This window comes from Anguilla rostrata, chromosome 3 (genome assembly GCF_018555375.3).
Source record: "Anguilla rostrata isolate EN2019 chromosome 3, ASM1855537v3, whole genome shotgun sequence".
Lineage (NCBI taxonomy): Eukaryota > Metazoa > Chordata > Actinopteri > Anguilliformes > Anguillidae > Anguilla > Anguilla rostrata.
Window position 1 is genome coordinate 10,875,687 of NC_057935.1, and position 280,932 is coordinate 11,156,618.

A 280,932-nucleotide genomic window follows, 5' to 3' on the forward strand; every position below is an offset into this window, starting at 1 on the left:
GGAATAGCTTGTCAAGTGTTGACAAAATAAACTTGAGATTTGTTTTTAAAAAAGGTGAAAAATCAAAATGATCGAAGCCCCCTTGAATTGTACAATGCCTGTACAACCTCAACAAAACTCACCTGGTGTCAGTTTTATAATAGGCCTACTGTATTTGCTTTATTTGTGGTTTAGGGTCTCTTCTGGAAACATAAGCCACGATAAAGATTAAAAATGGTTGTTCTTGAACAAGAATCATAAGTTAAATTTAAGTTATTTCAGAATAAATACCAATGTTGTGAAAGCTATGGTATATCTGTATGCAACATTTATAAATTGGGTCAAAACATGTCAACCCACATAATGCAACAAAACTTGGTACACATTTAAACAGCGATTATCGTAAGCCACTTTTTTTCTCCTCTGTTTCACCAGGTGAGTCCCATTGAGATCTCTTTTACAAAGGTCAATATGATTTTGGTAATCATAATTACTTTCTTCTGGGTAGGGTATATGTTATGGATGTTTATCCAGTTTTCTCTTGGTGGGGGGGGGGGGTTCATTTGCATAAGCACTGTCCTTGAATATTCCCGTCAATGGTTTAGAAAAAAGCCTGAAGTCTCTGCTGACATCATGATGCCCTTTCATTTGATCTTGAACGGCAGGCAAGCAGTGGGGCTTAAAAAATGTAGCCCAACCAGTTCTCTGTTTCATTTACCTAATCTAACACAGTTCAAAACACCAGGTACATTTTTTATCGGCATATACAGCTTTTGCCTTTACATTCTCTGTAATAAGCACTAATGTTGGATTGTCCTGAGTGCGTTACAGGTCATAAAATCAGATTGGTAAAAAATATGTCACAAGTTTCGCCCTCTACGATTATTAAACTGCTAACCTAAGGAATTCAAAAAGTGAGCCTAATCATCACAATGTTGCTTGAACTGTTTCATGTGCTTTGCGTCTTTGCTTAATCAAAATGTTAACAGTAACAAATAGCCAAGCGTAAGTGTGTCCCTGAAGCAACAGGATGGTGATTAAATTGAACTCTCCAGAGTAAAACAAAATTTTTAATAAGGCTTCATCCATCCATTATCTATACCCGCTTATCCTGGGCAGGGTCACGGAGGGTGCTGGAGCCTACCCCAGCATGCACAGGCTACCAATCTACCGCATGGCACACACACCATTCACTCACCATTTATTCACACACTCATACCTATGGGCAATTAAGAGTCTACAATTAGCCTACCTGCATGGCATTGGACTGTGGGAGGAAGCTGGAGTACCCAGATTAAAATCAAGGACCTTCTTTCTGTGAGGCAACACCGTACCACCCACTAATAAAGTTTCTATTAGTGAAACACATAGGAGGTAAGAGCGGTTGTCTGGCAGTTGGAGGGTTGCCGGTTTGATCCCCTGCCCTGGGTGTGTCGAAGTGTCCCTGAGCAAGACACCTAACCCCTAATTGCTCCCAACAAGCTGATTGGTACCTTGCATGGCAGCCTTTTACCGTTGGTGTGTGTATGAAATGAGAGGCATCAATTGTAAAGCGCTTTGGATTAAAGCTCTATATAAATGCAGTCCATTTACCACATCAAGTTTATCCAGATCAATAAAGGTGATTACTTTGTTGCACAGTTAATTGTGAATGAACTGTATTTCTATGTGTTAAATAATTGCTAAACAAGAAATATGTATATCACATTTACAATAATGTTTTAGTGGAGTGGGAATTCATTTACAGGTTCCTGGCATACAATAATATGCAATGAAAGTACATATGCTCCAATAATTTTGAGTACTGCCTTGTTAAACTAGTTGCAGTAGTTTGTTCTGACATGCAATAACGTTTCCAAGCACTATTCCATTAAAATGGTCCACAAACATATTATGAGTGCTTTGAACGGAATACATTTATCTGACCCTGTAATCGGCTTAAGTTCTTTTTAAAGAAAGTTAAATACTGTTTTAAAACTAATTTCCACATAAATTTGGGTCATGTTGCCACTGACTGACTGGAATATGGGACACAGTATGGTCACACCTGGGCTCAACAGACTGTAGTGTGAAATGAAAGAAAGAAAAAGCGGCAAGTAGTAAAGAAAATAAAAGCCCACATACAGCTACGTAGGCTTGAGTGCACTGTGGCAGCCAGTTTGCAGTAGGCCATAACTTCAAGTATGTTAATATGTTCTTGAGAACGTTTTGTGTACAGTGCCATCATGGGGCCAATCTTTGCAATACATAGTGTGCCACGGTTCAACATGGCCCATACCATCATGTCAATTTATTTGTGAGCCTCTGTGTTTTCCTGATATAATAATAATAATAATAATAATAATAATAATAATAATAATAATAATAATGCATCGCTAGAATGTATTTAATAGTATTTATTCAGTTAATTTAAATTTTAATTTGCCAGCTGCATTTAAAATAAGAAAATAAACCATCGGATGTGACAAGGAAGACTTTAGCATTATAATGCTCAATCTGATGTAAGGAATAAATTAACATGCCGAACGTGGGAACAATTTCTCTGATCAATCAGTCCTCAAAATATATATATGTTCTAAACGGAAAAATAATTGCCTGTCCTTTGTTGTTACACGCTGTCTGTTGTCATTTTTGAACATAAAATAGCGTAGTACGCTGGAGGTAGGCTACTCAACGTCATGAAATCGGGCTTATCCGGCACTCATTTCCACGTTATGTCCGCTGGAAGCTGACATAGGCTGCTGCTGTTTATTCTTTTTTCTTTTTTTTTCTCTCGCTGGTACACGTATGTGTTCGTCATGTCATACGTGAAGACGTCATGCTGGCTACTGCAAAATGGCGAGTAAATGCACAAATCATTTAATTAAAAAATTAAATCGATTACTTATGTCTGTCTTTATAACTAAATATATAATTGAATTTCTAACTCATTTTTCCTGCACAAATTCAAATTTACGTTGACGTTTCACCTATGCCCTCGAGTTAACTTCTGAAAAACTCTCTTACCCATAATCCAACAACACCTGAAACGTATCAGCGGGAAGAACAGTTAAAATGGAAGAGGCATGAAATTTTAAGAAGCATGTAAACAAATATCAGATTTTACAGTGCGATTTTCTTGCGACAGCACGTGTTTTACTTTCAGGTTTGGACATACACACAGTTGCGTTTTAATTTAGCCTACTGTATTCAATTGTGACATGCTAGCTAAACCATCTGTTCTTGTATGAGCAATTAATAATTTAAGATAGCTAGCTAGCTAGGCTAGTTAATCTCCGCACACTTTGGTTGGCTATATGATATCGTTGGGATCTGATGTAAATTACCTTATTTAGCTAGCTAACGTTAGCCGAATAGCTTTCAACTGGCCAACTTTATTCAGCTTGTTAAATCGGTTATGGACACATAACCTATATTTAATTTAGTGTTTTAAATACTGTTGTGGTTAGAGTTAGTTAGCTGGTAGATGGCTACAGCTACCGTTAGTTATCTGGTAAATAGCGAAAACCACAAATCTTGATGTGTGTGTATAAAGTACTTTTGCTCTGCTGCAATGCTGTCTTCTCACAGGTGACCAGTCCGTTTGGTGAGTGGGACCACAACACGATGGAAGAAGGTGGTGCGGATATAAACTCCCACAAATCTTCAATATTGCTTGAGCTTTGCAGCATCTTGTCCAGCACAGAGAACCTGTGAGTCATCCCCTACACAGTAAGATATATGTCCGTACAGTGTATGCTCCGCAATAAACATCCCAAGCCATATAGGATAATACCCCGTCCATAGGCTGGCTCTGGATAGTAATGTGGCCTCTCTGTGTACTGGTATTCATTCAGTCATTTTGATCAGTTCAGGAAAGTATGTTTGCAGAAGGTATTTTGAATTTACCATACTTTAGCGAAATAAAATATAGTATGTTTATGCTAGACTGAAACGGCTCAATTTCTTAAATTGCTAAGCAAAACATTAAAAAAAATTGAATATGAACAAATTGTTGCAAAGTAGCGGAAAAAGCTACTTTAAGTTGAAGTTGAAAATGGAAGATCTCTGCAGGGTCGTCTGCTTACCTAACATTCATGTCTTTGTGAAAGAGTCGATTAAAAGCGTCCTCTGAAAATACCTGGTTAGATGTCATTCAGCCTAGTTCAACTGCTGAGTGTAACTAACTACCTACCTTGTTATTGTAACAAAAGGTTAGCATAGCACTCTCATTCAGTTTTATTTGAAGCATGGGGCAATGTTAGTTTCACTCCTTCAACTGCTAAGTTCGTCGCATGTCTGCAAGCATCTGTTAGGCTGCTGTTTGACAACTAGCTTGAAGCTGGAATTCATTTGACTGGTAGCTACAGTGCTGAATATAGTCTTATTTACACAGCCAAGGATTTGCATGCATTTAATGGTGCAAATGGAACAGATTTGTATTGCTTACTAAAGCAACAAGCTTGAGAGAACTGCTATAACTATAACTTGTATTAGCCATAGTTATTTGTTGCTACAATTTTGGGATTGCAGAATTAGTCAGTAGGCTTATGTGTTCGTGCCATTCACTTAAACTAACTGGCTACATAAAAGTCATGATTTCATGCTAGGGGCTTGACATTAGACGCTATAGTACACATTTATACATATTGGCTGCTGTGCTACGTATTACAGTAACTTCTTCTATTCCTTTTTCTCTTTTTTTTGTTTAGCCAAAATTGTTGTAGGATTGTTGCCTGACACTCAACTTTACCAGCTTTATTTGTGCCAGTGGTCTTTTATTCATTTGTGCTTTGTGGGATTTCAGAGTGCAGGAATTGGGGATATTGGTGGCCCTCACTGATCCAGAAAGTGGGAAGCTGCTCCAGTCTCAGTCTAACGTGAGTCTCATCGCTAGACTTAAGTCTTCAGTTCAACTGTTAGTTTGGCTTGCAAGATCTATTTTTAAATAATTTTTTTAATGTACTAAAGTACGCATCTACAGGACTTAATTTCTTTTTCTTTATGTAGAGCAACCAGATTTTATAGGTAAAAAAGCTAGCAGTGTGCCTGCATATATGTTGAATTTTGTACATCTGTTGACAGTTGGGAAAAAGAAGGTGCGTCTTCACTCGGTGTCACTATGGCAGTTACATTTATGATACCTGACATTCACACATTGCTCCCTCCTTTATCTTACCTCCTTTGCAGGCACTTGACTCCTTAGGTGTGTGGAAGTCCCTTTTTTCTGCTGTTGAGCCAGACACTGACCTTTGAACCATGTGCGACCAAGAAAAGCAGAGCAGCGCCGCCCTCGTGCTGGCTAACACTGACAGCGCAGATCTGTCCGACACCAGCTCCCTGAGTGAGTCCGACCCCGAGGACTCCGCCACGCCCTTCGACGCCGAAGTGGAGAACTTGTCGTCCTCCTCCTCCTCCTCCGGAGAGGCGTCTCCGGACCGGGATCCTCTGGGAGACCGCGTGGGTGTGGGCTCCGGCCCCGGCTCCCGCAAGCCCTCCTTCCAGCTGAAGGGGGGCAGCGCCGGCTTCTCGTCCCGCAGCCAGAGCATCTTCGACTGCCTGGAGAGCGCCGCCAAGCTGGCCTCCCCGGGCCTGGGCGAGGACAACGTCATCGACGGGACCTTCCTGCGCCCCATGCCCCCGCCCTCCCACAGGAAGAGGGAGGAGAAGAGGGAGGCGGCGGCCGGCAAGCCCTCGTCCGCCGCGGGCGCTCCGGAAAGCCCCACCCGCTCGCCGCGCTGGACCAAGTACAGCCTGGAGGACGTGCCGGAGATCAGCGACCAGAAGAACAGCCAGGTGGCCCTGGAGTACATTCAGGGCCTGCAGCGGGAGAAGGGCTCGCTGGCCGTGGAGACCCAGGAGCCCTTCGTGCCCGCCTTCAACCAGGACCACACCAGCAGCGGCGACTCCAAAATCCTCTTCTCCAGGCCCGGCCGCCGGGACGAGGGCCAGGCCGCCAAGGATAAAGCGCCCGAGGGCTGCAGGCCCGATGGAGGCAGGAAGCAGGAAGTGGGCCTCCTCCACCTGGAGGACCCCGAAGAGGAGCCGAAGCCCGCCGAGCCTTCCTCGGGACAGCGGAAGAGGAACAGTGTGTCGGTAGAGGAAGAGGAAGATGACGGACAGCAGCCGTCTGCTGTCGGGTTCAACTGCAGCCGGAAGGTCAACCGCAAGAAGTTCCGCCGAGGAGGCGAAGAGGAGGAGGAGGAGGAAGACTGAAAGCACGATGGCGTACTAAAGCAACGGTACATGCATGAACCCTGAATTATTCAGCAACTTCCGACAGTTTTCACACCCTGTGTTCTATGATCCCATTATCGCTTCCTGTTCCTATCAGTTCCCATGTGAAGAAGTAGGATGCTGAAGTATATTATTTTATACTTGAGTACTGGAAGTATAATTAAAATTTGTATCAGGTATGCTTAGTATACTATTTTTTCACATGGGTTCGAAGTGCATAAGGTTAGGCATTGTCATGGTTAGCCTCCTTGAATTAATTGTATAGGGTTCATTTTTTCCCCCTATTGTGTTACATATGTAAAGCCTCACAGCAATACCTATATACCTGTGAAGAAACAAAATTAAATGTATACCGTTGTGTGCAGTGTAGAGTTGTCTGTTAGAATCCGCCATATTATTTTGATGATGTCGCAATAGAAATTTGATAGATGAATTGGAAAAATATCGTGCCACAGTAAACAATTAAAGTAATTTTTTGTGTGTTCTTAAAGTTAAGCCCAAGGTACATCATGCGCAAATTATGTACAACAGACAGTAAAGACATAATAATAATGGTGGCTCCAAAGTAGTATAATCTTTGAAAGCACTTTGGTCAATGACAGTGTGCTTAGCTTAAGTTTAAACCGCAGGTTTAAATCTGTAAACCACAGAATTGCATTACAACTTGAATGGCTCATCCTTATTTCACAGATTTGGATAGATGTTCCAGTTGTAATGCAGTTCTGTGGTTTAAACCCCAGCTAAGCACACTGTAATTGATCCCTTGTGTTAGTGAGGGGTGTGTAATGTGGCCTGGATGGAATTCAGACAGCACCAGTGTGTCTCCCTGAAGCCGTTGGACGGTGCAGAAATGGAACAGTAATGTATATTTTGCCTGGGCTCTGCTGAATCTCTCATGTTTGACTGTTGATTGGATCACTCTTGTATACTTAGAAAAAAGAATTAGTACAACATGGTTATGGTTAATATTATTTCTATGACACTTGCAAGTAGTGATTATTTTTCATGTTGAATTTGAAGTAAATAAAAAAACATTTTCAGTGCATTGTTAACACGTTCAGCCAAAATAGATGGGTTAACACAAAAGGATCTATTTTTACATTATTTCTCTGCTTCTACCACCTTTCTTGATAAATATCATGTGACGTGCATTCATGGCACCATTGGCAGAAAGGAAGTGGAATGGATTTGGATATGGTGTGAGCAGAGCCAAATCCTGTTTAATTCAGGAAGCTGATCAGCTTACACTCGCACACCTTTTTTCCCCTCAAGCTGGGGTCTGTATCACAAAGCAGGATCACTCAGTCAGCTGGATAACGGCACTGAGTAAAACCAGGAACCCTCCCAAATCTGGAACATGAGCTGAAGTTAAAAAGATCTGTGTTTTACTTGGTGCAGTTATCCAGCTAACTCGGTAATCCTGCTTCGTGATGCAGGCCCTTGCACACCAAAAATGCACAGGACTTTTAATAGGAAAGCTAAGGATGAGTATCTGTTTATTGACCATGAGCTCTCAGTCCAGCAGAGGGGGCTATTGTACATAAATCTGACTGCTCTGACCGCTCTCTCTACGGAGAACAATGTGACGAATCGATGTTCCACACTGATTTAGGGCTTGGTTCAAAAATAACAAAAAAATGACTCATCCCCTATTAAAAGCTGTTTCTATCACAGAATTGTCAAATGAGCGTACTGCTAAGTGTAAATTCACCATCGTTAATGGAAAACATGCAGACATCTGTATCCAGACCAAAGCACTTTTTAAACTACCGTGGCTATTTAATTTCAAGTAAAGTCACTGAGGAGCAAAACTGAAAATACAACATAAAACCCAATGTCTGAGACAGCAAAAGATCACTAACACACCTAACATGCTGTCTATATCTTTTTCTTCACCTTGTTTTTATGACTCTTAAAAATGCTCACTAACCAGGCTGTTCATCAGGTTTGTGTTTACTGTTACAGATTTAACCCGAATATTAACCCCAACACAGAATTGGTTTTGCTCCTTTTTGAAATTGATATTTGGGTGTTGCCTTGTGTAGCCATGTCAATGTGTATAGAAATGTATAGTAATGAAACATTTATGAACAGCTAGATTTCATCATCTGGCTAAAAAAATAGTGCATAGTATTTGGAAGTACATTGTGTGGTAGTGCACAAAATACAAAATCTAGACTCAACAGCACATGGATTGCAATGGATGGACTAATTTAAATGCATAAACAATGCAAGTAACACTCGTGCATAGTATACCGTTTTCATATACATTTTACATAACTTACATTTTTTTTACTTTAGTACTGTAAACTGTGTTCTACCTATAACATTTTTAAATTATATGTATAGTTCAGTGTGTACTGACTGTGGCAAGCATATTGGCTTTGTTTAGACTCAGTACTTTCTCTGACTTTGGCCATATGGCCGAAAACAATACAATTAAAAACAATGTGAAAAACAATACCTGCAGGACATTAAGTTGTGCTAACGGTGGGATATGGAAAAGATATTGGGCGTGCTAATTTGGGTTTATACTAGGGAAAAGTACATCTTGAGCAAAGGGGAAATACATACAAAAATGTAATAGCCCCCAGAGTATGCTGGCTTTCAGTCCACCCTGGTGCAATCACAGAATTTTAACAGGCTGTTTTTTTTTCTCGGGTGCTTTTTATATTTAGAGGGATTATTTACCATCTTAAGCAACATGTCAGAAATAGCTCTGCATGCCAACAAGAAAAAAATTCCCATGTTCATAGTGTGCTTATTGTGTTATATTGCAAATAACGGCATTAAGAGGTAAAACTTCAAGTTAATGATTGAGATGAATCAATAGGCTCCCAATTCATTAAAGTGTGGACACACTAAAACTAACCATCTGGAAGATAATGAAGAATCCAAAGACAGAAAATGATAATGAGTCAAACCTGCATTATGTTATTAAGTTTAAGGAAAAAAATATGAGAAATTAAACACATGTCCAACAACCTAATTAGGAGCCTACTGTTTGATTTGATCAAAAAGCATCTTTTTAATTGTTTACAATGCAGCACAATATGGTTTAAGAGGTTACATAATCCCTCTAAACAAGAAGAGTACCTAATTAAGAAAAAATTGCAGTTTGTTAAAATGATTGTGATTGGGGTTGGAACGAAAACCAGCATATATAGGAGGGCCCCAGGACCGAGTTTAGGAACCACTGTTCTAGACTGAGAACAGGGCAGAATAAACTAACCACAGGAATTACACGATTGTCTCATCATAAAAGCTAGCATGGATGTGTGCATAAGATACTGCGTATTTAAAGGTAACTGCGTAGACTTGAGTCGTGATGATTCAATGTATGTTTTCATCCATGTAACATGTCCCTTTAGTCTTCAGCCTGAGGGGGGAAGAAATAATAACTTACTGGATATCCGACTGAAACTCGTACTGTGAAGAGGAAAGGAAAAACTAAGAGGTAAAGCCTATGGACGGCCCATACTCAGATAATGTTTTGGCCATTAACAAAAATGGTTCCTTTTGAAAGTGACAATGGGCACACTTGTGACAGATACACACATTATACACAAACATATTTTTTTTAAAGCTTTACCTAATTGTTAATAATTTTAATTTTGAGGTCAACGCACCTTTTTGTGGCGTAGAACATGAGGTAAATCAGCAGTTTCCTTGAAGGAAAGAAAAAAAAACAAGATTAAAATAAGGCCTCCAATTTACACTTTTCAGCAGCACACACAGACCAACTGCTTCTGTCCAGGTGCAGAAAAAAGAAAAACCAAGACCAGGTGAAAACCTAGTATAAGGCTGGACCAGCCGACCAATGGTGTAACTTCATCACTCACTCAGTCACTCAGTCAGTCACAGACATAGGCATTTGTAGGGCTGGCCCCGCTGTTGCGGTCCAGCCAAAAACAGGATTTCTGTATCGAGGCAGGAAGCGAGGTGAAGGACTTAACGCCTGCCATCAACACTCGGGTTCTCTTACAGAAACGCAAGAGTGCCCGCTGGTTTATCTGTTGTGCCACAGGTGATGGCTCTCACCACCGTGGATTAGCGCAGTCTGCCGGGCTTAGCCGCACCGTACCTGATAAGCAGCGCGGGTGGCTCCAGTCGCTCCAGAAACTTGCGTCGCTGCAGAACTCGTGCACCCTGGACTTGACCCGGAAGCAGAGGCTCTTACACGGGCCCGGGGGTGAAGCGGTGAAGTAAGTCTTTCTCGTGACATTCTTCACCTGGAGAGCAGGAACAGAACGAAGGATCCTAATTCCCCGGCTGAGGCAAGGTTGTTTATTCTTTATTGCATAACTCTTGCTTTGGTTTTCACAGTGCTATTTCAACCAAGCCTGAAGCACACGGGCAGGTTCAAGTCTAAGCCAGAATATAAACATGTTTTCATTAACTGTCATCGGCTGTGATTGAGAGCGCCACTTTTGGCGAGACACAACTGGCTTTGCTCCAGTGTGGGTTTAAGTGTGTGCTAACCACTCTGAATGATGCATCAGGCAGTCCCAATGACCATGCCTCCCCATCAAACAGCACTGACTCTCTTGTAGTACTGCCTGGCCTGTGTTGTGGAGGATATGAGACGCTGGCTTGTGGATGAGGGTGTCAGAGGACTGCGATCCCCTCAGCTGCTTGCACACCCAGCTATAATACAAATAAGAAGTGCTGTACCTTCAGTCCCCCTGTGCCCTCTGGGCTGGACTCCACTTCAAACTCCAAGCAGGCCTCAGGTATTCTTCCTTTGGATGGTGCCCATTCCAAACGGACAGCCCCTTCGGGGAGGGTCTTCAGGTGCAGTGTATCAATGACACCAGGCTTCACTGCAGGAACAAAAGTGTGTAAGCATGCGTGCATGGGCACGGGTCAAAGTGTGTTCAACAGCCGCATGCGACTAAGGACATCCATAATGACAACAGCATGTCGGGTGAGGTTTCCTACCGTGGTTCTGCAGCTGCAGGGTGAAGTATGCTGGTTGTAGCAGATCTCCTTCTGAAGAGCCATTCACACAGACGTTGAACTCTGTGAATTCTAGGAGGGATGACCCGGGAAAACTGCAGCCACTCCGGTGCCCGTGGGATTGGATATATTTGGGGCATTCCATAGCGTGGCCCATTTTCCTGTGCCTGAAGAAACCCGGAGAGTTCACAGTTCACCTCCATATACGAATATATACACTACATGAACAAAAGTATGTGGACACCTGACATTCAACAGCCCATGCAAAATTGTGGTTATTAGTTTGAAGTTGGTCCACACTTTGTTGCTATAACAACCTCCACTGTTCTGTGGGGGCTTTATACTAGATGTTGGAGCATTGCTGCAGGGATCTGCTTTCCTTGCAGTCAGAAGAGCATTAGTGAGGCCGGGCACTGATTGGATGATTAGGCCTGGCTCGCAGTTGGCTTTTTCCAACTGAACCCAAAGGTGTTGGATAGGGTCAGGGCTCTGTGCTGGCCAATCAAGTTCTTCTCTTATTTTTGACAAAATCATTTCTAGATGGACCTCACTGTGTGCCTGGGGGCATTGTCATGCTGAAACAGGGCCCTTCCCAAACTGTCGGGGAAGCGCAGAATCATCTAGAATGTGATGAAATGCTGTAGCATTAAGATTTGCCTTCACTGGAACCAAGGGGCCTAGCCCAAGCCATTGAAACCAGCCCCAAACCAAAGGCTGTCCAGATACTTTTGGTCATATAGTACACCATAATATATATTTATACTTATATAATAATATATATTTATACTTTTGGTCATATAGTACACCATAATATATATTTATATATATATATATATATATATATATATATATATATATATATATATATACAAATGTTGTCCATATATAAATGTTGTCTGCTACAGTTTTCTATTAGACAAACTTAATTAACTTTGTGAAAATAGTTAACCAAACGTGTTTTCATTTAGTCAAATATGACTATGACATGATAAAAAATTTTTTTGTGGAAAATGAGATTAAACAAAAATGGGTTTAAAAAAAACAGCACATTTCCTTGCTTATTTAGCTCTGCTGCCTCACAGTCACTTTTACAATATCCATGTTAAATTGTTCACTCTCACAATATAGGTCGACCTACAGCACCAGTACAATCAGAATTCAATACTGGACCACAGAGCTCGTCACAATACTGAAAGAGAGTTTAAACAGAGAGGAGAATTATAGTAAGAAGAAACCAGCCCCACCAGAAGTATAGGCAATATGTGGCTTGAGGAGGCGTCCTATGTCCCTTGTGCCAGGTGCAATTCATATATTCCTTCTGATGGAATATACAGCGTAGACCTTTAATTTTAGTGTCAGGCAAATCTGTAAGGTTTAAAAAAAGAACAAAGCAAAATTAAGCATGTTATAAGAAGGAAATCTACATGCTGACAACTGAAATGAAAAACATGCATTCTAAAACACTCTGTTCAAGTGTTTTGTTGATGCCAGTTTTTTGTATTTTTTTTATTTTGAGAACACAGAAAGCAAATGTGTTTTCTTTTTGACAACCATGTCGAACCCTGGGGTCGCACACAGTGGGACATTATCGTTCTTTGTTTCCCCTGTTTACATGAGGAAATGAGAAACACATGCCCGTTGGTCACATGACTCCCCAGATGGAGCAGCTCCGCGCAGCCAGCGACCTGTTTCTAAAATCTGGGCCTCGCATTTGAGCAACAAGCGGCAGTGACCAACCTACGCCCGGCGGCTTCTGGAGAACCTCGGCAGGTGGGCTCTTGGTTTCCTTGGATCCGCTGCAAGGGCCTCTCAGAATTGTTTGTATGCGCACGTGCACGTTCTTCTCCAGGTCAAACTGTGCGCTGTAGCTCTGCAGCCTCGTTCTGATCGTCTGCAATTTAGACGTGATGGGGGGGGGAGTCACCGCAACGCCCAAGTGAATGTATGCAGCATACTTTTAGGCAGGAATCGGTCCTGCCATTTTGAATGAGAAACAAAAAATGCTATTGTGGCGAACTCTCGTTTGCTTTGTGAACGGCTGAGATGCCATTTTGGCTGGTACAGTAGCACTGCAGAGATTGCCGTCTGTTGTTAAGTTTTAGTTTAGTTAGTTAGTTTACTGAACCGGGACCTTGCACAACATCGTAGTTGCACAGTCAGCACTGTGCAACCAGCACCACAGACAACAGAGGCCTCAGTTGCTCCCTTGATATCTTCATTAGTTTTTAATTAAACCATAACCCATGAACCAACACCATGATTTTTTAAATTCTTCATTAAACAAACCCAGCATTCAAAAGCAGCTAAGTGAACTAGGTCAGAAATTAAGAACTTATGCGCTACACAGAGCTGACTCCCCTTACCGTCCACTCGCCCTCATAAGTGTTGAAGTACTGGAGTTCAAAACGAATTTCACAGTCAGTCCGATTCTGCAGACTTGCAGGGAGTGTCCAGTTTATATACAGCTGTCCCAGGTGTCCAGGGTCAACTATCTGTATGTTCCCAGGAGGATCAACTAAAAAAACCATGAAAACACATCGAGAGAATATTTAAAAGTCAGTTTGTTGACAGGCTGCCAATAGGCAGTACATTCCAACTGCCAATTGCTTGTTTGCCATGACATCTTTCATTTTGGGACTGCGAAACACTTTCTCGACTAAATAAACAAATACAATCGTACAGACATTTACTACTTACTTCCGGTAGTGAAATGATCTACCCCCAGGCCTAGCATTCTCCAGACTGTGATAATGCATTGATCCTGATCCTGAAATTATTGCTGGGTAAGTTCTCATCTACTTATCCAGTATTAGCATTCCGATTTAAACTTTTACTTGCAGCAAATACAGATAGAAGAGACAGCCCAGCGGTACAGTAAAAACAGTAAAATGTCCAATCTCAATTCAGCTCTAACAGTGTTCATTTTCAAGTCCATCCTCTATAACAGGTTATTTAACACGAACCATTTCCCTGTTGGTATAGTCAAATGTGGGTCAAAACAGAAACAATTTGAGTACACCTGTAAAAACATAATTAAGCACACTGTAGCTCGCCAAAAAAAAAATGAAGACGAATAAGATCTTTTAATGTGCAACTCTCTGCACTTCGTATACAGTATTTTATTCTTGTTGACTAACAGTAGTAAATTTGACCATCCATTAGTACAAAATCTCAGTGCTTGTGTCCCTGGAGCACAGATTTTTAAATGAGCGTGTGCTACAACCTAATCTACAACCTAAGTGGTTGACTGCCCTCATCACTGGGTCTCATACAATTGGTGATAGAGTTAGTGATAATGCAGTTGAAACTGGGGTATGAAAGATGACAATGTGATGTTAGGAGTGAGAGCTTATACATTCAGTCTGAATGACTGCAGCTTAAATGAATGAATGAATAACAAAAAGGAAATAATGAAACGTCTTAATGTGAAATTTGTCTGATTGGAGACTGACCTGTGATTTCATGGTCAGCTAGACATATGTTCATCAGCAGCAACAACACAGCTGTCAGCATCCACACAGGTGCATACCACAGGGTTCCATCCACTGCCATACTGCAGATGTACAGCAGGAGAACACATATACATATCAAATTCTACATCTGTGTTTATGTACCATATTCTGGGTCTTTGCCTTTTTAGTATGGCTTCTGGTCATTGTTAGATTTAATATTCTGGTTGTGTCTGCTACAAAATTAGAACTCTTCTGGGATTGTATATTTGGAGCCATGCAATCTCAGACAATTCAACATCATTTCATCTTTACTTTCCTAAATATATAGGTTGCTGTATGAAGACTTCAGTCGCATGTATGTTCAAATGAGCCTTTGTATTCATTGTGATCTGAAACCTGAGCACGCTACTAGCATGTCTATAAGTGACTATTGCGTATTAACTCTACAAGTTGTTCATGAAGTGTATTTTTTGCTTTAGACCACAAACCCCTTAATGCCTCTATTCCAGCCATTGTAAAGCTGACAGGTCATCAGAAACATCTCCAGATATGTTAAATATCCTTCATCGCAGACAAAAACTGTTTGAGGTAGAGGTGGAAATTATTGAGTGTGCATAGCCAGATATGTGCTAAGAGTCTGCTGTCATACACCTGAAACATAACCTTTTACACCCTAGTAAGAAGAAAGGTTTACACCCTAGTAAGAAGAAGAGTTTTCTTTCTTTTTCTGTTCTTAAAATATAATACAATATAATAGACTACTTGTATGTATATTCAAATTTCTTAGTTATAGAGCACTTATATTTTCCACCAGTTTTCTCACAAAGAATATTGTTTTCAAAGACAAGGCCATTTTAGCACTATATTCCCTCCAGTTTTGTCACACTAATTTATTTTACATCCAGTTTACTTTGAATTTAATATAGTTGTAAGAACATACATTAACTTGCAATGAAATAAAGAATAAATTTACTCACATGAAAAATCTAGCTGGTCTGTCTTATTCAGTCCTTTCGCGTAATCTGTAACTTGTTCGAACTCCTGGCTCCCAGATCGCATTAATATCCTGACAACTGGCATGCAGCTTTTATGCTCACAGGGATCCAAACTGTGGTACAGCAGCTCCACCTTGTGGTACAGCCAGGTAACACTGTTGAACAGGCTATGAGAAATCAGATCATTTTCAGCAAACACACACTCCCATATATACACATAGCCATGGTGGGAGGAGTGGTGGACTATTTCTGCCAGTACAATATAAAATACAGCTTCCATGAATCAAAGATGAATCACATGCAGTAGAAGCCAAATCTCATGACTTATTTTATTAGCAACAGTGTGACTCAGGTCTGGGATATGAGATAGCAAAATTCCAAAATTTCAAACAACTAAACACAAAATTTCAAAGGTTATATATCAAGTATAATGATCCATTGTGAGACTGACAACTTGACATTGGTTCTTCTACTTTATATATTCATGTTTCAGGCACTCTGATATGAGCCTCTGCTAGTTCTTAAATATAAAGCAATAGAATCTTATTACATTATTCAAATGAGCATCGAGGTAGCACATCCATAACACAGATGCCAGCAAACCATGAGGAGAAATGCTGACAACATACTTACCATCGCATGGCACAAAACATTTCCCCTAAAAATGAACAACATTAAAAGCCGAGAAAAAGTCCTCAAACCAAAGGATTAGTGGCAGTTCACATCTACTTCCTCTTACTTTTCTAGCCTTGCTTGCTATGCACAAAATAGCATGAACGCGCTGAAAACAGTGTGTCCTGTGTGAGTTTTTCCTTGTTCACGTAAATACTATTTTGTTCAGTGATATCTTTGCTGCATTTCCTTACTTTCTTTAACCAGGGAGAGTAACTGTTTATATTTATTGCTATTGACCACATAGCCTGTTTGCTATGCCATTCAGAAAACTATGCTATCAAGCTAATTCTTTATGAAATTGTATTTTTAGTCGATATCTAATGTACTGATGTGAAAAACAAAATCAACCAGAAGTCACATAAAAAACAATAATAAAAATGAAACGTATGACATGAACCACAAGTTGGAAAAAGGATCACTTTATTTCATTTTGTGTTTTTTTTTTCTTTATTCTTGAAATATTTTAGAAGTTCCCTACAATTTGTAGAAGATATATACATTTGTCTAATGTTTTCAATTTGGCATGCACGCAAGTTTTTAAATAGAAAACATGTATTTACAGAGCATATTTTGTGGGATTTTTCCTGACATGAAGGAAATGTTGCATTTTTAAATAAGTAAAACAGAAACACTGATATCCTTGCACAAAACATCCTGACATTAATGTCCACCTCAAAGCAAAGAAAACAAGATGAAAGAGTGGTGTAGAGAGGAGAGGTTAATCGTACACTGAGGAATGTTGATGTTTGAAAGGAAAAGCCAGCCAATGTTCATTCTCCCACATACTGGATTTACACAACTTAAAGTACATTCCATACAATACATATAGAGAGGCAGACTGCAGGGGTCCATTGCAGTGTGCTTAGATGGAGTTTAAACCTCAGGTTCAAACCCAAAAACCACAGAACGGCATCACAACTGGAACACCGATCCAAATCTGTGACATAAGGATGAGCCGTTTCAGCGGTGATGCAGTTCTCTGGCCTAGGGGTTTAAACTCCAGGTAAGCACACTGCGGTTAACACCAGATGTTCATGCTGATGCGTTGTAATGTGTTGATTCAGGTTTATCCGAATAGAGGATTATTAATGCAGCCTTTCACACTGTGCTTCAACGCAGAATAACCAACTATCATGATCAATTCCAGTCTATATGTCCCAGTATGTTGTTCCCACTTCACTCCTCCCAGGAAGCTGTCATTTTTATTCAGGAGAAGCAGGAAAAACAGCTTCTATAAATTGCCGACCATGCTGATGATAACATTCCTACAACAGTGAGCTTTAAATAAGCTGAAGCCTGCAAGTCACAATGGGGTTCTCTAGTCACTTCTACACATTCAGGGAATGACAGTGACATCACAATTAAGAGGGAAACACCTCTGTGAAACTATTATCACAAAGTGATTTTGCTACAATTCTCATTTGTAAGCATGGCTCAATGGATTGTAAAACCATTTGTGATATTATTACTGAAAATACACAGCTCTCACAGTGTTTTCACATCTTTTGCAGTTCACTGGCCATTAAATGTACGTGCATTTCAAGCACTATGATAAGCTTTGGTGCTTAATTCTGCAGTCAGTGTTAATCTTCAAACCTTTGTCCCACGTACAGTGCTAGATTTCCGACAAATAGGCCTAATATCTGTCAGTAGAGGATATTATAAAAGAAAATTTAAAAATATTTTTTTCTTGACAACAAAGCCAATTGGCTTCTCCTTTAGTTATACTCAATTAGACATTTGATTTCCAGTTCAAGCCACAGGCTCTTTGGGCTCACCCATGAATCAGATGGACAATACAATTCGGACAATACGGCACTTGTCAATTAAAGGAACGGGATCTTTTACAGCACTCATAAGCCTTAAGCCCACACTTACAAAATACACAGGAATTGCCTCAGCTGCAGAAGGAGACACGTGAATGTCGATCACAGCATTATATGCAGTTAAATCGAACCCATGAGAAGAATGGTAAGACTTCAGACTTTGGTGTATTGTCAACGAGGCGTAAGGCACAGTGATCACTTAAAATTGTACTGGAACACTTTCCCAAGAAGGCTTGTGATGGGAGTGTCCAAACTGATGTGGTTGTGACTTACAGACTCATTAAGTGACACGGAGCGCCAAGCTCATTTCCCCTGGGAAAGTGTTTGGTTGGACATGCCAATGCTTGTTGCATTGGTATGGCCGACCAATCCAATCCCGCCGAATTTGCTTCAAATTAGTATGTAATGGTTCCACAGAATTTTATTCCTTTCACACTCCCAAGTAAATACATATCAAATGACAACAGTATTGTGTAATTTCTCCTTCTTTTGAAGACATGTCCCGAGGCTGAAGAACACAAGCTGTAGCGAGATCTGAACCACCACTTGTTACATCACTGCAAAATCACTGTAAACCTGGAGACGACAATCTGCAGTAGTGTAGCAGGGCAAACCTATTTAGCTAGGCTAATCTGCCATAGCAACGAGGCAGTGACATGGATTGAGTCATCTGGCAATGGAAGCAAGACAGAGAGAAATATACTGTCTGCAACACTGAGCAGTGGAGAAGAGGCCTTAACTCCAGCAGTACAGGAACACCTCAGAATGCAAACACATCGAACTGAACACTGAGCAATTAAAATGCATCAAAGGATGTAAAAATCATTTCCAGTGTAGAGTGTTATCTTGAGCTGAAACATCTACATCTCCCTGGTGAATACCCACAGTCCTTAAAACAACACAACAGTGCAAGTGCAAATTTAAAATACGACATTAATGAAAACGTAACAGTTATGGCAAGTTTGCAATTTTGCTACAAAAAAGGTACAACCGAGACGTTATGGCACTACAGGCTTTCAAAAAGGGTAGAAAACCGAAATTCCTGCTAAAAAGGAAAGGAGGGGAAGAATGTTCCTGGCAGGGGTGTAAGAGAGATCGTTTTAACGCAGATGGACAGCACCTGAAGGCGTGGCTCTGCTGAGTAAGAAAGATGGAAAACGGTGAGGAGACAGAGGGGATCTCATTTCAGGACACAAGTGATGACATGTCTCTTTACACCGACACTGAAAAACAGCACTACAGGGAAACACCATCTCCTTCTCTCCCATGCCCTCTCAAACAGTAAGTCTCTGATTACCTTAAATGGGCATAAAGTGTTCAAGGCCCTTGCAATCACGACAGCAATATAAACAGTGCCAAAAAAAAAACTGAATGTGGCTTTTCCTTAGAATTCAAAAATATCTTTTGAAAATGTGTTCCCGCTGAAAAGCAATTAAATATAATAATAAATACATAAATAGAAATTCCCTGAAATAAATAATCATATGCATGACTGTACTTGCATACATGATTACATGAGAAAAGGAGCTCTAGTCTGACCATTAAACAGTTCCTCAACATTGACAGGAAAGCATGAAACATCAGTTAATGGATAATTATAAAACATTACAAAAATAAGTTACATTAATTTAAAAATGTACATTTAAAAAAATCATCAGACCATGCAAACATAATATTGCTGGTATCTATAAGGAATGGTAAATGTAGCACAATCAAAGCCAAATTCTTCTGAGCTTAAAACAAAAATGCATTAATCAATTAATGGCTTTACACCAGTGGCTCTCTTTGTTAATGTTCTCCCATAGCCTAATAAATCTGTAGTTCCTCTAGCTGAATTTTCATTGACACAAAACAATTGAGGTTAGACACTGGTGAGTTTTTTTTTTTTTTGGTGGGGGGAGGGGGGTTCTGCACATGACATCACCATCCTACTGGATGGATTATATCTGATTGTGAGTTAAGTTTTTAAAAAGCCGCTAATTCTGAAACCCGAAAGTGAAAAGAAATACATCTGAATGCATGTAAAAAAACAGATGTCATCACATCTGACCTCTTTGCTCAGTTTTCAAATTGTTAGCCGGTTGTCAACACAATATTGCAAACAAATTATTGAAAGCAAAGATTTTTAAAGCAGACATTTTTGCAAACTCCTTCTAAGTCCACTTCTGTCACACAGTAAGAACAAGTTAGATGTGTTTCGGAATAATTTAGTTTCTTGCAAACTGTGTATAAAATGAAAACCATGGAAAGGAATCTGTCCAAACTGAATGGCATGTTTGTCTGTGTGATGTCAGTGCAGAACCTAGAAAATGTTGTGTTATTTTAGGATAAGAAGTATAAAATAGCAGCATCATACTGTGTAAATTATAATATTGTGAGCAGGAAATCTCTTGTTTTTGATAAATTCACCATAAAGAAGTCAGCATTCAAACCATTCCAAGTCCAACATCAGAAGTATGGCACTCCATTCCAAGCACCTGAGCCCAGACTTTCAGAAACAAATAACAAATCCTAGGGCTCCAAATTCGGCAAAAACAGACAGGTATAGAGTCGATGGAGTACTGGTACAAATGCCTTAAAATTCTGTATAAAATCAGAACTGTTCCTAAAGAGCAAGGGTTTCTTAAATGACTGTGTAGCAAGCAAGCTGACACATTTGTACAGTGAGCAATGTAAAACACCATTGCATCGCAGGTGTTTTTTCTTTATTTTAATGCTAAACTTAAAATAAATAATGGGATGAACTCAGTTTCAGTGTCACAGTGTCAGTGGGTGCCCTAAAACAGGGGCTCCCAACCTTGTTCCTGGTGAACTACCGTCCTGTAGGTTTTCACTTCAACCCAGATTTGGCACACCTGATTCTACTCATTACCAGCTCGATGAGACCTCTAGCTGTTGAATGAGGTGTGCTTTGTTAGGGCTGAAGTGAAAACCTACAGGGTGTCAGATCTCTGGGAACAGGGTTGGGAGCCACTGCCCTAAAACATGCCAAAATCATCAGCACCATGATGACCCTCACCATAAAGGTAGCCTGATCAAAGGGCCAGGATGCTTTTCTGAACGTCTACGTTTGTCACTATCCATTAATAACTAGCTGCTTTGTTTCCTCATGGTCACAAAGCGAAATCAGGTTTGACTGGAGCGACATTGCCCCATTTTCCCACGGGGCTGTCTCAGCGGAGGCGACACATTCACAGGAAAGGAGGTCCCGGCCAATTTCATACGTGAGAGGGGTTAGGGGTCCCTCTCCCACCTCAATCAGCAGGCTCCTGGGAGGCCCCCCTGCACCCCCCCCCACCCCCCTCCCCTCAGACAGACGTGCGGAGCGGCAGGACGGGGCACACATGCTACGCGGTGGTGTGCTACACAGCGGAGAGCTGGGTCGGTCTTGATGCCGGCAAGTCCAGCAGGGCCTGGACCGTTATTCCCACCTTCACCAGCCCCCGCTCCTCCAGGATATGATGGGGTAAACACAGCTTGTCCTGGGAAAAAAACAGAAAGGCGGGGCAAAGCTACGTAAACGTATATCAGTCCTCGTTGCCTTCAAGCTTCCAGAGACACCAAGGAAACTGTACAGACAAACAGCAATTTTGTTCAGAGATGCTGTTTTGTTAAACCGCAATCATTGCTTTCTATGAGCTTTTCATCTACGGCTAATAACCTCCACAGCCACAGTGTAGTCCAGACTTATTCCAAAAAGGCTGGTGTGGGCGCAGTTTTTTGTTCTAGCCCAGCACTAAGACACCTGATCCTACTTATCAAGGTCTTGACTGCACACCATGATTAGTTAAATAGTTAAATCAGGCGTCGTAGCGCTGGGCTAAAACAAAATCCTGCACCCACGCCGGCTTTGGTTTACCTGCGGAACTCCCAGCTTCTTGCAGGCATCCAGAAAGTTCTCCACATTTCTGCGGCATTTCGCCATGCTGAGCTTTGGCTGCAGAACACAGGGAGGGACAGTGTTAGTGCACACAGAGGTTTACCATTTCGAAGTGGATCCTTGTGTAGTCAAGTGCTGAAAACAGTACACAAGTCAATAAAGCTTTCTAAATCACCATCTGCATCTAGTCAGAAAAATATTCATCCTTCAACCAGCCATGAATCCGGGAATCATTCCCGAAGGACTCACTTGATTTCATCTTTCAAGGCACACCCTTTCAAGTGAGTCATAGCAGAATGTCAGGGCATTTCCCACCTGACTGTCTCTTGCATATCTTTCACACATCTGAGAGATGGCGATCTCATTCTGGGTGTTTGTTGTGAATGCAAGGTGCACAATCACAAGGAAACGATACCCTGCATTATACTGGTGTTTGTGAAGCTGCAAATGTGAGAGGACGGTTGAGTGAGTCCGTGACAGTGGATGGGGAAGTTAGTGACTTAGGATGAGTGAGCATGGGTTTGGGTGAACCGCAAGTGGAAAAATACCACGGGTGTCCAATTTTACAAGCACGCACACTGGTGCGGCTCATAGCCATCTAGATTATATATAGAGACTTTCAGAGTGTGTGTGTATGTCTGTGTCTGTGTGTGATGTACTGTTGTTTTCATACAGGAACATTTGGACAATAAGTTCTCACAGAATCCAAATACCTCAAGCATCAAAAGAAAATAACAAGTCTGTCTTGTACAGCTGTACCCTGATGGCAAGAGCTTCAAAGGAAAAGGCCTCACCACTGCTGGGGAGGGAACATGAATGCTGGCTACGGAGCGAGGTCGAATGTGATTGGCCAGGTGGCACAGGACCACTCCATCCATCAGAGCTCCGCCCACATCATCTGGGAGCAGCACCTTCAACCTAGACTCAAGGTTCTGCAGAAGGGAAATGCAATGGAGGACAGTTGCACTAGAACAGGGTTTAGTATCGGTAAGAAATCGCCATTGTTTGCCAACAACCATCGATGGTCGGTATTTTGTTTACAAAATACAAACTCTCTTCATGAAACCCACTGAATTCCGGCCATTTGTGTTCATGCAATACTAAACGGTCACTTAAGTCAGGATCATCACTTGACACTTTGTTGAGCAGTGGACAAAAGAAGGAAAAAGCCACACCAAACTCTAGGGACCTCATTAACTGAAACCTTCAGCGTATGCAAAACCTTTCAGTACGTCCCAAAACCAGTAACATGACCAATGACTGGTCATGGTATTTCTTTTTTTTCCACCAATCGCTGGCTGTGTCGTTAGTTTCACATGTGCTAAAAGGTTTTGCAGGAGGTAAAGGTCTCAGTAAATCAGGCCCTAAACACGCGTTACATACGTATGTCAGCAATTCTAAACTGCATCCTTCCCCCAATCAGCGCCCCCTCTGCTCTATCCCATGATGCTAGCTGGCAGCTCTGTGATAATCACCATTTCATGGGAAAGACAAGTACAGGGGAAAACAATGGCCACAGTTCTTTAACCTTCACTGACCTGGCGCAGGAGCTGGATCTGCTCCATCTCCTCCCTCATGTGCTCCATTCTCCTGCGTATTGTAAACCCCGGGTCAGTGGAGCTGTACTCCTGGTGACTCCCCCTGCAGAAAGCTGCAAAGACAGGACTGAGGTGGGACAGGCCGAAAACATGTGCTTCTGAGCAGCTCCAAACCCACGGTCAGCATCAGCGGGATTCGTATTCAACATTAGTGCTGCGCGCAGCTGATCGCTCTGCTCTACAGAAGCAATGCAAATGCAAGTATCTTGCTTTCACTCACAATTAAGGTTAGCAACACACAAAAAATATTGGCGCAGCCCAATAAAAAAAGGCTCATTCATGTACTAGTTCATTTATAATAATGTTACCCCTGCATTTGGTCAATTGAATTGCATGGTTTTCTAAGTGAAAGACTGCTTCAGATGCTCCAGCGATGCATGTTGAAAAGACAAATAACTGTGAGACCCCCTAGCATCCATGTGTGTGCACATGATTGACTGAGAAGGCCATCCTGCCACCCATGAAAGATATTAATGTAACCCTCGCACGCAGTCTCTTCGAATACACCTATTTTGAGAAGCAATTACCCAATGTTACTTAGCTAACAGTATTCTATTGTAATTATCATTATAATTTATCATTGTAATTATTATGGTTAGGATTACTGCCAATAGACTGGGGCATTCTGAGGATCAGGGACAGGCAGAACCACATGGTGATAAATTAATAACAAACAGGTTCTGAGGAACTGGACGAGGTCCCAGAACACCAACTTGTGCAATAAACAGTCCCCGGAATAAATGGAATTTCACGGAAGAGATTCCTGGAAGAGAATGGTCTCTAAACTGCTCAGGGTTCACACTCATAGTGGTTAAAATGCAATGAACCCAGTCCTATGAAGTATGTGGGAGTGGTATAAAGTGTACACAATGCTCAATCTAAAGCTTCATTAAAGATAATATTTATTATTTTATATTATGGCTTCCTTCGAGTTCTTCATTTCCACAGAATACCACTTGGAAGAAAAGATTTTCTTCCTGTTCATTCCTCTCCAGGGTTGTATCCTCATTAAGGACAATGTGCGTGGTGGTATATGACCCTAATGACGAAAATATATGCTCATGCTAATTAGCCACGCTAGTTGTGGGGCTGAGCAGAGGGGTCCATGATGAATGCAAGTCAAGCTCGCAACACCCCTGAGCTTCAACACGCACCTTTCATTGCGCAAAACAGACAACATTTCGATCTTTCATGATCCTCAACAGGGGTCCATCCCCGAGGGAAAGAAACTGACTGGCATGTTGGTCACCAGCCGACCAGAGGAGGACGGGTTTCCCCCTTGAGCCTGCTTCCTTCCAAGGTCTCTTTCCATCTGCCACAGGGAGTTTTTCCTGGCCACTGTTGCCTTAAGGCTTGCTCCTGTGGGGGTTTAGGCCAGGGTTGTCTGTAAAGCGTATTGTGACAACTGCTGTAAAATACGCTATACAAATAAAATTTGATTTGATTTGATTTGACGTCTGTTTTGCCAAAAAAAGGTGTGTGTCGGAGCTTTGTTGAATTTTTTTGTGGTATACGACCCCCTCTGGTCAAGGACACTTTGGCGATGGGATGGGCCTGCAGTTACAATTCCACACGAGAGAAAGAAAGAAAAAGAAACATAGTTTTACCTGATCTCGGTTTCAAACCAAACACCGTTAATCCAGTGCTGACATCTGCCGAGTGCATTCCTTCCTGCAATTAAAATATTATTTTGAAGTATTATCATACATAATAGTAAAGATTATGTGTATCTGTGTGCAACAGATACAAGCAAAACGTGTCTGGATTCAATCAATATTTATACTTAATTTTGATAGACATTTAAATGTGAGATCATGTTTGTTTGTTTGTTTTTTTCTCCACAACCACAATTTAAGTAGTTCAGTAATGAAAAATATTTGCATTGAAAAAAGCAAGACTCTAAATTGGGCATTTAATAGGGTAAAGTTATTATTATTACTATTACTATTATTACTATTAAAGACAAATAGTTATTGATATTTACAGTTAATGAGGCTATTAAGCTGTTATCAAAAGCTAGAGAATTACACACATAAATGCACTAGTACGGCAGTACAAACAGACACAGGAGAAAAAGCTCAGTTTGTGCCTCACAGAACAAATATTCGCCAACAAGCCCAAGCCTGCACACACACACACACACACACACACGTGCGGTGAACCCACCCCACACTCATTGCTGTTTAAGCTGAGACTTCTCCGGGCAGCCTGGCACTTGTACTGTAAACGAAGAGGGAAAGCATTTTGAAACTAGTCTAATAAACCCCACCCTGAGTGTCAGATTCACTATGTTATGTTCCTTTTCCTGTGGCAATACACAATGTCAAAAATTATAACTTCAAAGTACTTAAATGGAAATGGACAGCAACATTTACATGTGATGTGTGCATTGACAGAGAGGATCTGTGGTCGAACACTGAGGCCATTGTATCCAGAAGAGAGAAACACAAACAGATGTGTTTCTCTCTTCTGGGGTTAATTATTTCTTTTCACTCCGACTATTTTATATTCCCCTGACAAACCAATGAAAGTCTGACATATAAACACTAGAAACAATTTATCTAGTGTCAGTATTGTGTATTGCCAGTTGTGCTGTTATTCCAATTTTATAATTTCTACGTTTCGCAATAGCACCCAAATCTTCTTCCAAATATTTACATATGCATGTAGCTCCCCATCAAATTTAGAAGCAAACTTCTTTTGTGGCTAAACCCAAATCATCTCCACCAGGAAGCGCACTACAGCCATTTTCTCCTAAGATTTAACCATGTAAGGCCACAGGGGAAGGACACCAACAGCCAACTCTACAATTATTGGAACCCTTCCTGAAAATGAGCAAAAACGGCTGTAAAAAAGCACACACAACATGGTAAATGGTAAATGGACTGCATTTATATAGCGCTTTTATCCAAAGCGCTTTACAATTGATGCCTCTCATTTGCCAGAGCAGTTAGGGGTTAGGTGTCTTGCTCAAGGACACTTCGACATGCCCAGGGCGGGGTTTGAACCAGCAACCCTCCGACTGCCAGACAATCGGTCTTACCTCCTGAGCTATGTCACCCCAGAAAGGTCATTGAAAGGTCCATCTACAGCCAGGTTTCAACCTCCTGGCAGAGGCAACAATATCATATTTTGGGTTTAAACATTATGGGGAGCCATATACTTTTATTTTAACACCATAATTATTCAAACACAAAAAGTTGTGTTCAGTAGTACATTTTTTTCTGCAAAATATGGGTTTCAAAATTATTGCCACCCCTACAAGTAATATTTCGTGAAGTCTCCACTGGACAGGATAACAACACTGAGCCTTTCCCTGTAATTGGAGAACACTTTTGGAATGATCTTGAACCACTCCTTGTAGAAGATTTCAAGCTCTTTCATATTATAAGGTTTGCACTTCTGGACTGCCCTCTTCAATTCAAGCCTCTTCAATAGAGTTCAAGTCCAGGGACTGAGAGGGCCATTGCAAAACATTTATTTTGTGTTCCCGCAACCTTTCTGTGTTGATTTTACCATATGTTTGGGTTCATTGTCTCATTGAAAGGTCCATCTACAGCCAGGTTTCAACCTCCTGGCAGAGGCAACCAGGTTTTGGGCTAAGTATCCTGTTACTTAGTGCAATTCATTATGCCATTGTTCTTAACAAGATACCCAGGACCACTAGCAGCAAAACCACCAAAACACATCAATGATCCACCACCATATTTTCCTGTGGGTAACGGGTACTTTTCCAAGCACGCAGTCGTATTTTGTCCGCAAACATACCGATGGTGTGCATTTCCCAAAATTTTCATTTTGGTTTCGTGTGATCACAACACACAATTCCAACTGAAGTTCCATTGATGTTTGGCAAGTTTTTTATAAGAATATTTTTTAATAGAGTGAAAAGAGTTTCCTCAATATCTGAGCAGAAAATTTTAATCATGATGTGTATTGTTTATTTTATATTTAATTTATCATTTTGCTCATTCCCATGAAGGGTGCCAATAATTCTGGAGTTGACTGTATGTGCCTGACTGCCATGCTCCCGAATTGGAGGAGAATCTACAGATGAATGACCACCATTCAGTTGGTACCCATACATTTACACCTGAAGGTGTTTTTATTTTGAGCAATTTGGCATTCCCAATCATCTGTCCCATTGTTGCAACACTGTCTGGAAATTCAGGAGCGCACGGGCAAGCACGTTTCCACTGAAGCCTTTTGAAACAGAACAGAGAGAATTTGGCCGACCTCTCTTTGAACCTTGATGATTGTTCTGTTTTGCTGAAGGCAGCTGTGGCATTACTGCTGACGCTGGTGTCCCGTTAGATACTCACATTAATACTCACATCTCAAGAGCGGCTTTCTTTCACTTGCAGAAGATTGCTAAACAGGCCTTTCTTGTCAGTAGATGATGCTGAGAAACTGACGCATGTTTCTGTCATGTCTTGGCTAGACTACTGCACTGCCCTGTTATCTGGCTGCGCAAATACATCATTTAAAATACATCCTGTTGGTTCAAAATGCAGTGGCCCATTTTTGGACTAGGACAAAGAAGCATGAAGTTATTACCCTAGTGTCAACATCACTGCACTGGCTACCAATTGAGTAAAGGCCAGACTAAGGGTTTGATTCTAACATTCAAAGTGTTACGTGGACTAGCACCAGAATATTGACCTGATATGCTACCCCACCCCTGGACTGCCATCCTCGGATGCGTCATGCAGCCTGTCTGTAATCGAGTGATTATGTATTTGTCACCTCACACCCTGGGCCGGCTAGAGGAGGATGGGCCCCCCTACTGAATGTGCTTCCTTCTAAGGTTTCATCCTACATGTCTATCAAACAAGCCTCCAGATTTATGCAGATGATACTGTCATATAAATGTCTGGTAAGACCACCACTTCAGTCTCCGCAAAGCTCACTCAAAATTCTTGTTTAACACTTAATATTGGGAAAAAATGTGTCAATATGCTTCTCATTCAGGAGATGTCATTCAACAGATAATGTAAATGAACAAAATCTAAAGATCAGTGGATAATCCAATAAACAGGTTTCAGAGGTTAAATACCTGGAATTTAGGCAGGGAAAAACTGTGAACTGTACTGTGACAAATTCTTTGTAAAATGCACTATATTTGTAAAATGTCATCAAAATCTCCAGCCACTGCCACTCAACACAACACACTGAGCGCTGGCTACAGTCATGTCGACCGCTGGCTACAGTCACGCTGAGCGCTGGCTACAGTCATGCTGAGCGCTGGCTACAGTCACGCTGAGCGCTGGCTACAGTCACGCTGAGCGCTGGCTACAGTCATGCTGAGCGCTGGCTACAGTCACGCTGAGCGCTGGCTACAGTCATGCTGAGCGCTGGCTACAGTCACGCTGAGCGCTGGCTACAGGCAGGAAGTGATACCAGCCCACGGAATGCGTCACTGCACTAACAATGAACGGTGTCACTGGGCAAGCGGCCCAACAACCTTTTATGATCCCCTTTATTACGGTACAATGCACAGTACAGACAGTGCTTTGTCTCTAAGGACACTTGCAGCCCAGATGCTATCTGAACTGGCTGTTTTGATCCTTCCGCGAATTCCGTGTTCTTGGGAAAGAGTCACACGTTCTGTCTTCCTCATGCTGGGACAAGTTCCTTTAAAATTCCCCAGAACTTGTACCAGAGTTTCCAGCATTAACCTCAAGCATCCTCCTTTTTAACAGTCACCTACTCTAACACAGATAAGATCCTGGTTTGCAACTAACAAAACGTTCCAGATGCGAACACCGTGAACACACCGTGAGTCCAACACGGCGTGGCGTTCCTCCGGCAGAGCCAAAGAAAATGACCCAGTTCAGCGTCACGTGCGCACGCCCACAGCTGGCCTTAACTGCGCTACCTTCAGGTAATCTTTCCGCAGATACTTATTCCGCCGCCGCTCTTCGCCCAGGTGGAGTATGGCGTGTCCTTCCGGCCACTTCGGCTCAGCGTCGCCTGGGTCAGGCTTTTGGGAACCGTCCACTGAACTAGAGGAGGACTGCGAAACAAACCACAAAGAGCCATGCCGTCGTACGGGGAGAGAAAACTGGTTAAGATTCTAGAAGCTATTCTAGAAGAATTCTAGAACTCTATGCCCACTAAGGCAATTTAACAAAAGCAGAGAACCTGCACTTTAACCACATGTCCACAAATCTAAAATCGTGGAGTACAGGGTCAAATCAAGAAAAACATTGTCCCAAACATTATGGAGCTCACTGCAGAAGCAATTTTTGTTAGTTGCTGAGTCACTGAGGCGAGTGGGTCGGTAACTCACCTGACTAGAAACAGCCAACTCCCCTGTGCTTCCCTCCTCCAATGTGGAACTGAAAGAAACAAGGTGTGCCTTTACCCACACATCTCAGTATCAAGTGTAAAACAAACATCTTGTGTGGATATAAAGCCAAGGTATGTACTAATTTATTTTCTTTTTCTTTTTTAAAGATTAGTTCCACCCCTCTAGACGTCTAAATTTCCTTTGGATTTTGACTTGCGGGCTCACTGGGATGTTAACCTTTGTGACGCAGAAACAAAACACTTCAACAAAAGAAAAACATGGACGGGTGACAGATTGTACACAGTATTGTACCTCCTGGGTGATCGCTGTTTATTGTTTGTCCCGCTCCCTGATTGGCTCAGGAATCTGGAAGTGAAAAACGAACACAGTAACTGAACTGAGAATGTCGTTTAAGCCTATTGAAAATTTGATTGCATTATCCTTTTGGCTGTATTGCATGGTTGCATTCAAATGAAAGGTGTGACAAGCCAGACAAAAAGCCCAGTTTTAGCCTCACCAAGCAAACACTCGCCAACGAGCCCAGCATATACGCACTACAGACACGCTACGCAAATGCTCATCAACACACCCAGTCCTGCATACACACATACACACACTAGACACACTACGCAAACGCCCATCAACAAACCCAGGCCACTCACACCACACAACCACATAACCAAACACAGACACACACACACACAACGCAACTACAAACACGCACACAAACACCCACACACACACACACACAACCACAAACGCACACACACACACACACAACCACACAACAAACACAACTACAAACACGCACACAACCACCCACGCAGACACAACACAACTACAAACACAACTAAAAACACGCACACAAACACCCACGCACACACACACACACACAACCACAAACGTACACACACACAGTCTCCCCCTCCCTCTGACTCATTCTACCTTTGTGCCCGGGCAGTGGCCCTCCGTCGGTGGAAAAGGCTCTGACTGAATGACGCTCGACATATGAGCGAACGTCGCCTTGGTGATTCGTGTACCAATCCAAGATAAAAGTGATGAAAGAGGAAGGGAAAAGGCAGAGCCAAGAAGACAGGGAGGGTTGTTAGTACAGCAAGAGAAAGGCAAGAAATATCAGGAATGATGGAATAGTGTCAGTCTGTCATGAAATTACAGGCAGTGCTAAATGATGTAAAAGAGAACGTTGTAGAATCACAGAATCCTCTAATACAAAATTATAAAAAGCTTGAATTCTTCTTAAACAGTTTCAGTGACCTCATCAGGGACCGGTGTTTGGGTGAATTCCATTCCAGTTCAGCCAGCTTTAGAAATTAATTGAAATTTAATTTGAGAATTGAATGTGTTCTGTAAGGATTTTTCATTTCATTAATTGAATAAATGGGCCTGACCCCAACCTGGTCAGGCAAACAAAACATTGAGTCTATACTCACAATATGGTGAAGGAGAGAATGGTGACAGGATGTGAGGGCCAGGGGCTCATATGATTGTGGAATCTGAGAAAACTGTGATGTCACAGGAGGGGCCAGCTGACCCGCAGGGAGAGACATGGCTTACCTGTTCTGCTGCTCTTGCTGCAGCAGCTGGGCTGCTATCTTCCTCAAGTCCAGAACTTCCTTTACCTCATCCTCCTCTTCTTCCTCTGCCAGAGGCTCCTTCTCGGAACTGAAACAGACAAACAGTGATAAACTCCAGAACATTCCATGACGCTCAGTCACAGAACACAAGAGTCCAGGCTGGAGATAACGACGTCTTACCCGGATTCCTCCTTCCCATTTTCCTTGTCTTCGTTTTGGTGTGACTTGTTCAGCACTTTCTCAAGCTCCTGAAATACAGAAAATCCGCAACACATTTTAGATTTAAAAAAACAAAAACAAAAGCATTAATCTGGTCAAGGAATAGGTTTGATGAAGGCCGGACAAACAGCCAATCAGAATCGGGTGCATTAAGCGCTCTTTGCAAGGCTAAATAGCCAAAGTGGAGTGGGGCCTTTTTTGTTCCACACCTTCATACAGGACACATAGCGGGTGCTCTGCTGCACATCTTCCTCAGACAGAGCGGCCTCTTCCTCCGTGCTGGGGTCGATGAAGTCATACGTCTCCTGCTCTGCTAAAGCACAACCCACGGGTTATAAAAACAATTCGTGGTAATAACAGGCACGAGCATTCAGTTTATTTACATTACATTACATCACATTTATTTGGCAGACGCTTTTATCCAAAGCGACGTACAAAAAGTGCATTTCGTGGTCATAGACAACTACTAAACACAGGTTCAATAAGATATTTTGTACAGCTATTTCTAGCCAAGAACACAGTTTAGTTCACACAGTGAACACTATTCTGACCTAACCTCTGCAAAGCCAACTAGGTAGAATCATAAGCTACACTATTTCATAGTGGTACACTGGCTACAATCGTCTGTCTATCATCATCTAACGATCCTTCCAGAATGCGTGCAGCCTATCTTCATATTTAAGTGTGAATAATAGTGAGAAGAGTGAGAGCCAACGTTTGCTTTATTGTAGTTAAATAAGTGAGTCATTTTCCATTGCTGCTCAAGGCTTGGCTCAGAGCTCATTCAACACAGCTGGAGGAGGTCAACTGTAAGGAAGTGCGTGACAGGTCACACTCATTCTGCACTCAACAACCATTTTTCTCTGGAAAATCCGAAGTCACAAGAAACAAATCTACAGCAAACCGTTTAATATCTGGCCAAATTTGAAGCATGGACCTACATGAATTACATTTCCAGGACACAATTATTTTTGTACAGTAATTGCTTTTTCATTTGGCACTTGAAAGAAATATTTGCATACAGTTGTATACAATATGTATACAGTTACACATTCAGCGTTAATGGTGGTGATCATTCTTGATGGGAGCAAAATGTTCCACTTGTAATACAACCGCTCTATTCCACTTCTATCAAAAATAGATGAGCAATGTTGGGCCGAATGGCCTGTTCTCGTCTTACGTGATGTTATGTTATGTTATGTTATGTTAAATGAGGTAAAACAAGGCTGAACTTGATGCCTGCAGGCAGGCATGCATGTGTGTAATTTGAGGCATAATATGCCATACACAATCCACAGAATTACACAGAGTGTGTACACTAGTAGCTGACTATCTCAAGCATTAAAGGATGCTTGAGACAGTCAAGCATCTTTAGGGATCATGATCAGATGTCAATCAATATGCCTTACAAGCAATAAGCACAGTTTTCTGGTACTGGCTGGTTGTAGACAGAGGGTGATGGTGTGAAGGGGTGTCTTCAGGTACCTTTACTTTCCAGTTTGGTTAGTAGGAGGTGGGCATCGGCCCTCGCCGTCTCAGACACCTGTGAGTGCAGACTGATGGTGTCGTCATCAGAGGGCTGGGGGGGAGGGGAGGGGGGTTGGAACAGACAGAGAAGGAAGAAATCAGGTTACGCCATGATTATCATTACAGACCTGCTGCACTACAATAAGGTTGTAATCCCCCAAACCAACAACCATTAGATGGTCGTACAACATCCAATACGCGTCAAGAGTTCAGTGCACCCAGAAACAGCCCACGAGAATGCGTTCGGCAATCACAGTAAACTTTCTAAAACCTTCAGCCGCCCCCCGGAGCAGCACCAGACGCGGACCGTGTGAAAACGCTGAGCGAAGCAGCAGAGAAGCTGAACAGGCCCTCAGAAAACACTCAGCAAAAAGAACTAGCTCAAGGGGCGCGTGAGCTGCATGCTAAACACAGTCCGCGCATTACTCTGGATTTTACAGCCGCCAGTCGTACAGAGTGCTCAATGCTGTCAGGCACTATGGTAATGAGGACGACGTTCGGCTCTGTTAGCCCCCTCTCACAGTAGATGATAACACGTGGAACAGTAGCCTAGATACACAGAGTTCTGTTCACCACACATGATAACATGTGGAGCATAGATACACAGAGCTCTGTTCACTGCACGTGATAACACGTGAAACAGTAGCCTAGATACACAGACCTCTGTTCACTGCACATGATAACACGTAGAACAGTAGCCTAGATACATAGAGCTCTGTTCACTGCACATGATAACATGTGGAACAGTAGCCTAGATACACAGAGCTCTGTTCACTGCACATGATAAAACGTGGAACAGTCGCCTAGATACAGAGAGCTCTGTTCACTGCACATGATAACATGTGGAACAGTAGCCTAGATACATAGAGCTCTGTTCACTGCACATGATAACATGTAGACCACAGATACACAGAGCTCTGTTCACTAGACGTGATAACATGTGGAACAGTAGCCTAGATACACAGACCTCTGTTCACTGCACATGGTAACATGTGGAACAGTAGTCTAGATACACAGAGCTCAGTTCACTGCACATGGTAACATGTGGAACAGTAGCCTAGATACATAGAGCTCAGTTCACTGCACAGGATAACATGTGGAACAGTAGCCTAGATACATAGAGCTCAGTTCACTGCACAGGATAACATGTGGAACAGTAGCCTAGATACACAGAGCTCTGTTCACTGCACATGATAACGTGGAGCATAGACACACAGAGCTCTGTTCACTACACGTGATAACATGTGGAGCATAGATACAGAGACCTCTGTTGACTACACATAACATGTGGACCATAGATACACAGACCTGTGTTCACTGCACATGATAACGTGGAGCTGTAGATACACAGAGCTCTGTTCACTGCACATTATAACACGTAGAGCTGTAGATATACAGACCTCTGTTGTCGACAATCTCTTATCCCCATTGTCGCTCCCGATTCCTGAGTCTGGTCCATGGTTCTTACTGGGGTAAAAATCTTCCATACTGGATAAGACAGGGCAGACACAGGAAAAAGTGACCATTGTGATACATTACTGATACTACGTGATACACATCACCACTAAAAAGATTTGGTTGCACTACGTTAAGATCCACAACAATGGGAAAAAATTGCATAATGTTTGCAGTAATTTAAGAGACTGAGCAATACACTATCACAATCTATCATTATGTACCTTGCATAACTGTTATAATAATATAACTGTTTTATAAGGAAGCCTTCACACAAATAAGCAATAACATGGGGAGGTAGCTGTCAAAATCATAAGATCATCAGATCAGACTGTAAATGTTTGGGACTTCCGCATGAACCCAGCTGCCAAAGGCATGACTGGAGCTCCACCTGGGTCACCTGACTGAATGCTCACACTGTCAATTGCTTGCCTATATGGCAGATTTCCAAGAGACATCCCTAGACCTTTGAGGGCCCTACGAAAAAATCATTTGGGGGCCCCTCCAAAACATTAGCACCTTCTGATTCTCCTGCCTGGAAACCAGTGTCACAGGAAAGCGAGAAGGTGGGCCCCTGGGCACAGTGCTTGATTTGTCTAGTGGGAGGGACAGCTCTGGATTTTCCCATCCAGTTCAATGGAAAACAGCTACTTTATGTCTGAATGTCTGCCTATATCCCTTTTCTGTTTGATTACATCATTGTTTAGAAATGGCGTTTCCAGTTTACATGGGGCACCTGTCTGAATCCTCACACAATCAACGGCTTGCCTATATGCCAGATTTGCCCATTCGGTTCAATGGAAAACAGCTACTTCCTGTCTGAATGTCTGCCTATATCCCTTTTCTGTTTGATTACATCATTGTTTAGAAATGGCGTTTCCAGTTTACATAAGGGCACCTGTCTGAATCCTCACACAATCAACTGCTTGCCCACATGCCAGATTTCCCCATCCAGTTCAATGGAAAACAGGTACTATCAGCCTGAATATCTGACTGTTTTACTTTCCTGTTAGAGTACAGAGAATTATTGCTTTGAAATGATGCTTCCAAGATTGTAGGTGACCCTTAATAATTCTGTTTGATTACATCATTGTTTAGAAAGGGCGTTTCCAGTTTACATGGGGCACCTGTCTGAATCCTCACACAATCAACGGCTTGCCTATATGCCAGATTTGCCCATTCGGTTCAATGGAAAACAGCTACTTCCTGTCTGAATGTCTGCCTATATCCCTTTTCTGTTTGATTACATCATTGTTTAGAAAGGGCGTTTCCAGTTTACATGGGGCACCTGTCTGAATCCTCACACAATCAACGGCTTGCCTATATGCCAGATTTGCCCATTCGGTTCAATGGAAAACAGCTACTTCCTGTCTGAATGTCTGCTTATATCCCTTTTCTGTTGGATTACATCATTGTTTAGAAATGGCGTTTCCAGTTTACATAAGGGCACCTGTCTGAATCCTCACACAATCAACTGCTTGCCCACATGCCAGATTTCCCCATCCAGTTCAATGGAAAACAGGTACTATCAGCCTGAATATCTGACTGTTTTACTTTCCTGTTAGAGTACAGAGAATTATTGCTTTGAAATGATGCTTCCAAGATTGTAGGTGACCCTTAATAATTCTGTTTGATTACATCATTGTTTAGAAAGGGCGTTTCCAGTTTACATGGGGCACCTGTCTGAATCCTCACACAATCAACGGCTTGCCTATATGCCAGATTTGCCCATTCGGTTCAATGGAAAACAGCTACTTCCTGTCTGAATGTCTGCCTATATCCCTTTTCTGTTGGATTACATCATTGTTTAGAAATGGCGTTTCCAGTTTACATAAGGGCACCTGTCTGAATCCTCACACAATCAACTGCTTGCCCACATGCCAGATTTCCCCATCCAGTTCAATGGAAAACAGGTACTATCAGCCTGAATATCTGACTGTTTTACTTTCCTGTTAGAGTACAGAGAATTATTGCTTTGAAATGATGCTTCCAAGATTGTAGGTGACCCTTAATAATTTGCCTTTTCAAAACTGGAATTACTCCAGTTTTCATGCCAGGAATGATTTGTTTAATGGCATCTGTGGTTATCCAAATACAAAGATGACAGTATACTGTGACCTCACTTTGCCTTCTGAGTTTCCAAGAAAAGCTATTTCCTGAAAAAGCAGTACCAATCTCTCCTGACTTGACCTCACAGATGTTCATAATCCTTTTGTTTAGCGTGCGCATTTTTTTCTTTGATGAAGCACAATTGTAAATGATAAGAACACCACTCTCTGGGGCAATTTTCTTATAAAATCTTCTAAAAAAACATTTCACACCAGGTAGTTAGTTTTCTGCATTTGTACAACTTTTAATCTTTTATTTATATGACTGTGTATGATCATCACTTTAATAATAATAATAATAATAATATGTATAAGGATTACAGGCCAAAGTGCTTCACATAGAAAGGACATAGAGAGCTCAATAACCCAGTGCTCTCTGGCAAAGCTGGGTACATGTGTGGATGTTCTGGTAAGTCATCGTTACATCTTTTTGAATAGTTGCAATGGAAGTGCTTCTGTAGTTCCTGTGCATGGATATGCCTGCAGGCCATATACAGTGCCCTCCATTTGCAACCAAACAATTTTAATGTGGTTACAGTGCAGACTCTCAGCTTTTATTAATGGGTATTTAATAAAATAGCTTGTACATACACACATACATACATGCATACATACATAAATATATAATAAAAGGTTACCTATCTGTCAAAGGCTGCGGGAGGCTTCGTTTGCTGAGCGATGGGAGGTCAAGGGAGTCTGGTTTCTTGTCAGTTCTGCAAGCTTTGATATTCAAATACTTGAATATATGCACCTTTCCTTTAAGGCAAACCTAAAAATAAATAAATAAATAAACAAATTACAACAGCCCAACCATCACACGTAAGTGATACTGTGACACACCACTAACAATGTAAACACTGCACACATCGGTAGTGGGGCTTCCAAGCGGTACTCATTAACTCTAGCAGTGAATTTCGCAGCCTACAATTTTTCACAGCACCTGTAACAGTTAACATTCTCTAGATGGCAGTATTACATCAGTTTTGAGCACAGCCACACCGGTAGAATCAACTGCCATTGAAATTTGTTTGCCATTCTCTTTCTGGCTGTTCTCTTCCAATTTCTGTTGATTCTGAGGGAACACACACAAACCTGCGCTGGGGGCGACTTCATGGGGTTGTTGTCCAAAATGATGACCTGCAGCTGCCTCATTTTTCGGTAGATGGGCGGGATCTCGGAGATCTTGTTGCAGGAGAAGTCGAGTCTGATCAGGGGTAGGCCAGCCAGCTCTGGAGAAGTTCCAGAGGGAAAGAGTCTTAACTTTCAGTAGCCTTTTAACCCAACACAAGAACATTACATTACATTTATTTGGCATATGCTTTTAAACAAAGCGACGCACAATAAGTGCATACCAAAGGTCATTGAAACAACTACAAAACATAGGTCCAATGAGGTACAATACTTATTTTGTATTGGGTTATTCATACCCATGAACACATTAAGTCCAGTTCACAGAGTGAACATTACTCTGACCTAACCTATGCTAAGTCACACAGACAGCTCACTTGTTCCAAGTTCTCCCAGAACCTCTTCCGTAACAAACAAAGAACGTGTTGAGGCAGCTATCGAGCCATTATCTTGTTAAACAACTTCAGCTATAGAAATGTACACGGAAAGAAGGGATGGGGGAGGACTGCGAGTGACCGCCCCCACGGGGCACGGCAAGAGCAGGAGGCGAGGAACAGGAGGCCTGGGAGAATCAGGGAGAGGCGCTCACCTTCGGGCAGAACCTGCAAGCAGTTTCTCCTGGTGTTCAGCTCCCGTAACGCATGGAGCCTCCCTATCTGCGAGGGCAACACCTGGATCTCATTGCAGCTGATATCCTGAGGAGGGGATACCGGTTAGCATGCGGCACTGAACACACAAACACACCGGCGCACACGTACGCACACGTGTGCACAAACACGCGGCCATACACACGCACGCAAAAAGAACTCAAGTACGCACAAGGGCCAAACACACGCCGAGATACTCGGCCATGTAGACCAAACAAATTGTTTACTCACTAATTCCATGAGGTCTCTGCATTTTCCGATTTCTTCGGGAACAGAGATTAGCTTGTTGTTGCTCACAACCAGCACTTTAAGTGGAAGATCAAACAGGTATTTTGGCAGCGTTGAGAGGAGGTTCCGACTGAAAACCAAAAAGGAAAGAGAATGTCAAAAGCCATTCACACAGAACACACTAGGCCGAGGAGGCCATTTTCAACACAGTATCAATTCAAATGGTTCAAATAAACCTCTTTTAAAATTGAAATATTCGTAATACAGTTCAGCTAAACCGTTTCAGATTATTGTTCATTGAAGTTAATCAATTTCATAAAACTTAACAAACAAAACCTTTCATATAATTACGTTTAAAAAAGGCTTTGATTTTGGCTTTGAAAAACGACAGCATTTAAAGAGTCTGGTAAAATATTGTTTTAAAAACATGCTTGCTGGAACAAGGTTGAGTCCTGTACTTCCCATGCTATATCTGAAGAATCAAGATGAGATTGTCAGGGCCACAGCCGGTGTTCAATCAACAGTCCTCCATAACAAGTTCTGTTGTCTAGCGTTTTTTTGACAAACCCAGATTGGAGTGTTCGAAAGAAGGCTTGCGTTCACATTTAAAATGTACGTGTGAGTGAGAGTTAAGAGTTCACAGACGGTAGGCATAACTCTCTCAATTTCCACAGTGCAACACAGTCAATTTCACACTTTCTGACAGTGTGGAGATGTATGTTACAACGTTGCATGCCAAACAATATTTTGACAGATTGCTTTCATATCCAGAGGTGGAGTTAAATAATAACAGAAGCTGTTCTGTTCTGTGCAACGATGTGATTCCTGTTCATAATGCATATGCCAGAAGTGAGATGGAAAATGTAATATGACTCGAGTTGAAACCAAAATGTAAAAAATACCCTTTAATAAAAGCTAAGAATCTGCATTTTAAGCCCATTTGATTATAAATCTAAAATTGAATACAGAGCCAAATAAAGAATCTGAATAGGTATTCCAGGTATTGAAATATAAGGCTTTATATGCTAAATATATGATTGAGTCAGCAAGGTACAGTATTTAGATCATCATTAGAATAGATTAGTTTTATAAATAATATTCAATTCAATTTTACTTGTATAGTTCTCTTTACATAGACACTGTTTCAAAGATACTTTACAGAGAAAACAATAATCAGGGGAGTAGTATAATAATTGTACTAATGAGCGTACTATGTCACAAAAATTGGTACAGTGGTGCAATTGATCCAATACATTTTCAGTTCCATAAAATAAGGAGACCGCCAATACAATCCTGGTTGATAAAGGCTTGACACTGTATAACCAACATCCATCTTTGTTGCAGTTAATTTGTTTCACCTAGAGGCCCCTGAGTTCTTCTAAGGGAAAAGAGAGTTAGCAGACCTGATGTTCAGGTACGTGAGCATTTGCAGGTTAATGATGGCTTCTGGGACAGCTCTGATGCAGTTGTGATACAGGTTGAGGGACTCCAGAGGCGCAAAGAGGCAGACTTCCGGAGGAATCTCCGTCAGCCGGTTCTTTGAGAGATCTAGGAGAAGAAAGAGAAACAGAATGCCAGTTTTCATTTAAGGCAGAAAGCAGAATTTATCAGCCTTATTTCGCGGATATTCACCCTCCACAGACTCTGTAGAACTCGGAATGCATGCAAACATGCATTCTCCAACAGACATGAATAACCATTTTCAGCTGCTAGCCTACTGAAAAATCAATATATCAAACCAATGAGCAGACAAGTAAGACAGATGATGACAAGAACTGCAAGATATTAAAGTGATAAAATACCTTCTAATACAGAACTGTAAGATATTTCACCAGAACTTCATCTTCATTCAAAAACCAAAACAGCTTTTATGGCTCTTTGTTTTAAAACACCAGGTATAGGTTAGACCTCCATTGCAACTGTAATAGTGAAATTGTGCTTTGTCTCGTGTTACATGCGTTAAAATTTGCACTTTGCACAAACATTTGATCAGATGACATAAAGTAAGTCTCAATCTCAACAACATAAGGCAGAGTGGTTTCCATTTTAATAACAGTACTTTGCATTACTAAAAATAAAAGTGGAGTGGGAACATTGTCTATGAAAGAAGGGGTACAGGCGAATCAATCCCTCATATGTGAATACAGTGGAGCTGAACAAAGTGAGCATGCTATCCTACACGGGTACCACACAATTCAAAGTCTTTGACCTTACATGATTTAAGACAGCTGAGCAATGATTCTGACAGATCGATAGTGGGAGTTCATTAGGCACTGAGCCAGTATTTATAGAGCAGTGCTTACAGCTGTTGTTGGCTGAGTAAAACACACAGGCTTACTGTCACTATGAGAGAATGCAGCTGTGGCAGACAGGCTCAGAAGATCCAAGTTTTACGGGATTAATTATTGATTATTTATATATGCCTTAGACAAAACATGCAAGGATAAACAGGAAGCATACCAATAGGCATACCATCTGTTACACATATAGGAAGCTCAGATAGATATAACATGATACAAACATAGTATAAATAACTACATTAATAATTACTACATAAATATAGGCTATGCTACAGTGGAACCGGCTAGCAGGTATCTCAGATATCAAATTAACCTGGATGTAATGATGATGATAAATTGTGGGATGGAATCATTCAATCATTCAAATGCTGTTTAAATAGTCCACGTGTGATAACAGAGTGCTCTGTTAAGAAGAGTAGTCTTGCCTCAGTCAAAACAAAATAGTTCTCACTGCCTAGTCCCATCCCCAGTACTCTAGACCTCAGAGTACCAGACAGGATACACAATGAATTGTAGCTTTAAAAAAGTTAAGTATTTTGGATACCACTGGCAAAGTCTTACAGAAAGAACACGGTTCACTGACAGGACACGTTCTCTGCAGTCAGACGTCTTCCCAAAGTTCTGTGTGTAATTTATAAAAAGTGGGAAAGACATCAAACTCTTGTCGAAATGCGAGAGACGGGTGATGTAATGCCGTTGCCATGGACGCAGGCATGCAGGGACTCTGAATAACCTTCAGGCCATGAATGGCGCTCTTTCACTTCCTGTTCCTCTTCTTGGGCCAAATCCCTGCCTGGCATCTGAGCACGACCTTCCTGAAATCTGTTATTAGAATGCTTCCGTGGTACGCACTGCCAAGCATCTCAATGAAAGGAGGTCTGGCAGTCTTCACCTTTGACCTTTGCTACATGGGCTTGATGAAAACGTTGTGTACAAGTTAGCGAGGAACAGCATAGGACATTTCAAGGGCCCCAGACCTGCTGCTCATCAAAATTAATTAAACTGGGGCTGTTGGGTGGCTCAACCTACAAACGCTGGTGTTCAGTGTAGAGATGCACCCAGATTCTGCCATCAAATCCTGGCCACGTTAGTGCGGAGTGCTAGCAGCACCACAGGTCATTGTCCTCATCTGTGGGGGGTGGGGCAGATTCTAGTAGGCTAGGCAGCCCAAGTCAAAGCACACAGGACAAGCTCCTCTAGACTGGCACCTGCGGTCTACCTGTGCTAGGTGTGTATGAAGCTCACTCGTTCAATTCAGCCACTGCAAATGGGGCAAGCCTTGAGGATACATGCCTGGGAATACAACTGCCCTTTTCAAATCAGGAAAAACAGATATACAGAGGAGAAAATCGTATTTAAAATAGTCATGAATAGAACCCAGCGAATGAGAGCATCAGTATTACAGCTCTACATAGGAAATGCTACAACGGATAAGGAATACAATAAATACTGCAACTTCAACTAAATTTACGGTTCATCTTTGTTCACTGGTTTATTTGAGGTAAAACATATTCTGAATGTTATCCGATACCATGCAACGCGATTCATGTGGTTTCCTGCTGATCCATGACTGAGGACCAGTGTGGATGGAGGGGGTAGGGGGTGGGGAAGCTGTTTGGATGAAAGCTGACTCTGTGTTAACCCGAGATCATCCCCCATCATGCGAGCAGGCTAAAAAGGGGGCGGACCCAGCCCAGTGAGGAGTGCCTTCTCTGGTTGGACAGGCCAGAAGTCTTGCAGCCTATTGGTGAAAGAGGTTTAACACAGTGGCCTTAATTCGATATGGCAGGTTGGGATTTCTGCAGCACGCACCAAACCCAGCCGCACTGCCTGGCAACTGCCTCTGTCTCAGAGGCAATTGGAAGAACACAACCCCACCCGCTGCAGAGAGAACTCTGCGCCATTTCATCTGGCCATATAAAACAGTGGAAGAACACATACCCTCCTGGTGCATCTAGCCATATAAAACAGTGGAAGAACACATCTCCTCCTGGGTACATCTAGCCATATAAAACAGTGGAAGAACACATCTCCTCCTGGGTACATCTAGCCATACAAAACAGTGGAAGAACACATCTCCTCCTGGGTACATCTAGCCATATAAAACAGCGGCAGAACACATCCCCTCCTGGGTACATCTAGCCATATAAAACAGCGGCAGAACACATCCCCTCCTGGTGCACCTAGCCATATAAAACAGTGTTAGAACACATCCTCTCCTGCTGCAGCTAGCCATATAAAACAGTGTTGTCCTGTACACAGGGGCTTGGCAGCACAAAGCAACAGCTGCAAGGCCATTCGCATGGTTTATGGTTTACGGCCCCTTCCAAGACCTTAATGGTTCTTTGTCTTGTCTCCACAGGGGAACCCTGTTAGGTTCTTTACTCAACCCTCTATGGAAGGTGTGCAAAGTGTGAAAGCTCCCAGATTGAGACATTTTGCCTGACAGAAAACCCTTAAAACAGATAAGGTTTCATGCCTTAATCCCGCAGTTACATAAGGGCGCCAAGTTATTAGCGCAGGGGAGGAACTGTTTGAACAGCCGAGTCTTGAAGAAACTTTATTGAGCTCTCCAAACACAGGGAGGTTTACAGTACGTCAGAGATTTAATTAGCAGCCCACTGTCTGCCTGAGAGTGTGTGTGTATACATCTGTGTTTGAGTACATGGTTGTGTACATGTTACTGCCTCACCAATCTCAACCAGAGATGGCAGACAGCATTTTGCCAACTAGCTAGTGATGGCAACCATCATTCCGATCAACAGCTCCATTAATCTTTTGGGAGTTATTTAACACAGTTCAAATACTGGAGAGCCACAGCTGTTAGATCATTTGACCCGCTGTGTGATGTTAAGCTATATGTAAAACTAACTCTTATTAGATTTACTTTGCAGTATAAGCCCAATGAATTTCCACAAATCAAATTTGAAGAGCCTGAAGAAAAAAATCCATCATATTTAAATCCAATATTTTCTGAGCACACAAAAGCTGGGTCTATGCTAGTGAAGCCACCGCTCTGTGTAACCCATTTAATTCTGCCAACTTCAGACAGCATCTGTAAATGCCTATAAGCCTCTGTTTACACAGCAACAGAGAGCTTATTTGGGAAAAGATAAGAAGGTCTCTTTGAGTAAGCTGATTACACGACAAACAAACCACAAATCACAGTAAAGTGAGAGTTCCCAGACTAGGAGAGAGCTGCTGTGACAGCAGGTGAATATCCCAGCATGCAAAACTGTTTATTCTACATGGGATACTGCCATTTTATTACTGAAAGCATATCTTATCCATGTACATGACTGGTTATGTTAAGTCTAATTTTCAAGCTATGTAAGTCATCCTCCAGAAGGCTGTCTGATTATTAATTTTGTGATACCAAAGTACTTTAATGTAAACTATTCACACACACAAAAAAAAAATCCATCACAAAACTCAAACACCAAAGTTGACAACCATTTGTGTACTTCCTTATCCACAGTGCTTTAAATAGCCTGTACTGTATATGAACCACTTGCTGAAGCAATTCAAGTTAAGTGCCTTGCTCAAGGGTGCACCCACAACCCTCCAGTTACCCGCTCATTTCCCTTAACAGCAAATCACACTGATTGCAGCTCAGATTAAATATGTGTGTAATGACAAGACATACATACTATGTGTAAAATATGCATTTCTGTTCAAATTGAATCTATTAAGTTGCCATCTGGACATCTCACTACAGGGATGCATTGTACAGGAGGACAGAAAGATACATATATACATGAATGTTAACACCACCGGCAACCACAAATGACACACTTCCACTTTCACTGGAGGAAAGGCCCTGCTAAGCCTGTAGACAGCAGGCAAAACTTCACATAGTGTCTGACAACCAGCTCCCCTCCTACAGAGAGAACAGTCACATAAACTGAGATGCGAGAGGAATACATACCAGCATGCTTACTGAGGACCTCCTTCACACTAAACACACTCAGAATTAAACTGTGTACTAAAGCTTGTACATGTACAGCTCTGGCCGAAGGGCAATGGCTCAAATGCAGCATGCTTAGCTGGAGTTTAATCCTCATTCCTCAGGTTTAAACCACCAGGCCACAGACCTGTATTACAAGTGGAACAGCTATCCAAATCTGTGAAATAAGGATTAGCTGTTCCAGTTGCAATGATGTTCTGTGGTCAAGGGGATTTGAACCTCAGGTTTAAACTCCAGCTAAGCACACTGCAATTCACCCCACAAGTCTTAGCTTCAAATCCAGATAGTCCTGTGGCTGCCTCTTTTCTTTAGTCTCGAGTGAGGTTTTTTCTACTGATTTACTGACTGTGCACTAGTGTAGAAGAGCAGAATTCAAATTTTGTCAGGTCCAGACAGTAGTGCTTTAGCCATCAAGGCGCTATGCTATCCAATCTAACCAATAGCTTATCACACTGTATTGAGTACAGTGCACTCTGTAAAGAAAATTGCTATGAAATTAGTGGCACAAGTCTGGTTTTTAAGCAGATTTCTCCATCCTGGACCTGGAGTATGATGGTGACTACAGCTTGCCTTCAAGATGAGCCATTAATCAGCTGCTTAAGAAAGCCAATTCAACAGGCTTACTCTCTAATTACAAGTGATATTCTAATAAACCGATCTTCATTAGCCCCACAACTACAGCAGCCCCAGTAGAGTGATGATTCCTGAGAGACCGTAAGCACATGACCATTATAGAGCCATTTGTAGTTCAGATGGTCTTAAATGAATGAAGCCACACCTCAGCTTTCACTACACCAGACAATATTATCCCTTTACAGAACCAATGTTCCCATGAGAGATTCAGTTGGCAACCAATGAAATGACATAATGGTGCATAGGGGTGGGGACTGTCGAGTGGCAGGTGCTACTGCTCTGGTTCATCAGATGCCTGTCAGCTGGGCGCAACTGTGTAATTATTATAAACCTCTATCCCATTGAGTGTCCAACCCAGCTGGTGGCCTGCAGTATACAAATTTGAGGGGCATTTACAACCTCTGACCAAGTCTCACAGTCAATGCAAAGAAACCTAACCCCTTACACTCCTCAGGAAACCCACTTCTTCAAGTTAACCCTGAATTCCTGGGGCACATTTACTCCCCTAAAGGAGGAAGCCTCGCCCCCCTCCTCAGATGTTTACACCGACAGACGTTCTCCAGTTTCAAGGGTTGTTGAGGACACGGCCCAACCAGGGATATTCCATCAAATGACATTTCCACTCCTAGTGGGTCCGAAGGTGAATCCACATGAAAAAGCTTGTCCTAAAGCACCCTTTGAGAGCTGGACTCCCTGTTTAGCAGGTGGTTGCTCTAATAAGGTTATCCTCAATGATGGAGACAATGTGACAATGGATGCTGGGAAGGCACACACACAAATTCAGATGAAACTATGAATATATACCTTGAATGCAAACAATACAGTTGAAAGTAAAACCTACTTCATATTATTTCATATGCTTCTAACCAAGCAATGATCAAGAACCGCATGAGAAAAATCATGTACAATACTGACAGGACTGCTACAACCACATGGCTCTTATCTTCTGTTTCATGCGGCGTAAAATGGAGGAACAACAGAGGAGCAGATCAGGGGGTTCACGGAGGTTCAGCTGCGTGCCAGAAGGGCCGGGCTCTTCGCCCCTTGGGGCCCATCATGCTTTGTAGCAGAGTTGGTTTTCGGGGATCAGTTTTCTGAGGCAGGAGCCCCAGAGGGCACCCCCAACGACAGGATCCTCACTTAGAGCCCCCCCGCCTCTTAAAAGACGCCCAGCAGCCCCGACACTGACACGTCCCCCGAGACAGAGCTGCAAATGGACTGAGAGTTTCCATTAGGCACAGGGTAGGGGGAGGCACAGAGGGAGACCCAAATCATTCTTAGGGTCAGTGAAACACACAGTACAACAATATACCCCTCCAGCCCACACCTTGTGAGCTCCGCATGGGCTTAATACCGCTGGAACAGTAGTTTAAGCTAAACTGCTAATTTCAGACACGGCTGACACTTTAAGTACAACATGTTATTCATCTCCGCAAAGAACAAAGAACTAAGAACAATAACAGGATATTACAGCTTGAACGAGCACAGCATGAATCTCAATATAATTTACAGAGGTAAAACTGGTTTGTCGGTGCACATTCCTGGAAGATATTATCTCTGTGTGTGATATCTCACATTTAACATCGTATTTAGGAGACCATACCCACACCTTGTATGGAGAAGGAATGAGTTAATGAGCTCATTTCTGACAAAAAACAGTGAATGCCTCACAGCAATGTAATGTTAAGTGTTAACAATCGCGTGACATTGTCAGGACTGCAAGTCCGCGCTTGTAAAATAGCTTGCGTGTGTCTTTCAGGCATGCGAAGAATGACCTTACATGTCATAAATCATATCAAATGATGGATTTCGATTGTTGTGACATTAAGAACAAAACAACAGCAATATGTATATGAAAGAGGTAAGTAAGGCCAGTGGAAAAATAGGTCCAGCAGTATGGCATGCAAAAAAGTATTTGAGATGCAGTTGTGAAGAAGGGAGATTATGGTACATACATTTTTGCGATACACTCCCTGCCACACATATTTTTATGGATCTTTTTTAAATGGTGCCATTACACCTGCATGCGCAAGGCTGCAGGTCTAATTAAGTTTGTCCACTGTCACACATTCTGAACATAGCATATTATTGTTATTATTATTATTATTATTTCATATTATTGTTAAATTCACACAAGCAGTGCATGTTGCTTCATAATAATAAATGGATGAACCACCCTTAGCAAATGAGATTACTTGGAGCCAGCAGTGAACATGACACATCCTAGCACTTTGCGGTGGCAGGGCGGACAGACTGAAACAGCAGGTTTGTAAAATACCAACCCGCTGCTACGGGTGGCCCAATAAACAGTGGCTCCAAGGCCAAAATCGAATCTGCTTCTGCGCACGCACTGCCAAAATACCTCGGTAAACACTAACGGCCTCATCTGTTCCTGCTGACAGGTTGGAGCGGGAGGATTCTCAATAGCGGATCTGTCTGGCCAGAGTGTGGAGAATGCGCCACGCCGAAAAACATCCTTACCACGGGCGTCAAGAGAACAGGCTGTTCCCGAAACTGACAGAATCGGTCCTTGTGCTGACGCTTCCACTGAAATAAATCAGCAGTCACGCTAAACGGGCATATACACTTAGACTATAGACCGCAGCATTCCACTCAGCCGTCATGCATACAGTTTATCGCACGGCAATGTTCCTGCATAACACGAACGGGTTGAATAAGAGGCAATATCAGTGTTGAACAGCAATCACTCCATCAACGTTTCAAGCCTCACAATGAGCAATTCCTCCCCATAACTGCAAAACGTCCTTCTTTTCCAACTCCTGATATCCTCTGTGGTAGACTACTCATGGGGCTTTCCATTGAACCACTAGCCACGGAGACAGAGACCAGGACACATACAAATTATACACAAACACAGGAGAAAAGGGTTAGCCAGTTGGGCTGTTTGGATCATCAAAAACAGATGTCACCCCGTCGACTCATTAATGCCCCCCACCCACATTCACCTCCCTAAGACTTTCTATCTGAACCAGCTCTAATTGGCCCACAGGGACTGAAGTCTGTCAGAGGCTGACTGCCACATCACAGACTGACAGAGAAACTGGAGACTGTAGAATTGACTGCACAATCAGGGATCTCACATTAAAAACCAATGGCTTCCAATATGTGTGACAATTAAACATTGTAAGAAATATAATGTCAGCACTGCCCATCAGTAATCATGGGATCTCGATTGCAGCAATTATCCCAAAGCATTATATACAAATTCATCTCTTTCTAAAGTATAGAATCATACGGTTTAAATTTCAATTACATAAGCCTGAAAGCAAACCCTCTGGAAACAAAATCAAATCCAAAAGCTGTTGTTTACTGAGAAATCAGTATTGAAATATCATTTCATTAACAGCCTGCCTGGTGGGTAAATATTACTAGACATGGTTCCTTGTTCCTCAAATGGCTTGGAAGCAACATAAGTTATCGGACTTATATTGGTGATGACTGATGGCAAAAGCAGCCAACAGCAATTTAGCATTACTCCTTCCCACATGCACACACAGCAGGGACAGTCACGCATGCACACACAAGCGCACAAGCGCACCTGCACACACAGGTATAACTGGGACAGCTGGAAATCAGGAGTCTGTGCCACGTTTTGCAGTTCTTGTAATGACAGCGTTCGGTGCGAAGCAGCAGACCAGACTAGAACTGACGGAATACGGAATGCTTCGTTTCCTTTTTTCCGCGCCACAAAGACACATGAGAAACACGGACACAAATCCCTGTCTGCCCGAGAGAGACGTCAAGCCTTCTGAAAGGAGCTTCTAACCCAGCCCTTGCACACCACCCCCCCCCCCTCCCCCCTCCTCAGTCTAATGCTCTCAGTCTGTGATCAGGCCCCCTGTGGTAGCATGTGTCTGGATGGAGGATGAGACTGAATATTCAGCTATTCAAATATTTAGCCATTCTATCACACATCTGTTTCATTTTGTCAGTATTCAAACGCTTGCTACATTAAACAAGAATCCCAAAAAGTCTTTCATCCTTTCTCCTCAATAGTCATTAAATGGTTTGTGAAATTTTCTGAAAAATTCCCTCCAAAAATGACTACAGGAGGAGGCTTAACAAATCCCCACCTCCAGCTCTGCACACTCACGTATCTCACCACAACAAGGGACTTATTTTTTACCTGCCAGTTTCCTAAGCAACAGCACCACACTGCATTCCCCACTTCTGTTAAATCTCATATTTGTAGTGTGTTAAGTAGAGTATAAGTACTGTATTTTTTTTTATAGTACACATGGACTGTGAAAATGAGGGCAAAAAGGATGAACAACTTTGCCTTTCACAGTGTGTATTTTGCATAAGCTCTGGGCAAATTTGGGAAAGGGCTATGGGTCAAGCATTCCTTGACTCACCTTGTAATTTTAGGAATGCTAATAACCATCCATTATTGCAAGTGTGGGGCAACCAGCTTCACACAGACCCTCGACAAAGACAGAGGAGGAGAGTAGGTCATTTCAGCTAATTCAAACGTACAGGTAGCATATGAAATTGTTTCCACTGGACCTTGAGATTGTGAAGCAGGTGCACATTTTTACGTTGAAGGGAAAAAAATATTATGCTGGGCTATTATAAAAGGGCTACTGGAAATCCTTCTAAGTTAAATGGTCAGTCGAAGTGGGTTGGACTTCTTTTGTGTCTCCTCCATCCATGAACAGACCATCTGCTTCAAAACAGGTTGGCGGGGGTATTTTTTGCCTGTTAAAGCCCCCGGTGCCCCAGAGGGAGAGGGGCCCCATTTCGGGAGCAGCTCTCCACCCAAAGCCACACTTTAATGAACGCCTCCACCTCCTCATATCCCCAGCTGATCACTGACCCAAATTTAAGGCCTCCCCAACATCTGCCAGTTCTCATTCAGTGAAGAAGCCCAGATTCAGTAAAAACTTAAGTCTTTTGTGGGCATTTCTAAGGCCAGGCTTTTTGGCTAGAATTAGTAACAGGAACAGCTATAACAGTTAGTAACATCGGGTTACAATAACAGCTTTCCCTGTCATACTGGTACGGTGAAACTGTGCTGTAGAAGAAATCAGTAATTCAGTATTACGCCATATTTGCCTTGACCTGCCAAAGCTGAAGGTCAGTTATGCTTATGACAAATCTCCACACTGAGCTGCATTTACAACATTATACTAACAGCAAATGAAGGTCAATGGAAAACAGCCTTTTTACACATTATTAAAAATCTAAACAAAGAGAATATTTATGTAAGAATTACTTTAGGTGACTATTTCTAATCAGTTAATTTGCTTTTGACCTCAAATGACCAATAAAAGGTTTGAACATATACACCTTGCATTATATACCTCTGGATAGGGCATTCTAAACGCTGATGTGAACCTCAGGTTAGTACAAAACTTACATAACCAGCATCAACTGCCTTCAACCCTGTCTCAGCCCACCAAGCTAGTATCATTCTGCCTCTTATCATTTGCTCCAGATCATCGACTCCCAAACACTGATGGCAGCTGAGAGAACAACCTCTAAAGAAAAGCTAGTGATTCGCTGTTCACTTCAGCACATTGCTGTTATGCAGGGCCTGTTGGTTGTTGGGTTATCCTAAAGAACATGAAAGAGAATTAATCAGGTGGCTCTATGGCCAAGTGGAAGCTAATAAGTGCCTTCAAAGACCACAACAAGATAGCGCTGCTATGGAAGTATCAGGTCATCAGTACAGAAATATCTAAATGTCTGATACTTCGATTAGGCTTGCATAAAATTATTCCAACCGAAATAGTACGCTGAGTTGATACAGATAGGGGTCACCTACCTAAATTTTTCTTATTCGTCTCTTCGCTTGTTTGGTCTAAGCAGAAGCAACACACTTCATAGCTCTCTCACCTATGAATTCTCCGGAGCTAAGAGGCAGCTGAAATTGTTTAATCTGATCATCTCCCCACAGGCTTGAGCTGTAACACTGGGCAGTGTTGCCCTGAAGAAGGCTCTCAAATTGCATTCCACTCAGTAGAAACCCAACAGGGTCCTTCAAATTAAACAAATGATTTAATGTGCTAACGATGACTGAATCCAGCTCAGATGACTGGTGGTAAAAACTTGATCGGCCTAAAGCAATCAAAGTAGTAGGTATTCACTACCCAACAGCAACAAATTAATTGTTGTATACAATAGAATACCCCTGCCCAAGCTTGTGCCACACAGACTGCTTGTGAGGATGAGGGCAAGCTCACAAAGCTTCAGGGACCTGTAACTGCAATTCTGCACATACTTATGCAGATTTTACAGTCTCTTCACAACCTCGTTGCTTTGACAGATAAAATTTGAAGAGGTGGACAGTTTTTTTGCATTGAAACAAAATGTTCTTCGGTAGCTAAAACGCAGCATGATTTTTCTGCTTCTTCACTCTAAGGCGATTCAGGTTACATTCGGCAGCCACGATCAATTCTGGGAGTGTTTGCTTTTCAATTGGCATTCTAGCCCAGTATTGCGAAGTCTCTGCACAGCGCCCAGACAAAGACGAGCAGCCCATGACAAATGCAAGGAACACGCATTTTATGAAGAAATCCCATTATAAGGCAGCGACTAAAAATGCGACACCCACTCACCCAGGCACCCACTTAAGACACAGACAGAGTTATTTGCATTATCTGCAGAATTTAAGATTCAGTATTTAATTCCTCTTCCCCAACGGCAAGAGCTAAGACTGGGGCGAGGGACTGAGGATGACGCAGATACAGCATCTTATGTTGCCGTCTTTTAAAATCAATGTCATTCATTCTGCCTTCGATCCACCTTCAAAATTCCCAGGATGATTCAACAGCAAAATTCCCAGGTTGACTCAACAGCAAAAGCCCAGGGCATGGCACAGTTGCTTAGACTAATTGTTTTGGCGGCTTTATACCTTCGGATGCAAATCACTCAAAAAACCACATCTGCTACTCTAATTCAGAGCCAAATATAAACATATACAACCTGGCAGACATGGAGCTTAATTTAGTAATCCTACCTCCACACTTCCAGATTCATTGAATGCACTGAGACATTTGTACATAAGAACAGGTGAAATGCTGCCATCATTTGAGTTTCAAGTCCCACTAAAGTGTGTATTATTGATTTTCATCACCTGCCAGGTTTTTCTGGAATCTTTCATTGTTATCGATGAGCTAGACTTCCTGGTTATATGCTTCCTGGTTCCCAAAGGATGGCGTTCTGCGGAATGACCTTAATATCCAACTATGCAATCTTCTGTTAGACTCCTAACACTGCTTCACTCATTTGAGCTGACTATGGTCAGCTTTTTGTTATCAATTTTCTTTGCCTTCACAAGGAATTGTACGGCTGGAAACGTTGCAGGCTTCAACTCTCCAACCACTGCTCTCTCTTTCTCCACAGTCTCCAGCCGCAGTTATCTTTGGGTGCAACTTACATAGCATCCATCACATGAGAATAAGGTTTTTTCAGAAAGTTGATTGCATCTCTGGATAAGTAAGAAATGCAGGGATTAGCACGGTGAGGAGTGATCATGTCCTCAGAAGAAGAACTGATTCTGTAACCTGCGACTGTGAACCTAAATTGCTGTATAAGGATTCGATCCGCTTAAAATCTTTTTTATAAGATATATTTTCAGCAAGGTGTATGACTGTATTGCACAGGGCAGTGTGTATGTGCCTAGTTAGCCTCGTTAAGTAAGGGTGTTTAGCTGGCAAGGCCAATAAAGCCATGTGAAATCTTCCACGTCAACAGTCTTTCTGAGAAGAACATAAACAACATTTCTCAAGCAACTGGAATGTCGGTGGAAACGTGAGAACAAGGGACACCATAAAACACACAGGCTAAAAGGAACAGATAATCTCACGATAAAATCATAGTTAAGATGGATTCACACACAGTTCAGTCAGGGTAAAATAAATGAAATTTTTTAATACAACCTTAATTCCCATGATAGAAATGTGCGCGTAAAATGGAGCCGTGACACAAATATCTAGTTTTTAGGCCCTTCTTAAATAATAAGCTAAGCTAAATTTAACTAACATAGAACGATAGTATACTTAGCATTCATTTACACAAACACCTAGGTTTTCTGGTATGCAGACCTTGATGCACATTCTCAGGCCAATCGTTAAAAAAAAAAGCGCTCACTGAAAAACATGCCTGAGGGCCCAAGGGGGTGATGGTGGGAATGTGCGCTTTGGTATTTCGTCTTCCTTCTGCCCTCTAGGCTGGGAAGTGTAAACTGCGGACTGCCGCCACCATTATCAAAAGCAACCAAGGCAACAAACAAAATCTGCAGTGTGTTTGTCCTGGCAGTAGAGAGGGGCCATTCAAACTGATGAGAGCAGCATGGTGCTATGTAGGGGAAGTGCTACTTGACAGAGGTGTGCCCATGAAAGATTCCCTCCTTTTACGGTCGAGGCTCTGAAACCCAAATCTTATCCGTTCCTGCTGCGGGAAGAGGTGCAGGTGGTAAAGTCAAGTGAAGGTGTTGTCAAGACAACAGTTTAGTAGTCAATCACAGCAATAAGTCAAATATTTGTTCCCGGAAAAATTAAAAGCAGCAGTCATGCAGACAGAGAGTATGTCCAGGGCAGGCAGAGACTAAAATGGATTCCAATTGGAAGTAAAGTGGCAGTGGCATTAATTTTCAAATAATGGTACTATCACTAATTTATTTACAGATTTCTTCAAAAAAACAGTTAAAAGAAACAAAAAAACAAGGCATCTTAGGTAACCAGGTAACCTAGCAACATAAATACCAAGATATCTGTTCCATCAGAAAGCATAATGGGCAGAAGATAATTCAACAGGGAAGAAAACTCAAACGTACAGTACGATGACACGCTTATCTTCACACTCAAAGGCCATTCAATGAGATAATGTTGAAGAGATCCTGCTGAAGAGGGCATTTGCTGCACTGTTATTTCACCCTCTCAGATGCCCTAATCCATGGCACCCATCCATTCTAATTTTGGAAATTTTAGTCTGTAATAGATAATAGATGCAGACCTCACTCCAGAGAACACCTGCAGTTTCCTTTGATTTTCGAACCTATGGTCATTAATATCCCTCCTCCTGTCTCTCTCTCCTTCCTCCAGTCTTATTTACAGTGTCCTGCCCCTATTGCCCACCACCTCGTTTACTCCAGCGTCTGGTTAGTGGAGGTGGAGCCTCTGATCCTATCTCTGCTCTCCTGCCCTTCTGAAGGTCAGACTATTGCTTACCTCAGACAAACTGGCCCGTGGGAACCAGCTTCACAGGGACACAGCAACACATCCATCCCAAGCAAAAACAGTAAATGGACAGTGCTCAATTCCGTACAAAACACCATTCACCGGGTGGGTATTTCGGTCATTTTCAAATTCAGAACCCTATATTTACGTACCCTGTAAGAGACAGCACTATCTAAAATTGAATCTTAAAGTGCAATAGAAAGACAGTGTATGGCAACTAGGATTTATCTTCATCGTTTCTGTGCTCTTGAAAGGTCACAACTACCCTCACCCAGTGTCACTTTTAAATGTGAAGCACATCAGGAACACATAAACAGACGTTGGCGACAAAAACAACTTCCATTCGTGTTATGTTTCAAGGAAACAGAAAACAATGTTCCTCGTGAAGTTGCAAATACAGGGAAAGATTGTGTAACTGCATGCATAAAGGCACACCTATAACGTTTAGGAAAATGAAAAGTACAATACAGCTGAGTAATTTATTCTGCAAGTTTGCTTCTCCTCTACTTAAATATTAGTTGAGTTGTTCATTCTAAAAATATTGATTATTACCAAAAGGTTATCCAAAATAAAGACAAGGGAGTGACCAAATATGCAAAGCCTGAAAGGAATTTTTTAAAGACTGCACTAACACCTGCATTTACACTGTTATGCTATGGATTTAATGTGTTCTCTAGCATGGGCCAGCAGCAGGCCAAAAGAACAGGCATTGGCAGTCGAGTGATCAGGCAAGAGCAACAGAGCTCATCAAGAGCAACAAAACGGCAACATTTCTCAGTTAATGATTCTGTCAAACCAGAGCAGCCTTCGTTGGCACAGATCGCTTCCTTTAAGATGCAAGCAGCCTTTATGAAGGTCTACTTCTGCTGGTTTTTGTTACAGCTAACTTCTTTATCAATTAAGGTTGTTAAAAACTGTGCTTCTTCGTTAACTAGTTCTTTATACTCAGCACAATGCAGGCTTGGCATTCTGCCATTAGCATTGTCTTTGAACCCCTCATTTTCCACACATAATTTACTTTCAGTGACAAGCTGTCAACACCTTCAGCAATTAGGACTCCGTGGATTAGACCTGTCAGTCCATATTTAATCAATTAAAAATGCAACTCCTTTCTATAGCCGTGTAGCACATTACAGAAAATATATCTGAAGTACTGGAATCCGAATATTGGACATTTATTTTTCATGGTATGCTTAACCCAGTATGTACTGAAGTGTCAAATTAAAACCAATTAACAGCTCGTTGGAACTGTGGTTTGAACAATCTACATAAAAAGGGGTCCTAGGACCGAATTTGAGCTTAGGTACACCATCTGACTTATTCAGGTTTTCTCCTTATATGCGTGCATTGCAACATTTTCAGTGGGAAGATTACACAGGGTTCCCATGGAACACAAAGCAGCTACAGTCTGATTGGTCAGTGAGGACGGCTTTAAGCACATCCTCAGAGGCTGGGGCCTAAACTTAGCCCAGACACTTCCTGTCACAACAGCCTCTCGTGACTCCTCAAGCACAGAAACAGAAGCTCTTATTGTAATGCACTGAAAAGTGTCATCAGTCACATGTTTCACAAATATCTAGATAAGAGATAAGACATTGAGATAAGAGATCAATTTGTGGTACAAAAAATAATGATGAAAATCTATTGACAGGTGACCATCATCATAACATTAATTGCATACTCATACATTACATGTCACATTAATTGCATACACCAACATGAATATAAATAATACAGCACATATTGCGAAGCTGACAAGAAATTCACACAAGCTTCACATCACTCAGTCATTTAATGTGATTGTGATGTCTGGGGTTCTTAGTCAATGGACCCTTCACTGTGGATGATTTGCACAGACACTTCAAATGAATACTGCAGAATGAATGTTGCAGTTTAAAAATACATAACCATATTTCATATACTAAAAATTAACAGCATAGTGTCAAAGCCTCAACAGTGAAAAACATTTATAATTTTGCAAAGACCCATGCAAGATCTATGAAACATGCACCAATATTGGGGAGATAAACAGTTTTTTGCCCGCAACTGTACTGTAGTCACATGGTCCATCTCAGCCTAGTTAATACAAAAGGCTCCCTCACTATTGCTCTCACTGACAAGAAGAAGAAGAAGAAATAATATATTTCAAATTTTAAAATGCAAAAAAGTATTATCCGCAAACAAATGGTATTCATTATTCAACCACAAATGCCTAAGAAAGCATTGAAGCACTCAAGAAGTTTAAGTCGGTTAAATCATCGAAATGGAGTGTTTGTATTGGGCCATCTTCCTAGTCAGTTACGTTCCTTCTAACGGTTACATAAATTGATTTAAATATTGACTTATTCTTGCAGCTTCCAGTGCGTAGCCCGAAATGGTACATGCGCTGGTAACACAGCAGACGGTGGCACCCCGTCCCCCGTCATTGTTCTTTCAATTACACTATTATACATCTTTACGCAGTCTTACCACCACCAGCAGCCTGTCAGCCTGTGCCAGCAAACGTAAACTATAAAACCGCGATTGTTTTGCGTAGCTCGCGACAGACGGAAGGATGCTGGACTGGTGACAGCGCTACTCCATCCCACGCTCTCTCTCCCTGTAGCCTCTCTCTGACTGCGAGACCTTCGCTCAGACACTTCCCCATTTGTACAATTTCAAATGGTATTTTATTTCTTTAATATAATTTAAACCTATCAAGTCCACCGTGCTCTCGCGGGTTCGGGACCAATTAAAAATTTGTAAGTGACGGTTTTGTTTAGGAACACTTTCCATGGAATCAATGGGCTACAGTCTCTGTCTGTATCAGTAACAGAGCGACTTCAAGTAAAACAGTGAGCGTTTCATACTGACAGACATTCTTGCAGACATCCCTTAAACAAGCAATTATGCTTGCTTGTGCAATGTGTGTGCTCCGACTACCCATTGGTATTCACAATAACAAGGCTTCGTTTACCAATTCAGACTGCACAGAACTGGAGACAGCTGGTGAAAACTGCAGCATCCATTTGACAGAGAACCTTATTTGCCAGTCGTTATTCCAGTCAAATATCATGCGTATGAATATAAGTGCAGACTGTCAATACTCTGGTCTACATTAACCCAGATGCGTGCTTCTCAGTAGTTATGTCCATGACCCACTATGCCGGCGTTCTGCGAGACGAAATCAATTCGGTCCGTGAAAGGAATGACTTATAGAGACCGAACGTCGCACAGCACGCATAGACAAGGCTACAACAGGCACAAGAGGTGGTTAAACTGCCACTGTAAACTGGGCAGTCTACGCGGCAGGGAATGCTACATATTTATATTTGGACCGGACAGTTTTTGGTCTTAAGTGACAGTAAAATTTCATCAAGGCACTTGGGATAGGCTAATCTAATTCTATCACCAGTGTTGTTTGAAAAAGTTTCCTTTGTGATCTTAGTCACATCAAACACATTAAGAAAGACATAGGGTTCAAGCAAAAAATATTTTCACACATTAAATAAATGACACAAGGCTTGCTCTACATACACAGTCTGCAACAATCAAAAACAAAAACCAGTGATTTTTTTGTTTTGGTTCTGTTTTTTTGGGAAATAGCAAAATATTGATTACAGCCTAGGACTGGAAGCGGAGGTAACGGTGTATCTTTTGTCTGGTTCTGCAGTCGAATACTCTACACAAAATACCATAGGCCTATACACTATACAAAATCAAGTCTTTAAGATGAGCTAGTTTTTCATGTACGTTTCTGTACATGTAGCTATATTACCTATTTTGTTTTGAAATGAAAATGTGGGCTTCGCGATAACAATAAATCCTAGTAATGTACGGAAGTGGTAGCCTACAAAATCACTGACCGAGATACTGCATGTAGCATATGAGCTCGGAGAACTAAGCTGATAACCGGCGAACGACCACCCTACAGCAACAATGTTCAGCGGCTCTGTAGCTAGTCCACGCACACATGCCTCACTGCTATAGCCTATTCAATCAAAGAACGTTTATGGTGTTCAGTTAAGTCTATTGCAGTTTTATATATATATATCTGCGGAATGACAAAGAATGCCGGGAGCCAACGGAGACGGACGTGGAGATACAAAATCAGTTATATGACAGGCTACGCTGTTGCAGGACATGCATTGCATGAACACAATGTTTCACCCTGGAACCCCGGTAACCGCAGCAGCGCCCGTCGTTTTAGAAACTCACCTGCCTGTGTTGTGTCCGTTAGGTCATAGCTCAAGCCAGGGTAATCTCTCAGCTTTCTCCCGCTGAGATTCAGTATGCCTGAACAAGCCGCATCTTCCAGAGCGCGATCCAGGCTTCGAGCTGTGTGGATGTGGTGCTGATGTTGAAGTATCCCCGGGTTCCAGTGAGGTCCACTCGGATAATGATGGCCAGGCAAAGCCGTAACTGCTCCTCCGCCTCCCTGACTCGCCGCCATTTTCATATGTGATATTATCCAGACAATAATAACAGGGACTATCTCCGCCCATGCGCACAGTCTGTGAAATATGGTGGGGTGCGGGGGAAGGACAGGGAGGGTCTTTATGTTCAAGGAACAGGTACTCTTTTGCCAGACCTAACCAGTTTTACTGTCCTAAATACTAAACTGGCTAAATTATTAAATCCAGTTGAAAGCAGCCATTATATTTAAAGTACAAACAGCTAAATGAAGAGCTTAAAACTAGCTTTGAATGCTAGGCAAAGCTTTTTTGTAAAAAAAAAATAAAAAAATTGATACCTCCTCCTTTCACCATCGTTGAATTCACTGAAAGATGTCGTTTTATGGGATTATTGAATATTACCGTTGGATATGGGCAATATACACGTATAGGAGTGGCGCTTGTAGGCTGTCCACGGTCATTCATAGGACCATCCACATGACTAAACCCTGCTTCACCATTGGCTAGCAATGGTTTACGCCTCCATTTTCAGCCAGCCTTGGTTTGAATATGATGCGCAAAGGCAGTCTGACAAAATATGAATGAAACAGTGAATATAAGATTTAAATTAAGTATCTCATCTAAGTTTTTTTTCAGTGGTAAGGGCAAATAGGTGGTTTAGCGTACAGATATCCTAAGTCAGTTAGTCTGTAACAGGAGTGATTCTTATTTTTAAAAGCACTTTTTAAAACAAAAGATTGGATAGCTGAACTGTTTCATAATGCTGTGAGCATGCTTTTTACTTATTTATTTTATCATATTATTTTACATTTATTTATTTTATATATCAAACAGCAGCTAATAACCACTAAGGGAAAATAATTGCACATTAGCTGACTGGGAGTGGTTAATTGTATACCGTATACCCAAGTCACATTTGCAAAGGTCACTTTTAACTATAACAGAGGTCCTATTCTGAGCATCCTAAAACCAGCTACAAAGGATAAGCAATGTTCTAATTACTTTTGAATTACAGCTGAATAGCATATTCACTAGCATAAAAAGCATACCAGAATGTCTGTAGCTGATTGTACCTGAATTTATTTTCATTTCAGGCATTCCACAACCCTAAAGTTTCAAGCCCAGTTCACTTGCTACATGGGCATTCCTTGGTTAACCTAGATTTCCATAGCTAAGCAACATGGCAACAGTGGCTATTACTTACAATCCTCTGGTCAGATCAAGACACCCTTATTCATAATTATTAAGGGATAGACTGTCATGGTTCTGTGTTTTGTCTGTCTTTCCTTGTTGGGCCGCCAGAGGGCGGCACTTCTGTTTTGTGTCCTGCTCCCCCTGTTTAATTGTATTATTGTTTTCAATTGTCCAATTATTGTTTGCTGGTTGTCTCATTTTCCCTTCCCTCTCTGTGGCCTGATTGTTCATTGTGCCCTCCTGTGTCTCGTCAGTGTCGTGTCTATTTAAGTTTCCCTTCTCCCTGACTCAGGTGCTGGATCCTTGTTGGTTGTGTTTGGTTGCGTGTCTCTAATCATGTTCCTGCCCTGTGTGTTCCTGCCATGTTCTGTTTTCCACGTGTTTTTGGACTTTTGGTTTTCCTGTGTTCCCTGTGTTTCTGAAGTTTTCCTTAGTTTTGAAGAGTTGCCCTGCGAGGCCTTTTGTTCCCTTTTGTTCCTTTTTTGTTAAGTGAAGTCTTTTGTTCTTACCTTTTTGGAGTTGAGTTTTTCCCCCTCTGCATTTTGGTCCTAACCCCCCACACACCCTGACATTGACTATGTATAGATATTCATACTGTTGACAGCTATCCACAAGGTGACAAAGCTGACACTACTGTTTTCTTCCTTACTGTGCTGACGAATGACGAGAGCCACATTAGTTCCTTGCATGTGGTCTGTGTGAAACTTAAGTGGCCGCAGTTGTTTACTCTTCAAAGTCATCTTGAGCCTTAGTTAATGAAAGTGCAAGTTAGCCTGAGCAGAAGCGCTTACAAACAGGGAGGTGGCAAGGTCGTACACCCACTGGAAATGCATTTTTAAATTACTTAATGCTGTACACTGGTGATTTTTATTCCACGTGAGAGTTGAACCAGGTTGTCTGTCCAATACAAAAGGGACAAAATAGCCTGTGGTTTATGGGCAAAGAAAATTACCATGTGGCCCCCTGTCCCACAATCAGACGTTTGGTGAGGGCCAAAGGTATACAATCAAAACAGATTTTTGGTTATACACCTCTTTTCCCACACAGTAGGGGACATCTGTAAAACTCTCTGAGACTACTATATTTTTGTCTAACCTGACAAGACTTAACTGACTGCAATTGGTCCAACTGACAATTATTACCAATATTTGCTTCCCATTAAAAGGAAAGAAGAAACTAAAAGTTTAAAAGTTAGATTTTTAATTATCTGAAACCATCTTTGAATATTGATAAAGAGCTCTTGTTTAGGTTTTTGGCGCACAATTTTATGTTCCTTTTAAAATCTGATTAAGTGACTTACAGTTATCCGGTTCTTGTAACAATGAACTGATCTTTTTATTCCTAAATGTCAGCTTTATCTTACCTTCTCCCAGCTTTTGGAAGTATTAAAAATGTTAACGAAAGTGTGACCTTTTAAATTGTTTCTTCATTGTATATTAGCCCGAGTGCTGTAATAATAGCTACAATATATATATATTTTTAGATATTAATATAATAGATGAGTCTTTATATTATTTCTATATATTAATTCAGTTTTTAGTTGGGCCCTGTAAGAAAAAATCTGACTCCGCGTTAGGTCTTTCGTTGTTAGTACATAAGTTATTTTAGGCTCTGCTATGTGGCTTGACGAATGCATATCGTTTTTCAATGACAGCTAGGCACAGCCGCTTAGAACTAAGCAGCTGTATTATACGTTCAGACATGCTGTAGGACAAGCAAGGCAACAAAAGTTTTTAAAGAGCTCCATTTAACATATTAGTAGCTAATTGTTAATATTATTTTGCTTGTTTTTGTAGTAAATCAGCTACAGCCTGTAAATATCTTACTATTAGCTGCTGGTTGCTAGAAGGAATTCAAGAGAAAACGCCCATTGAAGCTTTGCCTGTCACAAGAAGACGATGGGTGACACCGTAGCGGATACGGAGAAAATGGAGGTGTCCCGCAGTTCAGAGAAGATTGACATGACACTTGGTTGGTAATCAAAAATCATTGTCATTGCTTGTAAAAAAAAAAAATTGTACAGTAGGCCTGCTCAACTACCATTACCCTATGTATAACAACAGTGAGTTCGCGTTTTGGGTAACAGCCCAAATCTGTTTATAAATCTATAGCTTTGTGTACTGCGCATGACAGTTACAAATCAATTTAAATCCAGCTGATAAGTATTTCAAGAGTAAGATAAATAATTCAATTTCGTTATAGTTTAAGGTATAAGCTTACACGTAGATACAGTAAAATTAACTGTACATTATAACCGGGGGCGTGTGTGTGTGCGTATGTGCGCGCGTGTCGGGGAGGGGGGCTGGGGTGGGTGGGGGCACAAATGTTTTGCTTCAGCCATTACACAGCAGAAATACACACATTTGCAACATATGACAAAGTGGAAGCAAAGTGTTCCAACCCCCTTACACTTGTGTCCCCTTCAAACAGATGAAATTATTGAACTCAACAAAAAAGAACAGAAAGCAACCTCAGGTGCCCAAAGGACAAAAAAGAAGCGAATGACAAACAGATATTCCATCCTCAAAAAATTAGGCAGAGAAGGACAGCAACGTTTTCCTTTCAAACGGGGGGCCTACCAAATCCAGCAAGGTAAGGGATAAACTGTAAAGAGACCATCAGCCAATCAACAATCTCAGTACAGTGTGTCAGCATACACAGGAAATGCAGGGGTAAGTCATTTTTACAAGACTGTTATTCGTTTCCATACAGAATATTGGAATATATAGCCCGCTTGTTTTAGTTCCCCTTACTGTATATTTGCTCCTCTATTTTTTTCCAGCTCCCCCAGTGAACAAAACCCAAAGTTGCTATCTTTAACTTCTCTGTTTTTGTTGCTTTGCTTTCCTCTGCAATCTGTACTCTCTTAATTCTTCTTGACCTCTCCAGTTATGAGGCTGTAGATCACTCTGGCCTGCAAGACTCCATTTCGGCTCATGATTAGGTTCTCTTTCCACTTTTGCTGATCGCGCTCATTAGGCTCCCTGGAAAGGCTTGTGCTTGCTTTCTGCTCCTCACAGCTCCATCTCCTTTCCTCCAAGACCTATTTGCCTTTGTGTTTGCATATATAGCCATTCAATGATTTTAAGAGGAAGCAAGCACAGTCTCTTATTCACGTTCACTGTCTCCACTGCATGTCACACTACTCTTATAGAAGTCACAGAGCAGGTTAAACATTTATATTGCTGGCTTAATCAAGTGTATTAATGTAATCGTAATACGATATGTCAAACTAATGTGAGTGTTTTACCCTGATTCTTCTTTACAGGACCATACAGGCCTAGGTTTATTGGGCCATACAGACAAGGTTTCTACAGGAAAAGGCCCAACAATTTCAAAAGAGATCCACCAAGTACAAATGGAGTCAGCCCCCTAAACAGGAAGCCATGGGATACAAAGGTGTTTATGATAGCTTGAAAATGCATAAAGCTCAATACAAGGTTTTGACCCTTGTGTAGTCTTTGTATTATGTATCCACCCCATGTCCACAGGGTCAAAAGTGACCTGCCCTCACCGCCCCACCACAATAAAGCCTCTACATTGAATTTTATACCCAAAATTTATTTTGCATGTAGAAACAACCTGTCACTCATCAGAAAATCGGTGAATAACTGTTTTCCTACTTCACAGTCCAGAGATTTTTATTTATTCAGTCTACACCACTCATTTGTGCTACGAAACACATCATAATTGATTATTTTTATTATTTATTTATTTGCAGTAATAGGTTTGTGACACTTAACTTTGATTATGTTATTGATTTCATAACTGCAGGGTAAAAAAAATACACGCAAGACAATCTTTTTACCCTGATGGTGTACCTCTACTATAATAATATAAAAAAATAGCAATGTTTGATTTTTTTTCTAATGGTAGGGTCACTCCAGGTCAAGTCATCACATTCATGCAGAAAACATGAAACTCAGAAAAGGGTCTTTTGTGACCTGAGGACAACAGGAAGGTTTTAACTTTAAGCCATCTTGTCATTTTCTAAATGTAAACATGCTTAGGACACAGAACAATTAAGCTATCCCAGAGTGAAAACCCAGCCCTGGTTCAACAGAAAGTTCTATCAACCCTACAGGCATCCAGTATGGCCTATGAGAAGGTAAGTCAACTCTGATATCCCCGAAATGAAAGAAAACGAAGTTTTTTTTAAAAGGATTTTGTGTGTCATTAATTAAAATTTGAAGCAATGGAATAAATGAATGTATCAGTGTGGTAAATCACATTTGATTCTCTTTCATTTTCCGTCTTACAAAGATACCACCATTTCCATATTTTATTCGGCATGGTTTCCAAGTTCCTTGTCTTTCAGGAGTTCGTTTCAGGAACTGAACATTTTCCTGTTTGTGACATAACGTTCATGCCTCCATTTCTTCCAGCATTGTCTTTTGAGAAGAAATTCACGATCTCCATGCATAACTCCAAGTTTGCAGGTCAACTCTAACATCCTGTGGTTTAATTATTGCATCTGAAAGAGAAATGGCGCTAAAGCTAATGCTGTCTGGTAAAGTGCATTTGGCCATGCTATGCGAAGACACTAGTATATCTGAACCATGTTTTCACATGATGTCGTGACAGGACTCCTCAACCATATGCAGGAAGAAAGTTTCAACACACCAGGCAGAATCAGGGACAGGGGACAACAAGGCCATATACCCTGAACAGAACGGTACGTGTGGCACCGCCAAATATAAACCCATTATACTGCAGATTAAAGATCGTTTGCATTATGGTCACAGTATTAACTGCTCAGAAACAACTTAAATTAAAAAAAAAACATTTTTCCAAGTGGCTTAAAACACCCAGTACTTCATATCTTATGTCTAATAACTGAAATTGCATTTACCAGTTTTACTTCTCCAAAATGCTAACGGTCTATAAGCAATTTTAGAAACAACACCAAGCATTTGGGTTTCACGTACTCCTTGTCATAGGGTAGCCGGTTCCGTACAAATGCTGTGCAGCATAATTCTAATAGACTGGTTAACAGTTACCTCGCTACATGCCCATATTTTAGGAATACAAATCTTTGCTTGTTAAGTTCTGCCAATGTTTTCCCTTTAAATATCATTTCATACTCAATACTCAAAGTTGATTGTAATGAATTGGGTAATGACCATTTTATTAAGCACAAAAAAGAAGTATGCTGAGTCAGTTTGGCCCAGACATGCTTCAGTGATATTGGGACAGAAAAAGATCCATAGTACATTTTTAACATTTTTAACATGAATAAGCCAACAGCTGGAAACCACTCCTCCATATCAATCCTCAATCTCGATTTCCCTTTTCTTAAGTTTCTTGCTCGGAAAATGAATGACAGATTTGGCAAGTACCAGAAAGTAAGAAGGTAAGGGAATTGTGATGGAAACTAACAGATGTATGCCAACAGTACAGCTTCTCTGTTTCTATGATTATTAATCATTGTATATGTCATTCAGCTGCTTCCTTAACCTCTTTGATAACCTTTTAATGCGCTTTTAAATTTACTGTAATTTGTAAGTCATAGCGGATAAGTGCATTTGCTAATGATATCATTTCATGTAATCAAACAAAAATTTGTGATCTCGATCGAAAGAGTTCTGGTACCTAATTGCCAGTTTCTGCCTTTCTGCCAAAAAGCTGGAGAAAGACGCCCTCTTCTGGTTCCATCTTGACAGTGTCCGTTCCTAACACCAAGACGGCTCCAGATCCCCAGTGAGTAAACTACAGGCTGAACCCACTCTGTTCAAATGGCCTTTACAAAGTCATTATTTGTTTCAAGATATCCATGGAACACAGATATTTGCAAAACAACTACAGGTAATTTTCACCAGGTTCATAGTGATTATGTTGTACTTCCATTGGATTTTTTTGTTGAAACTAGTTGCTGCAGCAGCACATGCATTTTCATAAGATTATGTTGTGTTCCCTGGAAAGCCATGTGTCAACCTTTCTATTCTGTATAATTTATCTGCATTATATAAATTGTGTGATACCCATGTTACAAATCAACATTTTTTACTTGTGAAGTGTGCATCTGGAGTAATACACTAAACTGCAGGACAGTTCATTAGTCCCATAATGTTACCCTGGAGTTACACCAATTGAATGACATTGATTGTAAGAAGTCTGTGCGTCAGCTAGCAAAGCATTGTGGGAACCCTACACCCTACCCTAGATGCCCCCTTGCATTTTCTTCAGGGCAAAGGTCAAGCAGTCTGCTGTTACAGACATGTCCCCTGAGGCAGGAGCTGAAGCAGTTGCTCAACCCAAAGGCATCCCTCTTAGATTCAACTTCAAGGCTGTAGCCAATCAGGTGACACTTTCACCACTGCATGCCCTCTCATATAGAATAAATAACTGTATATTTATTTCATTGATTTGGGTAACTGGGTTAATTCTGTCTATGCCCTCATAGTCGGTGTGATGTTTGGCACCACTTTGAAACATTTAGAAATATTTAAAAAGTAAGAGGTCAGAACTGCACTCAGGCCTTCTTTGTCAATCTAGTTACATAACATAACATAATTACGGAAACAGGCCATTCAGCCCAACAAAGCTCACGGATTACCTACAGACAAAATAGTATCTAACCACTGACTTGATAGTATCTAGATAGTTGACATAAACCCATAGAAAAAGCAACCAAAGACGCACTCAGAAACTTAACAAAGAACACAAGAAATATGCTGAGTTATCTTCTGAACTGATTCTTCTGACCTGACCACCGTGAGAAGGTCATTCTACCACTGGGGGGCCAGTACAGATACAAGAGGCAACTGGGACTGGGAGATGTGCACCTTCACCAGTGCATTTATGACCAAAATGTTGTTATTTTCTTAACTCTGCAAGTTCTTCGTCAAATTTTTGAATGCAAGACTTTGGTCGTTTTTTCTGATGAATCTTGAAACGGACATTCAACTTTTCTGGACTTGATTTCATCAGCTGAATTGTACCTGGTTTCTCCATCCCTCACCTTTTTGCCACCTCTGTGTTCCAGACAGGGGTGTCTCTAAACGATCGCTTCACCGGGCTGAAGATTAGAGGGGGCACTGGATACAGACCGTGGAGAGGACGGGGGAGGGGCCGAACGGTCACCCTGCAGTGACCAGTGCCATGACCCCCCCCCCCCTTCCCGCCGGGCCACAGAAGGCACAGCAGCACTTCCACCACCGTGCCTGTTTTTCCAGACTGCTGCACAGACTCATCTCCACAGCAAAGAGATTGACGTGCAGCATCTCAAATGAAATAGGCCCTAATCAAATAAATAGGCCATCAGCAGCTTTGAGTATCACACATTAGGCTTGGTGCAGTCTGGCTTAACTTTGCCTTGATGAAGCATGTTAAATTTATAGTGTGACATCTGCCACCCATCAAGCTATGAAATATTTTCCCTGGTCCATAAGGCAAGACTTTCTGTACAGTTAAATGAAAAGTGCCTAGCCCATGCAATTAGTAGGCAGGACCAGAAGGCCTCACATAACTGAAAACTATGACTTTTGAATACGTATGAAGAAATGTTAGGTTTTTGTGTTATCTACTGTATGTGCAAGCAAACATCTGAATATTAACTGTTATTATTTGCATGTCTTGGTGTTGTTTTGTTCTGATTACATTACATTTATTTAGCAGACGCTTATCCAAAGCGACGTACAAAAGTGCATATCATGGTCATTGGACAACTACAAATGCCGATATGGACTATAGTTGAAAGAAAACCCTTGCAGTTTATTTGCAATGTTTATAGTACAGAGAATGTAACATTATGTCCTTTTATTCCCCAAAGTAAATCAGACAAATGGGAATAGTGACCAGATTGGGGGTGAAATTAGTCTAAAGGTTTATTGCAGACAGATTGTGGAATCCATTCAGAATCTGAATATATATTTGAAATCAACATTTATTCGGTTTTATAAAAAGACAGTGAGTGAAAATTAAGGACACGTTTTTTAATGTAGGCATTATTTCTTTCACTTAGCCTATATAATATAGGGCGATCTTGTTTGCAATAGATTAGCCGTTAACATGCCGTCGTATTAACCCTTTAAGGTGTGAGTTCCTAACTGAACATTCTAATGCTGTTATGTAACAATCACTACTGGAGTGAAAGTAATAGAGTTCGAGAACACTGCCTTAGAATTATGGGGGGATAATAACATTTAAAAAAAAAAAAAAAACTCTTCGAAAGGTTAATGAAAATGGTTTCCTTTTATTCAGCATCCCATAATAGTTGGCTGTCACTGTTACTAGAACACGCACGCTCGGTAGCATTACGAATTGAGATGAAGATAGTAGAGATGTGTGTGTATTTTTGCTTAAAAGTGGTATGGAAATTATGTCTGCAAAACGGCGTGGCAAAAGTAACCTCGGCGGCGTCTATCCGTTCCATTAAAGAAAAACTATTCAAGTCACTGCTGTGTGAGAAAGCTTGGAACAAGTGCATTGTGGGAACCATTTGCTAATTATTATTAAATCATAGTTATGTCAGATACCTAGGATTTGAACAATGAAGATAGAACTGTTACACAAATCACCGTCCTGGAATTAATCCTTAACTTGTACATGTATTAAATTAGGTTGCACTTAGAGTTAGTTGAATCTGTATCGGCTAAAAAATCAGACGGACTCGGAGGTGCAGCATTCGGCGCTATTTTTTTCTCACATACGTGGTGTACCAGGAACCACCTAAGACTGGTGTTCTCATTAGTTGTCTTCTACAACCGTCTGCGTTTTCATTGGTTAAATGAGGGGGGAGGGTGCTAGGATTCGGAAGCGGTTGGCTATCATGCTGTGAAACGCTTCAGCCCGGTCCATTAAAACTGCACTGAATCAGAACATATTACTACACAGGCTGGCAAAACTTCCTCCACTCACTGCAATTCAAAGATAATATCTATTAACTCTGTTGTGGATACAGCTAGGTGATCTGTAGCACGCTTTCTAATTCTGACCCTATTATCGGGTCAAAGGCTGACCCAGTTCGACCTGTTTCGGGCCTTTTGATCCGTAGCCATTCTGCTTTTAAATAAATTACATGATGGACCAGTCCCCTCTCTATCTATCTGTATACTCCAATACTTACGAAATCCACCACTGGAGGAGGAAGCAGCCACGATGGGCTCACTGGCATAGGGACTATGGGGCTAAATTCTGTGACATATGCAGTCCCCCTTTTTTGTTTAAGTGTTACATAATTCCAGCACTTGTCGATTTGATGATGAAACTGCGGGTCTCTGGTTAAATGACACATAGCACATTAGAAAACGTTTTTGTTAACTACATCAGTATAGATATGGTAAAATGCATACAATGCCTGCTTCCATCTGAGGAGTTAGCATACAATTACCCTAGAATACACCTACCTCAAACCCTGCTTCATCACGACGGTAACCCATGACAACACAGCGGTTGTCTATTGTGGGCCAATTGAAAGAAGAGTTTCAGGTGGTGCGTACCTCCCTCAACTGGGACTGGACGGGCTCATGCAATTCTGTAAACTCAACATGGCGGATCAATAACAAACGTCTTGTGTGTTATTCGACATTTGGTAACATAACTGTAAGTCGATACCATTCTGTCGTCATTAATGCACATTGCAGAACATCCATAGAATATTATGTGCGTTTTATTAAGCAATAACAGTGTAGCAAAGTGCTACCGAAATACGGTTAGCTTGACTGCTAGTTAGCATTCTTGCTATCCAGCAATGAGTGGCGAGGTTAAAAAACTAGCTACATAGCTAGCCTGCTAGTTTACCGTGTTAGCTTATTAACCCTGCACGATACTATTCGTTACGTAAAACCAAGATACTGTCTCATTTTACTGATTTATGTTATGTCTTCAAATAGTAATAGTTTGTGAAATGTTTCGTGGCGCTGCATGTATTGCTAACGCGTCAGCTAGACTACATTGTTATCTTGGCTATCACAAGATTCCATTAGCTAGACTCAGTTAAATCAACTCGATTGATGAAAAATCAATTGCTTGCTATTGTAGTTAGCTACGTACTATGCTAGTTTGACGTATCTGTATATTTTTTGGCTATATATCTGCACAGACTTGGTTATATAGGAGCACATGCTGTTGCTAATCGGTGGGAAACTATGAAAGCCAGATAGATAAACACTTTGTCATAAGATAACTGTTACTATCCGTATAGTATACTAGCAGTACAGCTGCATTTCTAATTTAATCATTATGTGATCGGCCAACTGGTAACTAGCGATATGCCACTGTTGGATTAATGATAGTTACCTTAAAGCAACTAAAACCACAATCCAACGCTACTGTGTTTTTTGTTAGGCCCGTATCTGTAGCTAGCCAGCTATTGCCATTTACAGAAATGGCTAACCTAGTTCACAAACAGTTGTTTTCATGCATGCTGAGTGCACCATGCTAGGTATCTAGAGGTCATGCATTTCGTTATGAAGTGGCTAGTTTATATGAAAGCTAAAGTTAACAAATGCCTTCCCCTGCTAACTCGTTCCACGTGTTCGCTACGCCCCCATCCATAGCTTCCTAGACGTATAATGGAACAAAAACACAGAGCGAGCAATGGCAAGTTAGTTTTTTTTAAATCAAAGCTTTTTTTTAAAACTAAGGTGTTTTAATTTGTAGTGGGAACATGGCAGACAAAAAAGGGAAACACATTGCTACGAAGAGGACACTAACCAAGAAAGAACAAGAGGAGCTGAAGAAAAAGGTAATTTTAGAGACCAGTCATACAGAAATTACCTTGGTGTAACTTGTCTGAAGTAGATCACTTTTAAGTCTTTTACTTGCAAGTGATTGAGTTAAGTGCTGTTTCATTTGAACCAAGACAGACACACTTCAAGGCACATTTGTTCACTTGTTGCTCCATGCATCCCAGAATTTATTATTGCTTTAATGCTGCAGCTTTTCAGTTGCACCTCGCTCACTTAACCTGCAGCTGAAGTTCCCTGGAGAAAGTAATGGTATGATGAAGAATATACTCGCTGTACAAACCTTGCTGTTTCCTTGTTTTTACGGTTGCTTGCTTCTTTTGACTTCTGTAGAATTGGAAAGGTCTAGACAGAGTGTTGTGTCTGTCTAAACGATGCTCTCGTTTTGGAAGCTATTTGCAGTGACAGCTTGAGAATACAAAACTGTTGAAGCAAAGACAAAAAACAAAAAAGCCTTGCTTTACCTCACATTACAAAGTTTGGTGCCCGTTCTGATAGTAGTTTTTCTGTACTTATATAGGACCTTTCCACATTTTCGAGACACTTCAGATAGTTATGACAACTGAAGGCAGAGAAATCAGTGGTGCTTATTTACACTTATACCTGCAAGGATGATTGTACCAGACCCAGGAGTGAGAACTAGACTATAGTGTACTGAAGACATAAATACAATGGGCTATATATACAGTAGACCTGCAAGTGGAGGCCTTGCACTAAGCCTTGTGGGACTTCTTGCATGAAGGGTAAGAAGGGCACTTAAAGTTTCTTGGAATCGCCAGGTGACACACAGTGTTGCCTGCTTTAGAGATATGCCCTGAAGGAGTCAAGCCCAGCAGCAGGAATGTCTAACTGCTGTGAAGCCATAAGCAGATATTGCATACTGTGCCTAACGGTGGGGAGAGTGCAGGTCGGGTCAAGTGCCATTTTGGAGGCCTTTTTTGGTATGTCCAGCCTCTTGCACATTTCTCAGTGGGCAGACCGTCAGCCTGCCATTGTAATATCCATTATTAATGAAAATCATATTTGCTTAAGAATGCATAGTTCCAGCTATTGACAATTAGCCTGCAAGCTAATGACTTGGCTAGTTTTTTGTTGGCTAGCCAGCTTGGTAGTTCTCTGAGTTCTCTAGCAAGATAAAGCTGGGTCGCTTAGGTAAACATACCTGTAAGCTAGATAAAACCAGAGAAGCTGTCTTGCTAGACAACACTATGATTCACTAGCTAATATTTAGATTATGGGGTAAACTAGATCGGAAAAACGAACCATTTCAATTTCAGCATAGTAAAGTGCTTAATCTAGACACATTGGATTTTGCTTCATGACGGACTAGATGGTGTCATTCATTTTGGGGAAGCTTCTGTGGAATCTCCACACTATTACCTCATTTGTTTTCCACCACCATCTGGATTTCACCAAGTTCTGTAGACGGAGAGTCTTCTGATTGTGTGTGCCTCTATTGAAAGACAGTCACTTCCAGTGCTCTTGCATGCCTAATGTGAATGTTGGGTAAGAGGAAGTTCATGCGATTTAGGAGAATTTTATGGTTTCACGGTGTCAAAGAGAGCTCTCCGATCCAACAGAAGAAGTATGATCAAACCACCAGTCAGTAGAGAACAGTTGTTGACAGCCCTTGTCAGCAATGTTTGGATACTGTGTCTAGAGGGTTTGGAAATTGGAAGCATTTGAGCCAGAAATAATTCTCACTCCCAGTTAAATCTCAACGTATTTAATTTCGTATTTGTGTAAGCACATTTTTGGCAGATTAAAATTGCAAATTGCAATCAGTCTTTGTTAATAATGTAGCCAACACGGTAGCTAGGTGGGATCATTTATTTTTTCTAGATTAAATCTGCTTCTTGGCCGTGTTCCTAGCATTTTCATCAGAGCCATTACTTTGACTTAAACATGGACACCCTTGTAAGTTATAAATAAAGTTTATATTTGAAGGAAATGGCTGAAGGTGTTACCACATGTACTTCCTTTATCTTCATACTCCATACACTGATATGTGCTGTATGGCTCTGATTTCAGAAAGGAGTGCGGTTTGAGGGAAGTCCTCCAGCTGTAATTGCGGCTTGCATTCTGTGCTCAGCAAATGTTTTAATGCATTTTTTTCTCTCGCAATATTGTAATTGTTTTTGTGCACATATCTAAATAGATAAGTGGCCATTCATGCACATGTAGAGTACTAAAATAAGATTGTGTACATGCAATGCACTGCATGAAATCACAAATATGTATAATAATTCACATATATTTGTTTTTACATGTAGGCTATGAGTCGTTTTTTTGACTGTATTGGGGAAAGCATTGCATGGAAATAGCATGGAAGCCCAAAACTTGAGTGAGTGAGTACTGGCCTTTTCTAGACAGGCTAGTGACTCGCAGGGCTGCTTGACTAAGTCACAATGACCCTAAGTAGCCTATATAAAGCTGTAGCTGGCTTTGAGGTATGGCTGTATAGCCTATATGGTACATTCTTTTCAAAGGAATTTCCACAAGAGGCCTGCATAATGCGCTGCCTTAGGACAGAAAACTGCACTGTTCAGCATGGGTATAAATGGGTCCGATTTTAGTCACGCAAAATAAAACCCAGCGGTAATTTGCTCATGATTTTATAACTAGGATACTATATTTGTATTGTGCATTTGGATAGGTTAATTGATGGGCCCTGCATTTTCTGCACCTTTGAGTTTTGTTGCCTGTAATTCAGTTGGAAACGGTGGCTTGTCTTGAACTCTATTTGAACGTATCGTTGTAATTGGGGAAGATTACACAGCGATTCATTTGATTAAAAAATAAAATGCAAACCCGTAAGCTGTAACATAATGGATTTTTCCTGAATTGCACTCTACTGAATTCTAGCGCACTATAAAACTAAGTACCCAGTAAATCAGTGCTGATGGTCCTGTCTGTAGTTTTGGTGGTCAGGTCCTGAATGACCTCCAAAAACTGAAAGCACAAGATTAAACGCACATGCACAAATCTATACCGGAACACAAAGCAAAGCTGTATGCAAACCTATACACACCACATATACACTCTTTATTTATCTGTGTGTATACTGGAAGACCAAGGTAAACCAACCTACATCAACTGCAAAAAAGGAAAAGGATCCAACACACTTTGCACATATGCACAGCGCATGCAAATGAAACCTGCTAAGTGAGTGTGCACTTGTGGCGGCCGGATTTGTCGTTCTCACCAGACGCATGCGGCCGGTGCTTCCTTTCATATTCAAATCCCAGCTGAGCCCTTTTTGTTTAGCACCACGCAGTTTCCCTTTAGTACTTCAAACTCAATGAAAAAAGGCTTATCCCATGTGGCTAATGGCATTCTGATTGCTAAAAAAAAAAGAATTGACTGTAAAAATAATGCAAAAGAAAGAATAAAAAGGTTTTTGGTCTGTGGTTTGCTGGAGTGACCTGGTTATATCTGTCCTTGGTTATGAAGTACTGTTTGTGGCATAACGACACATTTTTGCATTAAAGAAGTCAGGACAGAATTTAGTTCTTGTAAGAGTACTTTCAGGTTGTCATTGCTCATTGTTAAATCCCCTGGCAGACATGGTTTTTTCAGCCATGGCAGTTTGGTTGGCCTACATTGTGCCATTATGGTAAAACACAATACGTGTTCATTTCTGGCTGTGGGCCCGCTGTACCTTTTTAGAAAACTACTTAGCCTGAATTGCTTCATTGAGTATCCTGCGTTTTGTGGATAATCTGTAAAATGCCACGTTGCATTAGTAAACTGCATTGGGTAAGTGAGTATGTCATAGGAGTGAAGGTTATGTAATATTGGAACATCAGATGTCAATTTGTGTGTGTTTGACAGGAAGAAGAGAAGGCGGCGGAGGTTTTTGAGGAGTTTTTAGCGTCTTTCGACGGCAACGAGAAGAGCGGCGTGAAGACGTTTGTGCGTGGCGGTATTGTGAACGCTACTAAAGGTCAGGGCCGCCGTTGAGTCTGTGAATCGGAATTTTTTTAAAAATATCGCCGCTGCGGCTATCACGTTCAGTGGCCTTGTCGTCCGTCTCTTTAACAGAGGAAGAGGCCGCGGAGGTGAAGAAAACCAAACTCTACCGACCTGCCACCAAATTTTCATCACCGCCTCAGAATGCCTCGTCCGTGCCGGCGCAGGAAAGGAAATCTGTGCGTGGGCCTCGCCAGCTTTCACCAAACGCCTGACACACAGTGAACATGGCGGAGCCGCTCTTGCACTCTAATGGGGGGGCCATGTGTTGGTAAAATGTTTTGTTATGATATAAATCAACTTTCTGCTGTACAGGTCGCTAAAAAGAAGACCGAAGAGAAGAAGAAGAGCAACCTTGAACTGTTTAAAGAGGAGCTAAAGCAGTGAGTTTCATTTGAGAAGAGTTCAGCGCCATGCTAGGGGAAGGGGCTGGGTTTGGTGCTGGAACGGAGGCTAACGCTCCTGTGCTCACCGTGTTCAGGATACAGGAGGAACGGGAGGAGAGATACAAGCGGAAGAAGAACGACCCCGGGGGCTTCACGGACCTGGACCTCCCCCCGTCCCGCCGCTCGCGTAAGTCTCGGCCGCGGCCTGACCGCGGAAACGAATTGACCGGACAGTGAGACGGACGGCCTGGGGTCAGAACGCTGTAACTGCGTAAATGTGCACGGCGAACGATCCAGCATCGCAAACTTTTACAGCGTGCTCGTTGTGACCGTTTTCCATGTTAGTGTTGAGCCTCTTTTTTAACGCTGCAGATGAAGTACGGTGATGTTGCTCCTGCATGTTAGCAGTGCCAGTGTTCATCACTGGCTCAGTGGAGTGGGATAGCGAGTTGCCCCAGGTTCTTATCCGGCTTAGTTTATTATGCAAATATCCCTGTGAGTGCATTTCAGATAATTGCACGTCATTTTTTTGTTTGTACAGCATGCAGCCGGTGCCATTTAAATTCTACTGACTTTACTTACCCCTTTCGAGTACACTCTGTGTTTTAAGTGCGTAATCTCCCTGGAGAAAGAGTGAGTATCAGGGATTGACTGCTGACTGTTGTATCTGTGCACATCGTGGCCATGCATAATTTATTATTTATATTTTATATTGTCAATGGGCTATACAAACAGAAATGTGTGTGTCTAATGTAAAGATTCTTGCCTCTTCCAGTGTTCGATGATGACCCTGGCATGCCCACGACAACCAACCTCTATATTGGATGCATTAACCCAAAGGTAAGAGAGATGCGTCAACATCATTGTGAAGGAAAAATAGAAGGCGTTGGGTAGAAGGTGATAAAATGGCATTGCTCTGCCTTTCCTCCTAGATGAACGAGGAAATGCTGTGTAAAGAGTTTGGGAAGTACGGACCCCTGGCCAGCGTGAAGATCATGTGGCCGCGAACGGACGACGAGCGCACCAGGGTCACAAACCGCGGCTTCGTGGCCTTCATGACTCGCAAAGACGCAGAAAGAGCTTTGGCGGCGCTCGACGGTACGCGAGAGAATCCTCTGCGTGGCACGCCGTCCTCTTTGATTTAGATTCTTTCTGTTCATCTGCATTTCGATATGTCCATTTCGAAGACACTCAGACACTGTCGATGTATGGAACTGCTATAACAAATTCAGAATGCTTATATTACTAAAAGTTTAATGTAATTTTAGTGTTATTGATGCATAGTACAGGGGGGTATTTCACAAAGCAGGATGACTGAGTTGGCTGGATAACTGCGCTGCGAGTAAAACCTGGAACAGCTCGTTATTTCAGTCCATGTTCCAGATTTGGGAGGGTTCCGGGTTTTACTCAGTGCCGTTATCCAGCTAACCCGGTAACCATGCTTCATGAAACGGGGCCCAGGTTCTTTAAATTGTGGTGGGTTGCATGAGAGCCTGCTTTCGTTGCAGGCAAAACGGTTATGGGCTTCGAAATGAAGCTGGGGTGGGGCAAAGCGGTCCGCATCCCGCCCCAGCCGCTGTACACGCCCATAGGCGTGCTAAAAACGTCCACGCCCCCGCCGCCGTCGGGCTTGCCGTTCAACGCTCAGCCTCGAGAGAGGTTCCGCAACGACTTCACCAAGCCCTTGAACAGGTCCAAGGAGGAGTTCGAAAAGGTAACACACTGATTTTACAGGACAAGGCTCTCTGGTTCACTGCTCTCTCTTTGTTTGATCAGTTCTTAGTTTTTTTTCTCAAGAGGGTAGTGGAGAATGAGATATCAATGAGATATGATGTAGTATCTTACTAGTGTTATTGGAGCCATGAGTTACTTCAGTGTATTTTTAATCATTTCTCTTATGGAAATTTTACTTGTTGGGGGGCTATTATAACTACTGATTCAAAATGACAGTTTTTTCCCCAAAATAAGTGTATTTAATTAGTGAATATATTTCACTATTATATAACAACTGTTACTACAATTCTGATCATTTGCAATGCTGTATATAGCCTGCAGTTTTTTCACCTGTAAATACTCACTTTCTTCATATCTTCACTATTTGATTTGACTTCACGTACAGACTCTGTCCGAAGCCGTAGTCAAAGTGGTTATCCCGACAGAAAGGTACACTCTCTATCCATTCTTACTACTACTGCTACTACGACTGACCCGCCATTGTTACAGCTCAGTTTCAGAGGACAGAAGTGTTTGGGTTACATGTGTGAAGAGAGAGAAGTGCCCCAGTCCTACGAGCAATGTCACTAAAAACGGTGCCGAGAAAGAAGCCATTTTGTCTGCCTAGCATTTATGGGAAGTTTGGTTTATTTTTTCTCCCTTATTTCACATTGCTTTGAGTCATCTACAAATTAATATCCCCCTTTATTTTTGTATGCGCATGCCTTGATGCTACCCAAGAGCAAGGCTAGTTGTAAGCTTTTAAAAGTCTGTTTGGAAATGCACCTTTGCTCAGAGAATTGGGGACTTCGCTACAGTTGAGAGCCCAGTTTTCTTTCTGAAAGGCCTTTTTCCGCCATTGTGCTTAGAGTGAAGGGTGACTCCAGTCACACCTCTCGCCCTGTTAGGCTGTTAGACACTGAGGAAGAGCACCAGGCCAGCAGCACTCATGTCCTCAAGGGCTTATGCAGAACAGGCTTATGCTGTAGCAGACGGATAAATGCTGGTACATTAGACCTCATTGAGCTGACAATGTTTTGTTCACCAAAACGCCACCAAGGACTGGTTCATGCCTGTACAGTTTTAGCAGAGAGAAACATACTAATTTTATGTTGTGGTTGCTTTAAGTGTCAGGCCTCACTGTTGGGCCTGATGTGTTCTTTTGGGTGGTGGGGTTTGAGGCGGGAGGGGGGGCGGGGGTGTATGTCTCTAGCAGCCAGTTGTTGGAGGCCTAATGATTTCAGTTCAGACTCAAGCCTGTAGTAGCTGATAGTAGTAATAATGCCCTGCCTTTACAGAAGCAGTAGATTTCTATGGCCCATCCATAAGTGAAGTTTTGTCTGGGAAGGGAAATGAGGGCTAGGCGTCTTCACTGTGTTTAGCAAACGCTGCATGGCCTCCTGTTGCCCTGACCTCTGCTCTGAGTGAAAGGCTGTCTCTCCACTTCCAGCGCCAGACGTGTGTGTTTTCCCCTACGTGCCGCGTAGCCCTCCATAGGACTGGCAGTGAGAGTAGACGGGGGGTGTGAAGAGGAAGATGGCGCAGGGCCGGTGGGCGTGGCGCGGAGGAGGCCGGGGAATGACGTCTCCCTCTTCTTCCGCAGAAACCTCTTAGGGCTCATCCACAGGATGATAGAGTTTGTGGTGCGCGAGGGGCCCATGTTCGAAGCCATCATCATGAGCAACGAGAAGAATAACCCGGACTTCAGGTGAGGGCACGGATTTCCGGAAAGCCCCGGCAGTTAATTCGCTGTTCTTACATAAGCTTGTCCCATTTCAAATGCCTGTCGCTCAATTTTTTTTTTTTGTAATGAAATGGTTTCAGGTTCCTGTTTGATAACAAGAGTCAAGCGCACGTTTACTACCGGTGGAAACTGTACTCCATTCTACAGGTACCTGCTGTCTTCTTCTGGCTTTGTTTCCATGCTTCAGCTTTCATTTCATACATTGGACATTGTAATAGTTTACATGGTCTGAAGGTGTAGTTGGGAAAAGCTCCATGGGAGGATGGGTGAATAAACTGCAGATATCTGTATTTCTAGTTGAAGTTGAGTATACCTTAGATACATGTGACACCAGATATAAACGACAGTGTGGTTAGCAGTACTTCCCCCAAACACAAAGAAATGCTAACCTAAATATGTCATGGTCATGAAGGAAATACCCTGTGTAAATCAACCAGTGGTGTGCGTGTAAAGTCCTCCTGCATCACAGTATCGGTAATACACAAAGATAGGAAGTCCTCCAGCATCACACTAGCAGTAACACAAAAGTTATGAAGTCCTCCAATATCACACTGGCGGTAACCCCTGCACTCTCTCCCTTCCTCTTGTCTCAGGGCGAATCCCCCAATGAGTGGAGGACGTCAGACTTTAGAATGTTCCGGGGGGGCTCCATCTGGCGGCCGCCCCTGCTGAACCCCTACCTGCACGGAGCCGAGGACAGCCGCGAAGAGGAGGAGGAGGAGGAGGAAGAGCTGAAGAAAGGCCAGCTGAAGGCAGAGTAAGCGTCAGTCAGGGATTGTGTCTGTGAGCGATAGAGACGCCCAGCAGTCTGACGAAAGGTGGTGTGGGTTGTGTACAGTAGAACAGCCTGTGCCTACTGTATACAGTTCCTCTGAAGTCCAGTCATGCTGGAACGTACTCCTTAACCTGTTCATTCACACTGTGTGTCTGTGTGTTTGTCTGTCTGTGTGTGTGTGTGTGTGTGTGTGTGTGTCTGTGTGTGTGTGTGTCTGTGCTGCTGTGTTGTTGTTTTTGTGTTGCTGGTTGCACTGTGATCAGGCTGTGGGTGACTGTCTGTGGTGCTGGGCGCTGACCCGCAGGAGGACGCTGGGACCCTCACTGGTGTCTGCCTGGAGGGGCAGTGGCGGCGCCATGGTGTGTGGGGGCAGGGCAGGTGTGGGCTGCCGCGAGTCCCTGTCCCTCCTGCAGACTCCGCTGCAGAAGAAGGTCTGTGGAGACGCCCCGGAGTGCACATTCATCTGCCAGCAGAGCTTCACTTCAAATAACGAGAAAATGTTCACATCCTGGTCATGAAAAATGTATCCCACTAATATCCCAACAAACGAAATATCCCTCTAATATCCAAAGAAAATATCCCACTGTCCTTGAAAAGTCTGGGAAAACTGGCTAAAAATTATTATTATTTTTTTTTTTTAAACCTGCACAGCATGAAAGTGCACCTGTCACTATCTTGATGTCATGTAGGCTTGCAATATCAGTGTGCTGATAGTGCTAAAAAAATTGAACAGCTCACTGGGTTGTACATTTAATTTCCTGATCAAAAATTGCTCATTACTGGAGAGTAGTGTGTGAGATTTTCAAAGTAATACATTTTGAAAGTAATGCAGCGAAAAATGTATTTCCACCTTCCAAAACTAGCCATATACTCCAAAAAAATGCCTAAATCATACACTTATCATTTACTTTTCAGTGGACAATATAAGTGCAATTTGAGTGGGTGCCCTGGTTTTTGCTTGGTGCTGTTTTTATCTGACAAGTCCCATTCTTTAAAAAACTGAACATACCAAAAATTGGTGGGTGAGTGCATTTTTTAAAATTGGAAAGTGGTGACCCCATTCAGTGGGCCTCCATACCCATTTAATGACAGGGGCAACACTGTAGTGAATGCTATAACCCTACAGGATCTGTTTATTTGTGCTGTCATGGTTTCTCCTAAGCATTAAGCATTTGTGTTCTCTTGTTCTTTTTCCTGACAGATTGCAAGATTGTATTTGGTGTCTGATATCTTGTACAACTCAAGTGCCAAAGTTGCCAATGCATCCTACTACCGAAAATAGTAAGAATGTTTTTTTTTTTTTGCAGTACTCTTTAACATTCCTGCTAGTGTCAAATAGACTCATTAAAATGCAAAAATCCTTTTTCTTCCGTCAGCTTTGAAACGAAGCTGCCCCAGATATTTGGAGACATTAGCGAGGCGTATCGGAACGTTCAGGCGAGACTTCAAGCTGAGCAGTTCAAGGTGAGTAACTTTAGTTCCTGCACTACTTAGAAACCGCTGTCATTGTTAGATTCAGCGGTTAGTCTCAGAATAAGGACACTAACTTCCCTTTCCCTCTTCGTTTCATGTTACCAGCAAAAGATCATGTCGTGCTTTCGGGCCTGGGAAGATTGGGCCATCTACCCCGAGTCTTACCTGATCCAGCTGCAGAACATTTTCCTGGGCCTGGTCAGAGCTGGCGAGGAGGTGGTCGTGCGGCCTGAGGTAAGCACCTCCCCCTCACAGCCGTTAGCGCACGGTTAGCGCGGTTCTGTAGCATTCTGTGTGTTAACCAATCAGAAGCCATTGCTTGCGGTCGGAGTTGAGTGAGCAGACAGGGTGGTCTGTGCTGAGGATTCTGGGTGTTTGTAGTCTCCAGATCTGGATGGGGCTCCCCTGGAGGACGTTGATGGGGTACCCCTGGAGAACGTGGACGGCTCGCCCTTGGCCGGCCACCCCTGGGACCCCGCCTCTCTGGACGGGGTGCCCGTGGACGACATCGACGGGGTTCCCCTTGGCGATACGCTGGACGATATCGACGGAATGCCTTGTGAGTCCCTCTCTGTGCCTTGCCTTCAAGTCAAATCGATTGTTTTTGTTCTGAGTAGCAGGTACAGATCCACGTCACCAGACCAAGATTATTAACCGTTTCTGTCTCCCCCTGCAGTGGAGGAAAATTCAGATAAAGACAAAAGCCTTCCTCACGCGCGGGTGGCCCTGTCAAAGTGGGAGAGAGTGGATGATGCAGAGGTCCTGCCTCAAGGTATCTGTCAGTACTGGAATCTTCACTTGACTGATGCAAAAACCAAAAAATAAGTCCGACTTAACAAGTATTTTAGTCTTAAATTTTGACTTAATATCTTACTTCTATTGCTTTTTTACTAATAAGACAAAAAGATTGCCAATTCGGTGAACGTTTGACTCATTTCAAGATTTGCCAACTGGGTAAGACTATTTCGCTTGTCAGGCCAAAAATAACTTAAGCAACCGTTGCAGTTGAGTTTGAAACAGAATTAAACTGGCGCTTGAGGAGAGAGGAGCACTAACTTGTATTTGTCATTGAGGCCAAACTGCTTAGGAAACGTATTTAACCCGGCCTTCAGTGGGTTTGAATATGAAAAATGAGTCTGTCTTTATCTATAATGAGGCTCTCTTCAGTGTCACAGTAAACTGAAATCGCTTCAACGCAGGATGAATGTGTCTGTCAATGTGCAGTTCTGAGCGGAGTTCTCTGAAATCACGAGTGGCATTGTATCAGACTCATTAATGTTTCCTCACTAATTAACACCTCCTGGCTCATTTACAGCCTCCTCTTTTATGTGCTTTGATCCTTCAGCAAACACTGAATCGAAATGGGATGCACTTGAAGACCAGGACTCAGAAGACAACATGAATGTCGGGTAAGGGCTTTCTCCCGGGGGTAAGGAGCGTTTTTTAAGCGTCCACCGTCGCGCTCTCCTTGCTGAGGTGTGTGGCGTCCCTCCGCAGCGCCGACCCCAAGGACGGCGAGCGGGACTCGGAGGAGGACAGCAGCGACGACGACTCCTCCAGCCCCTCCAAGTTCGACGGGGCCGAGTTCAAAAGCTCCGTGAGGAACTTCGAGCTGTCGGAGAGCAAGAGGATAAAGCTCCGAGAGCTGGAGGTCAGTCTGCTCTAACAGCCTCCTTAGCGACGTGTGGGATCGCAAGAGCGCATCAGATACCCTGTCCACTTTTACAGGACTCCTGTAAGTTCAGCAGGACTGTGCTTTAGCTTACATTACATTACATTACAGTCATTTAGCAGATGCTCTTATCCAGAGCTACTTTACATAGCATTTACATTGCTTCCATTTATACAGCTGGATGTTTACTGAAGCAATGCAGGTTAAGTACCTTGCTCAAGGGTTCAACGGCGGTGTCCTACCCGGGAATCGAACCTGCGACCTTTAGGTTACAAGACCAGCTCCTTACCCATTTATGAATATAATGTATTATTATCATGAACTCTTAATGTGAAGCAGATTGGTAATGGCTGCTCATATGGGGTTATTTCAGAGTGGCAAGCATAAAGCTTCGGTTTGTCACTGTACATGCTGAGCAGTGCCGATTCCATATGGCTGCATATTGCCTACACAGACTACCCCATATAGGCTAGTGATTAACTCAGTTTCTGTTTCAACGCTCCTTTTCACAATGTCCACAATCCCTGGCTTGTTTGTACAAGCCACAGCTAAAAAACAAATACTCTAGGTGCACGTCATCCTCTTCCATCAGCTGAATTGCACCAGTTACATCAGGTGTGTTTGGTAGTAAAACAGCACGCTTACAGCCCCTCATTACTGTAACCCTCTTGTGTGCCTGTAACAGTTAAAGGTCATGAAATTCCAAGATGAGCTGGAGTCGGGGAAAAGGCCACGGAAGCCTGGAAAGAGTGTGCAGCAGCAAGTGGAACACTACAGAAACAAGCTTTTACAGAAGGTGAGCTTGTCTTATGGGTTTTAGTCTGTTTTTTATTGCAATATCTGTTTGTACAGCTAACAGTTTCTCTGGGAAGCCAGCTAATGCTAATAAGCTATGTAATGTTATATGCTCTAGCTCCTGCAGGTGACTAGTTATCTGGCTGGTTACGTTAGCGTTTAAAATATTTAAGAGCTTGTAAATTCATTACGAGTATGTAACCCCAGCTAGTTGTAATATTGAGCCCCCCTCATTCCCCTCCCCCCAATGCTTCTGTGTTTCAGCTTCATCATCTGCAGCTGCAGATAAGCAGTGGTAAAATGGTGGAATTACAGTAGCCTGATTCAGCAGTGCACTGTGCAGCCAGACGGCACATTGCTCTGACTCTGCTTTCTGTTCCGTTACCCGCGTGATTAATCCCACTTTTCCGACACCAGGAGTTTGACAAGGAGGATCAGGAGAAGCGGGAGAAGTCCGCGCCCAAGTCTAAAGACCGGGCCAAGAAGGAGGAGAAGAAGGAGAAGGTGGAGGAGCGGAGCAAAGGGAAGGACAAGGACCGGAAGAGGAGCAAGGAGCAGAGCCAGGACCGGGAGCGCAATCGGGGGCGGAGCAAGGACGGCGAGGAGGAGCGAAGCCGGGAGCGCACGGACCGATACCGGAGCAGCTCCCCCGCCACGTAAGGCCCCGCTAACGCCGCGCCGCCGGCCCAGAGAGCCGCGCAGCGTTGCCAAGTCCGCCGATAACCCTTAGGGCTCATTTTGGGCTTGCTTTGGGCACATTTTGGGCTCACTTTTAGTGGCTCTTTTGGCTCACAAGAGTTGGCAACACTGAACAGGGTCTGACTGGTTCTTGGGGACATGCTGTGCTTGCTGCTCTTTGTTTGAGGTCGTTAAAATTGTGTTTCATTATATTTGCATTACATTAAAACCCGTTTGGCTGAGGCTGCCAGTGACAAACAGTAGTGGAGAACATCAGTGTTACACTGAGGAGTATGGAAATGCGATAACGCCAAGGCACAGAGGCCCATTTATAATCACTTTGTGTCGTATTTACCTAACAAACAACAATTTGTTTTGTGACAATAGAAGGTTCAATTAGACAGATAACCTTCCAGAGCTACAGACAGATAATCTTACACAGCAGCTATGCCTACATTGTCCAAAAGGAAATCCAGAGTAATGATTCTGCTGGATATTGATTTGTACCTGGTGTTTAATGCGAGGTGGCTTCTGAAACCAGTAATTATTTGATTTTGTCCCAAGGGGGGCACAAAATCTTGGAGAGGCTGCTGATTTAGGATAGTGCATTTCACACAAGAGGCAGTGTTTCTGAAATAAGCAGTTGGTACAATGTATAGACTTTGCGTTTATATGAATTTAATATGAATTAAATTAAATGACAAAAAATTCATAAAACAGGATTCAGGATTTTGGAGTGCTAAACATAAGTTGCCTCTAGGGTTGGTCTTTTCCAGTTTATCCTAACATTTTCTGTTCAGTAACTGTCATAAGATGGACCCTCTAGTCTTATTTCCCAGCTGTTCCTTATTAGCGCCTGTCATAAGTCAGTTGTTCATCTGTCAAGTTCATGTTTTATCGTGTAGTGAGATTAATTGTTGCCCTTTCTCTTGCCGTCTTTTTGAAAAGGTCAAAATCAAAGTCCCCGAAGAAGTCCAAGCGGTCCCGGTCGCCTTCTCCGAGCAGGCGATCCTGGAGGTCGAGTTCAAGGTCACCACACCGCTCCCACAAAAAGTCGAAGAAGAGCAAACACTGACCGCCCCGCCCCCCTCCAACAGCACCCGACAGGGGTGCAGAGACTGCTCCTCCAGTGCTCTCTTCTGTCCCACAATGCCCCTGGAGGCCCCCCTCTGACAGCTCCCAGTGCTAGGACAGGTTTGAGTCATGGTTTGAACATCGTTTGTACAGTTTTCTGTGTTTGGTTTTTATTTTTTTGTTTTTTTAAACCCCCCCGTTTAAAAAAAAAAATGAATCGGTTGATGAAAATACGCTCCTGAAACTTTACAATAAACGACACTCGCTGATGTCACCCGCTTTGATCTCGACTCATGCCACATCAGCAATAAAGTCAAATATTTCACTTAATCCGACCCCTAATCCTGCATTCAGTGCTTGGTCTGAAGTTGTGTTCGTGACTGTTTTGTGCATTGTTGAACAGCTGGCCTGTGAAGAGAGGCACATAGATGTCAGTTGTGATATTATTTGAATCTCTGGAGACACAGAATCTCTGAAGGGAACTTACACTTGATTTCATTTCATTGATACCTCCAGTGTTGACCGTTCAAGGTTTTCTGGATACACACGATGCTTTAAATGAATAGGGAAAACATTGTCATTTTGTTATTTGTGCGCCTTCTTACTGGATATTATCAGTGGAGAAACTGATTCTCCAACAAAATTAGATTTTAGGGTGGAGCTCTGCTTTAAATGCAGTATCAGTCAGAATCAAAATCAAGACACATTAGATGCCAGACTCCCCAGAAATATTTATTCACCTTTCCAGTTCCAACGTACGGGCACGGGACAGCGTGTTCTGCAGCTTCTTCATGTCCTTTACAGAGGTGGGCAGTCAAAAACAAGTGCACCGCATTCCTTGCCTGAACATTAGAGCGAATAGAATGTGTATATGCCTATACAAGATGGCTAAAGCTTTTCTGCCAAACCTTGGTCATATTACGTTTGTGTGTACGCAGGTTTTTTCAAATAATCTTTTTTGCCTTGCCATACCCAGTCGTATTCATATAGTCATATTTCGTATTCATAGGCCTGTTGTTGCAACATCTCCTGTCTGTTCGGTAAAGCACAGAGCACGTGCTCTCCAACAAAGCATCTCCGTCTACCGCCCGTCGCCTCTGTTCACCCCGCGGTCCACCAGCCGAGCTCCACGTGCATCAGTCAGTCTTCAGGCTCCCGAACGACCACAGGAGCTGCTGCTGCATAATCAGCACGTTCGTGTCAAATGAGCCCCGCCCTCCTGAGGCGATGCTACGGCCAATTGTGCGCCGAGATCAACGGCCAATGACGGGGACCCAGGAAACGGACCATTGGTTTTTATGGTGACAGATCTGATCCAGCTGCTGAAGAAAGCCTACGGCCGATGCAGGCTTCCACCTCGCGAACCGTTCACGGTTTATCTGGCCAACGTGACAGTGGTTTGAGGTACTTTTGTCCGAAGCGAATGAGGTGTATTTGACTCCGGTGAGGCAAGACAATGAACCGTCTCGTCTCATCAAGAGGCCAGTGAAATCGATGAGGTTGTGAAAACAGTCCAGGGGCTCGATGTCCCGGAGTCTGACGTACTGTTACAGTTACTAGGGAAAGCGCTGACTGTGGGGAATTATAACAGAAGATCAAAGTGTAGATAAAAGGGTGAAGACCAGGGATCTCAAGCTGCAGCCCTGGTGAGCTGCAGGCCTTTGCGGTTTCCTTTTAATCAGTAGCCGATTTAGGCCCTGGAAACGAGACAGACTTTTTAGACAATCAATGAGTTAAACAGCTAACAAAAAAACAGTAGATCCTGTGGCCCTCCAAGTCTTCAATTTGAGATCCTTGGACGAAATGGCGACCTTACTTGGAAGATACAAGTGTGGATGTAGTGTGCCAGTAAGATGTGCTTAATCTTTCTGCAACATTAATTATTTCAATATAACATTGAATTATTTATCACTGTATTAATTATGCAGTCATTGGAAATGAAATAATCCATTACACCAGAGTGGTATGTTAACAGAAATGATAACCACACGGGACATCTTTTTCTCCCCAGAACCCAAAAGGTAGTTTGAATGAAGAACGATACCCTTGTTGAACTGAACTAGAAGTCTTTTTCTCAAATGTAATGTCATATCAACAGCTGCTGGCTTTTCCTCAGTTCTGAGAACGGAGAAAAAAACACTACCACCCTAAATAGTATGTATTGGCTTCTGGGCTGCCTCTTGTTAGCGGATGTGTCTTTGAGTGTACTGACGTGAGAAAATTGGGAAGCCAGGATGAGAGTCAGGATGACACCTATATCTCACTGCACAAAAAAACAATTCCCACTTTTCCAACTACTGGTTTTTGAGGGTGTGGAAAAACAAGTTGGTGGAAATGGAAAAAGCAGGACGTGAAGAACAAGGAGGGAGTTAGTGGGTGAAGAAGGACAGGGAGCATGAAGGCAGTGAACACCATTGGAGAACTGGGCTGGGCTGAGTAGCCAGAAGCCATCCATCTCTGACCAGGCCTGAACAAAGCCAGCAGCTATCCGTCTCCCGCAGGGCCTGAACAAGCTGCCACCGCCTGGGGGAAGGTGCTGGTGTCCCCATGCAAATGTCAGGCAGCCCTGGGGGCTGGCAGCTGAAGGCCACGTTATTGACCCAAAAAGTTCCGGAAAGTACACTACAAAATATCACCGCTCCACAAAGAAAGCCTGAAAATTACTGGGGACAAATTCCTTGACGCTCATAATCGAGGCTACAGATAATAAGAATGCAAGACTCCATCTGCAACAGAACACTCAAAACAACCAGATTTGTGATCACTTTTTTATTATTCTGTATTTATACATTTTCTTTCATTTGACTGATCTTTGACCATCAATAACAAGTCTCAGGCGCTCAACCCGCAACCGTTACGTCATTGGCGTTTCCCCTACCCAGTATTTACAGCATGTAACAATCTGTTTTAACAAAGCTCTAACTCACGACCGCACAGCCCTGTTCCTGGAGGTCACCCGTCCTGTAGGGCTTCATTTCTATCCAAATTTGGCACACCTGATTCTACCAATGAACAGCTCCGACGATATCTATAGCTGTTGAACGAGGTGCGCTTTGTTAGGATTGGAGTGAAAACCTACAGGACACTTAGATATCCAGGAACGGGGTTGGGCAGCCCTGCTCTAAATAAACCACCAAACTCATTGTTGAATGAATATTAAAAACAAATTATTATATTTATATAAAAAAAAAGGGTCAACATTTTTACAACAATCTCCAAAAGGAAACACTAATACCATGACGTGAAAAAGAGGATCAGGAACCGAACTAAAGGGAGGTGGTGCTAGTAAGATATGAAAACGTGGCGGTAACACCTTGTGCGGACACTTTGGAAAGCTGTGTGCTGGGGGGCTTTGAGTGTGTAGGACTGATTCCCTGCCTAACACCACCGACTTGCCCTTACCTCTACATCTTTCAAGTAGCGTTGACTGAAAGGACCTCCCATGAATAATTCTGTTCCTACACACCGTAGTTATATTTGTTCCTTTTCGGCCCTACCACCAACCAACAAAACAAAATTAACGCCAAAGAAATAATAATAGAAGGCAAAGTGACATGTCAGTCCGTAACACCCTTTTCCCCATACATATTCCTTGGACATTTTCTCATTCCGCACACCATCATCCTTGTGTGTGCAGGGACACCAGGGATGTCCCACAATTCCTCACGTGGATTTACACACACACACACACCTTGTGGGGACCAGTGAAAATGTTAGACTCTCCACGTGCAGGGCAGCACATGACTCACACACACACACACACAGCGAATGTATGCGAGTTCTCCAACACAGGACTCGGGACTCCTCCGTCATTAAGTCTTGGGGGGGGGGGCAGTGTGTGGGAGGCGGGGTCTCAGTAAGCGACAGGTGGGACACCGGGATGCGGGCGTTTGTGCTTAATACTTCTTCACATTGACGAACACTTTGATGGCGCCGGTGAAGTCCGCTGAGAGGAGGACTTCAGTGTGGTCGGTCTTCAGGGCACCTGAGGAGTGGGGGGGGGGGCATTAATCAGAGCAGATCTTCACCCAGAGGGAACAAAACACTTGCAACATGCAAACAGAAAAAACTGCCTCGAGCATTCATTTTTTCTCCAATGGAGAGGTGCTGGCTGCAGTAAGAATTGAGCTGTAAGAAAAACACACTGGGCTTGTCAAAAATAATAAACTCATTAATGGATTAGTGTGAGTAAACCACACCATCAAAAAGGATAAACCTTATAAAAACAGCCTTTAATTATAGCTTCTGTGAAAAGCACAAACAAAAGAGAGGCGATCAACCCTTTTTAACTGTGTGGTTTGCTCACACTGAGCCACTAATGACTGTTATTTTAACTTAAGAATTGGACAAGCCGAGTGCATTCATCTTACAATACTTTAATATGCATTTTCCTGTCTGCAGAAAAAGTGACAGCATTTTAAATGGAGCAAAGTGGCCGGCTCATTCCTTTACGCTCAATCACAGGCTAAACAGCTCTCTGACTGATTTACAGCAGAGGGAATTGCTGTGGGGCGTCAATACTGAAATTTTGGTGGAGATGCACAGTGCGCGCTCTGCTGCGCTCCCTCAGCGCTAGCCCTCGGTAGCCGCGGCCGGGCCCAACCTGAGGGGATGGTCTCGCCGTCGGCCGGGTCCGTGCTCATGAGCTCCGCCTCCGGCTTCTCCGCGCTGCAGGCCTCCGGCGACACGATCAGGCCGGGATTGGGAGCGAAGACGGCCGACGTCACCACCGCGTTGTGGGCTGCGGAGGGGGGAGGGAGGGGGCGTGTGGGGGTGAGCTTGTGCACGCTGGCTAGAACGCTTCTCCCATATATCATTTACGGTGTTTGACTATGCAACTGAATACACTGACAGAAACAGTATGAGACACATGAAATATCTAATCATCTGGGGCAGGAATCATTGGCTGCAGTTGGATTAGTCTCTCTCTTTACCTTTAATTCCTTCCCAGAAGTCATTGCGGTCTCGCCGTACAGAAGTGAATTTGCTCAAGTCGTGGTAGGTGCTCCAGATGTAAACGTATTTGTCCTCCGAGCCGCTTACGATGAACGAGTAGTCGTGACTGAAAAATAAGATCGACACATCTGCTTTTAGCACTCTTAAAAAGAAATACCCAGAGTATGAATAAATCTGCAAAGAAAGCAGTTTGGTTCAGAAGAGGACGTCTACCTGAAGCTAGCCTTTATCTGGCTGCTGCTGTTCACATATCCCTTGTACTTCATGGACAGAGACAGGTCCCTCAGGTCATACAAGCGAATCCGGGAATCATTGGAGGTCACCAAGATCTACAGAGACAAGGAGGCAAGCAGGGCTTATTAAACGTGCTCTCTACCTGAAGGACATTTGGGAAGAGTCAGGAGTATAGCATATGATTCATTACAGCAGTGAATTCTCCATTCAAAAGGCTGACCCAAAGCCTTACACTGTTACTATACCATACCCATACATTTAGCCTTATACACTCAATATACCTTACGCATACATTTAGCCTTATATACAAACTCCTTATATACATTAGCCATATATTTAGCCTTAAACTCCTGGTATACATTAGCCATACATTTAGCCTAAAACTCCGGGATTACATTAGCCATACATTTAGCCTAAAACTCCGGGATTACATTAGCCATACATTTAGCCTAAAACTCCGGGATTACATTAGCCATACATTTAGCCTAAAACTCCGGGATTACATTAGCCATACATTTAGCCTAAAACTCCGGGATTACATTAGCCATACATTGCATTGTTCGTTCAGTACCTTGTTCTCTCCGGGCAGCGGCTCAATCCCGGTGATTTTTCGGCCGACCCGGTTCCTGCCCCTGGTGGACCGAACGTGAATCTGGGTGTGGTACTTAAGGTGCTGCGGGGGGGTGTGACATAATGGAAAATCAGAAATCATCACCCTCAAAGTTCATTTTAAACTCCCACTCTTCCTGAACACTACATTTAATCCTGCGAGACCCAAAAACGCAGACACAGAACACAGATCTGAAGATAAAGGGAACGGATGAAATATCACTCATCCATTTAATCAGCAGATGAACACGACTGCATCACCTGAGTGGAGATTTGATTTTCACAAGCAGCTGTAAACTTAATCACCCACTGATCACGAGTGAATTACTGGACTGTATGCATTTTGCATCATAGGTTCCGCCCCTGTAACTGACATCCAAATATGGCAGGTTCTTATGAATATGCATGAGCGGGGGATCATCCCTATTCTAATTCTTTAGATACGTAAGGAACCACAGCAGCTGGCCGTGATTCAGCACCAGAACGCATTCTGGGCAGAGGGGAACCAACCTCCGTGTCGTAGAAGATGCAGCGGCCGTCGTAGGTGCCGATGACCGCGTACTTTCCGTTCTGGCAGAAGTTGGCGGCGGTGATGAGGCGAGTCTGCCCGTCGACCTCGTTCCACAGGGCCACCTTCTTATCCGGAATGTTCCACAGACGCAGCTTCCCATCCAATGAGCCGCTCAGGAAGTACCTGTCATCCTGTAGCCAGGGTTACTAAATTTAAACCTTACCGCATTTCCACTCTGTGCATTATTAAAATTTGATAAACAAATGAATAAATGATAAGCTTCTCCAAGTGAATCCTCCTTGTGTATTTCCAGTTTATCAAGGGTAAAAAATAAACTGGCAGGTCACAGTGTGTACGTGTATATTACAAAGGTTTTGGCACAATTCAGGACGTTCATTGAAATTTGATTAATTAATTGTAAATTCTTGACAGAATATGGGCATTTTCTATTCAAGAATTGAACTCCAATTCATTTCCTGAATTGACTGGATTGAAGCAGAATAGACCCGAAATCCAATACTGCGTGTAATGGAGTTGGCATTTGAAAGGAAGTGAGTACATCAATCACTCATTAATTATTCAGCTGGGGATTTTCACTGAAGCCTCCCTGTGGCTGAGTTATCCATCTTAAGGGTGTGGGACACAAACACACACACACACAAACACATGCACACGTACGCACACACACACACACTTACTCTGGGGTGGAAAGCGATGGCTGTCACAAAGTCTATATGCTGAAAGCAGCACAGACATTCTCTTCTGGAAATGTGCCACAGCCTAACAGTCTTATCCATCGACGAGGACAACAGGAAGTAGTTCTAAAAGGGGGAACACAGGCAATAGGTTTCCGATCCAACCTTCCAATTCAGGGTAAAGACATCTGCCAATGCACACAATAAAAATAGGACCGAAGTACTGAAATTAGCACAAGCGTGATGATGAATGTTTAACTTCCTGAAGACCAGGTAGTGCAGTATATTTATAGGAACACATCAAGTGCACATCAAAGTGATGAAAACTTGCCCTGAAGACAGGAGGAAAACCTTTGGCAAGTCCAAAAGGTTTCTCAGTCCAGCAGAGTTTATCAGGACTGATTAAAGATGTGGATAGATGCACCTACTCAAAATAATCGGGGCATACTGTGAAATGTACACTGAAAAATAGGAAGCTGTAGTGTGCATCAAGCACTGACCAGCTCTGCAAAGCACACTCAGGTCAGGGCACACAAAAATGGAGGCTAAAAATTCATTCTCCTGAACTTGTAACAGATTTAACTCCTGCTATTGATAATTTTTACATTAAGTTCATGCTCTTTACAGGTCCCAGGCACTGAGGATGTGACCTCTCACCTTTGACCAGGACAGATCCAGGAGGTCAGCCGTGTGCCCTTTGTACTTGCAGAAGGGGACCTGCCGGAAAGGAACATTCCGGTCCTCAGTGTCAGGATCCTCCGCGTTGCTGCTGACCTGTGACAGAGAGAAAAATCCGCTCACAAAACCCAGTCATGTCGCAGGACAGCCACTAGAGGGCAGCCACATATCTCCTCTGGCACCTCTGTAACCAGCGGAAGAAGCTAACAAGCAGTCTCAGACGCTGCTGCCCAGCTCATAAAAGAAAATAACAATTGTAAAAGGATAACGCTCTTCACTGGCACAGTAAAACTCACCCCGCCATCTGTGTCCGATTTGGAGGAGTTCAAGCTCTCTTGGGAAGGGGATGGAGAGACGCGACCTGAGAGGAGAGGAGAGGAGAGCAAAAGAGGAAAGGAGAGGAGAGTAACAGAGAAGAGAAGAGGTGAGGAGAGGAGAGGAGAGGAGGAGAGTAAAAGATGAAAGACGAGGAGAAGAGAGGAGGAGAATAAAGGAGGAGAGGAGAAGTGTAACAGAGGAGAGTAAAAGAGGAGAGAGGAGAGCTTAGCGTTTCTCTCCACACACACGCTGCTCAGCGGGGCCACCCTGCCCCGCTCTGTTGGCAGGGCTCTCCCCTGCTGAGGCGGTGCCAGCAGTGCCAGCTCACTCCGCTGTCAGAGCCATCGATTATTTAAACGCCCCTCTCGCTGCCCACAGGGGGGCGCTGTGGGCACGCTGGGCTGTACCCATACAGCGCACAGCGTTGGCGAAGCCCGAGACGCCAGACAGGCAGAGCTGACGCACGCACTGCTGTTTCCATGCCAACCCACGTCAACCCACAGGCGGAAGCCTTGGCAGGCGCTTAAAAGTTTCATGTTTAATTGTTAAAAACGCCAATGGGCTGTAAATCTCAAAAACAAATGGGAGTCAGTGGGCACATTAATCATAGAATAAAGTAAAATATAATCTACAGTCATAGTTTTAAAAATAGCTACTAACACCAACTAACACTCTGACACACTGATTGATATCTTTCCTCTTTAATTGGAATTAAGTACGCATTTGCACAAAAAGAGCTATAACATAAAAGCTAACCAAGACATTTATTTGGAGGAGATAGTGCTCCAAAGACCTGCCGATGTGACGCTGAATTCACTGGCACGGTGTTTCCGTGGTAACCAGTCGTGACCCGGGCCGCCCGTACCTTCCGTGTTGTACTTGATCCTCATGTTGTTGAAGTAGTCGAAGGCGTTCTTTAGGACCCAGATGCGCACCACGTTATCTTGACCCGCCGAGGCCAGCAGCCTTCCGCAGTGAGAGAACTTCATGGTCCAAACCGCTCCCTAGACACGACCACAGCAAGCACACAGGAAGATTAGAACCGTACCGGGGGGGTACAGAGGGGAGGGCGACAGTGAAAATAAAGAAAAAATTCATTAAAGGATCTTCTTAATTTGGTTCTCAACAATCAATAAACTTAACTGCTCGATTAAAAAAAATCTTCCGGTGTCAGCATTTCAACGCTTTATTTCACGTCCTAGATTCTTTTTCCTTTTAGCATAATGAAGGAAACGATCTGAGAGTTTAAGACTGAAATCGTCCCAAACTTCGCAGAAGTAACACCCGACCCATATCTTTCTTCCAGTTATTCACTGACATGTGCGCACGCACAGAAACGAACACACTTACGCGCACACACACATGCAGCTGGGAGTCCTTTCATTTACACTTACACCCAACACACATTGTGTGTAAGTGCATGTCCATCACCAGAGGTGGAAAATCCAGGTTCAGGAATTAAAAGTCCACCCCAGTGTTTTTCGTTCCAGTCACCAGGATTTGCTAATCAGCACAATTCTTCAGTCAGGAGGCAGAATTAATTAGTGAAAACAGCTGGCTGAGTTCGCACGGCAGGACTTCTGCTCTCTGACCCCTGGACTTCCCACCCCTGCGCATCACTGACTGGGATGCAAATGAAGGCCTGGTGCAGCAGCTTCTGTAGTCCGCCCTGCACACTGCCCTTCTGCCCTCACTTAACACCACTCAAGCAGAGAGAAGAGCACACGGAGCAGAGCGCTGAGAGCGATCCTGCCACTCCAGTTCAGCTGCTCACAGGCCCGAGGCCCGCAATTAGCATATCCTCCCAAAACAATCACTGTCGCAGCTGAAGAACCTTCTAGAAGTGGAAAAACATCGACAGGCAGGAGGAAAGGGGCAGGTGAAGCCGACGATGCAGGAAGTGACGCGTACGCGCGCACGCGCTCGGCCCCTCACCATGTGCTCCCCGCTCAGGTCCTGCACCACCCGTATCTGGTCGAAGTCGAAAGGACCCTTGAAGCCGTGGGCCGCCTTAAATTTGACCGGCCTGGTGTAGGGCATGCCCTCGTCATCGCTGGAGGAGGGGTCGTCTTGGTCCGTGTGGAAGACTGGAACACAAAAGCACGGGTGGCTGAGATGAGGGTAACCTCCATAGAAAAACACTGTCGATTTAGAAAACAGTGTAACTAACGACAGCCAGTGTGGACTAGCGCTGGGAGAATGAGGTGTGGTATGAGCCAAAATGGGTGGGACAGTCATACTTGTGACTCACTGATTTCAACCAATTTTGGCGTTTTGCCACTGAGAGCAAAACATTGCATTGGCTCAAAATCAAGAGAACTGCAGATCCACCCACCATTAAAGGGTGTATGAAAGCTCACTCTTCCATTGCCAGTGAGAACCAGTCTAAGGCCATAAACGCTAGCTGCGCCTCCCTCAGTCTAAGGCCATCAATGCTAGCTGTACCTCCCTCAGTCTAAGGCCATCAATGCTAGCTGTGCCTCCCTCAGTCTAAGGCCATCAATGCTAGCTGTGCTCCCCTCAGTCTAAGGCCATCAATGCTAGCTGTGCCTCCCTCAGTCTAAGGCCATCAATGCTAGCTGTGCTCCCCTCAGTCTAAGGCCATCAATGCTAGCTGCGCCTCCCTCAGTCTAAGGCCATCAACGCTAGCTGTGCCTCCCTCAGTCTAAGGCCATCAACGCTAGCTGTGCCTCCCTCAGTCTAAGGCCATCAACGCTAGCTGTGCTCCCCTCAGTCTAAGGCTATTCAATGCTAACTGCGCTCCCCTCAGTCTAAGGCCATCAATGCTAGCTGTGCCTCCCTCAGTCTAAGGCCATCAACGCTAGCTGTGCTCCCCTCAGTCTAAGGCTATTCAATGCTAACTGCGCTCTCCTCAGTCTAAGGCCATCAATGCTAGCTGCGCTCCCCTCAGTCTTACCTTCATCACGGACGCTCTTCACCTTGTTCACAGCCTTCTCACCGTACTCTTCCGCCAGGTGCTTGGCCCTCTTTACAGATTTCCCCAGGAACTTCTTCAGCTGTGTGCTGTTAGTAAAAAACCCAGTTACCCAAACTTGATCAGATACGTCACACCAGCACAAAGTGTAAAAGACAACAAGAAATATCAGTCCATATTGATTCTTAATCAATTCCAAATTAATAAATCTATATGACAAAAATATATTTTACTGAATACTTGTTATAAAAGTATATGAACTGAAATAATGCAAATGTAAATACAGAAATAAACAACAACAAAAAAAACATGAGAAAATGAATCTTATTCCTAAGATAAATCCTCTGATGACTCTTCTTTGCATGGACAGTCGTATTCGTACGTTTTCTGTTTGAGCTTTCCTCCGTCTGTGTCCGAGAGGTGCGACTGAGCCTTGTCCTCATCGTCCGACTGAGCCGCGTCATTCCTGTGGGGAAACAGCCTGCTCACATCCTGGAGGACTGTTTCAGATGCCTAGGGCGGGCAGCATCAAACAAACTACACTTCCCATGAGACTACAAAAGAACTCCACACTGCAAAACGTCTGTTTTTTCTTTCTCACATAGAAAATATTAACTAGTGTTTAAGTTACTTTTTGACTGATAAGTTAAATTGTCTTACCCCACTGGGAAATCCTGAAATGAGTAAAACTGTCTCACCTCATTGGCAATATTTTTGTCTTATTTAGCAAAAAAGTAATAGAAATAAGTTTAAATAGAAGACAAAAATATTTTTATAAGATTGACTTATTTTTTGGTTTTCTCACTGTATAACCGAATGGAAAAAGACAACGTATACATCCAGGACATAATATGTGAAATTGAAACATGCATTTGGACTCTCAAGATGCCCTCGTTATTTGTCAAATGAAACGGGTATAAAAATGACAGTCCTTTTCTGCTTTGTTACACTGCCGAGCAGATAGGGGGCGCTGCAGGAAGTCAGAGGTGGGCCCAGTCCTTACGTTATGTATTCTTTGGTTCTCCTCATGATGTGGAGCGTGAGGGGGTTGATTCCGGTGGGCAGCTTCTCCTCCGCCAGGCTCAGGGGGATCTCCTCCCCCGTGTCCAGGTTCTTGATCATCACACTGGCCAGGATCTCCTGTCGACGCACACGGTAAGGACACGGCGCTGAGGTCACATGACCAGCCGTACACTAATATCAAACAGCGTGCCCGTACGTTTTCACGAGCGGAAATCAAGCACTTTCAGAGTACCTTTCAAAGCCCGTTATCTACAATTTCCAGCACCTCGTGGCTGTCGAATAGCTGAATTCATTTCAAATTTATGATTTAGAACACTAATGAGAGCAACAAAATCCAAGAACCTCCAAGCACTTCATTCAAAATTCAAGCGTTTTCCAAGCCTTCAAAACACCACTTCAAAATAAAAGCGTTTTTTTTTTTTTTCCAAGGATTTCAAGCACCCAGAGGAACCCATCTAGGGCTCCAGAAAACTGGCCTTTGAGTCACTGGCATTTTATACTCCATTACAATAATTAATATACTTCACCTGGCATCACTTACGGTACAGTTTGTGCAAACTTGGCACGCTTCCACCAACTACTGCACGGAACTCAAGTTCCAAATTCTAGTCGCTGCTCCAGCAGCTGGGGCTTTGCATAACGGCGCCTGAGTGACCCCGGCCCTACAGTAGGGCAGGAGGCCCCGCCTCGCATGCGGACGTGCGGCCGTTACCTCGTCCGTCATCTCGCGGCCCGAGTTGGAGCGCGGTCGCTGGGGGCCCGCCGCCTCGCCGCCGCTGGGGGCGGAGTTCTGCCCGTCCGCCGCTTTCCCGCTCTCCTGAAACCCCGCCCACAAACAACCGCCATGAACCGGTCAGGAATGCAGGATGGTCTCATAGAGGGGACCCTGATTCTGTAATGGATACCTAATACAGCTACTGAGGCACATATATACTGTGGCAAATAACTAAAAATCTGTACACATGCAAAAAAAATAAAATAAAATAAAACAACTGTTTGGAAATAGATGTGAACAGCTTCTTTTTTCCCAAATGCAGTCATCAATGGAAATGTTCTAATAATATAAACTGAACATACAAACTTGTACTAAATACATCTGTTCCCTTTATCTGAAGCACACACTTTGTCTTTTTTCTTCACACTCCACTTCAGAAAGTTTTACTACACAATAAGTGTGTTTCTGGGGCTACAGTAATTATATTGCATTTGGAATCATTAATAAAACTGAAGGAACTAGGCCTCTGTAACACTGTGGCACACATAATAAATTAATTCATTTCTGTAGCCTGAATCGGTTGATATTCAAAGGCAACATTTTTCAAAATCTCAGCTGCTGTAAAGCAGCGTTCTTCAGAGACCACAGTGAGGGGTGATGTATGCGCAGGCTGCAGGGGAAGAACACCTGGCTGGGCCCTGACCTAAATGGCCAGAAGCATCCATCACTCCCTGAGCTGCTCCTCACTGAGCTCATTATCCCCCCATCTGGAGTTTGGGTGAGGTCCCCGCTACGCCCCAAGACGGAAGGAAAAGAAGTCAGGGAGAAAGAGTGGGGCAACTGCAGAGAGAGGGCGGGGCAGCCGTAGAGAAAGGGCGGGGCAGCTGTAGAGAGAGGGCGGGGCACTGACCTGGGCAGTCACTACTTTATCTCCGCTGGTGGCGCTGGCCAGGTCCAGAGAGTGCTGCAGCTCCGGGGGCTCCTACAGAGGTGCGGGGACAGCCTGGAGGGCTCCTGCCATAGAGGAACACATACAGCCTCAGAAGCGACCACACTGCCACAGCCACGGGGCTAGTGCTGCAGGCAGCAGTGTAGTTTGGGAAGACCAGGCTCAGGGGTCCAGGTTGCGAGACTGCACCATAACAGCTCAGAATAGCACCAACTCACAAAAGGCTAGAAGCAAATTAGTAATGGCAAGCCTGCTCAGGTTGCAGGTTACACGGTAACGCCTACCACAAAGGAAATCAAAGCAAAAATGCGTCGTAGTATGCACGAAACAAGCGTTCAAATAAAACTGTGAAAACTATACCCAGGAAATGGTGCTAAGTTTAGTTTTTAATTTGAAAGCCTGTTTTTTCCCCAGCTTAAACGCTCAAATGTGTCAATAGACCAAAGCCATTCTACAAACAATGATTTTTTTTCACTAAGCCATGAACTACTTGAATTATTTATTCATGCTTTATTGAAAAATGGACAGACACAAACACACTGACGCACTGAATAAACAATCATCTGATGCACTGTACCGTAGTGTGTGTATTTTCAACATCGCAACACAGTCTTTCATTTGACTAAATTGAAATGCAATGAACCACAGAAATAACAGAATAAATCTGGACGGGAGAGGGGCTCCAGTCCGTTTTGGCCGTCGCTGCGTGTCTGTTCTGATGCGTAAGCGAGCGTGTGGGCGGTGGTGGGAGTGTGCGTGGGCCCACAGGCGGACCGAGTGGGAGAGCGAAGTACCCTCGCCGTTTTAGGAGTCTGACTCAGCATTAGAGAGAGAGACGAGGGGACTTGGGGCAAATCTGCTTAAAACGAATATGAATCACCAGGGCAAAGAATAATGCCTCGGAAAGGCGTCACCTCAGTTTCAAGTATGTATTTTCAGACGAGTAAAACTTTCCACAGCAAGTGTTCTACGAATAACCTGCAGGAGAATACAGTGCCCTCCAAATGTATCGAAACCCCTGATAAACATGAGCACGAAAATTATCTTCCATGGCATTTTGTGACACTGATAAACATATTTGGGAAGGGGGGGGCTTTAACCATTCCTCCATACTGAGCCTTGTAGGGTCCTTCAGATAGTTCAGTCTGCTTGTGGACTGCCCTCTTAAATTCAAACCACAGACAGAGCTTTTTCCCCAGTACACAGAACCCAGCCTTGAACAAATAACTAAAAAAAGGCATTAGATTGCACATTTGTTGCCTGATACCACAAATACATCCTTTAAAATTTTTATGGTGTTTCAAGGGCCCTTGACAATTCTGCCATTCAAAAATAGAATTACTCTAAAAACCTAAATGAATGTACTCCCCTGGGCTGACCCCACAGCAGTAAGCTTTTGGACAGATGCATTAAAGACACAGGGGAATGGAACACTCTACGGTTACCATAGGGATGTCACCATGGTGACCGTAGCTTTGAGCTGCATCAGGGGAGGCCCTACTTACCCTCTAGCCCTGTCGGCCGCAGCCCCTCCTGGGTCTTCTTTCGGGGCGGGGGCGCGGGACGCGAGGGGGGAGGGGGCCGGGGCGGGGGCGCTCCGCCGGGAGGGGGCGGCCGTAGGGGCGGAGGCTTTTTTGTGCTGGCCACGATGTCCGGCTCCACCGTGCACTGCCGCGGGGGCTTCCGGGGGGCCGAGGGGTCGTGGTCCGCCAGCTTATCGGCCAGAGAGACCTGCTCCAGAATGTCGGCTCTCCTGGGGTCCTCGCCCTCCTGCGCGGGGGCCTGGGGCTGCTCCGGGACCAGGGCGCTGGTGATGTCCGGGGGTCTCACCCCCTCGGGCGGGGGGGCGGCCGAGGGGCAGGGTTCACCCACCGCCCCGGGGGCGGAGCCCGCGGCCGGTAAGTCCTGCCGCCCGTCAGCCGCCGCTCTCGGCTCCTCTGCGCTCAGGCTCTCGGTTTTGGGCTCCTCCTCGGGGGGCGGGGCTTCTGAAGGTCCGCCCCCGGGTCCCGCCCCCGCATCCTGCTCGGCGGCGGCCCCCCTCTCCTCCGTCAGCATCGACTCCTCCACAGTGCTCTCCTTCTGGCTCTCCTCGATGATGCTGTCAATGATCTGAGGAATGGATATCCTTAATGAGATAAAGCCAATCAAGTCCTGAACACCAATCAGCACCGTCTTTGCAGTAGGTATCATTTACTGCACTAAATATGTACAGAATTAAGTGCAACATTTCCCTGATGGGAAGCAGCCTGGACCCCTTTTCCCTATGGTGTGTGTAACTACTGAGTGCCAGGCAGTGTTCACCATGGGCTGCCTGGAGCCCATGTGTTCAGGAGCATAGCTTAACACGGAAGGCTGTGCAACACGACAATGCCTTGGCAACAGAATAAACAAATACAAGCAAGTACAGAACACTCACTCATGTGCACGTGCACAAACATCCACTTGACAAAAGGCTACTATGTCACGGAAGAAGCAGAAGCAGGAAAGACAGAGTGACTCACTCGTTTAAAGGAGCCACGTGAGCACTGCCCTCTGAAACCACAGACCGCTCACACATCCCAACCGCAGCTCAGTACTGGACATGGTACAGTATCAGTGGGCAGCAGCCGCAGCGCTCACACTAGCCTAGCTCAGGTTTCCCTTCAACAGCACGGCTGCGGGTTTTGTTGCGCTAACTTTACCAGCCAAGCGCTAGCGTACATCTCGGTCCTCCCCAGCCCTCCCCTGGAGAACGGCTCTGACAAAGCTGCGTTGTTTGTCTGGGTTTGTCTCTCCGCCGGCTCTCCATCGTTCCCCTGGCTGTCGCTGAAAGGCTTCGGTCTGATTATGCGGAGCCTGCTGTCAGTGTGTTCCACTTGTGGAGCCACCGGCACTTCACTTCTCCAGCGCAGCTGCTCGCATTGTCCTCGCAAGTTTGAGGCGCCGGAAAGTTGGGAGATTTCCCAGAATCCCCATGTGTAGCAGGAACAAGCGAAAGAAAAACTCACAGCCTAAAACGCAGAGTTTTAACTCAAGGGATCACAATGGCTTGCTTCTGATATGCAGCACACACAAGATTTGTCACTCTAATGACAAGCATAAAGTTAATCCTGCTTTTCCAGAGTCTTTTTATGGAAAAGGAAAATACATTTTTCCGGAAGTCCCAGGACCCCAGTTCCCGAATTCACTTGAAAACAAATGTTTGTATTTTTACTGTCTGCAGATAAAAATACAAATATCCATAGCCCAATGAGTAATCCTCTTATTTATAAAATAGTACTCTTAAATGTTAGGCAAGACTCTGGTAACTTAGAATCTTTGCAATGTCAAAATCAATCATATTTACAAGTGTAGAAACTTGTCTTTGCAAACTGAGGCAATCAAGTTGCCGTTGCAATACGATGTTTCCATCTTTTAAACTTTATCCTGGAAGCAATTGTATGCACCGATTCTGTACTTCCGCCATCTCAAGCGCCCCTACTTCATTGCAAAGCCTTTGGCACTGCTGTGTACGAGATGGTGATTAGACGTTTTATGGCAAATTGCATCACAACATGAGCGACTTCTACAACCGCACGAGATACAACGAGTAACAACGCACGGATTAAAAGAACGGCCCATGTTTCCCTCTGGCCTGCGGTACCGCCGCTCGCAGAGCGCTTAATCCCAGAAGCATGCAGCGCTCAGGAGCTCTGTGCCCATTACTGCGCTTAACGTTCTCCCAGGCTGCGCGATCAGCTCCGCCCCGCCCCCCCTCGCTGTAGTGAAAACAGCGAATGTGCTGACGGCGCAGAAAGAGGGGAGGCCAGCGGGGCGACGGAGCGACAGTGAGGAAACCCAGGAAACGCAGAGGAACAGCATGAGAAAGGAAGGAGTGCAGGGGAAAAAGGGAAACAGGAAGTGGAGAGGGGAGATACGAGTGGGGAAGGGAGAGCAGAGTGGCACAGATAATGAGCTGGGAGTGGGAGGGGCTGAGTAGGAGGGGCCAAAGCGGGAGAGGGCCAATTTAGGACCGGAGATGGAGGGTGAGTGTAGGACAGAGGGGGCGGAGCATGGGCTGCGGGGGGGGTGGAGCATAGATGGTAGAGTATGGGGTCGGATTGGGGGGGCGGGAGTGGGCGGTAGAGGCACACCTGGAGGGAATCATCAGGCCGGGGCTCCTGGGAGGGCTGTGCTGGGCTCTCCTCACCATCCTGCAACGAAACACAGGCAGGCTTTTCATGAGCGCCGCTGAACTGAACGCCGAGGGAACTCATTACCACGCGCGCGTTCAGCTAGCAGAGCCCCTCGGAGCCGCCTGAGCACAGCGTGCCTTTGTCCTCAAACAAAAGCAGAGCTGAGAGAACGTCACTGCTCGAACCGTCAGTCCATCACATCTTATTCTAACAGAACAGCGCATTCTCAAATAAACCCAGATGAACGTAATGAGGCCTGACCTTTAATACATGACACTAATTACACAGCATGCACGCAGCCAGCTATAGCTTATTAACACTAGAAATGCCAGTGCCATCAATTTTACAGCACTGAATTTACATTTAAAGTACTTTGCCTTGGCAAAAGATCCATTCTGGTTTTTATTATTTTTACATTACATTCATGTGCATTATATTTGCATGTATCACATTAATTCTACAGCAGAAAAAAAGTGACACAACAAAATATTAACATAAAAAAAAGATATATATATATAAAACAACAACTATGAAAATAAATAATGCAGGCATTTTTCCAAGGCAGCAGCTGTAGCTGATGTGACATCACGGCGAGCTGTGATGACATCCCGGGAAGTGAGGCGGAAATGGCGGATGGCGCGGCGGGTCCCTGAGCGGGATCGGCTGCTGTGCCGGCCTGGCGTCTGCGTTTGGTCAGAACTGGGTCAGCGGCCCATCCCCCTCCCCTCACATCACAGCCCAGCGCACACAGGCACAAAGGCGCCTAACTGTGCCCCCACCCCCCCCGGAGCGGCCAGCTTAGGACAAGAGGAAGTCTACGATCTGCGCGCAAATCAGAGCTTTCTACGCGAGCGTATGCACCGATATCACAGCTCAAGTTCTGCACTGCGGTGCAAAAACGTTTCCCTCCGTTATCTCGTTTCAAAAACGACAGAGGATATTTGTTTCCATTTGTTTCATCTGATAAGCAGCCAGAAAATGAGACTTCCTGCACCAGCTAAACCGCACGGCGCTCCAGCGTTCATCAACGCTGTCCCGCAGGAAGCCGCGCCCACACCAAATATGGTCAGTTCCAGCACTGCAGGGCGGCATCCCTGCACCAACTATCTTCAGAGTCATTATGAGCAAGGCCTCCAGAGTCATGGCCCCTCAATATCACTGACCAATCCCACGCAAGGGCGGCTGCGATATTTATGAGCCTGCCCACTTTCTATATGATACCATTTGGACAGCGTTCCTCTTTAATCTCTGCCCAAAGTGACCACTGGCGCAGTGCACTAAAAATAAAAAGGTACAGTGAAATAAAAGCTTTCAATTCTTATCTACTGTTCACGAAGCACGCGTGGGAGGAACAGGAAGTAGACAATTATTCACAAAAAGGGAACGGGCCATCCTGTTCACAAGGTACTGGCACACCGGTCTGGCTGGTGGAGCTCAATGTCCAATATGTACAAAGGCCATCCAAAACCCATTCAATTGTTTGAAGATGATAAAAATATGCCTTCAGTTGCCAGTATTCTTTTCTTTTTTTTTCAGGAAAAAACTACTGATTGCACAATTGCACTTCTTCAGTACAGCAACCTTTTTGTATTAACTTTACCTTTTAGATTCAAGGGCACTTTGCTAACTACAGCAGTGGGCAGGAGGCTCCTGCATTCCTCAGGCAGTTCAGTGTTTTTTTTCTGAGCTAGCACGCGGTTAGCATTCCACCTCCCCTGCTCTGTATTCACAAAACAGAGAAACCTGTTTGCAGATAATCAAAAGACAAAAACAACTGAGCTGCAAATCAAAATGGCGCTGGTATTTCTGAAGTAAATGGAAAAAGCAAACTGAAGAAGAAAAAAAAACACTTCTATTTTCTTCCGTTTTGAATGGTGTTAAATATCACAGCTGCCAGCGGGAGTACAAAGACACAAATACTACGAACACAACTGCGCAGTAGAGAATAAAACGAGAAAAGGTCTTACAGCCCTGTCTTCCTGAAAAAGCTTTAGGACCCAAACGCAGAGCCGACCCCGTTCACAGATTACCCTCTCCCTCAGTTTCCTGAACCCTGTTCTTCTGATTAAATGATAAACAGAGAAAATGATCAAATAATGGAGAAAATGGTGGTGATGTCCCCCAATTAGGCTACATTAATTTGCCTAACTACTTTCAGGAAAGGACAAGCCGCCCCCAAACATCCTTTTCAATTGCACCCAAAACGATCACTTTCAACGGTAGCTACAGGTCTTGGGAAAAAATTTTTTTCCTGTTTTCTTCAACCAAATAAGTTCCTGCACCAAAAGTAAAAGTAGCTGAATAACACCAGTGGTTAAATAGTAACTGCCCTCTCCCGGGAAATACCTTTGCCAGTTCTGTGTTTTAGGAGGTGAGGCCCTATCAGTGCTGTTTAACCTCTGCCTTTCCCTCACCAAGGACATTTCAAAGGGCATCACTGAGTGCCTGTATCTGTTCACCAGCGTGGTACTGCACTGGAAAAGCAAACACCACGAGGTACAGCTACTTAATCTGTTCTTTCTTAGTATTACAGATAAAGTTTTTGTATGTGCAATGCCACTTATTGGCAAAAAAACGATTAGACAGTGTTTCCTCTTGAACTCGTACAAAAACATCAGGAGAACATCTGAAAGATCTGACAGATAAAAATAGGCATGTCATACAGTTTCGTAACTTCGCCTCAATTCAAAAGTGCGTCTAGCACTGTGTGAGGTCTGGGTTGCAACACTCCACATGCTTTCTGCTTCCAGAAGCACCAGTAAGCCAGTCCATGAATCAATAACTCTGTCCAGAGTGAAATCTACCATTAAGTACACATATCCTCTCATTCTGCAGACTTGAGTCAAGTGAATGCATGTTTTAGTCCCTCTGACACCCAGAACACAAACTGCTGCCTGTCTTAGCACTTTTACCAGCAGTTTCCTACACTGCCGATTGGCCTCTGACACATTATGAAACCCAAAAGAACGGAACTACCACTGACATTCTATGCAAACCGGCCTTTATTTTATGCGTATTCACTGCTACTATCAGGAGTAGGCTATTCCACATGCAGATTATGGAAAAGCAGGGACTATGCAGTGCGTGCAAGCTCTATGTGCAACTTGCAGCATCACCGCCCATTGAGCTGGGGCATTAAAAACTGTGTCACAAGAGCTGAAAAACGTGCATAGTTCACCCATGGAAAAGAAAAGAGGGGGAAGGAAAAAAAAAACTCGACAACAGGGCCATTTCAAAACAACAGCAGCCTTGGGGGAGGGAGAGCAACCTTGCCACAAGACGTGACAAGTCAGCAGAGGAAAAGCGCGCGGAAGAAGCGCGAGAGTCGGGTTTAACCGGGGGCAGAGCACCCTCCTGCCAGGAAGAGACACGCAGAGTCACAGGGAACGCTCTCCGCTAACGGCTAACGGCTAACTGAGTCTGCCCAGATGACTGAGCGGGCTTAAAACACTCATTCCTCATTAGCCATTATCAAACTGCATCATTTAAACCACTGTCATTGCCTAGGCCCATATTCACAAAGCTTTCCCAGAGTAGCAGTGCTGACCTGGGGTCAGTGAACAGGAACACTTGTCTTTGTGACCTTATTCAAATTAAGAGACTGAAGCTGACTCTAGATCAGCACTCCCAGTTTGAGAGGTTTCGTGAATATGAACCTTAATTTTGAAATGATGTGAATAAATACTTAAAACTACTTTTCTCTGTGTTTTTTTCCTCCACTAATGGTTTTCTTGCATGCTCATACTGTGCGATGGTGATCTAGTGGTTTTGTGGTATCCCGACTTTGCATGTCAAATCTGACTGCTAGGTACCATTTCTGCTGTTGTACCAACATACCCACTGCTTGCTTTTGGTTACGCACGAAATAAACTGTCACTGTGTTAAATTACCGCATTAAGACTTAAATTGGGTGTGTAATCACCAAATAGATTAATAAATTGAAGAGAAAAAAGGCTCAGCACACCAAAAGATGCCTCAAATATGCATAAAGCTGACATTTTTCATTGAGGACAACTGTACAAGACAAACGTTAACTGGCAGAGCTTCTCCACCCTATCTCCCCAGTGGTAGAACGAACCCCCCATTCCTCTACAAACCGCTGAGTCACTGCTCGTGTTTGTGTGCGTGCATGTGTACATATCGGTATTGAAAGCCACAATGTATTTTAGCTACCTTAGTTAAAAATCACAATCACCAATTACATTTTAACCCCAACAGTTAATTATTTTTAACCAATCAATGCTGCTGTTCTTCATACCTTTGTCACATCAGTGAAGTATGTCGCAATGCTTTTATGTGACGTTAAAATAACACAGACAGTTTAACCACAGCACACTAAAATACAGGCCCATGAAAATGGAACACAGAAGAGGGATATTTTTACCAAGAGATTTCACAAACATTTAATGGCATGGCACCTTTCCATGTACAGGAAACAAATGCGAATACTGACCCTCCACTGATCACAGGGGGGAGAGGGGGGGGTCGTGTCAGGCCCACAAATGTATGAATTTATTTAAATTCATTATATTATGTAGAGAACTGGTTGTAGAATTTATAACTGCCCAATAAGCTATACATTTGAACTCTTTAAGTCACAAGGTCACAAATATGCTATTAGAATGTTCTAAACTGAACATTCTAATCCTGATGCAACAATCACTACTGGTAAATGAAAAAACTGGAGTCATAGAACACTGACTTAGAATTTTGGAGAGAAAAAAACATTCCAACAAAACCACTCTTCAAGGGCTTAATATAATTCTCTCAACCCTGCCCTTAGGATACAACTCATAATCCTGGAGAGCATAAGCTTTCTCCTGTGAGACTGGAATGTTCCGGTGAAAATGATCAGGCCCAGAGTCCTCGCGTCCGCCACTGCTGCACGCCAATTCTCTTCAAAGGTCCCGAGTCAAAAAACGTTGAAGCTGAGGCACTTCCATCCCCTAGTTAGCCCTCACTGCACAAGTAAAACCAGTGTGTAATGCAGTCTCACGTACCTTTGCAGAGGGAAGTACAAACTTTGCAGGCGATCTAAAGAAAAAAAGAAGTGGGGAAACAGCTTAGTTTTAGTTTTAAACTTTTGGTATTAGCGTATCTTACAAGCAATGGGAAACTGGCAGTGAAATTTCAGGCATTTTTTTATTTGATACTGAAAGACTTTTCACAATCTGACCACAAAAGAGTTTTATGACCAACTTTGCTTGACATTTAAAAGTAAGAAGAAAATGTAGACTGCATTTTCAGACAGCATAATGAAATACTACAAGCTAACAATTCAATTTCAATTCAATTCCTTTCATCGTCATTGCTCCAGTACAATGCAAAATAAAAAAGTAAACCGAATATTGACTAAACTAGGTACTCAGTAGAAATTTGGTGTCCACAATTAACTAATGATGACATTTTTTTTTTTATTATGCCAGTAGAATTAACAAAGATTCAACTGTAGATAGTCCTGTATAAGCCTAGTATTAAAATATGCACTAACCTGTGCTTTAACACTTATGTTTTTAAGAACTCAAAGAACTTTCAGAAGCAATTGAACATGAGAAACCCTGAGCACCCCCAGAAATATTTCTTAAAGAAATATGATTATGAAAGCCACCCTCTATTCAGTTTTACCCCATAAAGGAAACCCATAAATAGACTGAAGATTAAAACTCACTCAAAACGCTTACTCATAGACCATGCTGTGCCTCTCCTGGTCTATAATCACTGTCTCAGTGTGTGTCACATGTCTATAAATTACCTCAGTCAACATTTCTGACACATTTAATATTCTACAGTTGTCTTTAAATGAAAGTACAAAACTCATAAAAGTTTAGTAAAAGTTAATCAGTTTTTATATTGGCTGTACATAGCCAATTCCCACCCAGATTGGAATGTAATGTCTAATTATCTGCAATTGAAGCAGCTGTGTTTATGTGGGAACCCTACTGCCGATTCTGAAGAGTACAGGCATCTGTGGTTCTCCTCTGAAATACCTGGTGTCACCAGCTGCTCCTTTTCACATTGCAGACTACAGCTACGCTTGCAAAGAGTGGAGTCTGAGGAAGACCTTTTATATGAGGTTTTAGCATGCAGTCCACAGGCACTCGATCAACCAGCAGGGGTCGCTAGACAGCAATGAAACTCTGGCTCCTAACTGGCTGATCCCTCCCATACCCTGAGTGATGCAATCACCAATGGCACATCGCCCTGTGCAGGGCTAGATCGAGCCATCATATGGAATCCTATGGAAATTTGCTAATGACTACACAAAGACTAGTTTGACAGAAAATTCTTGTTTGTTGTAGGATCTAAGGGAGTTTCTCATGACGCAGTTCTCCATGCCAAAACAATGCGATGTTTGTCAGTCGCCAAGTGCCAAGGAACTGGTGCCTTTCTGCCCAAGCCAATGGTTATTTTTATCAGCTGTGTGAAATAAATGAGATCACTTGAAATTCAACAAATCAAAGAAATAGAATCAGTACAGCTACTGCCAAGTGCATATCTGCCGCTTCAGATATGAAGTCTGAAGAGGTAGGTCTTCTGTTTGTGTCGGAAGATGGCTAACATCTGCTGTTCTGACTGCTGCTGGCAGCTCATTCCACCTCCAAGAGGCCAGAACAGACTGCAGACATAACCAGGAAGTGCAGGCTTGGCAAAGGGGAGGAGCCAGAAGTCCCAAGTTTGCAGAACAAAGAGGGTCTGGCTGGTGTGCACAGTCTGATGGTTTTTCTAAGATATGAAGGAGCAGTCCTCTGAAGCAAGTGGTTACAGGTAGCCAGTGTAGGGCAGTCCATATTGGGGAGGGGGGTCTATATAAAGTACAACACTTACAGTCCAAGTCTCCAGGATGTGTGCAATCTCGGCTGAAAAGGGGGCCAGTCTGGGTGCAGGTTTTTGTTTCAGCCCAAAACTGAGACAGCTGATTCTACTTATCCATGTCTTGATTGAAGACCACAATTAGTTAATCAGTTGAACCAGGTGTCATAGTGCTTGACTAAAGAAAAAACCTGCACCCACACTGGCCCTTTTCAGATGAGATTGGATACCCCTGGACTATACTGTACCAACAGGGCTAACGAAATTACACTACAGGGTTCTGGTAATTCAGACAGCTAGCTGGCTCATCAAAGTGTAACATACCACATAACTGAACACAAAACAGCTAACTGAATATGACCTAACAATGGCTCCTCCATGTAAAAGTGAATTTGTTGTTTGTGATCAGTATGTTGTATAGCATTACCATCAGCTGTTTATGAGGAGAGTATGTTGTACAGAAAAATCTAGATGTTGCATTTGTTCCACCTCTACAACATTAGTTATATCAGTGTAATATGGAGTCGAATAACTAAGTAGTTGAGCATAGTGAAAGTCTTTGCTCAAATATTTGTGCAAGGTGGAAATCAACACACCCTCAAATAACCCAGCCAGTAGATTACGCTTAATAACCTATAATCATGTGACCGTCAACTCTCTTTCGTAATGGTAGTATTTTGCGCCATGAACGGCAAACTCAGAAGCAAATGCTTTTAGCAACCTTCAGCTACTCAGATGCGAGACATGAGAAAACATATAACAGGTTGAGCGAATACAGACATGGTACACGAAACCAAAGGTTCTAAAACAAATGACGTTGACCGGTGTTCACTGAACCGAATACCCCGTTGGCTGGCCTCTCTTGCGTTAACACCAGCTTCTAACAGTTAACGACAACAATCAAATCACAAAAACGAATTATAGATTCTGCACACCGTACTGTACGCCAGCTACAACTAGTTTTTAGACCAAGACCAAAAACAAAACACAATATGACAAACATTTTCTAGCTAGACAAAATAAAATGTCAGTAGCAGGTGACAAATAGGTCGCTTTCGTGGACTGTGCTGACAGTTTTGCTAGTTAGCTAGCAAGTTACAACTTTGAAGCTGCAGCTACAAGCAGCGAGCAACACTTCGCTGCACAATACAGGTAGCCGGGTAGGTAGGTAACATTAGCTAACTAACTAAACCTAATGTCCATGGCTAAATATTCAGAGGTAACGTTTAGGAACTACTTACACATTTGGAGAGGGAGTCAAATTGACATCTTCCGCAGCATCATAAAATTCTTCTGTGTCACTATCTGACGCCATTTAGCTAGCTACTGCTAGATAGTTAGCTAAATAGCAGGCTGCTATCCTACATGCAATAACCACCGAGTAAGCCGAGTAACGTTAATTTCGTAGAAACTATCGAGAAAGTCACACAGCAAACACTACGTAAAATAAAAAATATATAACGTTACTTAGCCGGCCAGCTATCTATATTGATGTTGTTGCCTCTTCCACCCTTCTTAAAAGAAGGGAGAGGCCTCTCAGAACTGGAGATTCCAGTCAATGAAACGTAGCTGGCTAGCTTTTGAAATCTACACTCACCAAAAATGACAGTTCAGATCGGCACTATTTCTCAGTTGACCGTGCGCGACAACAAAACAACGGTCCACTATAATGCGATTACTTTTTTCAACAGACTACTAAGTTTTAACACAGTACACATAAATTAGTAACAAAAATCTGACAGGAGAGAGGGAAGGGCAGCTAGCTAGCTAACCTGCCTACAGTATTTTTTTCCCAACGAATAACAAAATCACACTAGCTAATCTCGCGAGACTGGTAAACAAGGGTATCGTTCAAAGCAACTTATACTACAGAATATGGACCCACCAGATAGTTAATTCTATGGGTGAAGGTTATGTTTAAAGAAAGTAAAAGTTAGGTCTGCATAATCTTTGGTGCTACATTAACGTACAGTGTCCTCCAAAATCCACACTCTTAATAAAGACGCGCACAGAAGGCTTTATAAAATAATCAGTGTAGGTAAACATTGGAAAATATATCATTTTAATACTGATACAGTTGCTCGGTGAAAAAGTATTTTTAATGATACACACGCACACATTTATTTTTTTCAAAAATATATGCAAAAATTATTCACCTTAGTTTGTACACCCTCCCTTCACAAAGAAAACACTACTGACTCGTCTTGTGTAGTATTCAGACTGGTGAACATATACGGCTCGGATTTTTGCCCATTCTTCCAAAATGAATCTTTGAAGATCGTTCAGATCCTAGTCTGTGCTTGAGGACTTCCCGCACCAAAGAACACATTTCCAGTTAAGGTCAAGTCTGAGATGAGACTGAGATGGACATTGCAAAACAGTAATTTTGTGGTCAGTTAATTCTGAGGTATGCTCATAGTCTCACTGAAAGATCCATTTGCGTGCAAGTTAGAGGTTCCTGGGAGGGAATACCAGGTTTTTGTCCAAAATGTCAATGTACTTGCCAGAGTTCATGACATTTATTTTAAAATATATATGCTGTATATCCTATATCTATTTTCTTTGGTTTTCATCACTGCCTGCTAACAAAAATTAATGGTTTTACATTGACAAATGTATGATGTGGAAATAAAGACTAAAATAAGTTTCAAACTGCTTGTCAAAAAGAGTTTTATGTTGGTTTTCAAACTTGATTTTCAATCGCCAAAGTGAAATAAGGTGAAACAGCATTATATTTTAGGTAAAAGTGAACAATTAAACATGTTTTCAATCACTTTACATGGTGAAGATTTTTGTTGGAACAAAACCTGAGCACATGTATAATGCAGGTTTATCTGTTCACTATTCAGAGATCTAGAGTAAGAAACAACATTTTCAATTAATCAATAATTTCTTTGTAAAGATCTGTATGATGTTTGAGGTCCTTCTGTCATTCAGGAATTCTGTTCTTTGTCATCTCTCAGTGGCCTTCGTAGACCTCACAATTTGTATCTATGCTTACATAACCAGCTGAAATTCCTGTGATTCACTTGTTTGTTGGGACCATAAACCCCTGTGTTCCAGGGCAACAGGACTCAATAACAAACATTAAGTTCCAAAGGAGCAAAATGACCTCACAGGGGTCAGGAACTGGGATCACATCTGTGACAATTCCATCTGCTCTCTCTTTTTCACATTCCCTCTCACTGAGCCTAAAGTGCACATGTGACACCATTTAAAACTGCTTCAAAATGAGATCGCTTTCCATCTTCAAATTATGATCAAAATGAATGGTGCTGTGAAGTTATGGTTATGATAAATATCTGAATAGTGACATTACCTATAGACTGTATGATAAATTAGTTTATGATAAAACTAATGTATCAAATCAATTAGTTAACTTTTGTAACTCTTGTACTGAAGACAGGTAGTTTAAAGCTTGTAAAATATCCGTCTACAGCAAGTAGCTATTGGAGTATAACTAGAGGCAAGCCAACTGCAGTATATTTGATCAACTTTAGTCAGGAAGTAGAAGGATGTAGAAGTCATTAACATATAGTGGCTTTTCCCCCTTTTTCAACATTGTAATTTTTGTAGCCATCAGCCGGAAAAGGCTTTTCTCCACCGAGTCAGAGAGCTGCAGGGTGCTAAATGAGGGTGATTTGAACTTCTATAATACATAAACATTGTACCAGAAAATGTACTGTATGTGCAGAATGTGCTGTGCTTTCAGAATGTACTGTTTACAAATGAAAGGTATGATCTGTTCTACAGACCACTCAAATCCAACTTTAAGAAAATTTTCAATTACATTGTATCTACGATTTGTGGAATGTGAAAAGTTTGCCCAAACTTTCTTGCCATGGATTCTGAATGAGTATAAAAAATGTAGCTTCAGACCCTTCCTGTGTGATGATCTTGCTGTTCCTGTGCAACTAATCTGCCGATTCAGGAAGTAACCACTGGCACTCTGTGTTCTGGTAATCCCGGTAAAGAGCACTGGTGTGTACTGTAAATAGTTGTGATTAGTCCCCGAGAATATCTCTATCTTGTGAGTCAGGTGTAATCAGACTGATGTGCTGGAGAGAAGGCTCTATCTACATTCCATACACTAACTCGTCAGATATACCAAGCTAGCAGCCTTTTCAAATGGAAGACTTCTGAAGGGTTATCCATAGCTCCCTATTTTGTTACAGTTACTAAGAAAGTAGCTACTAAACTAGCTAGGTTAGGCTAGCTACAGTTAGGGTACTGCCATTTTCTGTATTCCCTGATAAAATACGTTATTTAAAAAAAAATGTTTTTTACTCAGGTTTGATTTAATTAATTCAAAACCAGCCTGGATTTGATATATCACTGAAACAAGCATCTGCTTTTAGTTATGTTATAGATAACTTCCATAGAGGTTTGTTTGCAGCTGGAAGGTGTGAGCAGTAAGAAAAATATGTATTTTTCTTAGATGTATAAAAGGATGAAGTGACGTTCTCTTTTCTATCACCTCTGAGAGAAAGTAACACTTCAGCCGGAAGCTCAGTTTTCCAGTCTCTTCAGTCTCCTGAATGCCACAGAATATTATTTCATTTGGGTTTTCTATTTTTTTCCCAGTATATGTGTGTTGGAAAAGCCTGTCTATAGGGGCAAACATTGGAAATTAGCGCATGCTATATAATATAAGCTGTGATACATGATTGATGTGATGGGATGTTTTTGCACTTACACAATGAACTCATTACATTTAGTTCAAGATTTGCATCTGTCGCCCACTAAAAATAAACATTAAATAACATTACATTCCCTCCAACATTGAATCGCGTGAATGAGCTGTCCCAACAACCTGATGGGCTTGTTGGCTCGTTAAAATTCAACCTCCGCCATCAAACTGGAGTAAGGTTCTCGAAGGATGGAGTGGGACAATAACCATCAGTGGCATGATTAACTCTGATTGCCTTTCCATCTGTGACAGGCCAACCAGATGGTGATGTAGGAGGGACATGTATCCATATGATCAAGTGAATGTTGACAAAGTCAAATGCCTTGACTTCTTCCTCCTGAAAATCTCCTGAAAGAGTTTGATTATTTGTAACCTCTGTAATCAACAGCTGGTAGTCATTTTGTTCAATGAATGCCATTCTTGGTATAAAGCCAGTAAATCTAATTAGATACTGCCTTTATATATATATTAGTTCTAGGGTTTTTTAAACATTTTCTGATCAAAACATCCTCCCACAGTCCCACTAGACAATCCTGATTGTGCCTCGTGTGAAACTGTACAGAATGCTAATTGCACAGTATGTATGTAATTCCAATTTTGGCCACTTGAGGCCACTACGGTACTAAAATAAGTTTAAATAAGTCCAGCTATTTCACTGTGTAACAATCGCTCTTTGCACTAAACCTAATATAACCCAAATGCAGTTTTCTACATGATCTTGTGAAGTGTGCCCCAACAGACTTACCACCACAAATTATTGACATTTTCAGGTAACATCAAAATCGCCTTTGGTTTTGAATGCTTTTTTGAAGATTCTGTCTATTCAAAAACACCATACTGACCAAACAGCTAATCAGTTAGTGTCACAAATCAACAGTGTTTCCACTTAAATAACACGTGAATCAAGAACTCAATTATATAACAAATATTTTCGTTGGCAGTGTGTGGGTATCTAATTTTTTATAAAACTGAACCAAGTGATATTATATACAAATGAGTAATAATGAATAATTTAATATTTAATCTACAGTAGACATGAACTCTGTGATTCATGCTTACTGTTTACAAATAATACAGCAAAAAATGTAAATAAATATAAATTAATAAAAACAATATATTTTCAGTGCCCAACATGGCTCTATGTGCAATTCTACCCCCTTGTGATTAGATTGATTGTGATTCCTTCGACTGAACTCCTTTTGAGACAGAACTACAAACCACTCATTCGACAGCAGAATTGTACTCAGATTGACAAATAAAAAATGTCCCTATATACAGAATGCAAAGTTAAATAGATGAAAATTAATGTATGGATTGACAGCAGCCTATATACCGATGAAAAAGTGGAACATGCAGTTATAAAAAAAAAGAGTCGTGTAACAGACCAGGAATTTTATGCTGCTCAAACATTGAGGCAACACAATAGTTGGATGACTATCTTGCAACTGTAGCGCTCATATTCCAAACATGCGCATTCAGTGTCGATCTGAAACGGAAATCCTGGCTGTTCCGTTGATTGTCGTGGGATATCACCATTGAACAGCGCTGTTGCCGGAGATTCCTTTTCCATACAACCAATATAAATGGGTGTCGGAGGCGGGTCTTAACTGCGGTTTCAGACAGGAATAGTGGAGACTTAAGGGAGGAAAACAACAGCAACTCCGACAGTGGCAGGTAGGAATCTGGCATTTAAAGTGATATTTGTGCCGCCCAAAATACAATGAAAGACGTATATACACAACATACACTAAGACTGAACTAAGAGAACAGCGTAAGGAATGTATACTCTATCTACCTCGCTGGCTATATGTTGTCGTTTCAACAAAACGGTTCCCCCCGGCGAAGTTGATACCATTTGACATGCTGTTCTGGCAAGCTGTCGCATGTAGTTTTATTGAAATGTGTCAGAAAGGTAAAAGGTCAGCCTAGGAAATCTCTTTTTAAGTCTAACACTTAAACGAAACGAGCAAGTAATGCGAGGTGGCTTGTACCACCGTTGGAATTTATTGGTTATATTTGTGTAAGGTTAACTTTTTTAGGAAGTTGCAGCGCGTTGCGCCAGCTGAGCTCGTTTCATTCACGGCTGAATGAGTGTTCGATGGATGGAAGCATTGAATTGATTCGAACGGTAATGAAGTGCGCGTATTCAAGGTCCTGAATTTCATTTGACACACTGAGAACAATTTAACCCTTATTTTACACTCAAATGTAGTTTTGGTATGGACATTATCGTGGCGTAGGCTAATAAAATTATTTGTGCCTGAAAACACAAGCACAACGATGGCAGGATATCATGTGGCGATTTTGTGATTTGGCTCTAATGCTAAGTAAGTAGGCTAATAAAAATTAAGCTCGAACAGGCATTGACATTAGGATGTTTTTCACGGTCTTTCTACCTTAACATTAAAAGATGCCCGTGTGATTTGGTATCAGGCTTCCCCGTGTTTTTTTCAATCTGTGGGCAGTAACATCTCTACGGTAGTCTTGAAATCCTTGCCGTACTTCCTCTGCTGCTATCTGCCTGGTATTGTGCACCCACTCCCAATGCAGATAGTGGGTGTGACAGGTGTATGGTTGAAAATACAAATAATGTTTGCAGTGCTACCACTGATTTATTTTAATCTGCATAATTGAAGCATCGTTTGTACGCAAAATCAAACAAATGACCGTGGACATCCTGGCACAGCCCATTGCTTTTTGACTACACGTTATTCGGGGTATTACACTTACTTTTGAAATTGGTCTTTAAAGGTTCTCACATTTTACTTTCCGTTCGGTTTTATTGGATCATCAGTTTATTTTCTCGTGTGGCTGTTTTTTTTTATTAGCACAAGCTAATAACGTTCTATAGATTTTTGCAATAGAACAGTTTTTCTTTCTTGTATTCGGGACTGATGCGTCCCTGCCATATCGCCAGTTGAGCATGTCATTTAGAAATGTGTGGTATAATTCATCCAAAGAGACATTTTAAGATGCATATTTTCATGACTTGTAAGTGCAGTGGGTCTGTGATTCTCTTCATAGGTCCACTCCCTTTGGTGTCTGAATGATCGTGGGTTTTTGCCTTGACCTGCTCAGTTTCACGCTGACACTGTCAGTGTTCAGCATAGTCTTGCGAACTTGCTGCTTCCCAGAGGAACAGATTAGGCGCGTCTTTTTTTGTTTCGCAATGTTCCCGAGGGCCTTCCATCAAGATAGCCTTTTGTATTATCTCTCGCGCTCTTCGGTGTTAGTTGCGTCAGTTCTGAACATTTTCGATTGAAAGACCGTAGCCAAAGACAGTGCTACCACATATCCGTGGAGGTGGGGCACGTGAGGGAGAAATACCATTGAATAGTTACCCTGTCACGCTAGCAAACCCAAAATGCTTTTAGGAGGTACCTAAAGTAGTTTCACAGACAGGCATCTGAAATAGTGTCAGTCATGCATGAGCTATCCAAGCATAGCTGCCATAGGTATGGATGTTTATGTCTTGAGCCACGCTAGAAAGCTAGGACCCCTAAAATTTCATAGTCAATAGGCTGGATGACTAAATGATGCAGTGACCGACACATTACATTTAAATGCGGTTGGAATAAATTGAAACTACTAGGGTTACTGATGGAACCCTAACCTCTAGTCTCCATCTTGGCTAGCTCAGAAACATACACATCTAACACTACAGCTATTGAATGTGCTGGCTCAGCCTAACCACTTTTCCATATGTGCTGCATTTGTAAGAATATCAGAATTGTCAAAACTATCTAGTTGTTGCTGACGAGCATCACACAAGCACAAGCATCACACAGGTAAGAGCACTAACAACCTGGCTGTGAGCCTAGCACTGTGTGCGAGCTAGCAGTCTAACTGATAAATAACTGAATTTATGTCTGCTAGTAAGGCATTAACATTTATCTGTCCTGGCTAGTTTAGTCAGTGATCTGAAATGTAATGTTCATTGCATAAACCATAATATTCATTGAGGAGCCAGTAATCTTTTGTGATGACCGGGAGCCAGTTTTTATGTTTGAATTATTGTGTGTGGTAGAGGATAGATCTAAATCCCCTGATTCATCCTTTCATGACTGTAGCGAATGATATTGCAACATTTGGGTAATCTTGATGCCAGTTGAAGCCAGTGAATGTGCATTATGAAGTATCTGAGTAAAGACGTTGTTGCTGGTGGCTAATGTTACATAGATTGATAACAGTTGGCCCCTTGTATTTGAAATACCTTGGTTAATGTACAATAATATTAAGCTCTAAAAAACAATAACAACCCAAAAAAGGAAAATAAAGTTTTGACCAAAACAGTAATGGTACAAGCTTACATTCTACCATGTAACAGCTCTGATTTGTGGTGCGACAGAACTGGCAATGTTTCCAGGATTGGTTTTTTTTGTTGACAGCCTGACCCGGGCCTCAGAATGAACAGCTGATGGTGGCAGTTCATCCGTCAGCTTCCTTCCTGACGCGTTCTGTCAACCGTGGCGCTATTGATTGACACGGAGGCTTTCTGCTGTCTGACCAAGAAACAAATCTTCAGGGGAAATTTCGGTCGGTGTCGCAGACCTGCCCCGTACTGATGTGACAAATTTGCCGTCCTCACCAGGGATTGCTTTTTTTTTTTTTTTTTTTACGCGGCCACAGGGTAATGTGTTTTTGGAGAATGGTTCATGTGGCACTGTGGAAGAAGAGATTAGTTTTTTCCATTTACAATCCCTGCTATTGTTCTTATTCTTTTACGAGAAGGTAATACGCTGACAACAGAGCTTAATCGCTTATCCATGAAATGGAGATATTGAAATAAAAGAATTACAGGAAGTCATTTGCATGTCCATTAGAAACATGCTAATTCGGCTTGGCTGAATCTTACTTAGCCTGGCGGAATCAGCCTAGCTGGTGTACTCTGTTTTGCTGACTGTCCCTTGCTGATGAACCCTTGCTATGAGCTCATTGAACAAAGAAAGAAACCAAGGTTTGTGATGATGGTGGATCTTGAACGTGTCACCAAAGTCTCCCATTTTGTGCACTGAAAGGGAGCTGTTAGGAGGGAGAATAAGGTCTTGTCTGTGATGGTAGAGCTGTGGGCAGAGTCTACTGGCCCACTGGCCGAAGGCGTGGTACCAATCTGTACCAGGCACAGCAGAGCAGCCCGTTTGTCACAGTCCATCGTCAGCTTCTTTGCTTTAAAATTCCCCGCTGTGGCTTTTCACTTTTAGATTTTCGTATGTCTACACAGGCTTCAATATGGTGTAGGACAGAGGTGTGCAATCAGTACCAATTACCCCAGAGGTATTTCAGAGGGTTATAGGGGGAGCTTTGGATCAAAGTAATTATGCGATATATGATATTATCATAAATGATACCGCTGAGAAGTGAGATTTTTGTACAGAGACATCTCATTTAAGGCCTGGGGCTGCACCGGGTACAGTTACAGAATAAGGCTGAAAGCCGGTCGTGTGGGATAATATCTCTCCCATGAGAATGACTCCATCCCATTAACGGCATATGACATGCTGTGACACACTGCAGTTAAATGGCATTCAGTACATCTTAGGAAAAAAAAAAGTAGTAGCCTACTTTTCAGTGAAATCCTATCATCCTGTAATTATGTTAAAGTAAAGTACATCTCAATGATCAAACGTCCCTTTGCTTGCAATGCGTATTAAAAAGACTGGTAAAATCCTTCCTGTAACGAAAATGTAACACTTACACTTAGCTACATGTAGTTTTAATAGCAAGTACTAGTAAGTGGTAGTTTCACGTTGATTCATTTGTATTGTAAAAATTCAATCTGCTGAATATTCACAGATTCATTATTTAACCAACATAATTCTGAAGTGTCTAAGAATCTGTATGGCTACTACATACTGCTAAGCAAAACACTACAATCAGGTCTCTTTTCCCTGTACCAGCACAAATGACTTTTCTCAAACAACTCTCTTAGCTAATTAAATCTGTTTTGCATCACTGTCTTTTGTCATGCGACTTGAACAAAATTATGATGAATTGCAACACCCCCCTCCTTCTTTTTGGGCGCCTGTTTTCCTGTCAGGTAATGCACAGAAAGCTCTAGATGGAGGACTGGATGGGTGTACCGGGAACTCCTTATCCCCACATTGTTTACTTTTTAAAGGATGGCTTGTGTAATGTAATGGTGTCACTAACAGGGCCAGGGACTTGACATTATTATTATCTATATTTATTTTAGGAATGTAGCATGTGCATGACACCCATTATCTCCCATCATTCTCCTTGCTGTAAAAAAAAAAACCGAGAGCAGAACATTTTGTGCATATTTCCTCTGCTTTTACTTTATTAAGGCTGCTAGAAATGCGCAGAGGGTAACGGGTGGAGAGGGGGGTCACGGCTGAGAAATCGCCACGAAATCGCCACGGCGGGCATCGAACCTCCTCCTGCGCTGGGAAATGGCGTATGGCTCGATAGTCTGAGAGTCAGTCGCTGTCCGGACCGCACCGTTCGTCTCGTCCGTGGTCCCCAACTCCCCTTTCAGCCGCACGTTTCCCTGCCCAGACTAAGAGATTACGGTTCAGCTCCGTCACCAGCAGACGTTCGTCCGGAAAAGCGCCCGACTCTGTCAAAGGCCTGTTGATCGTTCATCCCTCATCTCTGCCTGGTTCCCTGCTTCCCTGGGCCGTGGTGTAGATTGTGTCGTGGAGCCGGTTTACTTCCCTCTTACTGAATTTTGATTTGTTTTTGGTCCCAAAATGGTTTTCAGAGGATTTGCACTTATGCACCAATAGGATGCGAGGGCTCATTTGTTTGTGTTTGGATCAGGATGGAGCCTCGATTGCGGTGTGAAGCCTGAAGGAATTGGATGCGGTTGATTTATGGGCCCTCTCTCTCGGAGGGGGATTTGCAGACCAGATTCTGAAGCAAACGCTTTCCATTTTGATTTCTGCATTTGATTTCAATGCCTTAGTTACAAGGGTAGAAATTGAATGAAATGGCAGCATTTATGGATATGAGGTCAGACCTCTGTTTAAATATTTTCCACATTTCTGACAATGGGTCATCTTGGTATGAATCTTGGCCGAGTGCCACAGTACAGTTCTCTGAGTTTGAAATTTTATTGTCTGATGTTAAAGTGAATTGCATTCAGTTGCTGTCTGAAATGTCCAATGGTCCAAATGGTGGAAGAACATTTCGCTTTTACAATACCATAAATATGATTTCACAATGCAATGTGGGGAAACTGCAGGCCATTTTAGTTGCATACCAGTCGCATTTCTGAACCCTGCAGGGGCAATGCAATGATCTGTTGGGAGGTTAACAGAAGACTAATCAATCAGCAGAAAAAATGAATTGATGTGCAACTGCTCCCAATTTCTGAAAGTGTTCGGATAAGCCACGGTGGGTCAGGCGCTGCCCTGGGAATTTGCTGGAGTGGCCCTAGATTAATTACCCTGTGTGTTGCATTTGAGCTGTAACCTCATGCTTAATTTCGACATTAGATTTGCCGTCCATGCATATTTAAAAATAATTAATAAATTGTAACCCGTGACGACCACAATAAAGGGTCATTATCTGGCTAGATATTTGCAGAATTGATTTTCTTGTTGCTTAGCTACGGTGAACCTCTATCTCTCTCTTTTTTTTTTTTTGTTTTGTTGCAATGCTCACATCTGGCGGAGACGTGTCACTCGGGGCATCTACACCAATCAAAGGGAACTGGCAAAGAGAAAAACAGCAAACTCTTGTACCCACAAAATAAAACGCAACTCATTCCTGGTGTACGGGAATGAGGTCATGCGGCTTCTTCTCAGCTCTTCAAGAAGCCCCTTGCAAGTCATCTTCCCGAGTGAGAACAGGGGCTCAAACTTCATAGAGGGTTTGACAGCTTACTTTATAAAATGATGCAGAGCTGCCCGATAAGGGCCTAAAATTAGAACGTTCATTTTGCCATGTGCCGTCTGCGTGTCTGTCTGTTCTTTTTCCGAACATGTTTGTTTGTGCCTGCGCTGAGTAGATCCTCGCAGGGCCACCCCCCCCTCCTGCCCCCCCCCCCCCAACACCCCCTCTGTGGGCTGACAGCATGCTTTTAAATAACTTTGTGTGTCAGGATCCGGGCTGTAAACCTGTCACGGGGGTATGCTGAGCTCTGTGCCTGGGCCCCGAGACCCTCTGCGGAGCCGCGGCCAGGGAGCCCTGCGCGCTCCTGATTTGCTGCCGTCATTCAGACGTGGGAAGCGCTGCCGCTGTCGTGGCCTACGTCACGATCTGGCACATAAATCCCAACCGGCAAAATTAGTCTTTGGCTCTTTACAGCCAAGGTGATTCGGCCCCATTTCGATTTCTGTCTGAAAGGTTTTGAATTTCGAGCGATAAGTTGTGAGGCTTTCCTTCCTTGAAAATTAAATACACACAACAACAAACCAAAGAAATGGCGGGGCTGTGTTCTACTGAGCCGGTAGATTTTGACAATACTCCGAATTTTTATTTATTTTTATTTTTTTGTACTGCTGGAAGTTTACTTCATATTTTAAATGTACATTTTAAAATGCACAACCACAACGACACAGGTGTCTCTCTTACTTCAGGTTGTAGAGCGTGGCAGTGCTCTCAGTGAAACAGCAGACTTGGTGTGGACTTCGTGAGGAGTAGCACAGCTGCTCAGGCCTGCACCACTGCTGGAGCCCAGGGAGCGTTTGTATATGAGTTTTATGTTTTCTTCCTGACGTTCCTTTCCTTCAAGAGGGCGACCCCAAAAATGCCCGGTGAAATATGAATGCTCACACCGTGTGGCCTTTGGTTCTTATTTATGAAAGGGGTGGGAGCAATCACGTTCCTTCACTCCCTTGTTTTCCCCCCCCTCCCACCAAGGGTGTACAATCCCACAATGCAATGCTCCGCACGAAAAAGAGAGACTGGCGTCAGTGCGCTGCTATACTGAGCAGAGGTTGCTATGGGGTAGCTCTTCCTTGTATAGGTTGTGAGAGACATTCAGTTCCGTTTTGGTACTTTCCCTGTGTATCCTCCATTGCAGAACACCTGTTGAGTTCACTTGTTGCACATCGCAAATCTCATCGCAAAATAGCTCACTCGAACGATGGAAGCAAGGAAAGGGAATTTGTTCGAGTGTATTTGAATGCAACCCAGGTGTTTGGATCCATCGCTGAAAGGGATAGTCATAACTGGCGAACCGTGTTTGTCGAACTTAGAGCTCAGCTACTGCAGCCTAATCTCGCTTCTGTTTAAGGCACTCTAAATCATGACTGTTTTTCTCAATAACTGCCAAGTTGGCTTGGAACTGCAAACTATGAGGGGGAAAAAATAAATGAGTTGGGGGGGGGGGGGGGGAGGGAGGATCATGAAGCAGAGCATTTGCCAAGGACCTGGCACAAGAGCATATCTGGGTCTTATGTGATGGAAGTGCAAGCTTCGCTGCCATACCAGTAAGCTGTGAAAAGCTCCATTAAATTTTGGGAAGTAATTTTGGAGCATAGCACCACAGCTTGTTATAGACACATGCTCACACCACCATGATGTAATGAGCAAAAAATAAACGCTGAGCCATTTCATTCCACTGGTGCCTTTGAGTAACAATCCTGGTCAGTGTTGGAGGATTCTGGTTTGCCCTTTGGGATTTCACATTGATTGTGACTTCATTGCAGTCACATGAGGACAAAGATTTTCTGTTTAGCACGAAGCAGCCACTTTATAGGCTTTAAAGTTTGATTACACACACACACACGATTACACACACTACAATTCACATGTAGTTAAAGTACACATTCTCAGCTTTTATTAAAGGGTATTTTTATACGTTTTGGTTTCACCATGTAGAAATTACACCTTTTATACATAACCCCCAATTTCAGGGCGCCATAACGCTTGGGACAAATGGCTTCACTGGTGTTTCTGATTAGTCAGGTAGCTTCTTTAGTGCAAGTATAAGAGAGCTTTCAGTACCTAGTCTTGATTCTAGGCGTTTGATCGCCTTTTGGAGTCTGTTATTGCCATTTGTCAGCAGAAGGAACAGAGTTGTACCAGTGAAAGTCAAGAAAGCCTTTATGAGGCTGAGAAATATGAAGAAAAAAAAACAGTCAGGGACATAGGACAAACCTTAGGCTTACCAAAATCAACTGTTTGGAACATCATTAAGAATGAGTGGGTCAGCTCAGTAATCACAAAGGGCCTATACTCTATCTGTGTAGGTTAATGGCTTTCTAATTGTGATTGAGCTTCTGCAGATTCAATTTGAAAAGACTGCAGGACTATGTTGTTTCTGGGCAGTTATTCTTTCAGGCCTAACGTTGGTGGACCCATTGTCCTCAATGGGAAGTGTGTTGGTTCTGACGGCCTTCGAAAATATTTTGCTCGTTGAAAATCTTGGAAGAGTATTGGAAATTTGGCGCCATGACAATCTCAGAAACTGTTAAATCGAGAACCCTGGTTCAACTTGTAAACCTTGCACATACTGAAGGGATGAGAGCTTTGCCGTGGCATATTGGTGAAAAATTCATAATACGGACAAAGTAACATCAATTGAAACATGGCTGACTGTTGGCAGGTTTCTGCTCATCACGACCGCATCATTCTCTAGGAGTAGCTCTGGAGTAGCTGTGGAGTAGCACAGCTGCACCTCGTTTTGGGGTTGACGGTTATCATGCTTGAGATGCCCAGCTGCTTACACCCTCGGTGGTCCAGCCCCGGAGAGCTGTTGATGGCTGCGGTGCGGGCCATCGATGATGCCTCAGTTACTCCCTAAAGAAGAGATGACTGCTCCTGTGAGGCCTTCCTGAATGACACTGAATGAACGTTGGCTTTTAGACCCTCCCACCTTCTCTGCCCAGCATGGCTTTAACCGCCCGAGTCCTGAAATGTACCTTGAAGGTTCAATGGACCGCAAACCTTTCCTTAAACCTTTCAAAGGCTTGGCTGCAATTATACTCCAGCTGATTTCCAGTCGAGTCATCGCTTCAAAACACCGGGCCCAGGAATAGACAGATGGCAGAGAGGCAACCGACAAATTAAGAACGCGGAATAAAAATAGAAGTGCCATATGGCCTCTGCATTCCACAGATTGAAGGCCATCTCAAAAAAAAACAGTGTGACAAAGGATGGTTAGGTGTCCTGGATCATGTGGTCATTCACATTTGCATTTTCATTGCTTATTTTCGGCATGCTGTTGGAAACGCAGCCTACTTTCCTACTGTTGAATTGGTAAGTTTGAGTGTCAACCTGGTCAGGTTACCATACCACAAGGTTAGGAGCATGAAGAGTATGGCTCAGAGATTTGCTAATGGCTGCTTTTGCTGGACTTTTTGAGACGTACTCTCTGGTGGTGAGGTCAGCTTTTCTATTTTTCTGGAGCGGTGAGGGAAATGTGTCCTGCTTGGCCAAACTGTAAATCCAAATCTGTCGTCTGATTGGCGTAGTTGGAAAAGTACCGGGCAGCACTGGATTTGACCTCCAAACGAGTGCATTGAGATTTGATCTTCCTGGCAGGCCTTCTGTCTCTGCTCCTGTAGCCAGGTATGGAGAACAGGACTGAAGCTGTTTGAAGCTGCTAAGCTGTTTGTTTTTCCCGATCTCCTCCTGAGGAGGTGGAATTCCATGCTCCCTGCAGTCCTTCCAGCCCCCTATCATTGGTGTTTCATCATTACGGTCATTATCATCAGCATCACCAGCATCACCATGGCCATTGTCATGGCCACCACCACCACCGCAATAATCTTCATAATCATCACCATTGCCATCACACATTTCTAATCAGCTTGGGATTAGAGACGGGGCAGAGTCTGACGAGGCAGGTAAGTCCAGGTCAATTCGACACACCTTTGGACTGCAAAGTTACAATGTTACAATGTCATCACCACCTCCAGAGAATCTGGAAAAAATTTGGTTCTTATATCATTTTAATGGTCTTTTCATCTGTGATGATGCAGTCCAAAGTGTGTTGAATTGACCCGGACTTACTTAAACTTTTAATAAAGCTTTAACCATTTTTCCCTCTTTACTGGCGCTCACCAGCTAGGCTTTGCATTCCCTTTTGAGCTGTCACAGCCTCAAAGTATAAGCATTACCTATTCTGAAATACTGGTCACGTTTGAGGGTTTGTGTACGTTCTAGGAGAGAGAATGCTGCAGTTATGTTGGTTCATTTGGGCTCAGTTCCATGTCTTTGTGTTCTTGTATTCTGTTGCAGAAGAAAGCTTGTACGAGGTTTATAGCGCATGAAGTACAGATCAGGGGAAAGCAGGGTTTTTAAGGCGACTTGCCTCACTGCTGCGTGCTCTGTGAATTTAAACTGTGGCTACCGGACGTTTTCCGAAAGACAATTTTTCTGACAGCGTGATGAAAATTGGACACTAGTTCCTCTGCTGAGGGACCGCATAAATATATTGTGGTATATATTGAGATTTTGTCAAGGAAATCTGGCAGATTGCAATGAATGAGCCAAGTGGAGATTGTTTAGCGTACACCTGCCTCCGGCAGTTTGTCACGCAATTACCCCTGTGCGCCTGTCATTCCCTGAACAATGTAATTGAAAAGTTAATATAGGTTTCGAAGAACCGTGAGTAAATGATTTCCTAAAATAATTTTTATAATGTTGAGGCATGTGAGGCAAGGAGGCTGTAAGTGGTATTTTTTGAACCACAAGGTTAGCTTTTTGAAGAATGCTATAGCCAATGAGGGTGCAATTGGGGAAACACCTGCATTGTTAGAGGCAAGCAGATGTCATTGTTAAGATGAATTTCTCCCCCAGGCAGTGCTAGCCCTCCTGTAGTACAGCGAGGTTTGTACCCTGTAAATACTGAATGAGAACGCTCAGGCCCAACAGCTTCGTCCCTTTATGGTCATTTCTACAACAAGTCTGTAGCTAGCATACCTGCCATTGCACATGCTCAGTGTAATTTCGGATTGGAAAGGGCCTCATGAACGATGTCAGTTTTTTTTCACTTCTTAATGTAGAACAGCATTTCTCTAAGTCCACCTTTACCTTTTATATTCCTCGTGATAAGATACCTTATTGCCTCTCATGGGGAAATTTGCTTTGGACATAAAATTCTTAGAAAGCAACTGTTTACAGTAACAAGAAGTCACAGGGAAATACAATTCAAATACACAACACACCCTGATGAATGGTAAAAGATATTGCAGCCATTAGATAAGAAAATAAGATAGGAGATGAGAGGCTTACTCTATGCAGGACTAAATTGGCCAGGGCTGTGGTCCTGTGTCTTTCTGTATTACAATGTAAGTTTACAGTGTAGCCTGTTAACTACAGTCAGAACGTACAAATAACTATGGTTCATTTAAATATGGGCTTTTTGTCTAGTTTCTCAGTTTTTGTTCACCACTGTTATGTATTCCTGTTGAAAGATGATATTAAGTAGTTGTGTGGAGTTTATTCGTCTTTACTGTCTGCATGCAAGGAAATACCTAAAATGAATAGTATAATGCCATGGCTCTTCACTGCTGAAGTGGCGAGGTATAATTGCATCATATTCAGTCATTGTCAAGGGAGCCTAAATTAAGAAACGACCTCATGTTTGGCTGCACAACATAATCAGAAAAGCACAAACCCTTAAGGCACTTCATCAACACTCTCATTCCTATTAACAAAAACACGAAACAATGTCTGCTGAAGGATTAAAAATGTCAATAGAAATTGATCAGCATACCCAACAATATTAATATTTGAAAACAATGAGTGCAGTGTTCTATTCATCTTCTTTGATTAAAGCAAATCCATTTGGAGTTTCACATTGTTGATCCAAAATGCTTTGTCAAATTTTAATTCCGGTTAACTGAAGCATGGAACAGATTAATTTTAGAGTTTATCAGGCAAATAGATGTCTCATTGTTTTGTTAAAAGTGTTGTTTCCCATGTGCTACACTGGTTCATTGTTTGCAGTTTTACAGTGTTGGAAGCGATGCTTTGATTTAATGGCAAATCCTCATTCTTTGTTCTGGAAAAACTATATTCTGCTTTTGAATGAGACTACAGTTACGTTGGATTAGGGCAGAATTAGACACTATTTGTTAGTTCCTTTAGCCTAAAAAGGCATTTATTCTGACTTCATCTTGTACTCCGGACCAAGCTGAAACACAGAAATTGCAAAATGCATGCAGCAAATGGGTCAGACCACAATCATCTGAAAATACCCTCATCTGAGCGGACACAGCTGTAACAGTGGCACTGTTCTCAGCATCAATAGCATCACCATTACAAACACCGTTCTCAGTAATGCTTCCATAATCATAAAGTCATCATATCCACCGTCTGCCACAGCAATAGCAGATGATCGTAACTTCATATGATAACCGTAATCATAAATGCCCTCCACACCGTCCGTGCATTGTCATCTAATTAGGCTACTTTGCCAATGCATCGTCTATCCTCAGCTGTGCAAGCTAAGCAAATTCACTGCACATTTTGTGAACAAATCGTTCACTCTGATAGGCGTAGCCCCAGGAAGAAACGCAAAATCATTGTACATGGCTTGCCACTCCGAAGCTGCCATGGCTTTTATAACCACCTTGTTAACTTATTTATAATTTCTCAAAGCTTTTCCCCCTTTAATCCACAATTTGGAATGCCCTTTGTTCCCGCTAAGTGCATGATTTCAGCTGCCACTTCTTACCACACCACAGTGTGCACCTTTGGCTCAAACTGACATTAGTCCAAGTCAGACTCTTCCTTTACCACTCAACAGATTATCTGCATGCACTCGAATGACCAGCAGGGGTCGCTGGTGCACGATGAGACACTCATTCTGGCCGACTGAGGCCCTCCCATCCCTGTGTGGCTGCCAGCCACCGGTGTCCCTGGCACAGTCGATTGGGGCCTATCCATGCGCTAGAACAGAGCCTTAACAGCATGTTTATATATTTATATAGCCTATATATAAAACATATTGGTAATCCCTGTGAAGGTGGTCATTGTTTGGTGCCATAAATTAACTATAAAGTAATTTCATTGGACCATTTCTGTGTGTATGGACTGGGTAAGCTGCAAATGAATTGCCCTTCTTGGGATCAATAAAGTGGTCTGAATCTGAGTCTGAATCTGAATCTAAGCATCCAAAGAAAAACCGGACATTTATTCTCCTGAAAATGTCAGCCTTAGAAATGTTGCTCGCTAAAAGTATTTAAATTGGTTACTGTGAATAATGTGGAATTGAAATCCTTGCAGAGGACAGCCGCCATTTTGAAATGAAAGCGGGAACTGGTGTCCGGCCTAATGCGCGTTTCCCCTTTCCGTTTCAGAGGCGTGGTTTTGGGCGAGGGTATGGACCACCCTGTACACAGAGGGGAGATGATGTCCGTCGGACTCCACGACAGGTACTGTGCAATGTACGTCCCACCTCTTTTCCTTCTTACGTAGCGTTAACGCTGTGTGTTTTTGACCGTGTCGTTTCGAGCGATGTGACATTTCTACATGTGTTTCATGCCATACTCTGTCAGTGTCATGGTTTGTGGACAGCAGAGAGGTCAGACTTTCTCTGCGCTTCTCCTGTGAAAGGAATGCTCAATATCTTCTAGAAAAAAATAGTTTTTAAACCCGTAGTATTAATTATTGTGTGGTGTGAGTGTGTGTATTAGAAAAAATTAGGCTGGGGATATGCTTGAATGTACTGCTTAAGAAATGAGTTGTATCAAATAAATATTGTAAGGAGATGAGCTGGCTGACATTCCACCTGCTTTGGAGAATATTAGGGCTGGAAATTTGAAGTTGAAACGAAATAAACGCTAACCTCTGGTGGGACTGTGCAAAGCAATAAAGGCACGGAATGGCCACTGTGGTGAGCTTTGGGGTTTGAAGCAAGTGAGTATGAGCTGTAACAAAAGAATGCTGAAGGAGTGTGGGTGAAACAAGGAAGTGAAGTTCAGTTTGAGCACAGGGGAACTGGGACTGCTTGCGTTAATTTTGTTCAGATTATTACAGGACTAAAAGCAGAACTGGTGGGGATACAAGCTGTCATGTGTCACGTTTGTGGCCAAAGGAGAAGGCTTTGAGTGCTGGACGGAAAGTCGAGAGCTTTGTTGTATTTCTCTGAAATCCCGATGGCTGGCGATATTGTGGGTATTTGTTCCGTAAGCAGCTTTGCGGTCCTCCTGCTCTTCTTCCTGTAAGGAGCGTGCGCTGTGTTTGTAGGCCTGTACTGCGGCTGGCATGTCTGGCAGAGACGTGACCGACGGCGGGAGGCGGGGCTTAACCCGCTGATTGAAACCCCTCCCTCTGCGAAGGCCTATGTATTGCCACACTGAGTCACACTCAGTCACACCCCATCATTGTGTGCACTGATTAATCAATGAGAACAGTAAATAAATCGATGTCATTTTCTAAGAAATTTTTTCTTTTTCTTTTTTTTTTGGTCATGGTGATTATCGCTGTGACAACGACGCTGCCCAAGGCGATGTAGCTGGATATAAATTCTTAAGGCAGTCTTGAGATGTGAGCTCTGATCCAGAATATAGGTAAATAAATAAACTAACGTAAATGGATGAACTTTATTCTTTCAGCTTTTTGCCATGGGCAGTATCTTAAGGAGCCCATCTTCACAGGTTATGAAACCCTTCTGCTTGGCAACCTCATTCCCATTTGACAGCTAATAAAATAGAGGCTCTATTGGAACGCACAAAATGGCCGTTGCCTGATACCGCTGTGCTCTGCACAGCTTTGCTGGTTCTTTGTTCTTGGGCAGGTCACAGGGTAAAACTCGTGTTCTCTTGGCTATCGCCCTCACTGCATGCCGGGGGGAGAGCGGGGGGGTGGAGGTCTGTCGGAATCCCTTAACTCCAAGCTTTCCATTCTCAGCTGAGGCCACAAAGGCAGTTTGGATAACAGTACCTTTCAGTTTGGCTACCTTTCAGAAACTGTGACAGGGGTGTGAACTGTGAGCCTGTAAGGATTTGCTGAGGACGCTGGGGGCCACCCAGTATATATTAATCATTGTTGACTGTTCCCACACATCCTTAAACACAAAGCAAGCACTGTGTGCCAGAGCTTTTCCCAGTTTTGCTGGCTGTTGAGAAGCTGTGATCGGTGGTATAATTTGCTGTTGTTGGTATAATTGTCTTTATTTAGTGGTATAATTGGTTGTGATTGGTGCTATAATTGGCTGTATTTGGTATAATTAGCTGTGGTTTGTGGTATAATTGGCTGTGGTTTGTGGTGCAGTTGGCTGTGATTGGTGATGTAATGTGCTGCGATTGATGGTGTAATTGCCTGTGATTGGTGGTGTAATTGGCTGAATTTGGTATATTTGCTGTGATTGGTGGTGTAATTGGCTGTGATTGGTGGTATAGTGAGCTGTGTTGAGGATGGAAATTCTCAAAAGCTGATTTAGAAATGCAGAGGAGCCTGGATTAGCCACAGATGATGTATTACGTGTGCTGTTAATGTCATCTTTAATGTACTGTAATGGGTCCGGCTGTAACTAACACAACCTAAAGGTGGCTGGGCAAAAAAAAAAAAATGATGGACCATTCCGGAAGAAAAATTGTTTCTGAGTTGGTGCCACGCAAGCTTAATCGCATCTGCATTGAGCCACGCCCTCCTTTCTTGTGCAGGGTGTTTACAGGCCCACTGTCTCTCTTTCTGTGTCTCTCTGTTACTATGTCTCTCTCTCTCCCTCTTTCTGTCTATGTATCTCTCTCTCTGTGTCTGTCTCTCTCTCTCTCTAGTCACACTTATCAGTGAGAAATTCAGCCCTTCTCACAGCTCAGATGAGAGCACGCAGGCATTTCTCTGAATGGAGCGGGGAGTGCTGAGGAATGTCTGCAGGCTCCGCCCACCCGCTCTGCGTCGATGGAGCGGCGCTCTGTCAAGCTCACAGAAATGTGCTGCTGCTCACGAGCTTCATCGTGAATTATTTACTCCTTAAACTTTTTCTGTATCAAAAGAACTGGATTCTTCAGCAATTCTGGTGACATTTGGTAACGCGGAATGCCTCTTTAATCTGCCACATCAGAGGGCTAATGGCCTTTGTGTCTGACTGAGGAGGACGCTTTGCGGCTCCCCAGAATGGCTTTTCCTCGCCATCAGTCCTGGAGAAATTTGGGACGGGGAGCGCATTAGCGAAGCCAGAGCGCGTCATGAATGTTTTAGCGCGGACGGTGCAATAAAATGCGCTTTCATGGCTTAATATATCAGACGTAAAGTGGCTTCTCCTGTGAACAGTTGAGCGAGGCCATTTTGGGTTTTTTTTTTTTTTGTAATTCTCTTTATTAAACGAGTGCTCGGGGTCTGGCACGAGCTGCTGTTTCGTAGCCTGGCCATCTGAACTGGCCTTTCTCCAGCTTTTCAGGCTTGCGACTGAAGCGGCTCTTCTGAGGTCCTCCGGCGGTGTATGCAGCTACCTGCCTGTGCGTGTGTTTGCTTGGTGAATAGAAGCCATGAGAACATGACTTACGATTACAGCGCCGTCTGCTCGTGACCTCGTTTGCCGCCACAGGCTCTAAACGAGGCCTAGGTCTCAGTTTGTCAGGATCAGCTGTGCGAGAGAGAGCAGTGGGTTTGGCAGTAGTGAGAGTGAAGTTAATATGGATGGCAGACTTGGCAGTATGTGAAGGATTGATTGTTTGATTGATTGATTGATTGATATTTTTTATTTAGGTGTCGTGCATCTTAAAATCCCTTGCCAGAAAGGGTCTACAGGACACTGTATTAAAGCAGAGCATTCAGTGTGTACTTTCTACAGCACACAGGTTGTGAGCAGAAATCAAATCAGATTAAAAGAATATATAATTTTATTGGTAGCATAGATTAAGTGGTATCGTAGCTATATAGTTTAGCACAATACATGAGTTTTTAATTGAAGTTGAATGGGAAAATCAGTAAACTTTATATAGCATAGCAAAACAAATGAATGGACCAATGATTATTTAGATTAGCTTTCTCTTTGGAATCAGATGCTTGGTCCGGCAAGCTTGTTTGTCTTCTGACCACTTTTGTACAAGGTTACATGAAAGTGAGGTGAGAAATGAATGTGGCCCATAAATGTGACCTGTAGAGTGCCGGGAAAATGGAAGAAGTTGGTGTATGTATAACAACACTGCGCCCTTTGCGTTCATTTCGGGTGCTGCTCATGGCCAGTCAAGAAAATATGGGTCAGTTCATTAATTCATTTCTAAATATTGCTACATTGCAGACTGCAGTTGTAATTGTGTCACTGGCTATCATGTCCTGTCCTTGTCTGTGGCCACCTGGGTGGGCGAGTGTGTTTTATTCAGACACGCCCCCCACAGGGAGCACGGTGTCCCCAGGTTCCTGTGTTCAGAACAGGGTTCAGCTTTAGAGAGCTGTGTGTTACTGTGTCCAGCACAGGGTTCGGCTCTAAAGTCTGTGCGCTGATTCGGCCCCTCAGACTCACAGAGCTACCAATCCGGCCGTCTCTCGGTTACCAGAGCCAGGCAGCTATTGCAGCAAGGTTGCTAGGGAACCGAAACGAATCCGAGCACACGTGTTCGCCTGAATGAGAAATCTGGGGGAAGATTTATCGTGGCTGGTGGGGTGATTTGACAAAAGCAGTAGAGTTGAGTTTTTTTTTTTTTTGTACATTTCCCAAAATCCCTTAATAAATTTAAGCTCAGAGCTCTTTTTGTCCTTAGAGTAGACTTGAGCACCAAAGTCCTGGCCAATGTAATTTGTAATCGAATGATCAATTCTTGATCTACAACTGGTGCGTTTTTGCTTGCAGGCGTAATACTTTCATAACTTGAAGAAAGAACTGTTCCCTTCAACCCTTAACACTGCGAGCACTGTACACAGCCCACCACTCTGGTCCTCTCGGACGGCATAAAGCAGACCAGGTACAGCAAAAGGGAGTGCTGGTTTCTTAACATTGGGCACATGTCTGGCACTGCATGTTCAAGTGTGCCTGCGCTGCATGGTGAAAGTGCTCTGAAAGGCTGCTCTCAGCTCAGTGGAGCTTGAGGAACAGCGTGTGGATTAGCCTAGCCCTGGGGCCCCGTGTCGCTCACACACCGCGGGCCTCTGGCATGGGTGGTTTCGTCATAAAAGGGCGTACGCAATCCCCCGCCCGATGAGTGCATTACCCCCCCAGGATCAGCCCAGATGGTACGTCCCTCCTGGAGCGGCCTTTAAATGGGCAGCTGAGCTCGCAGGGGGAGTGTGGCACCAGCATGTTCGGTTGCGCATGTCCTGCTGCACCTTTCCGACTTGCTTGTTATTGCTTGCTTATTTCATTGTGATCCAACTGTCGAATCACTGTATGTTTAAAAAAAAAAAAGAGAAGTGGCCAAAGATAACTTCTGTATTTGCTTTAATTACTCCAGTTTGGCCACCGCATTGCGTAACAATCTCATCCAGAGCAGTCCCATAATCAGTGAGTGTAATCTTCATTGCAGTTCCACTTGCATTGGTTCACCTGCCCATAGGTAGTGCACCTGGATGGAAAACAGGGTCTGTGCCAGTGGCATCGTAAGGAAATGGCCGTGACGCCATCTTGTTTGGTTTTAAGCTAAACTGTCCCTGCGCTGTGCTGTATGATGGCAGGAAGCTACGTTTGAAGGCTAAACCAAGATGAGGTTTTCTGGTTCTGTATAACTGCTGAGCTGTGTATAAGAGAATAGAAAACACAGGTCAGCATTTTCACGATTCCAACATCTGCATTTTAGCAAGTCATTTCAGCTTGGAGGAGCCTACAGAGATACTCACTCCGCATTTATTCAGTTAGCGCCCGTACGAGATGGTAAATAAACACCAGGACAGCCACTCCCAGAGTCCAGAGAACACTGTGTCCACACCGAAGCCACGACTGTCTGTAATAGCACAGCACAGATTTTCACTTGATTCCTTGTATGAATATGAATTGCTGGGTGAGGATACAAACCAGTTAGCCTATGTCCTGTTGAAAAGTGTATAATGTAACATCGTTTGAACCACTCGGGTTCAATCTCAACTTGGCTCACTCAAAAGGTATAGAGGGTGGTATTTATGCACAAATACTTCTGACTATGTAGGGGCCGTATGAGTAGTGGTGTTATTACAGTTTGATTTATAGAATTTTAAAAATAATTATAAACGCTTGTAAACTGCACGGTTATGTTATTTTTGGTGAAGGGACACGGGGACCAAACAAAAAGTGGAAAGATTCCACATGAGGTTTACTCATAAAAGTCACACTTAAACGCACTAGTAGTGTTATTACAGAGTAATGCCATTCAGCAGTGTCAGGTAAATAAATGTACATATGTAGCGTCATACAGCATTAAAATGTGTTTGATGATTACATCAGAACATTTCTTAAGTTATGCGTAAGGTATTTCTGTAGTAGACAATTACCAAATCTAAAAAACACATATAAACTATTTATTGTGTTATTTTAGTTGGAAAGTGAGAAATGGTGCAGATTCAACCATTTTATTGCATAATATTTTAATAAATTTGCATTTATTTGCATTTGTATTATGAACCTCCAAACAACAATGACACTTTCTAAAGAAAAGGAAAGTCTAAAAGACCTGTAAATTGCTTCAACTTTAGAGAGTAAACATGCATTCATAAAGGATTTACTCATGCACTGCTTGGTTTACATATAGCTCTGTACAGTTATTGCTAATGCTAATCATACTGACAACGGCAGTGATACACCGACATTCACACCTGCCTGAAGGGCTGCTTTCTTCTTGAATACCTGACTTTCAAACCTTTGTTTTCTTAGTCTGAGTTTAGTCTCAAGTACAGATTCCTCCTCCTTCAAAAAATGCTTCTTTAAATATTCTTTGACTCTTCGCTTGAATTTTCAGTTTCAGAAGTAAAACATTCCCTTTTAAGCGAATATTGTGATTAGCTCTGGATGCCGCTGGTTGTTAGTATTTGGGAGAAACCGGACTGTTTGCAGATTGGACATAACTGCTGATACGTTATTTTCAGAAAATGATAAATGATGTAGATGAGTAAGGAACCATAAGAAATGTATGAATGGGAGGGTAATCTCCAACCTGGGACCCAGGGCTGTTTGAACCTGTTTCGCAGTCAGTGGCAGTTTAATGCAGCAGTAATGTACAGTCATACACTTGGAAACCCTTTGTGTCTGTGATCTGGGACACAGTTCATGATAATCATGAAGATAATGATGATAACAATGATCATAATACCAAGAACAATAATTCTCAAAACTACTGCTATTTACAACATCTTAAGTACCAATTTATAACACCCTCACACATATCAACGATTTCTTACTTGTAAAACCAGTTTGAAATTATAATAGTTTCATTTAATAAATATTTTATGGTGGATTCAACATGGTAGTGAATATTTAAAGGGTGAATTGTGTGGTTGGTAAAATTTAAGAGCCACTCCTATTGGTGTGCAGTGGATGAGACCAGAGGTACTGTTCTGAAATACAGGGAGTTATACTCATTACCCCTTAGTGGCCAACAGATGGCGCGTGTTCATCTATTTATTGCAGTACCCCTTTGTTCATTCGCTCTCTGCTCTATCTGTGTGCTCCATTAGAATCAGAATAGAGGAGAGATTTTGTTATGAGAGTGCAGTGGACAATTGAATTAAACTTTTATGAACATTTAAAGGTCTACAAATGGTCCACACAATCTACCCAGTTGTTGTTTTTTGGCATTCAGTGAAGCCATTTCTGAGAGTGTTTAACACCAATGCCCCTGACCTCTTCTGTATCTCAGCTTTTCAGCAGAATATTGTGATGGGTACGGTTGGAACAACTCCTCCAATAAGCTCATTTGTGGAGCACAGAAATGCCTCATTCTGTACTCAATGTCCTGTTCGGGTGTCACTATGATTCTGGCCATTTTCTCCTCTGCAGAAACTCCACAGGTCTCTAACAATAACATAAAATGCAATTAATATTAGGAACTTTACAAAAAAACAAAATGTATTGTAAAACGTTAGATGTCCGTCGCCAAGACAAAAATAAGTATGAAGCGCGTTTTGAGCCAGACCTGGAATGATGATTCATTGCGTGCTCAGAGGCAGCTGTGTGGAGTGACAGTTCTGCATCGGCTTCCTGGCGAGATCGGCGGTTATTTTATAGCCTCTATCAGCGGAATCTGATTTCGAGTGTCTCAGGTGGGGAATAACTTCAGTCCCGCCTTTGCCTTGATATTCCGCTTTTACTCTGGCCCTGTCTGAGCGTATCGTCAGCCTTTTGACTGGCGAAGCTGCATAAATATGAAGTGGCTGCTAACGTGAAAGCCAAGAAGTCCTCACGTTCACTCTCCAGTAGTTTCTATTCACCTGCGGTCAGGATCTTTGAATGGAATTCTCTCTCCACTAAACTCTCCCATCGGTGATGGTTTGACCTTGTAAATGACTTTGAAACGCACATTCTTAAGAGACTTAAGAGAGAATAATGCCTGTAAGAATTTATGGTTTTCGTAGGTCAATGCAAACATTTAATATTACTCATACCCACATTATGGCGATGAGGAAATTCATAAGCGATGGCCGCCCTCCAATGCGGAAGGCCACGGTGAAGTGCATTCTCCATCTTCTAGCCTATTGAGGCAAATCCTTCTCTGTGCACATCCTTTCTTACACGCTTGCACTGAGATTTTAAGCTTTAAAGCAAAGTTCATCAATACTTACCATTTCCAGAAGCCCTTGATTTGAGGCAAACTATTCAAGGTCAGGAAAGGTGATGGAGGAATCTGTGTAAAAGCGTGTGGGCTCGACAAGTGTTTTATCTTCCACTAAATCATCAGTCATTTGAAGTATTTATGGAAATTCAGGAGGAATGGAAGATCAAGAGGTATGATAATTGCACTCGGTACAATCTGTGGTTAAGGGCCATTGCATTGTGATGCTGCAGAGCTGTTCTGTAGATCTAACCAAGATCTTCCACATCTCGTATGTACGTTGATGCAGCATACTTGTACACTCTGCCGGAGCGACATAGCTCAGGAGGTAAGACCGATTGTCTGGCAGTCGGAGGGTTGCCGGTTCAAACCCCGCCCTGGGCATGTCGAAGTGTCCTTGAGCAAGACACCTAACCCCTAACCCCTAACTGCTCTGGCGAATGAGGCATCAATTGTAAAGCGCTTTGGATAAAAGCTCTATATAAATGCAGTCCATTTACCAGTCCTTGGCACATACTGCCGAGATTTCACACTGCCCCTGCTGGTCGCGCATGTGTGATGCGGCAAAAATATTTCTTTGAACTTATGAGCTCCCTGTCTCGACACAGCTCAGAAGCGTTTTTGTTCTCAGTGAAAATGGAACTTGACATTCTTATATGTGACCCTGCAGCCCCACAGGGGTAATTTTCAGAACTCAAAATGCAGCTCGGGTTAGTTGAGAGTTCTCAGAAATACACTTCAGTCTTAAAAGCCACTCACTAATCACTCTCAGACTCCTGTACACTTGAGGGGAAATTGCCATCTATTGTTGGAGTTTTCTGAATTAAGAGCTTTTATTAATAATCAAGCCTGGGAGATAAGTTGGACTGTTGTGTCACATTTACTGAGCATGAGGTGGATTTGCAGGTTTGTCTGTCTTGTCGGTTGTGTGTCTGTATGCTTCTCTGTGTCTTCTGTTTGTGTGCCTCTATGTGGGTCTCTGTGTGTGTCTGTGTGTCCCAATGGTCCAAAAACATGTGTTGTCCTTTAAGCAGGTATTTGGCAACATAGCTCTTATTAAAATAAGTAATTAAGACACAGCGGGTATAAATGAATCATTTAACAGTTGGCCATTTGACAGGGTGCCACCAGCTTCATGGAGTTCCTACAGCTACATTCCCAGCTCCTGGGAGCTTGTTGGGCAAAACATAGTGTGCATAGTCCTAAAAGTAAGGACAAAGTCAAAGAGATGAGCTTCTCTGTAACATAAGTCCTCAGTGCACATGCTTTCAAGACCTCAGCATACTTCAGTCAAATTTTTTGGTTGAATGTGACTGTGATCATCAAAAGGACGGTGTGCCAGAAATGCTTGCTTGTTGCTGTTGGGAAAGCCTATGCTTTTTGTAGTGGCTCCCACACTGTTGAGCCACTGTGCGGTTGGAGCGGATTCCTCCTTTTAAGCCATGAAAAGAAATCCATTTTTTCTTATCAGTCTATTGTAAGCGTGAAAAGACCTGCGATTGAGTGTTCCAGTAAAGACCGCTCGAGCCAGTCGGCCAGGGTTCCTGTGGTTACCGCTGGACTGTTTCCTGTCAACATTGTGCTAATCTCCCGCTGGCTAAAAGCTGTCCTCATTGAGCAGGTGCACCTCTGTGTTCAGTGCTAGTTCTCTCCTGTAGTACTGCGTGGTCTGTGGTCATTGGTCAACAGGCCAATATTGTGAACCAGAGCACACCTCCACCTCTGGTGCGGGACAGTCGGTCACAGTCTGTCATTTCGTATTCCGAAAAAAGCGCCCCTGTGAATCTGGCACAGACGTACAGGGGATGTTTCTTTTCCCTCGTTTCCCTGGCTGTCTCTTCATTTCTCACCGCCCGAACAACATTCAAACGGTTCAATTTCGGGACACGGGGGGATTCCTCCGATTACGCCGGCTGCTGGGAGCGTTTGCGCTGCCTGGCGTGTGCGTGTGTGCGTGTGTGTGTGTGTGTGTGTGTGTGTGCCAGTTGTTTGGCTTTGCGGCGAATTGCACGGTTTACTTGTGTAAACAGCGGATAATGGTTAAATCCTCGGAACGGCTAACTGCTGATTCTGCGCGCACAGAATTTGTGATCCCAGGGATGAGCGGCGAAAGAATGCTGGGATTGGACTCCCAGGCCACAGAATGCCTTACCAGAGGGAGCGCGTCGATTAGGATTGCGGGGAATTTATCGCACATGCCCCAGTACAGCTTAAACCATGACAGCCTCGGTGTAAATATTGTGTCTTGCCTTTCGCTACCATGCATCCAAGTAAGAGTTTATGGTGGATTTGCTGTTTTCAAATTATTCCTTGGTGTAACGTTGGTTCCTGATCTCAAAAAGGAGAGGCCCCTTCCTGTGAGTGCAGGCTGTTTTTGTGGACTGCGAAGGCCGGGGTCATGGACACAGGTGTGAAAGGGGGGTGTCTCGGGGGGTGGGGGTGGGGGGGGGCACCGTTTCCTCTCCGGCGCCGTGCGGGAGCTGAGGTCCTGACGCCATGGCGCTTGCCCTCGCGTCCGTAATGAGCCCCCCGAGAGGGCGCCGCTGGCCCCGCCGTCGATGACGAGCGTGGAGGAGCATGGAGGAGCGCTCTCCTGGGTCCGCAGGTACGAGAAGTGATGGATGATATCTGTGGGCCGCTGTGGAAATCTGATATGGGTCCCATCGACCCCGGGACGGCGTTCAGTCGAGGGGATCAGAGCAGAATTGCGGTCTGACTGCACCGTTGCCGATTTACATTTTGCCAGCGCTCTTAATTTTAATATATTTAGGCGAGCATAAGTTTGTATTAAGACTAACTTCTGTTTTTGTGCTCTTATGGGATATTAATTGCAGCTGTTAGAGCACGTATCTGTACCTAAACAAACACTTTTACTTTAAGAGGAGATGTTAAGTTATACAGTGAAAAAAAAAACAGGGTATGGAAATTGTTTTTTTTTTCTCGCCTTTATTTTGAAGTGTAATTTGTGCTGTGATTTACGTTTCCTCTGCATTCATATTCTTCACTCTGCTTTCACTTGTTTTATTAGATGAAGTCATATACGGTGAGCTTTACTGTCCTACATGTGAGAAAATGGATATTGTATATGGAGGGCCTTGTATTAGTGTATTTTATGTGTATGTTTATTGACTTTTATGGGATGACATGAAATAAAATGGTTTTGTCAAACAGGATTTATATTGCATATCCACCTATTTCCAGACACTCTTTGGGAGTGTTGGAATGGGAAGAGATGACATATGGCCTGTTTTAAATCACACACTGAGTTTAAAGCTTTGTGGTTCACTTCTGAGCTGCCTCTCTCATTCTTTTTTAGCACTGGTGGGCTAAAAACAAGGCCAATATCTGTGTATTATCAGTGTAAACTGAAGGTGGACACTGCTCAAACTGCCATGCTTTCACGGTTGCAAACTTGCAGTGCTTTTACAGCATGCCTCAAATGAACAAGACCGAATGGATGTGACTGTTTAGTTACATGTCCAACCAACTGACTGAAGAGCAGGTGCACGCTAGGAACTGACAAGTGCAGCTTGTCTGACGCTTGACCTGACAGCATTACAGAAACGGTCTTCAATGCTACTGCTCATGCACAAAACAACCATGTCGTACCTCACACTGCCACATGGACCAAGGCTGCCTCCCCAAGCAGTTCAAACCCACGCCGCGAAGATGGTGTCTGCTCTCTTATGGCCGAAGAGAAACGGTGTCGCTCATTAGCCATCGTTCCATTAGAAAATGGCTCGAGGACCGCTTATTCAGGCTCGGGGGGAGCACATGACATCTTAGTGGAGATCTAGTGCGGTAGACCCAATGAAACCAGAGCCCAGAAGACCCATGTGTAATGCGGCCTTAAATCTCTGTCTTCTCGTGGTCATAAATTGGGATTTAATTACCCTGCAGGTGTGCATCAGAGATGTGCTTATGAATCCGTTTAATTATTCAAAATCTGAGGATAAATGTAGACCAGCGCAGGCCTTCTGATGTCAGGAATGCTCCGTTTCTTTGATTTATCTTCATTGCGCCTTCATTTTCCCAGCTGAGAAACATGGAGGACATTTTCCGTTCGTATTATTTAAATATGTGCTCGAGGTTTAAATGTTTACCTTAATTATGTCCGTTAGGAGATGCAGAAATAAATGCATAAATGTGCGTTTAATAAATTTCAACTAAAACATAAAGTTAATTTTACAAAAGTTTAACCTTTTGGAATTATTTTGTTTGTTACTACGCAGTACCCAGTGTTTTGTGACTTAATCCAGTGCACCTCAGGGCAAAGCCATTTATGTCGCACCACTGCAGATTTCCAGTCAGATAATAACATGGCTCGGGTTCAAGTGATGTTTTGTCTATAGACATCAGCTTGTGCTCCAGTTTACTAAGTCTTCAGAAAGCATATAATTGCTTGAATTGAATACTTACTTTTTGCTACGTCCAAACCCACCAAAATATCGTTTGATGAGTTTGTTTACGGTTTCCAATTCAACTGTGGTTATTATGACCTAACGGTTGCAACATAAGTGTGTCAGCATTATGTCTGGGTTAAAACAAAAGTCTGGAATGCACAGACATAGCATTTGAGGTAGTAATAACTGTCCAATTTTTCACGCAGTAACTCTGAAATCCTTTTTAGCCGCACGGTGCTCCCTGGTTCTCTCTCTATTTTTGACTATTTGGGGCGGTTTCTAAAGGCAACGCGAGGAATAAATCATGGCCTCGGTGACATTATTGCTTTTATAAAACTGATTTACATAGCTGACTGCAATGAAATGCCTTCCCGGGGCACGCTGTGCCAAATTATCCTCCTCCCTGCGAGGTGCCTGGCAACAGTTGGCATTAAGCACAGTCAGAAGTCGATACCGTTGGCATCGGGGTGTGTCACCGCGCTGAGAACCAGTTATTGTGCTGGGATGTGGATCCCTGGGGGTAAAAAAAATAAAAGAAAAGCATTGTTCCCCATGTGAAATCATCTTACCAATCACCTTAAGCAAACTTTGTTGGATCCCTAGCTGGATAGATGCAGTAGCACTGTCTGGCTAGTGATAGCTGCTGTTCCCCTCTCACGCAATTCCTTCTATTTATAGGGAAATGGCAGTAATTATACTATACCACAATCTGTGGCTGATTAAACTGATATGGCTACACTACCTTTTACCCCTCATCTCGAGACCAATATTCTCTATTTTCAGTAGCTGTTTGGTACTTACAAAAGTACAGTGAGGTTGTGAGTAGTAGTACAGCCATTTTTGCTTCATAGAATTAAGACATTTTTCTACAATTTTACCAAGACAGAGGTGAACTGTCTAATGAGTGATAATTTATTACCATTTATATTTCAACATTCATATGCATGAGTGAAAAATGTATACATTTCATCCACTGATTTCAACATTTTAACAAGCTAAAGAGGGATGAGGATAGCAACTTCCTTAAAATGTGTATTAGCTAATTGTCCTCAGTATTGCTCTACTCCTACAAACAATGAAATTATTTCATTGCTGTATGGAGTGCCAGCTTCTATTTATATTTAAGTTGGCAAGTTGTATATTTATATAATGTTGACCTCTGTAGAACAAAGGGATTCACGCAAACGCGCGCGCACACACACACATACACACTACCCCATCCTCCTGAGTGCGTGCTGCTGAGGTGTTCAGGTTTTCTCTCTGGCCGCTCGATTGTATCTTCCCACAGACCCCTGGATTTGGATGGGGGGGGGGCTATCCAGCTGCCAGCACACTCTCCTTCCATGCAGCAGGAACAGAAGAGGAGGAGCAAAGGAGAAAAGAGAGGTGCAGAAGGCAGGGAGCGTAGGGAGGGAGGCGGGGGAGAAGATGGGAGAGATGATAGGAGAAAGAAAGGGACTAAAAAAAGGGAGGAGGAGAGAGGAGGTAGAAACGGAAGGAGAGCCGTGAGTGGGGCGGGGGTGTAGTGGGGGGTTTGCTGCAAGCCTAGAATGCATAAGGGATTTGCCTATCATGTATGTAGTGGGGGGGAGACTGTGGAACGTAAACGCACCCATTTAAAACAAAAGCAGGCAAAAGAGACCTCCTTCGGAAAGACAGCGTGCAGGAAATTGCATCATTTCAGACTTGTTGACATTTGGCTTCAGTGAACTTTGGATGGGAAGGACTGTAATTGTGGAAACGAGCTGCTCTCCACAATGGTCCTAATGTTTTGTTTGGATGGAGACAAAGCGGGAAGGGGGAAAAGTGGGCGGCCGAAATTCAATTCTTGATCTTTATTAGCCGGCGGCCCTGGGCTATGCTTAGATTGATATCGCAGCTCTATTGTTGTACATCAAAAGAAGAGTGGTCGGAGGATGGGATGTGTATTCTGAGTAGGTACGTCTGAAATCCTGCATATCACCCGGTACTTTTGTGAATCTCTCTCTCTCTCCTTTTTTCAGTCAGTGTAATTGGTTGCCTGACAAGCGTGGAGCGCGTAATATTTTATGTCTCGTTTCAGCTTCTTTAACGTAAATCAAGGTTTCCCTCCTTTTTAACCCGGCGTTGTTCCCGTGAAGTAAACAAAGCAACGTTGTCGTTCTGTGCTTTGGTGTTTTATCTACAGCGCTCGGTGCAGACCTCTGTCCCTCCCTTCTCTCTTTCACGCGTACTGCAGTCGGCGTTCCTTTAACAAGGTGGCACTATTGTTGAGCTAGTCAGATGGAATCATCGTAGCGCTTCAGGGGACGGGACAGGCTTTTTAAAAGGAGATGTCACACAGTTCTGTTTCAGCCAGTCGGCAGAGTGGAAACATTGGCTTAAGAGCATTGGCGGAATCATTAGCCTGTCCTTAGCCGCAGTTGTCCTCCCGTTCTGTTTAGTGTGGGATGGAAGCCCTCGCTGGAAGCCTGTTATGGAAACGCTCTTTGCTGTTATTGTAGTACTGTGGTGACAACATGCCATTAAAATGGAAAAGCGGTTCTCCTGCTAGCTGGAAATTCCCAGTTCCTGTGCTTAAAACATCTAGGTCGTCTCCTCTCTCCCCAGCCTACATGTAAGTAGAAAACGCAAATTCAGAGCATGTTAAAGTACAGTCGTTTTTCATTGTTTTGATTCATTTCGGTGTAATTTTATTTATCCCTCTACCCACTCTTCCTACATTCACCTCAGCCCAAATTAACTAAACGGAATGGGTTTGTGCTCGTGTGCCTGCTGTGGTTAGTAATTTTGTTTTTTTGTGCCTCGTCTGATGTGCTGCAAATACAGCCAACGCTGTCCTCTGCGAACATTGGCTGCGTATTTCAGCGTCCCCGTGTTCTCGCCTGCCCTCCCGGTATTTCCAGATCCTGCCTTCCTGGGTTCCACTTCTAATCCGGCTGCGTGAGCGAAAGCTCGCTCCACGTTAAGTGAACAGGAGCGCGTGTTTCTTAATGGGGCAGGCGCCTCTCGTGCCCTGCTTTTTCAAGCCATTGTGATCCGCTGCCGCCGCTATTGTGGGGAGTGAAGGGAGACTGGAAGCGCTCCTGTCTCCGCTGTCCTCTCGCTCTGCGCGGTCCGGGAGCTTTTCCCCATGCCTTTTTGTATTAAGACACTCGAGTGTGTGTGCGAGAGGAAAGGCAGAGGGCAGTTGATATAACCTGACTGTAGAGAGAGAATCTAATCTAAGAGGCCGCGATTGAAATATGAAAGAAAAGAATGAGGGATGTGTTCGCAAATTACGTTTTTCACTTCCTCGTTTCTGACAGTGCGTGTATTTGAGTTAAAATATCCGACTTTAAATGTAGTGGTGTGGTTTTCCTTTACATGCTGTTACTGTAATTCTGCTTGTATGGATATTTATGCGTTTGGGGAGTTTTGATAAAATACATTTGGTTAAGGGATGGGTGCATCAGTAAATTGCGAGCTTTGTTCTTGCTATAGAAGTGTATGAAGTTTTAAAGTGTGGTTTAATACATTGAGCTACAGCAGATTTTGTTGAATGTGACCCTGTTAATTTAAACTTGGGTGGCTCTAATTTTTCTAAGCTCTGTTCACGGGGAGGGTAGAATGTTCATGTAGGGTAGAATTTTCAGAGCAAAAAACAACAGTTTCTCTGTTTTGCTGTGTAATTATTGCATATTTTATAAGATGTGGGGGTTCAGTCTGCAGCAGTTCAGATGTATGCAAACGAGGGGAAATATTGTATTATTGATTCCTTAGTGTCCTGTATCCCGTGGAGCTTTCGAGTGGGTGACAAAGCAATAGTAGGATAAAGTGAAAACGGTAAAAAGAAAAATGATCATCTGGAATTTTTAAAACAGTTTAAAATTCAGTAACATCTACAAAGTGATTTCTATGGTTTTTTAAAATGGTGCTGATTAAAATCTTAGGGTCTGGTTCTTTTTCTTTTTGCAGTATAGTGTTTACATCAGCACTGTAAGTCATTTAATAACATGCTAGTATATTTTGGGGCTATTCATAGCCACAGTATCCATCTGATTCTAGGTTGTCAATAGTTTACTGTGTACCCTGAGGGACAGCAAAACTGTTTTTAAGATGGATAAAAAATAGTGTTTGATATGTCATTAATTTATCAAACCATGAAAAAACCTTTTGTGTTAATCCAGCAAGGCCGTCATTTGCATTGAAATATCGCCTCACCACTGGCAAGGGTACAGATTTCATGGCTTGTAGAAAGCATTGAGCGCTAGTGGGGAATCCTCCCAAACATCAAACGTTTTCAGTAATTAGCCGTGTAAAACACGGTTTGCGTTCGGGCATTATGCGGATTCTCTTCGTAAATGTAGTTTTACGGTTTAGATTCAACCTAGATAAGGCGACCCTTTCCAGATCCTACTAATATATTTGTGATGGATCGACCAGACTGCTTTGATTAGTTGGTGTGAAGGAGTAATGGTGTCAGTAGGGCTATCTACAGCATATTATTCTGTACTGTGTCATTGTGGAAATATTGTATGTATTGTAATCCACAAACTCTTAATTTCTGTGTTAATTGTGACACATTTTAACAGATTTTACCCTTTGCTTACCTTTGATTGAAAAGCAACATTACCAAACACAGGCCTAAAGCCTCTAGGTTAAATCTCATTTGCATGGTGCCTGTCCAAATGGAGGAGTCTATTTAAATAATATCTAAATTGTTCAGTAACTCCCAATCTGCATTTTCCAATAGTTCTATATCATTGTAAAATGGAGCAGTTTTGCAAATAATGTCTTCATTAAGGTAATTTGTGTAAATAAGGACAGCAGATGCACTCCAGTCCAATCCCCAGGGACCTCCACCTCTCATGGTTCCATGCCCATACTCAGTCTCTCTTAGATTACTCATTACATTCCTCCCTGAAGGCAATTTTGAATCCACTTCGAGATTTGTTCTTTTAATTCTAAGTCATATAGTATGTTTTAATATGCATTTTGTGAATCTAAACAAGCTGAAGTCAAAACATTTAGATTTCTCTGAAGTAGTCTGGGTAATCTGTTAGGCGTATCCTTCCCAATAACCACATTGCCTGCTCATGATATGGTTTCTTCAGGAATAATTCAAAACTGTAATAAGATTTCAAACTTATGTAGACTATAAATCTGGCCTCACCCAGTTATTCTGCACAAGTTTAAATGGGTCAAACTAGCCTGAAATAAAGCATAAGTATTGAGTTAATGTAGAGTATCTTTATTGTTAGAACACAAAGCTTTCATTACCTCTCTAACCATCACATTTATGTTTCAGTGTTGAAGAAATAAAACTATTACCTTTTCTTCAAAATTTTAAAGGCCAGTTGTATTTGTGCACCTGTCCCTTCACTGTAACATGCTCTGTCAACTCAGCAGAGTTTTGGCTAGCACATGCATCCCCTGTTAGCTGTGTAGCTAGCTGCCACCACTGCCACACAGTAGTCAGCCTCGGCCGAACAGTGAAGTCCGTGCTGGGGGACAGAACTACTTACGAGGTTGTCACAGGCAGACTTACGCCATTCCATCAGCCAGAGGAGTTACTCTTGCGTGATGAGATGGGGAATATCCTGCATACTACCTCCGACAATATACTGGGCAATTAAGTTAATAGCAAAGCCAACTGTCCTTCTCTCAGTCCCTTTATATAATTGAGTCTCTATTATTTCAGCTACTTTTTTTTATTACCCAGCCCCCAATTATCACAAGAACCTCTGAATCCAAAATGCTTTTTATATTTCTGGTGTTCAAACAAAGACATATCAAAGTATTACCTGTATTTCTTTTCTCTCCTGTCTCTATCCCACCCACACTTCCTGCTTATGCCAAGCCACCACAAAAGAAATTCTACACTCGTTTGTCTTTAACATTTGCACTCCGTTATTTTGAGGAATGTGCTTGATTCATGCTCTCTGAGTTGTGTACTTTTCATATCCTGAACCCCGTGTAAGTCTCTTCTGTAAATAGTCCTTAGCTCTACTATGTGAAATGGTTTTAAGCTAGCATTTGCATATTAGCTGTGTAGATGGGTTGTTGGAACAACCTCTCAATAATTCTCTAAATGGTGATTGCTTTTGAGAGGGAAGAAAAACAATGGAAAACCAAAAGCTAGTGGTCTTCAGATTGATTGATGTAAAATTGGCAAACTGGCTAAAAGGCTGTGGCGTAGATATTTAATGGGGGGGGGTTGGGGTTGAAAATGTCCCTCGTCTATTAAATGGAACCAGAAGTATTAGTTCAAGAGGAAGTCCGGGGTTTGTAGGTTGGAGACCCAAGCCAACTCAAACCAAAACTTAATTTGTGATGGATACAGGAAAAAAAAAAGAACAGACACACATGGTAGAGCACTGATCCAGCAATCAGTCTGTGACTCAGGCAGCACGAGTGGATTGATGTGTTTTGACTTCATCACATTAGCTTTCTCTGATTCATATTAGACTGCACAATGGAAAAAAAACTGCTATGTCATCTTGAGTTTCGCTCTGCAATAGATTATATAGGCCTACGTGCTGGGTGGAGAGAGCCCTGAGTCTGAGAGGGAAGGGCCTGCTGACTCTTGGTCATGTGGCTGCAGCTGAGGGGACTGCCTGGGCTTCTGTTGATGTCCATTTAATTGCGCTTACTTTTCCCCTGTAATTGCAGTGACTGTCGAGACGAGCTTTATGCTAACGTAAACGCGACATAAATGTCGATAGACTTCAGGCCGCAGTGTGTTCTGTGTCTGGAGAGGAAGAGAGAGGAAGGATATGAACAACACTTGATTTCCAGTTTGAAGTTTCATTTTAACTGGTGCGCAGTGTAAATACGAACATAGTTTATTTTAGATTTTTGATTAAGCCATCATTTTAACAAGAAACAACAAAATATAAAAAATGAGCGGTATATGGTAACTGCTAGTAGTGTAAGCTTCGCAAGGAAAATTATCTCATCCTCAACTGAAGTTGTTAGCAATCTGTCTTTTTATTTGTCCTTTATTTTGCCAGGAAGGCCCCATTGAGATACAGCATCTCTTGTTTGTTCCAGGAAGTCCTGGATGGCAGGTTCATTGACCGCCCCCCCCAAAAAAAAGTAGGGTTTTCTTTTTTTGAACTTAAAGCTAATTTTGTGTCTCATTTTCAACATATTTTCCAACTTTTTCAGTGGATTGTCACTTCACCGAATTCCCTGTTTTTTTATTTAGAGAAATCAACATGTTGTCATGCTCCAGCATCAACTGGGTGGACTAGCCTGTTAGCAGAGAGGTTGACAGTTGAGAAAGCCAGTTCAGTGGGCACAGATGTTCTGAGAATATGAAGGTTCTATTTTTAGCATTCTGTAGCATTTTTTAACTTCCTACCAATCCATTGGACTACATTCTCATGGGGAGGCTGTTTGAAGTAAATCTACATTCCTTTCTTTGAGCACAACAAGTATAAGTGTAATCTATGAGCATCGCAATTGCAGTTTTTTCTTGTCCCACTGTGCTGGCAGAGCAGACTGTATGGTTTTCCAGAGATTCAAACCTTATGTAACCTGGAATTCATAACAATTATATTAATAATACTTGCATTATTAGCAGCTCTTAAAGATTAACCAGTGACTCATTCCCACAACAAAACACTCATCTTCTAATGTCTCTGAAGCTAGACCTCAGCCAAGAGGAAGAAAGAGAAGGTGCTTTTCACACTCCCCCTTTGTGTTTCTGTATAATATTTCATCACACACCATGTACTGTAGCATGCAGCAGTATTCAGTTTTACTTAAGTGTAATCACAGACCCTGCTTGGCAACTGTGGGAGTAGCTACTCCGCACTTTAATTTCCTTCCAGTAACCGTCGTCCGTAAGTGCTGTGGAATTATCCGAGGATGGGAGCTGCCACTTCTTTGTTTTTGTTTTAAACGAGCTTTTGGATTTTTTTTTTCCCCTGCCCCGGAGGCTATCGATTTATTCATTAACATTCACGCTGACTGTTTATGCAATTTATGACACGGAAACACACTACTCAGCCTAATGACAGAATGCCCATATACTCCTGCAAATGTGTCATCGTGGCACTTCAGTATGATAATCTTGGTAATTGAAAACATAACGGGGAAGAAAATTGTCACCATATTTCTGGTAGAGGTTGACATGTGGCGTATAACCTTTGTTTAAACAAAAAAAAAGGGGGGGGGGGGGAGCCAGGTAAATATATTCTTTCCTGTGGCACTTTCAAGATGGCTTCAGTTTAGCAGTCAGATTTACATTGGTTAGTCTGACTTAGGAGAGTAACCCCTGACAGTAGAGTAGTATTCAGCTTTTTTTTTGGCTGGACCGCAACAGCAGGGCCAGCCCTATAAATGCGAATGTCTGTGACTGAGTCACTGAGTGATGTAGTTACACCATTGGTCGGCCGAGTTATGGTGTTACACCAATACATGGTCCAGCCATATACTAGGTTTTGACCTGGTCTTGTTTTTACAGAGTTGGATTTCATTTTCTGAAGATTGGTTTATTTATTTATTTTTATTTATTTATTTATTTTTTGCTACTATACAGTAACCATTCAGACAATCCAAAAATTTATCTGACTTCTTATTCCCTTTCTTATAATTGCTGTCATTTCATAGCTGACCTCATGAGCAAAGGCGAGTACAGCTGTGGCCAGGATTCCCAGGCGGTGACCTTCAGCAGGTCATTGCATCCTACAGACGGAGGGAGGGTGGGTCTCTGTTGGTGGTTTTTTCCAGCCTTATTCCTGAAGGGCACCGATTGGGCACCTCTGACAGTTTTTAGCATGTGGGTCATTATTATAGCATGTAGCCTATATTTTGATTGATTTTTTTTTTTAACGTATTCAGTGGCTACTCAAAAAGGTACTAGAATGCTCGTTAGCAGTGTGCGTAGTGTACTGGCCAGAATATTTCTTCATTGGTTCGAATGTTGATAATATATAGCACACATTCTTGGTTTTCTTCATATTATTCAGAATATCCACGCCATAACAGCCCCTTTATTTGGTCATGTCATATTTGTAATTCTTGATTACCCTGTGAGCATTTTTGTAGTGAAAGTTCGGTGAAAAGCCATGTAGGTGTTCAGGTGAAAAACCGGCTGCATTTGGTTGGAAAAATTAAAGTTTTTTTTTTTTTGGTGTCCAGAATGCAGCCAGGCTATAACTGGGTAAAGCCTGAGCGATATTGGGGTTAACTTAGTCAGTTAATGTCAAATCGTCTCTCAACCTAGATTTCCGCCCTTCTAGAGGTCTAGTTTCCAGCTTTTGCTCACTGGGTATTCAGTCATGGTGGAGAACTTTATAGCGCATGTGAACGTGTTTAGTTTGCCAATACTGAGACTACCTGCATATTTAGTAAATGTCATAATTTACACTGACCCTGTCCTATGACCGTAATTTTAACAGCTCGTATTACCCTCCAATGCTCAGCTCCCCAAAGAGGTCCGTAAAGGTTACTTATTCCCTATCCTTCCTGCTAATTGACTGCTGGTTTTCGGCAAAAGAAATGGTAATTATCTCTAATTGATCAACTGCATGTTCAGCCACCTTTCCTTCCTGGGCACATGCATGATAGCAGTCAATGTAGAGCACGAAGAAAACGAAAAATCTTACCTTTATTTCAGTGCACTAGATGGCAGGGAACTTTCTTTGAAGACTTTTTTGAATCCAGTATTTAACTGGTTAAATGCAGTTATTCTTAACGCTAGAACATAAAATTGTCTGAATTAACAGCAAACACTCTTTCCATTAGGGTATCCAGTATGATTATATAATATGTAATACTGGCACGGATCTGTTAAAATAATAAATCTAAACTTGACCTGATTAATCTGTGTATTTGGCATTTAATTCTGCATGTTTCTTATATGGGGGAATGTTTAGTTTCTTTAGAATTTACTGTACATTTAGAACAAGCATTTGCACTTCTTACTGAATTTAATATGAAGGTCTTTTGTGTAGGTCATGAACAATTTGAGACATTTTTTCGTTGTTCATATTGATAAGGCACTGAATTATTAGAAGCACATTTTCAGTGTGATGTTATGACTCATATTCTATGACAGGAAAGCTTATGAAATCTATTTTTACCTTATTAATAAAAATGTTTTATTCTTACCTCTGCTTAATCTCCACAGAGATTAATCAAACCCCCACCCCTCCGCATGTAACCGCCTTTTGAATAAAATGGCATTGTTGGACTTTTACAGTCCCTGTGCAAGGGTAGGGTTCCTGTTTTTTATTATGAGGCATTTTGGGTTCGTGCTTACTTTGACATATTTACACCGCTCTGAAATCCTGTTGAATTTGTGTGTGCTAAGACTTAGGACCCACAGTCCCCTTTGCTGTAATTTAAGACTGCAGTCTGCATTTAGATGAAGTGGCTTTAGTTGGTGCAGTTTCTTTGGATGGCATATGCGGGGTATGGTAATTAGTCACAGAAGCACAGCCATCTCTCCTGGAAGGTGTGCAGTACAGCTATCGGTCTTATTTATTGAGTTCAATTAAGGGAAGTAAACAAAAGGCATTTTTCCAAGGAAAACAAGGCAGTGGCAGATCCTTTCTGAAACGCTTTTCGGAATGTAAATAAAGGTAGCAAAGAAATGGTCGGTAAAGCCTAACCGGGTTTGCCAACGGTCATTTCGCCAATTTCTGGCTCTTAAGCTGTTTTTCTTAAGCTGGCTTTTTCTGTTTCTAATAAGGTCATTAAATATTCTTATGACTTTTTCTATTTTTATTTTCTGTTTTGAATGAGGAATTGTTAGTTCATCACGTGCAAGAAGTGCTCCTGAAATAGAACGCCGTAAATCTCCAAGATAAATTTACATGGCCTGCCAAAGTTTTCAGATCAGTGTTAGTGTAATAGTGCTGAACACTCTACTATTACACCTGTTTCTCTAGTGCTGAGTACTTTTAATTGAAATTCTTGAATCCGTTCCAGTTGTGGTGTCAAACTCCGGTCCTGGAGGGTCGCTGTACCGGCATGTATTTGTGGTTTCCTTTCAATCAGCAGCCAATTGAGGCCTTGAGAACAAAGCGTCTGGACTCCTCAGCCAATCAATGACTGAAATTAATCACTCGTGCTGAAGCACACCGAAAACCAGCGGACACTGTGGCTCCCCAGGACTGGAGTTTGACACCCCCATGTTATACGGTCCATACCTTCTGTTTTTCATCGTGATTAATTGCAGGTAGGTCACTACAGATAGCTCAGCTGCTTAGGCCAATGATTAGAAAAGAACTGGATAATCATTGTAAACAACCTGTCAACAGTGTGGCCATATCATCTTCTGCATTTATTTCTAGTCTTTTCTTTTTCGACTTCCTTCAAATAAAGTTAAATCTTTGTTAGTGAAGTAGACTCCTTGCGAAGAGATATGCAAATCATATGATTAGGCAGTTTACTGTTGCTATTGCCAGTTGGCTTTAGCTCAGTTCAGCACTATACACCATGTAGAATGGGGAGAAGGGGAGTGATTATTCTGAATGTACCTTCTGTGGAATATCTGGTGGTTGGTCTGTTTGAACTCATTTGCTGTGGTATTTTGGAGCTCAGCGAGGTGAGAGGAAGCTGGTGTGTGTATTTGTTTGGGTTTGTAGGCAATCCATTCAGTTCAGGCTAGCCTGGTAAATGATCACTGTTCAATTCGTCCATTAACACATTTCAATCAAACCGGTTGCAGTGAACGAGAAATAAAAAGGGACTCGATTAAGTTGAGCTGCTGAGCAGTGTTGCAGATTGGCTGTCGCCTCTCCCCACACAAACCGTGTCACCGTTTCCCCCTCCAAAATATTGGCGGAAAAATAAATGCAAATGCAACGAAAAGGGTTGTGAGAAAAATTAATGCGACGAAAGGGAACAGTTGAGTATCTGGGTTAGTTGGAAAAAATATGACCTTGTTTTAAATGGCAGGAGCATGAATGAATATTCAGCATTTGGTATCGCATAATGAAAAATGAAAGTCTGTGAAATTCAAGCCTGAGGTGAATACAGTTTCAAATCGGAAATTCTGCTAAGCTCAAAAGCACACATCTTCTCATTTGTCTGTACATTGTGCACAGCATTTGAAACTTAAATACGTAAAGGCGATATCTAAATGAGCGTGTCCGTGGAAAATTTGTGCTATTTTACAGTATTTTTGTAACGGGGGGAAAAAAAATGAGTGTCTGAGTTGCAGTTTTGCACTGTGAGCTGAAGAGGTTTTCTTATTATTACTAATTGGGCTGCTAGTCTGAATGGGTTTCTCTGCAGGATTTCTGAAATCCCACATAGGCTTTAAATTGAGCTGGGCAATGTGTTAATTCCTGTCTTCTAGCACCCAGTTCTCTCAAAAAAAGAACATTAAGTGGGAGCTTGCCAAATTTTACTGTGGTATTTCCAATGAGGACTAATACAGGCTAAGCATTTTGAAACACACATAATAATAATAAGGCCATTCTAAATACACAATGTAATAAAATGCTTTAAATAATTAACCAATAATAAAATTAATAATTAATGAACTATGAAGAGAATGGAGGGGAAGGATTTAGGACGAAAAGATTAGGTAATGATTAAGGTAATGATATCATTCTAGATATATTATAGGCTAGGATGGTCCATAGTTAAAACAACAGGCTGCACATTTCTTAAGAGGAATCAATAAAGTCAATAAAAACCTCAAGCATAAGAAATGACCAAAGTCATTTAACAAAATTAACAAAAAGGACTCCGAATGCTAATATGTTTCGGCATCCATAACTTGCATTAAAGACCCTGCCCTTCCTGCTGTACTCTGCATCACTGTTGCTACTCTTTCTGAATGCTCAATAATCAAGAAGGATAAATCATAATTAATTTGGTGCAATTGAAAATTAGTGCTTAAACGGAACACTTTGTACTCTGTAATTGTAAGGACGAAGCAACCAATCAGAGAACAAGCTTGTGTCTCACTTTCCAGCTGGTACGGTTCTTCTGAAATGGTAATAGCTGGGTAATCGAGGTGATTTCGGTAACTTGAGACGTGATATCATGTTAGGAGCTTTTAACAGGTGTCTTGATGAGGATGCAATATTGGCATCGTTTTGCAGGACTGAATTACAAGCAAAGATTGGGCTGCCTAACTTATGACCTTACTTGGCACATTTTTAATATTACGATTTATTATGGAATATTCTCAGTGTTTGAGAGTTTACAAATGCAAAACATGGACCCATTTAAAATGCCATTAAGATGCATTATCGTGGCAAAATGGCATTCAATTTAACAAATATAATTAGGTATTCCTGAGGCGGTATTTACTGGTCAGTGTTGCTGAGTGGGATTCTTCATTTAAATGTGAATTTTCTGGGGGGGGGGGGGTGAGTTGTTAGCCATGTCCTTGTGGCCGTATGACCTTACGTCCTGCAGTCCTCCCCCCGCCCCCGCCCCCCCCTTTTCGTGTAGCTGCATCAGTACATTAGAGCTGTTGTGAACTATATCACATCCAACATTGCGTTTTTTGAGCTGTCCATATTACTGATGGGGATTAATCCCGTCTCCCTGGACAGGACTGAGCCCTGCTGTGACTCCTCTCCATAGCTACCGTGGCAGCACACGCCCGTGCATCCCTGCACATGTCCCGAATGCACTCGCCAGGTTATGGCTGGACCATCAACGGCGGACTGTTTTGTTTGCCATTTGCTGGAGGTGATGAGCAGAAACACCTGCAGTCTTTCATGTCTGGAGCAAAAGCACCTGCAGTATTTTTTTCTCTGTGGTGACTGGAGACATAGTTTGGGCCTCTTGCACCCAGTTGTACCTGGCAAATGTGACCATATGACATCAGACAAGGATGCTGCTCTGATTGGTGGGCAGTGTGGCACAAGTCATTGGCATTTTCAACTTGTGACCTTGATCGCTGGTTCATGTGCTCTAAGGGGCTGTGGAAGTTTCTCAGTGATATTTAGAGGGATGTCTTTTCCCCTTTCTTCAAAGTGGTGCCATAGGAAACTGCTTACCTGCTGCAGCTGTGCCAGCAGGTTTATCTTCAGGTGATCAGGATCAGGAGATATGGTTCCCCCCCCCCATCCCCCCCCCCTCCAGTGGAGCCCTAATCTGCCCCCCCCAACCTTGCCTCTGTAATCCAGGCTTCCAGTTCGGATACAGAGCAGGGTTGCCATATCATTCCAGCATGTCACCCTTCAAGGAAACCCGTGTCGCTGTCGTTCGCCGTCACCCGCACAGCCTGACACGGTTTCCGTCAGGCCGCGAGTCGTGTGTGTGTGTGTGTGTGTGCGTGAGTTCTCTCGGTGTTTTCCTTCCCGCCTTCCCGCTCCGTTTTTGTTTCGAGTGCGCCCTCGAGGTGAACGCCCTCTCCTGAGCTTTTCATCCCCGAGACCTCAAACGCCATCCGTCTGTGCCTGTTTGTTCTTCTGTTATCGATGTGGAGGGGAGGGACTCAGACTGACGGTGGAATATTGCTGTTTTTTTTTTTGTTTTGTTTCTTTTTTTTTTTTTTTGTTCTCTTTGTTTCGTTTCCGACAGCCACCATCATTCCTTTGTGGTCTGGACAGCCCACTCTCTGCTTGCCGCTGCTCCGACATGCCACTTGACTGGGTAAATGGACCAAACTGTCTGTGCCTGTGTCCGTGCAGTCTGTCCGATCCTGTCCTCATGAACACTCCTCCGGTCCTCTGAACAAACTGATCTGATGTAGTCCCCCCCCGACCCTGGCTCCCAGGAGGGGGCGTGTACTTTTTATAAAGAAATCTGGTGTCTGACCTTTTACCTCCCACCCCCCGAACCCCCAACAACGCCGTGTTGAAAATCCAGCAATGAGATTAAATGAACACGAGAGGAACGATCAAGTTTTCTACTGAGTGACAAGAATGAAAATTGAATCCATTTTACGTTTGGTGTAAATGAGGTTTCAGTTTATTTAAGATGAAATTGGATCTCATGAAAAGGTATTTGCGCTTCAGGGGGAACATTGCTGGCCAGCAAGTACATCTCTAAACTGCCGATTTGCCCTTTTTGAAAATAAGGTTCCTCCTGCCCCCCCCCCCCCCCAAATATGTTCACATTGAGCGTATAGAGGATGTATTTTTAGAACATTATTAATTTAATTACAAAGCTTTTTCCGATTGAAGAAAGACTTGATTTGCCTTAGAAAAATGTAATTGCCATCTACAATACTGGTGAAAATATGAATATTTTGGTATATCCAACTTCTGTTGAACTGTAGAGAGCGAATTCCATGATGTGACCCGAGTGAAGCATCCTCTCAGCCTTGCACATGGTAACAACAGCGTGTGGTGCAAGCTGATACTGTTCCGGACTTCTTGGAGCATTAAGTTAAAATCGACCCCCCCCGCGTGTGGGACTGCAGAGAAACGCCATGTTGCGTCTAAAAGGATTTCCCACTCCGCTCGCAGTACGCTGCTGCTGCAGCACTGTCACAGGGCCGATCTGTCATTCATTTCAGTCGCGCTGCGCATAAATTGGACAAGCTTCGTTAAAAAAAAAAAAAAAACGAGCTCTCCGGTTTCTGTACAGTTCATCTGTTCGTGTCGCGGCCGCCGACGCCAGCGAGCCGAGTTTGCGTTGGCATCTGTGACCCGCTTCGCACTGCCACCGCCATTGGCTCGCGTCGCCGCTCTGGCATCGAGCTCCCACCCGCACTGCGCTCCATCAAATTTGTATCTAATTGGAATAATTAAGCCTAGGAGACCGGCCCAATCAGAGATGTCAAACCCAGTTCCTGGAGGGGCCGTTTGTATACCGGCTGATTGCTCACAAGCTTTCTTCTGGAATTATCTCTGCTGATAATAACATCGTATGGACGCCTCCAAGCTAATCAGTGGCGTCCACTGTCTACACATTCATACGTGTGTCTGCTCAGAATTGATGCTTGTAAACAGGCAGTGAGGCTTGCTGAACCCCCCGGCTCTTAATTGCGCAATTGGAAAAGTCATGTACCGATTTACTCACTAACTCGCACGACAGGAGCACACCCGCTTTACCACCGTTCATTTTTGGAAAACTCAGCATTGTAATGTATAGCTAATTAAGTAAATGGGCCAATGAAGCCAGAGGAACAATACTCACAGCCCCCCAGGAAGTAAGTCTGATCCTCAGTTACGCCTAAATACACAAGCTGAGTGCCGTGCTTTCATTTTCTATTTTCTGTGAAACTGAAATGTATGTTCTTCCGCCATGTTCTCATTATTATTTTACCATTCTCTGTTTTCTTCCATTATGATGTCATTAAAAATAACGTATGGTGCTGTTCATTTGTGGATTCTTTTCCGTTTTGTTTACATTCATATTTTTGCACCACCACTTCAGCCCCCTCCCCCGCAACCCTCATAAATACTTGCAGTCTGACGATTGTCTTCCTGTTTCATCTGCAGTTGCGATTTAAAGTTGTCTGTACCAGTGGTATGCCTCCTTTGAATTTCCTGCCGTTGATGTAGAGTAGTTAAAACTGGCAATGAAGGCGTCTTTGGCTGCTTTTCTTCATATTGGGCAGAAACATTCCTTGCTTTCTTTAATTGATTTTTCTGCAGTATAAAAAATCTTTATACAACACTTTTCCTCTGAAAGTATTGTTTTTTCCAACTTTTCTTCAGTTTTGTCTTTCTTTTAAAAAAGTTAACAGTTTGGAGTTAAAATGCTGATTGGGCAGTAAAGAGTTTAAATGATTACTGTGTACAGGTAGTCTCCTGTGTAAAAAGAAAAAAAAAAACGGTGGCATACCAGAACAAGTTTTCCCATATTCCATATATATCCTCATTACTTGCCGATTGAATATTCCATTATAACCTGAGATGATATTTAAAACCATACTTAATGTAAAGGTATGTGAAGAATCTTAAATGCTTTATGGGTACTTACGACAGTAGGCATTTCACTGAGGAACATGAGAAATGGCAGTTTTATAGTAAAAGAAAGTTCACATACCTTTTTATCAGTTCCTTAGTGTTGAGATATAGACCTCCTCACTCATTTTACTGCTGCACAGACTGGTGGTGATCACGCTCCTGGGTGTAGGCTACTCTTGATGAAGTGTGTCTTGGTAAGGCAGACAATGTTAAGGTACTTCTAAGGTGTTCTGGAAAATATTTTAGGATTTAATTATGATGGTCCGGTTGTTTCACTGATTTATCTTGAGCAAGATGCTGCACATCTCCAAAATAAAGAAATCCCTTTCATCTTGATTGTACCATATTTCAAATCGTGAAAATCAGTTGCTTAGCCTAAATGGAACTATGTCCCCCCTCATTCATTGTGACAGTTAAGTGGAAATTCATCTTTGCTTCCATGTCACTAAATGGAAAATTTATGTGTAATAACCAAAGTCAATATCTGTGCCATTTGAGCTTGTGAAGATGTGTTGAGTTCTGGAAATGCTTAGTCATTTACTTGACTGTTCTCTGAATGGTTGTGGCCTCACATTGGAAACTGTGAAATGCCATTGAAATACGACAGTGCTGGAGTATTCATGTTCTGTACTTTTACTGAAGTAAATTTCACTGACTAGACCTGAAGTGTTTCATGCTTATTATGGCCTTGATAGACCTGTAAGAAGTTTGTATAGATAAATTCAGTGTTAATTTTCAGGTCAGGGAAGTTACCTTTTAACCTAATTAAACTGCCGGAGTTATAGAAGATGTGTTTCTTTGTCATTCTGACAACTTTACTGAATCAAATTTCTATCGTGCTACCGTTGCATGCAGAAACAGGAAACGGAGCGGCTGTCAGACTCCTGCCCCCGTTTGCTGAGCGGTCGGTGTGACTGTTCGCCTGCTTTTGGGCCTACCTGTCTCCTCTTCGCCCCTGCAGATCCCTTGTGGATGAGGACGACCCTCATATGAAAGTGTCTCTGGGGAGCAGCGACATGGGCGTGTCCGCCCACCTCCAGGCGTCGAAGACGGGCAACACGCGGTTCTTCACCAGCAACACCCACAGTTCTGTGGTCCTACAGGTGAGCTTAGTCATTGGACTGGCGGGGAGGGGGGTGGGTTTGGAGAACGAACATGACTGGTGCCATGCTGAACTGCTGTAACAGCTGACACCGCCTCGTACAGGTCATATTCATTGCGACAGGGAGCTTTTGTGCACAATACCCCGACTCCGCCCCCTGCTGCAATGTGTACTACCTCTTTAATGTTAAGAGTTGAAAATCGGTTGCGTTGGTACCAGTGTTTCCTGAATGTTTCTGTTGTGCAATGTAGTGTAGTACAGTATATATGCAGTTGCTCAGGTTCAGTTTTGTTCCAGCCCAGGTGGTTGAGTGAAGCGCAGTGGACATGGCTAGGCTTAAGGGAGAAAGGGCTATAAGAAGCTGTGGTGGGGATGGGTGACTGATGTGGCCTCCCCTCAGCTGTTTGACATAAACCGTAAATGGCCACGAGCGACTGATCCCTTCCAAGCCCTCCGGAGAGACGGAGAAACAGCGTCTCCTTTGTCATCCCCTTCGGCTTCGTTTCCAGAGGAGCGGGGTGGAAAAAAGAAAGACAAACGGAGATTAGGCGGCCGGGGTCAGGCTCGCGCCGAGCGAGAAAAGCGTCTGTCGACAAAAGTGCCGGAGCTCTGAGTGGCGGTTTTAATTTGAGCCGAACGGCGTTTTAATCCGCGACCGCGCTCGGGGGGTTTAAGCCGGGGGGGGCGGCGATGGGTAATCGCTCGCGCGCCGGGAGGAACGCGGAGACGGCGGAGCGGAGCTCAGCCGCGGCGCAGCTAGCTGCCGGTTCCATTATATTCAGTCACGTAGAAAAGGGTTCACTGACTCCCAGGGAGCCGCGTTGTGAAACGTAAATGGGAAAACCCGAGAGATAGCGAAATGAAAAAGAATGACTCTTGGACGCGTTCGTACGCTGGCATTCCCCTTGTGTTGAAATTCTATTCTTTTTTTTTTTTTTTTTTTTGCCTTCAGTCTCACGGCGCATTCCAGCTCCCATGATGCTTTTGTGAGCCAGCGCGTCCGTTCTGTACGCGGTTAATGAAACCGAAGAAGGGAATTGTGTCAAGTGGACAAAAAAAAAAAGCAGAAATTGGCGGTTTTGAAATAGCTGCAGATGATCTGAGGACAGTACAGAATGAGACTGCGCTCTTTCAAGTTTGCCAGTTTTGACGAGAGGCAGAAATTAGCCGGGGGGGGGAAATTAAAGAGCCAATCAGCAACGCTCATGTGCATCATTCAGTGAGCACTTTGCCAGGCCCCTCCTCCTGTGATCAAAGGCTGCCCAGAGAGCCCAGCTCCTCCGCCTGTCAATCAAAGCCTGTCTTCAGGAGCCCGGCTGAAAGCCTGGTTACTGAGCGTGAACACAGGCGCTGGTGCGGCGGGGCTTCTGATGGCGGCTCGCGAAACCCCATTAATATCTCAGTTCAGCTGTTCCTGTGTTCCGGGTTCTCTCTCCCACGTCGCTTCCGAACACGCGGAGGCTTTCAAACAGCGTCCGCGTTCTCTTCCGTCGCCGACGTGCCGGGGAAACGCCGCGCTCACGTCTGGCAGCGACGGCAGCCGTACGGCACGTCGGCCTCAGCCTCGATGAATCACCGCGGCTCCGTACGGGCGCCGTTCGGTGGCCTGGCCCAAATCGTGAGGTCCTGCCCCTGGGACGTTTCAGGTGGGAGTCCGGAGGTCCTCCTTAAATCGCCCGGGCCTGGATTAATGGCTGATGACTGACCCGGCACAGCTGGTGCGCTGCGGAGTCCACAGCCGGCAGCTCACATCATACATTCCACTGGGTGATGGATGATGGCGATGTGATTGGACATTCCATTCCACCTAAATATACAGTAACAAATGAAACGACTGAATCTTGAAACGATATCTAACACTTGCATAATAATAATAATAATAATAATAATAATAATAATAATAGTAGTCGTAATAATATAATTTTATGTTATATGATTTCAGGACTCATTACAATGAAAAAATAATGCATGGAGAGCCTCTTTTGAATCTCGCCAGATTATTTGTCAAAACACTTCCCTTAAAGCAATTTTTATAATAATCACTGAAGACCAGGGTCAAATACAGATGAAATGAATCAAAATGTATTTGAATCAAACCTTTGAATCAAATACTTTGCAAAAGCAAAAATACATCAACAAAATTGATAAGAATTAGTGATATGAAGTCACTGTAAATAATGTATAGTTTAAAAATCAAAAGGAGAAGTGTAAATTGCATTGGAAGAGATCTCTGTGCAGCGCTTTGTTCCAGCATGTGACTCCGTCGATGACCTTACAGTAGCGGAGGGCTGGGATTGATCGGCGTGTAAATGTGTTTTTCCCGTGTGCGGTGACAGTTGTGTTCCCGTCTGTGTACAGGGTTTTCGGGGGCGAAGTGTCCTCGTGTTGTAATTGCCCATATTGAACCGGCCCCAGGACGTGTGAGTGGGCCGTGGTTACAGCTCTGGCTGATGGGTTGTCAGATGATCGCGTTGGCACCCAGGGGCTGGCGCACACTGCCGCTGTCACGCCAAGGTTACTCTATTGATTGACATCTGAAGACAGACAGCCGGGCAGTCAGCCAGCTAATAACGACTCGGGCTTCATGGTGTAATGTCAAGTGAGTTTGATCTCCGGCAACGGCATTGTTACTGAGAATCTTTCCATTCCATTACAGTCGATAGACCACTGTAAAGTGTTCTCATATTATGCTCCACAGATAGCAGCATTACAAATATGGCTGCAAAGCAGCGATGTCGGGGGCCAGGCACCAGGGGTGAGCTGTAGCGCTTTGGGCGGTACTTTGTCATGGACTGCAAACCCAGTCCAAATAGCATCCATAGCAGCTTTGGTGTGTATTGTAAAGGTACATTAATAATTATTTGAAAATGGCTATTTTGATGTTGCGTCACCAGGAAATTTGATACACGTGACCTACATGGGACTCTCTTCAATTAGTACACAAAAATTTGAATGGAGGCTGGATTTAAAGGAGGTGTGGTCAAATATCTTTTTCAGAATTTATGCATATTCATGTTTGATTTTCCTTAAGAATCTTGAATTGATGGGAGATATTCTTCCCTGGACTGTTGCAGGGAGGCTGTCTGAGGGTTCCTGGCAAATTTCATACAATTTGGGCTCATGGAGCCAATGCAAATTTCTTATTTCACAAGAAGCGCCCCCTATCGGCCATATTGCACCTTAATACTGCATGCCTGTGCATGCTCGTCCATGTGTGTTTTTGAGCTCAGGAAAGGGCTGAAAATTTAGCGAGGAGAAGAAATTGGGATCCCACGCATCCTTGGTGGTTGGCCCCCTAATTACAGTGTACTGGACAGAACGTGTTCTGCCCAACATAATTAGACTGCATAGACAGATTGCTGTTAGTCTGGGCATTGCTTGTCCCTTGATAGATCAGCAAGATCATGTCTGCTATTATCAGCAACAGGTGCAGAATAAAATGGGTCTGCTTGTTGGTGATCCATGTTGTGGTTAATCCAGGAGAATTGTGCCCTCTCTCGCACTGTGGTCTGGACACAGGCTCAATGGTCTTATGGTGGTCGAGAATGAAAGCAGGACCCTCTTCTGTGATCTGTGTTGGACTTGCCTTACCGAACTCAAAACGGGCTCTACAGTGCCCCCATTTTAGGAGCATTTGCTCCTGAAAATTGAGGTGTGCTAACTGGAAAAATAATTTAGGAGCACATCTGCTAATTGGGATGCACTACATTTGGGTGCTGCTTGGAAATTTATTTTTGTGTAGAACCCTGAAAAAAGGGTTATGGAATCTCAACATAATACAGCAAAGACAGACATTACGTCACTGAGGATGGAAGACATCCTGCCGACTTGCTGGCCCTTGAGTAAGGGTTCATTTTGAGTTCACAGTTAAGTGATTTACAGCTTTATGTTAGCTCAAACGTAGGTGGTTTGTAAGCTGCTACCAAGCTGCACACAGAATGGAGGCAATCAACTCATGGTGAATGTGGGATCACTGCTGGTTTAATATTCAGTGGTACTTTGCGTGACACGAGAATAAGAATCTTCAGGCACCAGCTCCTGAAATACAGTGCTTGCTACGGAGATGCGAGATTATTAGGGTGAAGAACGGCGAAGAAGCGTAATGTGGACTGGGTTTAAACAGAGACGCTGCATTCCCCAGACAAGTTATTCCGTCATTTTTAAAACCATTGTTACCAGGAGCACCGCTGTCTCCTTCAACTTCTTGGTTTTTTAGTCAATTTAGCCCACTCGGTGCTCTGTGAGTAGTTGAATGTAAGCAGTCGCTCTGCGTTAAATTGGGATTTTGGTGAGTGGAAGTTTGGGCAGATGATGCATTATCACACTTTCCCACCTCCACCCTCCTCATCGGACGGGATCTTTGTTTCTTCCTTTGGCTTTTATTTCTGTTATTTTACAGGCACTGTGCCCCCCTGATAACCGCCCCCCCCCCCATTCCTTTAACCAGCTGATATTTCATATTCATTTGTATACTATTTCTGATACAGCTGCTGCAATATCCATAATGCTAATAATAACAATGATACAAACAACAAAAATGAACACAACAGCAATACTCATAGAAATGAGCACTATGAACTGCAAGGGCAGTAATAACATCCGCAAAACACATGAGCTCTGACCCTCTCCACTTCTCCACCCCTCACACCCCTCTCCCCAAACCCCATGATTTAAGCCTATACACTATACACACACATACTGTACAGACATACTGGGTGTGAAGATAAAAAACAGAACAGAAAAAACGGATACACCAGGACTTAAGGAGAATCTAATGCAAATAACTTTTCAATCAAAGGGGTTAGTGGTGCTTCGATCACTTCCATCTTAAATACTTCTGCATAATTCATGTACTTATCTTAAAGTAGGCTATATTTGCATTAAAATGGCAGAGTATTGTTAACTCACACTCTTCCTCCTCTTTGTTTTCAGCTGCTATTGTCTGTTCGATATGCTTTTATATATAGGTAATATGTCATGAGGTTCTGCCAGTGCTGTACTTTTACAAGATTTTAACTTTTCCAATTTTTAGAACAACTTTTTTTTTTCTCCTAACAATAGATGAGAAGAGTATAACTTTTAATGTGATAGGTGTTATTAGAAGCTTTCTCTGAGCTTAGGAAGAGCCACAAAGAAAGCACCGTATTCTTCCTCTAGAGTGCTGATAACCATATCTCTAATTGTTTCCAAAGTTTGCTTATTTCTTTACAGTCCCAGAAGGCATGGAGCACAGAGTATCTGTCTGCTTTATATTTTAATCATGAGCTGAGTTTTTTTTTTTTTTTTTTTTCAAATTTGTTCATCTTGATTCTTGTCATAAGGTTAAATTGAATTCATTAATGCATCAGCATTGTGGGGCTGATTGGAGGTTTGAACAAAATCAAGTTTGGACTGCAGTAATCCAGCTGAGAGAGAACGCATTTGTGTGCATTTTTTCTGCATCTGTTCCTGCAGTGGGAACCCTTACGCTTCTTATACTTGGCAGTGTTTATAAACTCAAAAAAAGGCCACTGTGGAAATGTTTTGTCAATTTAATTCCAGAGGCGGACTCTGGCTTAATAATACACTGATATCCTACATCTGCTGCAGTTGTTCAAGGAAAGTCATCCATATTTAGGGCAATCCCTGTCGTATAATCACAGCACTGGCACGACCAACAAGCATAATTTCCTACATTTGATCACCTTCCAGGGAAGTTTTCGAGTGTTTATCGTTTTTTTTAAGGGTGAATAAACTTTATTTAATAATTTTTGGAATGTTGCCACTTTGGTGCTTCCTCCTTTAAATGTTTTGTCCTTGCTATCAAGTATCTGCTGCAGGAAATCACAAATTTGTGTGTCTGTGTGTGTGTGTGTGTGTGTGTGGAACCTCTTCTGCCATCATTACAGCATAAAACTTGGCTGTGATATATTGTGAACAAAGCTAATGATCACCCACTCCCCCACCCCAATTAGTGGCAGCGGCTTTTAATTATGTGAAAATGGATTGAATTGAGTGCACAGTTCTTTGACTTGAATGCTACCTGGTAAAACATCTCATTAATCATCGCTTGATATTCTGTTAGCAAGATTTTATTTTTTGGTTTTTTTTTGCAAGCACAGAATAATTATTTTCAATATAACCAGATGTCAGCTGTTCAAGCTGCTCTCTCTCTCGTGGTTTGTGTATGGAATAGCTTGCTCGCAGGGGGAAGGGTCTGTAGGGACTGTGGGGTTGTCTCAGTGCTTGCCTGTGCAGAACATACATGTATGCTAGTGATGGTGTAATTGAGCCTTTGTCTATGTTCAGATCAATTCTCAAGGCATTGACACTAATTAAACGTGTTGGTAAAGTACTGTATACAGAAATGGATATCATGAACGTAGCTCACTATCTAGCAACAACAAAGATGAACTGCATTAAACCGGATAATTCCAAGCACGCTGGAGCTTGAATGAATTGATGCAGACATTGTGAATTTTACCAAAGTAGTCACTGTTTGATTTGAAGATACTAATTTGATTAGCCCAGTGGAAAAACAACCAATTTGACACAACAGTCTGAATACTCTTGCATTTAACTGTGTGTGTTTGATACAGGTGCTCCTCCTCCTAGTACCGGACATATTTGTCCCGACCCACTACAGGCCTTTTTTAAAAAATAAATTTCCCTCTCATCGGTAATGTCCAGCGGCGGAGTGCGATGCTGTTAATATGAGAACGCCGAACCCTGCTGCTGTTTCCGGGTCTTCCGCTGAGCTATGGCGCGCATCAAAATCAATAGAGGAGAAAAAAATCAATCGCTCTGTAAAACGGAGCCGCCCCCCCCCCCCACCCCGCGTTCCTTTTTTTAGCCTCGGCACGACCGGAAGCGTCCGCACCGCCAGGGCGTTTCTGCCAAACGCGCGGGATGAAAGGCGGGGGGGGCACCGGTGTCACGGAAACAGGGCCTTTGTAAGTACCTGGACGCACACGAACCCAGGCAGTTAATACTGACCCTCTGAAAATGAGAAGTCTCCCTTTTTTAAAAGAAATGTATTTTAATGGATCTGGAACTCGTTCAAGCACCGTTCCCTAGTAAAAGCCTGCACTAGCTCATTTAAAGATGGGATTGCATTGCCAGGATTGAGTCAGACTCTGTAGGCCTAGATGGCTTTTCTGAAAAGATTGGAAAATGCCATTGAATCCATTCAGTCTGCCCATCCCCTCCCCACAGATGAAGGCTTATGAATCTGGTTACAAATGTAAACCTGTTTGGGCGCAGGCCAAAGGTGTTCCTCATTCGAAGTCTTGTTTTGTAGCTGGGTTAGCCTACTCGCTGTAATTTTAAACTGGTGGTTTCCTTGACCCGGGTAGGTGAGCTCCAGCCACTCCATTCTAAACCCATGGATTTCCCCTGAGTCCAGATTTACCTGATATCCGACTGTTTAATTAAACGATCAGTTTTCAGGGGAAATTAAAGCGGAGGGTGGAAATGCTGCATAAACAGGTGTCTTGAGACCGAAGATAAAGGTACGCCACGCTCCAATTTGCCTCCGGTTATTGTAGCTCATCCCCTTTTTAATTTCTTCCTCATTTTTAATTCTTATCCTTTATAAAAAATAACATTGCTTTCAGTTTGGCAACCTGTAGGAAGAGCGAGCCATTGGGTTATGTGTAATTGAATGTACTATTTTTATTTCATGGCTACACGCTTGACTGCTTTTTGTAGGCAGTGCAGTGTAAGGAGCTAGCCTCCCCTGTTGAGGGCTGTCGCTCCTGTATCCCATGGGCCGAGCAGTCGAGAGTAACAGTAATGCTAATCTAGATTTGTGGTTAAACCGTCTGGCAAAGTGGGGTTGTTTTTCTCCTTTAAATGAGGGCTGTCGCTCGATGGGCCACCCTGGAAAGGACGGAAGTCCTGCCCTGTTAACATCATGTGTCATCTTTTGAATCTTTAATCTTTACTAGCCTGTGTTTCTCTTGCCAGTCTGCACTACCTTAGCTTGCTTTGGAGAAGAAAAGCAAGGACCCTGTTCTTGATTTGTGACTGTGTTGTGTTGTTGTGCGAATAGTGAGTGGCTCATTTAGTCAGTTCCCACCCTGCAGAGTGTCAGGTCCGTTCTGCTTGTCACATTGACAGGAGTGTTTTGGGTCTGTGACCTCAAAATGATGGAGGTGTGGGTTGCTTTGCCAAGAGGAGTGGAGGTGTGAGCCATACAAAAAAGATGAGTAACCTGCCTTCAGTGAAACTAGTGCCTCTGCTTTTTTTATTGGCCAGCACCAGGCATGACCAAAAAAAGACTGTACAATAAGTTTGCTTGCCTTTTTGTGTGTAGTTCATATTTGTGACCGGACATTAAACTGATCCGAAGATGTAACTTACAACCAAACTTAATTGTGACCAGAACAGTCTTTGTTTTGGGGTAAAGTGCGCATGGAGTCTCCACATCACAGGGGAATGTGCTCCAAACTGAAAGCAAAATGGCTTCTGCAGGAATGAGGCCTCCAGTTCTGGCTGCAGTATCTCGGGGGGGGGGGGAACGAAAAAACAAAGAATGACATTGAGATCGGGTCCATTATTGTAACTACTGTGAAGCTGGTGATTTGAGCATGCTCCAACTCCCATCTCACTCCGGTGCCCCGGAGGGTGCAGTGGGGGAGGGGGTTCACTGTCACTGGGGATCCAGCCGCCTCCCCCTCACAGGTCTCTCTCTCGGCTCGTTGACAGGGGTTCGACCAGCTGAGAATAGAGGGACTGCTCTGTGACGTGACCCTGGTTCCGGGGGACGGGGACGAGGCCTTTCCGGTCCACCGGGCGATGATGGCGTCCTCCAGCGATTACTTCAAAGCTATGTTCACAGGTAAGGCGCGCGCGCGTGCGTCACCCGCGCCCGTTTTCGCCGCTCTGACAGGGCTCCTTACCCGTCGCATTCGCCACGATTATTTCAGTTATTCGACACGCTCGCTTACTCCTGTCTGCTTCGCCCCTCTCCGTTCTCCTGACGCCCTTCCAGAGTCGACAGGGCTTGGGGCCTCGCTGGGTGCGATTACATTCTCAAGTGCACCTTGACTAAAGAGCCCGAACCGAAATGAAATCCAGCCAAACTAATTGCGTAAAAAGGTAATGGCGAGCATCAGCGGGGCTTGTTTTCTGGGCTCTGTCTGTGGCTCCAGAGATCTGCGGCCGTGTCGTTTCGGCTTTGCTTGATGGGATGTAATATCTGTTTAATCAGCCGGTGCTGTTCCTTTATTAGCCATTGTGGATGTGTAAGTGCTGTTATCTTGTCGGGCACTCCGATCGGGCAGCCCGGGCGGGGGGCCTCCGCGGGGCTTTATTGTGCTTTTAGTCCTCCTATCTCCACCATCTACATATTTCACCCTAAATTATAAATGGCACCTGCTGTGGGGATGCGTGTGCCTGCCGTTTGCCTCGTGAAACAAGCAAGCAAATTTGTTCCCCATTCACGTTCAATCAGTTTCCTTTCAGCATGTTTAATTGGGACAGTATACATTCCTTATCACACGGTTTAAAATTAAGGGGCCCAACACTGAATATAATTGCAACAATTACCGTGATGTTAAATGCACCGGTTACGCCCTGTATGTAACCGATTTGCGGTTTGCTTTGCTGTACGGGTAAGTGTGGGGCGTGGAGCAGGCAGAAAGGTGCGGAGGTGCGGAACGCGTGCTCTGGTGTGCTCTCTGATGGAGGGAGCCCGTTTTCTCGCCCTCAGCGTGACAGACAAGCGGGTAAAGCGAAGTGAGAGGAATGTTCCGCGGGGGAAGGGCGGGTGGGATACGCACGTTGGTATTATTGGCTCCTGCGGATTAAAATGGATGGGTGAGCTCAGGCAGACGTGAGTCATACTTTGTAACGGAAGGGGCGACGGGCGCAGGTGGCGAGGCTGTGAAAATAGGCGCCTCACGTGAGCCCCTCGTCTTTCTGGGTGATTCATCTTGGAGCCTCCATGTTGGCGGTGTCATATCTTTTAAAAATGTTTTAATTTTTTTGATTGACTGATGCTTATTCTTCAACACAAACCTGCTGGATGGGGCATCGCTGTACTTGAGCTTTGCCTTGATGAATGGGCACAGAAGTATACATTGTGGAAATGCTGTCAGTTAATCAATGTGAGATTACTTTCATCAATAATTCAGTGCTACAGATAAATATTCTATGCGGGGTAAATCTTTTAATGTAAGATTTGCTGGCCCCTGTCTCCTGTCTGTCCGGGGTTCTTTCAGGGGGGATGAAGGAGCAGGACTTGATGTGCATCAAGCTTCACGGCGTCAACCGGATAGGCCTCAAGAAGATAATCGACTTCATCTACACCGCCAAGCTCTCGCTCAACATGGAGAACCTTCAAGACACGCTGGAGGCGGCCAGCTTTCTCCAGATACTCCCCGTGCTCGACTTCTGCAAGGTCTTTCTCATATCGGGGGTAAGACGGCGTTCACAGCCTTCGCAGTCTTCATTCAGCTCTCTCTAAGGCCGGCACGAAAAGGACCTGTGCAGAACCTCCATTTTCTCCTACCCTGTTCATATTCTGTTCTATCCTATTTTATCAACACTGAATCTTCAAGTATGGAGAGAATTGGCGAGCTTGCCCAACCTTCAGAGTTCCTTTTCACAAGCATTTATAGATAAGTGCAATACTTTTATTCTTTCATATGCTTTAGGTTATAATAAGGACTCAGTAGCTCTCTGTATTTGTAAGTATAAACGGTCTCTTTTCTGGTTATACACTGATGTATTTTCCATAGGTACCACGGGATAACTGTTAATAGGTGCATACACAACAAGTGTGAAAATATCAAACCGTAGGGACACTTAAAATTAGATTACGCTGAATTGAAAATTTCATTACCAAGTAATTAGCAGAGGTGTGACAATGCATCGTACCACGAAATGTTGCTATATAAAAATGTGACGATATGCATTCTCATGCTTAAAAATGGTTTGCGATATCAGCTTGCTTCTTAATTACACCTCTGATCATGCCAGCAAAGCTGTCCTGAGGCCTTCAGTGTTTTGATTGGGCAGAGAGGGCACTATGAGCTCATGCCTTGCAAGCTCCATCAACGTCACATTCATGTGAGGGCGTGTTTTAAGTCTGATGTTTGGCAGCATTTTGGATTTTCTTTCGGAACACAAAATGGTAACAAAATGACACAAAAAGTCACAGCCTGTCTGCAAGTGTTGTAAGAAAATATTGCCGTACACCACAGGTAGTACTATCGACGTGCTAAATCACCTGCAACGCTATCACTATTCACAATTCACAGTCTGCGTTAGTGAAGAAGAAGACTACTGAAAGGTCAAACGACTGACAGAATTCCTTCGCAGCGCCACTTCCTCGAGTGCGAGAGCCAATGAGATAACAAAGTGCACTGGCATTTTTACTGCCGTGGACAGCCGGCCATTTTCTGTCATTGAAAATGAGGGATTTGGGCGACTCGTCGATGCGCTCGAGCCCAAGACGCGCACCCCCATCACGCGCCCATTTACTCGCTCCGTAGCGAAGGTAGTTTCCCTGAAGGTCAGGGGCCGATATTAATTTAAATTTTAACTTCAGATATGTTTGTGTAAAATGAACTCCTTTTTTAGCTTTTAAAAGAAAATGTAATTTGGCTCATGACTTCAGAAACCTGTTTATTTGCACACAGTTTTGGTTAGAGCCTGCATGTGCTGCATCGTTCTGTCCAGTGAGTTTGGCTCCCTTTGGCTTAGGAACCATTGGGAGCTTTTTCAGCTGTCTTCGTCTTTGTTGAGATTGCTAGGAGGGGAGTGTGTGTGTGTGTGTGTCTGGGTGTGTGTGTAGTTGTGTGCGTTCGCGTGTTCTTGCTTCTAAATTTTTCTGGTAGCCAGTAATTTCCTGTCAACAATGCAATTGTCTCACTTGCAAAAGATCTTAGTTTTTTTTGTTTTTAAGTGCCTGTTAGTGGGATTTAAAAACACAAATTTTATTGAATTAATTTTATGCAGATTTCCACATCTACTCTACAGCAAATTGAACGGAACTCGTAAGAACATGTAATTATTTCTAAATGTTCTTGCACCTGTATATCCAAGACCTTCCTGATCCCTGCCCTTTCTGAGTTTCCCATTCCGCTGTTCACAAATGAACTTCCTGCACAGGTAAAAATAAATTAACAGCTACGACTAGAATTAATCACCGCTTGAATCGAGCTATGACAAAGGAGTGAACATTCGTTTACATAAAATGAAAGATTGGTGGAAATCTAATTAATTCATTGTGGCAACTGCAACATGTGCTGTTCCTGAACCAGACAACATTTTCATTTTTAGGGATATTCTCTGTCTGCACTGAAATCGAGCTACTTAAAATGTGGAACTTTACAGGAAACCTCATGCTGTAAATTTTCTTGGAAAGTCTGGAATTAAGTTGGTCAAAATAGTACTGCAGCGGCCCATCAAATGAAGTGGGTGTGCAGTGAGCTTTTGCGTGTTCCTCACCACTTCCTGCTCGACCACAGGTCTCGCTGGACAACTGCGTGGAGGTGGGCCGCATCGCCAACACGTACAACCTGACCGAGGTGGACAAGTACGTCAACAACTTCATCCTGAAGAACTTCCCCTCGCTCCTGGCCACGGGGGAGTTCGTCAAGCTGCCCTTTGAGCGGCTGGCCTTCGTGCTCTCCAGCAACAGCCTGAAGCACTGCGGCGAGCTGGACCTGTTCAAGGCCGCCTGCCGCTGGCTGCGGTCCGAGGAGGGCCGCATGGAGCACGCGGCCAAGCTGATGAAGAACATCCGCTTCCCCCTCATGAGCCCGCAGGAGCTCATCAACCACGTGCAGACGGTGGACTTCATGCGCACGGACAACACCTGCGTCAACCTCCTCCTGGAGGCCAGCAACTACCAGATGATGCCCTACATGCAGCCGGTCATGCAGTCGGAGAGGACGGCCATCCGCTCGGACAGCGCGCACCTGGTGACGCTGGGCGGCGTCCTGCGGCAGCAGCTGGTGGTCAGCAAGGAGCTGCGGCTGTACGACGAGAAGGCGCACGAGTGGAAGGCGCTGGCGCCCATGGACGCGCCGCGCTACCAGCACGGCATCGCCGTCATCGGCAACTTCCTGTACGTGGTGGGCGGCCAGAGCAACTACGACACCAAAGGCAAGACGGCGGTGGACACGGTCTTCCGCTACGACCCGCGCTACAACAAGTGGATGCAGGTGGCCTCGCTGAACGAGAAGCGCACCTTCTTCCACCTCAGTGCCCTCAAAGGACACCTCTATGCAGTGGGCGGGCGCAACGCCGCGGGGGAGCTCGGTGAGTGTGGGGGGGGGGGTCGTTGCGCTGTCGTCGTTGGCGAGCACTTCCCTAGCCGTGCGCTAATAGCATTCTGTGCGAAAATATGAAATTATGGAGACATCGGCATTGTATGGCATTCACAAACAGTTTTTTATTCCAGATTTTATTATTATTTTTAAACACTTTTAAAAAAAAAAAAAAAAAAAAAAACTAAATACATGGATGTCTGTGCCTTTTTGTTCAGAGACAAAATCAGCTTTAGAATTTGCCCTCGATGTAGATATAAATATCAAGTAAGTACTAAACCTTCAATCTGAGTCCTTGAGGAATGAATACATATAGGAAATGTTGTAAGTATCGGAACACGCTTTACTGATTTTTACTGTTTTATCTGCCCCTGGTGTAGGTGTTTGGATTTATACTGCCTCATTATTATTCCCCTGAAAGAAAAAAAGAGTAAACTCTGAATCTGTGGAAGCACACAACTGCCTTTTGCAGGTTACGTGATTTCTAACTGGTTCTTGGCTGTGGATCCCATAGGGTAGATAAATGAATTTGCCCTGAGGTTAGAGGGAAGCTGCTTGTTCACTTTAAAAATTGGAGGGCTTGCATCCTAGCTAACAGCAAAATATTCTCACAAATGTAACTGGAGTGTTTGGTTAATGTTATAACATTCCCACTACGTTGCAGCAACATTGTGAGAATGTTTTGTATTAGCTGGGACTAAATAACATCATTTAATGGTTGTTCTGTTATTGTGCAGTGGTTCTGCAGTCAAGACATATGCTGGACTTCTGTTATTCTTTACTAGAGTTCAGATGGCCTACCTGCAGGTTTTAAAGGATGTCACATGTTGGATGTGAGGAGTTTTATACAGCTGGTAAATCGTGTATTATCATGAATTTACATTACTGTAATGCCACAGGCCCGTTTAGACACCTAATTTCAGCCCCCAGTTTAGGGATAGCTAAAGGGTATGAAGCATTTCAAGAGAATGAACAGTCTGTATATTTATTAGTTTCTTACCTGGAGCACAGCAGTGGGGCTGTGGAGAACAGTGAATACTAGAGAATAGTAAAATAGTAACTAGCTTGTTGTTTTACTGTAGTTCGTGTTCCTTCTACTTCTGTTTGAAAATTGAATTATATTGCAGTTTTGATACTGATATTACAAGTGAAATGTACAGAAACTGCTGGCAAAAGTCTGCATAAATTCTTGCTCTGTACAGGTCTGGCTAATGTTAAAAAGACTGACAATGTTTGAAACATGGCATAGAATTCTTTGACTGTCTTCGTTTACCCTTATGCTACTATTCCACTGTTAACCCAGTTATGACTTAAGTGTCCCAACTGTGTCTGGAGCACACCTTATTCCAATTCAGAGGAATATTCCATCATTTTAAAGAATTTAAGGTTTTTTGTCTTCGTTTTATATGTAGTTTCTGCGACCGTAGAAGGAACTTTAATGGGCATTCACAGGTACATTTGGCACAAGTAGGAATGGATATGGTGGATCCCTTTTGGTACAAAGCCTTCATTTAGACCACATTAGGCCTTTCATGTTACGAGCTTATGTTTGACATCAACATGCTTTGCGAGATGATCCACTTTAATGAAGTGCTTATGAAATAACCAGGGAGCTGGAAGTGCTGATTATAAAGTGTTTTCATTTGAAGCTTAATTAAATATTTCATACTCTGCATTGGCTTTCTTGGGCCGACTCTTTCGCTGCCCTCCCTTGCTGACTGTGTCGTTTGGAAAAGTGAGAAGCGCGACTAGGGAATATAAATTTTCCCATTGCTGGCATGTAAAAAAAAATACATTTCCACATATTATATGTTATAAATTTGTTAATTCCTATGGTCGGCCAAAACTAAACGAACAGTCATGATTCAAGGCTATGTTAACCTCTAAAATGGGAAAACATAAGATAGGAACATGAATGTGTAAGGAACTAATATTTTTGATCATTGTGTAGCAGACATTCACACTGCTGATCTCTATTATAAATGCACACTAATGGGGTAATGTATGTGGGATAATTGCTTTGTGAGACCCGTACAGCACCCTCATGTCCTTTAAAAAGACAACATATTTTCAAGGGAAATTATATTCGCAGTTGCTGGCTGAACACATGAGGATTGAATTAGATCGTCGCCGCGTAGCTTTTTATACCTACATGTGATAATGATGGCATGAGAAATCCAACGAGCTTATAATTAGGCGAGTTCTACTGACCACCATGGCTTTAATAACGTCCTGATGTATCCTCAAGTCATCTTAGCTTGCGCGCTGATGGACCTGTGTCTGCATGTAAAGGTTGCTGCACTTTAATTGGGACATTCAAAATAATTTGCCTTGACCTTCTGTGGAAAAAAATAAAATACAATGGACCCGCTTCCTGTCCCTAAGGAGTGATTGACAGATAAGAGTGTACACAAAGGCAATTCAGTGGCGCATTGAAAAGCAATTGAAATAATATTAAAATGACAGCAATGGAAAGAGATGCAGGCCTGGCCCATGAATAGAAATTTAAAGGAGGGGATTGCAAAGCAAAGCACTGGGAAAGCACTCTGAAAATCAGTTATAGTATATGGACTATATTGCATTTATTTCATTTTTTTGTGGTTATGGGCGTGATTAATGGCAAAACGAATGGCCATAGAACCATATCAGTTTGCCATTTCATTTTCCGCATGGCTCAGAAAGCTTCTGTATATATTTTTTTGTTATTAAACAAAACGTATATGGAAGTATAATGTATAGTATAATGTATAGAGTATGGGGACCCACACAAGCCTGTGTTTTTTTTTTTCTTGGGATTGCTGTCGTAGTCAGTGTGGACAAAGTAGTGTCATTCAGAAAAAGTCTATGAAGAGGTGATTTTTAGAGGAAAAATGCATTCAAAGCCTTTGACATCTGTCACCACACACGCTACGTAAAGAGCAGAGAGAGTTTCTTATGCATAAGATCTCATTTTAAGCCTTTAATGCAGCATAAAAGGAGAGAAGTGTTCCGCCGCTCGAATGAACTTTGATGTACAAGAAGATAGAGAAGAACTGCAACGGTCTGCCTGTTTTATACATGCTTTATTTCATTCTTTAAAATAACATCAAAGCCACAATAAGCACGTCAGTATCAGTGGGTTGTGCCCGCCTTGTCAGAGGCATTATCGCTGTCTCTATCTGTTTCTCTATCTCTGTCTATTTCTGTCTCTATCTATCTATGTCTATATCTGTCTGTCTGTCTCTGTCTCTCTATCTGTCTGTCTCTATCTGTCTATGTCTGTCTGTCTGTCTATGTCTCTGTCTCTATTTGTCTCTGTCTCCTTCTGTCTAATTGTCTGTCTCTCTCTGTCTATCTGTCTCTGTCTATATCTGTCTATCTGTCTCTGTCTATGTCTGTATCTCTGTCTCTGTCTGTCCATGTCTCTGTCTAGGTCTGTCTCTGTTTCCATTTGTCTCTGTCTATGTCGCTGTCTATCTGTCTCTGTCTCCATTTGTCTCTGTCTGTATCTCTGTCTATTTCTCTTTCTGTGTTTCTGTCTCCATCTCTAACTATCTTTCTCTATCTTGGACTCTGTCTTGAGCACGCACACACACACACACGTGCGTTCACATACACACGTGCATTTTCACAAAGCAAAAAGAGAATCACAAATACTTGTGCATTTCTCAGTGATAACAGGTGTGTTGATTTTACTATAAAGAAATGTTCTTCCTTTGGAATAATTTATTTTATCTAAATATCCTGACAACGGGACCTTTACGGACCCAAATAGATTTGTTCTATATTTGTTAAATGTTGTTTAAATTGGCTTATTTCTAAGCGATACTCATTAGCCTCTACTGAGGGAACTGTGTCAATGATTCAAATCATGGCTTGGACTTGAGTCATTGGCACACAGAACCTTGCTGGTTTGCATTAAATGCTGCACATCCTACTGATGTTCAGATTCTTTTAGCCTTTAGCAGCTGCCTTTCTTAGCCATAGCCTTTTTCTGCTTGTCCAGATCACATGTTACAGATATGAATATGTGCAAGCTGGCCTTTGGTGCTAATCCTCATTAAGTCCACATTATTATTACAGAGGTCCCTGTGTCTCCGAGCATTGCTAATGCACGTCTCCATTCCCCTCAGCAGTGGTCAGAAAGGAGGTTTAGGCTCTGTTGGGTCAGAGAAAGGTGAGCCGCTCCATTGCAGAGAAAATAAGGCCTCCTGCGGTTTAATGCTTCCTCCTCACTGGCACTGCAAGCAGCGAGTTTCAGGTGATGAAGACCTAGCCGGCTAATTTAGCCTTCGTTGCGCTGCCAGTAAATCGCATTTAACTGCGATGCTTCTTACTGTTCACTTCCTGCCTGCCTGCAGTGCAGACGTTTGTGTGTTTATTCAATGGAGAAAGAACGAAAAGGAAAATATCATCTGGAGCCAATTCTAACCTTCAAACCTGACCTTTTAGTCCAAATTTTACTTCTGTAAAGTGCCAGTTTTTTCTGTTGAGCTGTCATCATTCTGCAGCCAGCAGCTCATCTGTAGGGTGGTAGTCCTGTGCACAAGGCTTTTAAAGTGTTTTGTATGTATGTCTCACGGTGTGTTCCTTTGATTCTCATGCACTTGATTGTGCCACTAGGGTAAGGCTCAGTGGGACGGCAGTGTCACTTATAGCGCTATGAGAGGTCAGAAAGGAGCGGTACACCCACACTGTTAGGCTCTGACAGGCCTGTAGAAATGTCTTTTCTCCGTCTGCGGTGAGCACTTCAGTCATCGTGAAAGCCGAGCGTTGCGGTGTCAAACGGAGAGCTTGTGTGTGAATGGGGCGCGTGTTGGTAGAAGCTTTACAGTATAGATCTTTTCTTCTTCGTTGTACGTATCTCTCTGTACAGTACATCTGTCCCCCTCTGCACTGTGCATCTCTCCCTCTCTTTACAGCACATCTGTCCCCATGTACATGTGTCCCTGTGCAGTACTCTCTACCCCTGTGCATGTGTCCCTGTGCTGTACCTCTCTGCCCCTGTGCATGTGTCCCTGTGCTGTACCTCTCTGCCCCTGTGCATGTGTCCCTGTGCTGTACTCTCTGCCCCTGTGCATGTGTCCCTGTGCAGTACTCTCTGTCCCTGTGCATGTGTCCCTGTGCAGTACTCTCTGTCCCTGTGCATGTGTCCCTGTGCAGTACTCTCTGTCCCTGTGCATGTGTCCCTGTGCAGTACTCTCTGTCCCTGTGCATGTGTCCCTGTGCAGTACTCTCTGCCCCTGTGCATGTGTCCCTGTGCAGTACTCTCTGCCCCTGTGCATGTGTCCCTGTGCAGTACCTCTCTGCCCCTGTGCCCCTGTGCTGTACCTCTCTGCCCCTGTGCATGTGTCCCTGTGCAGTACCTCTCTGCCCCTGTGCTGTACCTCTCTGCCCCTGTGCATGTGTCCCTGTGCTGTACCTCTCTGCCCCTGTGCATGTGTCCCTGTGCAGTACCTCTCTGCTCCTGTGCATGTGTCCCTGTGCTGTACCTCTCTGCCCCTGTGCATGTGTCCCTGTCCAGTACCTCTCTGCCCCTGTGCATATGTCCCTGTGCAGTACCTCTCTGCCCCTGTGCATGTGTCCCTGTGCTGTACCAATCTGCCCCTGTGCATGTGTCCCTGTGCAGTACTCTCTCCTTCTGAGATTGTGTGTTCCCATCTGCAGCCTAATCTCTCTATCTGTCTCCTGCTGCTGCTCATTCCACTATAGTAAAATATTTTGGAAAAGGTCTTTCTTTCACTTATAACCTGTAATTAAAATTCAGACTGTTGAAATCGGTCTAGATAATCTTTTGTTTTGGTAAATGGAATGTCCCCTGTGGATGTGCTAATTGTTGTGATGCCAGATTGGTAGCTGTTCTGTTCGGCGTGATTAACACTCGACACATTCATTACAGAACTGCATTTCCCTTGCAACCATAAAATGGAGGCAAACACTCCAAATAATTTACGCGAGAGTCGTGCGCTGTCTTTACTTCTCCATTTGTTCTTTTGTGACGCATTGTGCTTCGGTTCAGACTTGCCGTTCGTTTGGCATTCTCTTCGTTAATTGCCACCGGCACTTATCATTTTGGTTGCTGCTTAATCAGCTGTTTAAGTAATTTTGTCAATTTGACATACTTTCTTCTCTTTTTGAAGTTGCAGTCGTGCATGAAAATCCACTAGGCAGTCGCAGTTCAGTTTCCATCAATCTCTCCCTCTGCCTTCAATTTTTTTTTTTTTTACACTTTATAAATATTAGATTTTATAAAAGTTTACATTTGTGAACAGAGAATGAGCTACCCATGTTGGAGAGCATCGTTTTTCTAAACGTGAATACGATATTGAAAACGTCAGTATTACTGCACATTGAGTTGTTCAAAGATGTTGAAGTCATCTGTGCTAATTTACTGTTCTCGTTGGAGGACCAACCAGAAGCAGTAAACGAAGCAATTTTAACATGTTAAATTGGTGAACCCGCAGTAGCAAATAGCTGAGAGCATTGGACTGTAGCCTGCAGTGAGGTTAACCTCTCTTTCAGTCAGTGTAATTGTTTCATGAAATATAGCTCTATTTATAGCACCCTGACCCAGGCCTATGCCAAATATACCCTGTCATTGTGTGCAGTCCAGGAGATGGAATGGAAGTTTGTGAGTTTACTGTGGCCATGTTTGATTTGCTACCTCAGAGTTCCCCCCAAAAGCCTCATTACAGTCCAGGTTTGTTCCTTCTTATTTTTCACTTGCCCTACTTTCTGCTAATGTGGACGTTTTCTCTTCTTCCTTCCCAAAACAGCTACCGTGGAGTGCTACAACCCCAGAACCAACGAGTGGACGTACGTCGCGAAAATGAACGAACCTCACTACGGCCACGCCGGGACGGTCTACGGCGGCTTCATGTACATTTCAGGTAAATCCCGCCCCCCCAGATCAAAGGGAGGCGAACCCTCGCCCACACCCGACGGAATTCCTGATCCCGCCTCCACCCCTGCCGCGTTCCGTTTGAATCCTGTATGGAGTGTGCATTTGCTTTAACTAGGCCCCTGTTTTGATTTGGATATTTTGACACGTCCCATTCCGTGTCCCTTTTGCCTGTGTTCACTGTGACCCTGTTCCAGAAAAGAGAACCGATGTGACCAATGAGGTCAATCTGCCGACTGGTTCTTGCAATGTTGGATTTTTCCATGTGGAAATTAAACCACCTGTAATTATAGGCATGTCATTTTATTTTGCACCTGTTCCATCCACATGTACAGCCTGCTGTCTGTGATTCATGCAGATCCTTGCGTATAGATAGAAGCAAGCACTTTATTTTATGTTCAAATGGGTATCAAATGTTCTGTGTAGGATCTAATGGGTAGGACCGAATGTTCGGCGTAGGATCAAATGCTGGGTAGAATCAAATGTTCTGCAGGTTTAAAAAAAACAAACCAAAAAAAGGCTTGTCCACAGGTTTACCTTTCAAAAGGTCAGAGGTTGTCTTCTCAGTGCAGTTTTTCAGGGAGAGCTCACCAGCCAGTCGGTTGTCAGTCACGTTGCTGAAAACCTTTGGCTCTTTTATTCTCCGCGCTTTCAAGTTGTCTGCTGCAATTTACTTTCCGCTGGTGATCTGCAGGGACATCGCACGCTCTACAGAACCTCAATCTGCCACTTTCGTGAAACGATCCCTTCTGAGAGCTGTTCTTTTCGCCGCGCTGTTTGCTACTTAATAGGTCACGCGTATTACAGAGGGTATAGCGGCTCAGAGAGATCCTCCTCTTACATCTCTGGCCAGCGTGTATTTTCAGCCGGTTCCTGCGTTTGTGCCGTTGTTGTATCGTCTCCATTTAGCGTTGATCACACTGCTGTTTTCGGTGAGCCTCTTTTGCACCCTCACGTCTCACGGATAACGGCTGTTGTGTCCTTGACGTGTGGTGCTTTTAACACGTTTGCCAGCTTCGTGAACGCTGTGGTGCTGTAACTAAGTCTTAAGATGAGTATCACCACGAGGCAATCCGTTGTGGGAGCGCACCTATGATCAATGACGTTCAGTGCCAGATTATTCTTTTTTTCAATTTGTCAGCGTTGCGGAATCAAAAGAAGATACTGCTGTCAACTTTCCTGTCATAGAATTTGTTTCAATTCAGCATTGTTTTTGTCCTTAAAAAAATATTGCTTTCAGATCTGGTAGTTTCATGTGCAGGTATGGCTGGTTTTGTTTTTTTTAAGGTTTGTGGAATGATGGAATGATTATTATTCTGTTCACACTAGTTTGATTTATAACAAGTCAACTAGAATAAATGAACTCAACTATTTTAATGATAATATCTATTTTAGATGCTAATATGCAATGGCTATTTACTATTGTGTTCCAGATGGCCAAATGACTGAAAATATTCATTTTAATTGGGGAATGTTACAACATGCAAGTTACAACCGGTTGCTTCTCCACTACAGATACATTGATTATCAACATAATGCACATCATGTGATCACTGCCAGAAGGGGAGGGGGGGGTCACTTATTTACAGTTTTTATCATGACTGTTTCTGTCAGGGGTGGATAAAAACAATCAGTGTTCTGTTTTTCCATTGGTTTATAATACCTTTTATATATCCTTTCTGGATGTCCTGGTTTGTGCAGTTCTTTTGTGCTTCTGAGTTTTTTAATAAGAAATAAAACATTTCACAGTTCCTCAGCCTTGCAAGCAAATGATTAATACTTCATAAAAGCCTTAAATCAATGATGCGAGAATCCCCAAGAAATATTACCCCTGTGAAGGAAACTAACATGCTTACATTTATGAAGTTTCCTTTGTGTAGCTGCCGTTCCAAAAAAGAAAATTAGCACAAAATTCAATATTCAGTCAACTGCATTTATAGTTTAAAAGAGACGTTTAGCCACATTCAGTTTTATTTTTTCTTAAATCCAAGATGCTATGCACATATTTTTTCCAGATAAAGGAATTATTTGAGCTGAAATTAATTTTAAAAAACAATTTTTTTTCTGTGGAACTTTTCTTTTCATCTTACTGAAACTACAATTTCCCATTAAGCACTTTTTTTCCTCTGTTCACTCTGTTACACAAAAACATGAATTGAATTCTGGGTAAATGAAGCAGTGAGGAAAAGAATACAGTCTGTACAGTCATAGAAGTTCTATGGTGCATCAAATGGTTTTTTTCCCCACACTATATAAATATAAATATATTGCATCTTGATAGAAATAAATATCTGAATTTTATTTTGGAACAAACTTAACCTTTAAGTAAAAACAATCTGAGATTGCAGACCATTTTGCAAAAAACCGAGCAGACGGCCAAATACAAAAGCCCTCTAGGCAGGGGTAAGAACTCTGTGTTTCGGCTTTAAAAATATCAGCATTCCAACGTCAAGCCATTTTTATATTATTTGTGAAAGTCAGCATGTTGGAGTGCTCTGGTGAAGACCACGCATGGCAGCTTATCTGTGAGATTGGCAGTGGAAAAGACTTGCTCAGTGGGCACAGACGTTACAAGAATACAAACATTCTCCGATGCCAGGTTTCAACCCTTAGAAGTGTTATTTTTCTGCTTTGTGCCGATGTAATGCGCAAGTCATTCCAAAGCAATTTTTCACCTAATTTCACTTGAGAGACTGGACACAGTTACACCTGTTCAATGTTCATTCACATCTACAGGACAGATCTTTGTTTAAAAAAATTATAATAAAATGTTGTATGGTAGGGATTTCTTTACAAAACAAATTGTAGGTGGAGATCAAACAGCAATTTGTTTAGGGGATATTTTTCAGTCATATCATAGCAGTCCGTGTATCCTCTCCATTTAAATATTAAACATATCTGAGAATGCCCCTAAAATACACACATGGGGAATCATCAAACATAGAATGAAACATTTTTATCTTGATGTTTCTAAAATCGTACATTTGCTTGTATATCTGTTTATCGTTTTAAATGCGGTGATGTGGACTGCGCGTTGGCGTTGGGATGCAGTTGCAATGGCAGAATTGCATTTCCTCAGGTTAGAGGACGTTGGCTGTCGTGTCCCGCGCAGACTTAGGCCAGGCCGTAAATCCCCCGCTGCTGCGGACAGTCATGCGGCGCTGAGCGAGAGTCAACACGGCGCGACCCGCGGGCCTGTCGTTTACATCATCGCTGCCGATGTTGGGGCCAAGTTCAGCTTGTGTTGGGTGCATTCTGCTTTTGTTGCAGGAAGCGGCCAGTTAGTTACACTTGTTGGGTAATTGGTGAGAGTGTTATAGCCCATATATTTTAATTTCGCTATTAGCCAGGGGCCTGTGCTTTTAATAGAGCCGGGTTTTTAGTGCGTCTTACTGCTCCATATTAGGCAGCAGACATTTTTCATTCTATTTTTGATGTTTAACTTCTCTGCTGAATCACTTCTGCTCAGGCTGTCAAAATCCCAAATGCGCTGTAGGGCTGCATTTCTGCCACAAGGCAAGGACTGTAGACATTAATAATATTTGATTATGGGTAGAATCATGTTCCTATTGGGGGGGGAAAAAACTACAGCTTATTTTTTATGTTTTATTTTTTTTGGAGAAAACGTACATACGCAGAGTTAACATTGTGATTGTACTGCCTGCTGAACAGAGCCCGTGGGGATATATGGGAAGCTGGAATGTGAACTGCTGGATCAGTGGCGGCCTTGTGACCGGGCGTGCGGTGCCTGTCCGTCACCGCGTGTCACCCTGAGTCACAGGGCTCGTGACGGGGAAGTGCTGACATCATCGCCCGTCCTGTTCCCCCGGGCAACCCCTTCGGTTCCAGCCTAGCTGGCTACCTCCGGCGCTCCGCCCCCGCCCCCCGCCCCGCCCCGCCGTTTAATTCAGCGGCGTGAGCCTGGGCCCTTTGTGACTCACCGGGGTCTGTCCTCGGGGCGGGCGGTGCGTGCGCTCAGAGAGCGTGCTCTCGCTCCAGTGCGCTCGCTCCCCGTCATGATGAAGGAGCCGGGCAGCTGTCTCGGGGTCGGCATAATTAAGGTTTTTTTCCGGCGCTCTGCTCCGTGAGAGCGTTTCGGGAGGGGACCTCTGGCTCACATTGGCGCACACCTGCCCGGCGCTCGTCTCTCCTATTTGTCACCTTCAGGTATTCTTGGAACCCGCTGACCCGCCGCCTCGCCTTTCCTGTGTTCGTGATTCGGAAGCCCCGCCCCTTCCTGTGGGGCGAGTTCGCTCGAGCTTTATCCATCCTACCGAACGGGCTTCTGTGGGGTTTGATATGGTGCGGCTTGCTTAATTTTGCGAGGTTCTCAGTATTTTTAGTCTATAGTCTTTTTTTATTCCTCTCTCTCTCTTTTTGGTGTGTTTTAACAGGGACTGATGAAGACTCTCCGAAAATGGCCGTCCATTGTGGATTGTTCCATTATTGAATGGTTACTTAAGTTGTTGGCAGTCTCTCGGTGTTTGTGAAACCCGACACCGAACAGGAACCCAGGAGGGTTTCGGGCTTGCTTTATGGCCGTTTACAGCTGTAAGGTGTTCTCAAGTGCACTTACTGCCACTCCTGGGACCTCATACAATTTAAGAGAGATCTTAAACTGAAGAAAGTGTAGTTAGCGTGCACATTCACGGTTTTAAAGTGCCAAACCCTTAACACAATTGCAGCGCAATAAAAATGTTTGAATCGGATCTACAAATCAAAATGGGTGCCCTCAGATTTAATAATTTACCTATACTGAGAACACAATGATAGAAGGTGGTGCTAGGCCTTGAAATGGAACGTCGCTGACTGGATTTTATTGTCACAATTTCATCATATGTTCAGGAAGGGAATGATGCTTTTCAGCATCATCAGAGCTTGGTCCAGTTCCACCCGCTTTGTGTGTGAGAGAGAGGGTTTGACCTGACACTGCAGTGAGAGGCCAGAGTTAATGTGAGGGCATCACTGTGGGCAGAGACATCAGAGAGGGAGGGCCTATGAGGACAGGGCAGTCGGAGACTGCGCTAAGAGGGAGTGTGAGGGTTTGGCCCCGCAGGAAGTCAACAGAGTCAGGAAGGGAAAGGGACAGGCGCGATATGATAGGCTAACGGCGGAAGATGGGCGGCCCAAGTGGGCGTGTATGTCGGGTCCAGCTGCCGGTGATTTGGGAGGGGGGAGGCAGGCTGTCACTGTCAGCATCATCGTTTAAGCAGAGAATTACCGCACTGCTGGAAGCTGGGACTCAGGCCAGGGTCCATTTAGTCTTGTTCAGAACGTATCCTGTTCACTTCCATTGCGTCTCTGTATATTATACATGTTACACTGCTCAAAGAAATGCCTGTAATGTAATGTAATGCTCGTTACAAAGCACATACTTAACTACGTGCAATATAGGATCATTCTGTGCAATGAGGCCTAGCAGCAAAAGGCTGTGTGTTACTGTATAGAGCTGGTAAATGAGTACATTATGTTACATTCAGTGTAGTATGGATGACATTGGCCCTTATCGCGGTGAGAACTCAAGGTTGTATTTTCCACCGCTCTCCTGGTAGCTGATGGCTAGATAGCGAGGGTAGGACATCTGGTCTCAGAGTACTTGAGTGGATGTACCAGTGAAATGCATCTGCAGTTCTGGCTGAGACCATAATCTGTGCTACACCGTATTCAATATTCCATGCCCTGTCATTCAAAGGCAATTTCTTAAGGTGTTCCAGATTCCCCCGAAATTGGCCAAGTAGACCTTAATCTCCTGGTGTTTAAAAGAGAAGCGAACCTTCTAACGTGGGCTTATCTGTGTTCTGCGAGAGGACGACCGCTACTGCGTGTTAGCGCTCTGCGTTCTATGCGGTCCCCTTTCCCACAGTGTCCCAGGGCGGAGGACTGGACTTTGTTTTAGGGCTGCGATACGGAGCGGAGTAAATGGTGAAATATCGCGGGGAGCGTGCCGGCCCGCGTGGAGACGAGTGAGAGGGCCGCTTAACGGGCGTCGCCCTCCGCGTCCTACGCTTTCTCCTCTCGAGCGAGTCGCGCGCTCTGTGTCTCTGCTCGCGCTGAGTTCATGATGCGTGAGGTACGGGGGTCCGCGGAGCGCGTCCCGCACGCCCCCCGCCCCCCGTGTATCGGCACGGCCCTTAGAGAGGAGGCCCTCGTGTTCGCGGAGATTAATGACGCTACGGAGGGGCGGCGGCGGGCGACGACGACGCGGGGGATTCCGGTACATTCCGTATGCGCCGCAGGTCCTCACTGCGCCTGCCGCGCTATCTGCCGGTCTGCAGCCGCGCGCGAGTGGGGGGTGGGGGGTGGGGAGTGGGAGGGGGCGGGGCCCCACCCCTCCCCGTCCCAGGCTCACACTGGGATTTCACTCCTCTTTTATTTTCAGCCTTCCCTGCAGACATGTCCTGTTTCTCTCACTTCGAGGGCTTGCGTGCGTCCAAAAGATTTTTGTGTAGCGGTTTGGTTGTGGTATGTAAGCTACGTAGTGCCAATAATGAACAGCGCGCGTCTATACATCTAAATAAGGGATGTATGGTGTGTGCGCGTCGTGGGCGTCTGTTCTGCACCCTTCTGTACCGCTGCTAAAGAGTTTCCGCAGCTCATTAGCGGAAAGGTCAAGCGTTTCAAAAACAGCCTGCGTTCTCAGAGGGGTGGGGGGGTGGGGGGGTTTGGAGGCAGGACTTAAATGGCAGCCCTGACATCCATGTCCATGTTGTGATTATGTGTGTATTGGTGTGGTTGCTTCAGCAACACACTATTCTCTCGTAAACTTATTCTGATTTTCTTCCCGTCCAAATTTCCCAATCTCCACACTTCTCCTGCTCCTACAGCTTTTAAGCTAGACATTGCCATTCCATAATACTCAGCTTTGCTCAGAGCAGTTGTGCTTGTACACAGCTTTTTGGAAATTCCAAATAATTTTTTTAATTCCAACTGGTTTTGGAAATACATACAAGTTGTTCCGGGGGAAAAAATATCATAGAAAATGAATGGGGAATGTTGAGCCTTAGTACATGTGGTGCTATTTAAGCCAATGGGACACATAAAAATAGTACATGTGATGCTATTTCAGCCAATAGAACACATAAAAATGGTACATGCAATCTATTTCGGCCAAGAGGACATATAAAAAACGTAAAAGTCGCTATGTTGACCTTGTGAAGCAAGCTCCCAAAACTGATTAATAATAACCAAATACTTAATAATAGTGGTCATTTAACAATAGTATTGCCACAGACAGGCATCATACATTCATAAAACAGTATTTTCAATTGCAAATTTGCATATCGTGAGAAAAGCCATTTAGCTACCAGTATCATGAAGCCTGTTGGTACTTACATTAATATTTCCAAGCCTAACCACAAAAAACGCTTAGCTATATGCAACATTGCAACCTACGATATTTGTCTGATAAAGACTATTTTTATCCTCTTATTTTACCTTAGCCATTTCAACATGTATTGCATGTTCTGAATTATTCATAGGCAGGTGGCTCCCTCTTGTGGGTAACTTTAATATTTTTATTTTTTTCGAATGTATTTATGTTTTACGTAGGCATTATGCAGCTAGTTCCATTGTTGCTAAGGTTACGAAGACACTTGATAATAAGACCATTACAAGTTGTTAAGACTTGATGTTAATGTGTCAACTTTTTTAGTTAGTCTGTAAGCAGTGTGATTAATAAGTTGATAGCTATTTTGTTACAATTACCAATCTGCTTTTTAATGTTTATTACTGCGATGTAAGAATTATAAGATGTATCATTCCTACAATATCCCAACCACTGCTAATCTTTATGAATACTAGTGTTTTGTTAATAATATTCTAATTGCAATATATTGTTGTAACAATATGCACACGAATAAAGAAACAAACAACGCAAGTTTGTTACAAACTTTATATCTTATTTATAAGCAGTTTTATGAGAAATGATCATGTAAAGTACCTGATCTTCATTAACGAGTCTGGAATTGGAGCTGTTCGCTAGCTGCTAACTCATATGACGAGAGCGGAATATTGGAATCTGTCATTTTTGCGTTGACGTGTTTCTTTTCATAGTTGTCTGGTCATGTCTTAACAACATCATTTTTTTTCTTGTTCTGCAGAAAACAGTCAGTGATGCTCTTCTCCAGTCATTATTGTCTTAAGATGTTTGAAATATGTGATGCTGTTATAGACAGACAGTGTGACTGGCGGCTGTCGTAATGTGATTATCACAGATTAATTTTGGCTTCGGGGCCATTTTAGGCGGTAGTTCAGCCTAAAAATGAGGAACCGGAGGTTGAGGTCCAGCAGTCAACATGGAGGAACGGCCCGTGTTTAATTAGCCGACAGTTCCATTACTGCAATTACCGCTCCTTCGTTTCATTAAACAAACCGCGACTACGATAAACGAAACAAGCTGTTTCTACTGCTTAGCATTCGACTGATGCAAAGGACTTCACCTCTACCTCACACGGCTGAATATTGTGTGGGCTCCAGTTGTCTTCTTAAGGAACAGCCTCCTTTGTTCACCTGGGCATGAATTACCTTTTTCTCCCCCCACTTATTTTGTGTTTCGCCTTGTTGTTTTAGGTGGAATCACTCACGACACTTTCCAGAAGGAGCTGATGTGCTTTGACCCCGACACGGACAAGTGGACTCAGAAAGCGCCCATGACCACGGTGCGGGGGCTGCACTGCATGTGTACTGTGGGCGACAGGCTGTACGTCATCGGGGGGAACCACTTCCGGGGCACCAGCGACTACGACGACGTGCTGAGCTGCGAGTACTACTCGCCGGCGCTGGACCTGTGGACGCCCATCGCCGCCATGCTGCGGGGCCAGAGCGACGTGGGCGTGGCCGTCTTCCAGAGCAAGATCTACGTGGTGGGCGGCTACTCCTGGAACAACCGCTGCATGGTGGAGATCGTGCAGAAGTACGACCCGGAGAAGGACGAGTGGCACAAGGTGTTCGACCTGCCCGAGTCGCTGGGCGGGATCCGCGCCTGCACGCTCACCGTCTTTCCCCCCGAGGACAATACAGGGTCCCCCTCCAGGGAGTCGCCCCTCTCGGCCCCCTGAGCCCCCAGCCTCCCCCGCCAGGGCGCCCCGCCCGCCCGCCCCACCTCAGAGTCACTGTTTGCACTTCCTCTTTTTTGGACTACGCCCGGGGGGCGTGCTTCGTAGGCAGAGCGCCACAAAAACGCTTTAGAGGGGCTGCTGGGAGGTGGAGTCCTAACGGCTCGTCGTACGTCGGCCTCTCGGGTTAAAACCTTTTTTGTGACGCTGTGCTTATGGAACACAGTCCTGTACTGCTCCCCCTAATTCTAACCCCTCCCCCCACCCCACCCAACCCTCATACTGCCCCCTCCCCTATTCTGGAGAGTCTGCTCTTCTCTGAACTGACTATTTATACCAGGCTGCTAGGCTGGCCTTCAGTTTTTACTCAGCTCAACAAACAACTCGTACCTGCGAAGCCTTGGTGGCAGGAAGGCCTTTCCGCTGAGTGAGAAACAGACAGGTGTGATTTTGCAGCCCAAGTGCATCAATGTTCATGTTCTTTTGGGATGCGTTTATCAGAGCGGTCTGTAACTTAGCATCGCATAGGAATTCGAACGGAAGCGAATCAATGAAACGTGTCTTGAGTGTAACGATCCCTGTTTCTTTCAAGGTTATTTCTGTGAATCAGGAAATTTGGGAGGCGTTGTTGACATTGATGTACAATTGATGATTTATTTTATTATTATTATTATTATTATTATTATTGCTGTTGTTGTTTTTTTAAATTCTCATCTGCAGAAGCGCTGGGGCAGATGAGCCCACAGAAGGAGATGAAAAGGTTTTAATCTCAGGAGTTGGCCAGCACCTTCCTCCCAACTTCCTCCTCCCCCAACAACCCAACAACAATTACAGTTATTTCTGCGATTGTTATTAACCATTAAAGAAATGGTGTTTTCTAAATTTAATAAACAAGATTTTGAAAAGCTCTTTTCTTGTTTACTGACTGAATTTATGAGAAATTGCCTTATCGGTGTCCTTTAGCTGTCGCAGGTGAGAGTTGAAAACAGAACCGTTTTTGAAACAGAACCGTTGAATCTCAGGATTAGCGCAGAAACCTTGAAGGAGCATAATCTAATTTTTTATGGTTCCAGCCGTATTTGCCAACCTGCAAACTAAAAACTTTGAAATTTTGTAAACTGTCCTAGATGTGGGAATCCACTCTGGCATTAGTACTAATGAGCTGGTATCTGTCAAAATCTGTTTCTACTACGCCTGTAACCTCTGCACTTAGGACAAGGAGAATAATTACTTAAACATACACCCAGTGTGCCGATCTACAGTCGGGGCGGTCGATGGGTCTAGCTGCTTAGCTGCTTGCGGTGATCACTTCAAGGGGAGAATCTGCTGACTCGCTTTCTTGTGACGAAGATGTGTTAAATCGTAAAACGGTAGCCCTCTCGAGAAAGGCACATCATTTAACTTGCCTCGGTCATAAAACGGCTGTAAGAACAGGTTTCCGAAGGAGTCTGACGCAAATAGCGCGCGAGAGCACCCCGGCGGCTGACCTGCGGGATTTTACGTCGGAGCAGCGGCGGAGAACACAGCCCCTCTGGCTGACGGTTGGGGCTGCGCTCTCTCTCCCTGGCGCAGACCCAGGCACTGAGGTCACTGTAATTCCACCACCTGCAGCTTTGTTGGTAACATATGGTCCGCGATGTGAAAAGTCAATTACTTTCCTGCCGGAGAGTGAATATTGTGTCTCGTAGCACCGTAACCTTTTTTTCAGGTTAATTTGAAAACATTTTTTCAGTAATTAGACCCGGGGCTGCAACTGTAAACATCAAATACACTATGCATGCACAAAGAGTATTGAAATAAATGTTATAATTAATGCATATTTATGACAGAAAAAATGTTCCCGATGTTGGTATATACTCATGATTTTAATATTAATTTCATTAATTATTCGTGGTACTGGTAATATTACATTGATTGTTCATGGATAGCAGTCATTCTTGTATAAGTAATGAGGCAATATACAGTAATGGTATAACACCAGAATATTTTTCATGCACTGTTGTTGAGATGAATAGCCTGTTGAATATCAGGAATTGACTTTATGGAGAGCAACAATCTGTATGTTGAAGGCTGGACTAAACTGTTGTTCATTGTACAATGCCTATTCCGTCAGTGATTTTCCATCTCCTGGAACAAATTCATGCACGGGCAAAGATATGTTAATGAATGGGCGTGGCATGAATACATTTTTAATGCTAATTGAACATCTGTCATTAAGAATTAGGGGTGGGAGAGTAAATGCTTGATTAGTCTATATTAGTTAATATAAATATAATACATTTTCCTGTTGAATTTTACACTTAGTAAAAACTTCCAAATTCTTTGCACCTGGTGCAGGATTCATTAGCCTTATATGACGTAGTCCTACAGCTTGACAAACGCTCGGGACCTACACATTTACGATTAAAACTTAACTGGATTCAATTCATTGAGGTTATTTTATGAACACTAGTTCATAGCAGTCATTCATAAAAGGGCAGCGTGGCGATAAAATGACATCTTGCTTGTTCGTGGTTTTAGGCAGGTGGTTAGCTATGGAATTTTATGTTTTAGTGCTGCTTAAATGGGAGTGTGAAGAATTTATTATTCAACGGCATTGTTGATAATGATTTCATTGTTATTTATTCGCCAAATTTTCTTTGTTCGTGTGTAACTAGGTTGTGGTAATCCTGTGCAAACCGCCCGTTTAAATAACAGTAAGCACGCGCTCAGGTAGTTGCTTTACCAGATTATCCAAGTCCACTTGAAAGGGTCGATACCATTCTATTCTATCGGTCGATGAAAACGCGTCGTGTATAGGAAGTCCTCTCCCTGATTCACAAGATGCTCTAATATTAATTTTCATTAGCTGCTTAGTATTTCTCCGATAAACTGACGTAATCACTTTATTCATTGGACCGCTACGGTTGTAAATTAGTAGGCTACATATTACTGGCTAGGAGATTTTCCGAAACTCCTGGTGTCGTCTGTTTTTTTAAACAATTCCACTGTCCGCTATGCGGTTAAAGTCAGAATCTGTTTAATAATTGGAAATGGTGGCACTTCCAAAACCACCTAATGGTTTTTCATGCTTATATAAATATCGAAAGTAAACTGCGCTCCAAATTCCAATATAATATGTACACAGGAAACCTATATATCTTTAAGAGACTGGACTGAGGTTAGATCCATTTGGTTTATGCTCATATGTACATTCGTTCTTTTGTGTTTTCGTTTCGATTTCCATTTCCAAAATTATTTATTTTTGCATTATTTAAAGAGATTTGGAGGAATCACGATTCAAGTGGACATCGCCTCTATATCAGCATTTTTATTTGCTTCCCGTGCTGACATTGCTGTACCTGAAGTGGATGTGTCATGAAAACAAAATGTATCAGATAATAACCATAGCGTTATTCATGGGCCTCAGTAATGTGCTTAGATGACCTTCTTTCTAAACCTAATTGACAGAAGCGAGGAAACAAGCACTGTAACAGAATTAAACTATTCTGATATAAAGGTCATCCATGAAGTAAATGTGGCAATTAAAATGGCACAAGCCAGATTAAGGCAGCCATGTTTAGTCTCAGAGGATTGGGGCCTGACTTTACCCTCATCAGTGTGCACATCGGGGCCTGAGAGCTACAGTGTCGTCTGAGTATGAATGCAAAGTCAGAAGCTTTTTTCCTTGTTCATATTCATGCCCACCTTTTCATTGCAGACAACTGCCCACTGGTTGAGGTGCCTGAACACTCCATCATTGCAGGGTGAAATATAATTGGCTTTTACCCACGTATACCTGATCACTGGTCCCCTCTGGCTGGGGGATTGCTACAGGTTGCCCTCTGCCTATGCAGATATGTTAATTGGTCATGTGCTTGACCAGCAAGATTTCCCCAACGATCTGGATCCTGAATCATTGCCTGGGCTGGAGTACACCTGCTGCAGCTCTATCTGGAGTTAACCCTTGCAGCCTGCGACCATCTCCCCATTCCCCTCTCCTCAGTTAAAGTGTCTGATATCGTTCCAAGGCGGGCAGTCAGGACTGCATGTCTCCATCCCAACCCCTCCCCCACGTCTGCCCACCCTCCCACCAGCTGCTGCTCTCAGCCTTGCCTGATGATATTTCCCTGCTGAGCAGGCTTCTCAGCTGGGGTGGCCTGTGCTTGAAAATGTAGCATTGTACTCATTCTCTAACTAACACATCGGTACAGCCGTGATTAGAGTGCAACAGTTGAGGTCAAAGGTCATGTTCTAAGACACAGTAGCAGGACTGGAACCTCGGACCTCCCGCCTCCGTAAGTTCTGAGGCCAGTGCTGGAGAGGAGTCCGCTCTCCACTCCGACGCGTGGCTTTGAAATCTACAGCGGCGTGGGCATGTTGTGACCCCCGAGGGCTTCAAGCGGTCTGGTTATATTTAGCAGGTGTATTCCTGAAGCTCCAAACCGGAACGGTTGTTAAATCTCCTCTCATTCCGGGCTGTGCTCTGTGAAGATCTGCCGGTGCCAGCCGGAGTGACTTCAATCCCGGAGGCCAGTTAATGCACCGTCAGTACAGATGCCGTAACCAGTCACTTGAACTGGACACCACCTCTCTTTTTTTGTGTGGACAAGCAATCACTGTGCAATGAAGCCTTGGCCTTGGCTCAGATTGTGCTGGATTTGGAAAGTAAGTGACCAGGAAGTAACAGGCAACCCTGCAATTAAGGCTGACATGTGAGTACTTATCTCAGTTAAGTGCATGGCTGTCACCGGGTGCATGTAGGGCTGGCTGAACAAGGCAGGCCTTGACTTGACTCGCCGTTAGACGACGCTGGATTGTGCTGGGCCAGTCGGGCTGTTAACTGGCCTGTTGTGAAAGCCTGTAGCCTGCAGGGTGCATAAACATTTTCTGCTCTTGTATCCTCCATCCACCCCATCTGCTCCAGAGATTTTTCCAGCTTGAATGAAAAAAAAAAAAAAAAAAACCCTTTTTTTTTTCCAGCTGCCAATCTTCCCCACTGTGGGTGCTGCCAGGTTTAGAATGAAGTTATTCCAAAGAAGGGAAATGCATTGTGTTCGTTCAATCAATAATAAAAAAACGTATTTGTGTTGGACAGGTTTTCAATGGCATGAAAAGAGAATATACTGGAAAACACAGAGGTTTCCTTGACCCGGGGAAACCCAGAGAAAATGATGTTGAGTAACGCCCATCGAAAACTGTGGCAAACGGCCAACTGAAATCATCAGAATATGAACGTTCATCCCTTTTGTATTATTCACATCCTGAATGGGACGCCTTCTCCGGTTTGATGAAAAAGACAGCTACACCTGTTCTTTATCAAATTATATTTCTGCCTGCGTGACAGTCTGTTGTGCGAAAAACTGCGGGGGCGTGTCCTTCAACAGGGACACGGGTAACAATAGGAGACAAAATCTGAAAGGGAATATTTTATAAGTGTGAAATAAAGGGGCTTCCTTTGCAAAATGAAAGGTGCAGAATAAAAGATTAAGCTCAAAACAATGAATGTGCTGCATAACATAAATGTAATAAAATACTGGGGATGCTTACTGTTTCGTTTAAGCTTTTAGTTTGTGATTTTTAAGTGGCTGAAGTTAAGTTGAAAGATGACTGGCAGTGTGTATGTTTAAGTGTATAAAGTGATATGTTCATAGTGATGTTTAGATTTCAGTAATTATAAGGTGTACATTTGCATAATGGAATTTAAGTCTTTCATGAAAATTACTCTTTTGGCCAAAATATTTGTAGTAATCTCGGAGGTGAATCCACCACCACTCTCGCTCTTTTTCTCTCTATCCCTTCTACCCCTTCTGACCAGAACAAAAATAACATTTGTGCCCGAGCATCCATGTCTTACAGGTAAAAAGCCAGCAAGCTCAACCATTTCAAAGGCATTAGTGTTTCAATTCGTCTCCTGTCAATTTCCTGATGTCGCCGGTGTCTGGATGGGAAACCATGAGCAGCTTCAGACCCCCTGAGAGATTTGTTTTCCTCAACCGGGAAACGTCTTATTTGATCCCCTCTGGCTCTACGGTAACCCGCCGGGCCCCCCGGTAACCGGTTGAGGCGACGCGGGGGGAATTTGACCGCCGGTCACACCTCCTCGGGTCTCACGCTTTGTCCAGAGAGGTTTCTCGCGGTGGCCGGTCTCCGTGGTGAGGTTTCGGAAGGGGCGTCATTCCCAGCCAGATTGCGATGGATAACAGTCTCTCAGTACTTCGCTCCGACGCCTCTCCTGTCACCCACAGACCGCGTAGAGACCGCCCACCCATCCCCGGGTATTTGTGCCGTCGCAGCTGGATAGGCGAGCTGAGGTACCCGCCGGTTCCCTGTGGGGGGCGTGACAGGATCCCACCCCCCACCCTCTTGCCCCCCCCAGCAGCGTTAGGATAACGCCGGGACTGCACCTTCTGAGCGGGACTGCTGTGCAAATGCGCCAGTCGATCTGACATGGGCTGCGTATGCAGGTGGGCTGTTCCTTGTCGTTCTTGTCTTCTGGAGTGTTTTGCTTATTTGTTAATATAAATAAGAACGGCCTGTCGGTCTCACCCTGTTGTAAATGGCACTTTTCGGAAAGCCCTGCGTGCACATGTTCACATGTTGGGTCAGGCATTGAAAGGAAACACACCACTGAATGTTGGAGAAGCGTTCAGAAACTACACTGTCCCTCTTTCGCGTGCAGTTCGTCTCCCAGAATTTAAGATAATTGGAATCTTCACAATGTGTGGAAGCTGGAATTCAGACACAGGTGTGCGTCTAATAAATCTTCAGCACTTACAAGGGGCACAGCGAGTCGCTTGCCTTGAGCGACGTCTCCGGTGCCACAGTCTAAACACCGCGGTATGCAACGGTGATGAAAAATAAAATCCCCAGACACACTTGATAGCAGGAAGCTATCTGTGGCTGCCTTAAACTGGAGAACACGCCCATTACACCGTATTAATAAACAGTACAGAAATAGATTTAATCATCGATGGGCAAACTAGGAGTTTATTTATGAGAGACAGTCAACAGCCCCCCCTCTCTGCTGTGACTACAGAAACATATTTGACAAGCAAAATAGGCCTTCATAAGCCTCACTGACACTTAAAGAGAGCTTTGTGTTTCTGTCTCTAATACCCTGGGATGCGCACGTCCAATTTTTCGGCGTGACTGAAACTGGAACAAACAAGACTTTCTTCCCAGGAGTGGAAACTACCTTGATCACTTCAAGCTGTTGCGAATAAATAATTTACACAGAAATGTTTGCTAAAACATCAAACCCACTGATGGCAGCTCCCTTTGTTCTACACCGAGGCTTTTATTTTGCTGGTGAACCACACCCCACTGTTTGCTGCGTGACAGTGCTGTGAGGGCATCAGCAGGTAGCTGCTCTGATTTAATGCGTGTATGAGAAGGATCATGTGACCAGAGCTCATTGTCCTCAGTGAGTAACTCGGTTCCATAAATGAGCGTATCTCTGTTGTTGCTATTTTGAATAATAAAGGAACTGTCATCTTTCCGAGTGCTTCCTTTTCTTACTGTCCCTTTAAAGTCGCTGTCTTTCCCCCTCGGCACCCTTGCGCCGCTCACGTTGATTAGTTTCTTCGAGGCTTGTGAGTCCTGCTGTTTGGCTGCGTGGCTCTCCCGTGTTAATGTCACGGGTTGGTCAGCGGTGTTCCTCAGTGGAGAGGGCCTGTATCATACGCATCATAACAGCCTGTAGCAGCACAGGCCCTCTCTATGACCTGAAACATGGGCTAAGTGATATTACTGTGTGTAAAAAAAAAAAAAAAACTTACTAATAACACATCAGATGACATGACAGGTGGAATTTCAATGGGACCCCCATCTGATTTGCATTTGTGTAAGCAGTGGCTAAGATGTCACAATTCACTGCTGTTTCATTTATGTATTTATGTTTTTCATTGAACACTTGGATCTTTGGTTCTATTTCTGGTCAGAACTTCGCGTGGAGGCAGGAATACACCCTGGACAGGCCGCCGATCTATTGCAGGGCACACAGACCATTCACTCACACAATCATACCTATGGTCAACTTAGGGTCTCCAATCGGCCTACCTGCATGTCTTTGGACTTCTGAACGCACAACCTTCTTGCTGTAACCCACTGCACCACCATGCCGCCCAGAACAATTAAGTGATTACTGAAAATTAAGCGTTAATCTGATAGTTGTCATAGTAAACAACTACCTGCCAAGAATAATGTTTGTTCCCCAGCTAAGTATAAAGAAACAGAACAGGTTTTTGATTAAATAACTAGCAAAAAACTAATTTTGACTAACCCTAACCCTAACCATAACCCTAACAACCCTAACCCTAACCCTAAGCCTAAACCTAAGCCTAAGCCTAAGCCTAAGCCTAAGCCTAACAACCCTAACCCTAACCCTAAGCCTAAACCTAAGCCTAAGCCTAAGCCTAACCCTAAGCCTAAGCCTAAGCCTAAGCCTAAACCTAAGCCTAAGCCTAAGGCCCTAAGTCCTAACACTAACCTAACTAGCCTAACCTAACCTAACCTAACCTAACCCTAACCCTAACCCTAACCCTAACCCTAACCCTAACCCACTAGTAATCAAGAACCTTTGTTTTGTCTAAAAAAAACAGGCTGGGATTTGAAGCCAAGTGTACATAAAGCACACAGAAAGTGGAGTACTCTGTATCTTTCAACTCTCTGCACAAGCTCTCCAGCAAACCTGAACGTCAGTGAAAATTAAATCACATTATTCCACTGCAGTAAATATCTCAATGTTGTTTTTTTTATTGCAGCCTATAATAAATACTTTGTGGTCTGTGCATTTTTCTCTGATATAATGTAACATGTCTGCCCGTGGGTATTGTAAGATTCAGTGAGCGCATATATCTCATTCTGCTAAAAGTGCCACAGAGTGAAATTGTGCTGAAAGTATCCCATGGCTGTTCAAAAATGGTGCGTTAATTCCTGGAGGTATAGTTGACCTCACAAAATTCTTTAGGGCTCAGCCTACCATAATAAATAATATTCATTCAATTCATCTCTCTGCAGAAAAAAAAACATGAATAAATAAATTAAGAAAATTAATCAATATTCTTGTTTTCCAGCCTCAACATTTTCCAAGGTTAATTTTTGGGGAATTAATTTTTTTTATTTTTTTGTGTGTGTGTGGGGGGGGGGGGTATTCTGCAAAAAAAATGCATAATTCATTGTTTGATTGACATTTATTAATTTTCAAAGCAGAAGCACACATATTTAAGCCTCAAAGACCTTTTTTCTCACTGGCTGCATTCACATCAAAGTAGAAAGCATCTTGAAATGGGGATTTTCAAAATGGTGACTTGTGTACATAGTACCAGTGCTTTTTATGCAGAATACAAATGAATTACGGAGTAATAATCCACACTCATCCCCTGTATAGTGTGACAGAGTAATGCTTTCATGTTTCAGTTTTGCCTTGGTATGCAGCATATAGCACAACAGAGTTCAGAGACAGGAGTTAGCACATAAAAAGAATATGTCAAATAAGAATGTGATTGCTTCTCTTGGCTCAGAGCCTTGGTCTTGCGTGGTGCAGTTGGCAAGGGCTGTGATTCGAAACTTGCAGCAGACCTACCCCTATTTCACATGGGATAAAATGTATGGTTGTCTGTGCTGTAGTTACAGCTTAAAACATAATAAAACACTGGAATGGAGGGGACAATGCTTATGCTACTGCCCCTCTAAAATATTTTAGGTGCACTTCAGACAAGCAATGTGTCTGTATTGGTAGGATGCTAATGATTAAGTCACATATACTGATCACATGAGTGTCGCTTATCAATAACACACATGAGTGCATGCACACACGCACATACACTTCTTAATTTGCATTTTATTTGCACTCTACTGTATTTACATCTTGTACGTAGGCGGCCTGTGCATACAAAAGCAGCCTAATTTCTCATTCGAAAGACTCCATATAATTGTCTACTTAAGTCTTAATCACTTTCAGGCAAGTCGGTTACTTTCATATCAGAAAGAGTGGCAAATGTTGCCTTGCTGAATCTGGCCAAGATGCACATGGGTGTTATTGCAAAGGTAACAAAAAGCCCTGCCCCTACCATAGCGAGGCACACCTGAATTTAGGCCAGGGTAAATTTCCAAAGATGAACTGCTGCCGGTGGGGTCAAAGAGCAAAACTAAGAGGGCACAATCCCCAGGGAGGAAACGGGCTTGTGCCTTTGCTGGCAGGGTTACGACCGTTCATTTTCGTTTCCTGTTACACAACCAGCTCCAGTGAGCCTCAGAGGACTGCTGCCCCACTCTGGAAATAGGACAGGTCTATTTGTTACTGCCTCCACATCTTGATGTGCCACCCAGCCCCATACTAATGACAAAATGGCAGTGAATTATTCAGTAACTGGGGACAATTTGTGATGACCAATCAATATTTCTCAGAAGTGAGCGGAGGAAAGGTTGCTTGGTGCATTATGCAAAAAGATTTTTTTTTTTCTTACATGAAAGTAATTTCATTTCAATAATGAAACATTTTATGAAATTACTATTCTTATCAGTCATTATTACTTAAAGGGCTGTGGTTGTGTTTTTTTAACAACTCTTCCTTTATAGCTTTAGAGTTCTTGATCAAGTTACAGGAATATATGCAACTTTTGGTTTCTCTGCACAAATTTGTTGAAAGACCATATTATTTTTGTTAATTAAAGCATTAAAAAAGCACTGTCCCTATTTGTCACAGAGTGCCAGCCATTCCAACTAAACCAAAGGGTTCCATAGCGTACGTCCACCAATGAGGCGACAGGCTGCTGATGCAGTGAGCTGTGATAGGCTGCAGCTGCTGTCATTCCAGCCAGTGGAGCTGGTGCTATCCATGGTCCTGACCTGCTGTGAGACCTGCCCTCATGAACGCACAGCAGCCAATCTCTTTTGTTTTTGTAGCAGCCCTCCCAGCTCATCTTGTGCATAATCCTATAAATTGCAGCACATAGGCGCCTTTTGTTTCGATACACGATTTGTTAAACAGTTCCATTTTACAATGAATGGCACACTTTAATTTGACTTTTCATTCTGTCTTTCCCATACATATTTTAATATTGGTTTCTATACGAGAATAATTTGAGGCATTAGATTCCTTTTTTTCTTCATACAGTATCCTTTAGTATGACAGCCTTGATGGTGATGAGTAGGTGATGTGTCCTTCAGTTATGATTTTATGTACAACGCATGCATAATTTCATCAGTGTGGTTGTAAATTATTCCCAAGGTTCTGAGCTCAGCTGTGGCAAAGCCAGAATGATAATCAACAATGGTGACCATTTTCAGACAGTTGTAAAAAAAATTTTTTTTTTTTAAATCTGGCATGGTATCCTTGGACCTGTGGTTCTCATGTACGACTACCTGTAAAACTGAACGCTCGCCTGTACACTTTACTGTGCTCTATCAGGCAGAAAATTTCCCATCCTACCTCCAGTTACCTTGAGCCGATGTAATGACATGTTGAGAAGACCCGTGGCTCCGTGCTGCTGCAGCACTAATCTCAGATCGCATCTGAAGCGGCTATAATGGATACGGGGTTAAGAAATGTCAATTCGCGAGTGAAAACTCATTATATTGAATTGGCAGTCATGCCAAAGGCGGCGCCCGGGATTCAAGGTAAAACGATCAGATAAAGTAACCTTGGCGACTGTTTAAAATACTGAGAATACTACCGGCCGACTGCAGTATCCCCGCTTTTGTGTGCGCGCAGATTAAACTGGCAAATAGCCATCGCTCATAAAGAAACTTTTCAGCTGGTGAGCGCGTCTTCCATGCCAGTGGCAGAAACAAATGACGAATGCTGATTTGCTTAACATTGAATAAGATTGATGGAAAAGATTTAATATTGATATCTCATGTGAAATTAAATCCAGGGTTCCTCATCTCTGTCACTGTGTTTCTCCAATTCAAGCGCTGGGGTGCTGTGGTAATCTTGGGTGCCCACCAAATGCAAACAGCTCACTGAAATGTTTTGGCTGGTCTGTGCTATGACATAAATCAAGGGATAAATGGAATGTAAACATGAAAGTGTTAGCATGGACAGTAGAGACAGATTATTTTATATTACTTTTTCACTTTTTTGTCATTTTTGTGGAGTCATGTGACCGTGACTGTGACAGTTTCTGTGACTGTGTGAAAACCTGACTACCTCATCTCTGGAGGGAACAAAAAGCTCCTCAGGCTGGTCTCCATCCTGCTTTACACACTGTAAAGATTACACAAATCACAGAAGTGGTCTTCGGTGATATTTTCAAATATTTCTTATGAAAATGTATGAGCCTAAGCTCACCCATCAGTCTAATTCCAGATCGTCTTGAAAAGACATCTCTGCAGGAGGGTACTTTAACATGGGGTGAAGATGATCACTCAGTGCCGCAAAACAATGATTGCCTTTCCTTACACCTGAATATGTGTCTCACACCATTACAGAACCCCCACCACCTTTACTGTTGGAACACTGTTCCTACAGTGTTTGTGTGTGCATGTGAGTGTGTGTGAGTATGTGTGTGTGTGTCTGTATTTATGTATGTAGCTCCATAATGTTTGTGACAAAGACGTATTTTTTTAATGATGAATAAGATGCCCAACGTGCTTAAAGCTAGCTAAATAAAAGAGGGCTGGATTGGTGCCCTGTTCATTAAAACAGCTTCATTTGCCCTGAGCAACGTGTGCTCCAGTGTTCTTTGTTTTGGACCAGACCCCATGAAGTGTCCAGGTAAGTTTTTGGCACATATTTTTTTTACTTGGTTTGGCTCTGTACTTCACAAGTTTAGATTTGTGATCAAACAATTCACTTATGGTTAAAGTGCACATTGTCAGCATTTTTTTAACCAGGTGCAGAGTACAGTATCTTCTGTGGTGAAGCTCTGCCAGTCATGTACTGCAGCCATCTTCTGCTTCTGCTTGTTTCAGGGGCCAGCTGCCTAATGTTTTCTCTTCAGCATCACCAGAGATGATACTCAGCACCTGGTGATGTTAATGGGTAACAGACTTCAAGCAGTCGTTGCATGCAAAGCATATGCGACAAAGCTCTTAACAGGGCCAATTTTATTGTGTAAAGCTACTGATATTCTTTCTAATGTCAGTGCTAACAAAGGTCATCCTGGTGGGTGGTGTTAAATATATAGGTTTATATTACTACTGAGCCAACAAGCCTAGCTTTAATAAAAGATGAAAATCTGCACTTTAAGTTAATATGAATTGTTTGATTAAAAATCAAGTCAAGATAAAACGTCTTTCTCCCATATATTATGGAGCTCACTGTATATGAGAGAGTGAGAGAGAGAGAGAGAGAGGGAATAATATGCTTTCTGTCAATCTTCAGGTGCAGTCAGTGCAATCCTCTAAAACCTGACAGGTGCTTACTTTAATCAGGTAAGTAGAAACCTCTCTATGTTGATGTTACACTCTCATCATTTATTTTCTTCTTCCTCCCGGTAACGCTTCCCTTTTCTATTTTCCTTCCTCTTTGTCAGGTTTGACATAACTGATTGACATGCTTGTATCTTACGGGAAAGAAAAATGGCGGCTGCATTCTCCCTCCTCACCCTGGTTTAAATTGCGGAGATGATTTAACAATTTAACAATTTTCCAACAATGTCATGTGGGAAGTGGAAGTGTTAACATAATGGCGTGGGAGTCTGGCTCTGGGATTCATACTTATCTACCTGTGTTCCTGAACCATACTGGATGCGCAATACTGGATTCACACTCTACATAATCACCCAGTGATGCGTAACCGTGGTTACCAAGCTCCTTACATTAAAATACTTTTTCTTTTCTTTTTTTCTTTTTTGCGTTTTCTTTTTTTTTGTTATCGGTCAATTGCAGGCAAGCCCTCATCAAGCATCACCATCTGTAAAGTCATTTTATCATCATGTCATAATTTTATAGGCTGTAGGATGAATTAATTAGGGATCCTTGGATTTAAAGAAAACATTTGTTTGAACATTTCTAACATATTTATTTCATCCTGTCCAGCCGTAAGATAGATAGATAGATAAATAGATGGAGATCCCCTGTTCTCTCAAGGTTGAAATGGAGCTTTTTATATTGTTATAGTCACTGAGACATTTGTCCAGGGAAAATTTAGGACAATGAATTATATTCTATTAAGAAAGTCACTGTTATAAACATGTCAAATCAAATGGCTCTGTCCGTATGTATGTATTTATAAGCCCATGTTTGACTATATTGACCATTGGAACATTTTGGCCAGGGCAGTAGTGACTCAAAACGCATGAGTCATTTATATGATGCAATGAGATTTGGCTATTTTTTTCCTGGAAGCAGAGCTGATTATTACTGCATTTGTTCTGAAAAAAGACACATTTTTATCGACGTCCCAAAATTTACATTCAACTGAGGATGTGTTTCCCAGAAGAAATCTAATCAACATCATTCTGATGAGTAGATGCCAATTTTTCAGCTGTAATCATTTCATGTTCCTGTCAAATAACCAAAGTGAATAGCTTATTCAGATGTTTTATGGGTGATTCACACATTTAATATAAATTGACATGATCTGACATCCGGGTGATATCATAGGTCTTGCAAGCTAACTGTTGTTTGCCAAATTAATACAGTCATCTGACTGTCAAAAAAACACCTTAACTATTTGCAGACATTGTGAATTTTTCCTCACAGTTATTGTTTGATTTGAAAGACAAAGAGGAAGAATATCCAGTTGGACACAACTGTCCTAATACTTTTGCATTTAAGTGTTCATCACCCAGTCAGCTCTTGTGATGGTATGGTATGTGTCTACTTCGGTGCCCAGTGAGTAGCTGGTATCTCTATGTTGACACATTGGCAGAATGATTTATTTACCTGACAATTTTAAAAAGGTGTGGGAAGAATTCCTAATTGGCAAATCAGTAAGATGAAGAATCTATCTCAGATCACTCAAAAGTGTGATGCTGTTTAGCAGCATTTAATTACACCCTGCATTGCAGATAAAAAGAAAACCTGAGTAACTGAAGTGGATTAAAAGGACGAGGACATGCTGGAGCTCTGTTACTTTTTGCTGCTGCCAACCAGCCCCTCTTACTGTAAGCACACTGCATAACTCAATCACCCCTAAGAGCCTTTAAAGTCTCCTAACATGCCCTGTGATTGACAACTTTCCCCTGTGTTTGGTAAGGGGTATTTTAAAATCCCTTCAATAGATTTTCAGAGAAATATTTTCAAGGTACGAAGGATACTTGTAGGGCACGGGTGATACTTGTTTTTATGATATTTCTAGATTAGCATATAGTTTTATTATTTTTTTGTCATTGAAGAGCAAGGTAATATACTCCCCCCAAGCTCAACATCTGCTCTGTCTGCTGTTGCAGGTAATATTAGCTATTGGAATTTTTTGGGGAAATTACTGAGGTCTGTCTGTTGCTCAGTAAAGAAAGCATCGTATTAGGGATCCAGGCAGCAAAGCTGCCCAGTCACCAAACCCCATTCACATAGACCACATGGTGGCGCTATGACAAAGCATTGAACGTTTTGGCCGGTATCTCACGTACCAAAGCATTCATTGAGTCGTGCACTGTTTACGATTACTGCCATATCGGATTTTTTCAGAATTTTGTGATTTTTGAAAAAGCATTTTTTCAAACTCCTCTCATTCCACTCAACCAATTTTTAGGACTCTTTAGTGGCTATCAAAATATATTTTCTGCCCTAAAGTGTTTCACAAAGTTCGTGGCAACTACACGTGAACAGGAAGTGAGGAAGTGAGGCGTAACTCGTGAATACTGAATGTGAGTAGAACAAAACCGAACAAAATTTACGGATGTCCACAGTTTTGTTCATGGCCACTATGGATTTTGGTTCACAACTCTTTATACACTATAGGGCCACCTTCAGGTAAGACACGGTTTGCAGATTTTCAACCGTAACTGGAATTCCTAGGGCTAGATTTGAAATGTGGTGTCTATACATTCAGTAAAGCTACATTCAAAATCTTTCCATTCCATGAGGCAGCTGTTTTGTCATTTGCGCGATACTGCTTGAGCCCCATTAATGCTTGCTGCTGTATTTTCGTCTTTGGGTGGTGCTAAAAGATTAAGCCATGTTGCACTTTAGACATGATCAGTGATGCATAATAACAGTAGGACTGGAGTTAAGGGCACCTGCTCAAAACACCAAGACACATAAAAACATAAAACTATGCTTTGACCATCATAGATGCTTTTATCCAGAGGCTGAATGAGATTATACCCTTGTCCATTTTCTCTTTCCATTTATATCCTGCTTTTTTGTCTCATTCCAGATCTCATATGTTGGTTAGGTTATATACTGAACATAATAAGCGGTAGATGACACTTGAGTAAGTAGCGACAGTAAATTTTCATAAATGAAACAACATTCCTGGGTGTCTGTCCAACCACAGAAGAGTAACAAGGGATTTGTACCACACATTTTACATATCTCATTTTACTTAACTCATTAATCATATTTTTGTCATTTTTAGAACATCAGTATCCCCCTAACTTAAACATACCAAATGGATGTTCACAGCCATGGCCACCGGCTCAAAATTTTGTATTCATTGGCTGGCTGGGGCCATGACTCTGAGGAGATTGAGTTGTGGTTGAGACTTCTGAGTGTAGCATTTGAACAGCCCAATGTACTTTGTCTTGTTGACAAGTAGACTAATCCCCATATAAGTTGGGGATTAGTCCCTTCAGTTTGTTTTTTTTGGGGTTTTTTTCAGCCAGTACACAATGCAGGTACAAAGTGACCTGATAGCCGTCTTCACTTTCCATTTTGGCACCAGGGGCTGTAACTATAGCGAGCACAAACCAAGGAAACAACAGCGGTTTTCCATTGTCTCTGTGAAATGAGCATTCTGGCCTCTGACATTTCACTTTAACTTCCAAGAAAAACTGGAATGTACTCACTGTAATGACAATATTGCCAGGTTGTAAGCGATTTCGAATTTAGACACTAACATGCGTGAAATTTCATAAAGAATTTTCTTAAGAAACCAGTTCAGCAAGTGACTGCGGCAGGATAAGCGAGAGATTCACTTGGGTTTCATCTGCATTGAAGCACAGGCCACATGAATAAGGGGGGTTTTGGTCACACATTCTGGCTCCCGGCTCATTAGGGTGCACTGACACTCCTCCTCTCATCCCTGTCCGACTGCATAGAGCGGGCGCAAGATTAGTGCGAGCCAGAGAAAAGGCTGACTGACCTAATGCAGCGCTATTGATTTTCTCATTGTGTTTCCCATAACCACTGCTGTAGCGCACAACGTCGCACGGAATGCTGGTGCTTGTCCACACTGAAAGGTGGCTTCCTGGAGGACTTCTTCTATAGCCAAAAGGCTGAGGTTTTCTGATAAAAAAATAAAGTAGACTCTGTTCTACTTCTGTGTATCTTTGTGCGCTTCGTTTTGTGATCAGTGATAGCCGAATACTTCTTTCACTCTTAATTTTCTGTGCCTCTCCACAGTTTTTGTGACAAACCGTACTGAAATAACTTACAGTAGGTAAGCTGCTTGCCAACTCCATCCACAGTTTGCATGTACAGTATGTAGGCCAATGGGAGTGGACTGAGCTAATGCTAAGTCTTGGAAAAATATAGTAGAAAAACACCCTCTCAGAACCTGAACTAAGTGGAAGCTAGTTACCACCACGAAACGATATGTGTCAGCAAAACGAAAGGCTAACTATCTAGAGTGGTCAGCCTACATATATTGTAAGCGGGATGGAAAAAGGATGCCTGTGTTTGGGCTTAGACCCCCTGTTTGTCATGTGAAGTGTAGCTTTAAAAGTCACCTCTTAGTGTTAGAAACCATTTTTCAATGCAAATTCCCGGATGACCCAAACATGACTATGAGTAAATAATACAAACTAAATTATGTTATTGGTATACAGACTTATTTGGTAATAGCTAAAAATGGCAAATGACACATCTATATGTCGGGCAACATTCATCATGTACAACATGTTTTATGGGGATGCAATGCTTGTCTTGTTTCTTTACTGTGGCTGTCCTCGCGATTCAGTATTTACCCCCTTCTAATTATCTACTGGATATGCATGTACTTCCTTAAGTTCAATCCTTCGGACTGGTGTTGAACACCCTGTTCTGTGTCTCCCTTCACGTCGTTCATCAGGAGTTGATTTAAACTCTCTGCTTTGGCTGGAGAACATTTTCTGCCCACTCACCCATGTTTCCATAGAAACCAGTGTGTGTGTGTGTGTGTGTGTGTGCAGCAGGGCAAACACCTTAAATCCTGGACCAATTAAAGAAGCTTCAATAAAGACATACAGTTGCTCAACTTGTATTTTACACTTTGCGTGCTTGATGTACAATGTCTGCACCTGGTCAACATTGTAAAAATAATAATAATAATAATAATATGTGTCATTAGAAAGCCAGACTCAGACATACATTATGTGAAATTGCCATGGTACTGCAGAGGAAGATAAGATTGATCACATGCAATGTAATTATATTGAAATATGATTAATAGAACAATGGAAGTAATGGGCAGAATCTAATAGCTTTACCTAAAAGTCAATTTCCCTTACTGTTACTGTTTCCACGTCTTGTTCTAATTCACATTAAATTGAATCTTGCTTTGATCTTTTGCTCTAAGAGAAATCAGTGGGAGAAAAAAAAAACGATTCTATTTTCCTGTCATTATATATTTATTGTTGAATCCACATGTGAATATGGATAGTTCAGTAAGCTCTCAACCATGCCTCCTAGAGTGGAATCAGTTGCACAGCGAGTGTTCCCTGTTTTAAGACAGCAAAAGTGTTACCATAGAATTGCACTGCAATAACTGAGCATCTGTACTTCATCTCTACAATAGGGCACATTTAATCCAACTTTTGTTCAGATTTTCCTTTTAAAATGAAGGCGATACATACACACATTAAGGCATTAAGTACTTAGTTCATTTCCAGACCAGTTTTTGTTTTGGGTTGTGGCCATTTAGTATGTGTGGTTCTACTTTTTTAGTTATAATTAATGGTACATCAGTTCTTCAGAACAACAAAAATAGAAGCTGACTGTGCATTACTTTGACAGATGTTGCATACTTCATTTGCAGATATGAGCAACATAATTGGCTGGGCTTTATTCTCGGTCTTGCGTTCTGTGGTAATTCAACCATTATTCAAATCTCTACATAATTGGAAGTTTCTATAGCGACATCTGGAGGTCATCCAGAGTAACAGACCATTGACATACAGTACAGCACCAAAGGTCTTAAGAAAATATTGCGCCCCCTTTGCATCCTAAGGGAATTATATATTCATTGCAGACTAATCTGATATTTGATCCAGATATTTGATGTGATATTTATTCAGCGCATTACTGTCTTGATTAAACTTTCCTCAAGCGCAGAGACAACGCCAACAAACTTAATCTGAGCTGACTTACTGACGTCGGATGACTTATCCAGTTTATTATCTGCAAGCAGGGTGCCGCACTAATGCCAGCTGTCCGCGCCCCCGCTCCCCCCTCAATTATATTTTAGACTGTTATAAAATAAAATATATAAGAAATCGTCATGAACCTTAACTACGGGAGCCAGCTTAGTCCTTGTTTGACAGTAAGAGGGGTGCTTTAAAGAGATCTGGCAGACGTACTGGATTGCAGCCCCACAGGTTTGGAGCCCAGCATCACTACCATACATCACATTTATTTGATACATTACGCTACATTTTATATCTGCATAGGAGACGCTTTTATATTCTGGAGAATTTAGCTTATGTTTACTGGCCATTTATATAGCTGAGTTTTTTTTTTACCTACTGTAAATGAGGATGTGTATCCTTACTCAGGACTGAAAACAATGCTCTGTCTGGGATTTGAAAAAAGGCCACAAATCCAGTTCCCTCAAAATTTAGCCTAAACAATAAAAAAGTTATCATTTGATATTCTGCAATTGCAATGGTTCCCGGTTCGTAGAGGCGTATAATTAGATCCCCCTGATGGCTTCTCCTTTTGTTATATCATAATAAGAGGCTGTCACAATGAGAACTGAAATCTCACAAAGGGGAGAGCTTTCCGTAACATTAGCGAGCAGAGGCTTAATTGCAGCGGTAATGTAGGAGGTGCCGAATGCGGATGTCACCGTTAGCACTGCGCTAAACATCACATTATATTCTTTTCAGATCATGGCTAATATGGGTCGCGTCTCTCCAAAAACACCCACTCTGCCGCAAAGTTTCTGTAGATTCCTACTTGATGAGATGCAGAAAATGAAAGATGAAAGGATGAACTGACTGTGACTTTTTACTTTACTTTTACTTTTGCTTTTTCTTTACTGTCATTTATCCAGAGCGACTTCCTGCGCAAACACAAGTTACTGTAAGTGCGGTAATACACTAGAGGGGGAAAGTACAGTCAAAAGAGAGACAGCAAGCACAGGAAGTGCCGACTCGATTGATAACTTGTAAGCTTCCCTGTGGAACATTGGAAGTCATATAACAAGAGCAAAACCACCCAAAGAATGATCATTAAATTACATCTAAGAAACAACATCAATGTCTAATCAGGTGTTGGGGCTTGGTAAAGGTGCTAGAGACGATCAGGGTGGAAAAGCCAAGCTGCTTCCTGAAGTGTTTTCAGTCCAGAAAATGGTACTGGTTTTTTCTCTGCTGACTTTATCAGTTGGGCATAAAACTAGTAAAAATATTGACAAATGAAGTGACAGGCACTAAAATGAATTTGTTCTGGATTTGTGGTATAAGATCGAAAGACATGTTTTATTTAAAGCTTTCTATATTTAGAAAAAAATGTCCTTTATATTATTATGTCAAAGAGATCAAATATATTACTTGGCATCTGATCAACTATACATGTAGTGTGGCCAATTGTATCATCAACGATGTATGATATTAAACTACAGATCATCCAGGTCCAAAAAAGTTCCAGATTATATGTAATCCTGCCGAACATTGCTAATATATATGACAGGAATTAAAGAACCTAATTAAACATTAAACCTGTTAATATGGATGTGATTCTTTAGGCTAAAATTTATGGACTGTTCAGTATATCTATATATTTGATAATGTTGTGACATCTGGTGGATGCTATCTGCAACTGCAACCCTAGGTATTATTAATATAATGATTATGATTAATAGTACTAGTAATAGTACTAGTAGTAATAGTAATAGTAACCAAGGACAACTTGTAGGGCTTTCATTGCAATATATGGAAATTTGTGCAGAATGCTGAGTTTTAACATTCACATTTTATTATTTTCATACATACATTGTGTTTGATTTGGCTGGTAATGTTCAACTGAAAAGAAAAGATTACAAGCACTCAAAGATTTACAGAGTTAGGGTTAGGGTTATTTTGAATGTATTTGGCACATGTCTGGTATGTCTGCATTTGACGAATACACAGGTGTGAAGAAAGTCCTGAGGACTAGAGCTCTTCTAATGAGGTCAGAGTGTTTGTGTGCTGTGTGATTTTGTGATGTGTACACAGTACGTATAAACGCAACAGAAAGGGCATTTATACACAGCCTTTAGTGCAGACAGCTGTGTTCGTGTTTAATAGTTCCAGAGCTAGGGAGCTTGATACACTGTGATGTCACACACGTTCCGAGGATGAATGAATGTTCCGACCGATCCCTGTGTGAACAACCATTCTCACTACCGGCCTCCAGAGCTGGGAAAGACCAAGACTGCCTGCTGCTGTGGTCACACAGGTGCCCCTACCTGCTGTGGTTCCCAAGCCTCGCTCTCCTCTCTATTCAGACCCCAGAGTGAGAACAGAAGGTGCTTGGCTGGCTCCTCTAATCCCTTGCTCTGCCAGTGAGATCGCAACTCAATGGGCGCAGGAGGCAAGCCAGCCCCCCTGTGGCTTAGGAGTGGTCTGGGCTTATCACTTAGAGGCTTATTGGTAATCGACTAGGCCTGCTTCCCTCTGATGGATGACCTGATCAGGCTGGCCTGTTGGTGGGTCAGAAGGCAGGGGAGATGGGTGGTGGTAGGTGTGTGTGTGTGTGTGTGCGTGTGTGCGTGCGTGTATGTGTGTGTGTTTGTGCGTGTGCATGTGTGTGTGCGCGTTTGTGTGTGCCTGAGGGGGGTTTTCAAAGGGACAATACAGACACACACAAAACAGGAGATTGACCATTTATGCTATAAAATATACATTTATTGGTACTTATGCACACTCAGTGAGCCAATGGTGTAAAACTGTGTAAAAGTACATATTTATGGTGGGGATTCAGATATCACCTCGATCCTAAAAGATAATATAAAGGGATGCGATATTTGCATGTCGGTGACACTGCTGTGAGCCATTGCACGGAGGACAGAAGTGGCTTCCTTAATGTTTCCTGTTGACTGCTTTTAGTGAGGCTTGAGCTGGAACATTCTGAAGGGAGACCACCGCTGCTGTCTCTAAAGCCAGCTGGCAGCACATAATGGCAGGTGGAGATTTATGTTTGCCCAAGTAGTTAAGCTTTTCTGTGGGGCAGAAATCTTTGCTCTGGTGTAGCCATTACAGCCTTGCGCAGTGCACTGACCACAGTATCATTTCATTTTGTGAGGGAAAGACTGTGCAACAAAAGATTTTAATGTATCTATGGTAGAATTTTTCGGTTCTGTGCCTAAAGGCAATCTGCTGAAATGTTTGACTCTTCATCTTGAATAAAAATACTGAGTGTAGATCTTTCCTGAATTCTTTAGATCTGTGCACCTCTGTTTTTTTTTACCTAAATGCTTTAAATAATAGAAATTTCTATTTAAAATGTACATTACTTTCGAGATTTGCTGCCATGAATTAAGTACTCGTTAACATGTTGCTGGTGAAGACAGTATACTGAAAATAATTAATCTTTTAAGCCTCTTCTTAACTGGAAACTCTGAGTGCGTATCTTTCTGGAATGTTCTGTGTTTTAACAGTCTCGCTTGGATGCTTTGTGTTATTATCTTCCCCGGGTCCTCAATGGCTTTTTCACTGGTCCAGAACCAGATCTAAGATGTGAACATTCTGGCTATTTGACCTTTTGTCCTTGGAATTTTTGGTGCGTTTTAATGGCGGCAAGCCCTCGATTCTGTCTCGACATGCATAATCTGCCCCTGGGCTGTGAGGACAAAAAGGAAAAACTGAGACCATCTATGCCGTCATAGCCTACCTCTTAGCTGTTTTCCTCATCGGGTGGATCTAGTGTTACAGGTACATATGGGAATTACATTACCAATAATGTGAAATGTGTGTGCAGTTTGTTCCATTATTCCCCATGTCTCTTTAGGCTACTGTATCTGGAATTGCAAGAGTAGGATTAAATCTTTATTCACGTGCTGGTATCTGATTTAGAAAAACCTATTACAAAAGATTTCATATCTACTAACTTTATGACTATTCATTATAGGCTGTTATACATGAGAGGTCCTTTCGTTTTTGGATTTGTTTTTTTGTGTTTCCTAATCTGTAATGTCCAACTGTTATTTATGAATCTGTCCTATCACTTGATAGCGGTGCATACTGTCTCCTCTAAGTCACATGCAGTCAGCCAGTCAGCTAGTGCGGAATCCTTTAGGGAGATGTGGACTGATTGACTTTCCATGTAGTAACATAGTGGGACTTCCTGTAGTGACTAGGGGCTGGAATAGATGACATCATCTGAAGTGTGTACAACAGCGACAGCAGCAACAACATGAACATCAACAACAATGACAACAACACACACACACACACACACACGCACAAACATAAATACAAACACACACACACACACACACACACACACAAACACACATTGACAGTTCTCCCCATCTGGTGGGACATCGGTCATTGCCCTGCCCCTTTTCCTTTGTATCTGCAGTCTCTGACTCAGCTTATTTGCGGGCTTCTGTGCAGTTTATTTATGTGATGACTGTAGTCCACTGACTGGTTGCCGTTGGATACTAGTGCCCATTTTCTCCCCAACAGACTGATTCACTGGTTTGTTTGAGAGAAAAATTTGAATGAACTTTTGTTCTTTTTGTCAGCGCTGTCTTCATGAGTTTTTCTGAAGCACGATGGCTTGGAATCGCTTTTGGGAGACTCAGGAAGATTCAGTTGGCTGTCAAAAGGCCTTTGCTTATCCTTTGTTATCCATGAAGAAGCAGAATCTTTTTCAGTGCCTCAATGTCTAAACTGAAGTCTACCATTTAGCTACTTCAGTGCTGTTATTCGCCCAGTATTTTGTCTTGATGCAATTTATGCTTAGAGATTAGAATAATAATTGCATATAATATCTACTTAACTTTCGAAACTGACCATAAGTCTGTTCCATACAACTGACAGTGATTTTCAATAAGAGATTAGCTGTAATAAATCAGGTAGAGTAATCAGCTCAATTTCACAAAATGACCAACAGCAAAACATTCAAACAATTACAGCAATAATGTTTCAGTGTTGCTCGGCAATTGAATGAGCAATTAGGTGTGCATTCACTTAATATGAGTTATGTTGCAGCTGTTGGTACTGCCACTTAATTGCTTTGGTCTACATAAGTGATGTAACTGTCAGAATTATGGTAGGAACAGTAATACCCTTTCAGAGCCTGACCCTTGTCACCTTTTTCCCAGAAGGAGCATTATTTCTAGTTCTGTGGCACTTTGGATCAAATTACCCAGTAAGCCACAGAAGGGTGAATATGGGGCTGTTATGGTTCCTCTGGGACTTGGTACACCGCCTGCCACAAGGTGGTGCCGTTACAGTTATACTTTAACCTCCATATATGGCCATATCCACACAAATACAACATGCAAACTCGACATACGCACACACGTGCACGCGCACACACATACAATACATACACAGGGAATTATTATATTTTTATTTGCACAAAGTTGCATGATATTACATTTGCACATTAGTACAATGTTTACATTTATAAAAGGAATAGAAGTTTGCAACATAAGTGACAGAAAATGTAAGTAACCATTTAAATTATGATGACAATCCCCAATCCATCCTTCGATTGTTTGACCCAGTTTGGTTGCTCTTCAAGAATCAGTTGGGACAGGTGATTTAAAATCTATAATAATATAACATAATCTATATACAACATATAAAATTGTAAATGGCAGGTATTGGGGTAATTATATGCAGATGACAGCCTTTTGTTTTGAGAATGGAAGTCACTTAAATTATGACTGGCTTGTGCAGTGAATGTCTGTTTATGTATCAGCTGATGTAAACTCCGAAATATGCAATGTTAGGATCCTTGTCTTATAGTCCAATTTGAAAAGAATGATGAGCATTTCAGCCCTAGTTTATCTGAGTATCATTTCCAAAATAAACACCAATAAATAAATGAAATGATAGATAAGATAGATAAACACTTTTCCCCCAGGGGTAATTGGCTGTCAGCTGAAAAGAGTGCAGTGCAGGCTGATGTATTACTGTGGCATGGCGCATCGTAATAAATAACCACAATAACCAGCCTCAACAGGCATTCAGAGTGACACAGCACATAATGGCATCTGCAACATGGTGGTATAACCATAGTCCAAAACTAGATGACACTATTACTACTACGTATAATAAGAATAATGATGATAATAGTCATTATTATTATTATTATTATTATTGTATGCCTTATTTTTATACAAACTACACTGCATACAGGAGCCAGGACACAGTGCATGCTTATGTAAAACCACAGCACAGCCTGTGTCAGTGTATTGCCATTACAGGCCTGCGTATAGCTGCAACCTGCCATACAGTATGTCAGTGTGTAACCGCGACACTGCTCCCCATACATCACTCCCCGCGGCAACTGTTGCTGCATCACTGATTCCCTCCGTTACCGCTTGTAAAGGCTGAGTTTTTTTACTATGGTGGCTCACTCCCAAGACACTGCCTCCAGGGTGTACATGTTGGGAGGATGCAGGTTATTGCGGGGCAGCTCGGGGGCGGGGGGGGGCCCGGGTGGGTTCTGGGGGGGTCGGCGGGGCTGCTGCGTTCTCAGGCGCTTACTCACCTCAGAGGCCCGCCGATCCCAAATAGCCTCGTTAGCGTAGGAGCGCGAGCGCATGGGTCCGTCCTCCCCTGCGGCCGCGCGACTTTCCCACACAGAGCGACTGGGACCAGATGAGGGGCCAGGGGGAGAGGGTAAGGGTCCCCTCCCGGAGAGTCCCTCTTTCCCGCGGCGGGACTGTTAAATTATAGAAGGGGGCCAGGAATAACAGTGCATTACGCAACGCGCTGGAAGGGAGATAAAGCGTGGGAGGAGGAGGAGACATTCTCCCAGGTTTCAGCCTGATTCTGCGTGTGCTGCGAGTCTGCGGAGGTGGGGGGAGATTTCGGTGCTTTCAGACGCCCCTGCCGCCGGGGGACAAGCAGGGGCACGTGAAGCACGGAGTGGTGAGGGGTGGCGGGGGAGCGTTCCTAATGACCAAAACTGTTCTGTCTGTTCCACTGTCTGCATCCGGACCAGCGCTCAGCCAACGGCACATCATACGTCTCTGCATGTACACCTGAGCTGAGGTTTCTCCGGCTCGCTGAGTCCACTTGTCTGGTCCTTGGCAGGCTCCTGTTCTCCTCTTCTTCCACCTGCCATTGTTATTACACTTTGTTTTTACAACAAAATTCTCAAGTTCAGTTTCAAGCTCAAGTTACATTTCAGCCTGTTACATTTAGTTGTTTCGTAATATTCATGACAGGATGCTCATTCAGAATTATGGGCATTAATATGGAGCTTGTCCACCCTTTCCTGCTGTTACAACCTGCACTCTTCTGGGAAGGCTTTATACTAGATGTTTGAGCATTGCTTCAGTGATTTGCTTCAATTGAGGCAGAAGTGCATTAGTGAGGTTGGGCGCCGATTTGGCGATTAGGCCTGACTCAGACTGCAGTTTCCAGTCAAGTTCTTCCACACTGTTCTCAACAAAAAAATTTCTAAATGAGTACTTTTAAAAAAATGAATTACAGCTAATTTGTTACACATAATTTGTCATCCATCCACACTGCTCTCCAGGTGAGAACTTCAAGACCTCTGTGAGGTGGAAGTTTCTTTGTTTAATTAGGCTACCCCGTTCTAGCAGCTATTGCCTTTATGGTCACCCACAGTATAAACACTGTCCCTCAGTTTTGTCACCTTCCACCTCCTCAGCTCTTTCAGGGTTTCATTGTCAGGTTTTCTGCTCAGCCACTCATTGCTTTGACTACATCCATTCCGCCCGGTCCGACAGGTAGGTGTGTCCCAGCTTTTCACCCTGACATCATCACTGACTCACTCTCACAATGCTGTATGTGGTCTGTAGTAATCGTAATAGGCGTGCTACTCGTCCTGTTGCGTAAAATGCTCGCTATCCTATGATTTGCCTGATCAAGTCAGTCAAGATAAGAGAACAATGGGCGCATTCCAGTCAGTGAGAGCGGTTGTGCAATCACCCTTTTCTTTTGACAACCATTATGCCACCTAAAACTGGCGCGGACCTGTGGTCAATACTGTGCCTTACTCAGAAAACTGGGCCACTCGTTAACTGGCATCCGCATTGACCATATAAGGACAGAAGCCGGGGCTTTTCTCCCCTCACATTACAAAAGACTAAATACCCGCATGCACTGATGGAATGTTAGTAGGATTTTGCTCTACTATTTTTCTCTCTCTCTTGATCTCCCCTCTGTTTCAATCTCAGTCTTGATCTCTCCCTGTCTCGCGCTCTTTCTTTCTCTGTCACACACGCATGCACACAAGCCCACACACACACACCCATACGCACACACACACACACATACATTTCAGCTTGAGAGTGGTGCCAGAACTGGTGCTGGAGAGAGAGCTGGAGGGAGGGAAGAAAAAAAACGAGGGAGTGTTGGAAGGAGGGGGAAAGTTTGGGGGAGTTTATAAAAGAACTACTGCAGAGAAGAGTGGGAAACCGGTTTTAGAAAGAGAGAAAGACCAAAGAGAAAAAAGCGGTGGAAAGGAAAAAGAAAATTTCCGAGCATTAAAGGTAACACGTTTGGATTTTTCACACACAGATTTTGAAGTGTTAATGTGTCTTCCCCTCGTTGGTTTCTGTGACTGAAAGCGTGTGAGTGCATGATCTAACTGTAAATGTAAACTACTGCAGGCAATCTGTCACTAGAACACAGTCATGCTCATGCTGCATTCATCAACTATGTGTTTTCTCGCATTTCAAATACGTGATTCCCATGCAGGGACAACTGTTCCACCCGACATATCTGCTCAACAGTTTTGCTGTTTTAAAGACATTTGTTTTGATTCAGTGCTCAGTTTCTTTGGACCACAAAGCTTTTTTCTGTGCAGGGATCGGTGAACTCTTTAGTCTACATCAATGTTTTTGTGTGCAACATATAATGCTCTCCTCTCAGAGTGGTTCCAGCAATATAGTTAGAGGAACATACTGTTATTCTATTTAATCTTAAGTGTTTTTTTGCATTCTCTAATTTTATTTTTCAGATAAAATGGCAGCTACTGATTTTCCAGCATTGTCACTACTGATCGTCTCACTCTCCCTGTTGAATGGTTACTTGGCCAACCCGCTCAAGGCCCCAGAGGGAAACCATACATCAGCAAAGCCGCCAGTAACCCCCTTTCAAATTCGCTACGTGACGGGCCTCAGTGACTACGACTACAAAGACGAGGAAGAGGAAAACCAACCCACACACTACCGCCAGCCCCAGGACCCTACCCAAAACTCAGTCCCACAGCCCTGTGACTACGACCCCTGCCAAGACCAGCAGGTCCCCTGTGCCCAACTCTCAGCCCTCACCCGCTGCCTGTGCCCAGGCGTGACCGGGCCCCAGGATCGCCCGGAGGCCCCCTCTTTGCAGAAGATGGTCCGGGAGGGGTCCGAGACAGTGGTCACATGGTGCGCTCCGCCCTCCACGGTGTCCTCCTACCGGGTCGTGGTCAACGGCGGGGAGCCCTTGGTTTTCGGGGAGCAGCTGAGGAGGGCGGTGCTGGGGGAGCTGGAGGCGGGGGCCAGGGTGTGCGTGGAGGCGGTGAACGACGCCGGGACCAGCACCCCCTTGCCCGAGTCCTGTAAGGAGTACGAGCCCCAGGGGGACGACGGCATGTCGCTGCGGGCCGGGGTGATCGGGGGAGGCCTGGGGTTCCTTCTGGTCCTTTCTCTAGCCGCACTGCTGCTCTGGAAGTTCAACACCTGCAAGAAATCGGGGAGCGACAGGGAGGGCCTGGGGAACCTCTCTTACAGTTCTGAGGGACCCCTTTGAGCGGGACCCCATTGGCCCAATGGACAATGACACTCAGACCGAACATGCTCTTCGTGGGAAACCTCTGATGTAACTAGAACGTAGGCAGAGAGGAAATACAAAAATGTTTTGTGTGTGGGTACACTACCTTATTTATTGCGCAAGGTTCACCACAAAAGATGATTCATGTGAACGCACAGAAACCCAGATTTATACCTTGACTGCTTGTCTTGTGAACGTTTGCGAGGGGTAGCTCACTGGTGCATCTGTGACTATCATAACTGAAGTGACCTGGGAGGATATACTTCCCAAGAGTCATGATGCTTTATAACTAGAACAGGGTAAATGATGGTTGTTATGGTTGTTAATTAGGACTGTTCTGCAGGGCAGAAAGACCCCGTATTTTAGCTGACCAAGAACTTTGATGCCGTGCCTGATGGGAAAGTGTGGAAAAGGCTGGAACTCGATGACATGAGTGAATGTCCTGGTTAGATTCTGGCTCTGTCTGCCACCGAATCATCCCCCAGCTTATTAAGCTAAAACTTGTTCTCCCCCCTCTCTGCTGATGTGTGGTTGAGCATTCTCGTGCAAAATGGCCACCGTGTGTCACCCAGGCGGTTGTTACACTTTGGTGGCGGTCGACACTCATCACTGTAAAGGACTTTGAGTGTGACAAAAGCACTATATAAATGCAAGTAATTATTATTAATATTGTTAATGAAATGTCTTACAGGATTGGTAAGGGAAGAGATGCATACTAGTGACTGAGTATGTAGAACAGGACACAAGATGTACCAACAAAGTGAAAAGTTCCAGAAGGAAACAGAGTTACAGGGTCCTTTGACAGGTTGAGGACCAATCTGAGTTTCCGGTCAAGACACTGTTCTTATTAATAGTTCTACAACACTACCTGCTCTATTAACCTGCTTTTGTCCAAAATTATCACAGATTAATTTTATATCTTTCAAAAAAAAATGATCTTCCTATTAGTAACAATGAGTATCACAAATAAGTGAATTTTGAAAGCAGTATTTAATAGCTTTTTGTAATTTTGGTAGGACTGGCACTGCACTGGATTAACAGAAATTAATTTTTTATTTGAATTATTTCATGGATAAAACACTTTTTAATTTATTTTTGTTGTGTGGCTGTGACTGCTCAATGAGTTTTATAAGCTTTCAAAACTTGAAAATAGAAATGTATATGTGTTCAAATATCTTAACTGAGAATGATGCTCTGATGATCTTTTTCAACATTGTTGTAACAATTTTTAGCAGAACTGTAGCTAAAGTAAAAAACAAAAACAAACTGTGTTTCTCCTGTTTTCTTTATAATAGTGTTATCATTCCACCACACACAAATCTGCCCTTCTCAGAGCTCCCACCCACCAGCATGACCCAGGGTGGCTGGGCTGTGTAGGGGCCCCATCTGCACTCTCGCTGTTGTTTTTATTCTTCGTTGATGAGGGGGGAGGGGTGCTTGCAGTGCTGTGATTGGTCAGTGAGGCATCCGTGTAATGCAGTCTGCGCTGCCAGTAACATGTTTTTGCTGTAGGCTACATTTTTTTATGCTAAGAATGGAATGAGAAAGGTGTGTTTTACAATTCACTATTTCACCCTGTGTTTATTCTTCTTCTGTGGCCTCGTATGATATTTCTCAAGCCAATAGCATCTCAGAAGGCTGCAAAAACACCAAAATGCCAATGTGTATGGGACAGTCACTAGTGCAACCAGCACTTAAGCCATATCCAAATCTCCTAGTGTGGGGTGGTGTGGTGTTTAGTCCCTGACCAGGAAACCCTCGGTGCTGTGATTCCATCTCTAACTGCAACTCTCTCTACTTTGCCCCTGTCTCTGAATACAATAAATGGAGGGCCGACAGTCTGTTCTTTCTGTTAAACATGTTCTGGGAGCTGTGCCTGGGAATATGTCCAGGCTTTGATGCACCATAGACACAGTTAAAAAGGAGAGTTTTTTTTCTACCTTTAAAAGGGTAGGCTAGTGTTTGAGCTGCCCCCAATTTAGGGCATTTGAAACATCAAATTAAAAGTTCTTTGAGCTGCCCTTCTATGTTAAGTGAAAAAAAAATGGATTATGCTCTTGAAATGCCAATGTAAGGACAGCATATTTCGTAATGATTAAAATTGTGCCAGCTATACTTAATGGTATTTGTGAGGATTCAGATGGTTAACACGTAGAAAAGTCTTATTTCAGTCAGTGCTCTGCATCCAAAATCTGCTTTAAAACCCGAGGACACGATTCATAGGATTTATTTTGCAACCTCACTAAGTTGGTGACTAGACTGCTTTATGCAACTCTTAGGTTTTCTGTAACGGCTTCACGTTCATTCTCAGAATTTTAATGACGATGGCCCCAATGACTTTTACAGATTATGTGCAGTAGCAGTAACAGTCGCACTATGCTAAAATAATTAAGCTTTCGTGGCTATAAACAGTTTTCAGCCAGAATGAGCAGGACCGCGACAGTAGCCTATACATAAAAGCTAGAAACTGTCAGACTGCTCACGATTTGAATTGAGCAATATTTACTGAGGTTTTATGTGAATGCGACTTTGGCGCCAATGCTCCGCCGCTTATCTCTCCCTGTTTCACAAGCCGTCCAACACAATAACAGGGAGTGACCATTGCAAACCCCCCACCCCCTACCCCTACCGCTACCCTCTACCACCACCACATCCACCATGGGGATCATATGACGAGCAGAGCTCACAGGTGGATGCTGGGGTGGTGGTGGGGGCGCAAAAGCTTTTCTAAAAAAAGGCATACATATACAGGACTAGGAAGGGGGAGTCAAACAAGACTAGTAGCTGCAGCAGGGATAGCAAGGCTAGCAGCAGCATGGCAGAATGAGCAGGTAAGGGTTAGTGGCTTAAACATCCCTCCCATTAAGGGCCTTAGCATCATGTGAGCCGACGGTGATTTGGCGCTTCTTGAGCGGTCTGCCCGAGCTAGCTCCGCGAGCTTCACATCATTAAGAAACATTTTTTCTTAAATTAAGCACTCGGCATCCGAAATCTGCTAGAAAACCCGTGGTTATGATTCATGGGATTTATTTTACGACCACACTAAGCTTCTGACTAGACTGCTTTACACAACTCTTAGGTTTTCGTTCTCAGAATTTTAATGACTAGGGCCCAGTGAGGTGCACGGGTTCTGTGCAGTAGCAGCAGCACTATGATAAAACAATTTTTTTTTTATTTCTGTGGCTATAAACTGTTTTCAGCCAGAATGTGTTAATATGCATATAAACTGGGACAATTTAACAATTATGAGGAAACTGTCAGAACAGAGGGAGATGGGGAGACATTTTTTTTATAGATCTGGGATTGTCGTCCTCGATATTTGGCTGCTCACATAGGGGGGGAAAGGCTATCACATATTCAGGCTTAAAACCTAATCAACAGTATATGACCTAAAGTTGGCCTCTGTTGTGGTTCTGGGAGCAAATATCTGTATTATCAGTGCAATAAATCCCACCACAAACATTTTACCACTTCTATTTAACTTAATTGTGGGAAACAAATAAACTCATCCACTTTTTGATTAGTCTGACTATTAACATCATACATAAATACGGAGTATGCATACCAATATTTAAAAAAAACTTATTTTGAGCAGAGGCCAAGTCTCTTGAGGCCAAGAGCAAAATTCTTAATTTCTGCTAATGTGCCTCGTAATACACACAGACGTATGACTGTGTTGATTCATGCACTTTGAACGCTAATGAAACAGAACTAAACGATCTACAATTTATGCTGTGAAACAACCGTGCAAATAGACTCCCTGGGTGCGGTTCTTCTCGGACTACAGTTTCGCTCAAATACCGTGTAAATCCACTAGCATTTATATAACTGCTTTAATATAGCATCGGTGTTCAACAAGTGCGCTAGCACAGTGCACATTTAAGTGGCTCAAAACGTGTAGCATTTTCTGTGCACCCAAAATGCAGTCTTTACTGGCGAGGGCATTGTAAATTGAAAGTTTTGAATGTAAAGCTCTGTTTAACCGTCGAAGAAGCCAGTTTATTTCCGCCCAGTTGCTTAGTAGGATCCTTGCTGCTGTGGAGAGAGCAGAGGTTTTCTGAAAAAATCCCAGAACTTTCTCGAATGTAGGCATCTCAGATATTCCAGCATGATGATACTGGGTAGTTTTCTTATTAAACTCTCCAATCTTGTCTGATCAGATTGCATCTTTGGTATGAACTGCGCTTACAACTAAAATTACCAGACCTAATGAGGGAAAAACCTGTGTCTCCTGCCATTCGTACCGCAATAATGAACCCTCTTTCAAAGTCACTTAGATGTTTTCCTCTAACCATCTTGATCGAAAATCAACTGGGTTTGCTCAGCATTTTCATACATGCCACAGAGCATGATAGGATGTTAATTGCTTAATTGTATCATGCAGTACACCTGTATGGAAGCATCCGCATTCGTTATGTTTCTCCACTCATTTATTCAGGGTTTTCCTTTACTTTGTCACCCATCTGCATATTGCAAAATTGGTAATTCAAAAAAATGGCTAGCATAAAGTTATGAGCAGGAGAACTAGCCCTGGAGATGAATAGGCTATTAAGAGGACTACGGGTCGGAGTTTTTGACCGACATGTGAATCTTGCTCTCAAAATACAGAAATCAAATAAGAGACTGCGTGCATTGAGAGTTACTTTTTGCTGAAAATCGCAGCCCAGCGCAGGGATGCTAATATGCAGGTGAGTTAACACCGGTTTCATTTTATAGCCTATTTTCCGCCTGTTCAGTTTCGGTGATAAGAATTGATATCGAAATGCACGCTGTTCCCCAGATTTTCAAGTAGCCAGATGGATTGAAAATACAGGAGAAAATGAGCCTAGCATATAGGCCTACAAGCATCCACTGTTGAAGGTTCAGTCATATGTTTGACAAAGCTCATGTGAACATATTTGACTGATTAAACTACTGTTTAATTAATTTCAGATTCAAGTTTAAATGGCGATCCAGCTCTGGGCTATTTTAAATTGGACTTCACACTTTCAGACGTGCTATGATAATAAAAAATTGGTATTTTAAGTTATGATTAATTGAATTCTGTAAATAGCTTACCATGTTTAATATGTAATGTTTAAATTACATATTAAAGGTAAAATTTTAGCTCTTATCTGCAGTCTTTCACCAGAGGGCTAAATTCACTGACTCTGTAATATTTTGGTTCCCGCGCTGAAATTGTCTTTCCATTACACATTGGTGATTTTCATTTGAGTCATCCACTGAGTGACTCAGTCTTTCCTTTCCCACTCTCAAGTAGGCCTGGAATGTTCATCTGTCACCAGCAGACAGAAATTTATAAATAAATCTTCAAATTATGCATCTCAATTTTCATGGCAACCTTTGTTCCTAATGGGTGATGGATCCATCTAAATATAGCAGTCCTTGATGAATTGGTGTGCCACAAACCCTGGACCTGACTGTGCCAGTGTCAACAGTGGCTCAGAGCCCGGCAGGGTGCTGTGCAGTTGGCCTCATCTTCACCCAGGGAGGGAGGGTCCCAGTTCGCATGGTTTTCCCTCCTACTCCTGCAGGAGCATCTCCTCTGATCTGAAGTGATGGAGGCTATCAACATCAATACTCAAAAAGATGAAAATTACTTGAACTAGACTTTCGCATCCTTTTAAACAATATCTCTTCTCATATTATCTTGGTATTTTGTGCTTGTGTTTTTTCATTAGCTAATCTTAAAAACAGACAGCCAGCATGGTTGATTTGCGTTGTGGTGTGTGATGTCGTGCCAAATTTCTGCTTGGGAAGTGAACACACTTAATGTCAACAATGCCTCATAGTGAAAATGCTGAGTGGTTTTGCTTACAGTACAGTAGAGTAATGCAAAAATAAAGAGTCAGAACATGTTAATGTTAGATCATGTTAAAGAAACATACACACACACTTACACATTACTGGAGAGGGTCACAGTGTTCCCAGACCTTTACAGTAAGTGTTGTACAAGAGAACAGACAGCATTTTTGGGGAGACGTCAGTGTCTGGAATCATGCCATGCTTGCGGGCATAGTGATCACCCCGTCCTGTGACAGAGATTCTGTGTGTTTCCTTTTATGGCTTACAGCTTCCCTCTCCCTGAGGCCAATCCTCGGTTAGGTTAAGTGATTTCATTTGCTTCTCGGTGCGACAAAGCCTTCTGCTCATATGATGCGATTAAATATTCCATTAATGCATGTGTTTAGAAATGTAAGATATGAAAGCTGATTTTGGTTTATTTATTATTAATAAAATAACTATTTTTACCTTTTAAAATCCTATCTAACTCACTAACCATGCTTCATAATCATGGATTATGGGTTTTGGCCTGATTATAGCCAGTGGTGATGATGAATAAGAAAAATAAAAAGACATGAGTTATGAAGTACTTCAGTGTGAAACATGAAGTACTTCAGTGTGCATAGCCTAGAATCCTGGCCCATTTGCAGGGGGATGCCTGGGGAGCCTGGCTCATTTTCAATGAGGTGTCTGTGGATTCTGGCCTATTTGCAAATGGATGCCTGACGATTCTGACTGATCTTCCACGGAGGGCTCCCAGGAAGATCAGCCTATTGGTGCTAGCCTACGGGACAGCTAAATGAACCACTCCGTTATATCTTCACAAGATATAATGTAATTCTTCATATCCTACACACCAGCCAGACCTCTCTGTTCTACAACCTCTGGGCACCTGGCCCCTCCCCCCTGTGTGCCTACACTTCCCTTTCACATCTCGTAACTGTGTGAAACCAAGAGGGGTGGTGACAACAGACACCGTTTCCGATAGTTGGAAAGATGCATGTCCGCGCCACAATGGTGGGAGTTGGTTTAAAACGGATGTTTCTGTGGAGTCTTCTAAGCTAGCTGGCTTTCCCCGCAACCTATAGATCTTATAAAGATAAGGGGAGTGAAGAACATTTAATGGATGTGAGTGAACCTGAACGGGAAAGGGCAGGGGCAAGCGCGCTGGGTGGGGCCGAGGAAGGCGTACTGCGTAGAAGAGTGCACAGCAATGACGTCATGAGGAGAGGAGTAGTGCTTATCGGGCAAGCAGAGACAAGAGTATATGCCGACAAGCATGCTGGCGACCCAAATGGAGCATGGTTCCTGATTCACCGTGTCTGCCTGAGAGAACATGCTGTTGTTCTGTCTGCCATGACTCCCTCAGACTATGGCGGTGGGTCAGGGCGGTGGGAAATTCCTGTGATAGTCTGCTAGCCATACACACGCTAATACTTGTATTTTTTTTGAGAGTTTCTGTTCTGGACCCATGCAAGAGTACAGTATGCGATAAGCAAATTAGACAATCCACATCACTGTCTGTCTTGCCCATGTCTTGTGTAGGTAAATTTATGCCACTGTTTAGGGCCGCAACTAATGGAAAAATTTCACATAGGTCACCAAAATCACAGGTCACATGACTGGTGCTGTTATCAAGACATGTACCATAATGCATTGCACTGACACGGGCTGGGTTTAATTAGAACAAATACCAGTTTAAGCTCATAATGTGAAGGTTATGTTCAAGCTGTACCATACATTTCCCGCTGAATCTACACAATGAGTGGCCTGAAACATTTAAATTAGTTATTTTATTATTAGTAATAACTACGCAGAAATTCTCATGAAATACTCTGTGCAGTGATCATGCCCGCTGACACCTTTCTGTTTTATTCAGCGTTTATTCATGATATTACAATAATATATTTCTGTTTTTCAGAAAAATAATTTTTTTTAAATGATAATTAAAAGAAATACTGAATCAGAAATGCTCATTGAAAGTGAGATTAAATATTGTGAAACGTGCAGCTGAAAACAGTTCAGTGCATTATACTTGGATTAAAATAATAATAAGCATGGTGGAGATGGTAATTGAAATAATCACTGCTTAATCATACCTTTCTATGTATTCAACAAGATGTCTAGGTCTGATTACGCAGTGATAGGTTTGTGGTCATGGATAACGGGAGATTCATGCGTGTATGTGCTAAAAACCTATTTAAGGGCTCCCCCTAGTGAAATATGTGGGAAGAAGCATTTGATCGGGATTGTGACAGATTGCATAAAATTATGGGCTGTCAGTATGTACTGTTACTATACGGTTTATTTATTTGACAGACATTAATATTAACAGCTGTTTACAAGGCTATCACAATTAGATGCAATCCTTGAACTGTAATTACTGCTGCAAGAACAAGGTATGAACAAGAGATAGGTATGCATGTACAATGTGCATCACACTGGCAAATCCAGAGGGGCTTCACCGGGACAGGGGGAATCAGGGGGATTCAAGCTCAACAGAGCTCACTTGTGAAGTGTCCTAGGTACTTTCCCTCTCCTCGGCCTCTGGAGACCCCCTCCCTCCAAACAAAAATGTATACATTTCTGTCCAAGCAAATGAAAGGATGTTTGTCTGGATCACATTTTCCTGAGCTAGAATAATGGGAATTAAGTCCAGTAGTGTGTGTTTGTGTTTGTGTATGTGCGTGTGTTCGTGTGTGACAGAGAAAACTGTGATGTAATTGCTTCAGTAGCGAGCATACAAAGCAATCATGTCAAATGTCTCCACTGAATTACAGTACACTGTTCCAAAGTAGCCAGACTGTCAGGGCGGTGTTGTGAGGCCCTGAGTGTGTAGGGTGAAGCCGTCCTTATTTCCTGTGGTTTTTGCTGACCAGGAACAGCCGAATTCATTTGAATGCCCTGGCAGAGACTCGGATGTGTGTCCACACCCCAGGACACAAACGGACCTTCAGGCAGGCAGACAGTGCCACCCCGAGGATTGTTTCTCAGCCTGTGAGGAGCCAGACTACGCTTTAATTATTGTGTCAGAGTTTAGAAGAGAGGCGTGGACCATCAGAGCCCGTGGAAAAACTGGTCCCAGGGGGCAGCAAAGAGTATCATGAATCTGGACGTGGTTGTTCTTTCCACAGAACAAGGGTGTAAGACTCCTATTCCACACCAGCAGAACTGATTCAGATTGATTCATTTGATTCATGATTCTTTTTTTTTCTCAGATTCTGCATGAGCAAGTGGTGATTAGGTTATTCTGACATGCTGTCATTAGTATCGAGACATTCACGTGGTTGAACATGTTCTGTAAAATAGTTGGATTAAGCTCTCTTCAGCTAGCCTGATGTCAGGTATTGTGAAACAAACCCAAAGTATGCCTTGATGGTGGAGAGGCTTCACAGATGAATTTAGCTAATTATACTTATTCTATACCTTATAATAAAGGCATGAAATTTGACAAATGCTTGTTGCTGAATATTTTACTGAACAAGAACAAAATACAGAGTGATTTATTTCACAGAAAATATTGGTTGTATATAGTACTGGAGCATATTTGAGAGTAATTTTTGAGCCCAGAAGGAAGTGAAATACAAAGGGGTCCATATTTTTAATTAATGAGTTCAGAGTAATATGTCTCCCCCACCTGCTGCTAGAAATGGTTGTCTGTGCTCTTGCTGTATTCACAGAAACTCTCGCTGTGTTCATCATAATGTCCGGTTCAGGGTTTCTGACTTAAGATTTCCAAATGAAAAAAGCATAAACAATTGTGAGCAGAACTAAGAAATGACCAGGACAAGACCAGCTCATCTCATGATTTGGTCCCCAAAACTTTGAGAAGCATTTTAAATGAAGCTGGCACACTGAATGCACCTCTTTGAGTGCCCTCACTTGACAGTTCCCCAGGGATAACTTGGCTGCGTTCCTTAATTGTGGCCAGAGTTCATTTAAATGGGATGACTGCCATGCCTGAGCGTGCTCACCTTTATAGGTTTTGGTTGACTGGACAGCTGAGGCTAGGAGCTACTTTGGATATCCGCTGCATTACAGAGTAATGATCCGTCACAGGCCCGTGACCCCAATACATCCCAGCAGTGCTGAGTGGGCATTAGAAAAGAAATGATTATCCTCTTACTGGGAACAGATCCCATGTACTACAGAGAGAGAGAGAGAGAGCACAAAGCTAAGAAATGTACATCACAAAGTTTATAATTTTATTAAAATCTAATTCAGGGAAATGCCTTTTCTGCTGCACTAAACTAACCTGCAATAAAAATGCTAAATGTAAGACTAATGTTGCGGTAGGGAGTGCCATGGGCCAATACACAATTGGCCATAGCACAACTCAGGAGGGAGGGTTTTACTTTGAAAGTATTCCCCTCCTCATAAACCAAATCTACTTTGGTCAGTCAGATCTCTCTTTGTGCAGTCCGTTAGCAAAAGAAACGTGAAGTTCAGTAGGTGGATTTCAGAGTAAAAGGTGGTAAAACTGGTTCTATGTGGTTCAGAGTACACACTGCTGGTGCTCATCCTCCCAAACTGACATAGGACATTGTAGTAGATGGGACATAATAATGGTAGGCCATACAGTAGATTCTGTAGGTTTGGGAAAGCCTAAGCTTGCAGTGCCAGTAATTACTGGTCTTGTGGGTAACAGTGGGTAAATGTGCGTAAGACCAGTGACCTAACCTTGGCTAGAGAGCGGGGAAGCCCAATGACTCAGTGCTGCCCAGGAAAAACTTTGCGCTGCCTGAGGTTAGCATTGGGTGAGATGGAATGTTTCACAGAACCGGTGGAACTTTGTATACGCTGGGCCTAGGAAAAATAAGCAAAGAGAATGCTGTAATAAATTCAAACTACACAACAAGGCTCACACTACCCAGACACCAAAGGTCACCAACGTCATGCCTGCCCAGTGCAGTCCAGCTGTCCCATGTGGCCATGCGTGCATGATGATTAACATCTGCAGTCATGATCTCAGTTGTGAAGGTGCTCCATCGTGTGGTCGAGTTTTGGCAAAACAGCCATGCCTTGGCTGGACTCATTTTCCCCCTTCTCCCTTTTTAAAAAAAAATCTGCCTCTTTCAGGTCATAGGCATATCAATCCCACAGTCTTCATATGGGATAGCCCTGCACTACAATATAAATTAAATTACAGTTGCTTTCTGTACAGAATGCTAACTGTATCTGTCCGGTTGTGGTGTTGCTTAAGTGCACGTGTAAACCGAAGGGGTAATATGGGTAGATGCGGCAAAATTATTACTTCTGTAGGACGGCAAAGGCGGTCATTATGTTGATGTGTCCATGAAGTGTTCACTTTCATTGGGAATAATCCATGTTACTCCCTTTTGATTAACGTATGCAAAATTGTATAATTAGATCCGCTGATCCAATAATACGTTTGATCACCTTGATTGCTAGTCATGCGCGTGCATAGTATTTTGGAAACACGGACAATATCCTTAAACTGAGTGAGACAATTGACAAAATTGTCAGTAAAAAACAAATCTAAGAAGTTCAAAGTCCAAATGCACTAAAAAATAAGTGGATTAGCTGCAAGACGGTGTCTGAGACAGATCACCTCTATTCGCAACGCAGTTCTCTAAGTTTCACAGAAGTGCCGTGGGCATGACGCAATGTCTACCGCTGAAAAAAGCAGCTGATCCCATAATTACACTTCTTCTTCTTCCTGTATTTTTTGCCCGTTTCACATTTGCGGCTCAGCTTCAACATCAATTTCCCGGCTGCGACTCAACTAGTGATGTCTGGGAATTGTCGAGGAACTGGCGACTCTCAGAGGAAACGCACTCGACCACCGGCTTGGTGGCTAGGAAAACAAACAGCCGCTGGGAATGTGCCCGTTGGTCTGAAACGTCCATTTATGCTACTTAGAAGGTCACAGATCGAACCTAACTAGAATGATGAGAAAATAATACAACTGCACCTATTACACTTCTATATTTGAAACACTTTATCACCTGTTTGTACTTTGCAATATATTGCATTTGCGTACGTATTTTCAATCATCATTGATCAGATTGTCATGCTCTGTGTTCCTTCAGGTGCTTTTTAGAGTTAATGTTACCCAGCATATGGACAAATGTTTCCTTTAAATGTATTTTTATAAGCATCTATTCAATGGCATCTCGCACATACAGGAATGCCTTGCATCTCTAATGCTGTCTGGATAAAGGTGATATATATGAGGGTCCTGCACAGTGTCTAGTCCTGAAATTTCACTCTTAGATCAGTGTACCTACAGAATCTCAGCCATCTTACATAGCCTAAAGGGAAGGCCTATGGTTATGTATACCGCAATCAAAATGTATTTCACTTTAACTGTTGTTTTTACATATGAAATACTGTCACATATTCAAACTGAAAACAGCGCAAGTGAATGTTTCTTTATAAGTGCTGCTTTTGAAGGAAGCAATTTCTTGTTATATTTTAGGACTGTTGACTCTAGCCAGCACTTAGAAAACCCAGAATATATGATATTCAGGCTAAACAGCACTCCTGTCTTTATCTACTATTCCCTTGGTGATCTATTTTATTGTGGCTTGTAAGTGTTGGATCCTTTGTGTGTGTTTTTACTCCACCTAGCAACTGCAAATATCAAGCTCTGTTTTCTGATGTAGCTGGGATTCCTTCTGTATTTGTACATCCATGAAAAAAGAGAAGTTTTGATGTGGAATGCCTTCTACTTTTAATCTTTTACGGTTTATGAATGTGAAATGTGATAATCGGTGGTGCAGTGGGTAGCACTGTTGCCTAACAGCAAAACGATTGTGGGTTCGAATTTCGGCTTGGGCCTTTCAGTGTGGAGTTTGCATGTTCACCCCGTGTCCATGTGGGTTTCCTCCCACAGTCCAAAGACTTGCAGGTAGGCTAATTGGAGACTATAAATTTCCCATAGATATGAGTGTGTGAGTGAATGGCGTGTGTGCCCTGCGATAGATTGTAGTGGCCTGTCCAGGATGTAATCCTGCCTCTCGCCCAATGCATGCTGGGATAGGCTCCAGCACCCCCCCTGCGACCCTGCCCTGGATAAGCGGGTATAGATAATGGATGGATAGATGAATATAGCCAATATGACATATTTCAGGTTTGCTAAGCACTGGCAAGAGTCAAGTCCTAAAATACACCCTATTGTGGATTTAGTCCAATCCAAATGATACAATTTAAGATGAAATTCATCATAATATTGATCACTTTTTCCACGTGTGGTCTCGTTGCTATAATATTTCTATTGTTCGCCGGTGGTCCAACTCTTAGGCCCACTGCAGCGATGCTCAGCAGCAACTCTCACATTCAATTCACACCTATAAAAGCAGTGCTTCTCTCCAGCAGCGATTATGAACGTGGGCATTTCAGCGGAGCTCGGTGTCAACGGGGGAGAGCCGGGGAGAGGCACGTGTTTTGTTTGTGCGTGCGTCCAGGTGTTTGCATATGTGTATGTCTTGGCCGTGGATGGCACAGCAGAGGAGGCGGAGAAATGTGAGAGCTGCCTGCAAACTTTCTCCAGAGCGCTGCAGTCATTTCCTTAGAGACGGAAAACAAACACACTCTCCCTTTTCAGGGAGGAAGTGACTCAACCGCCGCTCTCTCTGACTTACGCTCCTCGTGCTTGGACAGATCGTTTGATGCACCGACCAGACTCCTGTTTCCCATTGTTCTCCGTCAATTTACAGTATTCACTAATACTATACATTTTTACAATTCAATATTATTCCTTCCTATAATTCAGAAAAAAATAAAATGCACCATGTTTACTCTACAACTGTAAATATTTAGAAAATATTGGTATTAGGATGCTATCCCACAAGAGAGTATATATTTTTGTTATCAGTGGTCACTGTACAGTATAAGGGACACTATCCTTGTTTTTCTAAATAATTTATCTCTTTGAAAAAAAGCTTTTATATCCAGAGGTTATCCAAAACTCACATTTTCAAATTTGGCAGGCGTGTATGGATGTTGGGCCCTATTTGATTAGCTTATTTTGGTTACTAAATCAAATACAGCTGCCAAATGTTGACATTACTGAAAATTCTGTTAAATCAACCAAAAAGAAACACAGCCCTGAAAGTGAGCGTGCTGTACATAGTCCACATAGAGGTAACATACATCTTTAGTGACAAACAGCTGGCATGAACATATACTTTGCCCAACATTTTAATTGTACTTCATAAATTGTTTTGTGATCTATAATTAATTTCCAGGAACTCTAGGAAAACAACCCCTGGCAAATCCTTTACCTATGTTGTGTGAATAACAATATGTGCTACATGGATGAACTGATAATAAACTGTACATGAGATTAATTTAGCAGATGCTCATATTCAGGCTGACTTTACTGGAGAGCGTAAGTGCATTCACCTAATTGATTTTAAACAAGATGTAATGTATCTTATAGCAATAGGACATTAATCACCTGCATCATTTTAAAGAACTATATTTTCCTTAAGAATTTAATATATATATATATATATATATATATATATATATATAGCACTTCTATTTAACTTGGTCAGTTGCAAGAAAAATTGAATGTGACAGGTTATCCTCCTTCAACCTGTAGAATGGACCTCCAATTTATGCTCACAGGATACCACACTAAATACAGCATAGGTTTTTAGTTACAGTGCTGTCATTATTTGTTAACTGAATGTTCCGAACATTACATCATATTTCCTGCAGGTCACGTGTCCAATTAGTGCCCACCTATGGATCCTGGTGGTCTAGGTAAACCCACCATACTCCAGGTCAGTTACCGACTGTCAGTTAACAGCGACTTGCAGAGCTGCGTCATTATCGCGGTGTGTGTGTGTGTGTGTGTGAGAGAGAGAGAGAGCGCTAAACTTCTGCTGCCTGGCCGAACGCCAACAGCCCGCTCTCTGTAGCACTGAAGCACTGGCTCCCTCTAGCTTTCCTTTTTTCTTCCCCTCCCTCCTACCCAAAGTTTCAGATACGCACACATCAACCATCCACGCAACGGCGCGGAGTCAGAAGAAAAACATATTCAGCAAACAGAAAACAAAGTTACTTTACTCCAGTATTTATCCAGCTGACATAAAGCCAATCTGTCTCTTTAAAGTAAGCTATTTGTAAACTTTTTTTTCTGTCGCGTTTTCACTCTGTTGCGTTTTGCTATGCGGGAAGACGCGAAGTGGCTACAGTGCAGCTAGTTGTTTTTCACTTCTTTCATAGAAGAAAGTGTAGAATCGTTGCGCTAGTTGCTGTTACCTTCATTTTGCTGTGTTACGATTCTTGCGGCAAGTTGAGGAAATCTACAGTTTCCAGCGTTGTGGAACGAGATTAAGTGAAGAGAACAAGAAAGTAAGAAGTGGCCGAAGACTTGCTGGTAGTTTACGCAACTTTTTTTTTGCCTCCGTGCACCTAACCCCGCGCCGCGACAAGTAGTTAAGGATGCTAGCATGCCCTCTCTGACCATTTCCCACCTCGTTCTCATCTGGCTGGGCGTACAGAGACTGGCCCTAGGCGCCGAGCGCATCTCGGCCCGAGAGCGCTTCAAGGTAGTTATCTCCCCTGTGATCTGTAAGAGGACGTGTCTAAAGGGGCAGTGCCACCACACCTGCGAGCAGGGCAACAACACCACGCTCATTGGCGAGAACGGCCGGTCCGCGGACACCCTCACCGGGCCCGGCTTCAGAGTCGGTGAGTAAGCACACTTGAGTGTCCTTAGCAATTTTAATGGGTAAAGGTTTTTTTCCCCCGAATCGTTTAAATATGAGGAGAATGCATTCATAACTTTGTTTCAAAATAAACTAACATACCCTACATTAGCGGACACATTTATTAATAACACGTTTGTTTATGGCTAAATCATCGCAGAAATAATAGATAGGCTATAACCCCTCAGCGTGGGTCTCGCTTTGTGTCTTCGATCTAACCAGAACTTGTATCTAACCAGACTGACTATTTGTGTGGTTTGCATTTTGAATAGCTATATACATAGACAGCCGTGGTTTACTGTTGCAGAGGGAGTTACACAGAGAGTCGTTTGATGTGCTGTTGCGAAGTTTAGATTTCAGAACTGAGGAGTTGCAGGGCTGTGTAGTTCATCACAGTTAGTTTGAAATGTACTTTCAAGGAAACTTAGTCTAAGTCACAGCCTGAATTTAGCGTTAGTATTCCATTCGCATCCATTTAATTACTGCTGCAAGTGCATAATGCATTGCAGTTGTTTGTTTTGTATTGCATTTTCAGACGCAAGATGAAGATGCTTCCTTTAATTGCTTTTGTTATTACGGTCACTCTGTGTATCTTGTGTAGCAATTAAAGGCAAGTGAGGCATTTACTCAAGAGCAAAGTCTATAGCGGCCTTTTCAGTCTTAAGTCTTTCTTTGGAAAAAAAAAAAAAAAAGCCAACGGCAGCCTGAGTCTGAATGGAGTAGAATGATACAATTGTGTGGTTATCAGATGAATGTCAGCCATTGCTGTGTTTGTATTAGCTAGACAATGTGGGCATGTGAATTATATTTATATATATATATATATATATATATATATATATATACACACTGCTTGGCCAAAAGTATGTGGACACCTGACATCCAACATTAATTATGGGCATTAATATGGAGTTGGTCCACCCTTTGCTGCTGTAACAACCTCCACTCTTCAGGGCACACACACCATCCACATACCATTCAGTCACACACTCTTACCTATGGGCAATTTAGTCTCCAATTGGCCTACCTGTATGTTTTTGGACTGTGGAGGAAACCGTAGAAGCTGGAGTACACAGGGAGAACGTGCAAACTCCACACAGAAAGGCCTCACTTTGGATCATGAGCAGTTCATTTTTTCTGCAGATTTTCCTCTTTCCATCAACTTGGTACATGTTAATACTCATCTCTTCTGTTCATTAGATTTTGTTCCAGAACTCTACAGGTGTTCATGTACTTTTTAGCGAATGCTAACCTGGCCTGTTCTTGAGGCTTATCAGTGGTTTGTATCTTGCGGTGAACCCTCTCAGGTTATGCTGGTGTGGTCTTCTCTTTATGGTAGTCTGTGAAATATCTGTGTCTACATCCTGCAGTGCTCTTGATCTGTTTGACAGTTGAAAAGGGGTTTTTTCTTCACAATAGAAAGCATTCTTCGGCCATCCACAACAGTGGTCTTCTGTGGTCTACCAGATTGTTTGCTCTTGCTGAGCTCACCAGTGCATGCTTGCTTCTTCACAACAGTTGATGACAGATGTACCTAACAATGTTTTGCCTGTGTCTCTGATCAATTTATTTAGATTTTTCAGCCTCATGATGGCCTGCTTTGCTGGCATTGACGCTTCTTTGTTCCTTATTTTGAGAGATAACAGCAACAGGCTCCAAATGTCACACCTAGAATCAACTCTTGACCTTTTATTAGCTTTCTTGTGCATGAACTAATGATGCAGTGACACACAGCTAACATGACACAGCTGAGCGGTCTTTTGTGCAGTTACTTTTGGTACGCTAAAATAAGGAGAGTACTTATATAAAGGGCTGTAATTCCTACATGGATCATCAGTTATGGATGTAAATACCCTCAAATTAAAGCTGATAGTGTGTGCTTACATATTCTTTGTTTAATTTCAAATCCAATGTGGTGGAGACCAGAGCCAAAACTGCAAAAAAAATTTAAACGATCTCCCCCACATTGTCTAACTGGCATACATCAACTCTGTCTCCACCTTATCGGACTGAATGTGGTAGGGCATGGTGCCACAGAGTCTACTTTCTGTAGCGTTGCACTGAAAGATTACCGTTTCCCTCCCCCTGGCTAAGGAAGAAACATTGCGTCTGAGCAGGTCATGCACTTTGCAGCACAAAGAAAGCTGGCCACTGCTCCAGATTATGGCAAAGATTATTACTGTCAGACTTTACATCTTGTGAGGCTTATCTTGTCTAATGGAATATGACAGATGACATAGCGAGAATGATTTTTTTCCCTTCATTTATTGTTAGGCTCTCCAATACTGCACTCTTGGATTTTTGTTTCTGTTGATTCCAAATTTGGTTTCCTTCTGCCATAATGGCCCTGAGAATATTTTATCTTGGTTTTTTTTTTTCTTTTTTTCCCTCTCAGGCCCCATAATCGTGTCAGTCAGGTTTACTTTAGGACCCGAGATGGTACGAAAATAAACTTTGGCCGTAGAATAAATGAGGCCCCCGTCTCGTATGTTGTGAAAGCCACATTTGTGAGCAATCAGGCCAGAACGACTTCAACTGGCCTGGTGTGATTTGGTTTATGAAGTCAAAGGTCTTGAAATCAAAGCAAAGGTTTTACCACAATATCCAGGAGGCAGAAAAAGCTCTCAAACTATAAAGGCCCTTGCAAAGAAGTCAGCCAAAGGACATATTTGAAGCAACTAATTGACTTTGCACTTATGGATTATAATGCACAAGACTAGGGTTTTTTTCATCATGGGTATCTTGCCCATTGAGACAAGTAGATGAATATCTCACTTTACCCATTGATGTAGGTGGAGTCTAATTCAAACAGCAAGAAAATAGCTACATCAGACTCCAATGGTAGCCTCGCAGATCAACCCGTGGACACATTCCAAGATCGTATATGCTTGGCGATTATTGTTCTTTTATTGAAACCCAATCAACGGTCATTTAAATTCATTGTTGCTTGTCTTTTCATGATTCCCTTGGCTGAAATATAATTTGCCTCATTGATCAAAACGAGTGTAATAGAAATCTATATGACTGCCGTAACCGAACCCTGGTTAATTAACCAAACATCTGTTGTTATTTTTAATTTAAACTGTTTACAGATTCCAGAGAGTGCTTTGGTTATTGTTACTGTACTGTAAAGTACATTTAGCCTGTCCTTTGTCCCATTGTGTGGGTTTGTTTGGCAGGGATACCGTGTGTTTCAACAGACTGCAACTTGAGCCAGTGTCAGCTCTTGGCAGGATGTGTGTGTGTGTGTGTGTGTGTGTGTACATGCTCATGATGATCAGTAGCTGTGGTCAGCTGTCCCTGGCCTTTAGAATGTGAATCACCAGTCTTACGGTGTAGATCCATTCTTCTGGTCACACACAATGCATGACACAGACCTGTCCTCCCCAGTGGAATTGCACCGTCCATGCTTTCAGCTGAGATAAGTGTGCACAGTCCAATGGGAAGAGCGTTGCTTGTTACCCACACCCTCTGCTTTTGGTGGCCTTTGTGTACAATCTCTGTTCAGAGCATGCAGGGTTTCTCATAAAGATGAGCTTCTGTGGGTGGGCTGTACCTCTTAATGAAAGGAGGATGGAAACAGCACAACAGAGGAGGCTATAAAACTGACTTGTTGAAACGCTGTGTTTGCTGGAACCTTTGCTCATAGCATCATGTGCAGTCATCTGTGTCACCTGTGCTTTGTCCTAAATATGCTGTGGTTTAGTTGTATGATATATTAAGAGGATTATTCAAGTTTTATAGTGAAAATGATTGTAAATGGCATTTTGTGTTAAATTATTTTCCATTGGCCAGTTTTGTGGACAAATTTGTCTGTGTAATCTTCTTGGTAGATTAATTTTTACTTCAGGGTCACGTTTGTGGTCTGTGCTCAGATAGCACATAATTGGATTTGAAAAAAAAAACACTGTCCAGGTTATTTATTTTTTTGACTGTTGTTTGGATTGGTTTTCTGGCCCATTTCCTTGTTAGTGATGATTGTGCTTCTGTGGTCACTACCTTTTTAAAAAGTTTGTTTTGGAGCGGTACACACTCCAGTTTTTTGTAATGTAGAACATGTTGAGCTTTGTTCGCTAGCATGCTATTTATAGTTACTGCTGGAAATGAGTTCTTCCTAGCAAAGGGCTCTTTGTTTATAAACATACTGATTCAGGCCATGGCCTGAAGGTGACTCAAAGGACCTCAAGAGAAAAAAAAAAACAAATTCACTACTAAAAATATCGTTCGAAGTTGCCAGTTATAAGTTTCCCTGCTGCTAAAAAAATGGACACGTGTCCATTAAAGAATGAAATTGTGAAAACATATATAAATGATATAGTTGGCAAAAACTTGGTGTACAAGCGTATGAGATTTTTTGAGTGGCATTTTTGGAATGGGCTCATCTGTGAGTGGATATCCTGAGCATCACAGAATGGGCATTCTGGGACATTCTCATTGTCACAGGTTGTGGACTCAGACAACTGCACTGTACTGTTGCACTGTTTGTGACCTGTGTCAGCTTCTTGAGGTGGAGTTGCATTTAGTATTTGGGATTTTTGCTTGGGTGTAACAGTGTAATATAGACCTGTGACAAAAGCACTGTTGTTGACTTGAACCAACAAGCTAGTTCGCAGGAATTTAGTCTGAAAATAAAAGTTTTCATTCCCATGCTGATAGAATTTGATAGAATAGATTTGATAGAATAGGAATTCAGTCCTCAGTTAATTGAATAGAGAACATTTTGTAATTAAATGTAACTGTGGGGAGGAAAAAAACCAACCAACATGAATGAAAAATAATTAAAACACATTAAATCCATGGTATTTTTAATATAAGTGACGTGTAAACAAGCAAAACCTTCCCGGGAAACAATCTGACCAGCTTTTTGAATGCAAGAACATTATGTGAGACCTACTTGTGTGGGCTGCAGTACCTGGAGGGCCAAGAGTCATTGCAAGCACTTGACACAAGACTTGACCCCAAAGGGCTTGAGGTAGACTTTGATTCAAGCAATCTTTATGACAGTAATGTGAGTAATCTCAGTCAGTATTGTTTGCTGAGTGGCGGTGAGTAGAACAGCATTTGGCGTGGGACATAAGTCATAAGTTCACGCACGTCCATCTCCTTAAACACAAGGCTCAGCCAAGCAGGTAAAACTGACAGATGTTCCTTTTTAGTAAGAAGTTGGCCAGTAATGTGAAGAGACTTTTTTGGGGGGGGGGGGGGGTTGTGAGCTAAGTATTATGTATGTCATGAAGTATTTTATCAATGATTTATCATCTTATTATCCCGTGAAGAGGCTTAGCGGAACTTTCAGCAGCTGTATGTCTTTTTATTGCTTTCTCCAGTTAGCTGTAAAATACTCTGCTGTGCAGCCTGCATTTTCGCTGCTTAAATTGTCAGTGCTTACTCAAACTGTGCGATAAGCACTTCTGCCTGTCTGGCCAAGCTCATTCTGCCTGGCTTAGGCTTCAGACTTCTGAGGGTGACTCAAGGTGTGTGTCGGTGATCCTAGCAGCAGTATCTGGATGAGAGTGTCTGGTATCTTTTTGATGGTATTAAGTTAGATGTCAGCACTGTGATTTCATAAATGCTAATAGTGAATGAATGTGCTACAGCTATGCTGTGTTTACACGCTGCGGTGGTCCTCTGACATGTAGACATATACCAGGTTTAAAGCAGGGTACTGTGGAGATGCAGCACTGCCTTGTACTCCTACACGTGCACACACAAACAAACACACACACACGTAAATCCCCTTATTTATTCAAACTGGGATATACAGTATGTCTAGTACGCAGCTTAAGTATGCTTTTATTTATGCTGAATTTTTCAGTAGTGTGCTGTGTTTATCAAGCAGGGATTATAAAATTTGACTGTAAAATTGCTCTACACTGATGCTATGATCATACACAATGCTAATTTACAAAAGATGTATTTAATTACAAGACATTTCCATTCTTAAGTTCAGGCGCTACTCAGGTCCCTCGTTACGTGTTTTCATCCTGAGAGGTTTTCCAATCGCCCGTCTGTGTTTCTGACGCTTTCACAGTGTTTTGTTTTAACACGGACTCGAGAGAAGCCACACGTCCACATGAAAAAAGTGGACAGTCTGAATCACTTTTTATTTTCAGGCCCAAATGAACACAGTGAGGTTGGGAATAAGTGCTCAGTGTTTACCGAGTTTCACGCTCGTTTCTTCTCCTCCTGCCTTTTATGGCACGGCGCTCTTGTTTGTTGGGCAGCCCGCTTTCTTAGGGTTGCTACCACCGTGGAATTCCACGTCCGCCGAACCGTCGGACCGCCGTAGCCTTCATGTCAAACCGGGGGCCGTTCGCGGCCGTCCCCGGGGAGCCAGACTCCCGCAGGTTTTAACGCTCTCTGTCATTAGAGACGCAAAGTTATTTACCTGTGACGGATATAATCACAACCGTGAAGGTATTGCACTTTCGGAAAAAAGGGCCTAAACTTGAACTTTATGTGGCTTACAGGATACCTTGTGGTTAAGGGATTAACTTCCTTGGACAGGAAGTTTTGCGGGGGCAAAACTTTTTTTAAAGGCTCTGAGAACGTGACAGTTATTGAGCAGGAAGTGGGCCATCACTGCCAAAACCCGGTTAGCATCTATGGTACTTCTCATCATTTCCACTCAATTGGAAATATAGTATACCTCAGCATACTTGGAGTATAAGTATATAAACCTTAAGCTAAAAGGACAGAAGACAATATGAGAAACAGTGTGACACTGTACGTTTCATAACTTCTCATATAAAGAAATAGTATGCTGTGGTATACAAACATACAAAGTAAACTATTAGTGTGTTAGCCATGCAAATGTCACAAATGTGTATAAGGCATGTAAATGTCATAAATGTCAACTTTTGGGGCCTCTATATTCATAATATTTCAAACAGTTTTCAGTTTGTTTTTCTTCACTGGTTTTCTGTACTGTGATACACACACACACTTTCCAATGTTGTGCCTACTGGGTGCTGTGGTTAGACCTCGGGTGTTTGGACAACCCCAACCATAAGCGCTCCAGACCAGTCTAACTATGCCTTGTAGTGTGTGCGGGTACACAGCCAAAACAGGCTTTTAAAAGAGATCATCCATAAATTCTGACAATACAATTTCTCTATATGCAAAGTAGATTCCAAAGGAGTGTGTTCATCTTACGCCACAACTGCAGTGTCACTTGTAAGTGTTTTCAGAAGAAGATAGTTTTTCAGATGCTTATTTTTCTTTGCAAATATATTCAGGATTCAACCGGGGTCAGCCGAGTACTTGTTTTTTTTTCCTTTTCCGTAAACATTTATGGAAGCCCTCTTCATGATCCTGCCACTGTTTTTGTCTCTGACAGGCTGCTATAGTCATCAAATGCATTTAAGTATTTATTTTAGCAAGTATTTTTCATCAGCTTATAGTCCTTTTATCGTCTACTCCAGTCAGTGACTCCATTCAAGTGAAGCTCAGGAGAGCAGGGGAGGAAAAACATTCCAGACCAAATAATTTTTTGGCTCTCAACACAAAGTAATTTTTATGAGTGGGAAGAACTCTTACCTTTCCTCTACAATGTGTCAGAGGTTACTCCTCTCACTTCAGTGATGCAGTGATGCATGCTCAAAGAAACAAGCAAACAAACACCTGTGTTTGCTAAGCTTTAAAAGTGTATGCTGCACGGGGAAGGGAAGGGATGGGGGGGTTTGGGGGGCAGGGGGGGAGTGAAAGAGAGCGGTTATTTAAAGCGGGAGCGCTGGAATGCGATGCCATGAGCCAGAGAGCCCCAGCCGTTGCAGTCTGGAAAGTGATCAGAGAGGCACAAACGAAATAACAGCACAGCTACCAGGAGGGCGAAGGGGAACGGAGGCTAGATTAATGAAAGAACAGATAGGCTGGTTTCCACCCGGTCCCCTGAGGAAATGGAAAATTATATTTGGTATTTGCCTGCCAACTGTCATTAAATGTGCCCCTGCTTGGCTCTGTCGCGTCCGAGCTGCAGTTATTTGTTTACTTTCTCACCATGTAATCGTTCCATCTCACATTATTAACTAAATGTGATTGTTTGACACAGATGCCTTGCAGCCCGTGAGCTCCTGAGGGGGGTTTGTTTGGGTGTTTTTGCTATATCCAGTGTAGACACACCTGCCTCCACTGCTGCCTTTTCTCTGAGTTATGGGTTTATAGTATTAAGATTTGCCTCAACAAGCCTTTTTTTAAAAAGGGAAAGATGAGTGAAAAGACCAAACCGTCATGGATCTCATGCAGAAGGCAGTGCTGTTTTAAATCAGATTAATCCAAAATGGCGCCCCTGTCGTTCTCTTGTTATCACAGAGGGTGGAGGGAAACTGCACTCCTGCCTCACCCTGTCGTGTCAAAATGTATTTCCTATTCCATCACAATCCCCTGCCCAAAAAAAAGCCCTTTTTGTCCTGTCCCATCCAGGCATTATTTAGAGCCCATCCTTTTATTGAAAGCCAAAGTAAGAAATTTGCATGGAGTGATTCCATTTATTACCTCAAGCATAGTGTTTTTGGAGTATATAAAAGTCACATGCATGTAATTTATTTAATGTGCAATAGCCACTCTGGAAACTGTGTGATTCTTATCACTTTGAAGGCCTAACAAATCTTAGCTATCCTGCTGGTTAAACGCATTCAAATTAGGCTTGATTTATGCTCGGAGTGCTGTTACTAAAAGAGCTTTCTGTTCTTGTGCAATAAATGGCGTTATAATGAAAACATTTCAGCCCTCTAAGGTTAAACTCACCCCGTGGCCTTTCCTGGCTGCCGAGTTTTAAATAACTCCCTTTGTCGTCCCCTCCCAGAGAGTTTAATATTGTAGTGTTCCAGCCCAAAATTTGTTCTTGTTTTAATTCCCCAAACTGCCAGGGGAATCCCGTCTTCTTGCAGCACTCTAGTCCCAGCAGTTACTGAGCGATGAAGGGGATACTGTGTTCAGGATCAGGATGGAGGATTCATATTGCAGGCACTACAGGCCTGATATGCCGAAGCAGTACCCATTTTAGGACTGACTTAATCAGCCATAGGCGGCTGTAGACTCTCCAGAGGCTGCTGTTTCTACCCTACAGTGATGTCAGCGATAGTGGGTTTCAGGGTTCGGTTTCAAGGATGTCTAGATCAATATGTGTTGTCGAGTGTCAAATGTTGTCAAGATTAATAGTTTCCAAATGAGAAAGGATGTTGTTTTTGGGAATGCTGAGTACGTGTGACGAAAACTGCACATTTCATGAAGAGGAATGGGAATTTTATATCCAGAATTGCCAGGGCAGTGGAACCTAGTCGGTGATGTCAGTGCTACTTCCTGTCAGACAGGACAGTGGGTGGCAACGGTGAGAACGGAACCCGCTGAGCAGAGAACTGTGGGTAGACGGACGTCTCTCCCCCACAGTCACAGGCTGTGGGCCGACTGCTGTTCCCAGGAAACTCTCACCCTGAACCTCCTGTTACAATGGGACAGAAAGTGAAATGCTTTCACAGTTTTATCAGGAGACATGCATCCGCTTACTGAAAGTATTAGCTTAAGACATGAATTCTGGGTAATTATTAAATACCCAAAACAAATTTTTGTTCATCCAGCCAGTTTTAAGGAAAAGTTAATAAAGTCCATCAGTTCAATGAGGCTGCATTTCAGTGTAGTGCTGAACAAATCTGAAACAGGCCAGTGTTTCAACAAAGCGAATGAGTGTGATTCAAGGCCTTTACGCTTGTCTTTTAAAGTACTGTCTGCAAAACCGCATTTCCTTTGTATATCTTGTTCTGTTTAGGTCTCTAAATTATATTTTTCTGAATTTTATTTCAGTCTATTTTAAGGGAGGTTGATCGTGGAGGAGTGAGTCACTGAAGTAAGTGAATGGCTGTGCACTTGGAGTGTGTGATTTATGCTGTGTGTTCCTCAGGCTACGTGGAGAGCGCCATACTGCTCTCGCAAGCTTCGTCTAATGTACAGAATGTTCCGCTGGTTGCATCTCAGGCCGTGGGGGTATAGAAAATCTGTATCTTTTTATTACCGCGATATAATATGAAACATAAAAAAAACGCTTTGACTCTCATCTGAACTGAATTGTCTCGGAATCCTTCATTGGTTCTGGAACCGGAGCTCGGAGCGGCACGTGTGGCGGAGGTGAAGCCGAAAGTTACGAGCGCGCGCGCGCGTGCTGGCCTTCCCTTCCCCCCAAACCCGCAATTAGCGCTGCAGCGAGGGGAAGACGGTAAACAGAGCCTGGCGAGCCCGGGCGACGGCGAACGGAGGCGCTTCACGCGCACGCCGCGCTGATGATAGTTATTATCCAATTCTGACTAATTAAACTGCAGCGCGGGAGAGCGGGGAGGATGGCGAACGGGATGGGGGGGGGGGGGACAGACAGCGCTGCCCGTGCCGTCGGCGGCTAATTACGGCGAGACGTCGCGATCGTGCGCTTATTTTAAAACCCGCTCCCGAGTCCTGTGCCAGCCGGAGGGGGAGATGCTGGCTAGGAGCGATACTGGCTTCCTGCGAAGTGTCTTTGTGACGGTTCTCTGCAAAAGGCCCTATACAAAATAGACTGATTTGTGAATATGAAAGAATGTGAAACTGGGCACAAGGCTTTCCTTTTACTGTTCAACACATTCCACAGGTGCTCAGCATGCCATGTTGTGGCTCTCTCTCTCTCTCTCTCTCTCTGGTGCAGAAAGGCTGTGGAGGTTGCAGGTGTGACTATGAGCTGCAGAATCAGATCTCCTTCAGTCTGGGCTTCTAGTTAGAGGAACCCTCAGAGTTTAGAAGTTATGATTCCTTTGGAATTATATTCCATAGGCCTCCCTTTCAGTGTTCACTCTGCTCTACAATACGGTAGTGCAGTACATCCTGTAATACACCATAGGGCACATGTATATCTACGTGTGTATATATACAGACACACACACACACGTGCACTATGGCATGCACGTTTCTGTTCGTCAGTGTCTGTCTGACTGTATGGTACATATTAATGACACGGTACAGCAGTCTGGGCATGCGAACAGCGTTACTGAGGAATGGCAAGCATGCAATTCAGGAAAACTAGTTTCTCAGAATCTGGGAAAGAAATGACACGCTTGCAAAACCTTCTCAGCTTTTTCCCCATTTTTTTCCTTTGCTTTTCAGAACTGTTTTTATTCTTCTTATTGTTCCAAACGTCACCTGTGAGGAGGATCTCCTCTCACAAGAAAATCTTTAAATTAACTTTAAATTATGGCATTGTGAGAAGAGGGCTCTCACTGCCCCATCATGTAAAACTCTTTCTTGGGTTTCTTCAAACGAGCACTTTTCATCTTCTCATGGTTTTATGGCTTGTGGTGTGATTTTCAGGTTATTTCAGAAAGAAAGAGAAAATACATGTGTTAGAAATGTGGCAGGACAATGTTTTAATGGGAATTTCAAATGCAAAGCACATTGTTGTTTTTATTACTGATTTAAGATAATTTATTAAAGTAATTATTAGTGCTTGTGGTTTAAATGCTTAGAAATGTTTGCCCCTTAAATAAAGAAAAACATTTCTGATATTTTAATTTAATGGAAAATCATTGTCTGCATCTTCATAATTATCAAACACTTGGCATTGTCTTTTGGTTTAATAATCTCAGGTAGATATGCAGAAAAAGTATAGTGCTTACGCTCAGTTATAAGTCAAAGTTAATGCTGATTGAAAATAGGGCACTGTGTTGCACCTTTGGAAACACTGAGCCTGGTAACTAGCTATGGGTGCAACACCAGATGGTAAGGGAGTTAAGATTTGGTACAGTGTACAGTATATTATGGATTTATGTGAATATGTAGCAGCAGTAGACAGTCTTAGTGGAGACTCATAATGTGCTGTTATTTTCCAGCAGATTCACGACAGTCAAACTCCCAGTGGGCCCTTGCCACAATTACAGCACCTGGTCCAGTGCTTGGAGCATTGCGCAGGCAGCTGCTTTCAGAGCTCTGCGAGCCTTTGAGTCGTTTTACTCAGATTGCAGAAGTGCAGCTGCAGTCTGGATCAGCGCTAATTATTTTCCAACCTTGACTAGTACGAGCTCCACTGTCTGCAAGCACAGTAGGGGCTGAATGGTGCTGACGGCTGTATCTAGGAATACAGCTACAATCTCATTGTTCAGTTTGTTTTGCTTGCTTGCTAAATTTTAATCATTTTTCTAATTTTTGTTTGCTAATTTTTCCAGTGAAAAACTTTTATTGTTTTTGGTCTGGAAGTTATAATACTTCTATGTTATGCAGATTAATAGTTAGCCTACTATTATTTTTTCAAAGGCTTGTATCGTACTGAAGGGTACGTCATTTAATTAGCTGGCTAGGCACCGTAGCTATAATCAAGTGATGACCTACCAAGCCCTTTTCTATGAAACTAACTCGAACACCAGCACCCAGTTCTCTCTGAAATAACCTTTGATTCAGGTTGCACTATGGTTACAAACGTTGCACTATGACGCACTGCCTCTTTAAGGGGGTTGGGTCTCACCAAGGCACTCTCCCAAATCAGTTCTCTCCACTTTCCAGAAGTCCGACCAATCTTTTTTTTTTCTCCTTCTTTTTCAATTTTCTGTCTTGTTCTGGATTTTTTCACACATCAGCTGAGATTAAAAAGAAAGGGAAGCAGATATTGTTCTCTCCTTTTTCAGTTTAGTTGTGAATCAGAAGCATCTCTTTGATAGCAACACATTTTAAATGGCCCTATGAGAATGACATGAGTGTGGGGGGATTTCTGAGTGCCTGCTCTCTGTCTCCCTCTCTCTCCCTCTCTCTGCTTCTGAGTTACTCTAGTGTTCTTTCTCTCCCTTGTCTGTCTCCTCTCCCCCCCCCCCCCCACTCTCTGTCTGGGTCCCATCTTCCTCCTGTCACATCCACTCTGTGAATAATTGCTTTTGCTCTCGCTCCTCTGGACTGTCAGAGTTGTAGGGAGAAGCGCCCATCTCCTGGCCTGAAGCCATTGTTCTGTACGAGGGAGACTCACGCCGACGGCCCCCGGGTTGGCTTTGGTCACTCTGCCTCTTCCTGAGAGCTCATTGGCCCAGCCACCTTCTCCATTGCCCAGCTCCTCCTGGGAGCCTCCTGGCTTGAATGTGATTGGCTCACTGCTGTGTGAAGCTAGGGTTTTCCCAAACACTTTTACACGGGATCACAACACGAGCACTCAACCACTTAATTCCATTAATTTCTGCCTGTGTTGATGCGATGTATCATGTGGTCTTGCCAGTTCTGACTTTCAGCTGATGAAAGAAAGCTTGGAAATGGACAAGCCCCGTATTTGACCATGTGGTCTATTTAGGCAGAGCTTGACACCCTGGAAGGCATCAACTTTAAAGAACGCACAGTGACACATTTGTTTTCACAGTAACAGGCAGCCCTATAATTAGGGATTGGAAGTTATTTGCAGTACCGTTCAGAAGTTGAAAAGTCAAGAATCTCATAAAAATGTATGCTGTATATCATGATCATTTAAAGGTTCCTTCCTAATTTAACTTTTTAGACTGAGACTGGCATTTTAGTTACTTGCAACGCTTAACTTATTTTTATCTGATGTTTATTTTCTTTCAAAATATTGATAATGTGGGTTTTCATAGAAAGGCAGCCGAAGGCTGCAGGACTGGGCGGAACCTTCTGTGCTCCATTTCCAGCGGCTGCAGGAAAGCAGAGCCTAATATGGCCGTGAGTCTGGATGGGCGTCAAGCCACCAGGACTGTGGGGAAGTCAGAGATGCTCAGTACACACCCCCCATAGAGCATTGCATAGCTAAGCGTAAACTAATCAGTGAGTGTGTCCACAGCCCGGTCATTAGAGAAAAAGCTGAATTCACATTTTCTGTCAGGTCGAAGCATACTAGAAAAGAGGAGAAGGGAAGAGTTTTGCGCTGAAGGGTAGGATTTCAGGGAGGGCTACCCTGAAGCGGTTCAGTCTCAGTTTTACTGTATCCTGAGGTAACAGTTTGACAAACAAGCCAGAGCTGTGTGCTTACTGGGATACTGGTGTTGCTCACCATTTTGGCTTTCACCATCATGGTTGCACACAGAGTCTAAACTCTGGGCCTTTGATACATGATCTCAGTGTAGATTGCAAGGCTTACGGGTAAGTCCGGTGCAATTTTATTTTTTCCGTATTGTGAACATATCCTGTGAAAAGACCAAAACCTACAATGAATTTATCCTACCTACTAGTGTTGTGCATCTGTCAAATGGCAGATATAGCCAATAGCCTAGAAGTCATAGAATTCCATTGTTTTCCAAAAAACTATTAAAACAAGTCAAAGAGACATATTTTTGCTTTGGACATCATAATTCATCATTGCGACGAATCTAGCCCTTGTTCTTTTTTTTTTGAAACATCTTTATGAAGTAACAGCAATTGCTTGTCGATGTGTGGAAAGTAGTTTGGTGCAGTACCGAATTACTGGAAACAGTGACCATCAAAATAAACAATTCGTTTTGAAGTAAATTTGGTAAGAAATACACTAGCCATGATTTTTTTATGAAAATTAAAATATGTCAATCTGAGATGTACTTAGCACACAATTTTAATGAATGGCTTCCTGGCTGAGCACTAAAAGGGGTTGGAGAATGTCAGACTGTATTGAGAGTCAGACAGAATAATTGTACATTTTTCATAGATGTGTAATATGAAAAATATAAAATTACACCTTATTCTAACAACTTATTATTTGATTAAACAACCCTACAGAATAGCTTATATTTCCTTTAACTTCATTCTTATTGGAAGGTAGTTAGGAACAGAAAGACAAAAGGGCCTTCTTTTCTAGATCTGTGAGATTGAGCAGATCCTGAGAGGTTTTCTGGAGTACCTAATTTTCCTGTGGAATTTATAACACGCCACAGCTTTTTCACACCACTAATGCTGTTCAGAAAATTTTGATGGAATACAGATAGCTAACAAAAATGCTAAAACAACCCAGTGAACATTTTTGTGGTGAAAAGTCGTGGAAAGTTTAGGTATCCAGGTGAAAACCCAGCTACATTTGGTTCAAAAGAGTTTGCTCGCTGACTAGGGCGTTCCCAGGCTATATCCGGGTAAAACCTGAGCTATATTGGGGTTAACCTAGTCTGTTTATGTCCATATGTCTCTCAGCCTAGACTTTCACCCCTCTAGACGTCTATATGCCAGGTTTTGCTCACTGGGGACAGTGCTGTAATACTGAACCTTCCAGATGGTTCTGTTGGGCGCATTTTCTTGGCATGGTTTAAAGCACTTTCTTCATTCAGAGTGAATTGAAGATGCCAGTGCCCCCATCCACAGGGCATCAGTTCGCCCAGTAGTTTGAGGAGGATGAAACTGACATCCCCCACACGTCACGGCCTTCACAGACACCACACCTGAACCCAATCAAGCATTTATGGAATGTTCTGGATCAACACGTTGAACAGCGTGATCCAATGACTGCAGTTCAGCTCAGTGGACTAAGCTGCCACCTTTGGTAATTGGTTCAGCTGGTCAAATAGGGAGTCTTCTGGAGATGTTGCGGATTGCATTGGTCTGGATTGTATTTTTTGTTGCCCTGTGAGGTCATAGTTAATTCCGCAGCTGGCCTGTTGTGTCAGCATTGTTCCTGTCACAATGAGAGTTGACTCTTGATTCTCCCACCGTATTGCACTGTCTGAACTCTGATTCAACTTTGATTAATGTCCTTCTGTGATTTATTGTTTCAGCAATGTACCAAGTGTTTTTTCTACACCACCACCTTCAGCTTGATTAAATGGCTACCTTCACACTCCTTGAATACAGTTTTCAAGATATCATACCATATCATGTTCTTTTGAGTTTAATATACCTTTTTCCACGCATTCATTATTGTAGAATATGGTAAGTGCAAAGTGCATTACTTTGTTTTCCGTGCAAAATGTATTTATGAACATTATTGAGTATTCATTAACTCTAGCAAAAGGTTGCACACTTTCTTCATGCATGTAAAGGCCACATTCACTTGCAAGACAAGATGAAGAACAACGGCTGCATTACTTGATAGATGTAGGAATCCAGGGATAGCATTGCTTTTGACGATTGCATCTTTAGTTTCTGTGAAATGTAACGATGGATGTTTACTTGTAGCTTTGCATCATTTGATATCAATAATTTCTCGCTTTCACATGCTCTCTCTCTCTCTCTCCCCCCCCTCCCCCCTCCATCTCTCCATCTCTCTCTCCCTCTCTTTCTCTCTCTCCGTCTCTCTCTCTTTCACTCTCTCTCCATCCATCGCTCTCTCTCTCTCCCTCCATCTCTGCCTCCCTCTCTCTCTCTCTGCAGTTGTGTGCCCTCTCACATGTATGAATGGGGGGGTGTGTAACTCGCACAGCCACTGCCTGTGCCCCCCTGGCTTCACGGGTCGGCTGTGCCAGTTCCCCTCGCGCCAGCTGACGGGGACGAAGGGGGCGCAGGGCAACGCGCAGCCGGCGGGCCCCGATACCCGGAGCCCCGGAGACCAGCCGGGCGCTGGCCGGCACGTGGCACAGACCCAGTCTGTCTTCACCGTACCCCTGGCAAATGGAGGTGGGCACCACTCTTCAGAAGGTATCCCCTCACACACTGACCCATGATAGGAGAACTTTGGATTAGTAATAGGAAAAACCCTCCCCGACACATTGCATGTCTTGGAGACTTATGTAGTGTAGAAAGTAATCCAAGAAAGTTTCCGATAGTTGTGGTACTGTTTTCAGAGATTGTCCAGGTTCACTTTTGGAGACTGGGACTATGGGATGCATAATGACTTGGCTCGAACCTTCTTTTTGCAGGATAGTTTCCACGCTAATTGTGGACTGAACTCATCTGTTGTAGCTGACAGTGTAATTAGCTGTTTATATAATTCAGCGAATAGGTTGTACTCTTCACGGTTATTGCAAACAGAGATAATTTGCCAAAGTTCAGGCAACATGCTGTGTCAATTCATGTTTAATTAATCCGTCCCTAAGTGTTCTGAATTATTAAAAGGTTAATGGAACTTTCTAATTACACCCCTTAATCTGGGAGGTACAAGCCATCTGTTCTGCTGCCATTTTCACATGGAAGTTGATTATACTGCTTTTTCTGAAGAATAATTAGTATTTCAAGTGCTTGTATCACATAGCATGAGGCAATGATTATCTGCTCTGATAATCAGTATCTGTGCTTTAAAGTGCTTGGCAGGTGTATTGCTTGTAATTACAGGTGTACAGTAACACAAGGCTAAATTGGTCACTGTCACATCACTTTATTCTACCATGTGTGGAGTGTAACAAACACGAAAGGTTTGTTAGTTGGCTGTTGGATAATTGAGTGAATGAAAGGTTTCTACTCATCGTGCCTGAATATGTACTGTGAGTGTGGGAGAGATGTTTTCAGCATTTTCAGTCCTCCTCCGTCTCTGTCTCCAGTGCAGTATAAAGTCCGTGTCCACCACGACCCGGACACCTCTGTCGTCATCCATCCCATGGAGCAAGCGGAAGCCAAACCTCCGCAGAAGACGCCTTCCCGTGTCCCGCCACAGACGCACAAGCCACGGGGGCGGTGCTTCCAGGAGACCACGCCCAAACAGGCTGTGAGTTGACAGGATGTTCAGGAGTCAGTCTGACCATCTAAATGAAGGTTTCTATGGTGAAACACACAAGTGCTGCACAAGGACTTTGTGTGTGTGATATCACCTTCAAGAAGGTACAGGAAGCCCATTTGTATTCAATGAGTGTGTAGTTAACTGGACAACCAACAATAAGTATTGTAAACAGAAGTAAATACCACTATAAAGCTAGACTATCTTTACATAGCTATACCTATAGCATTATCCCAAAAGAAAATCCGAACAAAATAAGGACTTCTAAAAGGACTCAAGGGAGCCATGGTGCAATGTGAAGAGGTGGGTCGTCAGTCTGAATCATAAGATGGGCAGGGCTGAAATTGGCGGCCAGTGGATGATGACCGCCAGAACTAAGAGCTGGGTGGAGTAGGTGGTGACAAAGGGGCAGACTCTGTGGATGTTGTACTGGAAGAATCCGCATGCCTGACATACCGCTTTGACGTTCTAAGAGAGGGATGGTTAGTGGTCCGGTAGCACTCTGGGATTCCTGGCGGGTGAAGCGGGTGACACCGTGGTGCCGGTCAGGGTGAGTCAAAGGTCAGCGAGGGGGGGGGGGGGAGGGGGAGGACACGGCTGGGAAGTACCGCATCTCAGTTTTAACCGAGCTGAGCGTCAGACCGTGGTTTCCCTTCCAGTTTAAGATGTCTTGTTGGAACGCTGAGAGACCAGTGTGGCTGAGGGAGGGAGGCACACACACAAGCCTCATGTTTTTGTGGAATTTCAGTACTTTCTGAAACTCTTTTGGAACAATGAATATCTGGAGTCACTTACATGTGCCACACCCTCTGTTCTGCTAACAGTTACCAGTGCATTTACATGGTTGATTTCATGGCTGTTAATTACAGTCGCATAGCCAAGTAAGCACTGTACATGAACTGATGGGATATAATTATTTGGTATTAAGACAAGCTATTTTTCCTTATGGTTTTAAGCATGTGTAATGCCAAGCCTTTATTAAACTTTTGTTATACTTTATATAACTGTTAGAGTTTAACTTTGGTTGGAGCTTGTTGCCTTCTGTTTTGCCAGGAACATCCGCTTCTAATTTGGAGTTTGAGGCACAGTGGGCAGCCCCCCTGCTTGTGCAAGAAGCATTGTTTTATTTAAACACTACGGGCCTGATTTACTAATACCTTTAGCATATGCAAAACCTTTTATCACACGCGGAAACCAATAACATGACCAATGATTGGACATGCTGCTTGTTTTGGACCAATCATTGGTTGTGTTATTAATTTTGCATGTGCTAAAGCTCTCAGTAAATCAGGCCATAAAAGTTCTAACGATCAGATTTCCTTCTCTCAGTGTAGCAGTACCCCCCTCCCTGGACTGACCAATCAGGAGGATTGTTGCGGCAGCATAGGAAACTCCTGGGGGCAAAACAAATGCCACAAATGTCCAGAGCTGCCATGTGAGTACCCTGTACCTACCTCCTGCCCAGTCTGTTTAAACCTACCAGCCCCTGTTCCTACCCCCTGTCCCAGTCTATTTAATCCTACCAGACCCTGTTCCTACCCCCTGTCCCAGTCTATTTCATCCTACCAGCCCCTGTTCCTACCCCCTGTCCCAGTCTATTTAATCCTACCGGTCCCTGTTCCTACCTCCTGTCCCACTCTGGGTGAACCTACCAGTCCCTGGTCCTACCCCCTGCCCCACTCTAGTTCTAGCTGTTTCCTGTTTAAAATGTTATTTACCTGTCAGATGTTTCTCTCTGCAGACCCTTGTGTATCTTTGTCTATAGTGGAGAGGGATAGCTACATATTCTTTTTTTTTATTTTTTGGCTGGACTGCAACAGTGGGGCCAGCCCTACAAAATGTCTGTGAGTGACTGACTGACTGAGTGATGAAGTGACACCATTGGTCCGCCGAGTTATGAAGTTACACCATTGGCCGGCTCAAATCACGTGTGTTAGGTCCAGCCATATACTAGGTTTTGACCTGGTCTTGTTTAGGATGCGATAAATTACATGCATTCTAATCTAGCCTAAAACATATAATTTCTAATGCACTTTTATTTTTAACCCACCACTCACATTTTAAATGTATGTTAGATAATAAACATGCAAACCATGGAGGATTTCACCCTCTTTATATATAAACTTACAATATCCCTTGGGTTAATGCGGCGTATTCCCCTGTGAAGCTGTGTGACGGCCTTGAAATTCTGTCTTTGCAGAAGGTGGAATATGACCCCGCTTCATTTTCAGAAATGCAGAAAAAAAAGGTTTGGGCCAGCATTTCTGCGAGATTGTGGAAACTTGGCTTTGAACAGAGAGAGAGCTTTTCCACTTTTTGCACCGTGGAGCTCCATTCCTGGGCTTTGAGTCAGGCGGCGCACGGAGCGGGCTTTATAATTTTTAATAAAATCGATCCCCGTCTGACTCGGGACAGTGTGTCCTCATTAGGCGCCCCGGGGCCTCTGGCCTGTTCCTGACTGTTCCCACCCGCGGCCGGAGATATGGAACTTATTATCTCCCCCATCGTACCCCCTCTGCGCTCCTCGGCACAGCAGTGTTCTCACACTGCTTTGGGTAAAATTGACGTGGCGCGCGTCCAGAGCCGAGGAAATGCGGAGATATCCGCTGTAGATGGGCAGAGGAATACAAATGTTAGGGAGGCAAAGAGCAGAACTGTTCATGGGTTGGAAAAGGAGACCTGAAAAAATTTGGGGGCAGTTAAAAAAAAAACACAACAGAATGAAATGATCAGTGTTGCTGACCAAGAGCATCATTTGAAATGTTGCTTGCTAGTTAGTAATGTTAGCTTTTCAGTTTCAAGGAAGTTTCACAATTGTAGAATGAACCAAAAAAATATCACTTCTGTGGAACATGGCCAATATTATTGGGAATCCCTCTACAATTTTGCGAGAACCTTTTCAGCTGTGTTTATTTAACAAAGAGCAGTCTGAGCTCTTTCAGTCTCTTTTAAAGTTGCCAATAGCACCACTCACTTCTACAGAAAGCAGAATAAACTCCAGTGCATTGCATGTCCAGTATTATTTCACTCTTTATGTAAGATCTGCATTGTATACAAATGTAATAAAAATGTAATGTTTTAGTGTAACATTTTAAAGTTTATAGTCTGTAAACTTAAACACTCCCTCCCCTATAATTACTTTTTTAGATGTGGAATTTTCTATGGAAAGACACAACTCCCACATTAGCTATAGGTTAACTATAGGAGACTTCAGTCAGAGAGTCAGTTCCAGTGCCCATACAAGGACATGGTAGTGGTTTGAGAGCATAGCATAACTAGAGCAGAGCAGGAGGTGCTTTCTATAGCAAAGAAGCCTGGAGCAGATTTTTAAAAATATGTTCCAGCAAAGCAGGATGAAAAGCAGAAATCTGTAAAAAAAAAAAAAAAAAAAAAAGAAAAAGAAGAAATGGACTAGCTGGTTCAGAATGGCAGGAATAGACCTGGGGAATCGAGGGTAGAAGGATGACCGTGACGATCACCACAGTCTGCGGCACACAGGAGTACTAAGCTGCTAGACTTCACCTGCTACTGGGAATGTAGAGGTGGCAGGGGAGAACTGTGAGGCAATGGGGCCGGTCAGTAAGGAGTGGTTCATTAAAAAAGTGTTGCTGAGAAGTCCTGATAGCGTGGATTACTTAATCACAGAAAAATTCTCTTTCAGAGCAAACACCGCTGTTATATTAAATTGATGATCCACTGCCTCAAGGGATGTGATCCAAAAGACAAGAGTCTGAAAAGTGTCCCATAATTCAAACCATGTGTCAAAAATGATTTTAATAACTTTATTGATTGGTGTGCTGGAAAAGAAGCTAACCCATTTATCTTTTTTTATGGCAAATTATTTAGACAATTTGTGATAGATGTTGCTATTTTATTTATTCTGCTTTTAGCTGCATATTACTATCCAGCTGTAAAATATAGCTAGATGTTTTAAATTTTATTTTTAGAAATACTGAGAAATACGGCCAAACTAAACTTATACTGGAAGATTACTACAGAGTCTCAATAAACTAGTGCCAAAGTTTACTGTTTAGTAATGATGACTGAATATATAATTCTGAGGGGATTTTGTTGCATTTTCAGTCTCTCTCTCTCTCTCTCCTTATTTCAATCTCTTGTTCCCTCTTCTCACTCTCTGTTACAGTTCCCGGAGTCCACAAGTTAATAATTGAGGACTACGGCTCCACCTGTCCACAGGGCTACAAGAGACTGAACAACACTCACTGCCACGGTAGTGTCATCACATTAGCATTAGCAGCTTGTGCAGTGTTTCTCACATTCGTAGCAATGATATAGTTTGTCCCCACATAGATATGAGAAAGTTGCAAAGTTGTAATGTGTCCCTACATTAATAGTGAAATAACAGTGCATCCCTAATTGTCAATAACAATGACTCAGGACATCCCTACAGACACTGCAGTGCTGCAAAGGCACTGCATCCCAGTACACAGCAGTTTCACAGTGTTACCCTACAACAGTAGCAATACCAGAGCATGTAAGTAAGTGTATTTGTATTGATAGTGAAACAGGCATTGCACAGGAAGCACATTCCACCAAATTCACCAGGTTATCCTTTGTGGTGATCTTCAATAGAATCTCTAGAGAATTTTCACTTTATATTCACCAGCCATTTCAGACCAAAGAAATCAGGTGATCATCCATGTACTCAACTGCTTGAACTGATCGATTAAGTGCTGAGTATTAGCGAAACGCCAGCACACCCTGGGGCCCTCGTGGGCCAGGGTAGAGTAACCCTGCTCTAGAATGCTTTCCACAGTACTGACTGAAATCTCTACAGCTGTATAGGACAGAACTCACCAGACCAATAGCAGTTATCTCAAAGGAACAACTTTCTGTTACTCTAAACTCCAGACAGCTGCTGTCGCTGTGTGCAGCCATTCTGAAGCAAGTTGGGGAGGAAAACAGACCTCTCACGAATGGAAATGATCTTTTCACCTGTGCAGTTACGCCCCTGAATTTAACCCTCTCGTTCTCTCTCTCGTGCTCCCTGCTGGCCCCTCTCGCGCAGACATAAACGAGTGCACCATGCAAGGGGTGTGCCAGAACGGAGACTGCCTGAACACCCAGGGCAGCTTCCTGTGCGCGTGCAAGCCGGGCTTCGTCCTGGACCGAACGCGCTGCGTGGGTGAGCGCTCCCTCGGCCGTCCCGCCGCGCTCCGCTCGGGGAGATTTACTCTGGGAGCCAGCAAAAACCCTGCCCTAAATCTTCACGTGCCTGTTTCACAGGCCGAGCTGTTCCCCTCAATCACGCTACGCCGATCTGGAATGTGTTTGGTCGAGAGGCGCAACACATTAAATTGTCCTGGTGTACAAATCCGTAACAGATTTTAATTTGTATGAGGGCAGTAACCTCGTGTGTAAATTAAAAGGTCTGCCATTGACGGGTGCACATGTAGGAATTCCTTTTCTTTAAAAAAAAAAACAGCAACAGTATTCAGTTATACATTTTTTGTATGACTATATAAATCGCCACAGAACCAGATGTGAAAACAGGTGCACATTTACTGTGTGTAAATGGGACCGAGTCATGAAACAGTCATAAAATTTCATCCGCACTGATTATTTGAAACGGCACAAGTAATGAGGGAGAGCTGGTCCCAATTTTCGCTTTCCGCTACAAGCAATGATTGTGTTTCTATACTTTATCAACCCTGTTAATATCAAAATCTAAAAATAGCCACTTGAAATGTATGTGCTGTAATGTATACATATAACATCTGCTTTAGATAGCACAATTTATATTCTTTCTGCAATCTGATCTGTCCTGTCTGTGATACTATACAACTCCCTTCACCAATCCCCGGTCCAACGTGACCCCCTCCCTCCCCACGTCCTTCTCTCCATCCCTCCGGTTCCCACAATCCTTTGCTCACCTGTGCAGCGGAGCCCCCGGGGGATCTGGGCCTGTGCTTCCTCCTGGTGGGGCAGGGGGGGCAGTGTGAGCACGCTCTGCCCACTCAGCTGTCTCAGGAGATGTGCTGCTGCACCGTGGGAAAGGCCTGGGGCAGCGGCTGTGAGAGGTGCCCCCAGGATGGCACGGGTCAGTGTGTGTAGTGTGTGTATGTGTGTGCGTGTGTGTGTGTAGTGTGTGTGTGTGTGTGCGCATGTGGGGGGGTGTGGGTGTGTGTGCGCGTGCGTGTGTGTACGTGTGTGTGCGTGTGTTTGTGTGTTTGTGTGTGTGTGTGTGTGTGTGTGTGTGCAAGTGTGCGTGCATTTGGTGTGTGTGTGTGTGTGTGTGTGCATTTGTGTGTGTATGTATATGTGTGTGGTCCGATCCCACACACATACACATGGTGTGTGAACTATACACCAGGAATGTTTCTTTGATTATATCAGTCCCATTGGGTTTCATAATTATAACAAGGACAATGATCTTTGAGCCTGACCTTGTTTTTCTCAGAAATATTTTAGTTTTTAATCATCAATGTTAATCATTCACTGCATGCTTTCAAATGTTTTTTCTATGTGATAGCTATTAAGGTACAGATCTCTTCATTTAGTAGTCATTTCCTGCCATGGTATGGTATGGGAGTGTTTTACACAGATCAGATTTACTCTTAGCATTACTGTAGATTGGCTCCTATTCCCAGTGATATCACTGTTTAATTTAATCAAGAGAGCAGTGTTTCATGAGTGAAGCTCTAGTTAAACTCGAAACTAACATCAGTGTGTCTCTTCCTCTCTCAGCATCCTTCAGCAAGATCTGTCCTGCTGGAAAGGGGTACATATTACACAGTTACAGGGACACCCTGACCATCCCCCCACAGACCCTGCCGATCTACCCAAACCTAGAGAAGGAGACCCCAAAAACAGAAAATGAGAGGCAAGGTGAGCACCACAGAAATATTTTTATTTTTTAAAATGGACTTTTTTGAGTAGTCGTCCTTTCAAACAGTCATGAACAATTGGTTTAAAAGCCTTCACCACACTGTAATTACCCCTCATACAGTGAACGCACAGCACCCTCGAGCATGGCTTATACTGCTAATCTTCCATAGAGAAGCAGGTTGTGAGTAAGTAATGTCATGTGGCTTTTCTCTTTCTCTGTTTCAGTGGTGAAGTTCCCACCAGTAAGTTGCCCTTTTTAACGTGTGTCCAGTGCTGCTCTACGCCACCCCTCAAAGGCTTCCTCTGTTAGAGTCTCTGGACCAATCGTGCAGAGCTCAAAGCATGTGATGAGTTTTCAAAAACACCTTTTTTCAAGTTAAATTTCATTTTTATTTTGGATTTTGACCATTATCTGCATGGGCTGGCCTTTCTCTGTCTTGATTTGTTGAATCACCCCAGCTGGGCCAATGCTGTGTTCATAGTTCCTAATGTTTTTGATATTCATGTTTAGGTTACGTGTCATTTATGCCTCGTTTTGTAGCATTGTGTTGTTTTCTGTGTATGTTTGTCATGTGATCACCCTGCATGCGGGGTCGCATGTTGGGTGTGTGATGTCGCTGGCTGCCTGCAGTGAGAGATGCATGTTGGTTCTCCTCAGCTGGATCCTGAGGTTGTGGAGGCCACCCCTCCCATGCAGCTGTCCACCACCAGCACCCAGGGGCCCAAAGTGCCAGGTACTGATCCCAGAACAGCTGCCTGCAGGCTGTGCAGGCAGCCCAGGTCTATTCCTCTCCTCTTCTCTTCTCTTCTTTTCACACATCAGCTGGGAATGAGATATTATTCCCTCCTGTTTTCAGTCCAGTTAGGAATCTGAGGTATCTCTTTGACAGCAACACATTTTAAATGGTCATATGAGGATAGAATAAGCGTTAGGGGATTTCTGAGTGTTCTATCTCTCTTTCTCTTGGTCTCTCACTCTCTCTCTCTCTCTCTCTCTCCAGTGATTGTGGCCAAACCCTCACCCCCTCCCATTGTGAAGGTTCCGCCCGAGAACAGCCCGCTGGAAGTTGGGCAGACGCAGTACCCACGTGAGTACCTCAGGAAGCGCCGGCCTTTGTGTGTTGGAAGGCCCTGCCCGGTGTGAAAGCGGCAGTTTGTGAAAGCCCACCGTAGCCTCCCCAAATGCAGCGTGGCCTTGTCTTTGTCCCCCCCCCCCCCCCGACGCTCCAGAGACGGACGAGTGTCGGCAGAACAGGAACGTCTGCGGGCACGGGGAGTGCGTGAGCGGGTTCAGCGGGTTCAGCTGCCACTGCAACGCCGGGTACCGCCCCCATCCGCAGAGGAGGAGCTGCGTGGGTGAGCGCGCTGTTTACCTTGCCGGGCGCGACGCGTACGGCCTCTTATTGGACTGCGCTCCAGTGTTTTCACTGGCTTACGCCACAGGGCCGGTTAAGCTACTAATTAGTGGTCTGTGGAGAGAAAAAATAAAGATTATAGCATGTAGAGGCTTGTACAGACATGTACCGTATGAAAAGGTTTTTATATTTTTTGCTAAATAAAGTACAACCAGGGGCTTTTATTATTGTTTTTTTTAAATTTTTTAAATCAAACATATTTTGACATACTAAGCAGGATTTTTACCTTGAAAATATTATTAAATAACCAAGGCATGTCTATGATGCACTGGCAATCTCTGTCTTTGTGCACTCTACCTGTATTTTTTATTCTAAGATGTATTTGGGGCTTTTCTTGGCGTGGCTCTCTTTCTGAGATGGGTGGGTGTGGCTACAGAGCCCGTGGTTTAAGATCTGTTTGCGTGTTGTGCAGTCTGTCTAATGTTACCTGGACTATGACCTGTACCAGGGGGTCAGGGTGCGGGAGGGTACCCCTGGCAGGCTGGACTTTCACGACACCCTTGGTCTTGTCCATCTTCGCAGACGAGAACGAGTGCGAAGGGGAGCCCTGCGGACCTGGGAGGGGCTTATGCATCAACACCGTGGGATCCTACAGGTGTCACTGTAATCATGGCTACAAGCTCCAGTACGGAAAGCTCACGTGCGTAGGTGAGCGATGGGGAGCGCTGCAGCTTTAGCATTCAGCAGGCTAATATTTCAGCAAGTTTAAATACCCCTCGCTGCTATGATTACAATTAACAAATTTAAGATCTGTGAATTTCATTTGTAAAAACAATAATCAAAGCACTTACCATATCTCAGAGAAAAATTCAGTAAAATTTTACTTGGCAAACAATTTTTACTCTGCTTACTTTTTCTATTCCAATTCGTTTCAACACATGCTGAAAAAACAGGAAACGACCTTGCTAATGCAATGTAAATGTTCATAAAGATACTGGAGCACTGAGCTTGGCATTGTTCCTAGAGCTGAATGCATCACTGTAGTGAAAAATAAGTATATCTTACAAAACAATCAGTGAAAATATTTAGGGAACTCTGTCAAGTACAGTTAGCAAAAAAGAAAAGAAAAAAGAAAAGCTAAACGTTAGCACCTTAGCCAGCGAGCTGATTTAGCGATGCTTACAGTGCACAATGGTTTGTTTTGACATCTGCATAATCAGCGATTATCTATGAAACCTTACTGCTCTTTATTCTCTCTGCACACCGCGGGGGGACAGCTGGCTACAGATGGCTAAACACAAGAGACCTGAAGTCAGTTACACTAATGATCGCTGAGCACAGCCTTGTGGCATCGGTCACAACATCTTTATACCCCACTTAATTTTGTGAGTCAACTCTGGTTTGAAAAGCCGGATTGACTTTCTTTTGGCTGGTGTCGCTCCTTATGGGAATCCAGCTTCCTGGGTCCCTGTATTTAGCGGCTATTCCTGGGCAGTTTACTTCAGCTCAGTGGCGTTTTATTTATGTCTTTCGTGCCAGTGGGATACGAGAGTTTTCCTCCTTTGAAGTCCTGGGGGTGCTGCAGCTCTAGCTGATGACCAGCTGGAGTGGTGGGTCGTTTGACCGCCACGGTCAAACAATTAGCCTCGGTTCTAGTGACCGAGATCAGAGAAAGGAGGGACCAGGAATGGGGAACTGCAGCAGGGACTTGCAGCCCTGGATACCTGAGCTGTTGGCTCGGAGGTACCAGGTAACGCAGGTTGAGTTCAGCACAGCCCCGTTTCCAGTTGTGCTCTGGATCAGAACGGCCTGGATTTTCACTTCCTGACAGATGTGAACGAATGTGCCAAGCCGAACACCTGTGGAGAGGGGGGGCAGTGCGTCAACCTGCCCGGAACGTACAAGTGCCAGTGCTATGAGGGCTATAAGAGCAAGTCGCATCAACAAGCGCCTTGTGAAGGTCAGAATGCCTGCATCTCCCTGCACAGAACATCACATACTACAGGCCTTGGAGGCTGAAAATTGCAGTGTTCCCATAATTTTTTAACAGACCCATTTGTGTGTGTGTTTTTTGTGTGCTTGTTTGTTTGGATGTATGTGTGTGTGTGTGTGTGTGTGTGTGCTTGTTTGTTTGCATGCGTGTGTGTGTGTTTGTGTGCGTGTGGGTTTTCAGACATTGATGAGTGCCTGGACCCCAACAGCTGCCCAAACCAGCAGTGTGAGAACACGCCCGGCTCCTACGAGTGCACACCCTGCCAGCCGGGGTACCACGCCCGGGGCGGGGTCTGCTACGGTGAGTCCCTGGTGTTTCCACATCACACCCCCGACAGACACACACACATCAGCCAAAGAGGTTCTCCCTTCTCATCCTTCATTTATTTGTCCCCCTGTACACAATCTCACTCCTCTCCACTGTTTACCATTCCTTAAACAGCATTACCCAGCAGCCCCTGCTTCTGATGTACCTGCACAATCTTATCTCCTTGCCAGGCTCCCATTGAATTCCACAATATTTATGCTAATAAAATACACTTGCCCAAAGCATTTGCACCCTTCACAAGGATAAAGTACTGTGTTGCACAGCAGTTATATTTACAGTGACTATTTTTTTTACATTTTGTTCTTCCACTTAATTTTTATTCTGTTATTTCTCTCAGCAAATACTTGTCAGCGTCTGTTTACAACATTGAAATATCGGTGATACCCTTTGGTTAAAGTAGTCTGTAAGTATTTGCAGTGTGTGCAATTAAACACATGTCCTCTGTTTTATTTATTTAAGCTTGCCAAGATTCTGCAAGACAGAGTTTTATTCTAGAAAGAGGAATTCTCAGTGCTTAAAGTCATACTGTCTGGTTTTGTCTTCATGAACCGTGCCCCACGAGAGAATTAGCAGTCACTTCAGAAAGAGTGGAAACCTCTGCCGTGTTTTCCAGATGTGGATCCAACAAGATTTCACGTACCTTTGCTCTTTCTTTCATTACCTCTCCGTTTCCATAAACACTGTCTCTCCTCTGGTCCAGCAGCGGATTCCCTGAGATCATACGAAAGCAGGAAACTGACTTATCTCTTTATATTTCCAGCTGCACACAATATCTTGAGCAGGAGTCTTAACCTGTCGGATCCAGGCATGTACAAATCTGAATACCTAACCGCTGGTCCGGTGGAAACTTGCCGCCACTGAAACTGGGGTCAACCAACCAATCATCCTAAACGCAGTTGCAGCTGCATTGTTTTTGTGTGCAAATGGCTGCAATACAATCAATGCTAGCTAAACTTTTAAACTATTTTTTAAAATAACTAATGTACATCTGTCAATTGCTCATACAATTTGGCCATTTTTATTTTAGTGAGAAGGTCTATATGACCGATAGATTGGCGCAGTTGTGGTGACCCCAGGACTGCATGTGGGGGACTGCGGGGAGGCCATGCAGTGACGGAGGCTAGTTGTACCCGGATCAGAGATGCCCCCCACCCCCCCCTTCCCCCCGCCCCCCCGCTCTGGGTGGCTGTGCTTCTCTCGTCACCCCACCCTCCGGGATGTAGCGCCCCACCCTGCTCCATTTCCAGCTCCCGCTCCATTAAGCCCCTGATGAAACGCGGCTAAACCTGTCCGTGCTACGTTATGCTTACGGCAGCACTTCGGTATGGTCCGATGCTGGATCCCGGTAATGCGAAGATGGGTTTCGATCGCTATTTCATACTGTTTTTATCTGGAAAGTCCCTACGGGAGAGCTGGAAATGGGGAGATTCGCAAACATGTACTTTCCAATGCACATGTTCTTTACCTTAAGGGCTCTGGTGTGTGTGTGTGTGGTGTGTGTGTGTGTGTGTATGCGTGCGTGGGTGTGTGTGTGCGTGTGTACAATGAAAGCATTGCTTATACTTGTGAGGGGGAGAGAGCGAAAGAGAGGGGAAAGAGAGAGATGGAGAGAGGGGTGCTTTCTCCATGTGTTCTCCAAGCTTGTTGTGCGACTTCTCAGCTATCAATGCATTAAGAGCCATATTGCTTAAATTAACCAAAGCTATTCACAATGTAGCTGGTGTCTTAGGCCAGTAAACAATGGATACAGTCAAGACTATATCCTGGTACAAAGCTCAATTTCCAGTTCATACATGTGGAGTTGTAGTTATGACAATATGATTATTACATGTATGTGAGTTAGAATACATGTGAATAACAGTTAATTAATTAAAACATATCTTCCCAAAGTTTTTTGGAGGTTTTTTGGAGGTCCAATATCGCGTAGCATTCCCGCAGCTTCATACCGCTTTGCACATAAGCAGCGTGGCCGGGCGGGATTCTGAAGGGGGAAATGAAAGTTACGCTGTGCGGTTATACTTCCTGTCCCGCTCACATTAGGGCCAAAACAGACCGCCTTTTGTCTGCTTTTGCGGTGTAAGGATGTTACCTGGGGGGTTTGTTTCATTCCCGTTGTTGTGGGCTGCCCCTGCACCCCCAGATGTGGACGAGTGCCAGGCGAGAGGCACGTGCCCCAACGGACACTGTCAGAACCTTCAGGGAAGCTACCGCTGCCAGTGCAACGAAGGCTTCGAACCCGAGTCCAACGGCAAGAGCTGCAAAGGTCAGTTTTACGGCTGGATCCAGGCCCCAGCTAACGCAAAACGTTCTCACAATGTTGCTGCCATGCAGCGGCAATGTTATGACATTGACCAAACATTCCAGTCACGTTGTGAAGACATTTTGTGTTAGCTGGGGGACCTGCTGCTGTGCTTCAGAGTTGAATGGTTCGGGAATGGTTGTTTTTCAAACGTGTTTTGGCAGAGGTCTGGTGGGCTGCTGGCAGACTTGTGTTAGAGTCATTTAAATTAATTTTAGAAAACTCTGGCAAGTCTTTGAGAACACTATCTATTTTTTTGCAAAACTTTCTTGTTGACAAAAGGCTTACCAATGTAGTTATGTAGTTATGCTTTGTTTATATATTACAGGATGTATGCAAGAGTGTTTAAAACACGCATTTTATGTCATCTTATTGACTCTGGAGGATCAAACCACCCACACTGTATATTTATAAAAGTATGAGAAGCTGAACATAGCAAATCATTGCAGTGTAAAATGAAGTATGTGTACTTATAAATTCAGTACATGTAATCTGTATTGGACTCTGTTGATTTAACACTGAGGATATTTCTGTGTAGCAGAGTGGTCTGAAAGGCCGGTAATGGTTATTGTGGCTGGTGTTGAGGGGATGGTGTGTTGCTGCCTCCTGCAGATACCGACGAGTGCGAGGACGACAGGCTGTGTGCAAACGGCCGCTGTGTGAACACAGAGGGGTCCTTCCTCTGTGAGTGTTACCTCGGATACCGGCTCACCCAGGAGGGAAGCCACTGCGAAGGTGACCGATGCTATTTTCACTGCTATTTACAAAAACCAGCAGTGACCCGCTACCCGATGATGACCGTCAGACACACGGACACCAATCGCACGTTTTCATGTGTCGTTTTTGGTATGCGTGTGTTTATTTTAGATATAAATGAGTGTGAAAGGTCCTTTAACTGCCAGCGGGGGCGCTGTATGAACATGATGGGGTCCTATCGGTGTGTGTGTCCGGAGGGCTTCCAGCTGGTCAACGGGAGACGCTGCCAAGGTATTTTATACCATGTGTCCGCCTCTCTCTTTCTCCCCATAACTTTCCCACAACTTTTCTCCCAGTGGTTTTCGGTATATTGTAAGGTAATGATTCTCTTATATTTGGAAAAGTTTTCAAGAATGTTCTGCGTCGCCTGGACATGTCTTTTCTGCAAACGCCATATAGATTTGGGCTTGCGGCATCCAAAACGATGCAACGATTACAATGCGTGTGTTAGATATTTCTGCCTTTGTGGAAAGCTCCAGCATCATCAGACATGGAATGGAGCGCTTAAAGATGATGCTGTCTAATTGCAGACATATGTCACGTCCATATGTTTTTATATATTCCTTTATTAATAAGCCTTCTAAGTATGCGGCTGGCGAGGCACAGCATCTCTGGTACTGGACAGTAGGAGAGGGCCACAGCTGTAATGAAGCTGAACTGGAGGGTGTGTTGGGGTGATGCAGGGTTGTGATGTGCAGTCATAATGAGGCTGAGTTGGAGCGTGTGCGAATGATGCAGGGTTGCTGGTTTGTGTATCTCCTGACAGACGTGGACGAGTGCAGCAAGGACAGGAGCCTGTGCCAGCCGCACGGCGTGTGTGAGAACAGGCAGGGCAGCTACGTCTGCGTCTGCAACGACGGCTTCATCAACTCCGAGGACAGCCACAGCTGCGAAGGTACTGTACCACAGGCCTCCATATGGGTCCCCCACTTCCCCTGCGTGTGTCAGTGAACAGATGCGCCCACTTCCCAGATGTTTGTCAGTGAATAGATGAGTTACTATGGAGACCAAATGCTGAGTAATGTGGCTGGCTTTCTTCCCCCGCAGCTGTTGAGATCTTCGTGGAGGACAAGAAGGAGTGTTACCTGAACCTGGATGACACGGTGTTCTGTGACAGCGTCCTGGCAACCAACATCACCAAACAGGAGTGCTGTTGCTCCATCGGCGTGGGCTGGGGCGACCAGTGCGAGATCTACCCCTGTCCCGTCCACAACTCCGGTACCTCCAGAATATTGAATTAAAGTACATTCAAAAGTGGAAAGCCATCAGAATTTTTTCCAAGGAACGGTTTGTAACTTCTGAAAATATATCCGTATATATAAGCTGTGTACTGGTTACTACCACTGCAGCTTGATAATCAATGGCTTGAGAATCAGGTTAAAACATTGTCCCTTTTCCCGTATCACCGATGTTTTACAGTCAGCTCAAAGCAGTGTGCGGATTGAATGTAAGGTTTGTAAGCTGTGTGGCATGGGCAGGTCAGGTTCCCCCCCCACCCCTAATCTCCCCGTCGTTTCCCTACCGTTTGCCTTTGCAGTCGAGTTCCTTTCTCTGTGTCCCATCGGCAAAGGGTTCTACAATGAAGAGAGCGTGGCAATGCATAGGGGTAAGCTCTAAAATCTCTGATGACTTGGCATTCTGTAAAGGCAAAAAAAAAGTTACCTTCACACTCTGTCTCATTTTTGTGACTAATCTAAAACATGTGCACAAGACTGTTTTCTAGGCAATTTCATGGCACCATAAAAATTGTTGGACTAGATGGACCAGGGGACTCCTAAAACAATTTAACTCTGATAGTCTGGATGTTCATTATGGGAATAACATCAATGTTTTCATGGCTATTAGTAAAATCAATATAAAGAACAAACTGTATGTGTAATAACAGGTGTACAGTATACAGTGGGCATGGTTAGTTAATCAGTGGACTTGGGAATGTTAGAAAGCCTTATACTTTCTCAGACAGTGCTCACAACATTGTCACACGCACACACACACGCAGGTACAGATTGTCATATTTTTTTTAAATGTTTTTGTGTTTTCCTGAAACTGTTTGGGACAAAGCTAACAATTAGTGGGACTCTGTTTTATATTCATTCTTCTTTTATACATACAATATTAAAGTTTGCTAAAGTTACCGTGTGACATCACCGCTCTTCCACACAGAGCGCTGTACGTTGTGCGCCATCTTGGTTCTCAGCTGTCGCTCTCCGTCTCCTTTTTGCAGACATCGATGAGTGTGTTCTCTTTGCCGATGAGATCTGCAAAGAGGGCCGCTGCATGAACACCCAGCCAGGCTACGAGTGCTACTGCCAGCAGGGCTTCTACTACGACGGCAACCTGCTGGAGTGCATCGGTAATCCAGCTCCTTAACCGTCGCCTGGGCCTCTATCCACACACATAGCTTTTAACCGCTAGTGGGGGACTGTTTGAGACCAAAACTGCAACTGACCCAAGAAGCCTGACAGATGGGTTTGCTGTAATTGATTACTTTTTACCTTGCCGTGTATTAGGGAGTGCCATGTACATTTAACAGTATATTCACAATCCATAACTTTGCAGAATCCATACTTGCTATTCCAAATATCGATGTAAGTTAATGCTAAAGTAGGTATTTCAGAAGCTAGCGGTGTGTCTTGATATATGTACAATACTTACAATGCAATCGTTGTATCATTGCGTGAATCAGGTAGATGAATTCTCCATCACTTGTTTATTAATGAATTAGGTGTCTCTGACAGTTTTTTTTTTTACAAGTTACACCCTTTCTACTTCTTGGGTATTTTCTGAGCCATTTAGCAGTGATTATGTGGGGGAGCCTGCATACAGCAATAGAATTTAGTGAGGTTTCTGCTCAAACCTAAATGAAATCAGTGGTAGTTTATTTCTGTAGATAAGGTAGAAGCTGTTATTACTATACAGTGTTGGAGTTATTTTGCAGCCCTGGCTGCCCTTACTGATGGTGTTTGTTCACCTGAGTCCCCCGTACTGAATGGAGTAGTGTGAAGCGTATTTCACTGACCCTTGCCGCTCTGTAGTTGTGGCACCGGCGTGCGAATCGGCAGCCCTGTCTGCGGTCAGACTTTTCACGTCCTCCCGCCCGCGGTTTCCGTGCAACCCCGTGTCCTTATGTGCCCCTTCCCCCCCCCCCCCCCAGATGTGGACGAGTGCCACGACGAGTCGCTGTGCGCCAACGGGCGATGCGTGAACACGCGCGGCTCCTTCTACTGCACCTGCAGCCCCCCCTGGACGCCCGACGCCTCCAACAAGAAGTGTGTGGTCCCTGTGCTCGCAGGTCAGTGCTGCGAGGGCCCCCGTGAGTCACACAGGCACTGACTGAGCTCATTACAAAGCCACAGACTCTCAGCGTTCAACACTTTCTGAGTGTTAACTTTACAGTGTCGTAGTGAACAGGCCAGCTCTCGGCTGTGGGGTAAAATGAACGTACTCTGAAAATCTAAAAACGTTATTATAATGGACCGTATTGTCTTCGGCTTTGGCAACTGCCACTTGTGTTCCTTTGTTAGTGCTCACGTTTCTAACCAGTGTGTGTTGGAAGTTACAGTAGATTTCATTGTGCATGCAATGCAGAAAATGGATTTCCATCTGTCTCAGATTGTCATGGTTTACTGTACATCTGCTTACTGCCCTCTCTGGTGATATGAACTCAGAAGTTAAGGTTTCTAGTCTCTCATTAGCTGTAGGCAACTTTCAAGGTAAAAATGTGATTATGAAGTGTTTTTAAATTGGGTGTCTGTGTAAGCCCCATTTTAGGATTGACTCATGAAAAGCAGTGTAACTGGTGTGTTATATGGACCACCAACAAACTCATCTAGGCAGGAATTCATTAAGGTTGATTTGGATTCATTTGCTGCCATATTTTTGTTTATCGTTATGCATTTTAGTTTACGCTAAAAACATTTTGGTTTTCAGGTTATTCTAAAAACCAATTGCTAATTGACTGGAGTCGGCTTTATTAGACAATTCCACCCGCTCTCTCTATTCGTGAGATTGTTTAACAGAGAGAGTCCTTGAGTTGCTAAATGCAGTCACAGAGGTCAGCCAACCAATCAGCACTCTGGTCTCCACATAATTAACTGTGATTGGTTTCTCAGCCGTTCACATTTGTCCCTTATTATTCATTTGTATTTTCTTTCACACCTGGACTCTCACTGCATATACTGTGTACCAAGTTTCCTGGGTTTTCAAGGTTAATAGCGGTGTGTTGTTGCTGGTGCCCACAGGGTGTGAAACTCGCGAAAATGCAAATCCTTTGGCTCACAAAACACAAAACAAGTCCTGGTGCATTGCTGTAAAGGCTTGTTGATTACACACGATCGGAAAGGTGTGAGCATAGGGTCTAATTGGTGCAAGTACCACATTTGGCATGTCTGGGCAGTTTATGTTGCATACTGTTGCATTTTGTTTCCACTGAAAAATACTCCACATCTGTTTCTAATTTACCCTGGTTGGTGGTGAAACCACCTGTGGCTCATTTCAAGCTTTCAAACCACTTTTATTTTTTTTAAAACTACAATATAATCGTCCCTTTCAGGGCGGACTTGACTTAGCCTAATCCGATCGTAAGCCCTTCTTAAGCACACAGAGGTCTCCGGGAGCAACGCCAAGGCCACAGACGGCCCTAAGGCTGGCTTTGTTGCGCGTTCTGTAGGTGTGGACGAATGCCGCGACCCCGCCAACTGTAAAAACGGCCAATGCGTGGACACCGCTGACTCCTACTACTGTCTCTGCACTCCACCCTGGACCCTGGGGACTGACCGCAACAGCTGCATCCCCCCCGAGGAGCAGGGAGGTGAGTGGACCGTGCGATGGATTGGACGCTGTTCGGCACTGGAACATCTATGGAGCCCGGTAGCTAATTTAGCTCTGTTGCTAGTTCAATCAAGACCTCTTGGTCTGTCAATTTCTTTTTTCTTTTTTTTTTTTTTGTTTTCAGAATTTAAATGGCTTGGATATTTATTAAGAGGTACACGGTGTCTCTTACCAAAGAGCTTGAAGTAGGGAAGTAGAAATTTTGGTAGAGAACCGATGAGCCTTTTGGAAAATCTGTCTGTAGGAAACTGAATTAGATGCCAGGTGTCTGGGAGGTGTAGTCCAGGAAAGGGAACTGTATGTGCTGCAGAGGAGGGAGGGCTATGTAGGATGTTTCTGAGAGGGTTTACTATTTCACATGATCTATAGTATTTTTAGTAACTACAGATTTATCTTAAATTCATGTTTATATGCCTATTGATTCCATAAAACGAAACTGTTGAACTGAAGATTATGTTTCAGGGGGAAAAAAACAGATATACCCTAAAGGTTTACATTTTGATTTAATATGTTGTATCCTAGAAATATTTCAAGATGTTGAAGCTACTGATACTCTGAGTTATACCTCACGTACAGTTATAGCGTTCTATTTTTTGGTTCATAAACCTGTTATTGAGGCCAGATTGAAAAATATTTATGATGCAGGGCTAAAATACTTGGCCTTGAATTTATATTTTATGAAGTGAAAAGGTTCTTTGTAGGACTAAACCTGTTTTATAATTTAGAAGGACACTGCAAACAAACCCTGTGCACTTGCTTTTATTTATCAAGAACACTTCTCGCAGTACTTCATATAGGTGTTTTACACTAGTAACTCAAGGTACACTTTTAGCATTTGGGTATTTGTGTCCTACCGACAGTTTAAGCTTACATATGGAATCAAATTAATTTCACAGGCATCTGTGACAAAATTTGGTCTTATGATCATACAGACTGATTGCAGCAGCATAGCTTACAGGAACAGGAGTTCCATGGCAACAGGACACCCCTGGTTTTTAAAAAAACTTGCCAGAACCGTTACTGGTACTTCAAGGTTGAAGAACATGATTGCACAATAGATATATTCAGCACAGTATCTATAAGTACAGCAGCTATCATTGTGACTCTTGGTATTGGACAGTGACTGTGTGAGTGAATGGTGGGGTGGTTATTACAGGAATGGATGGCAGTAAGATCATAACTGCCGGGTGTTTTAGCAGAAGTGCTTTTAATAATATTTACACCACCCTGTGAAGCTTCACCTCCACTATCCAGTCCCCAGAAGGCTGTAAATTAGCAGGGCTCAACCTGCAGTGGTGGTGGAGGGAGACAAACCGGTAAATCTATGTGTAAATCGTCCAAATTGCACCCACCAGCGAATTAAAATATTAATATTACCCACCAGCACCCAGCACTGGCCCTTCACTCCCCCCTCCCCCCCGCCTTCACCCCTCCCTGTCCCTTCACCAGCTCCCCCCAGCACGATGAACCGGTGGCTCCAAACCTGTGATCTGCTCAGAGGCCTGTGATGACGTAATACTTTGTGACTGGTTTGTGTGGTGATCCTTGCAGATGTGAATGAATGCCAGGACCCCTCGTACTGTAAGAATGGAGTGTGTATCAACACGCCCGGGTCCTTTCACTGTCTATGCACTCAGCCTCTCACCTTCAGTGCGGCGCTGAAACAGTGCGTCTATGACGGTGGGTATGACCAATCGCTGCTCATCGTCCTGTCAGGCTCAGAGTTCAGGCTGACCTGTTCATCTGCCCTCCTGCCTGCTCCTCCTTTTTTTTTTAACCTCCTCCACCACCACTGCACCCCCCCACCCCCCATCCTCTCCCTCTCCCTCCCTCCCCCCCCCCCCAACCCAACCCAACCTGATGCTTTGCGCTGTCCGCTTGTTGGGACACATGGCAACAGCTTCGCGTTTGTCGGTGTCTTCGGGACTGGAATCTTAACAGCTTCGAAATCTTTTCGCAAATTTTTTATTTTTTTTGTTTTTGGTCCCCACCTCTGGTTTCGGCCAAATGGCGACTATTTTAAGGTATCTGCATGGTATTTGTGGATCTGGATTGATGGATTTTTGAATTGGATGTGGAGAGAAGTTTGTGTAAGGCACCAGATGTAAGGGAGGTGGAAATATGGGCGTAGGGAGGGCTGTGGGAGAGCTGCTTGACCCTCTCTGGTCTGGAAGGAAGTTGGGTTGGGGGAACTCTTAAAGCTCCCAGTGATGTGATTAGATTGCTGGCATGGCTTATTGTTCTAGATTGAAAGCCTTGCTGTGGCATCTCTCTAAGGGGAAATGTATCATCTTTGTGTGTGTGTGTGTGTGTTCATGTGCACGCGTGTGTGTGTACATACGTATGTGTGTGTGAGTGTGTACATGTGTGTGTGTGCATACGTGTGTGTGTGCATGCGTGTGTGTGTGTGTGTTTGTGTGTGTGTGTGTGTTTGACAGCTCAGGTAAGATCGGGGAATGGCATTTCTCCTGGCTTTGTTTCCTTTTATCTGTTTCTGATGCGTGAATCCTTTTTCTATTCTCATTTTTTGCCAAAAATAACTTTGTTCAGCATAATTGCAAGCGTAGCATCCAATGTTTCCAGTGTTACTGTAAATTGCCAGAGAAAGTGCTTTGCAAATGTGGAGAAAATGTGCAAAAGCACGTTGGAAACATTTGCATGTAACTGTTCAGTCTGATCATTAAATGTGCTACAACAAGCATTCCTCAGTGGCTCAGCTGGGTTTTGTTCCTTTGCCAGCTGTGACTGAGAGACAGTGGTTAAACACACAGGTGCACCTCAGCCAGGTTTCTGCAGGTTACCATTAGGTGCCTCTGGCTGTTAAAACAGGTGCCCTCAGGTTGCCAGTGGAGACCAGTGATGTGCTCCTGCTCGGATTGGCGCCAGGTCTCCTGTTGTACACCGTGTGACTTGTGCTGTGGGACCTGCCATTGGCTCACGGGTATTCCAGCTGCAGTGCTCCCCGTGCGGTATCATAGCAGCAGCACGAGACTGTAGTTTAGCTGTGGGGGGGGGGGTGAAAAACATTGATTTTCCTCAACGGGTTTCACAAATTCTCACTTATAACAAGATATTTCTCAAGTATAACAAGAAAATACTGAGCTATTTTCTTATTAATACTTATTAATACTTTGTAAATGTAAAAATATTTTTTATTAGGTTGACAGTTTTTCATGTTTGTTTTGGAATAACAGGGTTTTACGTAGTGTGGAGGTGGGAAAGCTGGGTTTGGAATTTGACTCGGATGCAAAATTTATCAGCACTGATTTTCATGACGAATAGAGTGGGATCATCAGTGGACACGGAGACTGTCTTCTGCACTCTGGAACTATGGGGTTCATTTGACTAGAGGTGAAGAGTGCCCTCTACTGGCCCTTCAGCACATTGCGATCAACAAGCTGGCTTTCACTGGAGGTTTCTCCTCTTTTCAGCTATGCTTATCTTATGGCATCTTTCAGACAGTGGCTTTTGGGTGGTGTAAATGCTGGCTGTTAAGAGAAGCTATGTAATCTTTTTAGCAGGTGAAACATTCTTTCTAACTTTGAGGGTTTACTAATATTTATACACAATAACTCACATTTAGTATGTTGCAGGTGCATGTTTTACTCACTTTAACTCTTTTCCGATTAATGAAACAAGTTCATGGAATCTGTGAGCTCTGAAAAAACGTAACTGAGTGGAAAGCTGGGTTTGCATAATTAAAAAGGTTGAGGTAAAAATGTTTAATCTAGTGGACGAATTGTAATTAAATATATAGGGCGGAACTGGAGTGGCGGACTGAAAGATCTGGAATGTTCATGCTTTAATGTTTAAGTTTTGTGTAATTTGTGATTGGTTAATCTTATGGGGTCACGACCCTCAGATTTTTCACGGCTCTTGTACTGGGACCCAGCTGAAAAGCCTTGCCCTAGCGGTGAAGGTTCAGAGCATTGAGGGGGGGAGGGGGGGGCAGGACACTGCGGGCTGCCAGGCCCGGGGCTGGCTGTGTCACCTTGTGCTTCTCTCTCTTCCTCTCCCCTCCGCCTTTGCATCCCCAGACCGGACGGCCGCCCACAAAGACGTCTGCTTCAGCCAGGTGGACGAGGACCTGATCTGCACGCGGCCGCAGACGGGGCTCATGCTCACCTACTCGGAGTGCTGCTGCCACTACGGGCTGGGCTGGGGGCCCGAGTGCCGCACCTGTCCCCAGAGGAACTCCGGTGCGGCTCGCTTCTCTGCGCTAGCGGCCTGCCCCGCGCCGGCAAGGGCGCGGCGCTAACCACACGTGCGCTGTTCGCTCATGTATTTTCCACAGTGTGAGGTTTTTAAGTGCTGGCTTGTTCTTGACAAATAGTTTCGGGAGTCCAGCACTCAGAAGAAGGTGCCGATAAAACAAACTGTGTTTGTGAAAACAAGAACACAGTGTTATTGAGGTGAAGCATCCATGAGTGATAATAGCTCCCCCTTGTAGAGAATCTTCAGCCTGCTCAGTGTGAGTGTGAGTGTGAGTGTGAGTGTGAGTGTGAGTGTGTGTTTGTGAGAGTCATAAGCCAGGTCCATGAGGTGCTTTGCATCTAGAAATTATGCCTTGGATTTATTCATAAAGTCAAATTTAGGCAAATGTTAAAAGCCAATGTCGATTGACTCCAGGCCCCAGTTTGATGGGGCGGGCTCTTCAGAGATTTTATCTCTGTGAAAGTGGCGCTGAACACTGACAAGCACGGCCTGCTCTGCTCCCCAGCCATGTTCAACCGGCTCTGTGACATGTACCTGGACACCGAGTCTGATGGGGAAGGAGATTTGCTCCCATCATTTGCCAACTACAACCCAGGTAAAAAAAAAATGTCTTAATGCGTACACTGTAGCTGCTCCATAAATGCTTGCCTGAGAATTAAATAGTGAAGACAAACACTGTTTCAGTCCAAGAGAATGATTTATTGATTTGATTCATTGACCTTCATCAAACCAAAAAGGCCTTCAAGTGTAATGAAGTTGCTTTTGTAATGTTCCCTCTTGCACATCTGAATGCATAATGTACACATTTATTGCTGGAACACGTACCATCTAATTAAGGAAAAATTGATATATAGGAATACCTCCCTCCCCTTTTTCCACATCCCTGTTTTTCTCCCTTCCTCCCCCTCTCTCTCTTGCTCTCTCCCTCCTCCCCCTCTCTCTCTCCCTCCCTGCCTCTCCCCCTCTCTCTCCCTCCCTCCCTCTCTCTCTCTCTCTCCCTCCCCCAACTGGGGCTCAGAAGGAGACAGTTCTGAGGAGGACTCGGATGAGTGCAGCTGTGCTAACGGTCGCTGTGTGCGGTCCTACCTGGGGACCATGTGCGAGTGTAACCCTGGCTTCCGAATGGACCACTCTCGGACCCACTGTACAGGTGTGTCACTGTCTTCACAGTCTTCGGAGAAGCTGTCCCACAGGCAGTCTAAAGAGGGGAGATTTACATAGGACTGCACCCCCACTTTATTACACAGAAAAAGAAATAGGCATTGATATCAGACATTTTATGGTATATTTTAAGGTCTGGCATTAACACTAAGTGAAATAACTTATGTGAATCTGGAAAAACAAGCTACTGCCTTTAGAAATATATAGTTACCAGATTTACAAAGATTCACTGATTGTAGGGTTTACAGATTATATAACCTGACTGTTTTTCAACTCTTCCCATCTCTGTCTCACAGATATCAATGAGTGTGCTGAACCAGGCCTGCGGTTGAACTCTTGTATAAATGCCCGCTGTGTCAACACCTTGGGCTCCTTCAGATGCTTCTGCAAACGCGACTTCATCCCCTCAAGAATACCCAACATGTGCATCCCTCGACGAGCTCAATAACAACGCTCCCTCTCTCTCTCTCCGGTCTCTGTTCATCTCCCTTTCTGTCACTCATTCTGTCTCACTTTCTCTTCCTCCCTTCTCTCCTATCTCTCACCATCCTGTCTTTTATCTTTCTCTATTTCTTGTTTTCATTCTCTTTCTTTTCCCCTCTCACTCTCTCCTCTTTGGCTTCAACTCTCACTGATGCCTGTCTTCCTTCCTCTTTCTTGGCGTTCCTCTTTTCTCCTCTATCTGTGATTTCTCTCTCACTCTGCCCTCCCTTTCTCTTTCCCTCGTCTCTCGCTCAAGATGCTCTCGCGTTAAAGACGATCTGTTGCACTGCCTTTCTCACTACTGTTGTTCTTTATCCTTCTCCAGCAGCGAGTCGTTCACATTATGGTGTCAAATCAGACCAGAAGTGAAGTCTTTTTATTTATCAAAGCCGCTGTGGCCAGTCAGCGCACGACAGTGGGGTGGGTATAGCTTTCAGAACACTGAGCTCCACACCTGAGGACCATGGGCTTCTATCTCAGGAATCAGCTGTACCCTTAAACTAAAGGTGTTTAACATCAACTCTTCCTGCCAAAAAAAAAAAAAAACATCAGTTTTTGTAAATGGGTTACGGAATGTGTATGTTGTAAAATTGTAAGTCACTCTGAATAAGTCATTCTGATAAAAAAAAAATGTAAAGTGATTATATTACATGCCTACCCCTCCGTTCCCTTTCTCACTGTCTTTTTCTTCTTTGTTGCTTTGGGAAATGGGAAATCTATCACAGATAATCCCATCCCTCAGCTTTGCCTCAGAAGCACTGTTTATAAACCTAGTCAGAATGTCCTCATTTTAAAAAGACAGCTTGTTTTTCATATATAACTGCCGAGCCGACAGCCCCCCCATCCCCACCACCTCCCACTTGATGTTTACTCTCCTCATATGTCTTGTTTGCCAAAAACATCTATTCTGAGAATAGACGCACTACTGTTAAGTGTTGAAAAGGCAAAACACAACTTAAAAGTATGTAGACCTATGAAGTATTTCTGATACTGTACCTTAAAACATGCAGTTTGAACTATGCATAGATAAAATAATTAACTACCAAAATGACCCTGGAATATATGTCTTGAAGGAAATATTTTGATTCCCTTTTATGTCTTGTGGCATGTGTCTGTCTATGTGTAGGAAGCCTGCTCCATGCCTACTCTATGCTTATATTGTTGGTAGAAACCAAAGATGTAGTTGATACTCTCAGTACTATGAACCCGCCCCCCCCCCCCATCCCCCCACAATCGAAACCAAAGTCAACAAAATATGTCTAAATGCACTTTTTCAAGCTCATTTGGGTTCTACTGTCTTCAAGTGAGACTTATCTAGAAACATCTATTCATGTGATCTTATTGTAAAATATTACCATTCCCGTTAGTAGCACTCCTGTCTTTCTTGCCCGTCTGTCTGCCAGACATAAACCATTACCGATGAGGGCAGAGGTGTGACATGAACACCACAGTATATATGTGAGGAGGGTCCAGCGTAGGGCACTGGTTTCAAAACCTAGGTTTCAATGTGGTAAGTTACTATTTTAAAATCTGCCATATAAATGGGCCAGTGTGTAGAATGTGAAATCTTGCATTTCTTTCAATAAGGTCAGCAAATATTGCAATGGCATGAATTGTAGAAATATAGTGCATGTATGTTGTAAATGTAAGCCAAAATGATCTGCAATGGGTATAAAACTGTGCACACTTAGTGTATAATTGCAGAATATATGGTGGTTTAACTGTGAAGTAGTCTCAGTTCTCACAACAGTGGCGATCCATATTTTTTTTAACTGAGCCTTAATAAGATATGATTCCTTCAAAACAATGACTGTGAGCTGACCTGTTTCAGAAAGCAAGATGACTGAGTTAGCTGGATAACTGTGCTGAGGAAAACCTGGAACCTTCCCATATCTGGAACATGGACTGAAGTTAAAAGAGCCGTTCTGGGTTTTACTCAGCATAGTTATCCTGCTTCGTGAAATACCTCCCTGGACTTCAGTGTGAAAAGCATCAATGGCCAACAGCAGCATCGGTTCAATTGCACCAATGAGAGCGAATTACTAGTAAACCTGAACATTTCAAAATGTGATTTTAAAAATTAGGGTAAAAATTGTTTTAAAAATAAATAAAAACAACACAGAGACAAATGCCAGAAAGAATGCCTCAGACTCACTACAGACTAAATATACTTCTCAAAGCTTTTATTTTATGTGTTTGGAGTGATTCCACATATTGACAAATATAAAATAGCAAAAAATGATAACAGCATCATTAATATGCTCAGTGCTTTTTGTTCTTCATTACAGTACAGATAACAATGTTGATTTTAGCTGCTCCATTTATTTCCCCTCCTTCTCGGACCACTCTTTGTACCCACCAGCATAGTTGCGGGCACTGAAAGCAAAGAGGACAGAAGAGCATTTCATTAATTAGAGGCCCTTAACACTACAAATATGGATCACATACAATCATGGTTCTTTAAGAGTACTACCATGCAAACATGATGACACATAAAACTGGAAGAAAAACGAACATCATCACATGAGGGTTTGTCTCAGATTTGGTTCCAAGTTTTGCTTAAGCTCGGAAGAAATTAAACGAAGTGCTTCAAACTCAACCACTACAATAATATCAGGTTTACCATTCGCAGAGGTATACATCTCGGATCCCTTATATACAAGTAATTAAAAACGTGCCCACAAAAATCTTCAGGTTGCCACAGGCCTGTGTATTAGGTGAATACCAGAGTGAAAACAAAATCAAATTTCTGTGAGCGTTTATTAGTCATGACTGTCGCTTGAACATCATACATACTTTTTGAATCCAAGGCTCCGCGCCTTTTCTGTCGCAACCCCTCCACGGCGACCCATCTGACAGTGGAAAACCAAATCTTGAGCATCAGGTGGCGGTTTCCGGACCCCAAATTTCGCCTGGAAAGCTTCTGGGTCCAGGTTCAATTCGGTCTCTACGGTGTCCACTGTGGAACACACAAAACAAATGTCAGGCAACTGGGTGACTCGTTGCACGGGGGAAAAAAGCATAGACATGCGTCTATGGAACAAAGCATGTCAGATACATTTCCAGCCTGTTTCATCGTGGAATCTCACCAGGAATGTTTATGGTTCCCGGAATAGCCCCTTTATCCACCTCCTCTTTGGAGCGCACATCGATTACCAGAAGATTGGAACTCTTCTTTTGGAGAGCCTTGAGTTCATCGTAGGATATTACATCTGGGGGAGTATGTGCAGATTCGTGATTTCCAAATTTGTTCACATCTTTGATACATCTAACCCTAAATAAACTTAACAGAATACGGTTAAAACTGGTAGCCCACACTCATTTGTAAACCTCTGTAGGTCTATTTACAAAAACATGCTCGGTGCGGTCATTTGTTCTTCCGCATGACAACGCATAATCAGCCAGGAAAACAAAATGCATTCACGCAAGATAGGCTACAACGTCAATGAAAAGGCCTTAATGTAACTGCGCGAAACAGGATTTTAAGAAATAATAACTTGCACAACCTGTCCTGTAGCCTACCTTGGCTGTTAGAAACCAGATAACAGGCTGATAGGCCTATGCGACTGGACAGATTAAGGCAGATCGCTGGATTCTGTCTAACGACATAACGATACATTTCAGTAGGCTACTGTCTTCAAACAGTGTTAGTTTCTCTGTGGCTGTGGATTTTGTCTATAAAGGGGTCTCCTACAAACGTCCAAGTTAAGCAATGTGCGGAAGTACACTTCGTGCGTACAGTAAATACGGCGTTAGCGTACCCGGTACTGTGATGTAACTAGCAACCGATAAACCTGTTAGCGGCGAAAAGTAACATGGCTATCTTCATTTTCCTTTAAAACAACTGTTTCGGCATACGAAAGTGCTACTTAATGTGTCGCGTATAAAGCTCCAAGGAAATTAATTTAGGATAAGATGCCTAATACAATGAACATGTTGGCTTGTTACTGAGATATTTCAACTGAAACGATATTATGCACGAATAAACGCGGTTCTGATAGTAAATAAAACATAAATGAAAGGATCTCCTCTAATTTCTTACCTGTGTTTGCCATTGTGACAAGTGTGCGTACGACAATTCTAAAGGAAGAAATCGCCGGGTTAACGTCTCACAGACGTGTCGTCGGGAAATGAAGTTCACAGCTTTACTGCGTGTATCCAGATAGGCGTTCCTGTTGTACTTCGCTTCCTATAAGTTGCAAAGCGTTTCTCAACATACACAGGCTACACTTGTTGAACTGAACCGCTCACTTTCTCAAATTCACTGTTTCTTGGGTGGGGCTCCAGCCTATAGTCTTTTTCAACATAGCAACAACGCACAAGGAATGAGGAAGCATATTCTGCCGAGCGGATAGGCTAACTAAGAAAAAAACAACCTCTTCTCCCAAGTGTATCTTGTCGTATTCAGTGTACAAGAGCTATTCCCATGTTGACGTAATTAGGCTACATAAAAGATTTAAGAGAGGGTTCAAGTGAGGACAAAATGGACTACGTCTGTCCATTTATCCTAGGCTACACATTATAATAATAATATTAAATAAATAAACAAACAGTAATTCCCTCTGTCTGCGTAAATGCTTTGGGTAGGTAGCTTACTCAAGAACTCACTTATCCGTATTTATCAACTGCTTTTTTCTGTGTGAAATAAAGCAGATCTGCCATAAGATATAAAGTAGGCAACAGAAAGTCAGTTCATCCCAACAATTAGGC

At 43.2% G+C, this 280,932-nt stretch overlaps 9 protein-coding genes and 1 pseudogene across 32 annotated transcripts; 6 read left to right on the plus strand and 4 right to left on the minus strand.

Annotated features, from left to right (window-relative positions):
• Positions 1–2,958: 2,958 nt before the first annotated feature.
• Positions 2,959–7,146, plus strand: tssc4 (tumor suppressing subtransferable candidate 4). 8 transcript variants are annotated; one of them, XM_064326054.1, is made up of 4 exons: positions 2,959–3,063; positions 3,550–3,690; positions 4,766–4,838; positions 5,149–7,146. In XM_064326054.1, exon 4 carries the CDS (start codon positions 5,218–5,220, stop codon positions 6,172–6,174), a length of 957 nt encoding a protein of 318 aa, XP_064182124.1. In that variant the 5' UTR covers positions 2,959–3,063; positions 3,550–3,690; positions 4,766–4,838; positions 5,149–5,217; the 3' UTR covers positions 6,175–7,146. The 8 variants fall into 8 exon arrangements, with proteins under 8 accessions (XP_064182124.1, XP_064182121.1, XP_064182119.1 ...); XM_064326051.1 differs by having other exon boundaries at positions 3,550–3,671; XM_064326049.1 differs by having other exon boundaries at positions 2,975–3,124.
• Positions 7,147–8,130: 984 nt separating this feature from the next.
• Positions 8,131–15,787, minus strand: LOC135250105 (interleukin-13 receptor subunit alpha-2-like). Its single transcript, XM_064326047.1, has 10 exons — positions 15,584–15,787; positions 14,607–14,707; positions 13,518–13,669; positions 12,892–13,045; positions 12,399–12,519; positions 11,137–11,321; positions 10,870–11,018; positions 10,280–10,427; positions 9,825–9,863; positions 8,131–9,574 (listed from the first exon to the last, which is right to left on the minus strand). Exons 2-9 carry the CDS (start codon positions 14,704–14,706, stop codon positions 9,853–9,855), a joined length of 1,020 nt encoding a protein of 339 aa, XP_064182117.1. The 5' UTR covers position 14,707; positions 15,584–15,787; the 3' UTR covers positions 8,131–9,574; positions 9,825–9,852.
• Positions 15,788–16,679: 892 nt separating this feature from the next.
• Positions 16,680–59,727, minus strand: LOC135250104 (leucine-rich repeat and calponin homology domain-containing protein 2-like). 4 transcript variants are annotated; one of them, XM_064326042.1, is made up of 21 exons: positions 59,080–59,721; positions 40,183–40,327; positions 38,783–38,909; positions 38,494–38,599; positions 37,869–38,005; positions 37,415–37,545; positions 34,614–34,701; positions 33,172–33,265; positions 31,896–31,999; positions 31,648–31,715; positions 31,448–31,555; positions 30,818–30,895; positions 30,185–30,238; positions 29,873–29,921; positions 29,459–29,596; positions 25,747–25,800; positions 25,188–25,251; positions 23,521–23,633; positions 22,777–22,914; positions 21,962–22,039; positions 16,680–21,584 (listed from the first exon to the last, which is right to left on the minus strand). In XM_064326042.1, exons 1-21 carry the CDS (start codon positions 59,318–59,320, stop codon positions 21,465–21,467), a joined length of 2,235 nt encoding a protein of 744 aa, XP_064182112.1. In that variant the 5' UTR covers positions 59,321–59,721; the 3' UTR covers positions 16,680–21,464. The 4 variants fall into 4 exon arrangements, with proteins under 4 accessions (XP_064182112.1, XP_064182113.1, XP_064182114.1 ...); XM_064326043.1 differs by having other exon boundaries at positions 31,896–31,996; positions 59,080–59,720; XM_064326044.1 differs by lacking the exon at positions 30,818–30,895 and having other exon boundaries at positions 59,080–59,719.
• A 2,400-nt stretch (positions 59,728–62,127) lies between these two features.
• LOC135250107 (UAP56-interacting factor-like) lies at positions 62,128–68,041 on the plus strand. Its single transcript, XM_064326057.1, has 9 exons — positions 62,128–62,441; positions 62,901–63,062; positions 63,739–63,869; positions 64,481–64,578; positions 65,055–65,145; positions 65,771–65,823; positions 66,096–66,170; positions 66,657–66,771; positions 67,456–68,041. The coding sequence occupies exons 1-9, from the start codon at positions 62,369–62,371 to the stop codon at positions 67,561–67,563; spliced, it is 906 nt and encodes a 301-aa protein (XP_064182127.1). The 5' UTR covers positions 62,128–62,368; the 3' UTR covers positions 67,564–68,041.
• Positions 68,042–69,856: 1,815 nt separating this feature from the next.
• LOC135250108 (U2 snRNP-associated SURP motif-containing protein-like) lies at positions 69,857–85,770 on the plus strand (annotated as a pseudogene).
• A 2,424-nt stretch (positions 85,771–88,194) lies between these two features.
• LOC135249707 (WD repeat-containing protein 44-like) lies at positions 88,195–111,841 on the minus strand. Its single transcript, XM_064325225.1, has 21 exons — positions 111,269–111,841; positions 108,218–108,251; positions 103,176–103,235; positions 100,565–101,172; positions 100,429–100,456; positions 99,025–99,096; positions 98,112–98,216; positions 97,380–97,516; positions 96,759–96,842; positions 96,359–96,465; positions 95,377–95,528; positions 94,307–94,445; positions 93,420–93,484; positions 93,103–93,219; positions 92,449–92,571; positions 91,750–91,941; positions 91,202–91,303; positions 90,610–90,725; positions 90,375–90,502; positions 90,044–90,181; positions 88,195–89,425 (listed from the first exon to the last, which is right to left on the minus strand). Exons 1-21 carry the CDS (start codon positions 111,340–111,342, stop codon positions 89,337–89,339), a joined length of 2,670 nt encoding a protein of 889 aa, XP_064181295.1. The 5' UTR covers positions 111,343–111,841; the 3' UTR covers positions 88,195–89,336.
• Positions 111,842–116,238: 4,397 nt separating this feature from the next.
• On the plus strand, positions 116,239–190,671 carry LOC135250109 (kelch-like protein 13). Of its 7 annotated transcripts, none has more exons than XM_064326060.1 (8): positions 116,239–116,391; positions 129,939–130,025; positions 160,427–160,568; positions 169,256–169,388; positions 170,773–170,969; positions 173,026–173,821; positions 180,585–180,698; positions 189,278–190,671. In XM_064326060.1, the coding sequence occupies exons 2-8, from the start codon at positions 129,961–129,963 to the stop codon at positions 189,763–189,765; spliced, it is 1,935 nt and encodes a 644-aa protein (XP_064182130.1). In that variant the 5' UTR covers positions 116,239–116,391; positions 129,939–129,960; the 3' UTR covers positions 189,766–190,671. The 7 variants fall into 7 exon arrangements, with proteins under 7 accessions (XP_064182130.1, XP_064182132.1, XP_064182131.1 ...); XM_064326062.1 differs by having other exon boundaries at positions 129,939–130,013; XM_064326061.1 differs by lacking the exon at positions 116,239–116,391 and adding an exon at positions 116,653–116,845.
• A 14,820-nt stretch (positions 190,672–205,491) lies between these two features.
• Positions 205,492–220,211, plus strand: si:ch1073-303k11.2 (LRRN4 C-terminal-like protein). 2 transcript variants are annotated; one of them, XM_064326066.1, is made up of 2 exons: positions 205,492–205,605; positions 218,149–220,211. In XM_064326066.1, the coding sequence occupies exon 2, from the start codon at positions 218,154–218,156 to the stop codon at positions 218,922–218,924; it is 771 nt and encodes a 256-aa protein (XP_064182136.1). In that variant the 5' UTR covers positions 205,492–205,605; positions 218,149–218,153; the 3' UTR covers positions 218,925–220,211. The 2 variants fall into 2 exon arrangements, with proteins under 2 accessions (XP_064182136.1, XP_064182135.1); XM_064326065.1 differs by lacking the exon at positions 205,492–205,605 and adding an exon at positions 217,427–217,678.
• A 1,428-nt stretch (positions 220,212–221,639) lies between these two features.
• LOC135250112 (latent-transforming growth factor beta-binding protein 3-like) lies at positions 221,640–277,270 on the plus strand. Of its 6 annotated transcripts, none has more exons than XM_064326072.1 (29): positions 221,640–221,776; positions 250,679–250,942; positions 251,782–251,945; positions 253,284–253,389; positions 256,099–256,185; positions 256,984–257,100; positions 257,857–258,015; positions 258,663–258,803; positions 259,029–259,045; positions 259,462–259,537; positions 259,805–259,891; positions 260,034–260,159; positions 260,741–260,866; positions 261,990–262,118; positions 262,332–262,451; positions 264,619–264,741; positions 265,390–265,512; positions 265,645–265,764; positions 266,300–266,428; positions 266,581–266,751; positions 267,071–267,139; positions 267,758–267,886; positions 268,688–268,825; positions 270,203–270,343; positions 271,915–272,043; positions 274,401–274,562; positions 275,084–275,173; positions 275,597–275,728; positions 276,036–277,270. In XM_064326072.1, the coding sequence occupies exons 2-29, from the start codon at positions 250,699–250,701 to the stop codon at positions 276,185–276,187; spliced, it is 3,507 nt and encodes a 1,168-aa protein (XP_064182142.1). In that variant the 5' UTR covers positions 221,640–221,776; positions 250,679–250,698; the 3' UTR covers positions 276,188–277,270. The 6 variants fall into 6 exon arrangements, with proteins under 6 accessions (XP_064182142.1, XP_064182143.1, XP_064182137.1 ...); XM_064326073.1 differs by lacking the exon at positions 221,640–221,776 and adding an exon at positions 223,249–223,633; XM_064326067.1 differs by lacking the exon at positions 221,640–221,776 and adding an exon at positions 233,652–234,398.
• Positions 277,271–278,384: 1,114 nt separating this feature from the next.
• tstd1 (thiosulfate sulfurtransferase like domain containing 1) lies at positions 278,385–280,504 on the minus strand. Of its 2 annotated transcripts, none has more exons than XM_064326075.1 (4): positions 280,265–280,504; positions 279,312–279,434; positions 279,019–279,181; positions 278,385–278,598 (listed from the first exon to the last, which is right to left on the minus strand). In XM_064326075.1, exons 1-4 carry the CDS (start codon positions 280,275–280,277, stop codon positions 278,544–278,546), a joined length of 354 nt encoding a protein of 117 aa, XP_064182145.1. In that variant the 5' UTR covers positions 280,278–280,504; the 3' UTR covers positions 278,385–278,543. The 2 variants fall into 2 exon arrangements, with proteins under 2 accessions (XP_064182145.1, XP_064182144.1); XM_064326074.1 differs by lacking the exon at positions 280,265–280,504 and adding an exon at positions 279,745–279,914.
• Positions 280,505–280,932: the final 428 nt, after the last annotated feature.

Bases quoted from the DNA above. Each gene is read 5' to 3' on its own strand.
- tssc4 (XM_064326054.1), top strand. From the start codon at position 5,218: ATGTGCGACCAAGAAAAGCAGAGCAGCGCCGCCCTCGTGCTGGCTAAC.
- si:ch1073-303k11.2 (XM_064326066.1), top strand. From the start codon at position 218,154: ATGGCAGCTACTGATTTTCCAGCATTGTCACTACTGATCGTCTCACTC.
- LOC135250109 (XM_064326058.1), top strand. From the start codon at position 145,156: ATGCCATTAAAATGGAAAAGCGGTTCTCCTGCTAGCTGGAAATTCCCA. The intron at 169,389-170,772 runs GTAAGGCGCGCG...GGGTTCTTTCAG, and splicing joins CTTCAAAGCTATGTTCACAG to GGGGGATGAAGGAGCAGGAC. The intron at 170,970-173,025 runs GTAAGACGGCGT...GCTCGACCACAG, and splicing joins AGGTCTTTCTCATATCGGGG to GTCTCGCTGGACAACTGCGT.
- tstd1 (XM_064326074.1), bottom strand. From the start codon at position 279,841: ATGTATCGTTATGTCGTTAGACAGAATCCAGCGATCTGCCTTAATCTG. The intron at 279,435-279,744 runs GTAGGCTACAGG...ATACTCCCCCAG, and splicing joins TCTGGTTTCTAACAGCCAAG to ATGTAATATCCTACGATGAA. The intron at 279,182-279,311 runs GTGAGATTCCAC...TGTGTTCCACAG, and splicing joins GGGAACCATAAACATTCCTG to TGGACACCGTAGAGACCGAA.
- LOC135250107 (XM_064326057.1), top strand. From the start codon at position 62,369: ATGGGTGACACCGTAGCGGATACGGAGAAAATGGAGGTGTCCCGCAGT. The intron at 63,063-63,738 runs GTAAGGGATAAA...TCTTCTTTACAG, and splicing joins GGCCTACCAAATCCAGCAAG to GACCATACAGGCCTAGGTTT. The intron at 65,146-65,770 runs GTACGTGTGGCA...CCTTTTCTTAAG, and splicing joins CATATACCCTGAACAGAACG to TTTCTTGCTCGGAAAATGAA.
- LOC135249707 (XM_064325225.1), bottom strand. From the start codon at position 111,342: ATGGCGTCAGATAGTGACACAGAAGAATTTTATGATGCTGCGGAAGAT. The intron at 93,220-93,419 runs GTGAGTTTTACT...TCTCTGTCACAG, and splicing joins AATCGGACACAGATGGCGGG to GTCAGCAGCAACGCGGAGGA. The intron at 90,726-91,201 runs GTACTGAACGAA...TTGTCTCTGTAG, and splicing joins CGCTGCCCGGAGAGAACAAG to ATCTTGGTGACCTCCAATGA.
- LOC135250104 (XM_064326042.1), bottom strand. From the start codon at position 59,320: ATGAAAATGGCGGCGAGTCAGGGAGGCGGAGGAGCAGTTACGGCTTTG. The intron at 30,896-31,447 runs GTAAGCCATGTC...CGAATCACCAAG, and splicing joins CAGCAAGAGCAGCAGAACAG to GCGACGTTCGCTCATATGTC. The intron at 29,922-30,184 runs GTACAATACTGT...TGTTTCTTTCAG, and splicing joins AAACAGCGATCACCCAGGAG to TTCCACATTGGAGGAGGGAA.
- LOC135250105 (XM_064326047.1), bottom strand. From the start codon at position 14,706: ATGGCAGTGGATGGAACCCTGTGGTATGCACCTGTGTGGATGCTGACA. The intron at 13,670-14,606 runs GTCAGTCTCCAA...TGGTTTTTTTAG, and splicing joins AGCTGACCATGAAATCACAG to TTGATCCTCCTGGGAACATA. The intron at 10,428-10,869 runs GTACAGCACTTC...CCTGCTCTCCAG, and splicing joins AGGGCACAGGGGGACTGAAG to GTGAAGAATGTCACGAGAAA.
- LOC135250112 (XM_064326067.1), top strand. From the start codon at position 234,158: ATGCCCTCTCTGACCATTTCCCACCTCGTTCTCATCTGGCTGGGCGTA. The intron at 250,943-251,781 runs GTATCCCCTCAC...CTCTGTCTCCAG, and splicing joins TGGGCACCACTCTTCAGAAG to TGCAGTATAAAGTCCGTGTC. The intron at 253,390-256,098 runs GTGAGTACCCTG...TCTCTGTTACAG, and splicing joins CAAATGTCCAGAGCTGCCAT to TTCCCGGAGTCCACAAGTTA.